General features: G+C 40.9%; 7 protein-coding genes and 3 long non-coding RNA genes across 14 annotated transcripts in view; 4 read left to right on the forward strand and 6 right to left on the reverse strand.

Annotated features, from left to right (window-relative positions):
• Nucleotides 1–229: 229 nt before the first annotated feature.
• Nucleotides 230–45130, reverse strand: LOC146706915 (creatine kinase B-type). 2 transcript variants are annotated; one of them, XM_085458216.1, is made up of 9 exons: nucleotides 44939–45130; nucleotides 30625–30671; nucleotides 29586–29784; nucleotides 23133–23290; nucleotides 22687–22819; nucleotides 3882–4035; nucleotides 2951–3074; nucleotides 1348–1537; nucleotides 230–1023 (listed from the first exon to the last, which is right to left on the reverse strand). In XM_085458216.1, exons 1-9 carry the CDS (start codon nucleotides 45120–45122, stop codon nucleotides 863–865), a joined length of 1350 nt encoding a protein of 449 aa, XP_085314342.1. In that variant the 5' UTR covers nucleotides 45123–45130; the 3' UTR covers nucleotides 230–862. The 2 variants fall into 2 exon arrangements, with proteins under 2 accessions (XP_085314342.1, XP_085314341.1); XM_085458215.1 differs by lacking the exon at nucleotides 44939–45130 and adding an exon at nucleotides 31129–32615.
• LOC146706916 (uncharacterized) lies at nucleotides 9376–10497 on the reverse strand. The gene is made up of 2 exons (XR_014920723.1): nucleotides 10387–10497; nucleotides 9376–9706 (listed from the first exon to the last, which is right to left on the reverse strand). It is a non-coding gene; the product is annotated as an uncharacterized LOC146706916 (long non-coding RNA).
• Nucleotides 25389–28466, forward strand: LOC146706917 (uncharacterized). 3 transcript variants are annotated; one of them, XR_014920721.1, is made up of 5 exons: nucleotides 25389–25674; nucleotides 26089–26152; nucleotides 26511–26663; nucleotides 27030–27120; nucleotides 27715–28466. It is a non-coding gene; the product is annotated as an uncharacterized LOC146706917 (long non-coding RNA). The 3 variants fall into 3 exon arrangements; XR_014920722.1 differs by having other exon boundaries at nucleotides 26117–26152; XR_014920720.1 differs by having other exon boundaries at nucleotides 25389–26152.
• A 716-nt stretch (nucleotides 45131–45846) lies between the features above and the next one.
• Nucleotides 45847–64242, reverse strand: traf5 (Tnf receptor-associated factor 5). The gene is made up of 11 exons (XM_085458217.1): nucleotides 64110–64242; nucleotides 62306–62601; nucleotides 61923–61986; nucleotides 60002–60103; nucleotides 59553–59717; nucleotides 59180–59257; nucleotides 58544–58618; nucleotides 58365–58457; nucleotides 57750–57890; nucleotides 47106–47271; nucleotides 45847–46444 (listed from the first exon to the last, which is right to left on the reverse strand). The coding sequence occupies exons 2-11, from the start codon at nucleotides 62596–62598 to the stop codon at nucleotides 45858–45860; spliced, it is 1764 nt and encodes a 587-aa protein (XP_085314343.1). The 5' UTR covers nucleotides 62599–62601; nucleotides 64110–64242; the 3' UTR covers nucleotides 45847–45857.
• An 899-nt stretch (nucleotides 64243–65141) lies between these two features.
• rcor3 (REST corepressor 3) lies at nucleotides 65142–90671 on the reverse strand. 2 transcript variants are annotated; one of them, XM_085458220.1, is made up of 13 exons: nucleotides 90623–90671; nucleotides 89406–89474; nucleotides 88813–88869; nucleotides 87254–87331; nucleotides 87076–87128; nucleotides 79941–80102; nucleotides 79637–79761; nucleotides 79030–79108; nucleotides 74527–74742; nucleotides 72220–72297; nucleotides 71950–72007; nucleotides 70449–70693; nucleotides 65142–70217 (listed from the first exon to the last, which is right to left on the reverse strand). In XM_085458220.1, the coding sequence occupies exons 3-13, from the start codon at nucleotides 88859–88861 to the stop codon at nucleotides 69837–69839; spliced, it is 1524 nt and encodes a 507-aa protein (XP_085314346.1). In that variant the 5' UTR covers nucleotides 88862–88869; nucleotides 89406–89474; nucleotides 90623–90671; the 3' UTR covers nucleotides 65142–69836. The 2 variants fall into 2 exon arrangements, with proteins under 2 accessions (XP_085314346.1, XP_085314345.1); XM_085458219.1 differs by lacking the exons at nucleotides 89406–89474; nucleotides 90623–90671 and adding an exon at nucleotides 88972–89385.
• A 1658-nt stretch (nucleotides 90672–92329) lies between these two features.
• Nucleotides 92330–197072, forward strand: LOC146706920 (voltage-gated delayed rectifier potassium channel KCNH1-like). The gene is made up of 11 exons (XM_085458218.1): nucleotides 92330–92949; nucleotides 98551–98674; nucleotides 98777–98883; nucleotides 106497–106625; nucleotides 114413–114531; nucleotides 115264–115656; nucleotides 133007–133436; nucleotides 143655–143854; nucleotides 145142–145394; nucleotides 187554–187750; nucleotides 191607–197072. Exons 1-11 carry the CDS (start codon nucleotides 92877–92879, stop codon nucleotides 192444–192446), a joined length of 2865 nt encoding a protein of 954 aa, XP_085314344.1. The 5' UTR covers nucleotides 92330–92876; the 3' UTR covers nucleotides 192447–197072.
• On the forward strand, nucleotides 145403–147732 carry LOC146706921 (uncharacterized). The gene is made up of 2 exons (XR_014920724.1): nucleotides 145403–146406; nucleotides 147118–147732. It is a non-coding gene; the product is annotated as an uncharacterized LOC146706921 (long non-coding RNA).
• Nucleotides 197073–231632: 34560 nt separating the features above from the next.
• LOC146706922 (uncharacterized) lies at nucleotides 231633–237645 on the reverse strand. Its single transcript, XM_085460717.1, has 4 exons — nucleotides 234856–237645; nucleotides 232909–233055; nucleotides 232663–232829; nucleotides 231633–231651 (listed from the first exon to the last, which is right to left on the reverse strand). Exons 1-4 carry the CDS (start codon nucleotides 236461–236463, stop codon nucleotides 231633–231635), a joined length of 1941 nt encoding a protein of 646 aa, XP_085316843.1. The 5' UTR covers nucleotides 236464–237645.
• A 2463-nt stretch (nucleotides 237646–240108) lies between these two features.
• Nucleotides 240109–269268, forward strand: gtpbp2b (GTP binding protein 2b). The gene is made up of 12 exons (XM_085458221.1): nucleotides 240109–240509; nucleotides 242293–242319; nucleotides 246665–246849; nucleotides 248567–248678; nucleotides 248897–249094; nucleotides 250237–250411; nucleotides 254327–254546; nucleotides 257529–257664; nucleotides 263730–263788; nucleotides 264043–264214; nucleotides 266418–266582; nucleotides 266661–269268. Exons 1-12 carry the CDS (start codon nucleotides 240321–240323, stop codon nucleotides 266847–266849), a joined length of 1827 nt encoding a protein of 608 aa, XP_085314347.1. The 5' UTR covers nucleotides 240109–240320; the 3' UTR covers nucleotides 266850–269268.
• Nucleotides 269269–276690: 7422 nt separating this feature from the next.
• LOC146706924 (apoptosis-stimulating of p53 protein 2-like) overlaps nucleotides 276691–288358 on the reverse strand; it is a 38191-nt gene continuing 26523 nt past the window's right edge. The window contains exons 8-18 of the mRNA XM_085458223.1: nucleotides 284776–284940; nucleotides 284388–284607; nucleotides 284122–284244; nucleotides 283728–283831; nucleotides 282038–282434; nucleotides 278835–279607; nucleotides 278603–278740; nucleotides 278282–278415; nucleotides 277918–278084; nucleotides 277229–277428; nucleotides 276691–276872 (exon numbers count right to left, since the gene is read on the reverse strand). Of these exons, the coding sequence (XP_085314349.1) occupies nucleotides 276831–276872; nucleotides 277229–277428; nucleotides 277918–278084; nucleotides 278282–278415; nucleotides 278603–278740; nucleotides 278835–279607; nucleotides 282038–282434; nucleotides 283728–283831; nucleotides 284122–284244; nucleotides 284388–284607; nucleotides 284776–284940 (2463 nt within the window). The 3' untranslated portion in view covers nucleotides 276691–276830. The remainder of the gene's footprint in view (nucleotides 276873–277228; nucleotides 277429–277917; nucleotides 278085–278281; nucleotides 278416–278602; nucleotides 278741–278834; nucleotides 279608–282037; nucleotides 282435–283727; nucleotides 283832–284121; nucleotides 284245–284387; nucleotides 284608–284775; nucleotides 284941–288358) is intronic.

The raw sequence follows: 288358 nt of genomic DNA on the forward strand, positions 1-288358 counted from the left end.
GCCCGCAACAGCAGCACTGCCAAGCCCCACAGGACCCAGAGCGGCCCACCCAACCCATTTACTTTTGGGATAAGACATTTGTTTGTAGTATTTCTTTTTTCAGGAGATCTTAGGAATCCAAGACATAGAAATAGACAGACATTTGTCATCCATATAATATTAATAACACAAACACAATAAGAATTCAATGCAGTGACAGTGCAACTCCCTTAATCACCAGATAATTCAATTTAGTTCAATTCAATTTTATTTATACAGCATCAAATCACAACAATAGTCACTCTTAAAAATAATACAACAGAGAAAACCCCAAAAATCATATGACCCCTATGAGCAAGCACTTTGGTGACAGTGAGAAGGAAAAACTCCCTTTTAACAGGAAGAAACCTTCAGCAGAACCAGGCTCAGGGAGCTGTGGCCATCTGCCATGACCAGTTGGGGTGAGGGGAGGAAGACAGAACAAAAGACATACTGTGGAAGAGAACCAGAGAGGCCTGCATTTGTATAGCGCTTTACTTAGTCCCTATGGACTCCTCCTACTGTGCACCAATAACAGTCAATAAGGATTAAAATGATTTCAGTGAGTGCCTTATGAAGGATTTGTTTCTTGCTGTTTTCCATCAGACACGTATTCTCTGTAAAAGAAATACATTACTCTTTGTAATTGCAGTGTTTTGCGATCCATTAGTTAATTCATGTCATCTGTTTTTTTAATCCATCGTGAAGTCCCATTGTAAAGTAAAACTTTTGTCAACCTAATCTTTATCTTGATCAAAGTAGGCAAGGTATATTTTTCCATAGTCTTCTTAGCAATCATTTCTTTTTGCTAGTATTCCTTCAGCCACTTGTCTTCCTAATGTGTCTACTTCTGTGCAGGAACAAGCTCATCTATACTTAGGTTGCCTTCCAGCCTTTTCTCCATGATGGTAAGTAGCTTAACCCCGTCCACCACCAGCTGGGTCAGTGCGACCTCGGTAAAGCCAAAGGTTGCCATGTTGCTTATATTATAGAGTTCCGGGGAATCTGGGAAATGAGGAGATTTGGAAAGTTTAAATCCAACACTGACAGTTAGTGGTGTGGGATGTAGCAAATGTATTGCTAAAACCAAATACCAGTACTGATACTGACCCACGTCATCCCTACTTGTGGCCCGTATATTGACGTGAAGAAATATAACACAATTTGGCCCTTGAAGTTACACTTTTTTGTTAGGGAGGATTTGTTCGTTGTTGAGTGCAATGTTAAAATAAGTTCTTTAAAAAGCAAAAACTGATTTAATATGAATTAATTCAAAACTTAGTCAAAGTTTTGAAGCTATGAAATATCAGATCTAGGTCTTCTGTTTACCTGTTTTGTCCATGTTGATCCTCAGTCTTTTCAGAACATCCTTAAGGTGTTTATGTGTGGGAAGGTGTTGCAGTTTGATGAGGACGCTGATCCTCAGACCTGTACCCACATTAGCCGGGGAGCTCGTCACCCATCCCAACTGCTGCTTCCAGATAAAGGGATGTCTGAGACCTCTGTAGTATTTTTCCAGCTAGACACAAACAATCAGTCTTCATGAGTTCAACCTGGTTTCCCTGGTGGAGCGTTTGCAGTTACTTTTTAAGGCCTTAAGTACTTTTTCTAGAACTAGCATAAGTGAAAAACAAATATCCATCCATTCATTTTCTATTGTTTATCTGGTGCTGGGTTTCAATTCAATTCAATTCAATTCAATTCAATTTTATTTATATAGCGCCAAATCACAACAAAAGTCGCCTCAAGGCGCTTCATAGGGGCAATAGCCTAAGGAGAGGAGGTCCAGACACCCCCCCCCCCCACCCCCCCACTCCCCCAAGCTGCCTCTTCCAGCTCACGTGTTGGACAACTGAGAAATTCCCAAGCCCACCTCACCCCCACCCACCTCAGATGTCTTTTTTCAAGTTGGAGGAGTAGCCCCTTTTCTGTGAGTCACTCTTGAATGACTTGAACTCATTAGCTATTGCAGCCAGAGAAAACTATCTCCAGTTTCCACTGCTTGTATCAGTTTCATTCTTTCAGTCATTACTCATGACCATAAGTTAGATGTAAACTGACAGGTCAACTAACAACTTCTCTTTCATACTCAGCTCCCTCTGATCTCAGGAAGCCAACAAAGCAACATCATCTACCTTCTGCCACTTGGTTCTGCCTAGAAATTTTGACCATAAAATTTATGATTTATAGTATTGAGCCCTGTTACATTAAATTTATACTGGGAATGAGTTCAACTTATTGCTGGGAATCCAAGTTCTTACTGAGATTGTGCATGGACTGAATAGCTCATAGCAAAAGGCTAGATACGCCATATTCCCTAAGCAACTCCCACAGGATCCCCCAAGGGACGCATCTGAATCCTCTCCAAGTCCACAAAACACATGTACACATGATAAACTCCCATGCACAATCAAATATCATTGAGAGGATAAAGAGCTCATTCAGCACATGACTAGGATGGAAAGTGCATTGTGCTTCCTTGCTATAGATCGGATAATAATAATTATAAAATTGGTCAGTAGCCAGCAAATTAGGGTGTCCTGGTGCCATGTGCACTTATAAACATTAGGATGTTTATAAGTGCACACGGCACATCTTAATTCTTGTTGACAAATTAACATTTCAACAGAAGTCCAATAACAAACCTGACTTGTTGCCCAAGTCAGTGTTGAAGTTCCCTGTTAGGACAATGAAGATGCTAGGTGGGGAACACTCAGCACCACACCCAGCAGCTTCAAGAAGAGTAGGGAATCTCAACTGTTGTTTGGTGCATAAAAGTGCAAATGACAGTCAGCACCTATACCCAATCTGAAGAAGCAGAGAGGCAGCCCTCTCATCCACTGGGAAAAAACCCAATGTACAAGCAACAAGTTGGGGGAGGGGGTACAGTGAACATTTTATTAGGATTATTTATTCATTTATTAAAATTTACCTTTTGCAAGCTGATGCAGATGCATTGAAAAGCTTCAGCCACATTGGCATCTTCTCGCATTGATACCAGCCTGAGGTGCTCATCTATGTTGACCCAGACCAACAGGCTCCTGTTTTCACTCACCCTGCATGAAAAATTATGGCACATTAAACATCTGACTTTAATTCATTTTAAACATCACAAGCTGACAGTGACTATAGATTGTATTTAAAAGATGGATGTAGCCAAGATTGTAAATGAACTGACTCTTATATAACCCAGAGCACTCAAAGCAGTTTATACAACATGCCACATTCACCCATTTACATAAGCACTTTCTTCTATGCTTTTAAGTGCTTTCTGACTAACATTTACACACATTCATACTCTGATGGCTGTATTGGAGAGCAACTTGGGGTTATTATCTTGCCCAAGGATATTGGACATGCAGACTGAGGGAGCTAGGGATCAAACCACCAACCGTCCCATCAGTAGATGACCTGCTCTACCTCCTGAGCTACAGCCACCCCCATATCACTTATTAGTTTAAAAAGTCCTGATTTTGAAATCTCAAGCTGTCTTTTAACTATTGCCATTTCATTTCATTTCATTTTGAAAACTGATCGATCTTGACAACCACAAAACAGGTCAGTGCTAAAGTATACCCTGCTTAATCTTCTAGGTACATATAGTGACCATAACACGAGGTGTAAGGATTTTAGGTCACACAGACAGACATGTTTTACATAGCTAAAACAACTTGGGTTCAAATTGACCCCAGAGGAACACCGTATGCAAAATCTGTAAAGCTCACTGAATCTTTTATTTATGCTTTAAATGTTTTACACTTCTGTAACAGTGTCTCTCAAGAAAGATTATGGCATTTATGGGAATCAAACTTGTAACTACCTGCGACCAGAGCAGGTTCTATATCCAAGAAAACCATACTGACCAAACTGCCCTGGCATCAGGCCAGTCCCGGGCCACACCTATGCGGAGCTGGAAGGAAGTTGGAGCTTTAAGATTCAGCTCACTCTGTTGCTCTTGGCTTAAGTCCGTTAGTAAGAGAAGTCGACCTGCCAGCTCCTGTTCCAGTTGCTGCAAAGCTGAAAAACAGGAGATTGGTAACTAGTTTGGTGTCATTGGTACCTTGTTGACAAAAAATCTTACAGTTTTTCTCCATTGGTTTGGCTCATTTCTTGAAACAGAAATTACATTCTCAAAACTCTAAGATCATTTGGCAAAACAATCTTACAGTTTAGCACAACACTATAGCTCACCTGCAAAAGCTCATATCTCTTCCAAAACTGTTCACTCGGGCTTCAATCTAAATCCCTTTCTCATTTAAACAGTCAGTGTCTCCAAAATGGCAAAGATCCTTCTCAATAGCTTTGGCTCATTTCTCGACACAGATCGGACATTCTCATCATTCTTGGTGCTTTTGTCAAAATAAACCTGGATAGTTGATCACAACAACATGGTCCACCTGCAAACGCTCATATCTCTCCTAAAACAGTTCCCTCATGTGTCAAAACTACATTTCTTTCTAATCTGAATAGTCAGTGCCCCCAAAATGCATCGTCCCTTTGGCATTGTGTGAGTACTGCCATACAAAATGTTTAGATGTTTTGTCACTATGGCAGAGGACCAACAATATACAACAGAAAAGAGTAGCCTCCAAGGTTTGACATCACTCAAACTACCAAGGAAATGATAACCATTTTTTATTCACACGCAAAGAAAATTTCATACATATGTAAAAAGAAAATGTACATTACAGTAGTAAATTGTATGAACACAAAATCAAAAAACAAGGACTTATTCAGTGGTTGCTGTCCACTGTCTTCACCCTCCTGATTATTTACACGCTGTTGTCCGTCTGGCCACAGATTCTCGTCCACATCACAGCGGATACTTTCTCTTGCAATGCAACGAGGGAAGAAACGGTGTGATGCCGCAACCATCCCCTGCATTGATCTCCTGTAATGTCGTCACACGCTGCGTCCATAGCATGGAGCAGGGACGGCTGATCCTGAGCATGATGCTCATACACTCTCCACCTCCAAGCAGAGAAAAACTCCTCTATCGGATTGAGGAAAGGAGAGTAAGGTGGTAGGAACCCCATGACCAACCTTGGATGCGTTGCAAACCAGCTCCTAATGAGTGGGCTATGGTGGAAATTGACATTGTCCCACACAATTACATAAATGGGTAGGTGAGGCCCTATGAGACCTCTCTCATTTTCAGGGATAAAATCGGTATAAAGGTGATCCAAGAAGATGAGGGGCTTGTGTGTGTTGTATGGGCCAAGACTGGGGATGTGAGTGGCCACACCATTTTCAGAAATGGCAGCACACATAGTTATATTGCCCCCTCGCTGACCTGGGACATCCACTGTGGCCCGGTGGCCAATAATATTAAGGCCACATCTTCGGCCCTTGGCCAGGTTGAAGCCAGCTTCATCCACGAACACCAGGATGTGAGGGGTCTCATGTCCTTCCAATGCCATTATTCTCTAAAATAGAGTAAAGAACATAAAATCAGTCATACAGAAGAGTCATATACTACAGTTAGACAATTACATGTTCTCCCCCACAGGTCAGGCCACTACTCCAGTGGTTCTAAACTAGTGATAGGCCTATGAGGAAGTACTGCAGGGGTATTTGATAGAAAGGGAAGTGGGAAATACTGATGACTTACTGAGATGTTACAGTAAAACCCACAGTATTAGATTTGATTGGGAGACAACAAAATAAGGATTATAATGAGAATCGTATCATACAGTAAACTGCAGTTTTCTGTTGAAATTGTTGAAGTCAGATGAAGCAAATACTGATTCTGAAATCAGATAAAGGAGGTATTGAAACCAAATAAGTGAACTACTGCTTACTGTGATTACAGGTAAGGTTATAATGAGAGACAACCAGTAACTGACTTACATTTACATACTGGTAGCGCAGCTCCTTCAGTCTGTCAGAGTTCCTCTCAAATGGTACCCTGTAGATTTCTTTCATTGTCATCTGATGCTTCTTCAAAACCCAGTCTATTGTGGAGATGCTTATTGTGTTTATATTCTGGAATATATGATCGTCCTGAAGGATGGCATCACGGATCTGTCTCAATGTGATGGTATTATTTGCCATCCCCATGTTACAAATCTCTCTTTCCTGTTGTTCATTGAGCAGTTTTCCTCTGCCACCCACACGAGGTTGTCGTCCACTCCTACACAAAGAACAGAATACAGTAAGTTACCAGTGTAATTGTATTATTGTTTTACTCACAGTAACTTCACCACGATCCTAATGCAACATTGCACAGTGACTGGAATACTACTCTAAACTGTATAAAATATGTAATTCCATAGTTTACAGTAATTAGTTCAATATATTTCTTGTCAGATTTAGTATCAAAACATTCCACTAGTCCTCTCCACCTGCTAGTATAGACCTACTACTGTAGGCAGATGCACACAAAATCTCTACAGTAAGTTATACATTCTTTGCCTCACGCACAGTGCCCTGTCCTATACAACATATAATTCCATCGTAGATTACATAGAGTACATACCTGTTTTCCCTGCGAAAGGTTTGGATGATGGAGGAGACTGTAGAGCGAGGCACATTAGGCTGCACTCGACGACCTGCCTATGCCATTGTGAGGCTATGGTTTATGACATGGTCTATAATCGTGGCCCAAATTTCATTCGGGACAGCACAGTGTCTTCGCGCACCTCGGCCTCTTCCCCCTATTCCTCCACCACGCATTCTCAGTCCTCCTCCTCTTCTTCTTCTTCCTCCTCTTCCTTGAGGAAGAACTTCCCCTTGTCCGTTTGCTTGGCCTTGTCTATCCATGTTCAGAGATCGGACTGGCTCTGGTCAAGCTCTATGTATCTGTGTTTGGCAGCACACAATCATGGAACACACCTGTGTGTGACACTCCCCCTTTGTTAGTCTAGTTTCACCTGACTGTCGATGACTGTCATCAATTTATCAAATGTTCAAAGAAATTCATATATGGTATTCATGGTATTATGTTCTTGACCAATTTTGACAATTGAACAGACAGTTGTGCATGCGAGTACTTATACAATGAAATGAATGATCATTAGACTGAGAATCAACTAATCAGTTTAGATCTACAAGATCTATTCATTTGGAAAATGTGCTAAATGTGGGCTAACTGTATAACTGTAGGCTACTTAATCATTTGCAAAGATGCACTGAGACAATTGAGACATGTACTAAGGCATTTGCCATTTGATAAATTGAATGAGAAATGCCATTCTGTTGTGAACATTTGCCAAGAGGTTTGGATGTTTGTCTATGTTATTTTGAGAATGTAATTTCTGTTTCAAGAAATGAGCCAAACCAACGGAGAAAAACTGTAATGTAGTAACACACTAATCTTAATAAAGTAACACTTAACTACTCTTAAATAGACTCGCACAAGAGTCACACATGGCATTGTCTTCATTCTTGACATGAGGCATGTGAGATTATTATACTGTCATATGTTACATTATACCTTTAATCAAAATGATTGAATCATGATACTGCTGTAGGCCACATTATACTTCTTATTATAGATTGTGTAATCATTGTGTAGTTTTAGTTTGCATTATACTCCTGAGTTAGAAGAATGTGAAAATCATTAGATTTATTAGATTGATTTGTATTATATTATACTGCTGATTTACTGTGAGTTACACTGTTTTATGACATTCCATACTGCTGATTTATAAAGAGATTACTGTGTGCAGAGAATCATGGTCTTGCTTTTCTGATTGTAGAGAGAACAGAGCAGACTGCACGAGAGCTTCTCCTCCACCTTTGTTGGAAGCAGAAAAACAGGGAGCCAAGATCATAACTTAGGCTCACTGACAGAAAGTATGTGGATGTTTAGGCATTTATGACTAGGTGGGGGCCACCGGAGGCTATAAGAGTTTGAGTAACGGTCTGACATTTTGAGATCCGCTGTGACCCTCTTCGTGCACGTCTCCCAGCCTGGATGTATTGCGCATTGTGCTTGTATGAAATGATAAGAATTGTATGGATTAAAATTGTTGATTGAACAGTTATACACCGAGTGTTGTTCTTCCTTCAGCCCAAGGATCAAAGAATTGGGAGGTTTTAACAGGCATCAAGGGTTAACTGTCACAATTAACAGTTTGCTTAAGCTTTTTTTAATACTTTCTCTTTATTGATTTTCATCTTATTTTACATACAGAACTAAAGAGGGCAAGGGAAACTAACACATTCACATATGTTCACATATTCCAAAATACACAACGCCTTGTTTTACTTACATATATTACATATTGCACAGGTGCATGTTCCATTCAAACAAATTCGCAGCTGTCCCTCTGCATCACAGAGGTATCAGTTTCTAGTCTCTTGACGTATAACGATCCCATCATTCCCAAAGTCTCTCTCCTTTCTCCTTCTGTAGAGGGTAATCAGTTCCATATGATGAATTGTGTTAATAATGTCTGTAACCAACATTTAGTAATTGCCTTTTTGAATGCAACCATAAAAGTATGAGTCTCTTTTATTTATATCCTCAGGGATATTCCCAAGGTACATGGTATTAAAGGAGAAGTCCAGTGTTACTTCCAGCACATCCATCACCATTTGTTTAATCTCCTCCCAAAAGGTCTTCAGTTTAGGGCAGAAGACATGAAAGCAACCTGCAGCGACCTCCCCGCACTCCCTCCAGCATGAAGCGCCTGAACCACTTATTTTGGATTTCTGCTTTGGTGTGATGAAGAATCTAATTAAATTCTTCCATCCAAAATCTCACCATGTTAAAGAATTTGTGGTAGATAACACATTTTTCCACATCCGCAACAATCTTCCTCTGAGATAGTTATACCTGCTTCTTTTTACCATTGATGACTTACATATCTTGTTGAGGTCTTTTTCATAGCTATAAAACTTCTGTACATTTTGCCTATAGTACCTCTTATAATGTTCTCACCATAAGCATCCATAAATATTTGGATCACCCCACTAGCATCTGCGTCAAGCATTCTAATTTCCTTCCGGAAGAAGCTCCGAACCTGTAGGTAACGATAAAAATCTTCCCTGCCGATCTCTTAAATCTGACACGTCCTCAAAATTCATCAGCTCCCCAAGATTGCAGTGATTCCATGCCTGGACAACTCCCTGAATTTATGGTCTAACAATGCTGGAAGGAAGCGTGGGAGATACGCTGGCCATCCCAGCAACCCTATTTCCCTATTAAGACCAAAAATTTTAATCACATCTGCCCATTTTTTCAGGGAAAAACTTACACATAAATTTTGCATCTGATATGCCTGTGGTAAACTCTCAAGAGACCCCAGAACCAGGCCCGGCCCTAACCAATCTGGCGCCCTAGGCAAGATTTTAGGTGGCGCCCCCCTACATCGGCAGTGTAGTGTATGTACTCACAAGAAACTGAATAGCTTTGTCTTTGACCTTTTTTTTTTACTTAAAGAAAGCAAATTCACAATCAGAATAATTAACAAGATAAAAAAATATATGAATAAATAAATGAATACAAAAAATAAAAAAATGAATATATGAAATACAATAACACCGCTTGATGCTGCTGCAAAACTGGTGGGTTGTGCTGCTGAGGTGGAGGCAACAGGAAGACCGCTTGATGCTGCTGCATCATGGGTGGGTTGTGCTGCTAAAGCTGCATCACTGGTGGGTTGTGCTGCTGAAGTGGAGGCAGCAGCGGTAGATGTGGTAGATGGCCCAGGGGTGGGATTTAGAAACTTCAACAGTGCATCTGAAGAGAGGAGTATGTGACACCACTGAGTATTAAAGTCTAATAATAAAAACATATGATTCCAGGAATAAAATGAAATTATATAATATAAATGAAAAACCAAAGAGATATATGTACGATGTTAACTGATATGCAAATTAGATTAGATTCAATTTATTGTCATCATTACAGTGAAATGCTGAATAGCAGAATGCAAAGTAACAGTATAATATCATATGAGAATGTTATGTTATGATTATCTTTGACCGAATCACAGCAGTGCTCATATTAAAAAACAGCATTCCCTCTCATGTGATATTGCTTAATTAACATTAATGATGTGCACTTTAACAACTAGGCTTACAACTATAATATATACAGGGGTGGAAAAGTGACTATTACCTGCAGGGTAAACGTTAGCTAACCAGAAGGCAATAACAATGTAAACAAAAAACACCTGCTTAAAAGATGAATACAAATGAGGAATGGTGGGAAAGGTGGGAGTACTGTAATTACCTAACGTTACATTATTATTTTCCATAACAATTTAGCCCTCTCCACAATATTAACTGACGTTAAAACAGTTAACTAGCTATTTATTGATTAGCAATTAGCGAATCATGTAACATTAGCTTAATGCTAAAAATTTAGGTTACTATCACATTCAGACAAATAATTTCATGTAGGCTAACGTTACCTACCTCTGTCTTTTTCTCGTTTCTCCTCCTCTTCTTTTCTCTTTTTTCTTCCCTGGCCACCTGACAGTTTTGGCCGTTTTGACATCTTGTGTTGACTTTTTGATGTGGTGACGTCCAAAAGGAACCATGATACCGGGAGGGAGGGGGCGCACCGTGCGGGGAGGGGGGGGGGGGGGCGTAATGTTCTAACAAATAATATTTCTATTAAATAAGCTTTACTTTGCATTTTAATTAACGTGGGATTATTTTTTGTATTTAGAAATAATAGTACCAACTTTTTTTTTTTTTTCCAACATTTGTGGCACTGGCGTGGCGCCCCCTGATGGACGGCGCCCTTAGCATTTGCCTATACGGCCTATGCCACGGGCCGGCCCTGCCCAGAACAGACTGTATTGGGAAATCCATCAAAGAAAGCTCAATGTCCTTCCATTTTGCCTCAAACTTAGAGTTACACCAGCACACTAGAGGTCTGATCTGGGCTGCCAGATAGTAATCCCACCTCTCCAGATCTTCATATATCTTCTTGTTCACCCAATTATAATTAACTTCATATAACGATGCAAGGTCTTTTGTCAGCAGGATCCCCAAATACTCCATTTGAGATTGATGTCATCCAAATCTATATCTTGCTACCAATTGTCTTGAGGGGTTAAAAAAGAATGTCAAGATTTGAGTTTTTTGAATGTTTAGTCTATAACCAGACAGTCTGCCATATTCTTCCAGTATTTTCATAAGCAGAGGATTTCCCTCTTCCGGGTTTCCTAGCGCTACCAGCACGTCGTCTGCATACAAGCAAATTTTATTTTCCACGTTCCCTGTTGTAACCCCCTCCAATCGAGTCTCTTCCCTGATGCATTGAGCCAACGGTTCAATGAAAAGGTTAAGGAGCAGTGGGCTCAACGGACAGCCCTGCCTACAGCCACGTTGTAGTGTTATCTGATTTGAGAGGCTTCCATTAACTTAGATCCTCGCTGTTGGAGACATATAAATCATTCTTATACATTGAATAAACCTGTCACATAGCCCAAATCTCTTCAACACATGAAACAGAAATTCCCACCCGACCGTATCGTATGCCTTTTCCACATCAAGCCCAATTAGAACTGTTCCAGTTTTCCCTTTAAGTATCTGGTCAATAATATGAATGGCCCTTCTGATATTATCGTTTGTTTGTCTGTTACCAATGAAGCCTGTTACATTGATGCCCACGCTGATAGAGGAGGCAGCGGCATCAAGTACTTAACCTCTTAGCCAAAATCGCAGCAAATAGTTTATAGTCTATATTTAACACGCTAATAGGTCTATAACCTCTGGGGTCAGTTTTATCCTTCCCTGCTTTTGGTATGACAGAGATATACGCCTCCCGCCACGATGGTGGGAGCGCCCCCCCCCCCACCCACTCAGAGTGTAATTAAAAGAGGCCTTTAATAGCGGGATTAAGGGTTCCCTCATCTGCCTATACCACTTTGGTGGAAATCCATCACATCCTGGGGCTTTAAAAGTCTTGAGTTTTGAGATCCCAGTGTTAATCTCTTCTGCTGATATTCCTCTGACGAGTTTTTCATTCTGCTGCTTACCTATAAATGGTAGATCTAGGCTGGATGAGAAATTCTGAATCTTATGCTCATCTGCTTTATCCAGTTGTGTGTATAGCTCAGCGTAATATTCTTCAAATGCTCTCTGAATTTCTTCGAGTTTATTAGTTATCTTATTTGTCTTTAAATTTCGAACTTTATGAATAGTGTTCTCCTGTTGTTGCCTCCTGAGTCTCCATGATAATAGCCTAGCAGCTTTGGGTCCTGCCTCATAACACCGTTGTCTATTATATTTTAATTTTTTTTCAATTTCCTCACTTAAAATTTTGTGGCTCTCCTCTTTAACCGGCAGTTGTTCCAATTATTCCAAATTTTCCTGTAAATCTGACAGCTTTTTTGCTCTCACCTTCTTTAGGACTGCACATTTTGCAATAATTTTACCCCTAAGGTATGCCTTAGCCACATCCCATAAAATTGTAGGATTAACTGTTCCATTGTCATTGAGTTCTAAATATGTTTTTAACTCCTGTCCCATTTCTCTTTTAAATGAGTCATTATTTAACAGACCTGTGTTAAGCCTCCATAAGGTGTTTTTGGGGCTAGCTTTAAACCCAATCTTCATAGTTAGTCCCGAATGATCAGATAAATCTCTCTGTCCTATTATACAATCCTTCACTCTGTAGAGATCTTTACTAAAAGTAAAGAAGTAATCAATTCTTGAGTACATATCATGTCTTGCTGAATAAAATGTAAATTTGCGTTCATTTTTGTGTAAATATCTCCATATATCTATAAGCCCCAACTCAGATAACATTGTTTTTACTTGTTTCTCTAATTTAGTTCCCCGCCGGTCTCAGCTAGTTGTAGCCCATTTTGGATGGAGAAGTAAATTGAAATCTCCTGCACATATACATGTTCCAACACTTTCTGTGGCAATAAAGAACCCTCAAAGAACCCTGTACTACTACCAGGGGGTGCATATATATTACACAGCGTGACGTCTTCCTGTTCCATTTTCCCTTTCACCAACACAAATCTTCCCTCTTTATCTTTATGTTCTCCAGTAAACTCAAAACCAACCTTGTTCGGTATCAGAATGGCCACTCCTCTTTTTCCCCCTGATCTATGTGAGGCATAATAAATATTTTTGAACCCCATTCTCTTCCACTTCTCAAGTTCTTCCTTTGATAGATGCATTTCTTGTAGAAACGCAATATCAATTTGTTCCCTTTTTAGCTTTGAAACTATCTTACTCCTCTTAATGGGATTCTTTATACCATTCAAAGACAGTACCTTATAATACCGCATATTAGGGCTGGGCTATATCATACCGTTCACGGTAATACCGGTGTAATTTTGGGCAACGATAGGAAAATGAAACATGGCGATAGAATATGGGTAAAACGCGCATGCGCAGTGCCTATGTTTACATATGCACATGGCGGCGATCGTTAAATGAAACGGATGAACCAGAATTGGTTTGTAAAAATGCTGCAACTTCAGTGGTGGAACTGGTTTAGCTTTCGTCCGTCAGATACACAACAAAGCACTATTTTTGGTAGAGAATGCTAGCGGGCCGTCGTTATTACCATATTGTTTGGAAAATACGGCACAGTTAAAATCAATCCTTTGATTTTTCTGAAAATCAACAGAGCCCCTTATAATCCCGTGTGCCTTATGTATGAATTCTGGTTGTGTTTACTGACCTCGAAACGATTTTATGTACACGGCGCTCAAAAATCTGTCAAATGTTTTAGTACGACTTTGCTAAGCTACGAACCCACACCGCTTGATGGATTGTCGGAGCATTACGGCTATCGTAGGCAGGCGCCTCGCGGAGTGATACGTACCTGTGGCGGAGCGGGGGGTGACTTACTGGGCTTAAGCCCGGGTTGTTTTGTCAGAAGCCCGGGGTCTTTTGGAGTGTAATTTTTTTATAGTTAGATGCCTGGCTGACAACTGTATAAAACAAAAACTACACACAATATTCGAAGCACATAGTGCACACTGTGGGAATTTACGACTGTGCGTAAATCCCCCCTAAAATTGGTATGATCCGAGCTCAGACACTAAGCGGGGCGGGGCAGCTGCTGCCTGCGAGTGCGCTGTTGGAGAAACGCAGCCAGGCAGAACTGAAGTTCGACCAGGTACCAAAGCAAATCATTCGTACTGTACAAATAATGTAAATATGACGGTGCATCACGAAAGCTTGATATCAAACTGATCATTTGACCAATATTACGTTACTTGGTCTTCGAGTGAATCAACAAATGGCGAAATGAAAAGCCGAACAACAACAATGCTGTTTCTTTAGAGAGTCTTAGCTTACATGTGTGTTTATTTCATATTTTCAGTTGTTTCCCTCCACGGCTAAATAAATCGGTTTCAGTAATGTACTGATATACAAGAATGGACATAAGGAGCTTCTTTCAAAGAAAAAACTCTGGTAGATGTTATTTTATTGATTATGCTTTGTATGTTGTTCAGTATATTTCTATGCAAAACAAGAGGAATTTCAAAACACAGCAGTTTATTCACAGTTGAAACCAGATATTTACATACACTTTATGGAAAACACAAGAACATTTTTTTACTGTACAACATCAATTTAGAGTAAACTTGTTTGTTTTGGATAAATAAATATTGAAATATCTTTTAAATTAGTTAAATGTCAGAATAAAGAGAGACAGAGCGGTCTATATTTTATCACTTTGATCAAATTTAGGAGTACATATACACTAAGTTTATTGTTAATTAATAAGAAACTCCAGACGATTCCATTCTGAGCTGAAGAAGCTTCTGATAGGTTAGTAGAGTCCATGTGAGTAAACTGGTGGCACAGCTGTGGATGCATATAAGGCAAAACACAGAGTCTGTTTCTTTGAAATGGGAAAATCAAGAGATGTCAACCAAAACACCAGGAAAAGAACTGTGGAGCTCCATAAGTGTGGCTCAGTTTGAATACAATTTGGTGCCATTTGCAATTAAGAAATACAGATAGTTTCTCTCTTTGCTCTTAAAGTTAACAAATATGTTTTTTATATTTATCAATCTAAAAAAAATTAACATTTAGTCTGATTTGATGTTACAATTAAAAAAGTGTTTTTATCTGAAGAGTTTGTAAATATCTGGTTTCAACTGTATATTTGATAATTGTTAGCACAAAGAGGGAGAGAGAGGAGAATGAGGACAGAACAGAGATGAACAAGAGCAGGTGAGACAAACATGTTAGTCACATGGTTGTTTACCAAAGTATCACTGTATCACAGGTCCTCATGTATCTCGTACCTAGTGTTTCTTTTTAGGTTTGTTATTTTTCAAATTCTATATTTATTAAGTTATGCAGGCTTGTTTGCACAACAAGGCTAAATAATTATATAAACTTTTCTCAATCTAAATATTGTACTTTGGTAGAATTAAAAAACAAGTGTAGTGCAGGTCTATGATGATTTTTAGTGCTACTATCATCTAGTTCTGATTCTGGTTCTGTCTTGGTTAAGTCCTCAGTAGTCCTGATTTTGAAATGTTGTAGTCCTGTTTTAATTCTGGATCAGTTCTTGGTCTGGTTGAATTGGGGTTTAGTCCTTGTGTCTTGATACAGCCCTGATTTTGTTTTGCCTCGCTGCTTAATTAAAAACCTAGCTTAAGGTGTCCTGCATATGTGATATATATTTTTTTCCTATATGAAGTCATTCTTTTTTGAACAAAACTCAAAACAGAGCCTATTAATCTTTCAGTCATTTCTACACCCCCCCCCCCCCCCCCCCCCAAAAAAAAAGAAAAAAAAATCCCACATGCATACTACCCTTTAGGGCTAAGCCTTTTGGTTAAACTGTCAGCAAGGAATTTGCACTGTTACATTTTTATATAACTTTAATGCACATAAAAAACAGCTGCTTGTTTAAGTGAAACTACATTGATGGGGTTTTTTTGCACTAATAAAGTTGTGGAGTTGTAAAGTATTTTGTCTAGTGTCAATTATATCGTCAGTTATATCGTTATCACAAATTTTCAAATGTATATCGTGATAAATATTTTTGGTCATATCGCCCTGCTCTACCGCATATGTTCTATATAATTCCAATTTATTTTCCAGCACCAACATAACAATACTCTTTAAAAAAAAAGAAAAGTAATTAAATGCATTCAAAAATCAAACATTTATTTCTGATATTTAAAATGCAATTTTCACTTTCACATTTTCAAATCCATTTCCTCACCGCATTTCTCTTTCCTGTTAGTTTGTGGATTCGATTATATGGATGGTGGATTATGTTAGTATAGTTTTTGAATTAACTATGGGATTAGCTCTTGGATTAGCTAACAGATTAACTATGTCTTTCAGCATTTCCTTGATTCTTCTGGTCCTTGAAAAGGCAATGCAATTGCTGTGCAATATAAGGAGCTCTCTGATTTGTTAGAGACACATGCTAGCTGCTTGGATTTTTATACACCATTGTGCTGTAGCTTTGCACTCCTAAGAATTGGGTGTGCTTGTACAAGGGCATTTAGCCTCTGAATTTATACCCTGACTAGGGCTGCCACGATTAGTCAACTAGTCACGATTAGGTCGACTATCAAAATCGTCATTTGAAGCTTTGTAAGATCCCAAAAGACGCAGGAATAAGTAGTAGGATTTAAGAGTGTAATAACGGACTGAAACAGAAGATGGCAGCACTGCATGTGCAAGGATGCCAGCTGCTGTTAAACCCTGAAGAAGAAGAAGCAGGGTCCGGTATCGTAGCTGTGTCCAAATTCAGGAACCACATCCTGCTGTGCCTGCATTTTTAGGCCAATTACATTACAGCGACACGACGAAGCCTGTCCAAATTCGAAGACTCCGACAAATGTGGCCGACAAATGCGGCCTTCATTTCCCCAGATTTGAAGGATGGGTCGCGTGTATACTTCGTGGCCCAACCTATCCCAGAATTCATATATCCCAGCTCAGTTTCCAACAATGGCGGCAGCTAGTTAGTTTTAATATTACTCTTATTATTCTTTCTGGGTCACAAAATAAACATTTAACATATTTTCAGGCGAGAATGTAGCTGTGTAAACCTCAAATACCTGCTCAGTTTATCAGGACACCACATATTTTCAAAAGTGCGCCAACGTTTTCGGAGACATCTGATACCCACCAGCTCAATAGCTAGCCGGGGTTCAAGGCTCACTAGAGCCGCTGAGAACACCGGACTCCCGGCAAATCGTTTTCAAACCCACCGCCGTCTTTCGCTACTCAGGTTAAACATGATATATGAGTCACTTAGATAACTTACAAATTTTATTGTTTGGCTTTTTTTTAGCATTTTATTTGTTCCTGAGTAAATCGGTTTGGCTGAGATTAAAGTTATAGTTTTTACACAGCTGAATAAACGTCAAGCAGACAACTGATTATCAGAAGTGTGAGACGCTCGCGAATATACTCCGATGTCCTGTTATATCTTAGATAGCAAGGAGCAGACGGCTGAGTTTATTAAACTTCACCAAAACAATCTGCAAACTTCATTAAAATTTAATAATCTATCATCTTGTCTTTATTTTTAGTCAGCACATACCTTAAACACTTAAAGCTGTAAGCTAATGACTTCTACAATAGAAAATGGCCTTTTGCCATTACTTAGGCCACAAAATCTTTTTTTCATTGTAAATAGCTGTCTTATTTACTTGGTGAGACTGTAGAACTTATTTTTAGTAATTGCTCATATTTACTGTTAAGATATACTGTTTTATCAAATGGTCTGAGCTTGTTATATATATAAAAAAAATTCACCATAATTTTCACAATAATTCTAACAATGTTTTGACATTTTGTTAAAGTTAAAAGCACGGTATGTTTTGAGTAATTAACATACAGTTGTAAATTGTAAATTCAAATGAAAAAAAGCAGGAAAGATTGTCATTCATATAGAATTGTAGGGTGAGCCACCTATGTGCCATATTACTGTAAATTAATATATTTTCAACATATTAGCAGTGTAAAAATAAAAGCAAATCACCATTTGTCAATATACAGAAATTTAATATAGATATTACAATCATTTACTCCTTTTGATTTGATGGTAATTTACCGTTGCCATTTTACAGTTATTTCGGGTAATTTTTACATACATTTCTTACAGTGAAGAGATCAATCTTGTCAACCACAAAACAGGTCAGTGCTAAAGTATACCCAGCTTAATCTTTTAGGTACATATAGTGACCATAACATGAGTAGGGATGGGTATCGTTTAGGTTTTATCCGATACCAGTACCAAACCGGTACTTTTGAAACGGTGCCGGTGCTTAAACGGTGCTCGAACCGGTGCTTAAAGAATGGAGAACACAAAATTGGTCCAAAAACCTCTCATGTTCAGCTGTTTTTTTGTAAAAAGATAACAATGTTAGCCTTTTCTGCAGCTATGGGGCATATATGGTATCACTCTTGGCTGGAAGCAGTGCTTAATCAATGGAAAAAACACAAACTTTGTCCAAAAACCTCTCATGTTTAACTGTTTCCCACTTTTTCTTTGGTCATTTCAGCCTTTTTGGCCAGGGTGAAGGGAGTATCTGCCATCAAACAACAAGACAGCCGCATGTAACTACAACGCTGTTTGCTAGTTCACCTTACATGCATTAATTTAATAACGTGGTTAGCCTACTCAACGTAAATTACACACGGACAACATTAAGCTACTCATGCAGAGAAGAACAGCTGCTGCTGCATCATCATCCGTCATCATTACTGCTACACTGGCAGGGCTAGGGGCCAGGACTCTCCTCTTCGGGTTTTTGGGGGATGTTGCTAACTCCGGGTCCGATAACAGGCAAACCACCCGCAGTAGATGTGCACGGTGTGAGGTCTCGCAGCAAGCTATCAAATACGGCGCATTTCTCGGCTTTTAACAAAATGCTATACGTCGCCAGGTGTTTCATCAGATTCGAGGTGTTACCTCCTTTGCACAGTATCACCTTAAAGCGCTTGTTGCAGGCTGCTGAGTTTGCAACTTTTGCTGTGAAATACAGCCAGACTTTGACCGCTTCGCCTTTGCCATTTTTAATCTGTAGCTCTGCTCTAAAAGAACGTACATACCTGGGCCCGCCTACTATCCTTGGAAAGGTAAAATGATTGGCTAGAATCCAAAGTGTATCACAGCTCAGGAAAAAAAAAGCACTGAAATAAAGCACCGAAATGTGCGCTGCTTTTCGGTCTGGTTACTACCGTTTATGTCAGAACCGGTGCCATTACTGGTACCCATCCCTAAACATGAGGTGTAAGAATTTTAGGTCACATACACAGATAGACATGTTTTACATAGCTTAAACAACTTTGGGTCAAATTGACCACAGAGGAACACCGCATGCAAAATCTGTAAAGCTCATTGAATCTTTTATTTATGCTTTAAATGTTTTACACTTCTGTAACAGTGTCTCTCAAGGAAGATTATGGCATTTATGGGAATCAATCTTTTAACTACCTGCGACCAGAGGTAGTCAAATGTGTTGTAAAGATAATGAGTGAAATGTAGTTATTAATAAAATATATGTGATGAAAACCAAAGCTGAAACTGATTCAGCCTATTAATTTTCTTTGTATGCTTTTTAGGTTCTGTGCCCGATGCTGTGATGTATACCGTAAATGACGTGGAAAACACACACATTTATACACATTCACACTATCTCCTTCGAAATCTGAGCTTAGATTGTTAAATATAAACAATGAATGTATTTAAAGCAGAAACTGCACACCAACCATCAAAAGTTTGGTTAAATAACATGAGTACTGTAAAAAGAAATTTCTTAACCCGAAAGCTGGGGATGGCTTTATCTTGACAAGGAGGCCAACCTCAGGGCTTTATATGCTGCACCTTATTTCTGCCCAATAAAGTGCTTTAAACTAAACCCTAAATTAAACCCATAGAGCATTTTTTAAAAGGGATTTTTGTTCAAAGGTGATTCCTAGCTTAGACTGGAACGCTCTTCAGCGTGTGAATCAAACGGCACAATTCATCTGTGGAGTACCCTTCCCACCACTACGGGACATTTACAACACTTGGACCAGGAAATGGGCACACAACATCATTAAGGACCGAACTGACCCACAGCACACACTGATCACGCTCCTGCCATCTGGCAGATGCTACAGGAGAGTGAAAGTAAGGACAGCCAGACTTAAAAAAAGTTTCTAACCACAGGCCATCAGGCTACTGAATCACTGAAATATTGTCGAACTGTAATTATTAAAAATTATTAAATTATTAAATTTGCAATTTGTACATACTCTGTTTAAATTACCGCTGTGACAGTATTGCAACTACTTGCACTTTAAATTCTGACTACACCCACACATAAGATACATAAACTACAAGTGCTACAAATCACTTGTTTTACTGCATTTATTATTTTCAATGCTATTTTCTATGCTTAGGATTAAGTTGACTCTTTATTTTAGTTAGTTGTTTCTTACTGCAAAGTAAGAATTTCATTGCTCTATGTAACCACTTGTGTTTTGCAGGGTATATGAAAATAAACTTATTGAAACTTGAATCTGTAAAACACAATGCAAAAATGGAAAAAAACATTAAGTTATGTGAATAACCTGACTCTTCTTAAATATAATTCAGTAAACAAGTAGAACTACAAATGTGAGCAAGTTACAGACTTTCTTTTCAATAAATGTACATGACACTTTTGGAATGATTTGAATTGTGGGCTAAAGAAGGAAGCGAGTAGGAAGTAAAGCAGAGGACACAGAGTCGAAAATCACTGAGACAATCTCTGCTGCATAAAGTTCAGGTAGCAGGTTTTCCTGTTTCGGAGTCCAATGCCAAAAAGCTGACTCAAAGTGCTGTTGAAGCCGTAACATCTTCTACAATGAAACAAATGTGGGCGCGTCCTCATCTCCCAGAGAAGTTGTTGTCAACAAACAAACCTACATGCACAAAGATCTATTGAAAATGTAAACATCAGCTAAAATATCTGCAGGGACTTAATAACCTAAATTTTTGACCTCTGTGAAAATAAAGACGTTTTTGTTTCGTGTTCATGAGTGAGGGGAGACGGGAGTGTGCTACTGACAGATGGATTTCTGCAGTGACCTACATACTGTACTAGTCTGTTTTTGGTAAAGAGAGCTGAGTATGAAGGTGAAGCTGTCAGTTGGTTGATATACATCGATACCTTCACTTATGGTCATAAGCTCTTTGTAGTGACTTAAAAAATGCAATTGCTGATACAAAAAGTGGAAATTGGGAATGAATTTTCTCCAGAGAATGGCTGATATAGCGTAACGAGTCATCAAAGAGGTGGTTTGGGCATCTGACTAGGATGCCTCCTGGGCATGGTGTTCTGAATAGAGTGTGCCCTGAGGTAGACCCAGGACACACTGAATAGAGTACATCTCAGAGGAAAGCCTGGAAATGCCTCAGTTGTCCCCCAGGTGAGCTGGAAGAAGTGGCTAGGAAGAGGGAGGTCTGGACTTCCTCTCCTTAGGCTGTTGCCCCTGCAATCCAGCCCCAGATAAACAAAAGAATATGGATGGATTAAAACTTTCACTTATGCTAGTTCTAGAAATAATATTTAGGGCCCAAAAAAGTAACTGCAAATGCTCCACCAGTGAAACCAAGTTGAACTCTCGCGAAGACTGATTGTTTGTATCTAGCTGGGCGAGTGCTACGGAGGTCTCAGAAGCAGCAGTTGGGATGGGTGATGAGCTCCCCATCATAGCATACAGGGTCTTTATATGCACAGAGCATTCTGAGAAAAGTAATAAACTGAATCAATTTTGGCTTCTTTACATATATTTTATTAATAATAAAATTTTACTTTCTGTATCTTTATCACACACTTGACTAGGTACAGTACTTGGTTAAATGCTACTCATTGCAACATACCAGACATTTAATGCCAAGATTCAACCTGCAGTGTTAGAGAAGCTGGGATTAGCTTAACTTGGTCCTTGATAATCATCTATAACCAGTTGGGGATGAATATGAATGAATAATTACTATTTAATAAAATTACTAATTTTAATTTAATTAAAATTACATGTAATTACTAATGAATAAAAATCATTTAAAAGCTGTAGGTTGCAGCTATTGCTCTAACACTGTGTAAAACAAGGCTCAGTGCTGGCTCTTACAGTTTGAGCTGCTTTAAACTTTATTCACAAAGAGCACATTAGCATACTAAAAACAATAGCTAGCTAGTACTGCTGTGACCTAATACTTTCATAAGCGAAGATGATCTTCAAAGAGCGTGGCTACATGCAGTGATGCTAGTGTTAGCCATTGTGGTGGCAAACTTCTTTATTCTATGTATTGATCACTTTATCGATAGTAATATCACTTTGTCACTTAGTTATATGCAAATATGCATGTCACAAATGGACCTTATTGCACATACACACACAGTGGGGCACTGTAAGTTCATGGGAGACGTTAAACAGATAGTGAGACTCCTTGTCCATATCTCAGAGGAGAAGGAGGGACGATCTAGGATGTAAATTCTTAGGCAACAGCTAAGTGAAAAACACATTTGTAACTTTCTCTCTTGGAAGGTCCAAGAAGGTTTATTCTATTCTATTCTATTCTATTCTATTCTATTCTATTCTATTCTATTAGGCCAGTAATTGACTGTCAACTTTTCCAAGGTGTAGTCTGTCACCCTGTAAATGCTGGGATGGGCTCCAGGTCCTTGTGACCCTGAATTGGATGGATGGATTGATGGACTGATTGTGTTTTTGTACTGGCACTGTACTTTGTTAGTACTGAAATAAAGACTTACAGTACCTTGCCTAGCCAGTGTGAGAAGCCGTCTGCGCTCTCCTCGGCTGCAGTGTGTTGGGAAGCAGAAATCTTCAATACCTCGAACAACACTAACCTCACAGCGTACAGCGTACGATCTGTCCAAGTCATCACCACCCTACACACACACACACACACACACACACACACACACACACACACACACACACACACACACACACACACACACACACACACAATTTATTAGCCAGATCAATTGGGATGGGAATTGATAATAAAATCAATTAAAAAAAATCAGTCAATAAAATGAATGTCCATATGAACATTACTTTAATTTTATTGATCATAAACTGCTCCAATATTTTCATCCTCCAACACGAACTGAAATCAGCTGATTGTAGGGCACACAGCCTTCAATTCATGCTGCAATTATTTTCAGGTTTATTATTCACAGTGTTTTGAGTAGCTACCTTCAAGTTGTCATAGTTCAAGTCACTCTCTGGTGTCTGGCTGGTGATCTTCTGTTCATGATATGCTTCAATAACTCGGTCAAAGAAATCACAGAACAGGATGTAGGACTCGGCATCGCCGGCAACACACCCGACAGCTACAGGACCTAAATAATCTCCTTCATTAAAAAAAGGAACAAAAGTGACAGAAGGACCAAGTGAATAATCTAAACATTTACCTAAAAATTTCTCCACAGATGCTTATGGAATTACCACTTTGGACTTCATTCGTTTAAGGTTTCTTTCAATAAATGTCCAGATTAATTAGTAAAACAGTAAGTAAAGTAAAACAGATTAAAGTGTTTAAACTTAAAGTATGTAAACTTTATGCATCCATCAGAGCATGAATGTGTGTGAATATTAGATAGCACTTAAATAGGGTAAGCAAAAAGTGCTTGTGTGAATGGTGTGAATGAGGCAATTTGTGTAAAGCACTTTGAGGGCTCAGTTTGAGTAGAAAAGCACTGTATAAGAACCAGTCCATTTACCATCAAATAGAAGACTGAGAGTCCAAAGCTGAAAATGCTGTTTACAAACCCAGGATCATGACAGGTAGAGATACAGCATTGCAACTGTTTGCAGGATCTTATCTCAGTATCTCTTTGCATTGAAATTGCCTCCAATGTGGCACTCCTTTTTTTCCCAGTGCAGGGTGGCTGTAGCTCAGGTGGTAGAGCAGGTCACCTACTAATCGGAAGGTTGGTAGTTTGGTCCTAGTCTCCTCCAGTCTTGGATTTTCGCATGCCAAATATCCTTGGGCAAGATACTAACCCCAGGTTGCTCTGCGATGCATCCATAGGTGAATGAATGTTATCACTAACAACTTAGGAAAGTGCTTGTGTGATTGGGTGAATGAACAAGTTGTGTAAAGCGCTTTGAGTGCTCAGATAGCAGAAAAGTGCTATTTAAGAACCAGAAACATCACACTTTTACTCAGTTGGAGCAGCAGTTAATAGTAATAATGTTGTGCTTCTTCTCACACTTTGATCCATGATCCAGTTGCTGTAGGCAAAAATCTGGACTTGTTGCTGAATGTAACATTCCTCCACATGTTCAGATTCCATTGAACATGTTATAGAGACCAGTGCAAACAGGCCTGACTGTGAAGGGCAGTCATTACAGGCCTCCTGGCAGCCCAGGAGACTGAAGACTGGCGGTGTGCACTTTGCTCTGAATTGCCTGGGTAATGCAAACATTCATTTCTGGATTGCAAATTTGTAAAAGATTGCCTAAGTGCTGACAGGGTGAGGAAATGATCTTCTTGTGGTGATGTCTTCTTTGTGGCCTATCTCACATTCCATATTATATGGGACTTAGATGCCACTCTGAATATGATACTAGGACTCATCCAAATGATACTGCACCTTTGTTTTATCGAACACCAGATTAAAGTTGCCCTGTGGCATGGGCCCTGTCCAGATCAGTCAAACGTGGCATGCTTGGAGCAGACATCAACTAACTGCTATAGCAGGTACTGCTTAATCCTAATTGTCAGCACTTGGAGTACCAGAAGCTCAAAACAGATTTAATAGAATAATTATTTTATACGTTTTTATAATAATTGTATAAATTTAAAACAATTCATTTATTGAAATAAACTTTGCAAGTTTGGCATTGGCAGAGAAGTTTTGGCAAGTTTTCCATGAGGACAACCCACTCAACTCTACTCTCAACCCACAAATGCACATATTCCTTACAAATATGGCATCATTTAAGGGGAAATAAGCTTTCCAGTAATAAAAGATTTATTTCCAGAAACCATAATTAGAACAAAGAAATAACTGACCAAACAAATTTCCTTAGTTTTTGTGCTAACTTTATATTATATTATATGTTAGACCAACAATGAAACAACGATAATTATGATTTTTTTTTCATGCAAATCTCAAATTCTTTTATATATGTAAATACTATCAAATTAGTTACCAATTGTTCACTAATTTTCATGTTGCTGTAATTCTGTGTTTTGGCCTCACTGTAAAGATTTGCAGACTCAGATCATGTGTTTGTGGTATGGACCCAAAAGTGGACACTCAGATACAAAACTGAAATTTAACAAAAAGCGAGCCGTTTCTTGTGCACGGAAATACAAAAACAAAAGGCTAGAGGAGACTAAGACATACTAACTAAACTCGGCAAAACTAGACACTAAGAACTATGACTTGCTTGAAGCAAGAAAAATAAGAAACATGAAAAACCTGAAACATGGAACACACTGAAAAAAAGGGACTGGCCATCTCTTGGATTTATGTAAGCATCTTGCATGCATTTAACACAATTGCCTCATGTTTTAAAGTTAAATGTAACTATATAGTGTAAAAACTACATGATATGCAGAAAGGGTGTATTAAATTGTTCATATCATGTTCAGGTGACGTAAGTCAATAAGATAGCAACGTTAAATCTCGTGAAACCACGCGTGATTTCATCTCGCGGGCTTTGGATCGTGGTTTAAAAAAGGCATCCATCTCAGTCAAGTCGAGCAGCCAACTCTACGTTTTTGGTATGTCTTGATTTTTTGAATTCATTTTTACCATAATTCAGCCAAATGTAGTTAAACGTCTAGAGTGTCGCCATGTAACATGCTAAAAAAGAGCCGTTAGCTTATTTTCTGTTTTATCTGTTGTCAAAGAATTGGCGCTTTTTCATTTGAATTTGTCTTTGGCACAAGAGCCGTAATATCACATTAAACCTAATTACGAGGCACTCATAACATAATTTGGTTTTCTGTGTGAATAGATTTGTCAACTGACTCTTCAGTTACATTGTGTATTTACTGCACCGTGGTGTTAGTGAGATTTTGGACATTGAACAGCTTTAGCTAATATCATCAGCGGCATTATGCTAGCTTACATCCCTACCCCTCCTGCCCTCACCTGCTGTCCTTTTGTTTTTGTTTTTTTTGCTGCACATTGAGAGATGACCTCTATTCTGCATTTCACCAGGAGTCAGCTGATGGATTGTGGGTTCAAGGTGTTATGGTAAGAAAGTATATTCTATTTTCGTTTCTGTAACTTAATTATAATAGGTTTTTTATAATTATTAGGTGCATGCATACTCACCCTATTAATACAACTGAGAGATCCAAAATCTGCCATAGGTTTAACTTATACCTGTATGTATTGCCAGAAAGGTGATTACTGGACTCGCATTAATGCACACTTGAACTGAAATGAGGTTGTAACTTGTGGGTTCTTGGGTTGCAAATCAGAAACAAACATCTTTGGATTTTTTTTAATCCCATAAGATCTGGAAACACAGTTTTTATTCAACAAAACATTACTGATTAACCAAGCACAGTGCCTGCTGTTATTTCAAAATAATTTTATGTCATTTCAGATAAAATGCAGCATTCCAGTGCATCCCAACCATGCCTTTACAGTCAAGGTTTCTGACGGAGCTGAGTTTTTCTCTGACAGTCTGCTGAAAGTGTTTGCAAAGTGATCGGGGGAACAGGGCACAAAGCTAAAGGATGTAGCTGCCATAATGACAGTAAGAACTTTAAAATTCTTTAACTACAAAGTGTATATGTATTGCATTAGGTCAGTAAAAGATTTTTATGCTACATCCATTGAAACAGTCAACTATTACCTGTGAGTAATGATTCCACTAAAAGGATGCCATAATTTTCGTCATGCATTTACTGGCCCACTGAGAAAAAATTATCTTTTTTTAAAAATAAATGTTCTGGAAACTATATATCCATAAAGTTGATGTCAAACAGGAACTTTTGATATTGCTTTGTAGATGCTGGTGTTGCATGTTGACTGGTTTAAAAAGTCAAGAGTTTTTGTCTGGGATCATTTTCTTCTGTGCTACTGAAAAGTTCACAAATCTCTGTTTTCTTTGTTATAATAGTCAAGGATGACATTAATGCTCGGAGTCCCTCATCAAAGTGCTCCGCATCTGTGTGAAAGACAATTGCAACATCTTGGTGCAGGAGTTCATGGTGAGTGTTTTATGAGTAGATTGTGGCTTTGCAACATTTAAAAATGCATTTAGTTATCCACTTGATCCTCATTGGACTGGTTAGGACCAGTAGTCCTCTTTAATAATTTGAAGTTCACATGAGGCCTGGTAGTGAACTCGGCCGCCGGCCCTTGAGGCCCCATCCCCACCCCTGTATTAGGGGTCACATCAGTGTGAAGAAACTTTAAATTTGTCATTCTAATGAACAAAGGAAAATCCCACCAATATTTATATTAGCTTTTGTTTGAAAAAATGACCAACTGACCAACAGCTAACCAAATTGTGGGGCTGAAAGTCTAAATTCTAACATCTTCTGAGTGACATAACCTGGATTTCTGATGGGCCGGTGTCTTTCTAACAAAAACTAATGTAAAGCATTTGAAATTATTATGTTTTTCACCCTCTCTTAGAAACTCTGTTAGACCATGAATGGCAGCATGGCAGGCCACTCTTTGGCTATAGCTATTTACTATGTTGCTTGCATTGGTTTAAATTACTCTAACATTAGAACTGGTAGATTCAAAAGAGATGAGTTTAAAAAGGAATCTTAAAGAAATGTTTTGTGTTTAACCAGGACTTGACTGAGGCCACTGCACAGATTGAGAAAACCACAATGAACATCTGTCTCCAGAGGATGCGGCAGGCAATGACTTTTCTGATGTTGTTCTTCAAGATCTGGATAACGTGACCTTTGCAGTAGCCATGCTGTTTGGACCTTTTTTATTCCTTCAACATGAGTTACCCATCACAACTCTGCTACACTTTTGAGGTGATTCAATGGGTGGTAATGGAGTTGGATGCAACTCAGCTCTCAAGAAAAGCTCACAACTAAGACAAAACTGCTCCTGCAACGAAGCTCACTGTTATGCATGTGAGGTGACCAGCTCTAGGTGAGAGGACATTTAAATCTCACACTTGTTCTGCTGCATTTTTGAAGCTCAATTCCAGGAACGGATCGCAGGGTTCATTTTTATATACTCTGCAACTGCCATGAGGACGAGCCGTTTTTTGTTGTTGTTTGTTTTTCCTTTTGCTCTGTACAAGTTCTGTTTGTCTGTTTGGCAGCATTTTTAAATTTCTCTTTGTATTTTTTCTTTCTTTTACTAGTGAAGAGATGTAGCATGAACAGTTATGCAGTCTAAATATCCCATATGGGCCGTGTGAAATGGTATTTTCAGTTTCATTCAGTTGAAGTAAGGAACGTTGAATATTTCTAAGCTTGCTGTTTTGAACCAAGATGTCACAGTATGATCAGTGCTGTAATTTTTGACAGTCACTGTATCAATGTTATTTTTGCGTCTCTTGAATAAAGGTTTTGACCTGCAAGTGCTAATTTCTTTAGTTATTGGGGTAAAATGGGTAGTGTTAATAGGAAGGTGTTTGCCAATTCAGTAACCTAATTTAATGTTAATGGAAACTAACATTACCTCAAATTGTTTAGTCATAATTGTTGTTTAACTGAATCTTGACGTTAGAGGCCTTAAATAGAATGTTTTGTATTGTTCTTTCCCAACATTTTTCAAAAGAAACAGTCCAATTTCTTTGCTGTGATTGATTCCAGAGAACACGGAAGAACTGACATTATTTAACTGTTGATTTATATAGATTCAGTAGAGGAGTAATGTCAGTTTAATTCTTTACCTACTGTCAATGCAGTGAAATTAGACATTTTGTTTTGAAAGGTTACTGGTGGATGCCAGCAACCATCTTGGAAGAGAACAATACAATCTGTTATAAGGCCTCCATTTGAAAATTGTGTATTTGATACTAGAATATAATAGCAAAATGTAATTTGAAGATAACATGTAGTATTTAAGTGACCAAGTAGTATTGGGTAAAAGTTATTGAATCGTGTTGGGATAACGTGAGAAAATTGTGAAGGATTAAAATATTCCAAGAGCTCAAATTACTTCATCAAAACATGTTTAAGTCACATTTTATCAACACAAATTGCACAGGTTTATTGAACATGAATAAATTGTGTTAATTTAACTCAATTGTTTAAGTTGCTGCCAAAGCAAAACATCTGTGTGCAACAAATGTCCACCATTGAATTAAGTAAATCCAACAACATATTTTTTTCAGTGCATGGGACATGGAGGAAAGACAATGGGAGACAAGGCCAAAACAAAAAGACATGACTAAGACACAAAGAGAGAGAGTGAGACACACAGGGAGAATAAACAGAGACAAGAGTGAGGAGCCAGATAAACACAAAAGACACCACAGACACAAAGGAGACACAGGGATGAGACAAAGACTCAAAAGGAACCTGACCAACAAAAAACCATGAACCATTCAAGCAAATAAACTCAAACACATAAAAAGAACCAAATGCAACAGTAAACTGTATAAAACTTGAACTTAAATCAACATTATAATGCAAAGAAAAATCTCACACATACAAAATAACTAAAAAAAACAACAACAAAAAAAATACATCACCTGGTTCCTCCAGGCCGGGACGAATGACGTCATCAAAGATTACTCCACTCTGGGTGCAGCGGTTAAACTGTCGGCGGTACAGATCCAGTGTGAGGATTCGACCCATCCAGGTAAAGTTCCTGCACAAGTCAGGAAACTCCTCCTGAGGGAAACCTCTCTTCAGGTGAAATCGGGCCATGGGGTCAGGGGGAATCAAATTCTTAAGAGAAAGGACAAACACAGAAGAGAGAGTAAAGTGACCAACTATTATATTAATAACCCAGAGGTCACTGCTGTTCACAGAACAATACATCACATTTTACATCCAGGTCTCCTAATATATGAATTAAAAAATGAGATGTTTATTAACCCTTATAACAAAATCCACAAACATTTTCTGGCTACATCATGTTGTATATGCTATATTTTTATAATATATTTTTTGTATATTTTTTGTATTACATTTGATACGTTGGGCGTTTTTGGCAACTTTTTGTTAACAATGTCAATTTTAGAAAAAAAAGAATTTTACCCATAACATTTTGAAATTATGGCATGTATTGATCATGTCGATGAGATAGAGGTCTCAGAAACTCATGTATCAAATATGTGTTTAAGTGCATTATAGGGTTGACAGAATAACACAGCCACAATGCTGAATGACAAATGTAATGTTGTCATCTTTCTGTTACTTTTTTTTTTATGAAAATTTTCATCCTTTTTTCTTTAGCTACCAAAAGTTACGAAAAAATAAACAAATAAACCTTTTGCTATGATCTTACACTGTATTCATGTTATGAGAGTAGATTTTGACAGCATTTAAAATCAGTCAGGAAAACTGCTAAGAACTGTCCCACTTTGTAAAAACAGTGAGGCTGCTGAGTGTCTGTTGTTAGTTCACGTCTGCAAAATGATCAGTGATCAAGAATATCTAATCCATAATTACCTTCTGATATACTCTGTTGCTATGTTTGACTTCAGCTGTAGATGACACAATTTCTTTTTATTGAATTACACTGTATCACACTGCTTATTCTTATTCTTACATTGATATAATTACCTCTATAATTGGCCGGTATTTCACCTCCTTAGGAAATGTAACTGGAGCTGAGCAGAAGTCAAAAAGGTAAGAGATCAAAATTTTAATCAAACAGATTAACAGTACTGAAGACAGAAACACAGTCAGTCTTAAAAATCTTCATATAAGTATGAAAATATTGGTCCAGAGACAAGATCAGAAAGGACTTCAGTTAACCAATAATCCAGTGGTGAAAACTTGATGATTTTCTACTTAAAATGCTAGCGTTCTTTACTACTAAATCAATGCACTCTACATACTGATTAATGTTTGTATCAGGCTTGTAACTATACTTGATAGCAAACATATTAGCTTTTGATGTTATTCTGACTTTAACCTGTTAATACCACTGGTTACATTATCAGTTAGATCATCTTCTCAGTTTAAGTAACATAAAAGATGTTAGTCATGCAGTGTATGGCAAAAATCTTTATTACAGTGAATGGGAAAAAAAGAACCATGCAGTGAAAATGATGGGACACTCACGTTTGACCCTCCACATATTGTCGTCTTGATGGAAAAACAGATGGCTGTCTGTACAACACCAACAAAATATCTAAGAATAGTTGTGTTTGTGGTGAGCATCTCATCCTGCAGCCTGCAGGAGTCCAGTTACAGTCCGCACAATGTCACCCTTTTTATAACCACACACAACACACCACTGCTGCTATGTTTGAGCTGCTCTGAATGTGTGTTTGGGAGGTCATGCTCTAATCCCTCAGTTCAGAATGTATGACATCATGGGGTTTTTTGTTTTTTAACTTCTATTCTATTCTTACAGTGCATATGGCTTTGAACAGTCTTGTTCATATGGCTTGATTCTCTTTTTTTTAATTTACTTAAAAAATGTGCTCAATAGCAGCTTTCTGTGAAATCAAATCTTGACAGTGATGATCTAGTGGTGCTATGTAGATGTCTTTTCTGAAATTAAAAACACAGTGTCCTAACTAGTTAAAGTGCATCAGATTTAAATCTTTCTCTCCCCTGTCTTACCTGCAACACATTTCACGACCCTGGTGCGTCCCAGGGCAGCTGTGGCTACAATGTAGCTTGCTATCGCCAGTGTGTGAATGTGTGTGTGAATGGGTGAATGACTGAATGTAGTGTAAAGCGCTTTGGGGTCCTATGGACTAGAAAAGCGCTATACAAATGCAGGCCGTTTACCATTTTCACTTCCGCCTGATAAAAATTAACATTGAACACCAGGTGTCAAACACTACGTGTACCAATATAGAGGGTAGGTAAAGTCACAGAGGGAGAAAGACACTAGTAGCCTGACAGTTTTATTTTGCAAAGGTTAAATTAAAGTAAAGGATGTGTAATACATAGTTCTTCAACTCCACCACTTACAGTACATACACAAAGTATTCACTTGTTCCACATTTTGCAATATTAAAACCGTAATCCATCTGGATTGCAAACATTTTTGACCTCAAAATTCTACACACTGCTCCTACGAACAACAAAATTAAAAAAGGTTTGCAGGAAATTCTCATGAAAAAACAAAAATGTGACATGAATGAAGGACCAGAAAAGTCAAATGTATAAAAATAAAGGATTTTGTATTTTACTAACGAATTAAGTAATAAAATATGAGTTAGTAAAGTATTTTACTCATTTCAGAATCAGTATCAGAATACTTTATTAATCCTTAAGTAAATTATGTGGGCTACAGTTGCTTCAAGACAGTAACAGTAACAGACCAAACTATTTAAATAATACAATATGTTACCGAGTTTACAGATTTAAGAAATAGTGCTAATATATACAAATCACTCAATTATACATATCAAGAATATTACAGAGGTAAGAATATTACAGGGGTGGAATATATATGATTGGCATTACACTCTAACCTGTGAACTTTGTCAATTGCTATTTTACTGTAGAGCGTGTGCAAAAAGGGTGTAACTATTGCAGTGCTTAGAGTGTGTTAGATGGAGGAGTTGTACAGGGAGATGGCCACAGGCAGGAATGATTTCCTGTGTCGTTCAGTAAATCATTCCTGCGCGTGGCCATCTCCTTGTACAACTCCTCCATCTAATACAATTTATTTTCTCACTTTTAAAAATTTTTTAATTAGGATCAATCATTATTCCACTACTACTACTACTGCATCAGAGATGCATCAACTTGGAGTTAATATCTTGACCCAGGATATTTGATACTTTTAAATCCTAAAGGGATTCAGCTAGGCTGAGTCTTGCAGCCATGTCTTCTTAAATTGGCCATATGATCTGGACACACCTATGTGTCTACCGACACTGGAAGGTTAACTGACAAAGGCATGACACAAAGTAATGCAATCGGTTAGTCGGTGGCTCATTAGGTTAGTTTCTGCAACTTCACCTACATAATTTCCATAGGGAATAATAAAGTATTCTGATTCTGATTATGAAAAACAATTAACAAAAAAGCTAACTACTTTCTACATGGGGTAAGTAAATAAGGTAATGCAATGTGATATAATTAGAAAGTAACAAATAATGTGGATGGCACTGAAACTGGACTGGTAATCTGGAATGTTGGGCACTTGGTGCCCAACACTGTCTTGGCCAATTAAAGGGGGTAAAAAGGCAATACACAATGCCTGAGCTCTTCCTCATCACGGGGGTCTTGAACAACACTGGCCTGATAATGGGATTGTTTTTCAGTGCTGTCATATAGCGATAATCACTTTCTCTTGCTGAAAACACGCTCTTGTTTTTTGCTAACAACTGACTTTTTTGGTAATGGAGGTCCTGTGCGTTTGCTTGAACAGGAACTGTTTAGTCTCACCCCATTTCAACATTTTCTATGGTTTCTTCGAGGCTGAAGAAGTCCCTTGGATGAGTGACGAAACGTTTCTCCCACTGAAAACGCTACGTCCAGATGAACAGAATCAACCTTTTGGGATTTACTTACAGTGGCTTGCAAAACTATTCAGCCCCCTTGAACTTTTCCACATTTTGTCACATTACAGCCACAAACATGAATCAATTTTATTGGAATTCCACGTGAAAGACCAACACAACGTGGTGTACACGTGAGAAGTGGAATGAAAATCATACATGATTCCAAACATTTTTTACAAATAAATAACTGAAAAGTGGGGTGTGCGTAATTATTCAGCCCCCTGAGTCAATACTTTGTAGAACCACCTTTTGCTGCAATTACAGCTGCCAGTCTTTTAGGGTATGACTCTACCAGCTTTGCACATCTAGAGACTGAAATCTTTGCCCATTCTTCTTTGCAAAACAGCTCCAGCTCAGTCAGATTAGATGGACAGCGTTTGTGAACAGCAGATCTTGCCACAGATTCTCGATTGGATTTAGATCTGGACTTTGACTGGGCCATTCTAACACATGGGTGTGTTTTGTTTTAAACCACTCCATTGTTGCCCTGGCTTTATGTTCAGGGTCGTTGTCCTGCTGGAAGGTGAACCTCCGCCCCAGTCTCAAGTCTTTTGCAGACTCCAAGAGGTTTTCTTCCACGATTGCCCTGTATTTGGCTCCATCCATCTTCCCATCAACTCTGACCAGCTTCCCTGTCCCTGCTGAAGAGAAGCACCCCCAGAGCATGATGCTGCCACCACCATATTTGACAGTGGGGATGGTGTGTTCAGAGTGATGTGCAGTGTTAGTTTTCCGCCACACATAGCGTTTTGCATTTGGGCCAAAAAGTTCCATGTTGGTCTCATCTGACCAGAGCAGCTTCTTCCACATGTTTGCTGTGTCCCCCACATGGCTTATGGCAAACTGCAAACGGGACTTCTTATGGTTTTCTGTTAACAATGGCTTTCTTCTTGCCACTCTTCCATAAAGGCCAACGTTGTGCAGTGCACGACTAATAGTTGTCCTATGGACAGATTCCCCCACCTGAGCTGTAAAACTCTGCAGCTCGTCCAGAGTCACCATGGGCCTCTTGGCTGCATTTCTGATCAGCGCTCTCCTTGTTCGGCCTGTGAGTTTAGGTGGACGGCCTTGTCTTGGTAGGTTTACAGTTCTGCCATACTCCTTCCATTTCTGAATGATCGCTTGAACAGTGCTTGGGAAATCTTTTTGTAGCCTAAGCCTGCTTTAAATTCCTCAATAACTTTATCCCTGACCTGTCTGGTGTGTTCTTTGGACGTCATGGTGTTGTTGCTCCCAATATTCTCTTAAACAACCTCTGAGGCCGTCACAGAGCAGCTGTATTTGTACTGACATTAGATCACACACAGGTGCACTCTATTTAGTCATTAGCACTCATCAGGCAATGTCTATGGGCAACTGACTGCACTCAGAACAAAGGAGGCTGAATAAGTACACACACCCCACTTTGCAGTTATTTAGTTGTAAAAAATGTTTGGAATCATGTCTGATTTTCATTCCACTTCTCACGTGTACACCACTGGTCTTTCACGTGGAATTCCAATAAAATTGATTCATGTTTGTGGCTGTAATGTGACAAAATGTGGAAGAGTTCAAGGAGCCGAATACTTTTGCGAGCCATTGTACCTGGATTATTGCATTAAGATTGTCCATTTCTTAATTTAGTCTAAAGTTGAGGTCTCCCTCAAGAACAAGAGAGCAACCTAGATATTCAGAGTCTACAGTAAAAAAAAAAGCGTGGAAGACCAAGATATCGTCAACATTTGGGCCCTATACACTTACAATACATATCTTTGTATAGATAATTTCATGATTAGAAATTTTCTCTCTGGATCTATAACTCTGTTGAGTACTGTGAAATAAGATAAGATAAGATAGAACTTTATTAATCCCTCGGGTGGGTTCCTCTGGGAAATTCGATAAATTAACACTTTTATGTATTAAAATTACTATTCCCCTAAAGATATAGCAGGCTGAGAACACATTAGGAAACACAAGTGTTTTAAATTCATCTGTAGCTGTGACAGGTCTGCCTGTAGTTTTTTTTTTTGTTTTGTTTGTTTTTTAAAATATATTTAACCTCTTATCCTTAACCTCTGGCTCCAACAGATTCCATGTGACAAACCTTAGTGTGCCCATAGCTAATGTGTAGCTAATGTTGCTCACTGTGTGTGATGCTTAAATGAATGAGAATAAAAGACATACATCACTCAGGGAAAAAAAAGTGTAGCGAGAGGTTCCACAAGGGTGCAATATGTAAATGAGAGTGGTTCTTGTTGTTGCCTGATTATGTGTTTCAATAGTAACTTATATGAGCAAGTATGTGTGCGCTTTCTGCTGTTATTATGCCCACTACGCTAGATACATGCACTTCTCAATCAGAGTTTAGATACTGCTGATTGGCAGTCTCAAATTCCTGGATAACTTTTTATATCCTTTTCCTGTTTTGTAAAGTTCATCTATCTTCTCCTGGAGATCCTTTAATAATTTTTTTGCTTTCACCATGCCCCCAAGCCCAGAAACTCACTAACGTTTTATAGACATACACTTATTACAAGTGTGACCAGGAGATATTTTATTTTGTATTCTTATGATCACAGTTATAATTAGAAGTATCAATCATTAATGTATGCAGGTTATCATCATTGTAATCAAGTCTCAAATGGTATCCACAGCATTGTATTCACCGTCCATAACTGGAGGGTCCAGCAGGACCTTGTTCTAATTCATTTGCAGGCCTACATCAGAACATGCACATAGAGAGTTATGTAAACACGCACGTTTACCCTTATTTACACAGGGAGGTCATGTCAGGACATTCTCTAGTTGGACACACAGGCTCACAGAACTGCACAACATGCCATGTCACACACTTGTTTTTCTCTAAAGTATCATCTGATGTTTGTATAAAGAGAACTTTGGACTATGGGGAGACTGTTATCATTTCCAGTAAGGTCTAACTGTGTGATGGGTTATATAAGGATGGGGAACGGTCCACTCTTTGGAGATCTGTGGCTGTACGCTTGTCTTCCCATGCTTCTGTCTTAGAAGCATGTAATAAAATCACTATGTTTGTCACCTACACGGACTCGGCTGTTTTTCCTTCTTACCCAAACTGAACCAGACGTAACACAAGCAAACAGATCACAGGGGAGGATAGCTACCTTTAGTAGTCATTTAAACCTGTGTGTGTCAACTTGTGTGTGTCAACTTGTGTAATTTTGATTGTTTTCTGTTGTCATTATGATTTATGTTTTTCATATTGTTAAACATCCTGCAAAACAACCTGACAAAACAAACAACCTGATTTAATTTCTCTAAATCTGAAAGTGGCTATGCAGCGACATTCCCCATCCAAAAATACCATAGTGTGAAAAAATGTTTGCCACCTTTCTGTTTTTCTGTATGTTTGTCACACTTAAATGTTTCTGATAATTATAAAAATGTAAATATTACATAAAGATAACGCAAGTAAAGACAAAATGCCGTTTCTAAATGAAGGTATTTATTATTAAGGGGAAAAAAAATCCAAAATTATATGGCCCTGTGTGAAAAAGTGATTGTCCCTAAATCTAATAACTTTTTGGACCACCCTTAGCAGCAACAGCTGCAATCATGTGCAATAACTGGCACTGGGTCTTTTACAGCTGTGGAGAAATTTCCATTATTTTTGCCCAACAACATCCTGGGTCAACATTGAGCAAGAATTTGTTCTAGATCTTCCCTTAAACACTTTTCTATATTCTTCAGACACCGAGATATTAAAAAAGAATACAACAAACCCATTTTTGAAAAACACAATTATAATTTGGCATGCAACACATAAAAATTTCGGCGATCCTCCAACGCTTTCGCAATTCACTCCTATTTGGGGTAATGAAAAGTTTACTCCTGGTAAAAATGATGGAGGATTTAAAATGTGGAAAATTGAAGGGATTCAAAAAGTTAAAGATCTATATGCAGACAGCATGTTGCTCACTTTTGGTCAGGTCAAAAAATATTTAATACCCCCAAAGCACTTCCTTAAATACTTACACACATAGCAGACAGATCTGGCTCGGATCTGGTATCAAGCCGGCACTGCTGGCTGACTTCCGGCATGATAAGACGTATGTCATCCAGATATGGGCCAGGCCTGTCTATGTAATGACATGCCATATCTGGCTTGATTGTGGTTTGGCTTATGTGGCCCAGGCACATAGAAAACAGGTGTGGCCCGGATCCGACATCAAGCTGGCACTTCTGACTGACTGGTGTCACGGCAGGGTGTATGTCAACCAGATGTGAGGAAGCACTCAGTTTAGAGAAAGTGTGTGATTGGGTGAATGTGGCATGTTGTATAGAGCACTTTGAGTAATCTGGGAGACTCGAAAAGCACTATATAACAATCAGTCCATTTACTGTGCGAACAGAGTTTTGTCATGTTACTTTTGCACTATTATGTTCCGACACATGTTGTTATTACATGGCTTGATTGAGGTACACATTAGGCTGACATCTGGGGCCAGAGCTGAAACTGTTCTGGGCCAGCACAGGGCCAGCAGTGTGTCTACAACTGGCGTTGTGCGGGCCACATCTGGCAAACCTGATTTGGGCCACCAAAGGGCCGTCATGTGGGCCCTGTGTAAGCAGATTGTGTGGGTCAGATCCGGGCCATACCAACTTTGCTATGTGGGTACAATTGAAAAATTATATGTCATCAAAAATGCAACAGATTCCTGACCTTCCACCATTACAAAAAATACAGGAGGTATGCATTGAGAATACAAAAGGGAAGGCTTTCTTTCTATGTATTATAACTTATTGATGCTTTCCTCAGCCAAAGACTCAGCCATGTTAGATGCATGGAGAAGGGATAATCCAAGAGGACATAGATGAAAGTGATTGGAACCAGTCTTGCTTAAAAGCACAAAAACAAACAATAAACATGCGCTTTACACTTCTCCGATATAAATGGGTCATGAGAACCTATAAAACACCCATCAAGCTCCATCATATGTCCAATCACATTTCAGACATCTCTACTAAATGTTAAGTTGAAAAGGGAACTCTTCTCCATGTGAATGTCCTAAAATCCAGGAATTTTGGAAAGATGCAATCAAATGTCTGTCTGAAATGTTTAAGGTAAAAATCCCTTTAAAAGGTAAACTCTGTGTACTTGGAATATCCAAGGGAATTTAAACAACTGGCAAAACAGACTAAATTACTGGACTATGGACTACTTAAAGCCAGAAGAGCCATTGCACTATGTTGGAGGAGTATGGATGCTCCCTCCATGGGACTCTGGAAGAAGGAAATTGCAGACTCTCTAGGCCTGGAAAGGCTAACATATATTGCCAAGGGCAAACAATTGGACTTTATGAATATGTGGAAGCCATACAAGGATATGATAGGGAGTGGAGGTGGAGGCTGTTCATGAGAAAGAAGGGAAAGAAGAAGGGTTTGAAGTGTGGATGGGTGTGTGAATGTGAGGATGTTCAAACATTTGTTTGTATTGTATAACCTTAGTGCAGCATTTGATACTGTTGACCATAATATCCTATTAGAGCGATTAGAACATGCTGTAGGTATTACAGGTACTACACTGCAGTGGTTTGTATCATATCTATCTAATAGACTCCAATTTGTGCATGTAAATGGAGAGTCCTCTTCACACACTGAGGTTAATTATGGAGTTCCACAGGGTTCAGTGCTAGGACCAATTCTGTTTACATTATACATGCTTCCCTTAGGCAGCATCATTAGAAGACATAGCATACATTTTCACTGCTATGCCGATGACACCCAGCTCTATCTGTCCATGAAGCCAGATAACACACACCAATTAGTTAAACTGCAGGAATGTCTTAAAGACATAAAGACCTGGATGGCCGCTAACTTTCTGCTTCTTAATTCAGATAAAACTGAGGTTATTGTACTCGGCCCTGAAAATCTTAGAAATATGGTATCTAACCAGATTCTTACTCTGGATGGCATTACCTTGGCCTCCAGTAACACTGTGAGGAACCTTGGAGTCATTTTTGACCAGGACATGTCCTTCAACACACATATTAAACAAATATGTAAGACTGCTTTCTTCCATTTGCGCAACATCTCTAAAATTAGAAATATCCTGTCTCAGAGTGACGCTGAAAAACTAGTTCATGCATTTATTACTTCCAGGCTGCACGACTGTAATTCATTATTATCAGGATGTCCAAAAAACTCACTGAAAAGCCTTCAGCTAATCCAAAATGCTGCAGCAAGAGTACTGACAGGGACTAGAAAGAGAGAGCATATTTCTCCTGTTTTGGCTTCCCTTCATTGGCTTCCTGTTAAATCCAGAATTGAATTCAAAATCCTGCTCCTCACATACAAAATCTTAAATAATCAGGCCCCATCTTATCTTAATGACCTTGTAGTACCATATCACCCTATCAGAGCACTTCGCTCTCGCTCTGCAGGCCTACTTGTTGTTCCTAGAGTATTTAAAAGTAGAATGGGAGGCAGAGCCTTCAGTTTTCAGGCCCCTCTTCTGTGGAACCAGCTTCCAGTTTGGATTCAGGAGACAGACACTATCTCTACTTTCAAGATTAGGCTTAAAACTTTCCTTTTTGCTAAAGCATATAGTTAGGGCTGGACCAGGTGATCCTGAATCCTCCCTTAGTTATGCTGCAATAGACGTAGGCTGCCGGGGGATTCCCATGATGCATTGAGTTTTTTCTTTCCAGTCACCTTTCTCACTCATTATGTATTAATAGACCTCTCTGCATTGAATCATATCTGTTATTAACCTCTGTCTCTCTTCCACAGCATGTCTTTTATCCTGTCTTCCTTCTCTCACCCCAACCGGTCGCAGCAGATGGCCCCGCCCCTCCCTGAGCCTGGTTCTGCCGGAGGTTTCTTCCTGTTAAAAGGGAGTTTTTCCTTCCCACTGTCGCCAAAGTGCTTGCTCATAGGGGGTCATATCATTGTTGGGTTTTTCTCTGTATCTATGAAGCGCCTTGAGGCGACTTTTGTTGTGATTTGGCGCTATATAAATAAAATTGAATTGAATTGAATTATAAAAGAAAATTTCAATAAAAATATATGAAAAAAAAGATAATTTCTTAGAACTTGCATAAATTGAAAATTATCAACATGTTACATTTTAAGTAATAGAGTGAATTGAGATTAATTCATTAAAATTGGGAATTGTTCATCCAGGAAATATTTGCAGTGCTATGCCTGTTTCCTTTGGCAGCCTCAAGGCTTTTTGAATGATGATGCTGTAAAGCTTGGGACACCTACAGTGGTGTGAAAGAGTGTTCCCCCTTCCTGATTTCCTAGTGTTTTGTCACACCTAAATGTTTCAGATCATCAAAAAATTGTAAATTAAAAAAAAAGTAAATACAAAATGCAGTTTTTAAATGAGCATTTCACTGATTAATTAAGGGAGTAAAATCTTCCAAACCTACCAGGTCGTGTGTAAAAAAGTAATCGTCCCTCTTTTTAAACCATTAATGGTGATAACCACTTTTAGAAAGCTGAGTTCAGTTTCACTAAACAAACGCGGGCCTGATTACTGGCAGACCTGTTGAATCAAGAAATAATTTAAATAGATAGCCATCTAAAGCAGTGGTGGCCAACTCCAGGCCTCAAGAGTAGGGATGGGTACCGGCACCGGTTCTGACATAAACGGTAGTAACCAGACCGAAAAGCAGCGCACATTTCGGTACTTTATTTCGGTGCTTTTTTTTCCTGAGATGTCATACACTTTGGATTCTAGCCAATCATTTTACCTTTCCTAGGATAGTAAGCAGGCCCAGGTACGTACATTCTTTTAGAGCAGAGCTACAGATTAAAAATGCCCAAGGTGAAGCGGTCAAATTCTGGCTGTACTTCACAGCAAAAGTTGCAAACCCAGCAGCCTGCAACAAGTGCAACAAGGTGATACTGTGCAAAGGAGGTAACACCTCGAATCTGATGAAACACCTGGCGACGTATAGCATTTTGTTAAAAGCCGAGAAATGCGCCGTATTTGATAGCTTGAGCGATACCATAAATCCCCTATAGCTGCAGAAAAGGCTAACATTGTTATCTTTTTACAAAAAAACAGCTGAACATGAGAGGTTTTTGGACCAATTTTGTGTTCTCCATTCTTTAAGCACCGGTTCGAGCACCGGCACCGTTTCAAAAGTACCGGTTTGGTACTGGTATCGTATAAAACCTAAACGATACCCATCCCTACTGAAGAGCCTTGAGGTCCTGCAGGTTTTAGATTTGTCCTTGATCCATCACAGCTGATTTAAATGACTAAATTACCTCCTGATCATTCTGGCTTTACTACAGCACAAGACACTTTAACATCTTACCTACGCTATGTACACTAGCTGTAAATTTCAAGATTGTTCTATTTTATCTTAATTTATACAAAGTATATAACTCACCCACTTGCACATAATGTCCTCTTTGTATATACTCATTCACTGTATATAAAGTTCTCTCTCTCTTTTTTGCATAGTCGAGGAGCGTATCAGGTCACATTTCACTGTGTTGTACTTGTATAACTATGCACGTGACAAATTGAATTGAATCTTGAATCTCAGTGCAGTGACTTCGGCAATGGAGGTCATGAACATGGTCCATTTGGACTCAGTGACCCGGCAGGTCTGTCCAGCATCCACCTGATCCAACTCACCACTGGGTGGTGATCAATTGATAGCTCAGCCCCTCTCTTTACCCGAATGTCCAGGTCTGGTGATATGATTACAAAAATCGATCATCGACCTCCAGCCTAGGGTGTCCTGGTGTCACGTGCACTTATGAACACCCTTATATTTGAACATTGTGTTTGTGCTCTATTGCTAACACAAACAGACAGAGGGCAGCCCTGCCTGGTTGACTGCTGTAAATTAAAGGGTTTTGACATGTTATTGTTAGTTAAAACTTGCACTGTCTGGCTTGTATACATGAACCAGATCCATTTGAGAAATGTTTCACCCAGTCCATATTTGGGGAGCACCTGTAAGAGATAGATCCATTCTATTCTATCAAAGGCTTTGCATGCATCTAGTGATAACAGTGGTGTGTCATTATTGTTTTTGTCATACAGTACATTGAGGACACGTCTTCTATTGTGATAGCCTTGTCTCGTTTTAACAAAACCTTGTTGATCGTCTATTATCAAATTAAGCACATATTTATCCAATCTCCTAGAAAACGCTTTACACAAAATCTTTGTATCACAACCCATTAGTGATGGGATTTCCGGCTCTTTTTAGAGAACCGGCTCTTTCGGATCGGCTCACTAAAAAGAGCCGGCTCTTTCGGTTCCGAACCGGCTCTTCAGGTTTTGTTGCTTCAGTTAATTTATTATTAACAATAATATAAAATTATGCACAAAAGGAATTACTAATGTAAAAAAAAAAAGTGGTTTTATTTATATATGTTTATATAGAAATATATGCGGTGGCCCCTAGAGACAAAACACGTACAAACTCCAAAACACATTTCTAGCATGAACTGAACTTCCAAAACAGAGCTACCTAGATCACTTAAATTACACAATTGAAAGCATGAAAGCATATGTGTATTGTTTGTGTATTTATACACAAGCATTCATATATAGTCAAATAATTAAAAAAAAAAATGTTCATTTACATGTTACTACCACACACCAAATCCGGTCGTTGGTACTTGCTGGCTTGTGTAGCCACTAGGTAACAAAAGCTCAACACTGCCCCTAGCATCCTGGAGCACTTCTGTTGTCTTTTATACGTGTCTTGGAGTTTGTACGTGTTTTTACGTGTTTTGGAGTTTGTACGTGCTTCAGAGTTCGTACATGATTTGAAGTTTGTATGTGCTTTGTCTGTAGGGGCCACCGTAAATATACTTTTATTTATTCACTCCACATAAAATGTAATAAATAAATCATATAATACAAAAATCAACTATTCACATTTCAACTTTTAACTATTTAAATTTTTAGCTTTTTCCTTTTACACATTTAAAGTGAAACAACACAAAACACTGCAAACCACAACACAATTAAATATAAATTATAATATGAAAACAAAAAATACATGCATATTCTCTGTCATATGGGCTTGCATGACTAACTTTCTGAATCCTTTATCATCTGCAACTGAAAATAGTTGTGGATGATTACTATACCTTTCTAATGTTTTTTTTTTTGTTTTGTGCATTTTATGTTCAATATAGGTATTTGTTGTGCCTGAAAATGAACAAATAAATGAAATGAATGAATGAATGTGAGGTTGTTGTCCCTGGCTTTTTCTCTGTCTCTCCCTCCCGCTCTGTTCCTGTGCTACTGGGGTGACCATGGCTCAGGGGGTTGGGAAGCGTATCTGTAACCGGAAGGTTGCCGGTTCGATCCCCGGGCTCTCTGTCCTGGTCGTTGTGTCCTTGGGCAAGACACTTTACCCTACCGCCTACTGGTGTTGGCCAGAGGGGCCGATGGCGCGATATGGCAGCCTCGCTTCTGTCAGTCTGCCCCAGGGCAGCTGTGGCTACAACCGTAGCTTGCCTTCACCAGTGTATGAATGTGAGAGTGAATGAATAGTGGCATTGTAAAGCGCTTTGGGTGCCTTGAAAAGCGCTATATAAATCCAAATCCATTATTATTACTGAATGTAACTACCGCCCCTCCCCCCTCTGCCCAGCGTAAAGCTCGCATGCGGAGTGAAGCGGAAAAAAAAGTGCCAGAGAGAGAGAGGGTGAGAGAAAGAAAAAAAACCCCACGGCTCGCGATAAGGAGCCGGCTCTCGTCGTTCACGTCAAAGAACCGGCTCCAAGAGCCATTTCGTTCGCAACCGACCCATCACTACAACCCATAAGACTGATTCCCCTATAAGAGGATGTTAACGGAATGTTAACGTTCAAAATGTTTTCTTTAGTTGTCCTCTTCATAAAATAGTATCAGATTGTGTACTTAAGATAGACAAAGTAAGGAAAAAGGAGATGCAGGTTTGCACATACATTCACATACTCACACACACCAGATACAGAACTTGTAAACAATCTCTGATTGAACATTTGCATTTACTTATCAGAAATGCCTCCCCCTTCCCTTGAGCAAAATATTTGGAGGGTGTTAATCCACATCACTGAGGAGTAACTAGTCAACGCAACCTCACTAAAGCCCCATAAATCAGACAGTGTCTACTAATCATATAAAGGTACTAATTTGTTCCATAATAAAATAAAGTTTACCCTCGATAGCAAAAAATAATGACTTAATTAAGGCTCAGCTGTTAGTATAGATCCTAAAACAATTCAGATTAAACTTAGAACGAATATGCGCTTTAAAATGTCCAGTTATGTTGTATTAATTCAAACTCAAGATTTTATCTGTCTCTTGTCAATGACTCTGTTGCTAATCAGTTATGTAGGAGCAGGAGCTGTCTCATTAAATGTCTTAAAGGTTAACCTGTTGTTTAAGTAACTTGTCCTTTACGACTTACTGATCATGGGCATCTTCTCATGTGTCCTTTGGCAGATTCTTATAGAATTTTTCAGCTTCTTGAGGTGTTGAGAAAAGGTGGATCTTTCCATCGTACAGGATCCTGGGCCTATAGGGGTTGTGCTGGAATCCATGGAAGGCATTATTATCAATAAGCAGCTTGACAACCTGGTAAAAATCCCCATAGGATCCTAACCATTTCCGCAGACAGATCCTATGCAAATATGATCTTGTGTAATTTGTTGTTTTCTTGCTTCCCAATATACCAGTTCTTTTTCTTGGAATTTTAAGAAACCAATGAGCACCGCTCTGTTCTGTTTCCCGGGGGCTAGCGTGCGATGTATTCGTTCCAGTGTGAATGACTTGTCAGGCGCTAGCCCCAGCATTTAGGTAGCATGTTGTTAATAAAGTCGAAGAGTGGTTGTTTCCCCTCTGCTTCCTCTCTTATGCCAAAGATGCACAAGTTCTTTCATTTTACTCGGTTTTCTAAGTCATCTGTTTTGGCTTCAAGAAGTAGGATTCTTTTGATAGTTCAGTGATGTTTCTGTTTTTTTCAAGTGTGCTTTCTACCTCAACAATGCAAGCCTCAGCCTCCTCGATATGAGCCGCCTGGTTCAATATGTCTCAGATTTGATTTGAACTCATCCAATACTTCATCTGTGTTGTGTGCTGGATTTGGTGCGGTTGTCTTAGTGCCTGTCTTGCGTCTTCGGGAAAGATTTCACACCGTTTGACAGATGAAGCTTTAGACATTTCAATGCTGTATATTCCAAACCACACTAACAGCATACAGTTTGTACGCTGTCTTAGTAGCAATCCCGCTATGCTGCCATCTTAAGGCTGGGCCACATGACCCCATCCCTATGGTATATCTTTGTTAATATTGTCATTTAAGCTTATCATCAGATAATGAAGAAATTTTACAGCTGCTCAAAACCTGTCATATCCACCTTAGCTTTCACAAATAGCGTGTTGTCTTTAACGTACAGAGCATTTTGGGGAGTTTGCAGCATATTGTGGGAAATAAAGCAAGGAAATCCAACAGCAACATTGGTCTGGGATTCAGGAGTGGGTTGTTGGAAGCATTTGGTGGTAGGGTCAGGTCTGAAGCTGAGACTCCGATGGTTAGAGGCACCACTTTGGTCCAGAACAGAGAGAGACACAGTCTGTCTGAAAGGCCATGGCAGAAGAGTGTCAAAGTCTCCAGGCATGAGGACTACATAAAGTGACAGGTGAGTACCTCTTCCCTCCCCATCCCCATTCAGATAGGCTTTAATGGCCATCTTGTATCCACAGCGTCCAGTGTAGAATGGCACACTTGTCAGGCATGACAGCTGACCATTGGCCTCTGCCCCACTCCTCTTCCCAAAGTCTTCAATTTTCCAGATCAACTTCCCATCATAAGATGTCGCTTCAAGCTCCTGCAGGTGCTTTTTATTGAGATTAAGTTGAGCAGCATGAAGATGTAGGAGGCCTGAGTGACGCTTTAAGTTCTCCTCCAAGGTTCCTGGTTGAAGAACATAATAAGATCATTTAGCGAAATCCTGAAATATTCTTTACTGTCTAGACACGCCCAATCATTGTTGAATTATTTTACTGTTCATTTAGTTCAGAAAAACAGAGTAATAACCACCAAGGCTGGATTAACCTTTTCAGATTCCAGATTGTGATTATGAAGATAACTGTTGGTTGCAGCCTTAGTATCTTACCTCATTTCTTTTATGTGTTAATGACTTTATCCAGAAAGTTTATAGTAAATGAGCTCAGACTAAACGACATCCATAAAAGTCCATAAAGGGTCCTAATCTGGTATTTTAAATTTCAAAATCAGAAGCACAGCACAACTGATATTTTTCTTCATTTTATATTGCATCAATGCAGAAATTACTCATTGTTTCAATTTACGATTAAGAACGTTTTTCATGTTCTTGAAAACATGAAAGTAAAGAAAGTGGAGAACTGGAACCTTCTCTTAACCTTGTTGAGACAAGTGGTGGATGGTGAAAGATATTACTGGAGGATCGCACCAGACTACTTGACATTGTCTAGCTACAGTCTCTGTTGCTAAATGAAGACAGCATATTTCATATCTGACCAAGTAACAATTTATTAATACAGGGAAGACGCTGTTACATTTACTGTGGTAAAGAGGTCTGAGGTTCAGTTACCTAGATGTTCTCTAAGGGCCTCAACTTCAGACACTTCCTGCATCGCAACATCCAGAGACTTCCTGAGCTGTGCTAGCTCCTCCAGATGAGGACGAAGCCCCCGAGACACCTGCTGGAGGTCCAGCTGGACAGAAGATAGGGTATCCTCTTGCCTTCTAAGAGTTCTCTGATAATACACAGACAGACATGGGTACAGTGGGGTAATTTGTGTGTTTATTTACATCAAATGTAAATAAAACATTCTCTAAATTTTATGGTAGTTAAAATTAAGAAAGACAGAATATAATCAACAAAAAAGAAAAAAAATTTCAGAAAAAAACATTGTTATCTGGCATCATGGGTAGATAAAATTGGGTATTATCAGCATTGCAGTAAAAATTAATGTTATGCCTTTTAATGATACTGCCAAAGGGAAGAATGCATAACGTAAACAGAATTGGTCCTAGCACAGAACCCTGTGAAACGTGTGAAGAGGCCTCTTCTTTTACATGAACTTGGAGTCTAGTACATAGATATGTTTTAAACCACTGTAGTGCAGTGCCTTTAACACCTACAGCATGGTCTAATGAAATATTATGGTCAACAGTATCGAATGCTGCACTGAGGTCTAGCAGGACAAGAAAGCTGTTCATTAAAGCTGTTTCTGTGCTGTGATGAGCTCTGAAACCTGACTGAAACTGTTCAAATAAATAAGTTATGTGTCCAGCAAACTTACCTGAGTGGAATCTTCTCATTTGTCTTTGAACCTGGTCATGAGTGAAAATGATAGGTGGGGGAGGGGTGTCAGGACTTTTACCCGAAGCTATGGTGCCATGTGGAGGGGGAGGGAGAGAGAGTGCTGTGGCTGTGGATTGCACACTGACTACAAGTAAGTCAGTAGGAGGGTGAGCATTTATGGCAATGTTGAGTCTGTTGAAAAACAGATTCAACTCATTAGCTCTGTCCTCACCGCCCTGTCCTCTGTCCTCAAGTCTTGTGACTCCCTCATCTTTAGAGGCCTTCCTCACTCAGAGGGGAAGACCAGTACCGTTTAAAGATCCAGTATTGGCTTTCATACAAGAGACCTGGTTTAGAGCTCATCAATTTATCAACACTAGCCCCTATCTTACCTCTAGAGCCTCTATCTGGTATAATAAGAAAATATTAATTGGTAAGAAACCGTTCAGGTGGGAGGCTTGGTTTAGGGCAGGTATCAACCAGGTGGGGGATTTATTTGGGCAAACTGGCATGAAATCAGTTGTGGAAATCAGACAAGAATGTAATCTGGATCCAAGGGAAATTTGGAGGTTTTTTCAAGTTAGACACTGTATTAAAGCCATTTTGAACAATAACTCAGACCCTCCATCTAGTATTCAGGAGGTGTTTGCAGCTCCTGGTATCAATAGAATCAGAGCATCCAAATTCTATGGGATCTTCAGAGAGGCGCACTCTCCCAATTTGGAGGGGCTGAGGCAGTGCTGGGAGAAGGATCTGGAAATTCAGATTTCAGGGGATAGTTGGAAGAAGCTGGCTTCATCATGGTATGTTTGCTCACGTGAAGCACAATCTCAGCTTATCCAATACAAGTTGCTTCACAGAAATTACTGGACTCCCAGTAAGCTAGTCAGGTTGAAGCTTGCTTACACTGACACCTGCTGGAAATGTCAGGAGGAAGCCGGGACCCTAGTTCATGTTGTATGGATGCCGGAAAAATGATTATTTGTGGGATGGGATCATTAACCTTGTGAATGATCTTTTTAATCTTCACCTTTCTAAGTCTCCAGCTTTGTGTGCCCTGGGTCTGTTACCTGACAGCAGTATTCTCACTAGAAGACAGAGACTATGGGTGCGTTTGGCTTTCATAACAGGCTGCAGGATAAGGCACTGGAAATCATCCAGCCCCTGTTGTTTCAGGGAATGGTCTGAACAAATGTCCAAGATGGCATTATATGAACAGGTTACGTACAGAGTTAAGGGGAGAGAAGATATTTTTGATCAGGTTTGGGGTCCCTTTTTGTTGTACATCGACAATGTCTCTTAGATAATGTGATACGTTGTTTTTTTTTTCTTATTTTGTTTTCCTTATGTCGTTGTCATTGTTGTTGTTGTTCTTTTTCTTTGACAGCCAGTAGAGGAAAGAAATTGGTCAAGGTCGAGTTTAGTTTCTAGGCACCTGGGTGTTCTGCCCCTTTTGTTCTTGTTTTTGCTGGTGTTTCCCAGTAGGCAGTTTCTTATTTTGTTTCTTCTGTTTTTTTTTCTTCTTTTTTTTCTCTTTTTTCTTTTGGTTTTCTTTAGCTATTGTTAGCTCTTATTTGTTTGTTGCTGTTAAGACGGAGAACTGACAATATTATTACTCCCGTTGTATATGTGTATATGTTTCTGTCCATCCAAAACATGAATAAAAAAAAAAGAAGATAGTAGCCATCCAAAATTCTACTTCTCTTTCTTCTGAAAGACTAATTATTATTATTATTATTATTATTATTATTATTATTATTTCCAATGTAGGTGAACTGAGAGTTAAAACAGAGTATGCTTAACATGTTCTACTAATTTGAATTGTTCTACTCAATTCAATTTTAGTTATATAGTGCTAAATCACAACAGTCACCTCAAGGTGCTTAATATTGTAAGCTTTCCCTTACAATTTTAAGCACCTTGAGGTGACTGTTGGGAAAACCTACATCTACACCAAACGTAACAGTTGTCTTATTCAACCAATGACTATTCAAGTAGTGGGCTTCCAAAACAGGTCAGCAAGTCAGCAAAAGTTATGGCTGAATTTAAAAAAAATCCACAATGGAAAGAGATTATTTAGCATGAACCTCAAACCAAAAGTGAGATTTTGAATTCTAGCAATGGTCCACTTTGTTTTCATTTTTCATTAATATCTAACATTCTTTGCCAAATATATCTACCAGCCCACCTCTGCACATGTCCAAACTGTGAAAGTCTGCCATCAAAGAGACTGGAGGCCTCCAAAAAATGCTGATGAACTTCTTGATAATATTTGGAGTGATCTATGCATTACACCTACACTACTATAGTTATCCCAAGGACTGAACACCGCTGTAATCATTCCGAGTACAGGGGTCTGGAAGCTGGTTGTCATAGTACTGGGTCTGTGAAATTTTTTTAAGTTATATTATTTGAATTATTGTTTTCTGCTTGTATTATATTTATATTTATAGTTCCTAGTTTCTGTTTTGTTTCTGTGCCTCCCCTGTGTTCCTGGTGTCATGTATCTGTTGAAGGTTTAGTTCTGTATTCTTGTTCTCTTTATTTTGTCTACGTGTGTTGTATGCTTAGTTCTGAGTCTTAGCACTCTGTCACTATGTCTTCCCTGTGTTCCATATCTAGTTACTTTTGTCTCTGTGTTTCATGTTTCCTTTGTTCCCGAGTCTCAGTCTGTCAGTCTGTGTCCGTTTCATGCTTCCTATTTTATTTTGATAGTCCTTGTCCTGTGTTCAGTATGTTGAGTTTAGCTTCCCCTTTGTCTCATTATGTTTGATTATTCCCTGCTCTCCTCCTGTATCTGAGTCCCTCATTACTAAATACACTCCCTTGTGTATTTAAGCCCTGTATTTTCCTCTGTCCATTGTTCCATCATTAACAATGATTTATGTATCCTCAAACTGTGTGTGGCTGTTTCAGAGATTGAAACTCTCCCAAGAGGCTGAGCCATCTCAACCTCCTGCAGCTGTTTCCACCTGGGAGCTCTGCCAGCCTTCTCAGATGAGAGCTAGGGTGAGCCGACCCAGACACCTTCATCATCGGCTAAGAGCTTGGGCACAAACAGCCCCAGCCTCCTCCTCTGTCAGCTGAGGGCTCAAGCGAGCTCATCCAGCCTGCAAAAGACTTAACATTTCTGCAGGCCGAGAAGCATCCTGAGCTGGCTTTGTGCCCTGCGCAGCTCCAGCTAGCTTCGCCTCACCCAGAGGTTTCCACACCTGCTGGTTTGATGTCTGTTTCCACTGGAGGCTCAGGAGAGCTGCTCCAGCTGATTGCGGCTTCCAAGCCACCATCCGTCTCCGCCGGGGCCTTAGGATAGTCCGCCCAGCCATCACCTGCTCAACTGCCAGTGGCTGCCATGTCACCTCCAGCACAATCACCAGCACAACCATCTGCAGGTGCCACACCACCGCCTGCAGCTCCATCACCCATAGCTTCCATGCTGCTGACTACTGAATCATCAGCTCAACCACCTGCAGCTTCTACGCACAGTCTCCCCCATCTCCATCTCCACCAGAGGTCAGTGCGCCGTCTGGTCCTGCCTCATCTGGCCCTGCACACCAGCCGTCTGCCAATGGCTGCCAAGTCGCACTGACACCAGCCACTTTCCACACCAGCACTTTCTTTGCCATCATGGCAGCCTTAGTTTTGCCTGTACCACCGCTGTTTCCCACGCAGTCGGCCTCCGAACCTGTTTTGCCACCGCTGCTGCTTCCCACATGACCCCCAGAACTGTGTTTTTCTCTGTTTTTTTCTGAGGAAATGATTTTATTTTCTTAAATAATTTCTTGAATAATAACATCACATTGTGTTATTGCCGGAAACCAAGAAAATGTCCAGGTATTTGACTTTTGTTTAATTCAAAAGACTGCTTGAAAATTGAGTTTTTCTAAATTGGAAAAGTGACTCTATTGTGCTATTCCTTTTAAGTTATAACTTTAAGTAGCAGGAACTGAATATTTTTTAATTTATATATTAAATGTGCTAATTTACATCCAGATCAAACTGGGTTTGTGCCCCAGAGGTTTTCCTTTTTTAACGTTCGGAGATTGATGAACATTATGTATCATAGGCATTGGGGGACTTGCAAGATCGCAGTACTGAGCTTAGATGCTGAAAAGGCGTTTGACCAGGTCGAGTGGGCCTATATGCTTGGGGTACTGGTGGGGATGGGTATCGAAAACCGGTTCTTGTTGAGAACCGGTTCCCACTGTTTCAATTCCTTGGAATCGTTTGCCATTTTTGCAAACAATTCCCTTATCGATTCCAGTTGCCCCGAATGACGTCATCACGTTGCGGAGCGTCATTTACCTGGCAGGAAACACGGCGCGTAAGCGGCTCAAACGCTCAAAAGTTTGGTTATACTTTACGAGAACGGATGACAACAGGGCAACTTGCAATACTTGCAAAGTAGATATTTCATTTAAGGGAGGAAACACTACGAATATGCAAAAGCATTTGCTCACAAAACACGCGATGACCTTAAATGAATGTCGTGTTTTTAATTCCGCTCCGGACTCGTGAAGCTCAACCCAGCAGCAGCGGTAACGTTTGCACGTCCTCTCCCGTTAATGCGGCAGGTAAATAATCAACTAACAGTGCATATTATGTTAGCGCGATCTGCCTTATTACAAAACCTGCCATTACTGTGCATTTAGGTGACCGTGATGAGAGAGACAGAGTCTGGCTCAGATGCTGGCAGTTCTCGCTGCAGTCTACCGGTAGCGTCTCCTTTCAGGCCAGGATAGATGAATGACACCAAGCAGTGACTAAGTTTGTGGTAAAAGGCTTGCACCCATTTGCCACAGCAGATGCCCCGATTTTCGGTAAGTGAATGTGTTTAATTGTAGGCAGGGACATTACTGGATATTCTTGTGTAATTGCCACAGAACAATTTATGTTATACTTTGTTATTGCTACTGAAGAATATTTATTTTATTATTTTACATTTACAATTTTTTTTCCTGGGGACCCTGTGACACCCCATTGAAGAGCCGTAGGCTGGATCTCTTAAGATCTCACTGCTGGGTTTGTAAGGCCATGTTACTCCTAAATTTCTATCTTGTTCAAAGAGAAGATATAAAACAAAGTTCTAAGCCAGGGGTGTCAAACTCAAACACACAGTGGGCCAAAATTCAAAACTGGAACAAAGTTGCGGGCTAACGTTAATATTTATTGAAATATATTTATTGCTCCAGATATAAGAATGAATCTTTTCTTATGGACTCAAACACGTTTTGCTGAAAAACTGAATATGGAACAAGCAAAGCTTAGTACTAAACAATATATATATATTAGCTGTATAACACCAGTAGGCCAGCTCTGATAGTAATTTGGTATGGCTTCGCGGGCCAAATGTGATTAGGGGGCCAGAGTTTGACACCTATGTTCTAAGCTAATCGACCTTAGTGTTCTCCTTTTTTAAAGAGAATCGATAAGAGAATCGATAAAGAATCGAATCGTTAAACAGAATCGAAAATGGAATCGGAATCGTGAAAATCTTATCGATACCCATCCCTAGGTACTGGAGAAGTTCGGTTTAGGCGAACAGTTTATATCATGGGTTAATATGCTATATAGACATCCCACTTCTTCCATTCTCACTAACCAAGATAGATCAGCGCCTTTTTCTTTACACCGCAGGACACGACAAGGCTGCCCTTTGAGGCCTTTGCTCTTCTCAGTTGCTATTGAACCTCTTGCAGTAGACATTAGGAATGAGCCCTCCATTGACCCTGTCCGATTGGGGAATATCAAGCACTACATTTCTTTATATGCGGATGATGTTGTTTTGTTCTCATCAAATCCTGAGTGATCTGTTCCTGTACTATTGGATCTGGTGAGGTCATTTGGTGAAATCTCGGGTTATACAATTAACTGGCAGAAGAGTGAGTTTGTGGCTTTGACTGCAAACCTGGAAGTTGAGTTTTTGAAAACTTTGCCTTTTAAAATTACAGATAGATTGAAATACTTGGGTGTTACTTTGCCTAAGGATCATAAATTGATCTTTAAGCTGAATTATTCTGCACAAGTTGAAAAATTGAAAAAGGAAATGGAGGGCTCTCCCTATTTCCATGGTAGGTTTCATTAACATAATCAAAATGGTTTCTCCTCCTAAATTCTTATATCTATTTTTATATATTTTTGCCGACTCAGTAGTATTACCATTTGTTTGGGGCTTTAAAACTCACAGGATATCAAAAGTTCATCTATGTAAATCCAAACTTAAGGGGGTTTTGGTCTGCCACGTTTTCAGTCTTATTATTGGGCTGTGAATGCTAGAACTCTTGCTTACTGGCAGGAAGAGTACAAAAAGGTCATGTTTGCTAATACCCCGCCCCCGGGTGGTTGTAGAGAGTGATGCTCTTCTTCTTTCGTCTTCTAATCCGCGAACCAAGGTCAATAATTTTATAGTTTTAAACTGCGTTAAAATCTTTAGTCAGATCAAAAAAGGTTGTGCACTACCAGACACTTCGATCCATACTCCAATATATCGTAATCATGCATTTCCACCCTCATGTTTAGATGCCTCTTTTGAGGTCTGGACACAGAAATGTATATTTACTCTTAAAGATTTATATATTGATAGGCAATTTGCATCATTTACCCAGTTGGAGAACAAGTTCTCTCTCCCTACATCACATTTTTTCCATTATTTACAGATAAGAAGCTATGTTCGTCAGAGTATCCTCAACTTTCCATTTCTTCCGGAGGAGGAGCCAATTTTTAAGCTCCTTCTGAGCTCCCCGGCTTCTAAAAAGTTGGTCTCTGGTTTTGTGAATGGTTTTTCAGAGTATTTGACTTTTAAATCTGACTTTTTGAAGACAGCATGGGAGGAAGAGTTTGGTTTGCTATTTGGAGATGAGGTTTGGGAGAGGAGTCTGTGTAGGATCCATTCTTGTTCTATAAATGCAAGGCATCCATTAATTCAATTCAAAGTGCTTCACAGACGTCATTATTCAAAAACTAATTTGCATAGGATTTTTCCTTCCATTAGTCCAATATGCGATCGTTATAAACTTGGAGAAGGCTCTCTTACCCATTTATTCTGGACTTGTCCCAAATTGCATAACTATTGGTTAAATGTTTTTCTGATATGTACAACTGCACATTAGAGCCACCCAATAACTGCATTGTTTGGATCCTCCTCTTCCCTTTTACACCTCAGCTCTGCTGCACAAACTACAATTCTGTTAGGAATGGTAATTGCTAAGAAAATTATCTTGGCTCTCTGGAAGTCTGACATTGTACCTCGTGGCTGGCAGAACTGATTGCTCTACTGCATATGGAGAGAATTAGGTATACATTAGAGGACAAACTTAGTATGTTTTTTAATGTGTGGCAGCCATTTTTAGATCATGTATTAAAACAAAGTCTTCTGATCAATAATTCAGTCTACCACCCTAGTGTTTTATTTTTGTAGCTTGCCAGTGTTGAAGTAGTATCTTTGTTGATGCAGTGTAATTTTTTGCCTTGTTTTTTTGCCCTTGCTGTTGTGTTGTCTGTTTTTTTTCTTTATATCAAAAATCTTAATAAACATTTTTTTTTTTAAATGTGCTAATTTTATTGCAGTCAAAAGGTACGTGTCAAATGTATTCAAACTCTTGAAGTTCTTATAAGCTTCAACTTAAAAAAAAATTAGGTTCTGGTAACTTTTGGGGTTTTGCAGTATAGTTGAACTTTAAGGGGCCTGTTTTGGGTTTAACCTCTTTGGGTTTAACTTCCAGTGTCCGCTGTTTTAAAGTGAATCTGGAAAGTATTTACAGTGCTTCACTTCCCTATATTGTCATGTTACAGCTAGGGATGGGTACCGGTTCTGACATAAACGGTAGTAACCAGAACAAAAAGCAGCGCACATTTGGTGTTTTATATCGGTGCTTTTTTTTCCTGAGATGTCATATGCTTCAGATTCTAGCCAATCATTTTTCATTTCACATACGTTCTTTTAGAGCAGATCTACAGATTAAAAATGCCCAAGGTGAAGCGGTCAAAGTGGCGACGCATAGCGTTGTTTTAAAAGCCGAGAAATGCGCCGTACCTACTACGGGTGGTTTGCCTGTTATCGGACTCGGAGCAACATCCCCCAAAAGCCTGAAGAGGAGAGTCCTGGCCCCTAGCCCTGCCAGTGTAGCAGAAATGATGATGATGGCAGCAGCAGCCGTTCTTCTCTGCGTGAGTAGCTTAATGTTGTTCGTGTGTAATTTACGTTGAGTAGGCTAACCACGTTATTACATTAATGCATGTAAGGTGAACTAGCAAACAGCGTTGTAGTTACATGCGGCTTCTTGTTTAATGGCAGATACTCCTTTCACCCTGGCCAAAAAGGGTAAAATGACCAAAGAAAAAGTGGAAAACAGCTAAACATGAGAGGTTTTTGGACAAAGTTTGTGTTTTTTCCATTGTTTAAGCACTGCTTCCAGCCAAGAGTGATACCATATATGCCCCATAGCTGCAGAAAAGGCTAACATTGTTATCTTTTTACAAAAAAAACAGCTAAACATGAGAGGTTTTTGGACCAATTTTGTGTTCTCCATTCTTTAAGCACCGGTTCGAGCACCGGTTCGAGCACCGTTTAAGCACCGGCACCGTTTCAAAAGTACCGGTTTGGCACCGGTGTTGGATAAAACCTAAACGATACCCATCCCTAGTTACAGCGTCATTAAAAATGGATAAAATTCATTTTCAGCCTGAAATTCTACACACAATACCATTAATGACAAAGTGAAAAAAGTTTGCTTGAAACTTTTGAAATTTAGTAAAAGTAAAAAACAGTTGTACATAGGTATATGCAACATTTGCTCAATACTTTGTTGCAGTACTTTTTGAAGCAATTACAGCCTCAAATCTTTTCGAGTATGATGCAACAAGTCTTTTTTTCTGCAGTTTCTTCTTTGCAGAAAATCTCAAGCTCTATCATGTGGGGAGGAGGGATGGGGAGTGTCAGCGCACAGATCTCTCTAGAGATCTGCAGTCAGTTTCAACCTGATCTGTCAATCAGGTTCGAAGTCTGGTCTCTGGCTGTACCACTCAAGGATATTTACAGAACCACCTCTGTACATTGCTGCATTCATCTTTCCCTAAATGATGAATAGTTTCCCAATTCCTGCTGTTGAAAAAAATCTCTATAGCATGATACAGCCAACACCATGCTTCACTGTAGGGATGGCATTGGGCATTGAGTCTGAGTCACAGCCCTTTGCAGCATGTCTTCCCCTCTCTCTCACCCTTTGCTTTCCTGTTGATTTTTCACTCTCCCTATCAAAAAAGCCAATTAAAGGCCAAAAAACTCTATGGGATGTTATATAGACAGTGTATTTCCAAATCATGTCCAATCAGCTGAATTGACCACAGATCAAGCCAGTTGTAGAAACATGATCAATGAAAATAGGATGTACCTGAACTCAATTTTAAATGTTATGGTTTTGAATACTCATGTAGGTGTTATATTTCTTATTTTCCCTTTTAATAAATTTGCAATAATTTCAAGCAACCTTTTTTTACTTTGTCATTAGGCAGCATTGTGTTTAGAATTTTAAGGTAAAATATCAATTCAATCCTATCCCCGGGCGCCTGCTTAGTGGGCTGCCCACTGCTTCACTGAGTGAATGGGTCAAATGCAGAGAAAAACAAGTAATTTCCCCATGGGGATCAATAAAGTATCCATTATTATTATTATTATTATTATTATTATTATTATTTGGAATATAGCTGTAATATGACAAAATGTGGAACAGGTGAACTGCTGTGCATAGTTTCCAGATGCACTGTAAGACAGAAAGTCAAAGAAGCTCCTCAAAGTTTAAATATAGCCATTACGAAAAAATAAAAGTAAAACTGAAATAAAATTCATCAGCATCATCCTGACTACAAATATGATAAAAGTAAAGACAGTATATGGAGAGTTGACAAGTCAGATTGTAGCCGTGTTTTAACCTGAGCCATGGAGACCGCATGCTCATGATTGCTGCTCAGCTGCAAAAGTGGTCTGAATTGCTTCTGCAGTCCAGTAAGTAGCAAAGTGTCTGTCTGGACCTCCTGCTCCATTTCCAGCGAATCCTCTTGGAAAACTTCCATCTGAGACAGGGAGAGAACAGTCAAAGGTAAACACACAGCTTGTTGTCACATTTATCTCTTAGACATTTATCTTGTCATCTTATACTAAATGAGCTATGCTGGTGAGAAAATCTTGGATATAATCCTTTGAATACTTAATGTAACTTTTTCAAGTAAGAGTTTATTTTTAATAATATACTAAGTTACTTATAAAATCAGAATATTCTAAACTCTCACAAGAAAAGAAAAATATGTTATTGGAGAAATCTTGATTATTATTGTGAATTATGAGTTTTTCTGAAACGGAGCAGATTTTTTCATATTTCACGTGCTATTCTGCAGGAGCCTACACATTTTAATTCCTTTAATAACTCCTGGACCACTGTCAACATGAGCTTATATGTGAACCTCACCGTCATGCCTCTAACCCAATGACTGCTGTTATATATGTGTACTGTTGTACAGTATCAATATCATTATGTAAAGTGGAAATACTTGTTTCTCCAGGTGGGTATTGCTCCTCAGGACCAGCAGCATGTGGTGATTGATAGCTTTGTCTTCATGAAGCTTGGCATTCCTTCTTTTACCCTGTGAATCATAGCATAACAGGAAAAAAGTCACTTGATCTTAAACGTCCAAGCAACCAATTTCACTATTTCATCAGTTGAACTAACCTGTACAGAGCAGCCAAATTTCTTAAAACAGCAGTCATTGTTAACTTCAGGACATAACTGTCTATGACTGGTCAGCTGGAAAGCAAGAAAAGAAAAAAAATCAGGTTACTAGATGACTTTGTGGAATACTTAACTGATTGGTCAGCAATTCTTGGGGTCTGTATATGTGAATCAGAAACTGTTACATCAGCTTATACTATATATAACTACAGCAACAATGTCCTTTTAATAATTTTCACAATTTTAGACTCTGGTAGCACTATAGTGCTTTTTTTTGCTAAGCTGTCCACTGTTTTGTATATAAATGATGTATATACTGAATGCAGGGGATGGGATATACATAACTGCCAGTTATTTCAGATTGTGCCACTGACGTACAAGAGTTGCTATTTGAATAATGCGGACATATATCTTCTTGGTTAAAGTTGATCTCTTTCCTCACCCCCATCCTTCAGTGATACCCTTCTGGTTTTGTTATGATGTCTGATTTAGTACTAAAACTGAGAAAAAACTGAAACAACCAACCAGCTCTGGTAGAATATTTGTGTACTACAGCTGGTTGTTTGTTTGAAACAGCAACAGTTAGATGATGGCTGTTCCTGCAGAGCTATGATGTGATTCAGAAGATGAGCTCACCTTGTGTCTGGGGACCTTTTGGGAACAGCCTTCAGGACAGTCTACCTTCACATCTGGACACAAGCTCTGCACATGATCCTATGGAGCACAGAGTCACCACAAAGTCACATCATAAATTTATACTTGTACTGTATTTTAAGAGTAAATTAGTTACACTTCAGGAAGAGAAGCATTCAATTAGATTTTGGCTGTGTATTTTCGTTGGTGAGATAAAGTCCACCCCTGACAGCAAATGAAATCCTTTAGTAATTAGCACCAATCCTGACCTGAGAAAGCTGGACCAAGAACAGCTGGAAGGATTTGGATCAACATTCTCAGTGGTAAAAGAAAAGGTGCAGTTGTTCCTCTTCTGTGCTGTGTCAGTGGACTTTACCTGAATGAGGCTGAGCTGGAACAGCTGCCTGCAGTGTGGGCAGGGTTCCCTGCGGTATGGACAGATGTTGGTCAGGTGTTCTTGCAAGTGCCTCCTCTGTAACACTGCAATGCAGCCTGTATTGGTGCATTGCACTTGCTCATACTGACATGACTTCAGGTGCTCCTGCAGGGAGTGAACAGATTACCTCAGTTGTATAGATCTGAGCCAAACATGACTTCAGCTATTTGAAAAACCAAAGAGTGATATTGCAGTGGCAATGTCCAAAACTTCAATAGTCTTGTTATCAACACTAGCACACAGATTTTAGCTAAAAACACCATGCTCACCTTATTTCTGCTATGCAAAACATGGTGTGTCCTTGTGGGCCAGAGAGTCAATATGCATATTTAGCATGAACATCTAATCTATTAAGTTGTTAGACTACAATTTGCATATATAGAGTTTACCTGCAGATTGTTTAATGTGAAAATAGTCGTGCATGCTGGGGCATTGGTGCAGTACACTTCTAAACTGGAAATTTCACGTTTGCAGCAGTTATCCTGGAAAACCTGCATGGAAAAAATATTTCTTATAACTTCAACAAATCAAAAGTGCATTTTCAAACTAACACTGAAATTTTCAAACTAAAACTGACAACACCGTTTGCATGTGTCGTCATGTGTTGTCAGTGTATCTTTTCCTTCTGTGTCCAAGAGCTCCACTGATGTCCAAAAAAACATAGAACCATACTGTTACATTTGAGAGCATGGTCAAAGGAGCTTGCAAAGAAAAGCGTCTGGACTTCTTTAAGTTGCTTGAAGACGTTTCACCTCTCATCCGAGAAGCTTCTTCAGTTCTAAGGTCAAATGAAGAATGAAGAAGCTTCTCGGATGAGAGGTGAAACGTCTTCAAGCAACTTAAAGAAGTCCAGACGCTTTTCTTTGCAAGCTCCTTTGACTACGATGACCTGGATGACTGAGAACCTTCACAGACATTTGAGAGCATGGATTTTCACTACCTTGAACACACACAGTCACTTCAATTCAATTTTATTTATATAGCACCAAATTAAAAAAAAACAGTTGCCTCAAGCTGCATTGTAAGGTAAAGACCCTACAATAAAACAGAGAAAACAGAGGAACCCCCCCCCCCCCCCCCCCCCCCCCCCCAGGAAACCCCCAAATGCTTTGGTGACAGCGGGAAGGCTCAGAGAGGAACAACAATCTGCCGCAACCAGTTGGGGGTGAGGGAAGGAAGACAGGAGAAATCACACAAATTATACATTATTTAACCTTAAATCTTGACCTGACTGTGGTGCTGAAGCAAAGGTCAGTGAAATTTTCATTATTCAGCCACAAACACTTCTTTATCAACTAGCTCAAAAAACTCATTGAATAATAATGAATGTATGCTATGACAAAGTAAAACATGTACTTCTTCACAGTTAGTTTCACATAATGGCAAATGGACTGATTCTTAAATCTTGCTATTGTACTCTACATGAGTATTCAAATCACTTTATGCAACTCATTTACTTTTATATGTCATTGTTTGCAGCTGGTCCTCTGCTTTACTGTTTAGATTCTGTACTTTCATTACATAGGTTTTGGCCACTCAGGTAGCTAATTTAAGAGAAACATTCTACTGTACACTACAACTATTAGAGACACAGCAAATATTGTTGAAACCTCAGTGTTATCGCTTAAAAAACACAGGCTCTTGTGATGTTAGTCTATGTGTATGAAGAAGATATTGTGTTTATTTAAAAAAAAAAAGACAAATGGATTTAATTTATTTATTGCAATGATCTGTTTCAATTTGCAAGAGACAGTCTGACCCCACCTCTATTCTATGTGAAAATGTAAATATTACTGTTGTACCATAACCACTCTTGACCAGGGAGATGACATCAGGGTATCAATCATGTTTGTTGACCCATAGGCCATTTATTTTGCTATATGAATCTTTTACATTTGCTTCTTTTTTTTCTTTTATTTGTTTTTTTTTTTTAAAAAGGTCAAACATATCAGGTAAAGGTGGGTGTATAGCAACTCACTTTTAGTTCATTATTTGAGGCCCACTTCTTTCCAGTAGCAGGACACTTTATTTTCAGTTGTTTCAGTGAGAGACAATCCTATATATTATTACAATCCTGATTAAATAAAAAATCTTAATAATTAATTTTACTATGAAAATAAATGTTTCTATTAAAAAAAAGTTTGTTTTATATGCTGTCAATTATAGTTCTTATGAAGAAATTCTGAATCAGTAAAAATTGGTATTGGCATGTCACACTTGGACCTGCCAAGAAAACCGTAAATGGCACAGCTCTAGCTTCTGCAGAAGCTAAAAGTCTGCCTGACAAATTACAGCTGCCCTCTGTCTCACCTCAGTTGTTGTGATCACAGCTTTGTCCACTGGGCAAACTGGGTTGGACGGTGATGAACTCTCCCTGCAACACCAAGCACAATGACCCAACCATACATTTTTTAAGGAGGACATGTGTTAAAATAAGTGTGTTTTAAGGTAGACTGTGTCAGTAAGGGTGCTATGTCAACCAGCTCATGTCTTAAATTGACTGAACTTTTTTAATAGATGGACTGTAAGACCAATATGTTTAACTTGAACAGCTTTTCTTTTAGTTCTTTTCAATTTCACGTGTGTTTTTTGGGAGACTATATCAAATTTTTTACAAGGCTTGTGTCAGTATAAATGTGGTTTTATGTGAACTGTGCCAGTGTGTGTGCATCTTAAGGTGTACTAGCTCTTACAATAGTCCTTGGAGACAGTGGAAGCAGTAGATGTGACCACAGGAGTTTTGCTGGGGATTGAGCACCACCTCTCTGCAGATTGGACAAACAAATTCCTCCTTCAGCTTCAACACAAACTTTAACCTGTGCCTGATGGAAGCCAGCTCTGAATCCCAGGAGACTGTGGGGCCCGACAACCTCCTTCTGGATTCCTCAGACCCCAGCCTCGACTCTTCGGACCTCAACGAGTAGGTCTCAGAGGGAATGCTTGCCTCCTCCGGGGATCCTCCCTGATTTGTATTTGCTGTTGCCATGAGCTTGCAAGAGGCCAGAATAAAGAGCTAGTACAGGTGATTGAAATATAGAAATATGATATAGAAAATTGTGCAGTGCAAAATGGCATCACTACGTTGGGGGTTGCCACAGTGGATCATCTGACTCCAACACACCCTATGCTTAGCATCCTCCTCTGTCACATCAACCCTCTGCATATACATCCATGAATCTTCTCTGTGGTCTTCCTCTTTTTGTCCTGCCTGGCAGGTCTATATTCAAAATCCACTGTCTCCATTTCTAATATATCCACTATTCCTCTTCTGCACATGCCAGCCTTGTCTCTCTAACTTTGTTTCCAAACCACTCAACCTCAGGTCTCACTACCATTTTGTAAATCTTTCCTTTCGTTGGTATCACTGTCACAAATCACACCTGACACTAATCCCAACCCACTTCTTCACCTCTCTTGTCCACAATGCATTGCTTTCAATGGTTGCCCCCAGGTTTTTAAACTCATCTACCCTTACTATCTCTGACACCATAACATGCTTTCCCCCAAAGTCCATCCATCCATTCGCTACCGCTTTTCCTTTTCAGGGTCACGGGGGGCGCTGGAGCCTATCCCAGCTGTCGTAGGGCGAGAGGCGGGGTACACCCTGGACAGGTCGCCAGTCTGTCACAGGGCTAACACACAAGGACAGACAACCATTCCTACTCACATTCACACCTAGTGACAATTTGGATTTTCCAATTAACCTATCCCCACAAACTGCATGTCTTTGGACGGTGGGAGGAAGCCGGAGTACCCGGAGGGAACCCACGCAAACACGGGGAGAACATGCAAACTCCACACAGAAAGACCCCGGCCTGATGGTGGAATTGAACTCAGGACCTTCTTGCTGTGCGGCAACAGTGCTAACCACCGTGCCACCGTGCTTTCCCCCAAAGTCTGTAGCATATATAGTAATACATGTAAAAAAAAAAGAAAAAAGAAAAAGAAAAACAAAACTATAGGCAGAGCTTTAATAACAAATCCAACTTCTACAACGCATTAGGAAATCATAACTAAAAGTAAAGTATTTCGGATCAATCATCCCGTTATCATCAAAAGAACAAGACTGTACATTTCTAGGTGTGTGCGCACAGTTACAGCACACAGTGGGGCGTCATACACAGCACATGCTAATGATAGGTACACGTGAACTTTATCTTTGCCGCTACTATACTGCTATGAAACCGTAAAAACAACGTTAATTGTGCGTTAAATGTATTTAAAGTAAAAGAGACAGAGGTCGTTGTGTTGTCTGTGCTCAGTCTACTGGGGAATCCCCGCTGCTGCGTCTTTCTTTACATTTCAGCTCAAATTAATGCTCTGGAGGCCGTTTTACTTACTGCTATGCTTCTCTCAAACAACTTTAAGCACCTTTCGGATATTTAACGCGTTTATCCTCTGAAAAGTTTCGAACGCCAGATGTTCCCTCTGAGCACCACGGCTGATTTACTTTCATTTTCCACTGTGAGTCCAAGCTTCAGCGTTTGGTTTTCTTACCTCAGTAAGTGAATCTCTCTGAAGACATTAAAACACTTCAAGACAGCGATCCATGCAGTCCCAGCATGGATCAATGTTAATGATCGCTATTGATGATCCTATGATAGGCAGCGCAGCCGTAGCAGCAGGAGAAGGAAACGTTAATGCAGGAAGTGATTCAACAACCTGCTGCTGCCCGATGCTATAGGCCTATTGCAGCTCACACGAGGTAAGAAAAATCGTTTCATTCAAACTGTAATGAAAGGCAAGTTACAAGATTAATATCAACCACTGTTGGAAGAAGTACTCAGAACATTTACTCAGATTAAAATCCAGTAATCTAGATTGATATGCTACATCACTCCAACGAAATACAGCGTACATAATGAAGTTGCAGTGCAACTCTAAGGGCTCTTCTCTTGAATCTGTCTGCTGTTACCGTAGGCTACTTTTTTTTTTAACTGTTTAGTGAGATTTTTGTACATTTTTACGCTGGTGACACAGAACTATACCTGCCACTTACACCATTTGAACCTGGTATGTTGGCTGTCTTTGTGAAATTCAGAATTGAATATCAAATAATTTCCTCCGGCTAAATTTCACCTCAGCGGCTTGATTTTTTCATTAGAGCAAAGAGATCGGATCACAATGCTCTCATGTTGGCACCTTTACGCTGACTCCCAGTGTATTTTATAATTTACTTTAATATTTTATTGGTTATTTTTAAGTACCTGCTCATAGCGACATCCGGAACCTGTTGTTACCCAGTACTAGTAGAGATCTTGCAGACTCTGAAGGAAATCAGGTCGGCGGAACCCCGACTTAAAACACACCTTTAAGTCAAGAAGTTTAAGATAAGGCCCTCTCTGACTTTTTAATTAGTTTTGAATTGTCTTTTTATTTCTTGCGTTTATTACTTTTGCTTTAATCTGTTGTCTCTGTAAATGTCTTTGCAACATGGACTTTGAAAAGTGCTAAATAAATAAAGCGTTATTATTTTACTAGTCTTATTATTATTAATACTAACAAGAAGAAGAAGATGAATAAAACCAGTCATGGTACAAATATATTTTTTTAATGACATTGGCAAATGGCCTCAGAAGGACATGTCAGGAGCTTCATGTTAACATCAATATTTTTTACCATACTGAAACTCAAAGGACTCTATGATTCTGGTTACATTGAATGCTGTGATTCCAAAAAGCATTAAGAGCACTTGCACAATGAGTTGTTTTTTTTTTAAACACCAAGTCCAAAGTGGTAGCACCAGGAAGAAAGGGAATAAATAGCAGACACTCAAATGGCTTACTTTTACTTACCCAATAAAATCTAAACATAATGGGGAAAAAAACAACAACAATAGAACAATTAAAGGAAAACTTTTACTTTGACTGATGGAGATGTTTCTACAAATGTAAAAGATGTTGATGTGAAAATTTTGTTTAGTGTTTTCAAAAAGCATTAAATTAACTACATGACCAAGTGTAAGTGTACAGCAGGATTTATCAGTATTATTGAACAAGTTACTAACAGTCCACTGGATGCACACTAGGTTACAAATTATTCAAGAATATACTGAACTTTACACATTGTTGTCTTGTGCAGAATAACAAGGCCTGTCAGAAAGATTATGTACCACTGATATCATGAGTACATCGTTATGCTAAATGACATGTCAGAAACTATACTCAACCATTTCCTATGTGCAAACTCAAAGTGGTACTGTTGTGCTGAGCAACATATTTCATCGTGGATATTTTCCCACCTGCTACCCCTAAACTGGATAAATCCTCTGCTGAAAAATTGTTCTTAATTAATAGTTCTCTGTTTTCTCCCATTTATTTGCTAAAAGCTGCAGTAACTCTGCTAAAAGTACAGATTTGTAAGTGGTATTTGCCGGTGACATTGAGGAAAAGAACGTAAGTCACCAGAGTTTAACACAAAACTATTAGTTTATAGCCCTGCTGGAACCCCCAGAGGCCACAGTTTTATTAGAGCTACAATAGGAACAGCGTCTTGTTGCCCCCCACCCCATCCAAAAAACGAAAACAAACAAATAAGTTAATTAATTAATTAATTAATTGATTAAAAAAAATGTCCTGAGGTATAATGAGTGGGAAATGACATACAGTAATCAGAAATCTGAAAATAACCTAACAGTGAAACTTGAACTTCAAAGGGAACACAAGGACTGTTTTAGTACTGGTACAAAGACTGTAAACACTGGTGGATATATTTGTATATGGCAACGTAGACAGTGTTCCAATGTAAGAGGCCCACCCTAGAACTCACAAGAGCCAAAGGATTCAGAGAAGTTGAAGGATGCTTGTTTCTTAAGCCAATCCTAAGCAGATGTTTTTCTGAGTATGAGTTCTGCTGGAGGAAGCTGCACCAAGAAATACCGTTGCCATAGGATGATGGGCTTAGTCTGACATAGATACAAGTACATGGGCAGTACCTGTCAAAGAAAAACGCACAGCCCACAGTTTTACCAAAAGAGTAATGCAGTGTAATAAGAGGATGATTATTTATTTAATCTGTTAATGGTTTTACTAATAATGCCGGACTAGTGTACTTACACTAACTTAAGCATTTATTTATTTGCAGGCCAACAGTCAGTTCTACTTTGGACTTTTGCAGTACACAACAATTTAAAATAAAGTCATTTACTCAAGATGCTGGCCTAATTTACTAATAGGCTAAGACAATTGGGGTGGCTGTAGCTGAGGCGGTAGAGCTGGTCACCTACTAATTGGAATGTTGGTGGTTCCGGTCTCGTATGTCAAATATCCTTGGGCGAGATACTAAACCCAAGTTGCTCTCCAGTGCATCCATCGATGTGTGAATGTTAGATAGAAGAACTTACATAGAAAGAGAATAGAAAAAAAAAGTGCTTGGGTGAATCAAGGAAGTTGTGTAAAGCGCTCAGAGTAGAAAAGCACTCGATAAGAACCACTCAATTTACCATTTATGAAGGGCCAGCTATTATCTCAAGGAGCAACTAAGCTTGAGCCACTATAAAGTCAAAATCCCTGCAAAACAAATGAAAAATATAGCCCAATAACACACTAAATTAAGATAGATGGTAGCTACAAGGTAAACCAATTAAATATTGTCAATGTGAACATCTTAGCATGCTGTCATTGCAGAGCTCCTGAGAGTGACCACTTCTTTCACAATTGTTTGCAGAAGCAGTCTGCATGCCTAGGTATTTGCTTTTATACACCCGTGGAACCCCTTAACTCAATGCGTTGGATGGGTGACGGAATAATTTTGGAAATGTGTTGTGTAGCTCAAAGCTTCGCCCAAATACAGCCTCACTGAGCTGCTAACATGACTCTTAATTGTCTTATATCAACAAGTCGATTTCTATAGATGACTAACTTCTGCCATGCTGAATTTTTGCTGCTAATTTAAGTTGTGTCCAAGGAAAATAAAGGGCTGACAACAAAAGGATAGAGGGTTGAATCCTTTGGCATACCACATTTTCTATTAGGGAAATAGGTGATGATGACAAAGCTCTCATTTAATAATCAACACACTTTGTTACATGCATTTGACTTTCAAGCCAAAGACTCCAAAAGTGTTTGTTTGTTTCAAAACAAAAACTTTAAAACCTACCCTTCAACCAGTATGTGTAGTAGACATGAAACTACATGTACTGGTTGAAAGACAAATATGAACCCAGCACACAATATTAAAGACTAAAAACTTAAGTTCATATTTTGTACAAATGTGTTGCCTGTCCATACATATAAAAAAGAAATTACACCTCCTTTCAGTTCTATGGTTTTATGTATTGGGAAATAATCCTGTCATTAGGAGATCTAAAAGGTTGGTCTAAAAATGTGATAAATAGATAAGTAGATGAACAACAACACATGACAAACGCCTCATATACTAACACCTCATACCAGCTATGAAGCCCATTCCTATACACAGGGGTGCACATCAGTGGTCCGCAGGTGCATATGCGCTGTCAAAATAAAAAACGTGCACCAGATAAGAAGTTGTCCGAGTGGGATTTTCACGGCATATTCTGCACCACATCTCTGTGCGTTCATCATTTGTGTGAAGCCAGCTCACCTCCTGCAACCACTTTTCCGAGAATACGCGCTTCTTTTACGGTTCGGACTCCTTCTGACATTTCTTTGGAGGTGGAGGAACACCAAAGTAATTGCTTAAAGGAGCTTCTTCGACTTCTTTAAGAGTTCTAAACAATTGTCTGTTCTCCTCCAGAAAATCTTATGTACGCAAACGTGCGTTGCAACTTCTTATCTGGTGCGTGTTTTTTATTTTGACAGCGCATACGCACCTGCGGACCACTTATGTGCACCCCTGCCTATACAACGCCACTCAGAAGTTTGGACACACTTTCACATTTTATGGTTTTTCTTTATTTTACTACTTTCTACATTTTAGATACATACTGAAGACATCAAATATATGAAGCAAAATCTATGGAATTATGCACCAAAGAAAAAAATGAGAATAACTCCTAATATGTCTTATATTTTAGCTTCCACCCTTTACTTTGTTGACAGCACTGCAAACCTTTGGCCTTTTCTCAATGAGCTTCAAGATGTATTCACCTGAAATGGTTTCACTTCACAGGTGGGCCTTGTCAGGATTCATTTGTGGAATTTCTTGCCTTCTTAATGGAGTTGGGACCATCAGTTGTGTTGTGCAGAAGTCAGGTTGGTACATAGCTGATAGTCCTATTTGACAACTGGTAGAATTCACATTATGGCAAAGAACCAAGCAGCTAAGTAAAGAGACATGACAGTCTATCATGACTTTAAGAACTGATGGAGAAGCATGGAGGTTGAGGTGTGATTGTTTGCGGGTGCTTTGTTGGTGACACTGTTAGGGATTTTTGCAAAATTGCAGGCACACTGAACCAGCATGGCTCCACACCATCCTACAGCAACATGCCATCCCTTCCAAACACATCTTCAGGATGTGTGAGGGCTATTTGACCAAGAAGGAGAGTGGTGGAGCGTTGGCCTCCACAGTCACCTCACCTAAACCCAGTCGACATGGCTTGGGATAAGATGGACCGCTGAGTAAAGGCAAAAGGGCCACCAAGTGTTCAGTATCTCTGCAAGCTCCTTCAGAGTGTTGGAAAACCATTTCAGGTGACAACCTCATGAAACTAATCGAGAGAATGCTAAGAGTGCCAAGGGTGGCTATTTTGAAGAATCTAAATTCTAAAACATGTTTTGAGTTATTTCACACTTTGTTGCTTACTACATATATATTCTATATGTGTTCCTTCAAAGTTTTGATGCCTTCATTGAGAACCTACAATGTAAGTAGTCATGAAAATAAAGAAAAAACAATTAAATGAGAAGGTGTGTCCAAACCTTTGAAGGTAGTGTATGTCATGTGTAACTGTAAAATGTTGTTGTTCATCTAATGTTTTATTGAAATCATTTTAGAGCCACATGAAGGTCTAGATGATTTTTTTTATTATATCGTGACTGGGGTTGTTATTAAATTTAAGTATCATGACAGCCCTTCTCCCAATACTTAAAACCTAAGAATTGAAGGAGATTGTACTTTCTTTTTCACCTGACTGTCTATCACTATGTCATAAAAGAACTGGTTATTAGCAGTAGCAATGAAAGTCACTGTTAACATTTTGAGGGATATGCAGATATTCCCACAGGACCTGAATGCAGCAGTCTTTCAGACAGCTTTAGGTTAAGACTTAGACATTTCTTAAACAAAAATAGTGTGTATTTGTTAGTGGATAGAGGAAGATGAGGTTGTGTCCGACTGGTGGACAGTCAGGCTGGAGCACTGCTGGGCAGAGCTTAGACCTGACCCTGCAGGGTTTCCACTGAGGGTCAAGGGACCAGAAGGTCGGGGGTTAAGGCGGGGTGGCATTGGGGAGGGACGGATGAGAGGCGGGGGCTGCTGCAGCGTGGATCGGGGCTGCAAGAAGCGGGCTTGCTGTTGGAGTGGTGGAGGCTGACGGTGCAGAGAAGGTGTGGCAGGGAGAGAGGGGCGCAGAAGGGGAGGGGGTTGGTGAAGGGAAGAGGAGGAGGTACTAGATATCATTGGAGTCTGAGCTGAAGATGATGAAGAGGCAGCAGGGGATGCACCTAATGAAGTGACTTGACCCTGCATAGAACAAAAATGAGTTACTTACACAAGTCAAGCAGATAATCCTGCTCTGGAAGTTAGTTCCAAGATAATTTACATAACATTAGAGAATGAAAAACCACTAACTTCTAGGAATGGTTAAATTCAAGATAACTGGACTTCAAACTGGATAACTGTGTCTTCAAACATCTACTAACACCACCCAGTATGATTTCAATAATAATCAAGACTAAATTCACGAAGCCTCACCTCATCATCCTCTTCATCTGTGCTCTTTCCTGATGGAGTGTTTGAGCTGTTCTTTCCCTCCTCTCCCAAAGTGGCACTGTCTCCATTGGGAGCTTTGGTTCCCTGCTCCGCTTCCCACTCCTGCAGGACCTCTTCCAGGTTGAATCGCCGCCTGTAGTTCACAAAAAAGTTCTTCACCTGCCCTACCGTTTTATTACCGATTACGTCTGCGATGGCTTGGAAGTCTTTTCCATACTTCCTGACACCTGTACAACAACACAGATGGATTTTTAAAGTTACACAAATATATGCAATGAAAAAATCATAAATGGATGAGAGCACCATTTAGCAGTCATTACAGTTTAGAGGTATGTTTTTGTACATAAAGTAAAAATGTAGTCACTTTTAGCTCTGGTGTTCACCTCTGGCTCCTTTTTTAAATGCTCCTCTATTTTCACCAGTTAGGCTCTAACTGTGATAATCTGTTATCATCATCATCATCATCATCATCATCATCATCATCATCATCATCGTTTATTTGTATAGCACTTTAAGAACACACCAGGCAGACCAAAGTGCTGAACAACACAGATCAAAACAACTACCAAATTAAAAATACCATAAAATCATTACATACAATAAAATAAATAAGAAGGTGTCAGTTTCCTACAGAGTTAAAAGCCAGGGAATAAAAATAGGTTTTCAATCTGGACTTAAAGACCTGCACTGATGACGCTTGTCTAATTTGGAGGGGAAGGTGCACCCCAACAGAGCACTTCATTGTTTCACAGCAGGCTTACTGGTGGTTCCTAGGATATTTAAAAAGTAGAATGGGAGACAGAGCGGTCAGCTTTCAGCCAATCTTCTGTGGAACCAGCACCTAGTTTGTATTCAGGAGACAGACACCCTTGCTACTTTACAATTAGGCTTCAAATTTTTCTTTTTGACAAAACTCCCTCCCCTCAACCTCAACCTGCCATGGCAGATGGCTACCCCTCCCTGAGCCCGGTTCTGCTGGAGGTGTGTTCCTTGTTAAAAGAGAGTTTTTCCTTTCCACTGCCGCCAAGTGCTCGCTTAACACGAGGTTGTCTGATTAATGGGGTTGTCTCATTGTTTACCCTAAAAGTAATGTAAGGTTAACCCTACAATATAAACCATCTTGAGTTGACTATTGTTGTAATTTGGTATAAAATATATATATAAAAAAAAAAAAAAAAAAAAAATATATATATATATATATATATATATATATATATATATATATATATTATATATATATATAAAATATATACCGTAAATAAGAGTGAATTTAAAATGTAATCTACTTTTTGGTGCTGAAAAGTTGTTCACAGTGGATTTTTAAAGTTTATTCTTTGAAAACAACTGGCTGCTGTGGTCAAAAATGGCTGTAAGAGTGAGAACCAGCCCATATAAAAGCCAAGAAGTTCTTTTTCATGTATGCCATTTGGTGGATTTTACTTTTAAAACCTGTAAGCAGCTGCTTTTTCTACATGGAGGTTACCTTGAACAGCCAGGAGTTGCTCATCTGTTGTCCAGCGGGCATTCACCTTCTGGTTACACTACAATATTGAATAGTAAAGTTAAAACACACGACAAACTAAAAGATATAAAAACATTTCTACTTTCCACAACAGGGATCCTCATTTACATATATACTTTATCAGAACATAACTTTATCATAGCAGAAAACTCATTACCATAAATGGCTTCAACTGACGAGTTTCATGCAATTTAATCATCATAATATCAGTCATCTTCAGTGTATTTGTACCTCAGGTAGTCTGAAGTCTTCGATCCCAGACTCCAACATGTGTTTCAGTCCACTGTTCATCTGTTTGGCATTCTGGACCTGAAGAATAGACGAGAAAGTCAAAGGTGAGAATTAACAAAACTCCCAGAAAACCCTTTAAAACCTGAAGCTGTTTTCAGATGTCTCACTGGGATTGGCCATTTCCCAGTCGTTTGGATTGGACATTTTTTACCATCTCAGATTCATGGTGCAAAAAATCTGTGATGTCCAATTTCACCCATATCAGAACAGCTGTGGTAACTGTTCAATAAATTTCCACAGAGATGCGGGACCTTTGTCCTGCCTCCTACACATCATACTGAAGAAACACCATCACCTATATCAGACCTGGGCATTGTCTGCTCCTTGTCCAGGCTGTATGAAGTCAGTAGGAAAGTAGGATTCAAATGTAAATAAGTATTTAGCATTTATTTGTCCCATTTCAGCTGCCAAATACTCTTTGATAAACTCTGTCTTTGAAAAAAGTCTATAATAAAGAGAATGCAAAAAACAGAAGAACGTTGAGGAAATATTTATCAAACTTTATTGCTGTCATTCTGAAGGTCACTAGGTTTTTTTTTAGTTGACATACTTCAGTGTGTCCAAACAAATGCAGCTTCTCTACGAATATATTGTAACAGACATTTACGAGGGATGTATGCTAACCTCGATAGAAAAAAAAACAAAATTTGATGCAGAATGTAGAGTTGTATGGTCTAAGAGTATTTAGTAACTGAAGTAAGAGGTAAAGCTGTGTTCTTTGTTTGTGGAGAGCAGTTTGCTGTGTTTGAGAATTATCATTTGAATCACCATTATACAGAGAAATACAAGAACTTGACTGATACAGCGTGGGAATGGATGTGAAGATTTGCTAGCAAAACTGCAAAAGCAACAGGGACTTTTTACCAAGCTTTAGACATTAAGGGATGTAGCAGACATGGTGAGCTTTGCCATAAAGTTTTTGTTTTTTTTGCCATAAAGTTGAATAAAACAGTTAGTAAACAGTTCTCTCATGGTGAGTTTATCAAAAAGTATTTCCTGGACATTGCTGTGCCAATATGACCTGAAAAAAGACGCATTTGAAGACGTTGCAGGAAATCAGGAGCATCAGTTCAAAAACAAACTGGACAATTTTGGCCTTTTCTTCTTGGCAACGGACAAGTGTTGTGATGTTGATGACAAAATGCAGTTATTCATCTTTGTGTGTGGGATAACAAAAGAGTTCGAGATTATGGACGAGCTGGCAGAACGCATTCAATGAAAGAAATCATTCAAAAGGACTAATTTGTTCATGGAGCTAAATGCTTGGATAGGTTTGGGCTGAAATGGGACAAATTTGCAGGTGTTATAACTGACGGGTGGACAAATTGGAAGAATTATTAAAAGTCGGATTATATAGACTTTTTAGGCCAGTGTGACAGAAATGACCACAAAACTGAAATGAATATTTTCTGCAAATAAAGTAATAAAAACAAATAAATAGCCATGGAAATTGTATTTCGGTTGTTTGCTGTCAGAAATGTGTAGAGTTTTTATTTTAATATTTGGAAAGAGGAAACAGGAAGTGCAGAGAACTTTGAGAAAGCATGACTGCACTTTTACAACGTTTTTTTCCTCACTCTTTACAAGTGTAGTAGTTTCATATCTTGTAGTCTATAACCTAATGATACAATTGTATTACTTCTACAGGATGCTTATTTTGTACTCTGCTTTGTTAGTGCTTAACTACACTTACCTGTGGGTTATGTAACAGTCTATTAAGTCTGACAATCTCTTTATATGTCTTTCTAGTTTCACTCCAGTTCACTGATGTCAGTACATTGTGATTGCTGTGTATCATCATTTTTACATGCTGTAGTGCCATTTTTTTAAGCATTTCAAGTTTCCGTACATCAATACAACCGTGAAGACCTCTCTAAATATTTACAGGAAGGGTGATAAATAGCACTTGGATCAAATTTAAGCCCTCCCATTTCAAAATGTAAACTAACACACACATGTATGCGGTACATCCAGCAAAAGTTATTTTGACTATAACCTCAACAGTGTTCTCTTATGTATTTTAAAAACAAAGAATAATGCTGCTAAGCATTCTGTTACTTACCAAGGGGCTACAACTGGAAACCCATTTTATGATTGTCTGTTAGTAGTTCAACATATTCCCACGGTTGCACAGACAAATATTAATGGGTTATTTTGACACAAAGAAAACTTGCGACCAGTGTCTGATGTGAGGAGACAAATTTTTTTTAGGTTTAGTAGTTCAGTAGTCAAGTGGATGAGGGCTACCTGTCTCTTGAGAGACACCAGCTCCATATCCAGCTGACGCAGAAGGGTGTTTGCAGCGGAGGAACTGCAGGAGACGGCCACAACATCCTCCTGGGTCAGGTACATGCCTTTGGGGGGACGACAGCGGGAGCGTTGGTGATGCCGGTGCTGCAGGGTCTGATGCTCCCTACGACCCAAAGCTACCTTAGATCCTGGCACTGGGGGCTCTGCCTGGTTCTGAAGGTAAGAGAATGATTTTAAACATTGATAAAAGTCTAGTTATATGAGGCCTTAAAAATAGCATTGACAACTAACTAAAATGCTGAAGCAGTGAATAAAAATGCGAAATATACGGCATCACTCAATAATCTGTCAGCCTACCTTTAGCAGCAGTAATTTGAAATATAATGAATATATCTTTCATTTGGTTATGGAGGAGTTTTCACCCACTCTTCTTTACAAAATTGCTTCAGTACATTGAGGTTTTCTTTTTATCTTCTCTTCCTATTTATATTTTTCTTGTCTGTATATGCCTATTTAAAAATAGTTTACATAGGTAAAGTTAATGGGAGCAAACTTTCTTGCTTGTGTGCACAAACTTGGCCAAATAAAGTTGATTCTAATTCTGAAAGCTCAGGAGCCGAAACTTCTGCTTTTATAGAAGTGCTCACACTTGCTGATGATCAGTTAATCAACTGAATGTGAATTTGTTAGGTACCTCGCTGCAGCTTACGCTTTTAATTTCTATGTAAGCAATAAGGCTGCACTTAACCTTACCCAGTTCGTTCCTTCATTTTGGCTTAATTGTTTTTAAATAAATAATAACATGGCATAATATGTCATGTTTTGTTGCTCATCCAAGGTTGTATTTACCTGTTTTTTTTTTTCATTATAGCCTGCTACACACAACCTTAGAATTAAACCATTACATTTTCATCAATTTGGTTTTTTACAAAAACGTTTCATTATTTATTAAATATGTTCCTTTCAGGAGGTACATCAGTAATGGCCTTAATTTGTCTGTCTGTACATCTGTTGGCAAGCATGGACATTTATTGCTTTTTACTGTTTCTTTAAGGGAAAAATATCAAAGTCCTCAACTTTAAAAATACACTTTGAGACTACTCTCAACTGTCCGAGTCATTATAGAAGTGTCTTAACTCTGCATTTTTCCTACTGCATTCAAGGTTATAAAACAATTACAAAAAGAAGCTATGACATATTTGACTTCCATCACTAATTTCAAGCATAACTGAATACAAAATGACATTAATTTTTAAATTACATAATGACATAATAACACCATCATTTTACTGGAAAACAAAAAGCCCAGAATAAAACTAACAACATTACAACAGTCAAAACTTCAAGGAGGCCTAAAAGCACTAAATTTCTGCCAGTACTTCTTAGCCAACCAACTACAATACCTCATCAAATGGATACATTCAACCCATCACTTTCATTCATGGATGGACATCGAACAATCTGATTGTAAAATGGTCAATGGCCTGTAATTGTATAGCGCTTTACAGGGCAGCTGTGGCTCCATTGTAGCCACAGCTGCCCTGGGGTGCACTGACAGAGGTGAGGCTGCCGGACACTGGCGCCACCAGGCCCTTTGAGCACCACCAGTGGGCAATGGGTGAAGTGTCTTGCCCAAGGACACAACGACCGAGACTGTTGGAGCCGGGGCTCGAACCGGCAACTTTCCAATTACAAGACGAACTGCCAACTCTTGAGCCACGATCGCCCTGACACATTAAGTTTTATTAAAGACATATCAATCAAAGATTTACCATTTATAAGCAATATAATCAGACATCACAAGTGCAATAGCTTGGTGGAAGATTAATAAAATAAAAAACACTATATTCTCACCTACAACTCAAACACCCATATGGGATAACCCTGACTTCACTGCAAATAAATTACATTTGTGATAATTTCTTACAACCATCACTACTAGACAGCAACAACAAAACTGCAAAGTCATTAAAAACACAAAACTAAATAAACTAATATCCAGCATACCACTGGTGGTATGTGAGCTCCCTCTGGTGGTATGCGGGAAGTCTGCCGCAAAATTTTTAAGATGAAATAATATACCATGTTCTGATTTAATTTTTCAGAAATCCCTCAAATATACAGCTCTGCTATCACTTCCGACATAAATGAAGACAGAAAACTAAAAAAGCAGTGACGTTTGTAGGGTTACTGAAGTTGGGCTAGCTGGTATGTAATGATGTGCTACATGGTGGCTAGCTACACAGCTATGGTTAGCTTAATACAAACACATTAACACAGTGAAGCTGGAGAACGAACACTAACTTTTTTCCATTCGATAAAAGTTAACGCGAGGGTTCCCGATGGTTAGGGACAAATGCAATCGCATGTCGTGATAGTGTAAACGGACCAAACTTCAGTTAGGAGAACAACTGCGATAATCCATCCACATTACGAGGTTAGTTATTATTGTACTGCTGCATGGGCTGGGGTGTAGTTACATCGAAAGGTTTTAAAAACTGAGGTTTAAAATGAACAGTGGTAATAAAAACCGAGAAGGCCAACAGTGATCGCTGCCTTTTTTTAAGGGTTTTTTCTGATTAAATAAAACAAGATACAAAGCATTAAAACATATTAAAAACTTTTAAAAATTTTCGTGGTTAAGGGGTTTGTGTGTCCCAGGAATACCAGGGGCTATGTTGTCTGGGGGCTTTTGTCCCCTGGTAGGGTCTCCCATGGCAAATTGGTCCTGGGTGAGGGACCAGACAAAGAGCGATTCAGAAGACCTCTATGAAAAGACCATCGAGGGAACAGTTCACCCTCCCCGGGATAGGGTTACTCGGGCCCCGCCCTGGAGCCAGGCCCGGGGAGGGTGCTCGAGGGCGAGCGTCTGGTGGCCGGGCACAGCCCGAAAAAGGGACATGGGCCCATCTTCCTGCAGGCCCACCACCCACAGGAGGCACCATAGGGGTCGGATGCAATGTGAGTCGGGTGGCGGCCAGGAGGTGCAGAAATGGGCTTCCTCCGAAGGGTGCCTGGCCTCTCCCTAAGAGATAGGGTGAGGAGTTCAGCCATTCGGGAGGGGCTCAGAGTAGAGCTGCTGCTCCTCCACATCGAAAGGAGCCAGTTCAGGTGGTTCGGGCATCTGACAAGGATTCCCCCTGGGCACCTCCTGGGCGAGGTTTTCCGGGCATGTCCCACCGGGAGGAGGGGGTAGACCCAGGACACGCTGGAGAGATTATAGCTCTCGGCTGGCCTGGGAACGCCTTGGTGTTCACCCGGACAAGCTGGAGGAGGTGGCTGGGGAGAGGGAGGTCTGGGCTTTTCTGCTTGGGCTGCTGCCCCCGCAACCCAGCCCCGGATAAGTGGAAGAAAATGGAAGGATGGATAACAGATATATGGTTGACATTTAACTCTAACCTGTGAACTTGGTCATTTGTTATTTTACAAATGACAATAGAGTCCGCAATAATATTTTTATCATGTCTAACAACACCAACATACAAGTAATACAACACACCTCACACAGCAAAAGATACATGTCATGGGACTGACTGAATCAGAGTTTGCATAAACTGCACAATCAACACCACTAATGACCACCTTCACACATTCTGGCTCTGTCCACCAATACAAAACTTCTGGAAAGAAACAACTACCAAATTATCCCACATCCTTGACCACAACATCCCACAATGCCCCGTTCTCTGTTTGGTGATCTAGAAGAAGTATAAACTCCAAACAGATCAGAACACCCCCTCTTGTGGCCCTGATTCTCACCAAGAAAACAATCGAAATCAGAATTGGAATCAGAATACACAATGAAATTATCTATAACAATACTGCTCAACTGGAAAAACAGGAAAAAGATCACCACTGCCACCGCAGAAATCAACAGACCAGGGGAAGAGAAGGGAAACGGAGGGACAAAAAACAATAAGAATACAAAACCCGCTCTGAAGTTAGTATTTCCTATTTTTTTTTATTTATGTTCCTTGTTTTCGTGTAATCATTTGTCTTACACCAGTACAGGATAAAATATATATGTATGTCTTCAGATGAACTAAAAACACATAACTGCCAAGAAGGGAAAAAAAATGTAACCTAACATATGTGTGAATGTGTGAATGTTGGCGTGAATGGTTTTCTGTCTCTATGTGTTAGCCCTGTGGCAGACTTGCCACCTGTCCAGGTTGTCTGCTGGAACTGCTTGCATACTCTTGCAGCATGAGGCCGGGCACTGTCGTGCACCAGAAGGACCCCCACGACCCTACGCCTGACAGTGGGTCCAAAGATGCCCAAATGATATACTGGTACCCTTGCCTGGCTTGTAGAAGTCTGCGTATCCCTCCATGGATATACTTCTCCAGACCATCACTGATCCATTACCAACTCAGTCATGCCCAACTCTTGGTATTTCAGATACTCTGATTCAACAGTGTTCCTTTATTTTTGTGAGCAGTATATGGTAAAGTTCAAAGGTTTTAACAAAAAAAATGGAATAAGGTGTGTTCAAATTACCTCTTTCTTAGTTTCCTTGCTGGGGTCATAGTCACTGTCGTGGGCTTCAATGGGATTGGCATCCTGTATCTCCTCATCACTGCAGCAACAATAAGCCAAAATCCAATCACTGGATGTCGTCACACAACAGCAACCTCACACCGACGCAGTAGAATCCAAAACTAACTCTTTGTGAGCTTACGTTTTTAGGTAACTGAAATGATGATGGAGGTCAGTCAATAAAAACAGACACATTAAGTAACAATTTTAATGATTTTTCATATTTAAAAAAATCTCAAGGGCATGAGTCTGCAATGGTTTCTGCATAAAAATTCCCAAAATGTCCCAGGAAAGTTTCAATTTCCAGACAGGGACAGGTAGGTCTGACTGTGAGACGGGCTTTTTGCTTAACAGGTGAGACGGGCATTTTGCTTAACAAATGCTCTCTTGTCGCCCTAGATTTTTTAACTGAGGTATGTCCACAAACCGTGGATAAATGGGTGTCAGAGTGCTTTGCGCTTTGACGAGACAAAATGCCTTCTTTTCAGCAAAAAAAGAGAAAACTTTTTTTTTCAAAACAAAGGACTATAGTCAGATTCAAGGAGTAGTGTTGATCTATGTGCTGTACCTCTCATCCTGGTTGCTCCTATTGGCCAATTTACGAGCCTGTCTGTCCATCAGACTTGTTCTGGAACGCGTCTTTTTCCATGAATAGTAGTACTTCACCAGACTGGAGATGGATTTGTCCGGTAACTGAAGCAATAAATAAATAAATAAAATAAAATAAACAAAACACGTGATATTTTCATAGAAACAGTACCTCAAAACTGTTTGTACAGTACCCTCCCCCAAATCTTTATGGTTTATTGTTAATATCAGAAACATTACATTACTGGATCAGAAACACTGATGTTGCTGTGTTAAGTGGTTACCATCTGCTGGATGCGGTGAAAGCTCTTTCCGTGGAAACTAAAGGCCTGTTCAAACAACACTTTGTCCTCCACTGTCCACTCATCTGGGAACGGGGTGAAATTTGGCAAGTCGGCCAGAGATTTCTCAATATTGTGTTTGTGCCAGAAGAGCATGCCAAGAGCCTGAAGACACACACACAAAGGGTTACCAAAACACAGATACCACAGGCTTAAAGCACCAACCGCCTAGGCTAAAAGATGAAGCCATTTGGCCAAATCCCATGTTAATTAGCAGGTGCTCATTTTACTCACTTTAACTCTGTAGCTACCCACTCTTTGTTACTGTTCTCTACATGAGTTTGAAATAATGACCTAATGGTAGTCATACACCAGCTGTCATTCTTCAACTGTGTAAAAAAATCCTTATTTTACAGATAAACAAGGAAATGGTTTGGCATAATCAACCTACAGTAAAGCCAAGTTCATAACAACAGTTCTGCTGTTTACTTAACTAATAGGATATTTTCAAGACATAAAAACTATTTCAGTAGCCTATTTACACTCAAATAGTACTTGCTAATGATGGGAAAAGATTCTGGGCTGTCTGCTCTCACTTGTAGAATCATCTTGCCAAATGAAACATGCCCAAGTGCCAAACTATTAACAACCACTTGTTAATAGTTTGTCAAAATGCAAAGGAGTAAAAATGACCAATCATGTAACTATGTTAAAGTAAAACATCATCATCTTATATTTCATGACTTTTTTAGAAGGAATTTAAATATTATATGGTGAATTTGGGGACGTGTGGGATTGAAAATAATTGCCAACAATGTCATTTTGACCCCATAGAAATTCATGTAAAACAGCAAACGAGACTTGGGTGTGGAAAACTATCGAGCGTCGATCAGCCAAAGCAGGCTGATCTGTGTCTCAGGCCTGAGGAGCAGAGTTCTGGAGTTGAAGAGCTACAGACGTGTGATGAAGCAGTGTGGATCATGGATGAGAGGCTGCAGACTTGGTGACGTGGAGGCATTTGTGGACAGTCTTGTTGTTGAGTGTTAAAATAAGTTCTTTAAAAATCAAAAAATTATTTAATATAAAGGCAACATGAGCAGAGAGTACAAACATGTTAAGGGATTGACTGTGTTAGTTCAGGGAGTTATTTGTAAAGAAAACAATTTTCAGTAGCATTCAAAAACTAATGTGTACACTTATGTCTGCATTGTGTGTGGCCAGAAAGAGAGTGCCAATTTGTTTATTTGGTAGCTCAATGAAAGGCTTCAGTGAGTTAACCACGGAGTCAGAAGTACCTGACTCCGTGGTATAATTCTCAAACACGTACCCTAAAGCAGATGACTCGTAAGCTGGAGAGGAAATGGCGTGTCACAAATTTAGAGGATCATCATTTAGCCTGGAGAAATAGTTTGCTGCTTTATAAGAAAGCCCTCCGCGAAGCCAGAACATCTTACTATTCGTCACTGATTGAAGAAAATAAGAACAACCCCAGGTTTCTCTTCAGCTCTGTAGCCAGGCTGACAAAAAGTCAGAGCTCTTTTGAGCCAACAATCCCTTTAACGTTAACTAGTAATGACTTCATGAACTTCTTCACAAATAAAATTCTTATCATTAGAGAAAGAATTACCAATAATCATCCCACAGATGTAATATTATCTACAGCTACTCTTAGTACCATTGATGTTAAGTTACTCTTTTTCTCCAATTGATCTTTCTGAGTTAACTTCAATAATTACTTCCTCCAAACCATCAACGTGTCTTTTAGACCCCATTCCTACAAAACTGCTCAAAGAAGTCCTGCCATTAATTAATTCTTCAATCTTAAATATGATCAACCTATCTCTAATAATCAGCTATGTACCACAGGCCTTCAAGCTAGCTGTAGTTAAACTTTTACTCAAAAAGCCATCTCTAGACCCAGCAGTCTTAGCTAATTATAGGCCAATCTCCAACCTTCCTTTCATATCAAAAATCCTTGAAAGAGTAGTTGTCAAACAGCTAACAGATCATCTGCAGAGGAATGGTTTATTTGAAGAGTTTCAGTCAGGTTTCAGAGCTCATCACAGCACAGAAACAGCTTTAGTGAAGGTTACAAATTATCTTCTTATGGCCTCTGACAGTGGACTCATCTCTGTGCTTGTCCTGCTGTTCGATACTGCTGTTCGATACTGTTGACCATAATATCCTATTAGAGCGATTAGAGCATGCTGTAGGTATTACAGGTACTGTGCTGCAGTGGTTTGTATCATATCTATCTAATAGACTCCAATTTGTGCATGTAAATGGAGAGTCCTCTTCACACACTGAGGTTAATTATGGAGTTCCACAGGGTTCAGTGCTAGGACCAATTCTGTTTACATCATACATGCTTCCCTTAGGCAATATCATTAGAAGACATACTATACATTTACACTGCTATGCAGATGACACCCAGCTCTATCTATCTATGAAGCCAACACACACCAATTAGTTAAACTGCAGGAATGTCTTAAAGACATAAAGACCTGGATGGCCGCTAACTTTCTGCTTCTTAATTCAGATCGAACTGAGGTTATTGTACTCGGCCCTGAAAATCTTAGAAATATGGTATCTAACCAGATTCTTACTCTGGATGGCATTACCTTGGCCTCCAGTAACGCTGTGAGGAACCTTGGAGTCATTTTTGACCAGGACATGTCCTTCAACGCACATATTAAACAAATATGTAAGACTGCTTTCTTCCATTTGCGCAACATCTCTAAAATTAGAAATATCCTGTCTCAGAGTGACGCTGAAAAAGTAGTTCATGCATTTATTACTTCCAGGCTGGCCTACTGTAATTCATTATTATCAGGATGCCCAAAAAACTCGCTGAAAAGCCTTCAGCTAATCCAAAATGCTGCAGCAAGAGTCCTGACAGGGACTAGAAAGAGAGAGCAGATTTCTCCTGTTTTGGCTTCCCTTCATTGGCTTCCTGTTAAATCCAGAATTTAATTCAAAATCCTGCTCCTCACATACAAGGTCTTAAATAATCAGGCCCCATCTTATCTTAATGACCTTGTAGTACCATATCACCCTATTAGAGCACTTCGCTCTCGCTCTGCAGGCCTACTTGTTGTTCCTAGAGTATTTAAAAGTAGAATGGGAGGGAGAGCCTTCAGTTTTCAGGCCCCTCTTCTGTGGAACCAGCTTCCAGTTTGGATTCAGGAGACAGACACTATCTCTACTTTTAAGATTAGGCTTAAAACTTTCCTTTTTGCTAAAGCATATAGTTAGGGCTGGACCAGGTGACCCTGAATCCTCCCTTAGTTATGCTGCAATAGACATAGGCTGTCGGGGGATTCCCATGATGCATTGAGTTTTTCCTTTCCAGTCACCTTTCTCACTCACTATGTGTTAATAGACCTCTCTACATTGAAACATATCTGTTTTTAACTTCTGTCTCTCTTCCCCAGCATGTCTTTTATCCTGTCTTCCTTCTCTCACCCCAACCAGTCGCAGCAGATGGCCCCGCCCCTCCCTGAGCCTGGTTCTGCCAGAGGTTTCTTCCTGTTAAAAGGGAGTTTTTCCTTCCCACTGTCGCCAAAGTGCTTGCTCATAGGGGGTCATATGATTGTTGGGTTTTTCTCTGTATCTATGAAGCGCTTTGAGGCGACTTTTGTTGTGATTTGGCGCTATATAAGTTAAGAGTGAGAAAGCAAGCAAGGACGCCAACATCTCCATCTGACCAGTCACCTCCTGCAGCTCTCCATGTGTCGTGAGCCTACCCTGGGGCCTGTTCCCAGAAGGACATTTACAGAACACTATGCCCAGAAGGCACCCATCCTTCCCATATGCCGAAATCACCTCAACTGGCTCCTTTTGATGTGGAGGAGTAGTGGGCCTAGTCTGAGCTCCTCCCGTATGGCCATATTTCTTCCAACTATCTTTAAAGGAGGTCCTTAGGTGTTCATTTCCACAATCTCTTTCTTTTGGTGACTACCCAGAGCTCATGGCCCAACCCAGTTTCACGGCAAAGCATGTAATAGACATGCCGGTTCTTGCCTATCTAAAACGTGAAATGGACACCCATGCAGAAGTTGCATTACTGCATGCAGAAGTTGCATTACCAGCAGGGGTAAATATTTAAAGCCAAGAAGTTGGTAGCGAGCAAAAAAGCGAGTATGGGGTCCTCAATTGCCAAAATCTATTAAGCTAGGTGGCTAATATGTATTTGCATGTCTAATAATGTCTACACTTTCTCATTATTATTTTCATGTTGGATTGAAATAAAATGTCTCCCCCTGCTGTTACTGCAGTTTACTGCAACTTACTGCAAGCATGTACATTTCAATCATGAAATGGACATGTTGGACCAGTATGTCCATTACACATTTTGCTGTGATATCGGGTTGCATGGCCATAGGCCAAAGTAGGAACATTGCTTTCGCGCTCAGCTCCTTCTTCACCACAACAGTCTGGTACAGCGTTGCATCACAGATGACGCTGAACCAATCTGTCGGTCAATCTACTGTTTCACTCTCCCCAGACCCTGAGATATTTAAACTCCTCCACTTGGGGCAACAACTCATCCCTGACTAAGACACTATGTAGGTTGGGTGGGTGTAAGGGGCAGAGACCCTTGCAGATCGATCCTAAGTTGGCGAATTTTACTTTATCCAAAATTCACAACGTTCTCCTTCTACAATAATTAAATTATTTATATTATGAGTTAACTATTGTGCTGTGTGATGAACCCTTTGTGTATTAATTAATTCTAACATACACGGAGTGCAGAATTATTAGGCAAATGAGTATTTTGTCCACATCATCCTCTTCATGCATGTTGTCTTACTCCAAGCTGTATAGGCTCGAAAGCCTACTACCAATTAAGCATATTAGGTGATGTGCATCTCTGTAATGAGAAGGGGTGTGGTCTAATGACATCAACAACCTATATCAGGTGTGCATAATTATTAGGCAACGTCCTTTCCTTTGGCAAAATGGGTCAAAAGAAGGACTTGACAGGCTCAGAAAAGTCAAAAATAGTGAGATATCTTGCAGAGGGATGCAGCAGTCTCAAAATTGCAAAGCTTCTGAAGCGTGATCATCGAACAATCAAGCGTTTCATTTAAAATAGTCAACAGGGTCACAAGAAGCGTGTGGAAAAACCAAGGCGCAAAATAACTGCCCATGAACTGAGAAAAGTCAAGCGTGCAGCTGCCAAGATGCCACTTGCCACCAGTTTGGCCATATTTCAGAGCTGCAACATCACTGGAGTGCCCAAAAGCACAAGGTGTGCAATACTCAGAGACATGGCCAAGGTAAGAAAGGCTGAAAGACGACCACCACTGAACAAGACACACAAGCTGAAACGTCAAGACTGGTTTTTCTAAGGTTTTATGGACTGATGACATGAGAGTGAGTCTTGATGGGCCAGATGGATGGGCCCGTGGTTGGATTGGTAAAGGGCAGAGAGCTCCAGTCCGACTCAGACGCCAGCAAGGTGGAGGTGGAGTACTGGTTTGGGCTGGTATCATTAAAGATGAGCTTGTGGGGCCTTTTCGGGTTGAGGATGGAGTCAAGCTCAACTCCCAGTCCTACTGCCAGTTTCTGGAAGACACCTTCTTCAAGCAGTGGTACAGGAAGAAGTCTGCATCCTTCAAGAAAAACATGATTTTCATGCAGGACAATGCTCCATCACACGCGTCCAAGTACTCCACAGCGTGGCTGGCAAGAAAGGGTATAAAAGAAGAAAAACTAATGACATGGCCACCTTGTTCACCTGATCTGAACCCCATTGAGAACCTGTGGTCCATCATCAAATGTGAGATTTACAAGGAGGGAAAACAGTACACCTCTCTGAACAGTGTCTGGGAGGCTGTGGTTGCTGCTGCACGCAATGTTGATGGTGAACAGATCAAAACACTGACAGAATCCATGGATGGCAGGCTTTTGAGTGTCCTTGCAAAGAAAGGTGGCTATATTGGTCGCTGATTTGTTTTTGTTTTGTTTTTGAATGTCAGAAATGTATATTTGTGAATGTGGAGATGTTATATTGGTGTCACTGGTAAAAATAAATAATTGAAATGGGTATATATTTGTTTTTTGTTAAGTTGCCTAATAATTATGCACAGTAATAGTCACCTGCACACACAGATATCCCCCTAAAATAGCTAAAACTAAAAACAAACTAAAAACTACTTCCAAAAACATTCAGCTTTGATATTAATGAGTTTTTTGGGTTCATTGAGAACATGGTTGTTGTTCAATAATAAAATTATTCCTCAAAAATACAACTTGCCTAATAATTCTGCACTCCCTGTACTGAAATAATCTAAACCATTTGTACAACTCACAAAGCCCCTAAAACTTAATCTTAACTTCATATTTTGTAAAACCTTACCTATGATTAGAAAAAACAAATGTAAATTTTCAACTTGTGAAAAGAATTACATCTCTTCCATCACTGCTGTTGTTGTGGGACAGGGTGAAAATAACCCCTCATATTGGTTCTAGCAGTAAAGCCAGCATGTCATTACACTTGAGAGCTGTACAAAGTTAAAACTGGTAATTTATTTTCTTTTGTGACTGTCACAAAAATGTAAAGATGGCGTGTTAGTTACTTTCCATGTGAGTTTCACAAGGTGAGCAAAGGTTGCTTCAAGAAGGCAGCCCAAAACTGAAAAATGTCACAGTGTGTGCAGTTTTAAAGGCCGCTACTGCTGGCACTCTACAGCTGTTAGGTTGGGACCAAGGAAAGTATTGCTTCACTTCAGTGTCTCTTATGTTGGGTTTAGTAAATACCGGAGTCATTCTGTATACAGCCTCAATCTTTTACATTGAGAACAGTGGGGGATTTTCTATCCAATTTTCTGATCCAGTTTTTTTTAACATGAGTGAAAAAATATGGGGCTGAGATGGAAAAGTTGTCATATCATTAATAATAATGTGTGACATAGGAAAAAATGTCATATCTCTAGCATGTCTACCACATTCTTTTTCATTGTTTTATAGTTTTTTGAAAACAGCAACTGAAGACTTTTCACAACCAGCTGTTACTGCAGCTTGTCAATTGGGGAATGAACAAGATAATACGTTTCCCCTATACAGACTGTGACCACATTTAGTTAAACTTTGCGGCACATTTAAAAGAAAAGTCAGCTGCTGTATAGCTCACCTGTTCCACGTTGTATCCATGTTTTTCTTTGGCAATAGCAATGTATTCATCAACTGTGGAGGGAGACACACACAGACTGTTAGATGGATCTGATCTTTTGTGTCAAAAAGAAGAAAGAAAAAAAGAAATCACAGAAGGTGGACTAAATATTTTCAGTCAAACACAATATTAACATTACGTTTGGAGTCAATGATGGTGTGATAAGGAGACCAAACCAGCATCCCTCCGCTGTCTTTATCTGTGTACTTGGTGGCACCTGTACAAACATTATAGAAAAATGATAAAAATAACAGATTTTATTCAGCTGCTGCTAATTTAACACTTATAAGTTATTTTATCAGTGATATACACCAGATACAGTTTGTACATATGTTATTACAGCATATCATCAGGGAAGAACTATTCCTATTACTCCTTCTGTTTGAGCCACTTCAGTAGCAAGCAATATTTATTTATATAGCACTTGCCATAAAAAGGAGTCATCAAGTGCTGTCATGAAAATAATGAAAAACAGCAGAAAGTTTTATAGCAGGTAAAACAATAAACAAAAATGTAAAAGAAATTAAAAGACACCAAAAAATATAAAGTAAAAAAGATACTAGACTCGATGAGAAAACATATACTGCACTAAAGCAGAACTAACACAACACACTCTACTGAAATTCCAGACTATATATCTCTGGCTGACTTCCACAGACTCAGCAAACCTCAGTGAACAGGGAGAGTATTCCAATAGTTGGACATGATAGTCTCAGTATGGTTCTCCTCAGTACGGTTGTCCAAGGAGGAAAAAGAAAACATCAATACTAAAATTAATTTAAAATTAAGCTGTATTTCAGCTGAATGAAGCAAATACGGCACTTATTGTTCCAAATAATTATCGTAACACAACATGGCTTCAAAGAGAAAGGCCTCTACCCCACTAACAGCTATGTAGTTGATGTTCATTATTGCAGGCTTAATGGGTCATGGATGCAATATTGAGCTGTGTCAGACCACATGGAAAATCGTTCGGGTCGCTGGCTGTACAGAGCAGGGGGGGAACCATAGCTGAACTTACCAGAGAGTCCAGACTGTGGGGAAGTACAATGAGCAAATAAAGAGTGAAATCTGGAGCAGAGCAGTTGAAGGGGTTTCAGGCCGGTTCAATCTTTCACAGTAAGCACTCCGTTTTTTTTCTTAGCATAGCAAATACCATACCTTATCCAAAATACCTTGCCGTAATGCTCTTCTAATACAATAATTAAATTATTTAGCTGTAGGACATTGTTTAGCAGGTTTTAAAATCTATTTTACCTTCACAATATGTAATTAAATTATCTAAATGCTAAATAAATGACGAAATGAGGTGTGAGTCGAGAATTGCACAGCACTCTTTTAATAAAACGATCATGGTTAATTATATGACTCAAAACGAACTGTAATCATGATCAAACTCCAGTCGTACTTTTCCACCTGACATTTTATGTTGTTAATAAATTGGAAGAAACACGACAGTCATAGCTGTCAGTGAAGTTTGTGTCACTTCGGTTCATGTTTGCCTCCGCGGCCTTTTAAAACAAGCTGATACCACAGCAAGCCGACTGAAAATCGGACTCTTAACTATTACTGCAGTCAGTTTTAATCCACTAGCAAACTAACGTATTGGCAGTGAGCGTAGTACAGTACAGTCTGATACTGTACACATACCGAGGCTACCACGGCTCACCACTCAGGTAGAAAACAATAAAAACTCACCGGGCTCAAAATCGGGGATTGTGGCCTGGTAGTCTGCTCCAACACGCATTCCTACATCTGGAAAACACAAACAACAACCACGAAAACAGTTTAATTTAACTAGTCATATTCAAAACACGGACATCGGGAGCGGTAAGAAGCTGTTCGAGGCTATATCACCGTGTTCGTCGTCGCTGCCACTTTCGTCAGAAAAATGTCCGTTAGAGGCTGTGGATGGACTTTTGGTGCCATTTGAGCGACCCTTCCCTAAATAATCCGAGCCCTTTTCCATCATGCCCGGCATCTCTGCGCTCTGATTCACCGATTTTAGCTTCTATGTCGGGATATAAAATGTCAGCAGGAGCTGGACGTTTTTCTTTTGCTGCTGTTTATTCCGTCGCCGCAGCTCTATCCGTGTCGCTGTAACCCTACTCGTGACTCTCACCGTGCTTGCACGGTTAATTCCGGCTGCGATATGCTATGTGTAACAACCGAGCAATCTCTTCTTAGTTTTTAGCAAATCTTTAATCCAAATTGTTCCTCCGAGGGATATTTTAGTTGCGTAGACCTGTAGCTGGGGGCCTAACCATGGCGGCGGAAGTCTTTTTACGCACCTTTGGGTGCGGTAGTGCGACTCCTGCTGCTGCGGTACCGTTGAAATGAGATTCCTCCGCCGAGACAAACTGAAGAAGAAAAAAAACAGTCAAGAGGTTTAGTGCCAACAAAATGCAGATTCAGCATTAGGATAACGCAACGGTGAATGCAGAATATCCGGAAACTGTAAATATTACCAATAAATCACATTGTAAATGTCATAATTTCAAATAAATTCATGTCAGGTTATTCTTATATCGTATGTCAGGTTATTACAGACTGTATACTGTATGTCCTACCACTGACAACACTTAATGATTACCTGTTATCCTGTTATTCTTGTTTAAAATTTGCTTATTAATTACCCTTCTGCGTGGACTCTCTGCGACCAGTAGAGAAAGATCCCGCACAACAATGAAGCATTTAAACTGCACTGTAAGCTAAAGGAATCCACTAACACATAATATCTGTAATAACGAAGATACTTGCAGGTATATAAGCCTTCAGACTCCCTGTGATTTATTTAATCACTTGGTTTGAAAAAAGTGTTTGGCCCCTTCAGGATTTTCTATTTTTTTATATGGTCGTCACACTTAAATGATTCAGATCATCAAACAAATTTTAATATTGGAGAGAAAAAAACACAAGTAAACACGAAATTCACTTTGTAAATGGTGCTTATTATTAAGGGGGAAAAATCCTAACCCTACATAGCCCTGGGTGAAAACTAACACAGGGCCATGTAAGTTGATGACAAAGTACCTGTTCTTCATCGGCTGGGAGCAAAGCAGTTTTCACCTGAACGCTGCACTATAAGTGTTAGTGATTGTCTCTGTCCTTTAAGGCTGCTTCTCTATTGTTTCTCTGAAGATTGCTAATTCGTCATCTCTTCTGTGCAGAAGCCTGGATGTTTCCCTGGCCAAGTGTTTTTGTGAGTGAGAGAGAGCCAAGGAGGAGATTCTGTGTCTGCATGGATTTAAAAGTGTAAATTTGATTCACCCACAGAGTTACTTTTCCCAATTTATAAATATAGTCTGTGATTAATTACTTGATTGAAGATGCTGTAAATAACTTCTATGAGGACTGTAAATGACTGGTCGTGCATCAACATACAGGATTACGTTAAGTATGTGATTGGGTACATTAGCACTTTTGTTAACAACAATGCCAACACCATTAACATGGTCATTCCCCACAAACACACCCATAAACTGTCTACACTTGGCCTGTACCTCACCTGGACTCTTTGACTGGGAAGCCTCAGTCTGTCAGTGTTGGTAATAAACCTTCAGCCGGTATTACTATAAACATGGGCACTCCACAAAGAGGCATTTTCAGTCCCATCCGCTACACTCCGTTCACCAACAACTGTGTTACCTATCACAAAGATAACATCCTCTTAAAGTTTGTGGACAACACCATCCTGATAGGACACAGTACATACAAAGCAACCTACAGAAGGGAGGTCTGATGTCTATGTGCGAGAACAACAACCTCACTCTCAACACAGCCAAGACAAAAGAGATCATAGTGGAAGAAGAGGAGATTCCACCTGCCACCGGTCATCTGGGAGCTGGAAGTGGAGAGGGTAAGCTGCTTGGGTATCTACATCAGTGAGGACGTGTAATACCAAGTAGTCTGGTATGTTGCCTAAAATCCTCAGCAGTGTCTACAGCTGCATTGTGGACAATATCTTGACCAGTACAGTAATGCCAGTGCTATGCACCACAAATGCCTGCAAAGTAGTAAGGACTGCCAAACAATTTTCAAGTTTTCACAATTGATTATTAAGTATTTATTGGCATCAGACAAACTGGAAAGGATGCCACTGCCTATTGAACAGAATTTTTGTAATATGGAACAATAAAGGCATTAATGTGATTGGTTAAAAAAGTTGGGCCAAGGCAAGGGTTTAAACTTGGCCCTCCCTTTATGGTCTTTGTCCATCCCTTGGTCATGTTTCATCTTCTGCACTGGGCTTGTCCTGCAAGATAAGAGCAGACAACTCCTCCCACTTCACCATGGCAACAGCTCTGTCAGCCCTGGGGAGGAAGGGTGAGAGGGATGAAAGAGAGAGAGAAAGAGAGAGCGCTCTTCTCTAAAACTTTTGAATATAACTTTTGAACAAGATGGAAAAAAAGTCACAAAATACTTGCACTATAAGAAAAATTCTAAAAACAAGCAGCATAGCCTGCTAACCTTCTGTCAAAAAGTTATTAGGCCTTTTTTAATGAAATAAATTGATTTTTACAGTAATCGCCATTAAACAGGCATTCAGTTATTGGCAAAATGGAAACATTCTTATTTACAGCACAGCCTCTGTATCGATAACTTCTTTATCAAATCTGTACCACTAGTACTCAACACCTGTAGAACTAATAACACGTAGGCTTCATTTTGTGTTAAATATAAATCTATTTTATTTCACTCTATTTCTCCTTTGAGAAGATCAGTAAATTGCAGTTACACCAACATGAATAAATAAATTCACAAACTGAACATCTTTTAAACATACTTTCCAGATAAGTTGTATCTCATGTGAATGTGTTCTTATGCATTCAAGTATTCGCTCGTCTATTGTAAGACACATATGATCTTGGGTATCATCTGATTCTTAATCCATAAAGTTCAATCTCATGTCGACCCAGCCTTTGCAACTATCACAGCCGAAATTGTGGTTTATTAAAATGGGACAAACAGACAAATGGCACAGCTGTCGTGCCGAAAATAAATGCGCACTATCACAATATCATAGTGCCTTTTCCAGTTACGATCACATGGCCGCAAACTCGGTACAGTAGAAATGCGGTATAGCTTACAAACGTAGTCCTTGTGCGTGTGTGTGTGTGTGTGTGTGTGTGTGTGTGTGTGTGTGTGTGTGTGTGTGTGTGTGTGTGTGTGTGTGAGAGAGAGAGAGATTTCACTGTATTTCTAAGTTTTTTCACTTAGAAAAAACGGTGAACCTGGCTGAAGACTTGAAAACTATTTCTCTTTGGAAAAGCGAGCGAAATCCCTCACCTCGGGAAACCCAGGTGCAACACTTTGAAGCACATTGGTTCCGTTTAGGTGGCCCCACTTTACATTTTCAGCATAAAGTAAAAAAACAACAACACACATTTGTTTTCACTACAGGTGCAATTACTTACTGTGGTACGTTTTCTTAATACCGAAATATTATGTCTGCAGTGTTTTTAATTACAATCAGTGACGTGATGATAATGTAATGCTCACTGTATAAAGCATCAATACGCCTCTCTCACTCCTCTGGCATCCACCCTCTCTCCCCACATATGTTTGAAGCTCGCTCTATCACAGCCAGTCTCTGGCCCATCTCGAAGCTTGTGCAGCAATAATCTGCCAATAGCGAGCCTGCTGAGGTGGGGAGAGAGCGAGCACAAGCACATACTATACAGCGTGCGAAGCTCGTGTTTATATGTAATATGTGAGCGGCAGGAAGCAGCTCGCTCTGCTCATTGCAGAAGGACGGCAGGATGGCGAGAGGACGGCGGGGTCTCGTGGCCCCTCAGAACACGTTTCTAGAGAACATCGTCCGCCGGTCCAACGGTAAGATACGATCCGGTTCCGATCTGTTCTGCACCTGGCTTCAAATGGTGATAATATATTTCTTATATATAATGTTTTGTGATTTTGTTGCTCATTTCGCCTTCAGGCATAGCCACATAAACACACACGGGCAATTGCTAAAAACCTAAGTAGTACTGAAACCACAAGTAATTATGGTTTAAATTTATTATGGTAGCTCTTTACTTTCAGTGATGGCTATTCCTCTCTCTCTCTCTCTCTCTCTCTCTCTCTCTCGCTCTCGCTCTCCCTCACTTTCCCCACACACACACACACACACATATATATATATATATATATATATATATATATATATATATATATATATATATATATATATATATATATATATATATATATATATATTCACACGTTGTAACAGTTACAAAAGGCACATAGGCTCCTTATTAACAAGTAGGGGTAAGGCAAATCAATTTCATAGAGCAAAGTTTATTAGATAAACAACTACCAATTTAGAGCTGCAGAGAATAAAAACAAACTAAATAGCAGGGCTGACAGTACCAATCCGTTAAGACACTTTATTAATAAACATTACTTTAAAGGACCAGGTTCACTGCCATGATGCTGCCCTTGGTTAAAATAGCAGCTCAAGAAAATAGTTAACTAAAATGGTGGAGACTAGCCACTTGAAGGCAACCTACAGGGAGGAGGGACCAAGGGTGCCACCAATCACTCACCCGTGCAATCTTTCTGAAATCCTCACTGCCACTCTCACTGCAACTTAAATGGCCCGTTATACTTGTTTCCCGGTATGTACACTCCAATCCACAAAAGGGAATTCCACCACACGTGCCTAGCCCCCCTCCCCCTGCAAGCAGCTGTGTCTTCACTAAAGAAAATTAAAATAAACATGCATATCAAGCAATACAGAACACAAAATTCAGGAAATATTAAATACAGGAATACAAACACACACACACACACCGTTTAAAATACAATTATTAGCAGTACAACTAAAAGCATGATTAAAATATAACAAACTGTTAACACTAAAGCACTATAGAACAAGGAACCAATCGATGCCAGTCAAACACAACAGCAACAAAGCAACAAAGGGTACAAGACAGCAGCGGTGTGTAGGCCTGTAACAAGAGAAAGAAACCAGTTATCCAGGGTCCACCCTACTTCTAAAAACAAAGAAAAGTACAAATGAAGTCACATCAATAAATAATATGTACACTATAAAACTAAGAAAATTTTCTAATTGTTACTCGCTGCTCTCTGTGGGCGTATTTGCTTTAACTAAAGCCACACTAATCGGGGGGAATAATTATTTTACTAAATCACAGCCTGTATAGTAACATTCTACATTTACCTTTGCTGTAAGCTAACATTACCATCACACCTCACTGAATTGAATAAAATTACTCAGCTGCCTTAATTCAAACTGACACTACTCTACATTTATAATCAGTGTTGGGACTAACGCGTTATTAAGTAACGCGTTACAGTAACTACGTTATTATTGTGGTAACGAGCACGGTAACTAGTTATTATGCCAAAATCAGGAACGCGTTACTCGTTACTGGGATTTAGATAGGGTCGTTACTCGTTACTTCGTGTGGTGGCTATCGCGGAGCTTCCACAAATTCAGTAACATTAGCAAGTGGTGGAGGCAGCAGGTGGATGAAGGAAAAGGGACGCAGAAGGAAAAGAGACCCCAGGCGGCCGCCGGTCCAAGTGTGAACTGAACTTCAGGTAAGAAGTTATGACCTGCAGTCTCTCTGGGTCAGATATGAACCAAGTTTAGGTGGAGTTTATTTTCGTTACGCTGACTTTTTCCGTACTGCGTGCTAGCTAGCATGACGGAGTTTCTATACAGCTGGGTGGGTGCTATGAAGTTAATGATGTTGAACCTTATTTTGTTCATAAGTTATTAGAGTTGCCAACCGTCCCGTCTGGTATTCAGAGAAAATATTACACGTTTCTTATTGAGGTGAAAAGGAACAGTTTGTCCCGAACTTCAGCTACAATGAAAAAGGCACAAAGCTGGAGTTATTCTGTGTCTTTACGTTGCACAGCTGCCTCTTCTTCTCTCATTCTCCCCCCTCCCTCTCCCGTTTCTACTTCAATCATGAAAACTGATCAGTGATCAGCTGATCGTCTTTTCTCTCTTGTGTGTTTATCGCCCACTTTGCGCCGAAAGAGGAAACCAGCGGATGTCGCGCTAAACAACAGCAGCACGTTTAAGCTTGATCAGCTGTTGCTAGAATTTATTTAATATTAATTTCTAGTATCAGCTGATGTTTGCTGGAGCCACAGCTGTAAAGCTGCTGGTCATGATGTCGGTTTGGTTATCTGGTGAGAGGGAAACATGAAGATGAAACCAGGAGATGTCCTTACTGGATCATCAGAGCTGAACAGGTGATGGAGAAACAGGTTTACCTTTTAGGTGACATGAATGAGTTGAAGGGAAGTTATGAACTGTTTCTGAGAGACAAATAACACCAGGATCCTTTTCTAAGTAGCTGACAGCTGGTAACTGTGCAGGGGCGGGTCTAGCAAAGTGTTGCCAGGGGGGCAGGTAGGGCATTAACAGGGAAAGGGGGGCACAAAGAAATACTTTTCTTTCTTATTCTCATTTAAAATGTCTAGCTTTTAAAAAATAATTATCTGAATCTTACAACAAACGATTGATAGATTGATGCATATATACCATCAAAACAGTGTACATCACTGTCACAACAGTGTTTGTTTTCATTCAAAGGCTTTATGATTTTCCCTATAATGGTGGGCCAGTCTCTAGTCAAAATGCCCGGGATGATTTTTTTGTCCCAGTCCAGCTCTGTATGCAGCTCATCTGCAGTCTGGTGTTGCCTACATCTTCCTATTCGGAAGGCAGAATTTCCGAGTTCTGAGTACAATCGAAAGCACCACGACTGCAGTTTTTGTGTTGGATGTAAAAGGCGCAGATGACACTGTGACGTAGGCTAGAATCATGGCAGCAGTCAATGACGGTCCAGGCGTGGGATTTCTCTCGTGGAAATATGCACATTATCTTTTCCTTTCTATTGGTAGGTGGCACAGTGCACTTGTGGCAAGTAAGCAAGCTAGAAGACTGGCAAAGTTATGGAAGCAACACATTAACAAGAGAATTCTGAGTAAAACCAAAGTTACTTTCCCTAGTAACTAGTTACTTTGAAAGTAACGAGTAACTTGAAGTAACTGAGTTACTTTTGAGAGAAGTAACTAGTAATGTAACTAAGTTACTATTTTAAAGTAACTTACCCAACACTGTTTATAATAATAATAATAATCAGTTTGTGGTTCCAAATTTCACAAGAAACAATTTTCTTGAATGTTTTGCAAAGTACTGGTTGTTAAAGTAAATCCCTTTTTTGCTGCTAGTGCTCTCTCAGAAATGCCCAGACTTGTCCCATTGTTGCTTATACTAGGAAATGTAAATGTGCTGCATTGGTATCGAAAAGATACTTGCAAAATGGATGGATGGATGGATGGATGGATTTTTTTTTTTTTCATATCACCAGGCACTAATTTAAATGCTAGGAAGTTCCTCTAGACATGCTTTGAATTACACCAGCCATTATTCAGTAAAAGGGGGTAACTGCATCTCTAATTATATATTAACAAAAGACATTCATGAAGACTCAAGAAGGAATGCAGCACACTAAATCCAGTGCCAAGACCATGACCGTGCTGGAAAAGATAAGCAACTTTAATGACTTGAGTTTTCATTCATTATATTTATATGATGTCAATTTAAAACAGTCACTTCAAGGCACTTTTATATTGTAAAGACCCTAAGACAATAATAGAAGAAAAATAGAGTACTTAGAGGAAGATGTCCGTGAAGGTTATCAGTCATCCAGGTCATCGTAGTCAAAGGAGCTTGGAAAGAAAAGCGTCTGGACTTTTTTAAGTTGCTTGAAGACGTTTCACCTCTCATCCGAGAAGCTTCTTCAGTTCTATGGTCAAATGGTGGAGAGTCCCAGATTTAAGATCTGTGGAAGTAACCCACCATGAGGGACAATTGACCCAATAATGATCCTCTACCTAATCACATGAGCCAAGGTGTGAAAATGGGTGTAGGTCACAATCAGCCAAGGTTTCGGGTGAGCTCATTGTGAAACCTAGCCCCACCCTATCATGTGATTTCCTGAGGTCAGATGGCCCAGGATGTGAGTGGGCGTTAAGGCGTCTGGGAAGGGATCTCAAAACTGGATTATAGATGGCAGACAATTAGTGTCGTAAACCACCGCCTGAGAGCAATGAGAGGCGAAACGTCTTCAAGCAACTTAAAGAAGTCCAGACGCTTTTCTTTCCAAGCTCCTTAGAGTACTTAGAGGAAGTAACAAGCAAGACAGTATTTTCCCCATAGTAGCTTCTTTTCATTGCCTTCGTGTTAAATCCAGAATCAAATTTCAACGTCCTTCTCCTTATGTAAGGTCTTGAATAATCAGGCCCCATTTTACCATCCATATTTTATCTGTGAAAAGTGCTTTATAAATAAATGTTACTTACTTAATTACTTTCTTAGCCTCTGGTTCCTGAGGTAAAAGTAGAATGTGGGGCAGAAAAAAAAGAGTTTTTCTTTTCTGCCGTCGCCTTATTTCCTCATAGAACATCTGATTGTTGGGGGTGGGATGGGAATCAAGAACCAGTTCCCAGGAGTTCAATTCCTTTGAACTGTTAGTCTGTGTGCCTGCTCATTGATTCCACTTGCACTTGTACTACAATCAGCTGATTTTGGCACATTCTTAAAGGTGGATATAGACATTACTTTTATTTTTAATTCACAAAAGGACAAAAATACAAGAGTAAGTGGAACCTCCATCCAGGACAAACACATTTTGCTGCCAACACAAATTCGGCTCTTTGCAAGTACCTGCACAGACAACATGCTAACACTAAGCTAGCTAAAAACCTAGATTGATGTTAAAGCTGAGTGAATCCCATCCCTGGTCCAGCAACTAGACCCTGAACTTCAACAGGTAACAAACAAATCAGTAAGAGAATCAATAAGTAATATCACTTATCCATACCAATAATAATGGTATTGGAATTGATAAATTCTTATTAATTCCCATCCACTATTAGAGGTTTCCCCTCTGTTATCGGAGGGTCCCAACCTTACAATAAAACGCACGTGGAGGACACTGTTGTGATTTGACACTTTATAAATTAACCTGAATTGAACTGAATTGAAAAATGACTGTCTTTTAATAGCACAGGTATTAAGTGTAGGCCAGTTGGTTATTAAATAAAAAGAATCATCATAATTAGTTTAACACTGATTTTACAGGTGTAAAAGTGAGGCAATTATTTATTAGTTTAATTTACCACTTAATTGATTAGCAATAATTACTTACGTAATAGTTAGCTTAACTTAGCTTCTCTATTGGGTTTGGTGCTATTGAACAACCAAAATATTTTATCAGAATAATGTGGACTCTGGAAGGCTGCAATGGGCATTTTTTAAACTAGTTGTTGTAGCCCTCGTGAAATGTGGAGAAATATTGTGTATGCTGGATTCATATAATTTTTCAGTCATGTGATGTTGCGAAGTAGGGCAGACTATCACTTATTGGTTTCTGTGGTCAGATACCAATTTTGTGCTGGGAAACGCTCAGATCGTGGAGTGGCCTATCGTCTATAGCAATGATGGCTTCTGTAAACTCTCTGGCTACCATCGTGCTGAGGTCATGCAAAAGAGCAGCACCTGCAGGTACCACAACACACATGGATACCACCGCATGGATTATTGAGGACTGATTGTCTCAAGTAAATGTGTACTGTATCAATGCAAATACTTGGTTTTCCTCTGCAGCTTCATGTATGGAGAGCTGACAGACAAGGAAATGAGTGAGAAGGTTCGACAGACCTTTGAGAACTACGAGATGAACTCTTTTGAGATTCTGATGTACAAGAAAAACCGTGAGTATTTAATAGTACTGGATATGACCGTGTAAGCTGCATCCAAAAATGTTTGTATGAACTGCTTCCTCAAAAACCCAGATACCTAAGGATCTCAAGAAATCTAGAAATTGTATATATGCTAATCTGGGACACACCATGCTAAAAGCTCACAGCCTTTTAATTACCTAGCCAGGGGTCAGCAACCTTTAACACCCAAAGAGCCATTTGGACCTGGTTTCCACGCAAAAGAAAACACTGGGAGCCGCAAATACTTTTTGACATCTAAAATGAAGATAACACTATATATTGTTTTTTTACCTTTATGCTTTGTGTGAACAACTAAAGTAAGTAAAGTTTATTTATTAAGCGCTTTTCACAGACAGGCAGTCACAAAGCGCTGTACACAAATATTAAAATAAACAATACAATCAATAGACATTATACACAATGTAAAAGATCAAATGTAAATAATGTAAAGAATATAAAATACGTAGATCAACAAAAGGCTTGTTTGAACAGAATATTTTTTAACTGCTTTTTAAAAGAATCCACAGAGCAACTAAGTTGTGTTGCTTATGAAATCCATGAAGTGCTACAGAGAAAATGACATTTTATTCATGTAAATAACACATTTTGAACTCTTAAAGAAATATAACAAAAGGAAAGACACCCAGCTGAACTAAAATGATCCAGCAAACAAAAACTGTTGTGAACCGCCACCCTTATATCGCCTTTGGGCTTTTGGAGCCTTGACCTGACTTTTAAAAAATAATTGGGGGAAAAGCACTATGCTGCAAAAAAAAATTGATATTTGCAAAATTCTGCCTAAATATGTATTTTACCTGGTTAATGTGTGTGGTGGGGCGTGGTCTGCAGCGCCGCTGCAGGGGAGGCAGACGCACCTGAGCGGGACCCGCAATCACGCCTCGCTGCCTTAAAGTCTGTGCCCTCTCTGCTGTTGAAAAGCTACAGCTGGCTGTATGCTACAGCAACCGTGTGTGAAAAGTGGTCAATAAAGAGATGCTGAAAAGCATGTTCATGCAAACATCGTCAGGTCTGCCGTGATATGTTTACAATAAGACTTATGGTCCCGAACCTCTGCGCACAGCGTCTGCAAATCGGGGCTTTCATCTTTACGCAGGACTGTAAGCTGTCATCTGTGAGGCGTGAGCGGTGTTTGTTTTTAACGTAGTTCACGGTGGAGAACAGCTGCCGACATAATGTGGATCCGAAGATCCACGATTGGCCTACCTGGGGTTGAAAGTCTCGATAAACGCACAGCGTTTCGGCGGGTACACCGGCTTCCGCGAGTGTGACGCTTATTTTGAGCGATGAAAAAATAATAAGATATAATTTTATTTTTATATTTCAAAATCACAATAATCTTCCAATTTAGAACTACAAGTTAAAAAAAGAACTAAACACAAATAAAATACACTTCAGCTAAATACTTCTAATTTATTTTCCCAAACCACCCGGAGCCGCAAAATAAAGACTAAAGAGCCGCGGGTTGCTGACCCCTGACCTAGCCTATTAAATTTGCAAACAACTTTTGCCAGTAAAAAAAAAAATGTATTTGATAAAGAATTCAGAAGGTGAAGGTTCCTTTATTTTTTATTTCTGTGTTTTTATATATTTTTATAAGCATAACACCACCTAAAGCAAACTTCACACATCATACAAAATAACTTAGTATTTAACAAGACTTTGGTTTTAAAATGGTATTGATTCTTCTAAGTTGTAAGATTATACTAAACAACTTTCCTTTTTGATAAAATTTATGGTTGGATCAGGTGACCCAGAACACTTGTTTAGGTATGCTGCAATAGGTCAAGGCTGCTGGAGGCTGCATATCAACAAAAAAACTGGGCTTTCTTGGCTCCCATGTTATCTTTTTCTCTGTTGGTGACAAGTTGTATAGTTAGGGGTTGTTTTGTGTAAAGGATCAGTGAAAAAAATATTGTTCTTTTTTTTCTGCCTGGATAGAAAGTTATCGGTGAAATTTAAATCTCTCTATTTGGGAGCAAATAACATAATTAGAATAGAAGATATCAAGCTAATGCCACTGAGCTATGTATAGCTGCAGATCGCATACGTTTACTTTTCAAATTCAAAGCTTGAAATTGGTCTTTCCATGGGATGCAGCATTTAACATTCCATTTTTAGGCACTTGCCATTATTGAATATTTCTTTGTTGTAACAGTGCTTCTTGGCAGTAGATTTTATACCATTGGAAAACACATTTCCTCTAAATGGTGTAACATTTATAAGGAAATTTAATTGGTTTGTTGAGCAGCAGAGTTGAGTATGTGGGTTGTATCAATGAAAACCTTGGCATATCATCTCTGCCAATGCCAAACAGGTTATTTTCCAATTGACTCCTTTTTGGTGGTTGGATGATTAGTCTAAAGAAACAAGACATATTAAGAGTTTAACAGTTTATTCATCCTCACTCATGCTCAGTGGCAGTCCTAGCCTGTTTGGCGCCCTGGGCGAGCACTAACCTCTGCCCCCCCCCACACACACACACACACACACACAAAACATGTTAAGGATTGTACCATTGTACCGAATTGGTGAATTGTACTGGATTGCACACACACACACACACACACACACACACACACACACACACACATATGAAGAGAGAGAGAGTATGCATAGTAGCATAGTATGCAAATGATTACCAAACAGCCATCATAATTTGTCATACAATGAGAACAGGACAAATCAACAACTGACACTGACTAATTAATATTAAAATCTGTAACATAATGTATTGTTTGGAGTTTAGTCTGTTACTGTTACTATTTTTACCATTTCTTCTTGGAACAACTGTAACCCATATAGTGTCCTTAGGGATTAATAAAGATTCTGATTGTTTCAGGATGACCTGCCATTATCCAATGACACATCTGCTTACCTGTATCTTTTGCTCGTTTCTCCTCCTCTTCTTTTCTCTTTTTTCTAAACTGAGGACCTGATGGCTTTGAACTTTTCTTGTCCATCTCCCATTGGTTTTAATTTTGCACTCCAGTATGAACACCCATCCCCCAACCTGAGGATCACCACAACATAACCTTCACCTTAGTTCACAGATTCACTTTGTCTAGGGTTTATTTCTGGGATTCCAGGATTCAAATCATGAATACATAATGGATTTGGATTTACAACATTATGAATGAAATGTGCTCTATTTGGAAGCAGCAGGGCCCCGTCCCCTTTTGACGGGTTGTGTGTGAGACTTTAAATCATCAAACTATAAATTATAAATTGTTATTGATCCCTTTACCCCGAGTCCTAAAGTGTGTATTTATTTTCTTACTCTTCTTCTTCTTATTGTTTGTTTACTTGCACTGCTGTAACAGGAGCCTCGTCGTCTCGTCTCTCTATATACTGGACTGTATGTAGCGGAGATGACAATAAAGTTTACTTTGACTTCAGCAGCGAGCAGGCGCACCGAGGGCTCTCGCGCTCACTTTTCGCTTATAGAATTTCGAAAAAACATCGGTGCAAATTGTAAGTCTGTATCATGATGTCTGGTGTTTTCGTGTTTGTTGGTTTGTTTTTATTTTGTGTTATTTTGCGAGCTGGTTATTAGATGCTGCTCCAGCCAGCCGGAGAATACACCACCCCCCCCCCGCCCTCTCCTCCCTGTGCCGCAAGCAGCAGGCGCACCTCGCAAATGGAGGGCGCCCTTACTCCCAGCAAATGGGCGATAGAAAACCGGTCGGTGCCTATGCCATTCCCAATATGCGCTGGCATGATGTCAGGGCAGCATGAGTACGAGCAATTTTTTTTTTTCCTGATGCCTGTGATGCCGCCCCCCACCACGATGCCGCCCCGGGCAACTGCCTGTGTCGCCCGTATCAAAAACCACTACTGCTCATGCTGGCCAGCTTGCTGTGGGATGGCATCCCAGTGTATTGGCCAATCTGGCACAAGCAGCACACCCAAGGCAATCCCATAAGTGTTCAATAGCACTGAGATCTGGACTGCAGGTCCGTTTTTCCATCCTCTCCACTCCACTTCAGGGTTCAGTGCTAAGACCACTTCTCTTTACATTACACATGATTCCATTAGGCAGTATCATTAGAGAACATAGCATATGTTTTCATTGCTAGGTAGATGATACCCAGCTTTATCCATGAAGACAGACACCACACACACCAATTAGCTAGACTATAGGAATGTATTTAAAACATAAAGACCTGGATGACCTGGATTCAGATAAAACTGAGGTTATTGTGCTCTGCCCTAAAAAATTTGAAACATGGTTTCTAACCAGATACTTACTCTGAATGGCATTACCTTGGCCTCCAGTAACAGTGAAGAATCATTTTTAAATGAATCTTTTTTGACCACAGTATGTTCTTCAGTGTGCATACTGTATTAAACTGTTTTCTTTTGATTGCACAATATGTCTAAAATTAGAAATATTTTGTATGAGAAGACTACTTTATGCATTTATTTCTTCCAGGCTGGACAATAATTCATTATTGTCAGGTTGTCTTGAAAACTCCCCAAAAAGCCTTCAGTTGATCGAAAATGCTGCAGCAAAAGTAATAATATATAAATAAAACTGAATTGAAATGAATTCAACTGACCACTGTAGTAGGGACCATGCTTACAGTTGCTGTGTATCATGCACCAATCAGCTACCTAATTGTCAGCACCTAGTGTAACAGTATAGTAGAATCAGCTGCTCGGCATTGGCAGAGAAGGTTTGGCAACTGTGCATTTTCCATTTTCATATGTGTTTTCCTTACAAATGTGGCACAATGTAGGGGGAAATAAACAGGCTTTCCAACAATATAAGAAGAAGGATGGTTACAACAAAGATAACTGACCAAACACCAGGGCTGGTCTAGCATACCAGGCATTTTCCCGGTGGGCCATCGCACTTTTGGGCCGATGTGCCAGCCTGAAGGGCTGCTGCGTAGCAACTGTACAAGCACTGATAGCAGCTCGTTGGTTCATTTTCATTACTGACAGTGGATTTCCCAATTAAATCTCTCAATATGACCGGCGCCTCCCCTACCTTCGCTGTTGTCTCACGTTTCTTGTAGAAAAAGTTTAGTGTGGAAGAAGTGGCAAACAAAAAAAAAAAACAGGCCCCACAGTCACAGAAAGCTGCTGCTGCTAGCACCAAGCCATCCTGTTCTATCCTGGTATTAATGTAATAGGGCTGCAGAAAAGCAGATGCCAATACAGATCACTGGTGCATCTCAGGTCCAACATAGAGACAGGCAACAGTCCACACCCTTACAAGATCTAACACTTATTTGTCTTTCCTCAACATTTTTCTTCTTTTTTGTGAGAATTCATTTATCATTTTTCTTTTTGTTTTGTTTTTTTGCCTGTTCTATCCAGCACTGTTTCAATCAGCATTATTGTCTGAAGGCCAAGAAAAAAGCCCATCAGATTGCTATAGTGGTCAATTTGACTGTCATAGTTTATTAGTTATTTGAGATGTTCCGAGAGAGGTGGAGTCTAAGACCCCACTCTACACATAGACAAACAGGCACACACTCAGATACAAACAAACATACATTCCCACCCCCATTTCACATATACTCAGCAGCTGGTGTCAGCACAGCCCCTCCCAAGAACCCTCAATGTCTACATGTATTTAAAATTGAGAGCACCAGCACCAGAGGTGAAGCAAAATAAATAGACCGTCTTTTGGACGCCCATCCCCAAGGCCCAATATGTATGCGTCATGAGAGTGGAAGTAATGTGAGCCTCTAAGTGGTGGAATAAAATTGAGGCACAGGTGGCCTGGAGAGGAAAAAGGACATATGCCTCCCCTGCACCTCAGTGACGCACCTGTACCTCAAGGCCCTGCATGTGTGGTGGTGTGAAGGAGCGGGAGGAGAGATGCAATTGCGGATGGGGCGGAAAGGATTGGCAGTGGGGGCAAAGTACCCTATTCTTGGAGCCAGCTCCCCTGCTGACCCCCATGGGCATCCCTGTTCCCCGAAATCTACCAAGGGCAGGGGGCCTGGACCAATCCAGACCAGGGCCCACAGCAGCAGCACCACCAAGCCCCATAGAGCACAGGGCGGCCCACCTGTCCCCACCGCAGAGGACAAACAATGCCCACTCTACATTCAGTCAACTCTCAGACTACATAAGACAATAGACACCAAGGTTAGGTTTATCCGCCACCTCTGCTAGATCCCTCCCACTTATAGAAGCAGCTTCTGCTTCAATCAATCAATCGATCAATTAAAACAGAATATTATGGATTTCAAAATCTTATTTGGTTTTCATATGTACCTATTTTCAATGATATCAACTTTAATAGCAGGAAATTAACTCTATACATATTCTTTTTTTCTATTGCCAAATTTTTCAAGTAACTTATATTTGACAACAACATAAAAAAAACCCATGAAATTCTGTTTTTGGTGCTACCCCCCAATATTTGTATGTACCCCTATGAAAAAATTCTGGAGGCACCCCTGCTAGTACCAACTGTGGAGAAGTGAAGAAGAGATGGAGAAAGTGAAATTAATGTGGTAAGAAAATAGATGGAGAAACATAATTATGAAGGGAGAGTATCACAGATTACCAACTTGTTTCAATCAATCAAACAAGATGAAATATATACATATATACATTACATATATTGCCGTCTGAACTAGAAATGCCAGGGCTTTTTTTTTGTCCCATTTCAGCTCTGCCAAACACAAATTTCCTTACATTTTATATATTTATTATGGGGGTCTTGAGGCAATTGTTGTGATTTTGCGGTATATGAATGAATAAACTTTAATATCTATACACAAACTCTTGTAGTAAAATGACAATTGGAGAATTTCTATGTGGATGATGAGTAAATTTAAACTAGTGATTAGCAAATAATATGAAAATCTGCAGTATTAGTATTTGATAATGAAAAGAAATTTCTATTCTACTTATCCACTGAAAAATTCACTTGTCCCTAACAGGTAAACAAGCTTCAGTATTAAGCCCTGTAGTGTTCTGTTAGTATTATTGTAACCTAACAGCAATTTGGAGTCTTCCACTGGACTGTAAGTTAGGGCAGGCTGGGGAGCAGTTAAATAATGTAGTGATATCCAGATGCTGTAACAAATTATATTGTATAGACAAAAAGGATTAGCAGACCTTTGTATGCATATGACGTGGTAGTAAATACATTACATTGCAAGTGACTAGCAGGTGTATATACAGCTTTAGGCATAAAGTTGTTGATTTACCGATATAGCAGTGGGTTACGGTGCATGTGATCACTCACTGAACTTCAGAGAGTGTGAACAAAAAACATTTAGGTTGTAGACCGCGTACACACAATATTATCAGATGGTGTCGATATCAGAATTATATTGTTTAAAAGAACCTTTTTGTACAATAAATTTTTTAATTGGATATTTAAAATGGAGTGGTCCCACCGATGGTTACTTGAATTTTTGACACCATCATGTCAACATGCCAATGCCCAGAGGAAATGTAGTACTACAGTGAAACAGTACAAATCACAAATAAATTGTTGTCTACTTGTTATTCTTTATTAAATTTTATTTTAATTTTGCATTATTATATTTTCCTTGTTGACAGATTGTTGTTGTGAGAAACAGTGCTTTACTTCCTGTTCTGTTCCGCAGGGATGCCAGTTTGGTTTTTCATGAAGATTGCCCCAATCAGAAATGAGCAGGACAAAGTTGTCCTGTTTCTCTGCACTTTCAGTGACATCACTGCCTTCAAGCAACCGATTGAGGATGAATCTTCTAAAGGTGGGTTGGTTCCAAAGTGTGGGTAATCTTGACAGAGATAAAAGACAAACATAGAAAAGGCTGAAGGAACAGAATAGGAGCACACAGCTGGATTAACCTAAGGATATAAAAAACAGAAACTCAAAACTATAGACTTGAAATAACAATATCAAAGGAAATTTTACCAGGTGTAGGGAAAAAATAAACATAGCTATATAAACATTAGGAAATGGCTGACAGCTCAATTCCAACAATACATAATCCTCTTTCAAATAAATAAAACTCTAGAAAGAACCAAAAACCCCAAAACTCATAACATAGACAGCCCCAACAGCAAGTGTGCCAGAAGTGTAAAAGGGTCAAAAAGCTATTATCCTATAAGGATCACCTTAGCCTTCATTCGCATCCACTCAAAGTCATCCACTGAGCATAAATATTTACTATATTGAAGAAGAAAGATGTGTAAAAGTATTGTGAGCTTACTTGGGAAAAGTGACGAGACAGAAATCTCAAATATGAACAGGAATTCATAAATACTGATGTATCACCCTGTTTCAGAAAATCATTTCTTCTGTTGACATTTGGGCATTTATTGAAGAGGAACAATGCACAGAACTCTATAAGCCTCAGCCTTAGGTAAGGTAAATAAATTAAAAAAATGGCAGTGGTGCCACTATCGAAACTTTGGGGCATTACTGGAGATTGACAATTCATCTCTTCTTCCACAACATCGCAGGATAAAATACTGTCCTTACTCAAGAGGACACTTTAGCTAACTTTCAGAAGAGTTGATTCTGTTAATCTGGACATAGTACTTTCAGTGTTTCCTTACTTATCCAAGCGACTTCTTCGGTTTTAGCTGAATGCAAGTTTCCCCAACCTTATAGAGAGTACATTTGTATGATTACTGAAACTAGCACCACTGACGAACGATGGGCTGTGAGGTCAGTTTCTTGATTATTAATATGCACATTGTCATGATTATTAATCAACAACCACTGATCATGACATGCCGTGAGTACCATTCACAGAGAGTTGGGGAATGGCTGCAATCTCAGCATTGCAATATAGTAAAAGATGTAACGTCCTCAATTCAGAGATAGTCTTTCCCCACTTCACGTAAATGGCCTCCTTGACTCCTTGCTCAAATTACTGTTCCTCTCTGTCCAGGATGCGTGTATCCTCATCTTGGAGTATACATGCATATGTATAAAATTCACCTCTCCCCCCTTTGGATGGTCTTTATCCTTCAAGCTCAGGTCCTCTGCAAGAGGCCTGGGAGCTTTAGGGTGCTGCACAGTGTCTTTGCTGTTCTTAGGACTGAGCTGCTCTGGACAGATCTCGGATGTTGTTCCTGGGATCTGCTGGAGCCACTCACCTAACATGGGAGTCACTGCACCGAGTGCTCCGATTATCACTGGGACCACTGTTACCTTCACCCTCCATCTCTTCTCAAGCTCTTCTCTGAGTCATTGGAACTTCTCCAACTTCCTTTTTCCTGATGTTGCTGTCATTCGGTTTCGCTACATCTATCACAGGGGTCGGCGTGCGGCTCTTTAGTCGTTATAGTGCGGCTCCTCGTGGTTTGGGAAAATAAATTAGAAGTATTCAGCTGAAGTGTATTTTATTTATGTTAGTTCTTTTTTACCTTGTAGTTCTAAATTGGAAGATTATTGTGATATTGAAATATAAAAATAAAATTATATTTTATTATTTTTTCATCACTCAAAATAAGCGTCACACTCGCGGAAGCCGGTATACCCGCCGAAACGCCGTGCATTTATCGAGACTTTCTTTCTCACAACAGTTTTTGTTTGCTGGATCATTTTCGTTCAGCTGGGTGTCTTTCCTTTTGTTATATTTCTTTAAGAGTTCAAAATGTGTTAATTACATAAATAAAATGTAATTTTCTCTGTAGCACTTCATGGATTTCATAAGTAACACACCTTAGTTGTTCACACAAAGCATAAAGGTAAAAAACAGTATATACAGTGTTATCTTCATTTTAGATCTCAAAACGTATTTGTGGCTCCCAGTGTTTTCCCAAATGGCTCTTTGGGTCTTAAAGGTTGCTGACCCCCCTAATCTATCACTACGGCCATTTTCCTCTGCTTCTCCACTACTACTATGTCTGTTTGGTTAGCCATCGCCATTTTGTCTGTCTGTGGAAGTCCCCAGGATCTTAGCTAGGTCATTCTCAACCACCCATTTTGACCTCGGGACTTCCAAGCCATATTCGGCACAGATGTTTCTATATACTATGCCGGCCACTTGGTTATAGCGTTCTATGTATGCCCTGCCTGCTAGCATCTTGCACCCTGCTGTTATGTGCTAGATTGTCTAAGGGGTATCTTTACACAGCCTGCACCTGGGGTCTTGCCCGGTGTGATAGACCCCAGCCTCTACGGATCTTGTGCTCAGAGCTGGTTTCTGTGGTGCCATGATTAGTGCCTCTGTGTTATCTGTCAGTCCAGCTTTGTCCAGCCACTGGTAGGATTTATGGATGTCAGCCACTTCCTCTATCTGCTGGTGGCACATACCGTGAAGGCATCTGTCCTTCCATGATGGTTCCTCCTCTTTCTTGGGTTTCTGCTGCCTGAGGTATTCACTGAGCATGCAGTTGGTCCTGGCCATTTTTCTGATGTACTCATGAATGTTTGTTGTCTCATCCTATACTGTGGTACTGACACTCAGTAGTCCCCGGCCTCCTTTCTTCCACTTAGTGTACAGTCTCATCCACATGAATCCACATGGTAGGATTTGTAAAGAATTTATTCGTAAATCAGGGTGGAAAATAAGTATTTGGTCAATAACAAAAATACAACTCAATACTTTGTAACATAACCTTTGTTGGCAATAACAGAGGTCAAACGTTTACTATAGGTCTTTACCAGGTTTGCACACACAGTAGCTGGTATTTTGGCCCATTCCTCCATGCAGTGATGTTTTGGGGCTGTCGCCGAGCAACACGGACTTTCAACTCCCGCCACAGATTTTCTATGGGGTTGAGGTCTGGAGACTGGCTAGGCCACTCCAGGACTTTCAAATGCTTCTTACGGAGCCACTCCTTTGTTGCCCGGGCGGTGTGTTTTGGATCATTGTCATGTTGGAAGACCCAGCCTCGTTTCATCTTCAAAGTTCTCACTGATGGAAGGAGGTTTTGGCTCAAAATCTCACGATACATGGCCCCATTCATTCTGTCCTTAACACGGATCAGTCGTCCTGTCCCCTTGGCAGAAAAACAGCCCCATAGCATGATGTTTCCACCCCCATGCTTCACAGTAGGTATGGTGTTCTTGGGATGCAACTCAAATTCAAATTCAAATTCAAATTTTATTTGTCACGTACACAGTCATACACAGTACGATATGTAGTGAAATGCTTGGACAACTGCTCGTGACCTAAAGAAAACAAAAAAGGAAAAGGCTATGAATAAGATAGGAAATAAATATGAAAAATTAAAAAGGGTAAATTTAACTAGGAAGGAATAAAATATAAATTAAGGTTAAAAATGAAATAACTGTACAACACAAATTAGAATGAAGGGTAAATTTAACTGGGAAGAATAAGATAAAATATATAAATTAAAGTTGAAAATAAAATAACTGTACAACAAAATACACAATATAGAACTATATAAGAATGTATGAAGAAATCTAAATATAAATAAATATATACACAATAACAGCAGCTGTACAAGTATTAACCGGAAATGAAGAATATAGTGACCAGTGTTGTGCAAAACCAAAGTCCAGAAAGTCCAGTGTGTGTGTAAGAACCATATGTGTGGGTCAGTACTGTGTGGTGGTGTGATTGAGAGACCGTATCGCCTGCGGGAAGAAGCTCCTCCTCAGTCTCTCTGTGTTGGTCTTCAGGGAGCGGAATCGCTTTCCTGACCTCAACAGAGAGAACAGTCTGTTGTTGGGATGGCTGAGGTCCTTCATGATCTTCCTGGCCTTGGTCCAGCACCGCCTGCTGTAGATTGAGTGCAGGTCAGGGAGCTCGGAGCGGATGGTGCGCTCAGCTGACCGCACAACCCTCTCTAGAGCTCGTCTGTCCTGCATGGTGGTGTTCCCGAACCAGGTTAAGATGTTTCCCGCCAGGATGCTCTCTATGGTGCACGAGTAAAAGTTCCTGAGCACCTTGGAGGGCAGTTGGAAGTCTCTCAAGCGTCTGAGGTGGTAGAGACGCTGTCGGGCCTTTTTCACCACGGTGTTGATGTGACAGGACCATGACAGGTCCTGCGTGATGTGAACTCCGAGGTATTTGAAGCTGTCCACTCTCTCCACTGGGCACTCGTTGATGACGGGGGTCTGGTAGTTCCTCTCCTGCTTAGTGCTGAAGTCCACTATCAGCTCCTTTGTCTTACTGACGTTTAGAAGGAGGTTGTTCCTCTGGCACCAGTTCTCCAGATTCCTAATCTCCTTCAGGTAGGCCGTCTCGTTGTTATCAGAGATCAGGCCCACCACGACGGTGTCGTCAGCAAACTTGATGATGGTGGTGGAGCTGGTAGTGGCCACACAGTCATATGTGTACAAAGAGTACAGCAGGGGGCTCAGAACACACCCCTGGGGGGCTCCAGTGCTGAGAGTGGTGGAGGCTGAGACATGTCCGCCCATCCTTACTGCCTGTGGTCTGCCAGTTAGGAAGTTGGAGATCCACTGACACATAGATGAGCTGAGTCCCAGATGCTCCAGCTTGGTGGTGAGTGTGGAGGGAATTATGGTGTTAAATGCAGAGCTGTAGTCTATGAAGAGCATTTTAACATAATTCCCCCTTCTAGTGTCCAAGTGAGTGAGTGATGTGTGGAGGAGATGAGAGATGGCATCGTCTGTGGAACGATTTGGACGGTAAGCGAACTGTAGTGGGTCCAGTGTGTCTGGTAGTGAAGAAATGATGAAGTCTCTGACCAGGCGTTCAAAGCACTTCATCACTACTGAGGTGAGGGCTACAGGGCGATAGTCATTGAGAGAAGCAGGGTGGGGTTTCTTCGGGACAGGAACAATGATGGACTCTTTGAAGCATGTGGGGATCACCGACTGAGATAAAGAGATGTTGAATATCTCAGTGAACACAGGAGCTAGCTGGTATGCGCAGTCTCTGAGGATACGACCTGGGATGCCGTCTGGTCCTGCTGCTTTCCTGGTGTTCACTCTCTTGAAGGCTCTCCTTACTTCATGCTCGGAGATGACGAGCACGTTTCCGGTGCTGGCAGTATCTTCCTGTCTGCAGCCGTTAGCGCCGCTAACACTAGCATCGTTGGAGACCTTAGCTGCAGCCTCGAAGCGAGCATAGAAAGTGTTCAGCTCGTCTGCCAGAGTCACGGCCGCGTTCGTCATACCGGTTGTTGGTGCTTTATAGTCCGTTATTGTCCTTAGTCCCCGCCACAGGCTCCTAGAGTCACTCTGTTGGAGTTGTGACTCTAGTTTCCTCCCGTAGCGCTGCTTCGCCTCTTTCACCGCCCTCCGCACGTTATATGACGCGGCTTTGTACGGGTCCATGTCCCCCGTCATGAGTCCCGTGTTGTAGGCAGCGGTGCGGGATCTCAGAGCGTCGCGGATGGTTTTATCCACCCACGGCTTCTGGTTGGGAAACGTTGTGATAGTCTTTGTCTCCACGGTATCATCCGCTAGTTTCCCGATGAATCCCACAACCGCTTCCGTAAACACGTTGACGTCATCGTCGGAGCTGTTTCTGAACATGCCCCAGTCTGCGTCATCGAGTGCGTCCTGTAACGCGGCCACCGATTGATCCGTCCAGCGCGCGACCTTCCTCTGAACCGGAACTTCCTGTTTCAGCCTTTGTTTGTATTTTGGCATGAGGAAGATGGCGGCGTGATCAGATTTGCCAAACGGGGGGCGGGATTGTGCCTTGTAGCCGTCCTTGACCGTAGTGTAGCAGTGGTCCAGTGTCCTTCTTCCTCCAAACACGACGAGTTGAGTTTATACCAAAAAGTTCTACTTTGGTTTCATCTGACCACATGACATTCTCCCAATCCTCTGCTGTATCATCCATGTGCTCTCTGGCAAACTTCAGACGGGCCTGGACATGCACTGGCTTCAGCAGCGGAACACGTCTGGCACTGCGGGATTTGATTCCCTGCCGTTGTAGTGTGTTACTGATGGTGACCTTTGTTACTTTGGTCCCAGCTCTCTGCAGGTCATTCACCAGGTCCCCCCGTGTGGTTCTGGGATCTTTGCTCACCGTTCTCATGATCATTTTGACCCCACGGGATGAGATCTTGCGTGGAGCCCCAGATCGAGGGAGATTATCAGTGGTCTTGTATGTCTTCCATTTTCTGATGATTGCTCCCACAGTTGATTTTTTCACACCAAGCTGCTTGCCTATTGTAGATTCACTCTTCCCAGTCTGGTGCAGGTCTACAATACTTTTCCTGGTGTCCTTCGAAAGCTCTTTGGTCTTGGCCATGGCGGAGTTTGGAGTCTGACTGTTTGAGGCTGTGGACAGGTGTCTTTTATACAGATGATGAGTTCAAACAGGTGCCATTCATACAGGTAACGAGTGGGGGACAGAAAAGCTTCTTACAGAAGACGTTACAGGTCTGTGAGAGCCAGAGATCTTCCTTGTTTGAGGTGACCAAATACTTATTTTCCACCCTGATTTACGAATAAATTCTTTACAAATCCTACCATGTGGATTCATGGATTTTTTTTTCACATTCTGTCTCTCACAGTTGAAGTGTACCTCTGGTGCAAATTACTGACCTCTGTCATCATTTTAAGTGGGGGAACTTGCACAATCGGTGGCTGACTAAATACTTTTTTGCCCCACTGTACTTGTAGCTGGTAAGCAAACTGAAGGGGATCCTGATGTGGCCTGACAATAGGTCAGAGCTGGTCAAGGATAAGTCTTTCCAGTGTCTTCATGACATGGGAAGTTAGTGCCACAGGTCTGAAATCCTGGGGGCCACTGGGACCCCAGTGTGTCTCATTCCCTGTGCGTCTTTGGCACAGGAATGAGGCATGATGTCTTCCACAGCAGTGGGACCCTCTGCATACTCAGACTCATCATGAACAGTTTATGAAGGACTCCACAAAGCTGGGTCTTGAAGACCCAGCTTTGTGGAGTCCGAGTGCTGGTCTTGAAGACACAGGGACTCACCCCATCTGGACCAGCAGATTTTCTTGAGTGGAGTCTTCTCATTAGTCTCTGAACCCGGGCATGAGTGAAAGTGATAGATGGGGGAGGGGTGTCAGACAAACAAGGGGCAATGGTGCCAGGTGGTAAGAGAGCGAGAAATAGTGGTGTAGCTGTGTATTACACGCTGACTAGAGGCAAGTCAGAAGGGTGGTGATCATTCATTGCAGTGATGAATCTGTTGAAAAACACATACAGCTCATTAGCTCTGTCCTCACCGCCCCCAGCTCCTCTGCTGTTAATTGGCCCGAATCCAGTGATTGCCTTCCACACCTTTCTCATGCTGTTCTGCTGGAGTTTCCAAACCAGCTTTCTCTTGTAATTGTCTTTAGCCTCTCTGATCTTGCCCTTCAATAACAAATGAACCATTCTGACCATTCATATACCTATCAGTTGATGTTCCTATACTTTGGGTCATACCACTACGGTTTGCTGTCATGGAAAGCTATCCGTCTTTAACATTAAATGGTTGGAATATTTAAAATTGTTTAAAAAAAAGGAAAGAACCAAACCAACAAAACTAGCCTACTATGGCTAACTGGGTTAAACATTAGTTGCTTCAAAATCCAGCAGTGTTTTAGTCATTCATCATGTTTAATGTTAAGATAAGTTTTCAGTGTCTTCATGCTGTTGTGTTATCTCCTTGACAGGGTGGGGTAAATTTGCTCGTTTGACTCGTGCACTAACCAGCAGTCGAGGAGTTCTTCAGCAGCTTGCCCCAGCTGTCCATAAAGGAGAGAATGTTCATAAACATTCACGCCTGGCAGAGGTAACACCATTTCCCCTACAGTAAGGTCTTTTTTCTCCCTAATGAAAAAACAAACAAACAAAAAAAAAAACACTGGGATGGGGTACTGCAAGGGTTGAGGAGGTGATTATGAGAATGTGTGCCAGGCACAGTAGCAGGAGGGCAGGCCACACAAAGGACACACATTAATACAGAAAACCAAACAGGGAACCCAGGAGTAAAAAGAGTTGTAGAAACATCTTTTGTCACACATCAGCCATGTATAGAAGATAGAGGATTATGAGCTCATTTTGTCAGTTTGCTGAAAAAATTATCTGAATTAAATTTGTAATAGTCACCATGCCAAAAATAGAGATAAATACATCTAAATAACAAGAAGAATTGTGCTAAGCTAAAAGGTTTGTTGCCCCAAAATAAGTTTTTAAAAATACTTTATCATGTTTGTTGAACTTCTACTAAGTCAGGTACTTCTGGATAATTGCTGAATGTTATGTCTTACTTACTATAGGACAGAAAATACTGTAAGATAGCTCAAATGTGCTGTTTAGCAAAGTATTTCAGTCTCAGGCTGGACAGTTTCAGGTAAAAACAAGTTGTACTATACTGCATCGCTTGTTCACATTATGGTAATATATTCTTTCTGCTTTTAAGCCCAGCCTAACTCTTGTGTGTGTGTGTGTGTGTGTGTGTGTGTGTGTGTGTGTGTGTGTGTGTGTGTGTGTGTGTGTGTGTGTGTGTGTGTGTGTTTTGCAGGTTCTCCAGCTGGGTTCAGATATCTTGCCTCAGTACAAACAGGAAACCCCAAAGACACCACCACACATCATTCTCCACTACTGCCTTTTCAAGACCACGTGGGACTGGGTTATCCTCATCCTGACATTCTACACTGCTATCATGGTGCCCTACAATGTCTCGTTTAAGACCAAGCAGAACAATGTCACCTGGCTGGTGGTGGACAGCATTGTGGATGTCATCTTCCTCGTGGACATTGTCCTCAATTTCCACACTACGTTTGTTGGTCCAGCTGGAGAGGTTATCTCTGATCCCAAACTAATTCGCATGAACTATGTCAAAACCTGGTTTGTCATCGACCTCTTGTCCTGCTTGCCTTATGATGTTATCAACGCTTTTGAGAATGTGGATGAGGTTTGTAGGGATTTTTATTATAATTTATTTAAGATGAATGCTATGTTTTTACATCCTCTTTGTTCAGTCATGAGGTTGCAGTCATGATTGAACACTGGGTTCCTGTCACAGACCAGATTTAAAACTAATCAGTGTGTAGTACCTAAGATGAGCAGACTTAATAAGCTGTTCAGTGCAACTGAGTCTCTTGGAATTTGGGGATATTTTAGGGACATATGTTGATGATGTTTTAGATTGAAAATAACTACTGTGTTTAATTATCAATGAATCTATTATTCAGCTCCATTCAAATCCAAAGGCATTTGGTTGATTAAGACTTTCCATAATCATAACAGTATTAAATGATTATAAGTGATTTGTAACCTTTAGCAATTCAAATCACATTTGTTGAGAATGAGCTCTTGTTATGCAAATCTTTGAAACCAAAAAAATATAATTGGCTGATTTATGTCATGTTTGGGTTTGACCAGCAAATAGAACTCTTTAGAATTTGAATATTCTTTGGGTTAAGACTGGAAGTATTTAGCCTAGTCTAATTTTTGATTGAGGGAGAAACTGGAGTTTCTAGAGAAGACACGTGAAAGCACAGTGTATACAAAGCAAGATGTAATAAATTATCTTTATAACAAGTTTCCTATGTTATGCACAGGCCCTTAAACTTCAGCTTGTAGAATCAAAGCTCAAACATAGAGGTGGAAGTGTGATGATTTGGGTGTCCCTTGACTAAAAGAGATATGACAGAATTTTGCTGAGAAAACGCCTATGGGAGCAGCTATATTTTGACTTTTCGTAGAACAGAGTGCCGGCTTCCAACTCATATTCTTTTATTTGTGTTTTCTTTCAGCATTAATGTGAGAGTGCAGCTACAATGGATTTTTCATCTCAGAGACTCACTTTATTTTTTACTTCATGTGTTTTTAAGTCTTTGCAAACTGGCCTGAATTTTAATTTACTCAAGCAGTTTGCTACGAACCCAATTCCACAGAGGACTTGGGCTTATTTAATGCATAGTAACTTCTCAACAGAAAATATACATATAAAATGTAACAGTTATAAACTTCCAGTTTAACATAGGCTTACACACAGCTAACAAGTTGGTTACTCTTTTGAGACCTGCATGTATGTGTCTTTCAGAAAGACATCAATGTTAAATACTATAGTTTAAATAATCTTTGGTAGTGAGGAACTAGTTTCTGTAATGCATCAAATTTCTGTGTGTCTATTTTTGATTTTTTGATAGCCAACTCTTCCTACACAGTCAGGAGTTGCGCATCCGAACTTGGCACATAAGTCCATTATAGGCCCTTGAAGACTCTGAAGACCATGTCACATATTATCTTGTCATTGTCCTGCATAAACTGTTCATGATGAGTCTGAGTATGCAGAGGGTCCCGCTGCTGTGGAAGACATCATGCCTCATTCCTGTCATTGCGTTGTTGACAATTGACAGGCAAGCGGGCTAACAGTTCCAAGGAATTCCCATCCTTACTTCTTATTCCCTTAGGTGGATTGGGCATGCAACCTTTTTCCTGCTCAGAACCATGGCCCCTATATTGGAGGAGTTAATTCTAATTCTTCACACGACATTGTAGAGGCATGTCAACCAAGGCAGCCCTACATCATCCAGGGCAATCTGGAAGTCAGGGTCTATTGCATCCACCCCAGGGGCCCTGCCACCAAGGAGTTAACAGCCTCAGTAACTTCGGCCCCACTGATAGGGAAGTCATCCCTGTCATTCCCACCCATATAGAAAAGAAATAGTAAAAACTTACATGATTTACTCATGAAAGTGGCCACTTTCTCATTACTTTCATATATTGTTTTAGTAAGTATCCAAAACATACAAGTTTCATTATATAATTTTTCACTCTTGTATGCTTTTCATACAAGTTTCACACAAGACAGATACAAACTTTATAAGATTTATATATATCTTTTCCATATGGGCAAACTTACCGTCTGAAATTTTAGTTCCGCACATCAAATAATTTTCAAGAAAATTTATTAAATCTGTGTATATTTGTCATTTTCAAAACCTGGATCACTTGAATCTCAAATCATCAGGTTTTTGGGGATGAATCTTCTAAAGGTGGGTTGGTTCCAAAGTGTGGGTAATCTTGACAGAGATAAAAGACAAACATAGAAAAGGCTGAAGGAACAGAATAGGAGCACACAGCTGGATTAACCTAAGGATATAAAAAACAGAAACTCAAAACTATAGACTTGAAATAACAATATCAAAGGAAATTTTACCAGGTGTAGGGAAAAAATAAACATAGACATATAAACATTAGGAAATGGCTGACAGCTCAATTCCAACAATACATAATCCTCTTTCAAATAAATAAAACTCTAGAAAGAACCAAAAACCCCAAAACTCATAACATAGACAGCCCCAACAGCAAGTGTGCCAGAAGTGTAAAAGGGTCAAAAAGCTATTATCCTATAAGGATCACCTTAGCCTTCATTCGCATCCACTCAAAGTCATCCACTGAGCATAAATATTTACTATATTGAAGAAGAAAGATGTGTAAAAGTATTGTGAGCTTACTTGGGAAAAGTGACGAGACAGAAATCTCAAATATGAACAGGAATTCATAAATACTGATGTATCACCCTGTTTCAGAAAATCATTTCTTCTGTTGACATTTGGGCATTTATTGAAGAGGAACAATGCACAGAACTCTATAAGCCTCAGCCTTAGGTAAGGTAAATAAATAAAAAAAATGGCAGTGGTGCCACTATCGAAACTTTGGGGCATTACTGGAGATTGACAATTCATCTCTTCTTCCACAACATCGCAGGATAAAATACTGTCCTTACTCAAGAGTACACTTTAGCTAACTTTCAGAAGAGTTGATTCTGTTAATCTGGACATAGTACTTTCAGTGTTTCCTTACTTATCCAAGCGACTTCTTCGGTTTTAGCTGAATGCAAGTTTCCCCAACCTTATAGAGAGTACATTTGTATGATTACTGAAACTAGCACCACTGACGAACGATGGGCTGTGAGGTCAGTTTCTTGATTATTAATATGCACATTGTCATGATTATTAATCAACAACCACTGATCATGACATGCCGTGAGTACCATTCACAGAGAGTTGGGGAATGGCTGCAATCTCAGCATTGCAATATAGTAAAAGATGTAACGTCCTCAATTCAGAGATAGTCTTTCCCCACTTCACGTAAATGGTCTCCTTGACTCCTTGCTCAAATTACTGTTCCTCCCTGTCCAGGATGCGTGTATCCTCATCTTGGAGTATACATGCATATGTATAAAGTTCCCCATTCGCACCTGTGGGCGACAAGATGGCGCCGAGTATGGCAGCCTCGTCGCGAGCTCCCCCAAGCAACGGCTTTCTTCTGTGTTTAATTTTACTTTTCCTTTATTTTTTCACGAGCAGCACTTGTCTCCTTGTGTACGACCGACAAACCTTACTGGACATAAAAGACGGTCTTTCTTATAACTTTCCGGAGTTCAAGTTTTGCAACACGGACGCTCCGTTTGCAGACCCCCCATTCATCTCACCTGAGACGCCTTTGTTCTCTGGCCCTGGAGGCTGCAAACGCCGACGCAGAGGGAGAAGATCTGGCGTTCTGGTTCGACTGAGACGGCGCACTTACAGACCACCGTTACCCAGTTTATTACTGGCGAATGTGCAGTCTCTGGAGAACAAGCTGTGCGAGCTTCGGGCACGGATCTCATTCCAGCGAGAGATGCGGGACTGCTGCGTGATCTGCCTCACAGAAACCTGGCTATCGGACAAAGTACCGGACTCCGCAATACAACTGCCGGGGTTCTCTGTGCACCGCGCGGACAGGTCACAGGATCTTACTGGGAAAAGCAGAGGCGGTGGTGTATGTTTCATGATCAACAACAGCTGGTGTGATTATGCGAACGTGCACCCGGTCAAATCCTTCTGCTCACCGGACCTGGAGTACCTGATGATTAAGTGCCGGCCATTCTGGCTACCGAGGGAATTTACAGCAGTGATTATTACGGCTGTTTACATTCCCCCACAAGCCGACACTGACCGTGCACTCAGGGAACTGTACAGCGCGATCAGCAGTGAGGAAACCGCACACCCAGAGGCAGCGTTTATCACAGCCGGGGACTTTAATAAGGGAAACCTGAAGAAAGTCTCACCAAAACTCCATCAACACATCCTTTTTAACACACGTGGAAACCGGCTACTCGACCACTGTTACACCTCTTTCCGGGATGCGTACAAAGCCCTCCCCCGCGCCCCATTCGGCCAATCAGATCACTGCTCCATCCTGCTCCTGCCCGCCTACAGGCAGAAGCTGAAACAGGAAGCTCCAACCCGGAGGGCGGTGCACTGTTGGACGGACCAATCGGAGTCTGCGCTGCGGGACTGTTTTGATCACGCGGACTGGGAAATGTTTCACGTGGCCGCCAGAGACATTGATGAGTACACAGACTCAGTCTGTGGATTTATCAGGAAATGCGTGGAAGATGTCGTCCCATCCAGAACAGTTAAATCCTTCCCAAATCAAAAACCCTGGATTAACGGAGATGTTCGCGCGGCACTGGCGGCACGGAACACCGCCTTTGCCTCCGCGAACACATCGGACTACAAACACGCACATTACCAACTCCGGAAGACGATCAAAGCAGCCAAACGTGAGTACAGGGACAGGGTGGAGCAACAGTTTGACAACCCTCGGAGTATGTGGCAGGGACTAAACACGATCACAGACTTTAGAGGGAAAACCAGCACACCGCAGACCACGGCCTCTCTGTGTGAGGATCTAAACGTATTCTATGCTAGATTTGACGCAGCGAACACCATGAGACCGGACAGTGTGCGCACCGCGGATGACGTCAGTGCGCACACTGTGTCTGAGGAGGATGTGCGGAAGTGCTTCAGGAAGGTGAACGCGCGCAAAGCTACTGGTCCGGACGGGATTCCCGGCCGCGTCCTCAAGTCATGCGCGGCTCAGCTGGCTGGAGTGTTCACACACATCTTCAACCTTTCCCTCTCTCTGTCTGTAGTCCCAGCCTGCTTCAAAATGGCCACCATCGTCCCTGTACCCAAATCCTCCACCATCTCCTCATTGAACGACTGGCGACCTGTAGCCCTGACCCCCATCGTAAGCAAATGCTTCGAGAAGCTGGTCAGGGACTTCATCTGCTCTGCACTACCCGACTCACTGGACCCTCTACAGTTTGCATACCGCCACAACAGGTCCACTGATGATGCCATAGCCCTGACACTACACACTGCCCTGTCACACCTGGAGAAGAGAGACACGTATGTGAGGATGCTGTTTGTAGATTACAGCTCAGCATTCAATACCATCGTTCCCTCGAAGCTGGACAGGAAACTGCAGGATCTAGGACTGAGCAGCTCCCTCTGCAGCTGGATCCTTAGCTTCCTGTCTGACAGACGCCAGGTGGTCAGACTGGGCAGCATCACCTCATCCCCCATCACACTGAACACTGGTGCTCCACAGGGGTGTGTACTGAGCCCTCTCCTGTACTCACTCTACACCTACGACTGCACAGCCACTAACAGCTCCAACATCATTGTGAAGTTTGCGGACGACACTACAGTGGTGGGTCTTATCACCAACGGTGATGAGACGGCTTACAGGGAGGAGGTCAGCGCCCTGACCCACTGGTGTCAAGACAACCATCTCACCCTCAACGTCGCAAAGACAAAGGAGTTGATAGTGGACTTCCGGAGGTGCAGAGAAGTACACACCCCCATCACCATCAACGGCGCTGCTGTGGAGAGAGTGAGCAGCTTCCGGTTCCTTGGTGTACATCTGGCTGAGGATCTTACGTGGTCAGTACACACAAACAAAACAGTGAAGAAGGCGCAGCAGCGCCTCTTCTTTCTCAGGAGACTGAAAAGATTCGGCATGAGCCCCCGCATTCTCAGGACCTTCTATCACTGTACCATTGAGAGCATCCTCACTGGATGCATCACCACCTGGTATGGCAACAGCACCGCCTACAACTGCAAAGCTCTCCAGCGAGTAGTGCGGTGCTCTGAACGGATAATTGGAGGTGAGCTTCCCTCCCTCCAAGACATCTACAGGAAGCGCTGCCTGAGGAAAGCGGGGAGGACCATCAAGGACTCCAGTCACCCCAGCCATAAACTGTTCAGACTGCTTCCATCAGGAAGGAGGTTCTGCAGCATCCGGTCCCGTACCAGCAGACTGAGAGACAGCTTTTTCCATCAGGCCATCAGACTGCTGAACACGTCATAGACACCTCAGCTTCACTACTGGAACTTCAACATTATGCACTCCACACTGTATATAAATGCCACTTGTTTTGCACATTTTCAACTCTGTATATTTTATATATTTTATTATTATTATTATTGTTATTATTATTATTATTATTATTATTTTTACTATTTAATTTGTAAAAATGTGTATACACACACACACACACACACACACACACACGTAGGAAAATATTTAGTATACACATCCAGAAATGCATACACTATTATATATTGTGGATATATTTATTAGTTTCAGGTTGGCCATTCTTGTATTTTGCTCGTTTGTGTTGTTGTGTTTGCACATCTCTGTTGCTTGTGGGGCTCGCACACAAGAATTTCACTCGCATGTGCTGTGCCAGTGTGCCTGCACATGTGATGTGACAATAAAAGTGATTTGATTTGATTTGATTTGATTAATCCTTCAAGCTCAGGTCCTCTACCAGAGGCCTGGGAGCTTGAGGGTCCTGCACAGTATCTTAGTTGTTCCTAGGACTGCGCTCTTCTGGACAGAGATCTCCGGGACAGAGATCGCCGATGTTGTTCCCGGGATCTGCTGGAGCCACTCGCCTAGCTTGGGAGTCACTGCACCTAGTGCTCCGATTACCACTGGGACCACCGTTACCTTCACCCTCCACATCCTCGCGAGCTCTTCTCTGAGCCCTTGGTATTTCTCGAGCTTCTCATGTTCCTTCTTCCTGATGTTGCTGTCATTCGGAACCACTACATCGATCACTACGGCCGTCTTCTTCTGTTTGTCTACCACCACTATGTCTGCTTAGTTAGCCACCACCATTTTGTCTGTCTGTATCTGGAAGTCCCACAGGATCTTAGCTTGGTCATTCTTCATCACCCTTGGGAGCATCTCCCATTTTGACCTCGGGAGTTCCAGGTTGCTCAAGAAATGCTCTTTGCTCTTTTAAAGGGAGAGTACCTAGCCACTGGTACAGATATGTAGATGAAACCTGGGTCAAAATCAAAACACGAGAAGTGGAATCCTTCATTGCTCACATTAACGTTGTGGATAAAAACATCAAGTTCACCAGGGAAGACACAAAGGATAACTGTTTGCCTTTTCTGGACTGAAGAGAATGGAACCCTCAACATTGAAGTTTACCGGAAGCCCACACACACACGGACCAGTGCCTCCTCTTTGACTCCCACCACCCCCTGGAACACAAACTTGGAATAATCAGGACCCTACATCACCGGGCAGAGAATGTTCCCTCTAAGCCTGAAGGGAAAAAGAAGGAACACACACATGTAAAGGAAGCGCTTAAAACATGCAGCTATCCTAGATGGGCTTTCATCAAGTCAGCAAAGAGGCACAGAGAAGAAGATCAGACACTAGGGAAGATAAGAAAGAAAAACGCAACAATATTGTCATCCCCTATGTAGCCGATGTATCTGAAACACTAAGAAGAGTCTTCTCCAAGCACGACATCCCAGTGTACTTCAGACCCCGTAACACACTCAGACAAAAACTGGTTAATCCCAAAGACAAAATTCCTAAACACAAGCTGTACAGTGTAGCGAGGAATGCCCAGACCTCTACATTGGAGAGACCAAACAGCTACTTCATAAACGCATGGCACAACACAGAAGAGACACCTCCATGGGACAAGACTCGGCGGTCCATCTGCATCTAAAGGACAAGAGTCAGTCTTTTGAGGATGCCAATGTACACATATTTCGGACAGAGAAGACAGATGGTTTGAAAGAGGATTAAAAGAAGCCATTTATGTCCACTGTGAGCGAATGTCTTTGAGCAGTGGTTTACGGTGGTTTACGACACCATCTATAATTTTGAGATCCCTTCCCAAACGCCTTAATGCCCGTTCTGAGATCCCTTCCCAAACGCCTTAATGCCCTCTCCTGGGCCTCTAACCTCAGGAAATCACATGATAGGGTGGGGCTAGGTTTCACAACGAGCTCACCCAAAACCTTGGCTGATTATGACCTACACCCAGCTTCTCGGATGAGAGGTGAAACGTCTTCAAGCAACCTAAAGAAGTCCGAGAACGGTCATTGTAGTCTACGATGACAGAGAACCTGCACAGACAGGTAGGTGTACAGTTTCGCTAAACCAAAAAGACTATCATGAGAAAATTTTGTCACTGCTTAGTGACGAAAATACATATGAGTCCCTGAAACGAAACCACGGAAGTGACTACAGGAGGAGGGTGATAGACCATCTGAAGCAGTTAGAACAGGACAATGCTATTGACCGGACCTCATACTACAGGCTATACCCAGAGGAATCTACACCAAGTCTGTATGGTTTACCGAAGATACATAAATAGGATGCACCTTTAAGACCGATTGTCTGTATGATCAACTTGGTTATGTCTGTGAAGGTTCTCAGTCATCCAGGTCATCGTAGTCAAAGGAGCTTGCAAAGAAAAGCGTCTGGACTTCTTTAAGTTGCTTGAAGACGTTTCGCCTCTCATCCGAGAAGCTTCTTCAGTTCTAAGGTCAAATGGTGGGGAGTACCAGATTTAAACCTAGTGGGAGTGGTCTTCAAGCAACTTAAAGAAGTCCAGACGCTTTTCTTTGAAAGCTCCTTTGATCAACTTGGTTACCTATAACATCTCTTATTTTCTGGCTTTGGTCCTCAACCCGCTGGTAGGCAGCTCTGAACACCACATTCAGAACCCCTTGGATTTTGTTGAGAAGGTGAGAGATGTCATTATGGAGGCACATGAAACCATGGTCTCGTACGATGTTACATCTCTCTTCACTTGCATCCCAGTCACGGAAGGGAGGTAGTTCGTAAGAGATTACAGGATGATCCCAACCTCAGCAACAGGACCACTCTCCGCATTGAAAAAGTCTGTTTGTTTTTGGAACTGTGTCTTCATTCCACCTATTTCACATACAAGGGTCAGTTCTACAGGCAGAAACATGGGTGTGCCTTGGGTTTCCCAGTTTCACCCATCATGGCAAATTTTGTACATGGAAGAAGTGAAAAAGAGGTCTTTATTTTGTCTACCTTGGAACACCACAAAGTCATTGGTTCAGGTATGTGGATGACACTTGGGTGAAAATCAGGACGTACCACAATTCACGGATCACATTAACTCGGTGGACAGACACATCAAATTCACCAGGGAGGATATGAAAAGTGGCAGGTTTGCCTTCTTAGACAGTGAGATCTCCATCAGTAATGGGGGACATCTAAAAGTCGATGTGAAACCTACGCATATGGATTAGTATTTAAGGTTTGACTCTCATCATCCACTGGAGCATAAATTGGGTGTCATCAGGATGCTACAACACAGAGCAAACACCATCCCCACAGACACAGCGGGCAGAGAAGCAGAAGAACATCACATCAAGAAGGCCCTGAGTGAATATGGTTATCCCAGCTGGACATTTGTCAAAGCTGGGAAGGCTCCTAAAGAAAGCTCCAGCCGATCCAGGAGAGAAGGACAACCGCTGACGAAGCGAAAACCTGTAGTGATCCCATACGTGTCAGGAGCATCGGAACAGTTGAGACATATTTTTTCTAAACACCGTGTCTCTGTGGGTTTCAAACCTCAAAAAATGCTGCGCCAAAAATTGGTCCACCCCAAGGATCAGGTCCCCCGACACAGAGTAACATAGTGTACGCTGTTAAGTGCCAGGAGGATTGCCAGGATTTATACATTTGGGAAACCAAACAACCTCTGGCGAACCGAATGGCACAACACAGAAGAGTTACCTTGTCAGGCCAGGACTCTGCAGTCTATTTACACCTACAGGCCAGTGGACACTCTTTCAATGATGAGGATGTACACATCCTGGACAGGAAGGAACGCTGGTTTGAGCGCGGAATCAAGGAGGACATTTACGTGAAAAGGGAATCGAGGAGGGGGCTTCTGTAAGCCATCTTACAGTGCTGTGATTGCAGCCATTCCCCAACTCTCTGTGAATGGTATTCATGGCCATTGATCAGTGGTCTTTGATCAGTGGTTGTTGATCAGTGGTCATGAGAATTTGCATAATCACGATGAAGGAACTGACCTAAGTGCAGTCGAAAAAACCCTCAAGTGCTATCATGAAAGTGGCTCACATGAGGACCGCCCCAGGAAAGGAAGACCAACAGTCACCTCTGCTGCTGAGGATAAATTCATCTGAGTTACCAGCCTCAAAAATTGCTAGTCAAGAGTACCTCAGATTAGAGTTCCAGTAGCAGACACATCTCTACATCAACTGTTCAGGGGAGGCCAAGAAACACAAGGAATGTACATTAGACCAGTGGAAATCTGTGCTTTGGTCTAATGAGTCCAAATTTGAGATGTTTGCAACCATGCATATGGAGACCATCTCCTCACACAAAGACACTGTGTCTTTGTGTGAAGGGATGGTCTCTATTTGCATGGTTTCCATCATGAAGCATGGAGGAGGAGGTGTGATGGTGTGGTCAAACTGTTGGGGATTTATTCAAAAATGAAGGCACAATGAGTCAGCATGGCTAACCCAGCATCCTGCAGAGATGTGCTATCCCATCTGGTGTACGTTTAGTTGAACCATCATTTATTTTTCAACAGGACAATGACCCCAAACACACCTCCAGGATGGGTAAGGGCTATTTGACTATTTGACCAAGAAGGAGAGTGAGGGAGTGCTGCTCTAGATGGCCTGGCTTCCACAGTCACCTAAACTAAACCCAATCGAGATGCTTGGGATGAGATCGATTGAGGAGTGAAAACTATTTCAGGTGACTACATCATGAAGCTCAATGAGAGAATGCCAAGAGTGTGCAAAGGAGTAGTCAAAGCAAAGGGTGGCTATTTTGAAGAATCTAAATCCTAAAACATTAGAATTTATGTTATGAGTTACTTCATAGTTTTTCATTTGCTACACAATTCCACACGTGTTTATTCATAGTTTTGATGCCTTCAGTGAGAAGCTGCAATTTAAATAGTCATGAAAATAAAGAAAAACCATTAAATGAAATTAATTAAATTGACTGGTAGTGTATATTTACCTTTTAGTTAAAATATACTAAAAGGCAAAAAAATGCATATATATAAAATTCCCCTCTTGCCCCTGCTGGCAAACTTTATCCTTCAAGCTCAGGTCCTCTGCCAGAGGCGTGGGAGCTTGAGGGACCTCCACACTATCTTATCTGTTCCTAGGACTGTGCTGTTCTGCATAGAGATCTTGGATGCTGTTCCAGGGATCTGCTGGAGACACTCCCTTAGTTTGGGAGTCACTGCACTAGGGATGGGTATCGTTTAGGTTTTATCCGATACCGGTGCCAAATCGGTACTTTTGAAACGGTGCCGGTGCTCAAACGGTGCTCAAACCGGTGCTTAAAGAATGGAGAACACAAAATTGGTCCAAAAACCTCTCATGTTCAGCTGTTTTTTGTAAAAAGATAACAATGTTAGCCTTTTCTGCAGCTATGGGGCATATATGGTATCACTCTTGGCTGGAAGCAGTGCTTAAACAATGGAAAAAACACAAACTTTGTCCAAAAACCTCTTGTGTTTAACTGTTTTCCACTTTTTCTTTGGTCATTTTAGCCTTTTTGGCCAGGGTGAAGGGAGTATCTGCCATCAAACAAGAAGACAGCTGCATGTAGCTATGATGATGTTTGCTAGTTCACCTTACATGCATTAATGTAATAACGTGGTTAGCCTACTCAACGTAAATTACACACGAACAACATTTAGCTACTCACGCAGAGAAGAACGGCTGCTGCTGCCATCATCATCCGTCATCATTTCTGCTACACTGGCAGGGCTAGGGGCCAGGACTCTCCTCTTCGTGTTTTTGGGGGATGTTGCATAACAGGCAACCCACCCGCAGTAGATGCGCTCGGTGTGAGGTCTCGCAGCAAGCTATCAAATACGGCGCATTTCTGGGCTTTTAAAAAAAACGCTATGCGTCGCCAGGTGTTTCATCGGATTTGAGGTGTTACCTCCTTTGACAGTATCACAGTATCAGCTTAAAGCACTTGTTTCAGGCTGCTGAGTTTGCATATTTTGCTGTGAAGTACAGCCAGACTTTTGACCGCTTCGCCTTGGGCATTTTTAATCTGTAGCTCTGCTCTAAAAGAACGTACGTACCTGGGCCCGCCTACTATCCTCGGAAACGTAAAGTGATTGGCTAGAAGTGTATCACAGCTCAGGAAAAAAAAGCACCGAAATAAAGCACCGAAATGTGCGCTGCTTTTCGGTCTGGTTACTACCGTTTATGTCAGAACCGGTGCCATCCTGGCACCGGACACCGGTACCCATCCCTACACTGCACTAAGAGCATTGATTACCACTAGGTATTGCCTTCACCTTTCACATCTACTCAAGCTCTTCTCTCAGCACCTTTAGTTCTCTAGCTCCTCATGTTCCTTCTTCCTGTCCCATTTTGACCTCTGCTGTTATGTGCTGGGCTGTCTCAGGGGCACTTTACACTGCCTCCATCTGGGGTCTTGCCTTTCATGGTATGATCTTGTGCCACTTCCTCTATCTGCCAGGGGTACTATGCAGGGGCCTGATGATTTTTCTCTTTGCTCATCTTCTTTCTCAGGTTTCTGTTGCCTGCTGTATTCACTAAGCACACAGTCTGTTGTGGCCATCTTCCTGATGGATGTTTGTTGTGTCATCCTGGAAAGTGGTTCTGACACTCACCAGTCCTCAGTCTTCCTTGTTCTGCTGGGTGTACAGTCTCAGCATGCTGGATTTGGGGTGAAACCCTCCATGCATGGTCAAGGAGGGTTTTATGTTTCCTTTATGTTTCCTACCATTTGTTTTGTTTTGTTTTTTGGCAAAAAAGAATAAAACCTTACTCTTCTGGATGTCCTTCCTTATGTCAAGATCTGGTTTGGTACAGTTGCCAGTGCTCCTAGGTGTTGCCCACTTCTTGAGTGGTAAGAAAATAGAATAGCTTAGTGAAAAGGGAAGTCTGGGTTTCAAAAAAGAAAAGAGAGACACGTGGAAATTACACTCATAGCAAGTCAATATGAAAGAAACTGCTCGACTTCCCTAGTATTAGTTACCTTACTTCATTTCTAATGGAAAATAATGTTTTGGGGTTTTTTTAGCCGACATGTAATCGGTGCAGGCAGACCCTTTGAACATGTTATATTTATATTCATATTTTTTCTACACACAATTTATTTTGTGATAATAGTATATTATCACTACAACCCACATAACCAGAGTGTTTTTGGAGAAGTGTGTATTGCTTTGGATATATTTTGCACACTGTCGATGACTAATGCAGGTGAAGAGAGCTTTCATTAAGCTAAATCAGATTAAAACCCAATCTTTGCACAGTGTTATATTTTTAGGGCCACCGTGATTTGCAACATTAAACTAATATTAAATTGGGCTAATATTTTTTTCATGGGGCCCCAAATCCCTGGTGGCACCCCTGAGTACTCTTCCCCATTCCACACTCTTTAAGATTATGTTAAGCAGCCTGGTCAAAAGGTCCACGGCCTGCTCTTCTACACATCTCCATACCTCCATAGGCATGTCATCTGGACTGACTGTCTTTATCTTTTTGTGGCTATTTCAACAACATCTTTACCCCTCTATTCATCTTGACCTTTAGTAGACCTGGCTGGATTTTTACAGTGTCACATGAGCTCCTCGATTGTTTCTATTTTGTAATGATACTGATTGTAAAATACTTTAACAGTGCTGTTGCTTATGAATTAGCACAATTTGTGCAGCTAATATTTTTTTATTAGAAGCTGCAGTGTTCAGTACATCAACATAACAACAAGTTGACTTGTTTTTTCATTTAGTCTTTTACCTTATTGGGTAGTATAACTGATTTCATTTTAATCTAAACAATTTTGACAATAAAAAGAATAGAATCAACATTTTACACTGTAATGGATTTGTTGGTGAAATTAAACACTGACTTATCATTTTTGTTTTGGCCAGCCTATTACAGAATGAAGTATCACAGACTGAAGAAAAAGAAAGAAAATCCATCCACCCATCCATCCATCCATCCATCCATCCATCCATCCATCCATCCATCCATCCATCTATCCATCCATACATCCACCCATCCATCCATCCATCCATCCATCCATCCATCCATCCATCCATCCATCCATCCATCCATTTTCTTCAGCTAATCCAGGGCCAGGTTGCAGGGCCAGCCTAAGCAGAGAAGCCCTGGACTCCCTCTCCTGGGTACCTCCTCTAGCTTGTCAAAGGATTTCCTAGGCCAGCCAAGAAAAATAATCTCTCCAGTGTTTCCTGTGTCTGCCCCGTAGCCTCATTCAATGCCCAGAACACCTCACCCAGGAGGCGCCCAGGAGGCATTCTTGTCAGATGCCTGAACTTCCTCACTGGCTCCTTTCCTACTCTGAGCCCCACCCGAATGGCTGAACTCCTCACCCTATCTCTTAGGGAGAGGCCAGGTAAATCTTGAGAGAAAGTTCATTTCCACCACTTGTATCCGCAATCTCATTCTTTTGGTCACTACCCAAAGCTCGTGACGATAGGTGAGGGTAGGGACATAGATCAACCGGTAAACTGAGAGCCTCGCTTTTATACTCAGCTCTCAATTCCCCACGGCGAACCGGTACAAGGCATCACTGCTGCTGCAGCACCAATCTGTCTGTCAATCTCCTGCTTACTTCTCCCATCACTCATGAACAAGACCCTAAGATACTTAAACTCCTCAACTTGGGGCAGGAACACATCCCTGCATTTAAGTCGGCACTCCACCCTTTTCTGACTTTTGGAGGTGCTGATTCTCATTGCCGCTACTTCACACTCGGAGCTGCTGGCTGTCACTTGATGAAGCCAATAGAACCACATCATCTGCAAAAAGCAGAGATCAGATTCTTAGACCACCCAAGTATAAGCCTTCCCCCACTTGGCTGCGCCTAGAAATTCTGTCCATAAAAATTCTGAACAGAAAAGGGCAGCCCTGGTGGAGTCCAACACCCAATGAGTCCAACTTATTGCTGGCTACGCAGACCAAGCTCTTTTAGCAGTTGTATAAGGATCGAATGGCCCATAGCAATGGGCCAAACACCCCATACTCCCGAAGCACCTCCCACAGGACAGTCTGAGGGGTACAGTCAAATGCCTTCTCCATGTCCTTAAAATACATGTAGACTTGTTGGGCAAACTCCCAGGCGTCCTCAAGAAACCTGAAGAAGGTAAAGAGCTGGTCTAGTGTTCCATGACTGGGACAAGAACCACATTGTTCCTCCTGTACCGTGGTTGGACTAACAGACGGACTCCAGCACCTTGGCATAGACTTTCCCAGGGAGGCTGAGGAGTGTGATCCCCCCTTATTTGAAGATGGGAACCACACCCCTGGTTTGCCAATCCAGAGGTACCACCCCTGATCTCAACGCAAGATTGTAGAGGCATGAAAGAAAAACAAATTCAACTAAACTAAAATAAATGGGATTCAACAATGGGATTCAATACTGTTGCCATCATGTTCTGTGTCAGACCATATCATCACAATTGGTTTGGTGTCATGTACTGAAATTATAGATTAGAATTAGATTAGAATGTTGGATTAACAGTCTTACAAAATAAAAATAACAAAAAATAAAGCAAACATGGCAGTTCAGCTTCTTATTAACATGTATTGTCATCAATAAATAATTATTTCTATGATAACCAGAAAACAGAACTTATCATTTAACAATAATTTTAATGAATTATGTCAAGGACATGGGGGGAAAAAACAAACAAATGATTTGTTGGTATTCCTAGAAATGAGGGGGGGTAAGTTGGTGAACAAAGAGATCTATTGATCCGTTCTCTTCCACTTATCCTTATTAGGGTCGCAAGGTGGCTGTAGCCTATCTCAGCTACCATAGCGAGGTACACTCTGAACAGGTGACCAACCTGATGCAGGACTAACACAAGCTTGCAATAAATTTTGCAAAGCTATTTGTGATGGCAAGAGGATAAACTCTTCTAATGTTGGTGGCCTAAAAACTTTTTAAACTGTAATTTGGACTGTACAAGAAATATAAAATAAACTTATGATAAAAATAAAACACCTCAAACTGCCCAAACTAATGTCATGCCAAGGAAGAAGCCTCAAAACTTTATACATAGCAATTATATAAGTTAAGCAAGTTCTTTCTGCACACAAATGTTTATATTATACAACAACAGTGGGAACATGTCTGTCTGAAATATGTTATTGGTATCAAATTCAAAATATGCTTATATTAAAAATGAAACTGCTGACACTCCAGATAATAGACTGTGATTTTCTTTATATCCTTTCCTATGTTTGAATTTCATTAAGCAGTGGCTTATAGGATTCACAGAAAATGATATGCAACTGATCTGATCCAGCAAGACCACTCCTCAAGTCAGCAAAGCAATTATATGACAAATTGCGATGTCTGGATTGTCATAATATACATTTGATTCGTGAAATTAGATTAAATAAAACACCTGTGGATGACAGCAGTTTATATAATAATTTGAAGACAAATCAAAGAAAACAAATGAAGGAAGAGCAAGAAAACAGCTTGTAATGAAGTGAATTTTCAGGTCAACCATTTCCAAAAAAAAGCATCAATGAAAGTCTCCACTCAGTTTCCACTCAACACAAAGAGAGGCCCCAATATAAATACGTAACACTGAGTGGAATAACAGTTAAAAGTGTTTTATTACATGAGAAATTACAATCGAGATTGATGCAGGCTAAAAGATGCAATGGACAGCAAAAACAAAGACATCAATATTTCACAGTTTGTTTTTATTGATAAAATCTGTTTCCTTTTGTTTGAAATCTGGTTCAAGTTTACACTCATTCAACAAGATCTTCACATAACAAGATACGTGACTGACATGTCACATACTGATTAGATGATGATGTGATCCTGCATAATTATAGGTTACATGGTAAAAATAACAATAATAGCAAAGTTATTATAAGCACACAGTTTGTGTGAACTGATGCCAGCATGTTTGATGGAAAAGGCCCCTTAGATTCCCATGATGAGCTGAATGTTTGAAACAAGAAAAATCTTTCATAAAATTAATTGTTTCTGTACTCTTCTTTCACCTTTTTTCTCTTTATTTGTCCCCCTCCCTCCTACGGTGTCATATTTTCTCTTATCTGCTTTATCTCTTCTTTCACTTGCAGGGAATCAGCAGCCTTTTTAGCTCTCTCAAAGTGGTACGTCTGCTGCGTTTGGGTCGAGTTGCCAGAAAGCTGGATCATTACATTGAGTATGGCGCTGCTGTGCTGGTTTTGCTGGTTTGTGTGTTTGGCCTGGCAGCCCACTGGCTGGCCTGTATCTGGTACAGCATCGGATACTATGAGGTGATTGATGAGAACACCAACACTGTGAGGATGGACAGCTGGTTGTACCTGTTAGGAGAGACAGTTGGGACGCCATACAGATTCAATGCCTCGAGCTCAGGCATCTGGGAGGGCGGGCCCGGTAAAGACTCAGCCTACATCACTTCGTTGTACTTTACCATGACCAGTCTGACCAGTATTGGCTTTGGAAACATAGCACCAAACACAGATGGAGAGAAGATCTTTGCTGTAGCCATGATGATGATTGGATGTGAGTCCTTGTCATTTCCTTTCAACTTATTTCTCTGTGCCAAATATGCAAAACATTTCTGCCTTCCAGTTGTTTTTTGAGTTTATCAAGGTACTTGGCAGGAAAATTGCTGAACTTACCAGTTTTTCTGTGGATTTGACTCTCTCAGTGTCTTTTTTTCCCCTTATGACACCAGACAGACTCCATGATGCTGAGACCAGGTCTCTTTCTATAGTCTCCAGATTATCTCTTGCACTCTCTTTGTACTGCTCGTAAATCATTTCTTCCTGTCAAAACAACTTATTTTAGTTCTTTATGACTCTGACTGGATTGTCAAACATCTCCCCATTGATATTAAGGCAGTGTCAGCAATCTGTAAAGTCTTAGTCTAGGCTTTGCCATGTTTAACCAACCTAACGTTACAGTATACAACCTGGTAAATCCTGGAATATCTGTAGTTATACTGTACACCCGAAAAGTAAGGAGCTAAAGCATGCTCTTTAAGCTCTAGTCAGCTGCTACCAGAGAGGCCTTTCACAACATACAGCCTTTGTTACCGTCATTGTTAATATAAGCAAAAGCTTCTCACAACACTGTCAAAATGAAACATCCAGAGAGAGAGGATATTATGATTCATAGCTCTGTCAGTCAACCTACACGTGAATAATATTTTAATGATCAAATATCCTGTCCTATTCTTATGTGTGTTTGGTTTATATTAATGTATATAAATGCAGGACTAGGTAAACTTAAACCACAGGACTGTGTGCAATGTCTGTGTTTTTAGGTTCAGGTTTAGTTTATAGATAATTGTCCTGTTAGACCTCCAACTGTCTTTCGAAGCAAAATTAATGTAACATCCTGTGTTCTCCAACTTGAGTGTATTTAAATATTTATAGAAAATATATAAATTTAAATATAGAAAACTATTCATCTCCATCTAGTTTAGTGTACTAGAAATACCACTGACAATACCACTGTCTTTTTTTCTTGCGGAATTGCTGACCCCTCCCAGAAACTATTGTTAGGCTTCCATTGCATTTGCTCTTGGTATTCAGACTCTCCAGAAGATACATTTCTTTTTCTTTTTCCCACCAACAATATCATAAAATGTTCTGTTCCCATTCCTACTCTGCAGAAGATAAATCTTTCTATTCTAATGTCTTTGTCTTTGCACTATAAATAACAGTCTATTTTATGTAACTGCTGAAAGTAAAGGCAAGCAGACAGTTTCATGTTTTCCAGAGCAGAGAGGACATCTGCACGTAAAAGCTTTTCCTCACTGAGCTGAAGAATGAGGAGCTGTAGGGTTGACAATTTGTCTCCTTGATCGGAAGCTCCTGTCACCTTGTGTCATATCAGAATCTACAGTCTGTTAGCCTAGATCAGCTTCACACACCTAATGTTGCAGAAAAGGTAATCAAATGAAATAGGTGTCTAAAGCTTCGCTTGCAAATTGAAAATAATGAAAATATCTGATTTGTGATGGCATTGTTAGGCAGCAAACCTCAGAAATTAGGCCCCAGAGTGTTTAATGAAAATCCATTTCTAACCCAGTTTTAGTTGCTGTTTTTGAGTGTGCAGTGATTTATGTGGCTGTGAGAGCTTGTCCCTTTGAAACTCTTGTAAAGACGCTGTACTGAGACTATATTGAAGCTACCAAGCAGTCTGGTCTGGGTAGACCATTTGGTTTCCTATTAGAATTCACAAGGAACGAAAGGAATGAAAGCTGTAATTAGCACACCTTTCTTGTCCACAAAGTGGCTGAAAGCCTCTGGAGAATCAGTTTGGGTCATTAGGAATACGAGTGAGAGAGTTATAATGCTAACTGCAATATCAGGTTGGAATCTGCAGGAAAGACAAAAATAGATGGTTAATTTCCTTTCCAGAACATTCTACATCTGTGATATCTACATCAGAGATGCTGGACTGAAATCTGTTCATCACTTCTGTGATAATACCAAGAGATTCACCATTTTATGTAGCCTAAGGAGCTTGGAAAGAACCTCATCATGAAATTTCTTTAAGTTTCTTGAGGACATTTCATCTCTCAACCAAGAATCTTCTTTAGCTCTAAAACCAAATGGTGGTACAGAGTACAGTAGTTACAGAATAATAGTTTGCCATTTTTGCAGTGCACATTGAGGAGAATGGAAACCTTAACACTGAAGTTTACCCGAAGCCCACAGACACAGACCAGTACCTACTCTTTGACTCCCACTACCTTGTGGAACACAAATTTGCAGTAATAAGGACCCTGCAACACTGGGTAGAAAACGCTCCCTCTAAGCCAGAAGGGAAAGAAAAGGAACACACACATCTAAAGAAAACTGTTAAACCCAACTGGGCCTTCATCAAATCAGCAAAGATGCACAGGAGAGAAGGTCTGACACCAACTTTGGGCAAACAGAATGACAAACGGAACAACACTGTCATTCTTTGTTTATCAGGTTTATCAGAGAAACTCAAGAGAATTTTATTCACGCATGACATCCCAGTGTACTTCAGACCCAGCAACACCCTCAGACAAAAACTGGTTAATCCCAAGGAGAAAACTCCCAAACGCAAGCTAAACAAAATAGCTGCATAGCATACAAACAAAATAGTGTATGCTATGCAGTACGGTGAGGCTCGGACATACACTGGAGAAAAGAAACAGCCACTCAGTAAACCCATGGCACAACATAGAAGAGCCACTTCAACAAGACAAAATTCAGCTGTCTATCTGCATCTAAAGGATAAGAAGAAGAAGATAGATGGCTCAAAAGAGGAGTGCAAGAAGCCATCTACAGTGGTGTGAACAAGTGTTTGTCCCCTTCATGATTTCCCAAATTAGTTTTTGGTATATTTACCACACTTAAATGTTTGAGATCATCAAACAGATTTAAGTATTTCACAAAGATAAACACAAAATTCAGTGAATGAAGATGTTATTATTAAAGGGGGGGGGGGGGGGGGGGGGGGGGACAAACCTACATGGCCCAATGTGAAAAACACACATGCATTCATACTGATAAATGTATGTGCAAAAGTTTTGAGCCATCTCCATTTCTATGTATTTTGCTAGAAAAATGGTAAATAGGTCCAGCCATTTCTTGAAACATGGAAAAGCATACATCAAAATACAGTATGTTTGACATAATCAAAAACGTTTCCTAATGAACTTGAAAGTCAATTCTAGATTTGTATCCTTTATTCTTTATTCCTTCATAGCCTTAACTTTCTTTCTCTCTTTCGCTTTCATGTAATTTTTTGAAACAATCTTTGGGAAAAAGGTAATTCCAAAGCTGTTCTTTGGTGGTTGAATGCCTTTACTTGTTTTCTGTCAAAATGATCCCTTCAATAATGTTGAAGCCTGAGCTCCGTGGAGTCACTGCGTGACCAATATCATTCCATTTTGTGTTTCTCTATCCAAATTTTACTGCACTGGCAGTGTGTTTTGGATCTTTGTCATATTGAAAAATTAAGCCACTGCATTTATAATCCCCAGCACCACTTGCTGAAATGCAGCCCCATCCATAACAGCGCATTCACTATATTAGATTGGTGTAGACACTCAATCTTGTACATCTCTCCTGATGTCCTCTGTAAATATTAACAATGAACCAAAAATTTCTAATTTGTATTAATCACTCCATAACTTGTTGCCACTGATTTTCAGTCCATCTTTTCTGTATTGTGACATAGCCTAGCTTTTTCTCCCTATTTCAATTCTTTAAGAAATGTTTCTTGATAGTCACTTAGGTCTTTGTTGAATTTTTGTCTTTCAGATACTGCTCATTTGCTGCTTTAGGTCTGACTTTTGTTCTTTCATTTACAATTTGTGTAGTTTCCTCAAATTTATTGAGGACAAACTGTGCACCATGCAAAAATATGGCAAGTTTTCAACTAATAGTGTTCCTATCCAGGGGGGTCTCAGTGGCTGTAGGTAGCTTATGTGACAGAACAAAATGTGCTCCTTTGGAAAACCAATGACACCCACCAGAAATGATGTTTTAATAGCGAAGTTGTTCAACTCACACCTGGGTGACCCAATGGAGGGCAGCTCCATGGGTAGATCGTGGTACATATTGAAGATTGGGTAGACCTGTGCCAGGGTCTGGTTCCTCTCTGAGAGTGAGACGGATGGTGCCTTCAATTTCCCTGCAGCAGCGTTCTGCCATATGGATCAGTTCTCTGACACAGCTGCTCCCATACCAGGATGTGATGTGATGGAGGATGCTCTCCACAGTGCCTGTATAGAAAGTCCTGAGGATCCCTGGAGAGACCCTGAACTTCCTCAGTTGTCGGAGATGATACAGGCACTGCCTAGCCTTTTTGGATTAGACCTGAATGTGGGCAGACCATGCCAGGTCTGAGGAGATCCACTTTATCCATGTAGGCCGCCCAACACCACTGTGCTATCAGCAAACTTCACAATGGTATTGGAGCCATGGGTGGCCACCAGAGATGGGCTACGCGTTACTGTAATCTGATTCCTTTTTTTGAGTAACGTGTAAAGTAAGGGATTACTATTGCAGAAAAGGTAATTAGATTACTGTTACTTTCCCGTAAGCACGGTGCGTTACTGCGTTACTAAAACCATGATTTTTTTGCGAGAGTGTCTCATGTCAATGACGTAAGCGAGTGCGACATTCGTGGCGACAGCTGTGTGCAGATCAAAAATGGATAATATAACGAGTGCGGGAGAGAGTATGAGCGTGCAGCGTTTAAAGCGTGGAAGTACTGACCTTACTTTGAGTTTGATTCTGTAAAAAGTGATAAAAACATTAGCGTCCGCTGCTCACTGCGTGGGAAGAAAACTTCTTTTTACAGCGAAAAAAACCCTAAATGTCTGAGTAAGCACCGACAGTACGCTGCCACAGCAATGTGTAATTCACAGAGAAACTGCCGTATCCTTCCACTGACCGCTGCGGCACACCTGCACCAGGGCAAACCTCCGCCTACCCCACTCCTGCTTTACAGGTGAAAATAGAGCAACAGGACCGCTGAGTCTTTGATTTTATTTATTTTCTGCTGTGTTTTACGTGCATCTATTTGATAGAGTGAGTGTAAACACAAAAAACTATTTTATTTTATATGCTGGAAAATGCAGAAATTAGGTTTAAATGTTAAACAAATAAAACAAGTTTAAAAAGAGACTTTTTCATTTGATTACATTTTATATGATGGATTATGCAGTAAAAGTAGAATTGGACTAAAAGATCTATTGCTTTATTACCTATTTAGGGGATAAATCATGTTTTAAAAAGTAAATAAGTAACTAAGTAACTGATTACTTTTGTAAATAAGTAATCAGTAAAGTAACGGGATTACTTTTTGGGAAGTAATCAGTAATTAGTTGATGATTACTTTTTTCAAGTAACTTGACCAACACTGGTGGCCACACAGTCTGAAGTATAGAGGGAGTAAAGCACTGGCGACAGTACACACCCCTGTGGCGCTCCCGTGCTGATGGTGATGCTGTTCGAGATGCACCTGCCCACCCTCACCACCTGAGTTCTGCCAGTGAGGAAGTCCAACACCCATGCACACAGACGACTGTTGAGTCCTAGATCCTTTAGCTTAGTGAACAGTCTACTGGGCACTCTTGTGTTAAACGCTGAACTGTAATCAAAAAACAGCAGTCTCACATAGTTACTCTGTTTCTTGTCCACGTGGCTAAGGGTGGTGTGCAGGACATGGGCGATGGCATCCTCTGTGGATCTGTTGGGTCAGTAGGCGAACTGGAGCGGATCTGTGGTGTTTGGGATGGAGGAAGAGATAAAGTTCTTGAACAGCGTCTCGCACACCTCCGTAACCACTGAAGTCAGTGCAACTGGCCGGTAGTCATTCTGGCATGAGGGCTTGTTGTTCTTGGGCAAAGGGATGATTGTGGATTTCTTGAAGCATGCGGGGAACACAGACTTAGCCAGGGATTCATGGGAAAGTACCACACTTACATTTTTCGGCTTTAACATGAAGACGGTTTTCAAGCAAGCATTGTAAAACAGAGCCCACACAGAGATTTTACGACCTATGTGGGGATTGTGTTTCTCTAACTATGGGAAACCTAGAATGATAGCGCGTCTAGTAACCTGAATGTGGAAAAGGTGAGTGATTCAAGGGAATCAGAATCGGAGAAACTTAGGGAAATTAAGTTGTCATATCAGCATGTTTACAACAAACAACAAGCACTCATATAATAGGAGTGTAGAAACAGAGTTATGATAGATATATATTAAGATAAATAGATAAATATAGAGATATAGGTATAAACATAAATATACATATAAATATAAAAAGACAAATATGTGTGAAAATATGTCATGGTGTACAAAAGTGACCAGGGTGCATTGAGGTGTGATTAATGCTGTTCCACATGTGTGGATCTGATCCACGTAGATAAATTAAAGATTCCGATAGCAGTGGGAAGGAACGACCTCCTGTAACATTCCCTCAGGCAGCAAGGTTGAAGGAACATGTTGCTGAAACTGCTCTTCAGATTGTCCAGTGTGTTATGGAGTGGGTGGGAGTCATTGTCCATGATTGCCAGCACTCTTCCCAGCATTTTGTTACTGATCACCACCTCCAGGGTGGCAAGCTTCATGCTAGCAACAGACTCAGCCTTTCTGATGACTTTGTTCAGTCTTTTTGTGTCCTTCTCTTTGATGCCCGCACCTCAGCACACCCCAGCAAAGAAGATGGTGCTCCCAACAACAGACTGATAAAACGTATAGAGCAGCTTGCCGCATAAGGATCTGAGCCTTCATAGGAAGTAAAATCAGCTCAAACCCTTTTTGTAGGCAGCTTCTGTGTTGGCAGACGACTCCAGCTTGTGATCCAGATGAACTCCCAGATACTTGTAGGATGTGACTATTTCGACGTCAGTCTCACCAATGCAGGATCTGTTTCTTCAGAAGTCCTCCATCAGCTCCTTTGTTTTGGCCACATTCATCTGCAGGTGGCTCACCTCACACCACCTCACGATTGATCAGTCCTCTGTACTTCTCTTCCCTTCCCATGCCCACACTTCCAATAATGGCCGTGTCATCAGAGAATTTCTGGAGGAGACAAGTGTCTGTGATGTACTTGAAGTCGGCCCTATAGATGGTGAAGAGGAAAGGGGACAGAACAGTTCCCCGGAGTGCTCCAATATTGCTGTTCAGACTCTCTGACACACAGCTCTGCAGTCTCACAAACTGTGGTCTGCCTGTCAGGTAGTCGCTGATCCACTGGACCAGTGGAGCCTCTACCTGCATGTCCTCCAACTTCTCTCTCAGCAGCCCAGGCTAGATGGTGTTGAAGGCACTAGAGAAGTCAAAGAACATTATCCGAACTGTGGTGTTGTGTCTGTTGAGGGAGGAATACGCTCTCTGCTGCAGATGTATCACTGCATTGTCCACCCCTTAAGTGGGGCTGGTATGCAAACTGCAGAGGGTCTTGTGAGTGGAAGGCAAAGCTCACTGACGAAATCGAAGTCGATTAAGCTCTGCTCAGTGCCCAAATCTATGAGCGCATTCAATGAGTGAGACACACGGGGCAAGCTAATAGTCACAGGGAGCATTAGACAGGGCTTAGAGCTAACCGTGGATCCGCCTACCCGTATCCCCATACCTCGTACCTTTTCCTTTCTTCAGAAGTAACTGCCAAAGGAGCTGGACCGGAACGAGAAATGGGAGCGGAAAGGAAGAAAGATCACTAGGTTCAGTAGTTCCTCTCAACCAAATCCTTGAATGTGGCCAGCTCATCACAGGAAGCCAGGTGATCCTGCATCTGATCATTCAGGGTATGATGGAAAACCCCACGGTGCAAAAATCAATGATAAATTCTGCTGTACTGCGTTTCCCTGCCTGAGATTTAATTTAATTTAATTTAATCTCTTTGCCGCACTGCCCTCAAAAGCAAGATGAGAAAAGGTCTTTTTAAACTCACCCAGAATAGCATCATACGGACACATGGAAACTGGACAGAACGTGAGAAACACTTCAGCCTAAGCCAGTGCTCCTCCCCTGGTTCAGCACAGAACCAGCTCGGGGTGAGTTGGCGAGGAATAGACATAGAGAAGGCTTGAAACTTGAAAAAGGCACAGAAGACAGGTTTGTTAACAGTCATTTAACATGAAGTTAACTAGTTAAGTTAGTTAAGTTTTTTTTTTTAAAGCAGCTTGACTGCTTTGGTAGATGGGAGAGAAGTTTCAGCTTTGAGTGTGTTTGTGAATAAATTAATGTTACAAAATAAGAAACATCTTAACTGCTGCGCACAACAGCTCAGTAGTGGACCTATAGACCTGGCATCTGTTCTGAACCTGCTGTTATTGTTTTAACACCAACTCAGCTCCACCTCTGTGCTGAGGCTGCACAGTAACCTTTCGGGAGGTCACAGCAAGTTCTCTATGCTGCGGTCAGCTCCACACTTTGACTGTGTTCATAGTGGATGACAGCAGGCTCCTGCTGCATGCTGGATGGGGTCGGCATTGATCTGATGACCCAGAGTGCATACTGCTGACAGGCAGTGAGGGAGAGCAGCTGAGTCAGGGATAGACTGTATGGGCTCAACTGATGGGCTGAGCTGTGGATTTGCTAAAGGTGAATTTTTTTATACAGAGAAACACCAGTGCACACGTTCATTACCTTGTAGGAAATACAACAGAACTTTCCAAAGAAACATCTTTAGAGTAAAAAAAAATGCCTGTTTGCTAGAAATGTCCTCTTGCTTAGAGCACCTCTCAAATGATCACTTACATGAGGTGAGAATAGCTAATCAGAGATTTTGTCTTTTTTAATATGTTAGTCTGGGCTGAGAAATGAATGTCTCTGTATGATTTACAGCACAAAATGAATGCCAGTCCTGTAATGTAGTACACAAGCCACAGTTAAAAACAGTCACACGGCGCTTTATAACAAAAATGATGATCAATTTAGAATCCCCAGTTAACTTGGTATATGTTATAAGCATATGTTAGGACTGTGGGAGGAAGCCAGAGCACCCACACAGACACAGTAAGAACATTAAAACTCCACAAAAAAAGGCCAGAGTCAACAAGGAGATTCAAACCTTTCAATGCTGTAAGATTACTAAACTTCTGCACCGTCCTCTACTGTGATTTCACTGAACAAAAACCTTAAACCATAAAAAATCAGTTGCAACTATTGAGCATTTACATTTAAGTGCCTGATTAACAGAAAGTAAACAGATGATAAAACTGAAATTATGTTTCTTTCCGGAACACTTCTTTGTCATTGTTATTTCAAAGAGTGTTTTGAGGTCTATTAAGTGAATCACACAACATGTTGATGTGCTTTTACAAATCTGGTCTTTTCTCTGCTGTTGATTTCAAAAAAACTTTCAAAAACCTGTCACTTTTTATTATCTTTCACTTCAATCTCTTTGAACTAGGAGCTAAATGAGGAGCTATTTGTAGCTGATATAATGAGGAGTTTCAGAAATTTCAGACAACTTGTACAAGTATTCTAGCATTGCTATGGATAGAAATTTCCTACCCAACCTAGCACCACTGATTAAAAGTGGGCCGTGAGGTCAGTTTCATGGTCATTAATATGTTAGTGACCACTGACCATTGATCAGTGACCATTGATCAATGGCCATGGGCGCCATTGACAGAGAGGATGCAGTCACTGCATTGGGAGATGGTGAAAGATGTACCCTTTGGCCCCCTCTGCGATTCAGAGACGGTCTTTCCCTTTTCATATAAATGGCCTCAACCAGCATTCCTCCCTGTCAAGGATGTGTGCATCCTCGTCATTGACAGAGCAGTCACAGGGCTGTAAGTGAAAATTGATTGCAGATTCCTGGACTGATGAGTTAGATCTTCTATGGTCTGATGTGACGCCTTCATATTATTTATCAGAGTAATTTGTCGTTGTTTGAATCAAAAGACTCTTCAGAGTCCTCTGTCAGCTTAAGCAGAGTTTATTCGCATGACTGTGGCAGTGGTCAATGGAATTAGATAGTTAATGGATAAAGGCATTTCATGCATCTCATACTGGACTTTCGTATGGTCTTCACATTTTTGTATTTTCTGTTTAAACTTATTCTGTAACACAATAAGTTTTTAGCATTTCATATCTTATAATATGGTATTTGAGCACATCTACAAGTGACTGAAGTGATTGCTGCGACACTGAAATTCTGTTTTGTGAATAATAAAGACAGGTTTGACAATATAACATCTACAATGTAACAGTAGGTTTTGTAGAGAAGTATAAGAACTTAATGTTTTTTGTCCTCTGTTTACAGCGCTGCTGTATGCCACCATTTTTGGTAACGTCACCACCATCTTCCAGCAGATGTATGCCAACACCAACAGGTACCATGAGATGCTCAACAGTGTGAGAGACTTCCTCAAGCTCTACCAGGTCCCTAAAGGCTTGAGTGAGCGTGTGATGGACTACATTGTGTCCACCTGGTCCATGTCAAGAGGCATTGATACTGACAAGGTAAGAATTCAGTCCAAATCATTGTGTTATTGGAAGTGAAACAGCTGGTTGTGGTTGTATTTTTATTTATTATGAATTTTTGCTTCTATACAGTTATAGCTACAGTTTTAGCAGTAGCATCACTGCCCAACCAAACTGAAACCAGAATTCTTAAATTTTTAAGTTAGTTTTGAAAAAATGGAACCATTCATTTCCAACACCAGGCCGGGGTCTTTCTGTGTGGAGTTTGCATGTTCTCCCCGTGTTTGCGTGGGTTCTCTCCGGGTACTCCGGCTTCCTCCCACCGTCCAAAGACATGCAGCTTGTGGGGATAGGTTAATTGGATAATCCAAATTTCCAATAGGTGTGAATGTGAGTGTGAATGGTTGTCTGTCCCTGTGTGTTGGCCCTGCGACAGACTGGCGACCTGTCCAGGGTGTACCCTGCCTCTCGCCCTATGACAGCTGGGATAGGCTCCAGCGCCCCCCGCGACCCTGAAAAGGATAAGCGGAAGCGAATGGATGGATGGATGGATGGATGGAACCATTCATACTCTTCTGCACAAATAAATCACAATATATTTCCATGAAGAGGCTGCTACGAAAACTGCAACCACTAAATACCTGCAAAGAGTAAGACAAGTCCTGAGCAGTCAGCTGAATGGAATGAACAAGATCTGGGCAATCGACACTTATGCCCCACTGGCCACCGGATACCTTGCTGGAATAATAATATGGCCAAAGGAGGACATAGAAGCCACTGACATCAAGACAACAAAGCTGATTACCATGCATGAAGGGTATAAACCCTAAATCGAGCATCTTGAGACTGTATGCTAAAGAGAAGGAAGGAGGCCAAGAACTAGTTAGTGTCTTTGTTGTCCAGGATAAAACAACAAAGATCCATGAATACATCAGGAAGGTGCCACAGCCAATCCTGTACTTAGTCAATACTTCAGGCAGTCATGACCAAAAGGTTTGGCAGTGGAACAATGTTTATTCCATGTGCAACTTCAGTTTTTATTGATATTAGTTTTTAAATGTTTTGATGATACAGTGAAAAACAATCTCAAGGATTTCATAAGTTTCAAAAGTTGCTGGTGAACTGCTGGTGAACAGTAAGTAGAATGTAGTTCATCAGCATGGAAATGAAGCATAAAAAGGGCAGCATCATTATGTCTGCATTAACTGTATTTCTGTTTTCACGTCAGCTTAGGAAATCCTGAATATAACTACTGATGACATTTTAGCAATGATCATTATTTATCTGGCTCTGTGTGACGTCACCTTGGTCTAACTCTGTTTGCAGGTGCTGCAGATTTGTCCAAAGGACATGCGAGCAGACATCTGTGTCCACCTCAACAGGAAGGTGTTTAAGGAACACCCGGCATTTCGCCTGGCCAGTGATGGCTGCCTGCGGGCTCTGGCCATGGAGTTTCAGACCATCCACAGTGCCCCTGGTGACCTTATCTATCATGCTGGAGAGAGCGTGGACAGCCTTTGCTTCGTCGTGTCAGGATCGCTGGAGGTCATCCAGGACGATGAGGTGGTGGCCATTTTAGGTGAGGGTCTTCAGTTAGAGAATAAGGCTAAGATTGTTAAAAAATGAAGCTTTAGTCTTTTTAAAAGACAGTGTGACAGTGGGAAGGAAAAACTTGCTTTTAAGCAGGAAGAAACCTGTAGCAGAACCCAGCTCATGAAGGGGCAGCCATCTGCCGCGACCATAGGGGATGAGAGTGGGGAAGACCGGACAAAAGACATGCTGTGGAAGAGAGGCAGCAATTAATGGTATCTAAGTAGCCTAGAGCTACTGCAGCATAACTAAGGGAGGATTCATGTTCACCTGATCTAGTCCTAACTTTATGATTTGTCAAAAATAGCTCTCCATTTCTAGTTCTCATCCCCTACTCTTTCTGCAGTATTTTGGATCAACGGAAGGCTTTTAAAGGAGTCTTTAGGACAGCCTGATAATCAGGGGCGGAGCGTGGGGGTGGCTTACTGGGCTTAAGCCCGGGTTGTTTTGTCAGAAGCCCGGGGTCTTTTGGAGTGTAATTTTTTCATAGTTAGATGTCTGGGTGACAACTGTATAAAACAAAAAGTACACACAATATTCGAAGCACATAGTGCACACTGTGGGAATTTACGACTGTGCGTGAATCCCCCCTGATATTGGTATGATCCGAGCTCAGGCACTAAGTGACTGAGCGAGGGGGCGGGGCAGCTGCTGCCTGTGTCCGCTGTTGGAGAAACGGAGCCAGCCATACTAAGGAGAGCTTAAGTTTGACCAGTTACCAAAGAAAATCATTCATACCGTACAAATAATGTAAATATGACGGTGCATCACGAAAGATTGATATCAAACTGATCACTTGACCAATATTACGTTACTCGCTCTTCAAGTGAATCAACAAATGGCGAAATGAAAAGCCGAACAAATGCTATTTTTTTAGAGTCTTAGCTTACGTGTGTTTATTTCATATTTTCAGTTCTTACCCTCCCCGACTAAATCGGTTTCAGTTATGTACTGAAATATAAGAATGGACATTAGAGGCTTCTTTCAAAGAAAAAACTCAGGTAAATGTTATTTTATATATTATGCTTTGTATGTTGTTCAGTATATTTCTATGCAAAACAAGAGGGATTTCAGTACACAGCAGGATATTCACATTTGTAACCAGATATTTACATACACTTTAGGGAGAAAACATAAAACATTTTTACTGTACAACATCAATTTAGAGTAAACTTTTGTTTTAGATAAATATTGAAATATCTTTTGAATTAGTTAAATGTCAGAATAAAGAGAGACAGAGCTGTCTATTTTTTATCACTTTGATCAAATTTAGGAGTACATATACATTAAGTTTATTGTTAATTAGTAAGAAACTCCAGACGATTCCATTCTGAGCTGAAGAAGCTTCTGATAGGTTAGTAGAGTCCATGTGAGTAAACTGGTGGCACAGCTGTGGATGCATATAAGGCAAAACACAGAGCCTGTTTTTTTGAAATGGGAAAATCAAGAGATGTCAACCAAAACACCAGGAAAAGAACTGTGGAGCTCCATAAGTGTGGCTCAGTTTGAATACAATTTGGTGCCATTTGCAATTAAGAAATACAGATAGTTTCTCTCTTTACTCTTAAAGTTAACAAATATGTTTTTTATATTTATCAATCTAAAAAAATAAACATTTAGTCCGATTTGATGTTACAATTAAAAAGTGTTTGTGTTTTGATCTGAACAGTACATAAATATGTGGTTTCAACTGTATATTTGATGATTGTCAGCACAAAGAGGGAGAGAGAGGAACAGAGAGGGAGATGGAGAATGAGGACAGAACAGAGATGAACAAGAGCAGGTGAGACACACATGTTAGTCAAATGGTCATTTGCCAAAAGTATCACCGTATCACAGGTCCTCATGTATCTCGTACCTAGTGTTTCTTTTTAGGTTTGCTATTTTTCAAATTCTATATTTATTAAGTTATGCAGGCTTGTTCGCACAACAAGGATAAATAATTATATAAACTTTTCTCAATCTAAATATTGTACTTTGGTGGAATTAAAAAATAAGTGTAGTGCAGGTCTATGATGATTTTTAGTGCTACTATCATCTAGTTCTGATTCTGGTTCTGTCTTGGTTAAGTCCTCAGTAGTCCTGATTTTGAACTGTTGTAGTCCTGTTTTAATTCCGGATCAGTTCTGGGTCTGGTTGAATTGGGGTTTAGTCCCTGTGTCTTGATACAGCCCCGACTTTGTTCTGCCTTGCTGCTTAATTAAAAAACTAGTTTAAGATGTCCTGCACATGTGATATATATTTTTCCCTATATGAAGTCATTCTTTTTTGAACAAAACTCAAAACAGAGCCTATTAATCTTTCAGTCATTTCTAACCCCCCCCCCCCCCCCCCCCCAAAAAAAAAAAATAAAAAAAAAATAAAAATAAAAATACCACATGCATACTACCCTTTAGGGCTAGGCCCCGGGTGTTTCAAATGTCTGGCTCCGCCTCTGCTGATAATAATGAATTCCAGTAGTCAAGAAGTCTAACCTTGCCTGACCTCGTTTTTCAGGATCACCCTGAGAAAAGATGTTTCTAATTTAGAAACATTGTGTATATGAAAGAAAGGAATCCTACATGTTAATTTAATATGCAAATTGCAGGTCATATCCTGTTCAAAAATTCAAAGATATTTAGGAGTTTTAGTTTTATATGAATTTAGAAGCATTAGAGATCATCTAGGCCTTTGTGTCTTAAGGCAGTCCTATAGTTTAACTAATTGATGTGTATCATCTGGTTTGTGGCTAGATAAAGCTGGGTACCTGCATAGGAGTGAAAATGTATGCTATGCCTTTTATTGATATTGCGTAAGAGAACAATATATAATGGAAACAGAATTGATCCTAGCACAGATAGGAAAAAACTCCATTCCTCTTCAGATGATAAGTTAGCTGTTTTACCACTACTCTTTCACAATTTTTTTTAGATAAAAGGAAGGTTGGAAGTTGGCCTATAATTAGGCAAATGAGCTAATTATAGGCTAATTTGTGAGCTAATTATATTACACCTTCCCCATTGCCGAGTAACTAATTTGTACATTTCTTATAGCCCATTTGTTGAAACAAAAATGATTTATTGTCCATTGTACGCTCTCATAGTAGTGCTATTAACCCTCCACACTATGTGGACCAAATATAAATAACAGATCAATGGTGTCTTTCAAACGCTATTGCTTCTAGTTAGACACACACACTTGGCAGATTATTTGTTACTTTCTGCATGATGAGAACGAAGGCTGTCTAAAATTAATTAGTTCTGGTGGGTTGCCACGTGGCCAGCGGCTGAGTTGAATCAGTTCAGGTGGGCAGCCCCATGGCCAGCAGCTGAGATGAATCAGTTCAGTAGGACTGCACCGGTGCCAGCAGCTGAGATGAATCAGTTCAGTCGGGCAGCCCCATGGCCAACAGCAGCGCTAGAGCCAATCCAGAGGACGGCCCGCATAGAAAATGGCAGTGACACAGGGCAAGCTGTGAATGGAGGCTGTTGGGCAGCTTGGCAGGTGGCTGGCATGCAGGACCAGACGAGGTGGATCCTGCAGGCGATGGCGTGGGAGCTGCGGGTAGAGGAGCTGCAGGTGACGATGTGGGAGTCGCGGGTGGAGGAGCTACAGGCGATGGCATGGGAGCTGTGGGTGGTGGAGATGAAGCAGGACCAGCAGGTGCGGAAACGTCTGGCAGCGGAGACGAAGCAGGGACAAACTGAACTGAAATACACATGCGGAATTGACAACTACAATGACAAGACAAGGAACTGAGGGAAACTGAGGACTTAAATACACAGGCTAATGATGATGGTGATAAGAGAGTGTTGAGTACACAGCTGAACTTAATGTAACTAATCACAACAGGACGTGGAACTAGACATAATGCACATAGTCAGAAGGTTACCACACTAAGACAGGAAACACATGGACTATAAACAGTGAACATAAACAAACTGAAAACACTGGATCAACAACCCAGGAACCCTGAAACATACATTTTAGAGTCAAATGTTCATCTACCACTATTATTACTATTCATCTACCACTAGAATATAGAAAAAGGTCACACATCTGCTGTCCAAACCTTGTGATGTACTGCTGACCAAAAAGAGCACAAAGTTTCATTTCACATTTGCCCAAAAAACATCTTGATTAGTCTTTTGGGAAAATATTCTTTGGACTGATGAGAAAATCTGTCTGTGTAATACACTATCACAACTCCTTTTTCCTTTCCGGCATGGCCACTACTGAAATAGGGAAGGCATGATTAGAAGATGCTCACCGGCTGCGAAAGCCAGTCTCCCCTGCCACCCACTGCACATGCTCCACCCAGGTCTCACTGTGGATGACAACATCATCTAGGTAGAAGCAGTATATGTAGCTTGTGGACACAGCATGCGGTCCATGAGGCGCTGGGGATCTGACACAAGCCAAACCGAAGAAGCATTGTAACAAAAAGTGAGCAGTGCCTAACCAGTCCAGGAGCTCGTCGACCCGTGGCATCAAACTGTGAGATCTCATTCACCTTGAGATATTCAACACAGAACCATATAGCCCCATCTTTCTTTACTCCAAAAACAATGGGGCTACACCACGTGCTGTGTGACTCTTCTATTACTCCCAGCTTTAGCATTTCAGCCAACTCCTTTTGAACCATTTGTCTCTTGTGCTCAGGTAACCTGTAAGGTTGTGAACGCAGGGTCACACCAGGCTGTGTTTCAAAGGGGCACTCCATGGGAATCATATGGCTGGGCAGAGGGGAACACATCTACAAACTCCTGTTGCAGTGTAGCAACATCTGCTCTCTGGACCTGTGTGAGATGGTCATCACAATGGAGGAAGATGGGAATGATCGAATTTGGCACCTCTGGCCCCAACTAATCTCTCTCCTTCAGACTCATCAGAGAAGCCTCTCAGCATCTCTCCATGTTTCTAGGAGATTGAGGTGATATACCTGTGTGGCTCCACCTCTGTTTCACCGCACCACCTCATAGTCTACCTCACCCATTTGCCACGTGACCACTAAAGGTCATAACCTCCCCAATGTGTGCAGCTTTGCTCTCAGGTCCAGCATGTATTGAATCGTATTCTTAGCCAGGCTTGTACCTTCCTCCCAGCTTTCTTTAATCAGGTCCAGCAACCCCACAGCTTTCTGCTGGACAGCAACTCTGGGAGAAAGGGAGAAAATCCTGTGGATGACTGGAGCACCTCCTACACTGTAAACAGGTCTTACCAGCAACCCAATTGCAATCATCCTCATGAATGAACTTCTGAATCATAGGCTTATTCAGAGATGACCTGAAAAAAGTGTGCCTATGCCACAATTTTTGGAGGGCTTTCAGATCTGGAAACACAGAGGGAATGAACAGAGAGTCAGCTGAGGAAGATGAAAACCAGGTAGGCCACGGGTCCAGATGGAATCAGCTCCAGACTATTGAGGGACTGTGCAGATCAACTTTATGAGGCTATCACATACATCTTTAACCTCAGTCTCTGTCTGGAGAGGGTCCCCATTCTGTGGAAGACCTCCTGCGTGGTGTCGGTCCCAAAGACAACGCACCCCAAGGAGCCGAACCACTTCAGACCCTTTGCACTGACTTCACACCTCATGAAGACCACGGAGAGGATCATACTACACCACCTTCGCCCATTAGTCGGGAGAGACCTAGACCCGCTGCAGTTTGCCTACCAGCCGAACATCATCTACCTGCTGCATTGGGCCTTCTCTCATCTGGAGAGCACCAGGTGCACTGTGAGAGTCATGTTTTTTCATTTCTCCCGTGCCTTCAACACAATCCAACCCTCAGTGCTAAGGGGGAAGCTGCAGTGGGTTAGACCCCAGTATGTGAGGCTGCAGGACTGTGTGTCTGAGGTGGTAGTCTGTAGCACCGGGCCCCCACAAGGAACAGTACTCGCCCCTTTCCTCTTCACCCTGCACGCTGCAGATTTCAGTTATAACACGGACACTTGCCATCTCCAGAAGTTCTCAAACGACACCGCCATTGTGGGTCAGGTGTCAAAGGGAAACAAACTGGAATACAGGAGGGGTCATCAATGACTTCGTCAGCTGCTGTGAACAGAACCAACTTTGCATCAATGCCACAGATTGACTTCAGCAAGAAGACAACCCCTATTACACCAGTGAACATCCAGGGTTTCGGCATTGAAACGGTGGAGGAGTATAAATACCTGGTGGTTCACCTCAATAACAAACTGGACTGGTCCACGAACACAAATGCACTCTACAGAAAGGGTCTAAGTTGACTCCACCTGCAACGGTGGCTGAGATCCTTCGGGGTGAACAGAACACTCCTAAGGACGTTTTATGACACTGTGGTGGCATCTGCCATCTTTTAGGCTGCGGTCTGCTGGAGTGGTGGAATGGCAGAGAGGGGCAGGGGGAAACTCAACAAATTGGTCAAGAGTGCCAGCTCTGTCCTGGACTGGCCGCTGAAGTCCATTGAGCAGGTTGGGGAGGAGAGGATGTTGTCTAAGCTAAGATCCATCATGGACAACACCTCACACTGAGCAGCTCGTTCAGCAGTGTACTTTTACACCCACAGTCTTGGAAGAAGTGCTACTGCAGGTCATTCTTACCAGCAGCTTTTAGACTCTATAACACAGGTTATCTTACTGATCAGCAGTGATGGGAATAATGGTGTTACAAGTAACGGTGTTACTAACGGCGTTACTTTTTTCAGTAACGAGTAATCTAACTAATTACTATTTCTATCGTTACAACGCCATTACAGTTACTAACAAGAAAATGTGGTGCAGTCGCATTACTATTTTTCAACAAACAGACGGCTGAAGCTTTGTTCAGCTTACCTCATCTTATATCAGTTGCACGGAAGTAGCTTACTATGTAAGTAATCTGGGCTCTATAGTTTTAAACAGCTGCTTGCACTCCCGTGGACGGCAATCACTTTCTGGCAAACGATCGCTTTTTGGCACAACACCTGAATATAAGGGGGCAAAACAACCGCATGAGTGCTGCTGTTTGACTGAGGAGGAATAAAGTAGTCATGGTAAGCCAATCACATGACCACTTTAAGATGTCAAAGCAACAAGGTGATATATACCAGTTTTTAAATTGTGTTGATAGGCCACGTAAAACCAGAGTCATGATAAACAATATATATGTGGTGTTTTTCCTTTCCTTTACTTCTTTAAAAAAGTTAGTAACTGATTTACAATATTCTCAAATTAATTAATTAATTAATTACTTGAAAAGTAACTATTGCGTAATGTTTAACCCTCTGGTGTCCAGGGTATAATTGGCCATTTTTAACTACTTTTGATTTTACCTCTACATTTTACCTTTAAAAACTATTTACTTTGCCTTGTTTGGTATCATTCTTTTCAGCACAACCTCACAGGTCTGAATTTACAGTCATGTTTTCATTTTGACATACTCTATTAACACAATTGATCTAAAAATCAGACAAAAAACATAAAATCCGAGTAGAAAAAGTTATATTTTTATTGTAACAACCACAAACATGTTTAATGAATCATATTTCATAACTTTAAATGCAATTATAAATTGTCAATTTTAAAATCCTATGCACAAGTTTTGCAAACAACAAAGTTATTTGCAGCTATTTACCTTTTACCCTTTTTCAAATAACCATTTCAAACTATTTACATAACAATCAGCTGTTCTGCATTCAATAAGATGCCACACAAATTATTTGTGCCACTCCAAAAAAAAAATTTTCTGTCCACTATAAAGGAGAACATCACAGCCTGATACCTGCAGGTCTGACAGCAGCAGGTGTATCACTCCTGTTTCTACCTGGAGACCGCAGTCGCCTCTAGGGATGGGTATCGTTTAGGTTTTATCCGATACCGGTGCCAAACCGGTATTTTTGAAACGGTGCCGGTGCTTAAACGGTGCTCGAACCAGTGCTTAAAGAATGGAGAACACAAAATTGGTCCAAAAACCTCTCATGTTCAGCTGTTGTTGTTTTTTGTAAAAAGATAACAATGTTAGCCTTTTCTGCAGCTATGGGGCATATATGGTATCACTCTTGGCTGGAAGCAGTGCTTAATCAATGGAAAAAACACAAACTTTGTCCAAAAACCTCTCATGTTTAACTGTTTTCCACTTCTTCTTTGGTCATTTTAGCCTTTTTGGCCAGGGTGAAGGGAGTATCTGCCATCAAACAAGAAGACAGCCGCATGTAGCTATGATGATGTTTGCTAGTTCACCTGACATGCATTAATGTAATAACGTGGTTAGCCTACTCAACGTAAATTACACACGAACAACATTAAGCTACTCCCGCAGAGAAGAACGGCTGCTGCTGCATCATCATCCTCATCATTTCTGCTACACTGGCAGGGCTAGGGGCCAGGACTCTCCTCTTCGGGTTTTTGGGGATGTTGCTAACTCTGGGTCCGATAACAGGCACCACACCCGCAGTAGATGCGCTCGGTGTGAGGTCTCGCAGCAAGCTATCAAATACGGCGCATTTCTGGGCTTTTAAAAAAAACGCTATGCGTCGCCAGGTGTTTCATCGGATTTGAGGTGTTACCTCCTTTGACAGTATCACAGTATCAGCTTAAAGCACTTGTTGCAGGCTGCTGAGTTTGCATATTTTGCTGTGAAGTACAGCCAGACTTTTGACCGCTTCGCCTTGGGCATTTTTAATCTGTAGCTCTGCTCTAAAAGAACGTACGTACCTGGACCCGCCTACTATCCTCGGAAACGTAAAATGATTGGCTAGAAGTGTATCACAGCTCAGGAAAAAAAAGCACCAAAATAAAGCACCGAAATGTGCGCTGCTTTTCGGTCTGGTTACTACCATTTATGTCGGTACCCATCCCTAGTCGCCTCATTGTTCTGACACACAACACAAAACTATCCACAACACTACACATTAACTACACACTCCAAACACGCTAAACGTCACAAATCTCTCACATTTCAAAACTCGCTCGCTCTCTTTTTCTGCTGTCTGTCTGTCTTTCTCTCTCTCTCTCTCTCGCCGTCACTCCTAAAACTTCCCCCTCTCCCTAAACAACCAAATGTCATGTTGCCATATCATTTTTGATTGGTCGACATTGCACATTTTTCCACCAACACGAACAGGCTGTTTTTTGTTTTGTTTTTTTATTTTTTGGTCATAAGCAGAGAGTGCTTGCTAGTGCTGTCCTTAAACAGTAAATGTGACGAAACTATTGAGGAAAAAACTCCGCGTATATATTGTTTACCTTGACTCTTGTGATTAAGCAGAGGATAAATAGGGGGTCCACAACACTCTTATGGACACTCCCAACAGGGCTTAAAAATCTGTGACTCTGTACCAATTGCTCTTAGAACTGAAGAAGCTTCTCAGGTGAGAGGTGAAACGCCTTCAAGAAACTTATAGAAGTCCAGATACTTTTCTTTCCAAGCTCCTTAGACTACAATGACCTGGATGACCGAGGACCTTCACAGACAGACCATAGAATTCTTTTTTTAGAGTTTTAGAATTCAGTAGAATTCACAAAGGAACTTACAGCTGTAGTTGTTATATTTACTGGGGAAATGAGTAAGGAGGACAAGGGAGGGATTTGAGGCAGGTTTCTAAGGTGTCAGGAATTGGCATCACCATATTAAAGTAGCTGCTACACAGAATGTGCACAAGTAATTTGTTAGAAAAGTAGCTGTAAAATTTGCATACTATAATTATAATAGTCTATTTATAGGTTATCAAAAGGCTTATCTGGGCATACAAGAGTTGTACCATGTATTTGTTGTGCCATCCCTTTTTTGCCATCATAAGGAGAATGAGTAAAGGAAAAAAGTTAGATGAATTGTCTTTTGGGCAACATCAGGGCTTCTCCTCCTGGGTATCTTGACTCTTGGCCCGTAAATCTGTGTTAAGAGATGAAGTTAGTTTGGTTTTCATGTTAATTCTGTGGTCTAATTTCCATATTCTGTTTGACTCCTGGCTCTGCCCCATGATCCACCCTATAACTGGCAGAAAAATAGAATCTTTGAGTCAATATAAGCTCAGCTCTCTATACAACCTGCCTCGCTCACAAACTCATGCATGCAACCTGGAGCACACCGGGAAACCAAATCACCAACCTTTCGGTTAGTAGGTGATCTGCTCTGCCACCTGAGCATCCCCTCATGCTATGGTGATCTGTGACCACTGCTATCCTGCTTTATATTTTGGGTTGCATGATGCTGAATCATCCACAAAGACCCTCAGAGTTAGCCAGTGGCACGTCCTATGGGTCAGCTCTGAATGCCCAGATTCCAGAAAAGGCTCCTATAAAATCATATGGGAGAAGCAATGACCTTTAACTGTGATATTTTTTAATAAATACAAAGTGATACCATAACCAACATGCAGCTAGTAAATACATGTTTTTTTTACAGGAATCAGTGACACAGAATATAATGTGGGAGCTAAAGGGTTGAGTCTGAATGGCCCACAAGCTCATGTGAACCTACAATGTCTTTTGACCGTCTGTTCTCTGTCATTCCCCCTGCTCCTACAGCAAAAGGGTAATTCAAACTAGGTGGAGTCTGTAGTTTTAAATCAGTAAAAGTTTTGTCTGGGTGTCATCAGTCCGCTGTAATCTGTCATGTCCAGTCAGTCCCCTCCCATGTATCATTGCTGATATTGGAGCATCTCATGACATCATGTCAAAAAATAAATAAATGAAATTCATTTATAAAATAAAATAAATTCCTTGTGATTTTGGAATGAGTTGGATCGCTGCAATCCTTTTTACCCACAAGGACATTCCATCTGATGTGTGATCCAAAGCCCATTTTAATTTGGAGAGGCGTACTTTGTGACTGTTGTCAGTGAGGTATTTTACAACACTTTAGTTTCAATCTTGCAGGCCGGCTTAAAAGGAGAACACTATTAAATCATCAATGTATAAAAAAATTTAGACCCCCCTCCTAAGAGATGAAACTCTACATGTTTTCTTTAAGTGCACTGTTATCAGTGTAGGGAATAACGCGTTATTAAGTAACGCTTTACAGTAACTACGTTATTATTGTGGTAACGAGCACGGTAACTAGTTATTATGCCAAAATCAAGAATGTGTTAATCGTTACTGGGATTTAGATAGGGTTGTTATTTGTTACTTCGTGTGTTGCATTCGACTTACCTCGGAAATCAGAACACGGACCTGGGAATGATGTCACACTCGAGTAAATGGCATTCTGGTTAGCCTCGTCAGAGAAGTCGGGATTCCAATATGGCAATGCCCTTGAAAATGGTTGTTTTGCTAGCCCTCTACAAAAAGAAATTACTACTAAACACATATGCAGCTATAGCTGGACTCGGTGGGCAGATGGAGATTTTTCGTTTCGTTTCGTTTTTTTTCGTAACGGTATAAACAATGAAAGGTGGTGGATTGGCCAGATGCTGGCAGATGTGTAAAAAATAACTCAACTGTTTGGTGGTGACATGGCGGAGCTTCCACAGATTCAGTTACATTAGCAAGTGGTGGAGGCCAGCAGGTGGATGAGAGAAAGGTGAGACAGGAGAAGGAGAGACCTGGGGCGGCCAGCGGTAAAAGGTATCAGGGGAACTGAACTTCAGGTAAGAAGTTGTGACCTGGGTCAGATATAAACCAAGTTTAGGTGTAGTTTATTTTTGTTGTGCTAACTTTTTACAGTATGTTACAATAACTCGTACTGTGTACTAGCTAGAATGACGGAGTTTCTATACAGCTGGGCGGGTGCTATGATGTTACTGATAGTGAACTTTATTTTATTCATAAGGTTAGTTAGTAGAGTTGCCAACCGTCCCATAAAAAACGGAATAACCCGGTATTCAGAGAAAATATTACGCCTTTCGTATTGAGCTGAAAAGGAACGTGATTTGCCCCGTACGCTAGAATGAAAACAAGACACAAAGCTGGAGTTATCCTGTACGCTGTACAGCTGCTGCTTCTTCTCTCATTCTGTCCCCTCCCTCTCCTGTTGCTACTTCAATCATGAAACTGATCAAGAATCAGGTGATCGGCTTTTCTGTCACAAGTCCAGTCTCTCTTGTTTGTTTATCACCCATTTTGAACCAGAAAGAGGAACCCGATGTTGTGCTAAATAACAGCAGCACATTTAAGCTTGATCAGCTGTCGTTAGAATTTATTTAATATTACTTTCTAGTATCAGCTGATGTTTGCTGGAGCCACAGCTGTAAAAGCCGCTGGTCATGATGTCGGTTTGGATATGTGGTGAGAGGGAAACATGAAGATGAAACCAGGAGATGTCCTTACTGAATCATCAGAGCTGAACAGGTGATGGAGAAACAGGTTTACCTTTTAGGTGACATGAATGAGTTGAAGGGAAGTTATGAACTGTTTCTGAGAGACAAATAACACCAGGATCCTTTTCTATGTAGCTGACAGCTGGTAACTGTGCAGGGGCGGGTCTAGCAAAGTTTTGTCAGGGGGGCAGGTAGAGCATTAACAGGAAAAGGGGGGCACAAACAAAATACCCTTCTTTCTTATTCTCATTTAAAATGTCTAGCTTTTAGCGAATAATTATCCGAATCTTACAACCAATGTTTTCATCTGATGTAAAATGTAGAGAAATCCATTATTGTACATAGTAATTTATATTCCAGGGTCCCATCATAATTTCCTCAGAAGTAAGTACTGTATATGATGCCAGTATTTCCCACATTTTCTAGATTCTGTACCAGTACTGTGTAGGGATGGGTATCGTTTAGGTTTTATCCGATACCAGTACCAAACCGGTACTTTTGAAATGGTGCCGGTGCTTAAACAGTGCTCGAACCGGTGCTTAAACAAAAGAGCACTTAGCACTTTTAACAAAATGCTATACGTCGCCAGGTGTTTCATCAGATTCGAGGTGTTACCTCCTTTGCACAGTATCACCTTAAAGCACTTGTTGCTGCTGAGTTTGCATCTTTTGCTGTGAAGTACAGCCAGACTTTGACCGCTTCGCTTTGGGCATTTTTAATCTGTAGCTCTGCTCTAAAAGAACGTACGTACCTGGGCACGCCTACTATCCTCGGAAACGTAAAATGATTGGCTAGAATCCAAAGTGTATCACAGCTCAGGAAAAAAAAGCACCGAAATAAAGCACCGAAATGTGTGCCGCTTTTCGGTCTGGTTACTACCGTTTATGTCAGAACCGGAGCCATAATGGCACCGGATACCGGTACCCATCCCTAGTACTGTGTGTAAAATACCATCAAAAAGTCAATTAAGTTTTATTTTGATTTTTTTCTTTCTATTTATTTCTCACCTGTCTTTCTGTCTCCTTTCACTTTTTAACGGTTGCCATGTTAGAAAAAATATTTTGCCTGCCATGCGGTTTATTGATGTGGTAAATAAATAGTTAATGAAAATATCACTAAATCTGTCATTTATTATTTTTAATATTCAGTAACGATCATGTCTCACCTGTAGTCTTCTCTGTCTTAATGTCAGGTTTCCACTATGTGTTGTAGATAGTTCAGGAGGTTAACTCGAGCAAGCAGTCTTCGGGTTTCAGCTAAGTACTGTTTCGAATACCAGAATAGGGAGAATGGTGCAGGTTTAAGTTTATTAGACTGATACATATATACCAACAAGACAGTGTACATCACTGTCACAACAGTGTTTGTTTTCATTCAAAGGCCTCTTTGGTTCTTCCTATAATGCCTGGTGGGCCAGTCTCTAGTCAAAATGCCTGGGCCGATTTTTTTTGTCCCAGTCCAGTACTGTATGGCTCTATATACATGCTTAATGTTGGAGTACGCATGATCTAGGGTGTTCTCTCCCTGTTGGGACATTTGACATGCTGATAGAATTTTGGGAGTACAGTTTTCTTGTCGACCTTATTAAAATCACCTGCAACAATGTGAACACTATCAGGCACCATCAGGGCCTGCTGTTGTTTGTTAGTGGTGTTCAGCAGGATGGGCAAGCGCCATGTTTACACTGGCGTCGGGTGGAATGTACAAAGCCGTGATGATCGCTACTGTCAGTTCTCTTGTTAGAAAAAAAGTCTGGCATCTTTTAGATATGTACACGAGGTTTGGGGATCAGTTTATGTCTATAATTGTCCCATTGTTGCACCAGCTTTCATACAAATAAATACAGACGCACTCTGGTCTGCTCTTACCGGAGTCCTTTGTCCTGCCCCAGCAGACCAAAGTGCGTCCTGCTAGCTGCACGCTAGCATCGGGTATTCCGGATTAAGCCAGGGTTCGATGATGAACAAGGCAGAGCAGTCATGGACATAGCAATTTCCCACTAGTTGCAATTTCAGGTCATTCATTTTATGCACAAGGGATCTGGCATTGAATAGATATAGGCTCGGAAGAGGTGGCTTGTGTGGTTGATTCCTAAGCATGACACCGGACCTGCAGCCCTGCTTTTGTTTCCTCTCCCTCCTCCGTCTCCTCTCCCTTCTCTGTCTATGCTTATGCTAAGGCATGCATTGCAGTATTCAAAATTATTGCATTAATAAAATTGTTTTGTTGTTGTTGTTTGTTTGATGTTTAAAGGGAGATGCGACTGTAAATTCATTATGTCATGTAATGAATATGAAGCTATTTTGCTTTTCTTAAGTGTTGCAAAAATGAAATGACTGAGCCTCACACAGGAATATCGTTGCGACGTGTTTACTAAACCTTCTGTTTAGTCACATGTACCCAGTGTTGGGTACATGTTGGGTAAGTTATTTGAAAAAAGTAATCAGTAACTAATTACTGATTACTTTCCACAAAAAAGTAATCCCGTTACTTTACTGATTACTTATTTTCAAAAGTAATTAGTTACTTAGTTACTTTTTAAAAACATGATTTACAACCTGAATAGGTAATAAAGCGATAGACCTTTCAGCCCAATTCTACTTTTTCTGCATAATCCATCATATAAAATGTAATCAAATGAAAAAGTCTCTTTTTAAAACTTGTTTTATTAGTTTTAATCTTTTAACTTTTAACTTAAAGACGTTTTCTTCCCACGCAGTGTACAGTGGACGCTAATGTTTTTGTCACTTATTATGGAATCAAACTCAAAGTAAGGTCAGTACTTCCACGCTTTTAAATGCTGCACGGTCATATGATCTCTCGCATTGAAAGTATTAAAGTAGTTTGTGCAAAACTGTGAAGTGAGGACTTAAAGTGGTTTAAGTGACAATGTGTCGAGTCCAGTAGTTGAAGTGAGTGTGTAATGGTATGTGCAGAATGTCAACAGTTCAAAAGCCTGATCGCTTGTGGGTAGAAACTGTCTGTGTCTGCTAGTGCGGGTCTCTATTCACTGCTTCTGGCTTTAATGGCTTACTGATGCTTACTTGGTCTGAAACAGACCAAGAACACAAGAAACAAAAAACAAATAACCTGGAATCCCAAACAGAAACAAAAAAGGTACAGAACCCTGACTCCAGAAGTCCAAAGAACACAGTTTACGATGTGGACATTCAGGGGGTTGACCCGGAGGACGATACCACAAAAGTCCATAAACACCAGGTTCCGGCGGCCGACCTGGAGGTCGACGGCTCAACAGTCCATAACAGAGCAGGTCTGGTGGCCGACCGTGTGGACGGCAACGGCGGCAACGTGGAGCACAGTCTTCTGATTGGAGGTGGCAGTGCTGGAGGTAAACAGTCCAAAAACACCCTGCTTAAGATTCTGAGGAAAACACAAGTCAGGTTGGGACGTTTCACAGTTCATGTTACCATGATTTGAATCCATATTGTCGTCTTCAAGTTTCAACGTGAGTTCATGATCAGCATTTTCAGTTTTCAGTTCATTGAAAATAGGAAAAGCAGGCAAAACGTGATCACACATCTCACACTCAGTCTTTTCATACTTTATTTCATGACCTGTCTCCTCTGAAATATCCTTACTTGCTATGAAAGCATAGGGGCCTTCTTCAAGTAGCTCCTTGGTGAGCAGAGCAGAGTCAGGAAGGGATGCATTAGCCACAGATAACTCAGTCTTTGATGGAACCCCAGGCACATTAAATGACACAGAAGAAAACACTTCCACCCCACTCCCCACACAATTAACATTATGGCCTGTGGAAATCTCCTTCAATCTAAGTGTAGTGTCAGAGGTCCCTACAAGATTACTAGGTTTGTCCATGATCATCTTTGAAACAAATTCTCTTGGCTGTGGCTTGGTTAGAAGAGCATTACTCAGCCTAAAGTTAGCACTGGCTAATTCTGAAACAGTGTCTTTATTTTCACAAACAGAAACACACAAAACAGGGGATTCCCCGGTCAGCTTAGAGGCTGGACAGTCAAACACCTGTTCGGGTGGCGGTGACAAGAACACAGGCTGAAACTCTCCAGTGCTGGGATTCACAGTCCATGTGGGTATTACTCCTTGTTCATAGAAGCCAGACGAACAGACCACACCATTCTCAGTACTAGAGTCAGCCATCTTCACACTATGAGTCTCTTTTAACTTTGACTCTTGAATCTGTAATTCTGAATCTAGTTCAACTTCTAATGTTTCAATGGAGGCTGGTGATGAAAGACTGCATTCACTCACCTCCGGTCGTTGTGCAGTGCGACAGCGACGCGAACGCTGTTTCTTTTTGATGGTAGTTTCGGATGACCCAGACATCGGTGCCTCATGGGCGCCAGGCGGTGTTGCAGAGGCTGGGGAGCTGGGTGCTGACGGAGCGGTAGGTTCCCGGCAGCTCAGGGGACCCCCGAGAGCCAGGCGAGTTCCCAGGAAAATCTCTTCATAGTTAGGAGTGAGCCACGGCTTCTACCAGAGCTCCTCCTCTAGTTGAGCGCATGCAACGAGCTGCCGCTCTTCGAGGTCGAAATCCATGACCTCCACAGCATCCTCAACATCCTGTGACGGCAAAGTAGAAACCGGCGAGCTGAGGGGCGGAGCGGGCGCAGAAGGGTGTGGCGCTGTGGCAAACTTCAGCGTGCCAACTCGCACGCTTACAGCTGGCGGTGGCGAGGCTGCGCAGCCACGGGGCTGTGGTGATGCAGCCCGCGCACCAGGCCACTGATGCTGCCATGGACGGGGTTGGAGGATGTTGCGGAGGTAGTTCAAGATCAGAGGGGGTAGCGCTTCTTATAACTAGGGAAAAGCCTTGACGCTTACCCGCAACCAGTGAAGTAACTTCCTCCCTCTCCTCCACTGGCAACATAACAACTCCACTGCCTGGATTACTTCTCTGCTATTTGTTGCTGGGTCTGTCATGGTCAGGACGTACTGTCATGGCGGGGTGCGCCGGTGTGTTTGTTGGAGGGGACCCAAAAGCAGACACTGGAGGCAAGGAGCTGGTTTGCAAACTGAAGGCGAGCCTTTATTTCGGCTGAAAACATGAAACTATGAAACACCAAGCACAACTATGATAAACTATGACGAACCTATGACTGACCATGATAACAAAAGGTAAAACTATGACTGTGACAGGAACTATGACTGTAACTAGATGACATGAGGGAAATTGGCAGACATCCTAACAATGAACAGTAAGAGACAAAGGAAGTAAATACATTCATGAGGTTATCGGGGGAAGTGGAGACACATGAGGAAACAGCTGACTGGGGTGAACATAATGATGCACAGGAAATGTAAACTAAAACACAACGACATGAAAACTAGACTTTCAAAATAAACAGGAAAACATGACAAGACAGGCATGACAGCATTAACCAGGCAGACCAGAAACATGACACATAAGACACAATAAACAACAATGGGAACTTTAACACATGGGAACACTGCTGACACACATGAACCTAATGACAGGGCAGGGGAAGGGAAACTAAATACAATGAACAAAGAACATACTGGACTCTTTCAAAGTAAAACAGGAAACATGGAGACGTAGACATGACACACAGGGAACCTGATAAACCATGAACTAAACTGCAAACTAAACATGGCTGAATAACTAGATAACTGAAAAGAAACTGTAATACAGATGAAATAACAAAACAACATGAAACTCAGAAACACTGGGTCGCATGACCCAGGACCATGACAGGTTGCCCATAAGTGCTCTGGGATATCATGCAATTCTGGAGGTTCTGGGGTCAACTGGCATGGTTTCACTTGCTGAATATACTTTTATTACTTTTATTTTTATTAGCAGCTAACAGCTCTTACAATACTACTGTCTTGTTGCATGGTATGTGACTGGCTACAGGACTTTTTGACTGGCAGGCCCCCAGTCTGTCAGGATCAGCAACAGGACTTCAGCCAGCATTATTACAAACACTGGCGACTCCTGGCAACTCCACAGAGTTGCGTCCTCAGTCCCATCCTCTACACACTGTACACCCATGACTGTCACCTCCAATAGGGAAGTTCGTGGATGGACAACTCCTTCTTCCCCACTGCAATTAGTTTCTTGAACAGCTGACCTATTTTAACAGTAATAATAATTTTTCGCACATCAGGTCATCTTAAATATTAAACCAGCATATTAAGCTCATAGCTCTTTTGCACACAAATCTATTTAACACTTCAATTTTTGTCTCCATTTATTTATTTATACTACAGGGTGGCCATTTAGAAGTCGGCCATCTTGGATACAACTTTTGTTTTTTCAATAGGAAGAGGACCATGTGACACATCAAGAAAAACAATGGTGTGCTTGGTTTCAACGTAAATTCTTTCGTGAGTTATTTACAAGTTTCTCTTTGTTCACAGCCATTGACATGTCGAAGAGGTTAACACGTGAGGAGCAGATTGAAATTGTGTTGATATCTGGTGAACGCAGTAACCGGGTCATTGCAGCAGATTTCAATGCAAGACACCCTACGAGACCACCCATCTCCCATGCTACAGTTAGCAAACTGCTTGCTAACTTTCGTGAAACTGGTTCAGTGTTGGATTTGCCAAAATGTGGACGCAAGAAAACTGTCACTAATGAAGAAACATCAGTGGCTGTCCCAGCTTCATTCAGCAAGAGCCCACAGTGTAGCACTCGCCGCACGTCACTGGAGAATGACATTAGTTGAACATCCCTTCGGCGGATATTGGCTACTCACAGATGGCACCCTTACAAACTCCAGCTACTGCAGCATCTCAATGAGGATGACCCAGATCGGCGCACAGAATTTGCAGAATGGGCAAAACACAAATTGGAACAGGACCCTCAGTTCACGCAGAAGATTTTGTTCAGTGATGAGGCAAACTTTTATGTAAATGGTGAAGTTAACAAACAAAACACCGCTATTGGTCTGACCCACTAACCCACATTGGATGGATCCCTCCAAGACTGTTGGACCAACAAAAGTGATGGTTTGGTGTGGTATATGGAGTACAACGATAGTTGGTCCATTCTTCATCAATGGAAACCTCAAGGCCACTGGATATTTGAAATTGCTACATGATGATGTGTTTCCCTCTTTATGCACTGAAGCTGGCATGTTCCCTGAGTTCTTCCAGCAAGATGGTGCACCACCACATTATGGGTGCCAGGTCCGAGCATTCCTAGATGAACAGTTTCCTGGAAAGTGGATTGGTCGTCGTGGGCCAGTTGAATGGCCTCCAAGGTCTCCCGATCTGACCCCCTTAGACTTTTATCTTTGGGGTCATCTGAAGGCAATTGTCTATGGTGTGAAGATACGAGATGTGCAGCACCTGAAGCTAGGGATACTGGATGCCTGTGCTGGCATTTCTCCTGCGGTGTTGCTATCAGTGTGTGAAGAATGGGAGAAGAGGGTTGCATTGACAATCCAACACAATGGGCAGCACATTGAACACATTTTATAAGTGGTCAGAAACTTGTAAATAACTCATGAAAGAATAAAGTTATGTTGAAACCAAGCACACCATTGTTTTTCTTGTGACATTACCAATAAGTTTGATGTGTCACATGGCCCTCTTCCTATTGAAAAAACAAAAGTTGTATCCAAGATGGCCGACTTCTAAATGGCCACCATGGTCACCATCCATCTTGAGGAGTTTGCCCCCTCACATATACTAATGTGCCACAAACAGGACTTTAACATCACCAACCATTCCCATTTTATTAGGGTGTATCCATATAAATGGCCCACCCTGTATTTCTATTTTATCTGTTCTAGTTCTGTTTGTACATATTAACCCGACATCTGTGTGTGGACAACAGAGAAAGCATTTCGTTGCACAGAGACATGCTTTTCTTTATACACATGACAATAAACACTTTGAATTTAATGCTTAATCATCCAGGTTTTATGTGTTCCCACATTAAAAACAGCCTTCATTATTTCTCAACCCCATGTAGTCCCGAGATATTTTGTCCTCTGCATTTAACCCATTCACTCAGTGAAGCAGTGGGCAGCTACTGATCCAGCACCCGGGAAGCAGTGTGTAGAGACGGTACCTTCCTTGCTCAAGGATACATCAGAGTAGCCGTTCGTTGCCTTTGAACCCCTGACCAGTCTACCTACTGTGTTATCTCTGCTCAGGCTATTCCTCCATGTTCTTTTCTCCCTCGTTGTTATCTACTTCCTCCTTCTCACCACTGCTGTCTGCCTCTACCACATCCTGCAGCAGTTCATAGTTGTGACATGTACATTCTCAACTGTCCCATGGGCAGTTTTTCTTCAGCCTTGTGTTATTTTTCAGTCTCTTCCTCTGAACCTTTACTCCTTGTGTGGCAAATCTTGAGTCCTTTCACACACAGTGATATTGCAGATCGACTTGCCAGCTTGTGATTTGGAGGGCATCTCTTTATCCATGATTGTTCATACAAGCTGAAGCTGTGAAATGTTTAGCCAAAAACTGAGCCTGAGTGTAGTTCTAATTATGTTACTGATGTGGGTAGGTGGGTTGATCCAGGTCCAGGTTTACCTGCTACTGACACACTGAGACTTTTAAAAAATAAAATTTTTCATCCTGTTAACACTGTTAACACTCTCCCTCTGATTCTTCTTCTTTTTTTTGTCAAAAATAATATTTTACACTGCATTAAATTACTCCCCCCCCCCCCTTTTTCACCTTCAGGGCAGTTGGTCCTTTCTCCCCTCACACTCTAATCACAGCTTTACTCCGCTTCATACAGTTTAAATTGCAATAATCAATATTTCCTTAAAAGCCAGTCATTTTATTTGGCAAAACACTTCAGCAACTAATCCAATCAGCTAGGCCAGGGGTCAGCAACCTTTAGCGCCATTTGGACCTGGTTTCCACGCAAAAGAAAACACTGGGAGCTGCAAATACTTTTTGACATCTAAAATGAAGATAAAAAAACAATATATACAGTGTTACCTTTATGCTTTATGTAAACAACTAAGGTGTGTTGCTTAAATCCATGAAGTGCTACAGAGAAAATTACATTTTATTTATGTAATAACACATTTTGAACTCTTAAAGAAATATAACAAAAGGAAAGACACCCAGCTGAACTAAAAAGATCCAGCAAACAAAAGCTGTTGTGAGCCGCCACCCTCATATCGCCTTTGGGTTTTTGGAGCCTTGACCCGACTTTTAAAAAAATAATTGGGGAAAAAAAGCACTAAGCTGCTGAAAAATGAAAAATAGATATTTGCAAAATTCTGCCTAAATATGTATTTTACCTGGTTAATGTGTGTGGCGGGGCGTGGTCTGCAGCGCCGCTACAGGGGAGGCGGACGCACCTGAGCGGCACCTGCAATCGCGCCTCGCTGCCTTAACGTCTGCGCTCTCTCTGCTGTTGTGTTGGTGTGTGTCGGGCTGTGCGCTTTAACACCGGCTGTATGCGTACAGCAACCGTGTGTGAAAAGTGGTCAATAGAGAGATGCTGAAAAGCATGTTCATGCAAACATCGTCGGGTCTGCCGTGATATGTTTACAACGGGACTTCTGCTCCTGAACCTCTGCGCACAGCGTCTGCAAATCGGGGCTGTACGAAGTCACTTTCATCTTTACGCAGGACTGTAAGCTGTCATCTGTGAGGTGTGAGCGTGTTTGTTTTTAACATAGTTCACGGTGGAGCTGCTGACATAATGTGGATCCGAAGATCTAGAATTGTCTTACCTGGGGTTGAAAGTCTCGATAAATGCACGGCGTTTCGCAGGGTATATCGGCTTCCGCAAGTGTGACGCTTATTTTGAGCGATCAAAAAAAAAATAGAATATAATTTTATATTTATATTTCAATATCACAATAATCTTCCAATTTAGAACTACAAGTTAAAAAATAACTAACATAAATAAAATACACTTCAGCTAATTACTTAAAAAAAATGTATTTTCCCAAACCACCACTAAAAGGACTAAAGATAAAGAGCCGCATGCGACTCCGGAGCTAGGCACTGCTTCAGTTTCCACAGCCAGACAGTTTGTTGACACTGTGCAGTGTCTGCTGTCTTCTGCCTTAGCTGAGACACCGTTAATATCTACCAGCAACTTTAAATCTCCACACAATATCACATTCCAGGCTTCAGTTGATCTCACACATGCTTACAGATACAGTTGTTGTCTAAGTAACCTAAGAATTTGCATGGGTCAGCACCCAGGTTGCTGTAAAAACGGGATATTAAACCCTTCTTAAGCTGATGGTTTATTGCTATGTCCTCTAATGAGTTTAGAGTAGGCAATGTTAGGGATTTTTGAGTTTTTGAAATGAAGCTTCTGATTTGAAGAAATTTGAAAAAATGTTTGGTTGGAATACCAAATTTCTGTGTCAAGCCATTAAAACATAGTAGGGTGTCCTTGTCAAATAGGTCTGCAACTTTGCACAGGTCTCTGACGGCCCACATTTTAAAGCCCAAATCTTTCCAACCGGATTTAAAGGCCCTATTGCCCCAGATAGGTGAGAATTGGGATAGTGCAGGTGTTTCATCTTTAAACTTGAGTGCGTCGAACCAGACACGGATGGTATTTTTAACAAAGAGGTTTGATGTATCTTTTATCAGATCTTTATACTTTGCGGAGTACAGTTAAGTGCTGAGCGGTAAGGGGGTAGTGCTTGTCCTTTCTAAAGTTACCCAGGGTAAGGTTGTCGTTGAAAACCAGCATGAGGCCGCAGAAAGCTGGGCAGCCCAGTAGTGCCGTTTGAGGTTTGGAACACACAGACCTCCCCTGTCATACGGGAGATATAGTAGCGAAAGGCGCAGTCTGGCTCGTCTATTATTCCAAATGAATTTAATGAATATTGTTTTTGCCTTTGTGAAGAAGTCATCTGGAGGGCTGAGAGGAATGACTTGGAAGAGATATAGAAATTTTGGAAGAACGTTCATCTTGAGAATATTTCCGCGTCCAATCAGAGAGATTGGCAGCATAGACCATCTATTGATTAAGTCAACAAGAGAGTTGATTGTAGGAGAGTAATTTGCATGTACCAAATCATTAATTTTTGAAGTGATTTTTATACCTAGATTGGTAAGACTGTCTCTGGCAACTTGAAACATTGTTTGAATAGGTGGTTTAATTCTTTCAGAATGTTTAAAGAAGAGGATGGCCGACTTGGATTTATTAATTTTATAACCGGAAATATTGCCAAAGGAGTTAATTGTTTTGATTAGGTGGGGAATTGAGCTCTTTAATTTGGACAGCATTAAGATAATGTCGTCCGCGAATAATCCAATTTTGGACTCAATATTATTTGTTCTAATGCCAGAGATATTTTGATTGCTCCTTATCGCAATAACCAATGGTTCAATTGCTAGGACGAAAAGAAGAGGCGAAAGGGGGCAGCCTTGACGTGTACCTCTACCTAGATAGAATGGTCTAGATATGATGTTGTTAGTTCTAACTGAGGCTATAGGTTTATTATATAATATTTTGACCCAGGTCATGAAGTAACTGCCAAAGCCAAATTGAGGCAGTACCTTATAGAGATAACTATCTCTATAAGGTACTGCCTCAATTTGGCTAATAATGTTCGACCCTATCGAAAGCTTTTTCTGCGTCCAAGGAGAGCAGAGCCATGTCTGGATGTTCTGAATTTGAGTAAAGTACATTCAGTACTCTGCAAATACCATGCTGCACTTGCCGGCCTTTTACAAAACCATTCTGGTCAGTATCAGCGAGAAGATGAAGGTATCGTTCAAGTCTGTTTGCCAGTACTTTACTTATTATCTTGGCTTCAGAGTTTATTAATGAGATTGGTCTATAAGATTCACATTTTGTAGGCGGTTTCCCAGGCTTAGGGAATACCGTTATGAGTGCATTACGCAAGGAGGGGGGAAGCTCTTTTAAATCATAACTTTCCGTTAGCATGTCGTACAGAGGGCGTACTAATTTGTCTTTAAATATTTTGAAAAGGTCTAGTGGGATTCCATCTGGGCTGGGAGTTTTTCCCATTTTTAATTTATCAATTGCAATCGACAGTTCACTCATTGTTACGATTTGGGGTTGGCAGTGTATTGTTTTAGGCGTTTTGTTTTGGCGTGACTGTTATGTGTTTCCTGTTTTACTTTGAAAGTCTGTGTTATCTTAGTGTGTTCATTTTACTTGTCCCTGTCTCGTCAGTGTAAGCGTTGCCCCAGCTGTGTTTCCCTCTTGTTGTCCATTTCCTGATTGCTCCCTCTAGGTATTTAAACCCTGTGTTTCAGTATGTCATGGTCGCGATCTTCCTCCCCGTTGTAATTAGTTTGGTGTTTTGATGTAAATAAATATCATATTTTGCTTTAATGAAAATAGTTGTCGATACTTTCGTTTGGGATTTTTTTTTTTTGTGGAAGCCTGTATTAGTCTTTTTTATGGGTTCGCCCTCCTTAAGAGCAGTGAGCTTGGGGGCCTTTTCCCCTTATTTTTATTTTTCCTGTGTTGCACGCTGGTTGCCTAGGCCGGGGTGTAACACATAGATAACTGAGAGTCTAATTCACATCGAGCTTCTTCAGAGAGTGAAGGGGTGCTTATTGAGTCAAAGAAGGATTCTAGTGACTCTTGAGTCGCATCTCCTGTTGAGGTATATAGTTGTGAGTAGTAGAGTTCAAAGAGTTCATTTATTCTGTGAGGATCTGTGGTGTTTTCGTCTGCAGTTCTAATTTCATTTATTGTTTGTTCGTTCAGTAGCGTTTTTATGCACCATGCCAAAAGTTTTCCTGCCTTCTCCCCCTGGTCATAGTAGGTCTGTCTCAGTCTAAATAGTCCTGCTGAGGCTTTCTCAGTAGTTAATTTATCATATTTTACTCTTAATCTTAAAAGTTTTTGTTGTTTTTCTTTAGAGTCATTTAGGTTTATCTCGAGTTCCACTTCTTTTATTTGACCTTCGAGGTCCAACATCTCAGTATAATTTTTATTTGCTTTGTTTTTGGTGTAGCTTATCATCTGCCCACGTATAAAAACCTTAAAGGCTTCCCATCTTACTGAGGCTGTAGTTTCGGATTTATTAAAGTAAAAATAGTCATCAATATTTTTGCCTACATATTCCAAGAATTTTTATTATGCACCCAGTGTGGTTTTAAACGCTAAACAGGATTACGTCTAAAAGCTATTGTAACTGAAAAGTTAAGCGTGGTTAATGAGTGGTCAGATATAAGCACACTTTTATATGAACAGCTGTTAATTCTGGGGATAAGAGAGTTTGAAATAAGAAAATAATCTATGCGACTGCGGCTATTATGACTGGCTGAATAACAGGAGTATTCTCTCCCTGTTGGATTTTTTAATCTCCATATATCTTTAAGGTTCAATTCAGACATAAAGTGTTGTATGGCTTGTCTAGATTTTGGATGGGAAGAGTCTAAACCTGATGATCTATCAAGCTTAGGCTCTAGGGTACAATTAAAGTCCCCCCCCAACAATTATCTCACTGTGGAGGGCTGCAATAGAGAGGAATAGATTGTTATAAAAGCTGGAGTTGTCGATATTGGGGCCATATAAATTAAAATTAAGTCTTGGTTCAGCACGGAGCATTGTAGGATGATGAATCTCCCTGCAGGGTCCAAGATATTTTTTTTAATACACATGGGCACTTATTTATGAATGAGTGTTGCCACTCCTCTAGCATGTGTTGAGAAGTGGCTAGAGAAAACCTGACCTGGCCATTTCCTCCTTATCCGGGCAATTTCACTCGCAAGTAAGTGTGTTTCTTGAATAAAGACTATCTTTGGGTGATATTGTTTAATTCTATCCATTACTCTTTTCAGTTTAATACATTTCCTAAGGCCTCTTACATTCCAGGAAATTAGTTCAATATTTGAATAACTACTCATACAGTTTGTGCCCTTAGTAACCTGAACCTGACTACATCTCGTCTCCCCTGTCGGAACTCACAAATTATTATTTCAAGAGCACTGCACTTTAAAGACAAACTCTTATAAACAAAAAAACAAAACAACCCAGAGACCTCCCATCAGTGTAGATCTCAAAACTTCCCTCCCCAAAGTCATTGCAGCTTGGTTATGCATCAGATCCACGAAAAGGAGCTGATAAAGCGTCCTAGTATTGATTTGAAGCTTCAAACTTAGATCCGACCGTTTTTGGTTTTTTTTTGTTTGTTTGTTTTTGTCCCGTTTGGATCTGTATTAACCGTATTAACTGAAGAAGTGGCCACATAATGTAAATGAATGAAAAGATTTAAACATAACATATCTAAGGCCATCTATATCATACCTGTAAACCAAAGCCACTGTAAGTCCGAGCTGAAATTGTTCATCAGAATTACACATTTTAGATATGATAGTGTTTTGGAGTGGGCGTGAATTTATCCCTCGTTTTGTTGCCGGACTCTTCGTATGAAATCTTCCACCTCCACTGGTGTGTGGAAGAGGAGCCTGTTGCCGTGGTGGAAAATCCTCATTTTTGCTGGAAAGATCAGTCCGAAATTTATGTGCATTTCACGGAGTTGTTGTTTTACCTGGTTGTATTGTTTCTGCTGTTTCTGGACCTCCGTCGACAGTTCAGGGAAAAACATCACGTGATGTCCGTTGTGCGTTATTTTTCCCTTCAGACGTGCCGCTCTCATCACCCTCAACTTGTCTTGATAATTCGAGAACTTCATGATGATCACACGGGGTGGGCCATTTGGGGTATTTCAGCCTTGTCTCAAAACGTCAAGTAGCCAGGTACAAACCTGGCTACTTGACATTTTGGGACGGGAAAATATTGTGATTTCTCCTTGTTCAGTATTCTCGGGTAATCCGACGAGTCTCGGATTGGATCTCCGGCTTCTATTTTCGAGGTCGTCCACTTTTAGCAGGAGTTCCTGAAGTTTCTTTTGAAGGGAAGCCTCTTTACTTGTGAGGGAAGAGACGTCGTCTTCAACTTTGCTAATGCGAGTTTCTGCTGAGGTAAGCCTCTCTGAAAACACTCCAATTGCGTCTTTTATTTCTTGGTTTGATGTTATAACTTCTTGCAGTTGAGCAGTGAAGTGTATTTTCAGCGACGGAATTGCGGCCAAAACACTCGTCTCAGTCTGTTGGGCGCTAGCACAAGCTCCTTCCATCTTCTCGGTTTCAAGTTCGTTGCTAGCATCGTCGTCTGATCCATCCTTTCCGGCTGTTTTAGATTTAAACCTATGTTTAGTCGGCATCCTAGCTGTTTAGATCAGAGCAGAAGCTTAGGTCGGAGAGGAAGCCACTAAAAGGTTGACTTTTAACCGCTGTTTAGGCGTACTTAAAGGATGTTAACGTCGGAGCTCGAAGTCTTGCTGCCGTTCAGGTGGACGCCATAACCCCCCTGGGTGTTTTCTTGTTTGTTTGTTTGTTTATTTGTTTTTTGTGTACAACTTGAACACTAAAGTGGCCCTCAAATGAAATGACAGTGGCAGCAGCGGCCCACAGCTCATTTGAGTTTGAGACCTCTGATGTAGAGGGTGAAGATAACAGTAGTCCCAGTGGTAATCGGAGTTCTCCGTACACTGACTCTTAAGGTAAGCGAGTGGCTCCAGCAGAATCCATGGACAACATCCGGGATCTCTGTACATTTGAGTGCAGTCCTAGGAACAGCTAAGTTACTGCACGGGACCCTCAAGATCCCAGGCCTCTGGTAGGGGACCCATATTGAAGGATAAAGACCACCTGCAGGGGAAAGAAGGGAATTTTGTGTGTATATATATATATATATATATATATATTAGGGGTGCAACGATACACAAAATTCACGGTTCGGTTCGGTTCGATACTTTGGTGTCACGGTTCGATATTTTTTCGATACAAAAAAAATGTTCATGCCTTTTTAATTTGTCATTTATTAAAATTATAAATATATATTTTAACTCAAAAGTACAGTTTTTAAATTTAACCCTAACCCTTGTGCGTGTTTTTTATTTTGACAGCGAATGCGCACCTGCGGACCACTTATGTGCAGCCCTGGTTATTTAGCTCATCATATTGCAGCCACAGAAATTCTTTTGTCCATGAAACCATAAAGCTGCACTTTCTTTTTGCCTTATAGTCTCATTTGTCATAACTTCTCCGTTTTGTGGTAAGCTTTTCTTTGGCTGTCACTTCTTCACCCTGACCTGTCTTATTTGGCTCAGCAGAACTAAAATATATATCCTGCTGCTTTTACACACGCACTCACATAAGCTCAGCGATTCTCTGCGCGATCAACCTCTCACATGTTTAAGCTTGCTGCGGGAGATTTCACTTGTCATGTTTGCATAGTAAGCTAACGATTGATAAGACGATGTCAGAGGAATTGGTGCACAAATTATCATCACTCACAGATCAGTGCTGTCGCTCTCTATACACAGTTCGCATGATTGCAAAGTGAAAGCAAAAAAACAAGCGCAAATTCAAACGCGACTTCAATATGTCACATATTGACAGTGGCTCACCGATGCCAATGACATAATTACCCAGCTACATTTCTGAAAGAATGCAAAAGCATTGACATATATTTTTCCTACAATAGCCCGACGGGCAGGGAAGAGATAGATTTTGGTAGCCCGACTGAAAAAAATCTCTAGCCCCGGGACGTCGGGCTAGCGATATTGCAAGCCCTGTATCTGATTGAGGAATCACTCATCTTTGGAAAAGAGAGTTTATTACAGAGAAATGGCTCTTTCCAAAATAAAAGCTATACTATCCGCTTCTTCTGGGCTATATTCTCAGCAGCATAAGGAGAATCATGTGCTAACAGCTGTCTAAATGACTCGGCTAAAGTTAGTAGCATGCTTGTTGTTTTTGTCTTTGCACTAGGATGATGTCGGCGTAAATGTGCAGTCATATTCGTTATGTTCCCACTAGTGCTTTCAGGTTAATCTCGTTGAAATGACCTTAACGCCACAACACGGCAAATCTCTGTTAACGAGCTACCGCCGATCGCTCTGTGCATGGGGCTAGACGGCCAACACGTTAACGAGCTAACTGCGCTAACACACTAGTTCACACCAATGTAATTGAGCATTGCGTGGCACATCCAACATACTGTTTTACTTTAGTCCATGACTCGCTCACCTTCAGGGTCATATGTCACATGAAAACCAAAATAATTCCAAACGCCAGATCTGAATGAGGTTCAATTTGCCTGTTGCAAGGAGAGCTTAACTTCTGTCTCGCTAGCTTGCCCTGCGCTCTTCCTTCTGACTATGCTGTCTGTGTTGAACGCTCAGTGGATCTGCGCTCGACAGTGCAGCCTAGGCGGAGTAGTCGAACACAGATTCACTGAGCGCTCAACACAGACAGCATCGTCAGAAGGAAAATTGATAAAATAAATTACAAATGTTGTATTGTTCGATACATATGCGTACCGAACCGAAAGCACTGTATCGAACGGTTCAATATCGATACGAATATCGTTGCACCCCTAATATATATATATATATATATTAGGGGTGCAACGATACACAAAATTCACGGTTCGGTTCGGTTCGATACTTTGGTGTCACGGTTCGATATTTTTTCGATACAAAAAAAATGTTCATGCCTTTTTAACTTGTCATTTATTAAAATTATAAATATATATTTTAACTCAAAAGTACAGTTTTTAAATTTAACCCTAACCCTTGTGCGTGTTTTTTATTTTGACAGCGAATGCGCACCTGCGGACCACTTATGTGCAGCCCTGGTTATTTAGCTCGTCATATTGCAGCCACAGAAATTCTTTTGTCCATGAAACCATGAAGCTGCACTTTCTTTTTGCCTTATAGTCTGATTTGTCATAACTTCTCCGTTTTGTGGTAAGCTTTTCTTTGGCTGTCACTTCTTCACCCTGACCTGTCTTATTTGGCTCAGCAGAACTAAAATATATATCTGTCTGTGAAGGTTCTCAGTCATCCAGGTCATCGTAGTCAAATATATATCCTGCTGCTTTTACACACGCACTCACATAAGCTCAGCGATTCTCTGCGCGATCAACCTCTCACATGTTTAAGCTTGCTGCGGGAGATTTCACTTGTCATGTTTGCATAGTAAGCTAACAATTAATAAGACGATGTCAGAGGAATTGGTGCACAAATTATCATCACTCACAGATCAGTGCTGTCGCTCTCTATACACAGTTCGCACGATTGCAAAGTGAAAGCAAAAAAAACAAGCGCAAATTCAAACGCGATTTCAATATGTCACATATTGACAGTGTCTCACCGATGCCAATGACATAATTACCCAGCTACATTTCTGAAAGAATGCAAAAGCATTGACATATATTTTTCCTACAATAGCCCGACGGGCAGGGAAGAGATAGATTTTGGTAGCCCGACTGAAAAGATCGCTAGCTCCGGGACATCGGGCTAGCGATATTGCGAGCCCTGTATCTGATTGAGGAATCACTCATCTTTGGAAAAGAGAGTTTATTACAGAGAAATGGCTCTTTCCAAAATAAAAGCTATACTATCCGCTTCTTCTGGGCTATATTCTCAGCAGCATAAGGAGAATCATGTGCTAACAGCTGTCTAAATGACTCGGCTAAAGTTAGTAGCATGCTTGTTGTTTTTGTCTTTGCACTAGGATGATGTCGGCGTAAATGTGCAGTCATATTCGTTGTGTTCCCACTAGTGCTTTCAGGTTAATCTCGTTGAAATGACCTTAACGCCACAACACGGCAAATCTCCGTTAACGAGCTACCGCCGATCGCCCCGTGCATGGGGCTAGATGGCCAACATGTTAACGAGCTAACTGCGCTAACACACTAGCTCCCACCCATGTAATTGAGCATTGCGTGGCACATCCAACATACTGTTTTACTTTAGTCCATGACTCGCTTACCTTCAGGGTCATACGTCACATGAAAACCAAAATAATTCCAAACGCCAGATCTGAATGAGGGTGGGGGAGGTCCATGTTGCAAGGAGAGCTTAACTTCTGTCTCGCTAGCTTGCCCTGCGCTCTTCCTTCTGACGATGCTGTCTGTGTTGAGCGCTCAGTGAATCTGCGTTCGACTACTCCGCCTAGGCTGCACTGTCGAGCCTAGGCGGAGTAGTCGAACGCAGATTCACTGAGCGCTCAACACAGACAGCATCGTCAGAAGGAAAGTTGATAAAATAAATTAAAAATTTTGTATTGTTCGATACATATGCGTACCGAACCGAAAGCACTGTATCGAACGGTTCAATATCGATACGAATATCATTGCACCCCTAATATATATATATATATATATATATATATATATATATATATATATAACCATCATGGAAGGGCAGGCCCCTGCACGGTATGTACCACCGGCAGATAGAGGAGGTGGCTGATATCCAGAAATCCTACCAGTGGCTGGACAAAGCTGGACTGAAAGACAGCACAGAGGCACTAATCATGGCAGCACAAGAACAAGCTCTGAGTACAAGATCCATAGAGGCTGGGGTCTATCACACCAGGCAAGACCCCAGGTGCAGGCTGTGTAAAGATGCCCCAGAAACAATCCAGCACATAACAGCAGGGTGCAAGATGCTAGCAGGCAGGGCATACATGGAACGCCATAACCAAGTGGCCGGCATAGTGTACAGGAACATCTGTGCCGAGTATAACCTGGAAGTCCTGAGGTCAAAATGGGAGACGCCCCCAAGGGTGGTGGAGAATGACCGAGCTAAGATCCTGTGGGACTTCCAGATACAGACGGACAAAATGGTGGTGGCTAACCAACCGGACATAGTGGTGGTAGACAAACAGAAGAAGACGGCCGTAGTGATCGATGTAGCGGTTCCGAATGACAGCAATATCAGGAAGAAGGAACATGAGAAGCTGGAGAAATACCAAGGGCTCAGAGAAGAGCTCGCGAGGATGTGGAGGGTGAAGGTAACAGTGGTCCCCGTGGTAATCGGAGCACTAGGTGCAGTGACTCCCAAGCTAGGCGAGTGGCTCCAGCAGATCCCGGGAATAACATCGGAGATCTCTGTCCAGAAGAGCGCAGTCCTGGGAACAGCTAAGATACTGCGCAGGACCCTCAAGCTCCCAGGCCTCTGGTAGAGGACCCGAGCTTGAAGGATAAACCGCCCGCAGGGGTGCGCTGGGTGTTTTTTTTATATACACATATACATATATTTATATGTGTACACACTACCATTCAAAAGTTTTAGAACACACCAATTTTTCTAGTTATTCATTGCAATTCAAAAGTCCAATGAAGAGCATGAAATGGTACAAAGGTAATCGATGAACTGCCAGAGTTTGCAAAGAAAGTCAAGGCGTCAGTGAGTACTGAGGGCAACCTCTGACAGGAAGAGGTCTGGCAGACCCAAAGCCACAACTGACTCAGAGGACAAGTTTCTGAACATTAACAGTTGTATGATAGGTGGCTCACAGGACAACAGCTTCAAGCACAGCTTAATAGTGGTCATAGTAAGCAAGTCTCAGTTTCAAATGTGAAGAGAAGGTTTCGAGGTGCAGGTGTGACAGAACGAGTTGCAGCAAGGAAGCCATTGCTAGGATTGCATCAGAATAAGGCAAAGAGCCATGCGTAAAAGCTTTGCCAAGAACTACCTCAGGAAAAAAGAACAAGATGGTAAGCTTGAAAACATGGAGTGTCCAGCACAGTCTCCAGACTTAAACCCCATCAAGCTGTTTTGGATGAACTGGACAGCAGAGTGAAAGCAAAGTAACCAAGGGCAACACATTTATGGGAACTTCTGCAAAAGATAGGAAAAGAGGTGTTCAGCTGTTTTATCTGCCAAAGGTGGCTACTTGCATGAGTCAAAAGTTTAGAATACAATAAGTTTAGGTCTATATATTGATTCCATGATTTCTTTTCTAACTCCAATTTCTTATTTGTACTATACTGTCATTTCAGAGTGCAATGAGACATCAAACTGCATTATTTTCAATAAAAAACTGGAAAAATTGGGGTTTTCTAAAACTATTGACCGGTATTCATATATAACATTATACACGACATCATATATAAATGAATTCTGCTCTCTACCAGAAAATCCTGACGGAGAGTGTCCAGCCATCAGTTTGAGCCCTGAAGGTCAAGCACACTTGGATTATGCAGTAGGAATATGACGAGAAACACACCAATCCACCCCTGAATGGCTCAGAAAAAAATAAGTAAGCAATGATGTTGTTGTTTGTTTTGTTTTTTACTGTGGTGCATAAGTGTCTTCCACTCCTTGATGCTCTCCTTGATGGTAATATTGGATGCTGGGTGCTTTGCATTGCTGAGACAGGCTAAAACATTTATCTGTTGTTGTCACACTTCTGAAACAACATCTGCAATGTTGTTTCCAATTTCTGATTCTGTGGCTGTGATGATTTTGAGTAGCAAACATTTTCTCAGCATGACAGAAAGCTTCAAGGTTTTTGTAAGGATGCCTCCCTCTGCTTGAGTGAGCTGTCTGTCAGACAAATTTTTCCCCTACTTGTCTACATTCTTTTTGTGTGTCTGATATCGATCCCTCTATTAGCAGTTTAGCCCTATTACGCCCTTCGTATCATATTTTGATACATGGGTTTCTGAGACCTCTATCTCATCAACATGATCAATACTTGCCATAATTTCAAAATGTTATGGAAAAATTATTTTTTTTGCCTAAAATTAACATTGTTGTTAACAAAAACACAATATAAATTTTTGTTGAATCTGCTCCTCTTTTGATTTTAAAGTATCAAGTAAAATTTGTCTCACATGTTTGTTTATCAGTTGACCTAAGGCATAGCAGCAGATCTGTGCCTTCTGGAAGATATTAGTAGCTTGGAAGCTCTTAACAGATTATCTCATTACAGACTTTTAGAAGTTCTTTGACTTACATTAGATTTTAGAGTTTAATTACAAATTTCATTGCAGTCAATACTTCTTTAGTCTGACAACTAAGAAGGGGTTAGTCAGTACTGCATTGCTGTTTGGTTTTCCAAGCTGTAGAGTCAAGTCTCAATTCGGTTGTCTAAGAAGCTTGGAAAGAAAAGCGTCTGGACTTCTTTAAGTTGCTTGAAGACGTTCACCTCTCATCCGAGAAGCTTCTTCAGTTCTAAGGGCCAAATGGTGGAGAGTCCCAGATTTAAACCCAGTGGGAGTTTTCCCCCAAAGAGGGACAAAGGACCCCCTGATGATTCTCTACCTAATCACATGAGCCAAGGTGTGAAAACGGGTGTGGGTCACAATCAGCCAGGGTTTCGGGTGAGCTCATTGTGAAGCCTGGCCCCACCCTATCATGTGATTTCCTGAGGTCAGATGGCCCAGGGTGTGAGTGGGCGTTAAGGCGTCTGGGAAGGGATCTCAAAACTGGATTATAGATGTCAAACAGTTGGTGTTGTAATCCACCGCCTCTGTTCAAAGATGGTCGCTCACAGTGGACATAAATGGCTTCTTTCCCTCCTCTTTCAAACCATCTGTCCTCTCTGTCCAAAATGTGAACATTGGCATCCTCGAAAGAGTGTCCTTTATCCTTAAGATGCAGATGGACTGCTGAGTCTTGTCCCATGGAGCGACATCATATATAAATGATCTCAATTCAGTTGTTTCTTCATGGGTGCATCCAATAGTAATAGTCAGTAACAGTATGTGGGCTGTGTTAGTTCTGCTATATTAGAGCATTCCACTGATGGAGGAGAAGGAATTGGTGGGTTTCTTCTCTGTTAGATGGAAAGAGTGGGTTCTTGGCAGCTTACCACCTCCTAGGCCAATTAAGGAGGAGAAGGAATTGGTGGGTTTCTTCTCTGATAGATGGAAAGAGTGGGTTCTTGGCAGCTTGCCACCTCCTAGGCCAATTAAGTAATCCAGCTTCCAACTCCAGGGAGTTTTTAAAACTTCCATCCATCCAACCATCTTCTTCCACTTATCCGGGGCCAGGTCGTGGAGGCAGCAGCCCAAGTAGAGAAGCCCAGACCTCCCTCTCCCCAGTCACCTCCTCCAGCTTGTCCGGGGGAACACCAAGGCATTCCCATGCCAGCCGAGAGATATAATCTCTCCAGCATGTCCTGGGTCTGGCCCTTGGGGCTCCTCCCGATGGGACATGCCTGGAACAGCTCACCCAGGAGGGGCCCAGGAGGCATCCTTGTCAGATGCCCAAACCACCTCAACTGGCTCCTTTCGATGTGAAGGAACAGTGGCTCTACTCTGAGCCCCTCCCAGATAGCTGGGCTTCTAACCCTATCTCTAAGGGAGAGGCCAGCCACCCTTTGGAGGAAGCCCATTTCTGCCTCTCGTTCTTTCGGTCACTACCCAAAGCTCGTGACCACAGGTGAGAGTAGGGGCGTAGATCGACTGGTAAATTGAGAGCTTCGCTTGCACACTCAGCTCTCTCGTCACGACAACAGACCGGTACAGTGTCCGCATCACTGCAGCCCCAGCACCAATCCATCTGTCGATCTCCCGCTCCCTCTCCTGTCACTCATGAACAAGACCCTGAGATACTTAAACTCTTCCACTTGGGGCAAGAACTTGTCTCTTAGCCCGAGTGGGCACTCCACTGTTTTTTGGCTTAGGACCATGGCCTCAGATTTGGATGTGCTGATTCTCATTACCACCTTGGCTGCGAACCATTCCAAAGTGAGATGGAGGTCATTCGACTCGACGAAGCCAGCAGAACCACATCATCCGCGAAGAACAGATGAGATTCTGAGACCACCCAAGTGAAAGCCTGCCGCCACTTGGGTGTGCCTAGAAATTCTGTCCATAAAAATTCTGAACAGAATTGGTGACAAAGGCCAGGGCTGGCGGAGCCCATCACCCACCAGGAATGAGTCCGACTTATTGCTGGCTATGCGGACCAAGCTCTTGGAACGGTTGTATAAGGACCGAATGACCTGACTCCCAGAAATCATCCCCTTATCCCCAGACTCTGCTTCCTCCACGTAAGATGTGCCAATGGGATTAAGGAACTCCTTAAGGTATTCCTTCCACCGCCCGACAATTTTCTCAGTTGAAGTCGGCAGCGCTCCACTGGCACTATGCACAGTACAAGTAGAGCACTGCTTTCCCCTCCTGAGTTGCCTCCTGAGTTGCCAGAATCTGTTCAAGTCAGTCCAAAAGTCTTTTTCCATGGCCTCTCTGAACTCCTTCTACACCTGAGTTTTTTCTTCAGCCACTGCCCGCACTGCATTCTACTTTGCCTGTCGGTACCTATCAGCTGCCTCTCAGGTCTCTCCAGCATCCTCCCCTGCCACCTGATCCAACTCACCACCAGGTGATGATCACTTGACAGCTCAGCCCCTCTCTTTACCCAAGTGGCCAGAACATATGGCTACAGGTCTGGTGATACAATTAAAAAAATCGACCATCAACCTGCAGCCCAGAGCGTCCTGGTGCCACACGTCCAGTGTTGGGAAGGTTACTTTTAAAATGTATTCCGTTACAGAATACAGAATACATGCCCCAAAATGTATTCTGTAACGTATTCCGTTACGTTACTCAATGAGAGTAACGTATTCTGAATACTTTGGATTACTTAATATATTATCGTGCTTTTTACAACAACGTGAATGTACTATTGCTGTGTGATTTATTACTATTACTGAAGGTCCGCGACTCCGAACTGTAGTAAAGGGACCTCTGACTAATACGGCGGGGTCCCTGTCGGCTCATAGCCGAAAAATAGCTTTACTTTGTTGTGTGGGTCAATTTTTCTTGCGAGAGACAGAGAGAGGTGTTGAAAGACTGCTCCAACGGAACTTATTGTTTTCGGAGGAAAACACGAACACAGTGTACAGTCGAGTCTTAATAGCTTACTTACAACTGGGCTCGTCAGGCACTCTTCTTGGCTGCAGTGGTTATTATTATATTTACATGTTTCCAGCTCCCGTTTTTCCTCGACGACAACTCGTACCTTTCCACTCGCCTTTTTCTCCCTCCTCGCGCTCACAGACACATAACGTGTATGGCAGTGCATTCTCCCTGCAACACGGACTACACTGCCCATGATGCTACATTCTTTAGAGCTATGCTTGTAGCATTCTGCCTGTTAGCTTAGCACAACAACAACAACGAAAAGGCGCTCTCTCACCCAGGAAACACACAGTCGCAGAAAGAGAGAGAGAGCGTCGCCCTGTAACCATGGCAACCGTAACGCTGCCGCCTGGAACGAAAGAACGTAGCTGTCAAACAAAACCCAAACAGTCCTGACCCGCGACAAAATGAAACAGGAAAGTACCGCAGTGTAATCCATTTATTTCAACAAAGTAACTGTATTCTGAATACCACCTTTTTAAACGGTAACTGTAACGGAATACAGTTACTCATATTTTGTATTCTAAATACGTAACGGCGGTACATGTATTCCGTTACTCCCCAACACTGCACACGTCCACTTATGGACACTCTTATGTTTGAACATGGTGTTTGCTATGTCCAAAAACAATACACCGCTCAATCATTCCCCTCCAGGTCTCGCTGTCGTTGCCCACGTGAGGTTTGAAGTCTCCCAGTAGGGAGAAAACCTTCTCATCCACTGGGAGAAACCCCAATATACAGGCAGCAAGCCAAAGGGATACCCAGATACCCACCCCAACCCACCGCCTCTCACCAGGGGCAACTCCAGACTGAGAGTCCAGTCCCTCTCCAGAAGACTGGTTCCAGAGCCCAAGCCATGCATTGACGTAAGCCCGACTATATCTAGCCGGTACCGCTCACGCACTAACTCAGGCTCCTGGAACCCTGCTCCTGGCTGCCGTCCTGCTCACAATGCATACTTTTAGAGATACAAAATGCTTGGTTTTCTTTCTCCTTCTTTTGCGAACTTAATTCTCAGTTCTCGTGTTGCATGCGTTGCATTTTCTACCTGCTCTGGCTGACCATGAGTGCTAGGAAGGAGCAGATGAAGTCTCCTCCCTCATTCCAATAAAACCGTTTAAACCAAGAAATTGTCAACTTAGACAATATACAAATTAATAAATTATCTTGTAATCCAAAGGTGTTATTCTTCTTATTATATAATAATATTATATAACATTATAATATAATAACAATATTAAGGAAAACAAAATCGAATAAAATATGGTTCTCTATTTCTACTGGGCTGTCGTAATCATTGAAACAATAACTTACCCTGATTTTGGAAACCGTTTATTCACATTGGTTATTTATATAAAAACTAGTGATTGACAGCTGGAAAACCATAGGGAAGCAGGAGATCAGTATGTCACGTGTGGGTGACATAGTGACAGGGAGGTCTCCAGCAGGTTTAACTACTGGAGTGGGTGATCGTGGCTCAAGAGTTGGCAATTCATCTTGTAATCGTAAGGTTGCCGGTTCGAGCCCCGGCTCGGACAGTCGCGGTCGTTGTGTCCTTGGCCAAGACACTTCACCTGTTGCCTACTGGTGGTGGCCAGAGGGCCCGGTGGTGCCAGTGTCGCCTCTGTCAGTGCGCCCCAGGGCAGCTGTGGCTACAATGTAGCTTGCCATCACCAGTGTGTGAATGTGTGTGTGAATGGGTGAATGACTGAATGTAGTGTAAAGCGCTTTGGGGTCCATAGGGACTAAGTAAAGCGCTATACAAATACAGGCCATTTACCATTTACAACATGGATCTCAGTTTCTCACTAATTTGTGTTTGCCATGTAAACGTACATTTCTCACTAAGATGTTACCCTTCGGTCAAATGGGCCTTTTTTTATCTGCTGCTTTTTGTGCATTTCAAGAAGCTAGATTGCAACTTTTCTCTGAAGTTGACCTGAGATTTTGTGTATACTGTGAGTGTGAATTCGAAATCAGGCCCTTGATCAGTATGTGGCACCATAGTGGACAATAAAGTTATCCCCCAAACAACAGTCTTAACTTTCTGGTTGGGTCTAGGCATGGTAACTGCCTATTTAGTGAAATGATGTGTCATTACAAGGATGTTCTTTGGGTTACTGCTGTCTGGTTCTAGATTGAGAAAGTTCACATGGACAAGTTCTAATGGTTGAGAAGTTTAATGTTTACCAGAGCAGCTGCTTTTTCAAGAGGACTCTTTCTTCAGCGGCCAATAAAACCTAGTTCTAAAAAGGGTTCTGGGAATACCCAGTTGGTCCATGTGCAAATTGTGAACCACTAAGGCTCTGAACTCTTCAGGGAGAACCAATTGATAGGTCACTTGGTCCTGCATCTTGCCTTATTATTTTACCTTGTTGTGTAGTTCTAAGCGATTTAACTCCCACAGCAAAAATGGGAAATCAGGGAGCTCTTTGCTGGAGGTGGGGTGAGGTGTTTCTTCCAGTACAATCTGTGCTATGACTTCTCTGATAGTTGGATCAGATCTTTGTTTATCCTTTATTTCAGGATAAGACAATGAAGAAATTGTGGGTAAGCCATGTTTGTTCTCTGAAACAAGGTTAGTGTTAGCTTTTAGTTTTCAAAATAAAAACCGGCATCACTTTAGCCAGCTCCTTATGCTATAAATTCTGCACTCAGCTTTGCAGTTCTCCAATATGTTTGAGATGCAGCCAGATGCTTCTCATTTAACATTTTCGCTTGGTTTTTCATTTTTTTTCCTAACTTTTCATTTAAATCCAACTCCCCTGTATTTCTGTGTACCTGGCCTGTACAACTATAAATGCTGTGTTTGAAATGTCTGCCCCCCTCCATTCTTTCACATAAAGGTATGATCCCAGTCACATGGCCATATGGCTGAGAGCTCATCCCAGTGATCTAAACCGACACTCAATGTAACCGAGCATTTTGAAATGAGGAACACCAATTCAGGCTGGATACTAGATTTGACTTCTGGAAAGCCCTTGATTAACAAAAGCAATAACTCTAAGCTGACCTTTGATACAATACTCATCAATATATCACTTGACTGTTAAAGCTATTAAATCAGCTTTTCTGTCAAACATAATTTCTAGCAACAGTCACCAGCCCCGAGTTCTTTTTAATATTTTGAATTTTTTGTTTAACCCCTGTGGTGCTGTTCATGTGAACATCCTCTGCACTTTGTGAGAACTTTCTGGGATTTGTGGAGAGTTTCAGTCTAACCGCTGCCTTTGACACAGTTGATTATAACATTCTTTTATCAAGACACAAACATGCTGTTGGTTTTAAAGGTACAGTTTTATTACAGTTTAAATCCTGTCAGAGAGGTCTTTTTCTGTTGCAACTGGGGAGTACTCCTCTTCTTCTGTCCCTATTAGTTGTGATGTACCACAGGGGTCTGTTGTGGTCCGCTATGTTATCTTTACACATGCTGCCTTTGGGAACGATTTTCAGGAAATATAATATTCCCTCTCACTGTTATGCTATTGATATCCAAATTTACTTCCTGATGAAATGGGATGCCTCTGTCACACTGCAGCCTCTGTTTATCTGTCTACATGACAGTTAAACCCTAAATGAAAACAAGACTGAAATTATTGTTTTCGGAAATCATAGCTCTTTGGATGAAGCAGCATATACCCTATGGCCAAAAAGATCGAACCTAAGAACTCCAGTGCGCTTGTCTGTATTAAAGTAATTAAGGTGCAGTTATTTCATCATTCACTCCAGTGTAAACACAAACTGTTAAAAGCTACAGAAAATCAAGCACATTTTATACATTATTATTTAAGAAGAACCACTGAGTTCAAATTACAGGCCCTTTAGGCTGTAAATCAAATCAGTTATTGTGGTAGAATTCATTTAGTTTCATGAAGGAAATTTCTTTTGTGTACATTTACATGTAGTGTTTTTATTTTTGGTTGAATTGTGCTGCAAAGAAAATTTAAATTTTAACTGGCAATTCCCTTAAAAAAATTTTCCTGTACTGTATTTCAGTGTTATGTCGTTTTTATGTGTCTCTTACTGTGAAAACTAGAAAGCAGCATGTTGTCATTGCCGTTGGTTATTAATATTAACTTCCTGTTGACTCACACATTTAGGTATTTATATAAGCAGGTACTGATGTTAAGTTTATGTGTGTTTTGTTTTTTATCTGTGTTCTAAACATTGTTCTCTAAACTTGTGTTTTTTATAACTTAATACAAGTGTCTATTCTGTATAATACTCTTTGAGTAACATTTGAGAATTTGCTACAATAGTGGGAGTGGCAAAATCTACCCTTTGGTACATCCTGAAAAAAAAAGAAAGAAAGTATTGGTGAATGCAAAAAGACCTGAATGTCCACAGAAGACAACAGTTGTGCATGCTCGCAGAATAATTTCCATGGTGACGAGAAACCCCTTTATAACAGTCAACCAAGTGAACAACACTCTCCAGGAGGTAGGCACACCAATATCCACCTACCATAAAGAGAAGACTCCAACAAAGTAAAAACAGAGGGTTCACTGCAAAGCGCAAGCCACTCATAATTTAAAAAAAAAAAGCCAGCACAGTTGTGGAAAAACATTCTTTGGAAAGATGAAATCAAGATCAACTTCTACCAAAAGGAAAAAAGTATGGAGACATGGAACAGCTCATGATCTAAGGCATACCACATCATCTGTAAAACAAGGTGGAGCCAGGGTAAGGCTTGGGCATGCATGGCTACCAGTGGAAGTGGGACACTCGTGTTTATTGATGATGTGACACAGGACAGCAATTCCAGCTAAATGCATTTAAATTGTTTGGGTGGCCTTTCATACAGAAGGACAATGACCTAAAACATAACCCAGCCACCCAGGAGTTTCTTAAAGCAAAGAAGTGCAATATTCTTGAAAGGCCAAGTCAGTCACCTGATCTTTACCCAAATGTGCATTCATTTTACTTCAGGACTAAAATTTGGAAAGAAAGACCGACAAACCAACAGCAACTGAAAGCCGCGGCAGTAGAGGTCTGGCAGAGCATGGAAAAGGAGGAAATCTGGTGATGTCAGGCTTTCATTGGTAGCAAAGGGTTTTCAACCAAGTATCAGAATTGAACATTTTATTTTTTTTAGTCATTTAATTTGTCCAGTTACCTTTGAGTTCCTGAAATGAAGGGATTGTGTTAAAAAAATACTTGAAGTTTTCACATGTCTGTGAGAACCTTCACAGACATTTTACACTTCAACTGCATCTGAGTTGTTTCACTTAAAATTCATTGTAATGTACAGAACCAAAATTAGAAAAAAGTTGTATCTGTTGAAATATTTGTGGACCTAACTGTGTTTGTTTTGCAGGTAAAGGTGATGTGTTTGGTGACGTGTTCTGGAAGGAGATGACACTGGCTCAGTCCTGCGCTAATGTCCGAGCATTGACCTACTGTGACCTCCATATAATCAAAAGAGATGCGCTGCAAAAAGTTCTGGAGTTTTACGCCAACTTTGCAAACCACTTTGCCAAGAACCTGGTGCTTACTTACAACCTGAGGAAGAGGGTGAGTTTGCTTTACTGATGTATATTTAGTATCTATTACATGTATTTTAAGTCATGCCAAAAAAAACCTTTTCACGGGACTTTATACAGTCCTAAGAAAAATTTAATTTACCACGTGATTCAGTACATTGTAAAAGCACCTTAAGCAGCAATAACTGTATGTGAAATTAAAACTCTCACATCATTTTGGATGAATTTCAGGCCTTCTTTACAGCAGTGGTTCTTAAACTGTGGTACTTGAGTTCCCTCTAGTGGTATACAGGAAATCTCTCAAAACAATTTCCAAATTAATAATATACTGTGGTGGGGTGAAGCGTCTTTACTATAAAAAGCCCACGTAGAGGTTGAGCTAGCTATTCCACCCCAAAAAGAAGAAGGGAGAACTCCTTTTGTGAGATACTCACTGCATTACATGATGCTTCAGAGCCTTAATGACCAAGCACATGAACTCACTCATGGTATAAACATCTATTTCCATCGAACAATAACTGCCAGTAAATTTACACTGTAAAATTAACAGGTACAGTTAAGATTCACGTAACAATAACAGATGTAAATAACACAGTTTCCTCATCTTCCTCATCAACACATGTTCCTAAGGCATGATCGGAGATAACTAGCCACTCCCAACAAGCCACAATACCATGTTCTGATTGAGAGATTTCTGAAAAATGAAAACGTACAGCACTGCTATCACTTCCGACATAAATGAAGACAGAAAACTAAACAGAAGTGACATTTGTAGGGTTACTGATGTTGGGCTTTGTTCCCCTTTTGTTAAAAACGCAACACACAAAAATACTGCAAAAGGAAACGGTTGCCTTATATACAAAGTGTATAAACTCCAAATGCACATTTCACTTAAAAATTAAGATGTGAAAATGTGAACAAATCAACTGTTAGAGATATTCTTCTCCTGTTGACCCCCCCCCAAAAGAAATAAATGAGTCTTCTCATCAGATATTGATGCTTCTTTCCTGTGTGACAAAAAATAGGAGACATATGTTTGTTTGTTTTTTAAGTTAATTCCCAATAAAACTGTTTTATTGCTAACTACATTGCTGTCTGTATTATTGCTGAAGTCCTAAATGATCACCTTTGAACAGCACTGACTGGGAGGCTTTGAACAGATCACATAGTTCAATTCAACATATAAGACTTTAAGAATGAAAAGCATCTATAAATGATTGGGTTATTCTTAATCCCCATTTGTAATATTGTTTTTTTGTCACAGACAGCTATGCTCCAAAGGGAATAAGGTAAAGTGGACCAAGAGTCTAGGTGAGAGTGAGAATTTAGATAAGCATGTAGCCACTCCCATAAGACACGGCTACGACATGCCCAATTATAAAAAATTAAATTTGGTAAGGCTAAGCCTCCCCTATCTATAGGCAGTTGTAAAGTTCCAATCCTTAATCTAGGTTTCTTGTCACGCCAGATAAATTTTGAAAAGGCTTTTTCTATATCACAAGAAACTTTCTGAGTGATCAGTAAAGGTAGCATTTGTAGGGGATATAAATAAACGCGGGAGAATACTCATTTTGATTAAGTTCACACGCCCCATAAGAGAAAGCGGCAATTTTTGCCATCTATCTAAATCTTTTTTGATTTTTATTATAACTGGTGATAAGTTCAGTTTCCATAAATCTTTAAGAACTGGTGGAATGTTTAGCCCAAGGTATGTAAAGCCGCTGGGGGACCATTGAAAGGGATTAGAAATATCTGGCAAAGAGTTAATCTGATCACCCATGACTTCTGATTTCCCAAAATTAATTCTGTAACCAGAGAATGAGCTGAACTCATGTATAGTAGACATAATAGCTGGTGTTGATTGTTCTGGTTTTGATAAGAACAGCAAAATATCGTCAGCATACAATGCTATCTTATGATTTGTTCCACCCACTGTTATACCATGCACATCTCGGTGCTGGCGAATGGTGTCAGCTAGAGGTTCAAGTGCTAATGCAAAGAGGTAAGGGGACAGGGGACAGCCTTGCCTCGTACCTCTTTGCAGTGGAAACGCTGATGATTGTACACCATTAGTTATGACACAAGCTTCTGGAAGTTTGTAGTGTTGTGGAAGTTTTCCATTTAAATAAAGCCTGCAGACAAGCGGTGAGCGGTAGCTAACATTCTTTAATCAAAACACACAAAGACAACAGACAACCAAGCTAGATGAAGTCCCTGCATGTCCGCGGGACAGACGGTCAGCAGAGTCTCCCTGAGCCTAGCATGGCTCTCAGTTAAATACCTTCTCCAGGAACAAAAGGCAGTACACAGCTGTTTTACACTTTAAGGTTCAGACTCCCTTGCTACCTCCCAGAGTCCTCGAAGAGACAAAAGACTCTTCCTGTGGAGTTGTCTGCTTCCTTGCTAGACCCCCGCCATTTGTCTTTCAGTATGAGTGTCAGACATGTTAAAATCCAGTGGCACCAAGGCATTATACAATAAAATAATGTGATTAATACGTAAGTAAAAGAAATTCCTATACAGTAGATAGTTTTAATCCATGCAATAAAACCCTCACCTAAGCCAAATCTTTCTAATACATTAAATAAATATGTCCACTCGATTCTGGCAAATGCCTTTTCGGCATCTAAAGATATAACATAGGCTTTATAATTTGTCTGATTCGAGTATTGTATAATATTTAATAGTCGTCTAATATTTGTAGATGAGAAACGATTTTGGATAAAGCCTGTTTGATCAGGGTTTATAAGCAGTGGGAGAATGCCCTCAAGCCTCCTTACTAATAGCTGTTATGGTCCTCTCTGTGTCAGCTCACCACTTTCTCTCTGGCTCTTTCTCCTTTAGTGCTCTCTATCTCCTCTTTCTCTGTGTGTATGTCTCTGTTTATGGGACAAAGACACAAACTGAACTGGAATACCATTTGTAGATAATCCTGCCCTGTGGAATCTTCATTTGAATTCAGTGTTAATATGCACTGAACTTTGGTACACATCCTTCCTACCTGAGTGATCTTTGACAGCTTGAATGTAACTTTTCACAATCCTTATGTTTGAGAGAATAATTGAACAGATCAGTCTGTTGTGGCACTGGCAGAAAATATTTTGCAAGTTTTTTTTTATTTTTCAACTCTGCAGCTGAAGCCACAAATGCATTTTCCAACAACTGTGGCATCATTTAAGAGGAAATAAATTTATTACAAAGAAGCATTGTTACAGCAAATAAATAATTGACCAAACACAAATTTTCTTTTTGTGTTGATAACAAAAGCTGATATTAAATAGGCTATTCAATAATTTACATTTCCTGTTCATTGACAAGAAAACTGTATGAAGACAAGCCTAAATTCTTGGGGAATTTTAATAAATTTCCCAGTTTAATACATGGGGCCTGTACAATAAAACAAGTTTGCTATACCCGGGATATCTTTTCGTCATCTGGCTTCAGTTCAGTAATCATTCTAGACAACCCAATGAGTCAACGAGTTTACAATTCTAGCTATAAGCTGCCTTGTATAAAACAGTTCGTTGGCAAAATATAACCAAGAAAATAGCAAAATAAAGAAAATGGGTAAGTCCACTGCCCATTACATTTCTAAAAATAAATAAATAAATAAATAATAGTAGAAAAGTCTAAAGAATTTAAACACATGATAGGTTAAAACAACACAGTAACTGCAGCATAAAGTGGCAGTGTAAGTGTTTTAGATGTGGGAGTGGAGTGAATTTATGTGTCATTTAAATGGTTTAGGTGGTCAGTTAGACTGGAAAATCGTTATAAATAAAGTACCTTTAAAGCCAGATAGGAAAGCTAACAAAGAAGATTCATCAGTATCAGTACCACAGTACTGATTCTTTGAGCTGCAATAACTATGGTCTATCTCTTAACAGATTGTCTTTCGGAAGATCAGTGATGTGAAACGTGAAGAGGAAGAGATGCTGAAAAGGAAGAATGAGGCTCCTCTCAACCTCCCACCAGACCACCCAGTTCGACGACTCTTTCAGCGTTTCCGGCAGCAGAAGGAAGCCCGTCTCGCTGCTGAGTGGGGTAGTCAGGCCACTGGTGATGTCGAGAAAGGTGTTATTCACCTGGAGCCATCCAGAGGTCCAGAGAGGCTTGCCTCTACTAGTATTGTCTTAGTAACTGAGAACCAAACTGCAACCACCAGTTCCTCCACATCTTCATCATCCAGGGCATCCAGCCAAGCCATGTTTCATGTTCCCGGCATCCAAAATGGCAGCCTAACTGGTTGCAAATCTGCAGAGCCACCCAAAGCTAAAGGGTGGGGACGTTTCAAAGAGTCAGTTGTGAAAGCTGAGTCGTGGAGCAGTGTCTCCAAGGCTGAGTCCATGGAAATGCTGACTGATAGAACTAAGTGTCACAACGAGGTGTCTCTAAGGAAAACAGATTCATGTGACAGTGGCATCACAAAGAGCGATCTCCGCTTAGATAATGTTGGCAGTGTCAGAACACCACAGGAGCGAAGCCCAGTCCAGTCTGATGAAAAGAGGGTCTTTTGTCCAATACCAGAGCAGAGTGTGCAAGCGTCTATCCTCGAGTTCAAACAAGAATTAAAAGGAGACATCAGAAATCTGAACAGTCGCATGACAGTGCTGGAGACACAGCTTACAGAGGTGCTACGACTTCTTAAATCAAGGAAATCATCTGGGTCCTTTTTCGAGTTCTCTCGGCCACCATCTCCTGACTCTGATAAGGACAGCTTCAATTAAATTAGATGGCTCGGATAATTGTGGTTAATGATGATTCATCATTGTCATATCATACTCAGCATACTCATCCTATGCTGTCTGTATGGTATCATATACCATATGATACCTGGGACATAAAGACAGCAAAAGCACCTTTTATGTTTTCAGCATTACGTTTCTTTTTGAGATAGTCAGGTCCATAAATATTGGGACACCGACACAATTCTAACATTTCTGGCTCTATACACCACCACAATGGATTTCAATGGAATGATACGAGCAAGATGTGCTTTAACTGCAGACTGTCAACTTTTATTTGAGGGTATTTATATCCAAATCAGGTGAACGGTTTGCATATGTGCCTCCCAAAAGTAATAGGACAGAATAAGAATCATAGATCAAACTTTCACGTTTTAATTCTTGGTTGCAAATCCTTTGCAGTCAAATACAGCACACACATAGACATCACCAGACGCTGGGTTTCATCTCTGGTGATGCTCTGCCAGGCCTCTACTGCAACCGTCTTCAGTTCCTGCTTGTTCTTGGGGCATTTTCCCTTCAGTTTTGTCTTCAGCAAGTGAAATGCATGGCATATTTTAACCTGTGCTGCTTTTGTCAACAGTCACATCATCAAATACAAGAGAACGCGTTCCACTGGCAGCCATACATGCCCACGCCATGACACTACCACCACCATGCTTCACTGATGAGGTGGTATGCTTAGGATCATGAGCAGTTCCTTGATCTTGGTGTCATCTGTCCATAGGATGATGTTGTTCCAGAACTGTGAAGGATTTTTAGAGGGTGTTTGGCAAAATCTAATCTGGCCTTCCTGTTTTTGGGGCCCACCAATGGTTTACATCTTGTGGTGAACCCTCTGTATTCACACTGGTGAAGTCTTCTCTTGATTATTGACTTTGACACACATAAACCTAAGCGTTTTTTTATTCCCACCCTATTCCCACCTACTAATAATCTGAATACATATTGTTTGTGCATCACAAGGCTGTAGTTTTACCTGTGGCATGTGAGGTGACTTCAAGATGCAAATTAGACAAAAAAAAGTGAAGTGGTACAGAATACTCTAGACAGCTATCATATTTAAAGCAAGGGCCACAAAAGTTAACTTGGTAAGCTTTTACTATAACGAGATGATCAGAGCCAACTTGCTAATGCTGGTGCTATCTTGACCATATTGTCAATATAGAACACTTTGTTTTTCCCTTTTGCTTAGAAAGGCCCTCACTGTAGCTTGTATTTAGGGTGGTGTAGGAGGCAACTTTTCTGTTTCTGGTTACTTTTTTCATTCTAGAAAATAGATAAGGATAGGATTTTTATAAAGTATATGATGTTGTTGTTCTGAGCTTGTTTTAACTGACCTTATGTCATAATCTTTGTCTTTGACTTTTTGTAGAATCCTATGTGTTTCTAAAATACATGCAGAGAACCACGTTTTGGCAAGTATTGTACACTTATTAAACTACTGATTTGTTTGTAAAGAAGCTGAGGTACTGGACACCGAATGGTAACACAGTTAGGCTTTTACTGCCTAAATGCTAACTGTTGTCTTTAGATAGTTCACACTCTGAAGGTGAAGTTTCATTTATGTCATAAAACCTGCTCAACCTGCTTCAAGGGATTTATTAAAATGAGTAGATGCCCTCACGAGCAGCAAGGGGCCTTAAAACGAATTAAAAAAGAAAACGCAATCCACATGTAAGATAAGATAAACCTTTATGAGTCCCACACGTAGGAAATTTTTGGGTCACAGCAGAAAGCACAAGTTAAGAGCAGTAAAAATAAAATAAAAAATACAATAGAATAAGATAACATAACATACTGTACAAAATATTAAAAGTTAAAATGAGGATTAAATTTAAGGTCTTATGTAATTAATATCACACAAATAGTTAAAGCTGCATTCATTCATATTTGACACCATTTTGACAGAAAGATTTTAAATAATGTTTCTTCATTTAGATTACTAGAGCTATTGAATAAGATATTTATGTGTATGTCAGTTAGTGCCTCCTTCAGGCCCCTAAATCTTTGTTGGATTTTTTAAAATTTACTATTTAATATGTCATTTAAAACAGTTCCTATGAAAAAAAAATCACTTGCCAGATATTCTTTTACTTTACCTTACTTTAGCAAAGACTGGTTTACTTCTGTTAAAGTTTTTGTGTTTTCAGTCAACATAACTTGTTGATACTTTTAAGCCACCACCTCTGGACCACTACTTCTGTTTGGGCAGTTCATCAACTCTCATTAGTTTCTTTTTTTCTTTCTTTCTCTTTTTTTTTCATTCACTAATATTAAGGTGTGTTCACAGCAGTGAAAAATTCCAGGCCACAATAACATTTTAGATTATCTAGCCAAAAGACAAAATTTATGTCATTGCAAAGTGTCCATCATCCATTAACAATTCATAAGAATCCCTATCCCTCCTTGTAGGAAGCCAAGTTACACACACTAATGCGCTAATGATTTTTCATCTAAACTGTGCTAAAGGTGAAGGTCATGGTTGTTGAAGGTCAAGGACTGATCGAAGTGCTTAACTTTAAAAACATTAAAAATATAAAAATACAAAAATTATATATCTATGTGTGTGTGTGTGTGTGTGTGTGTGTGTGTGTGTGTGTGTGTGTGTGTGTGTGTGAGGAACCTTGGAGTAATTTTTGACCAGGATACGTCCTTCAATGCGCAAATTAAACAAATATGTAGCGGCATTCTTCCATTTGCACAATATATCTCTAAAATATTTCTAGGCTGGACTACTGTAATTCGTTCGTATCAGGATGTCTAAAAACTCCCTTAAAACCCTTCAGTTTATCCAAACTGCTGAAGGAACTGTACCTAAAGTGATTAGAAAGAGAGAGCATATTTGTCCTATATTGGCTTTTCTTCATTGGTTGCCTGTTAAATCCATAATCAAATTTAAAATCCTTTTCATCACATACAAGGTCTTGAATAATCAGGCCCCATCTTATCTTAATGGCCTTATAGTATTATACCACTCCACAAGAGCACTTTGCTTTCAGACTGTGGGCTTACTTGTTGTTCTTAGAGTATTTAAAAGTAGAATGGGAGGCAGAGCCTTCAGCTTTCATGCCCCTCAACTATGGAGCCAGCTTCCAGTTTGGATTTCATCTCTTTTTCTCATTAATTACTGTTTGTAAGCTAGTGAAAGTCCTAATATGGCCAAAGATGGGCCAAACCTTAGGTAGATGTGCACATTACTATGGTAGGTAGGGACACCTATTATCACCTATTACCTAGTAAAATTATTTCTATAATTAACTTTTAATTATACAAATTTTGACCAATATCTGAAGAAATATGGACTTTCCAGCACACAGGACCATGCAGTTGAACAAATTGAAGTGTAAGCTTTACATCATGTGTCCACATAAATTGTAAACTGTATTGTCTGTATTGTAAACAAGGGTCTCCACTGACAAAACAGAATGTACATGTGGTACATTCTTTCATACTAAGCTGTAGAAGGTGTTTATTCACTGAACTTTTCCTCACATCATTTAAATGTCTCTATTAGCTTGGAAAGAAAGCAACTGGACTTATTTAATTTTCTTTCCGCACTGCCTAGACTACCATTACCTGGATGATTGAGAACCAACATAGACATATTGCCTTTATTAAAGAATGCATCATGCATATATTGTTCTGCAACTTTAATCAGCATCAGACTACTTTATTAATCCCTAGGAAATTATGTAAATTATGTAAGCTCTGTGTTGTCTGCAAGCATGAAGAAAACACTAAAACTGTGCCAACTATAAACTTTAAATGAAAACTTTACAGTAAAATTTCAAATGTCAGGCTTCATGACAAATTTGATAAAGAATTACTTAAAGGCACAGAAAATAAAGTGTGTCATTCAAAAAATGTCAAAAATGTACCTCTTGACTTGTCTAAATAATAACCTGAGATGTATGTATCCCAACTTGGTATCTGGTGTGTCCTCTCTCAGTGTGATAATATGCAACCATTGTCCTATATGCTGCGTTTATGGAGAGACTGGTTGTTATTTGTGTGAAGTTGTGAAGGTCATGTTGTCCTGCGGGGAAACTGCTATCAACACTGATGCATTTTGATTGTCATCCCTGCATGAAGCTTGTGTCTGAAATGTGTTTTTCTAAAGGAAATGCTTAAATCTAGCTGAATGCCTTGTTACTTCACTACTGTTACTTGTTACCTGGCTGGATATCTGAAGCCTCTTCTCTAAACTTTACCATTTTCTGTTAGTCACATATATGTTGCGACTGTCACCTGTGCATGACGACCATAACAATAAATAAATAGATAGATTTTGTTTTGTTTGTTGTTAGGTCTGTTTCCATTTTTCACTTGTTATGAACTAACACTGTATCAGCACAAAGAATATTGATAAAATCACATCAAATGTCATCAAGACACCTTGTACTTGTATCTTTGCTGTGTATTTTTTGGAAGAAGAACGTTGTTGCTCACAGTAACAGACACAGATAGAAGTAGAAACCTTTTGTTGCGACTTAATGTATTTCAGTTAAAGTCTTTAAAGGTAAAAAGACAAAACCAACTTTAAATAGATAACTGTATAAGAGTTATTGTGTTGAATGTTTCAATACAATTTATTTTTGTTGATTATTCACTTTGCAAAATAATTTTTTTCTGACGTTGATGAACATTTTCATTTTAATCAATGGGATTTTTGTCCAGCCTTTGGCTGTTTTTTTTCCCACCTTTGGTCTTACCAGGTGTGACCAAACATTTGGTCCCACCTGTTAGGTGCATCCTTCTGGGTCGATCATCATAGCCGTTTTTTCTACAGAGCTCTCATCGTTTCGAATCACGTGTCCATAACACCTCAGGCGGGACTCAAGCATCTTTTCCTTAATTGGGGCTACGCCTATTCGCTTCCGTATGTCTTTGTTCGTAACACGGTCCCGTCTTGTAATTCCCAAGCTCCATCAGAGCATGCGCATCTCCATGGTGTTTAGGGCCTGTTCATGTGTGGTCAACGTTAGTTTTTAAAAAAACATCTTACTCCCAGATGTTTCTTTAGGTTGGAGGTGGAGTCTTTTGATGCCGAGAGCAGCTTGGTTGCTGGCAAACAGAGTATGCATCCCACGGTCAGATTTTGCCCATCCCTTTCTTCTTTAAATGTGAAGTGGTGTCAGAATTTCCAAGTAACAAATGCATTCCTGTGTAACTGACACCACCAGCATTAACAGGATACTTACATTAGAGCCTCTTAGACTACGTTCACACTGCAGGCGAAAGCGCATCAAATGACCCTATGCGACCCACATCCGATCATGGTATCACAGTGTGAACGGCACAAATCCAATATTTTCAAATCCGATCTGGGTCACTTTTGTATGTGGTACTGAATCCGATGCATATCTGATGTTTTAAAAGTTTTAGACTGCTGTTTGAATGGTCATGTCGCATTAAATCTGTCTTTTATGTCACTGACACAGGACAGACGCCAATTATCAGCGTCGGAGAAGTGCCCGATAAGACATCGCAAACGCTTCCTGGCCATCCCGTGTAGATGTCAGTGAAACTGTTGGGAAGACAGTATTGGAGAAACGTTAACATTTTATTTGTACTGTATAATCTGCAGATTCTGACAGAAATCTGCAACTATCCTTTGAAGCACCGCTCCTCTAAAACAGCAATAAGGATCATTATTAAGCCATATGTAAATAAGAAAATAACTTTAAGTTTCCAAATTTTGCTTTAAGTTATAAAGTCAGAAGCAAGTCTTTATATTAACAGCTAACAATACTGTTTGGTCTAGGTCTAAACAGGGAGAAAAGCGGACTACTCCTCAGGGTGGAATATATAATTATTATGTATAATCCCTGAATACAACAGAAATGTCACTAATGAAATCAGTTGCAACATAAAATCACAGCCTGCTTTAGATCCGCATCCAGCTTGTCTCTTTGTTTCTGGGCCAAGCTCTGCTTACTTTTCCTTTTTCTGGATCTTTTTTTTCTGAATCTTTTCTATTCCAGCAGGGATCCCCATAACCTCACCCTTGAAAAAAAGCTTTCTGCAAAGCCCCCTCCCTCTCTTGTTCCCTGTTCCCACTTTCCTCTTTCTCCTCCTCAACTGATGATCTGTATTGCAGTGCCAATCCTCCTCCTCACTACAGCAGAGAACAAACAAGAGGGTCATCCTCTCAGACTGAGAAGAAAAAAATACATCTACAACCAACTTCCCGTTTTTCCATCCTTTCTGTATTATACTCATGCCATAGCATGGTCTAGAGGGCTACAAATGAACAGCTTCCACTTCCTGCAGGTTACTTCTTCTTAGACCAGGGACATTTTAAAAATCACTTGGAAAATAAGCTTATTATATGTATAAAGGATGACAAGGATGCCACCTGGGCGCCTCCTGTGTGGTGTTCCAACTCAAGACATGCTGGTGAGTTTATATATCTCGCCTGGTCTGGGATTGCTGTGATGTTTCTCAGGTGCCTGGGGAGAGGGAGGTCTGAGCCTATCTGCTGAGGCTGCTGCCCCCATGATATGGTCCTGGATAAGCAGACGAAAATGGATGGTCTGATGGATGGATAAATAAAAAGATGTATAAATAAAAGTAGTAGTTTCACAGTACCAAAATATATATTTAAAGTTTATTGTTTAATTTTAAGACAGACACTGAATAGTGCAGGTCTAAAATGTGTTGCTTTGGTAAGAATATTTGGCAGTAAATAATAAATCCCTGATGAAATCTTAACAGTGGTGACATTTTCTTTGACTTTAACTTGAAAAAGTGTTTTAGCTAGATGAACATGAACACGAACACAATAACTCATATGGAAATAAGAATGTACACACTGGCAATAGTTTGAAAAAGATACTTTAGTGTCTCCAGCACAACATTCTAGTGAGCTTAAATTTGAGTGTTTTTGAACTCTTTAAACTCAGGATTGCTATTGCTTCAAAACTTTAGTAATCAGGCTGCTACCTAAACGCATAGTAATTAGTGAAACTTATTTTATAACATAGTCATTGTAGTCATCTTGACATTAAACTTTAACCATCTGTTTAAGCAATTAGGAATTAAATGCAAAAATACTTAGATGTCAAATGTTTCGAATATTTGAAACAAGCAATTTAATTGGTTTCACATTTCACTACTTTCATCTTTAGCTTACCAGCAGCGTGGATATTTCTTCTGGAGTTTTACTGTATCTGGCCCTGATAACCGTCACATTCCACAAAGAGCACAGAAAAAGCTGAACAGTTTTCATTTTTAAACTCTCCAAATGCATTGAAATCAGTTGAATGAATGCAGAGTTCAGTTCAGTCCATCACTACTTCAAACTCATTTTTCAGGTTAAAAATAGGAAAGGCAGCATTTCACCTGCATATTTGGCTTAACTTGTCAACAGGCTAGCTGAGCTCGGGATCACCCATTGCCATTTGCAGTCAGAATTGCTGAGTGGGCCCGCCTTTTTAAAGTACGCCTTTGCCCCTACAGAGGTGTGTGTGTGTGTGTGTGTGTGTGTGTGTGTGTGTGTGTGTGTGTGTGTGTGTGTATGCCACTACCCCCTGTCCCCCACCCCAACACACATACACACCACCTGAACAGGTCAAGGCCTTCTGTTTGTTATCAGACTTGTTTTTGCATCCTGGCTGAACCTTCTGGTGTGTGAGGAAAAAACTGCAGTGGGGATCATATATCTACCTCTGCAGGGCTGCCGGGGGCATAACCTAACAAATGTGTGGGGTCAACTGGTAAGGACTTATTTCTGTTGTGTTTGTAATGCAGAAGTAGGGAATACTGCTAGGTTGAATGATTAGGTAAGAAACTGCTTGGATATGAATAACAATGACTGGGATTCCTGCAGTTTAAAACTGCTAACTTTTAAACTATTTAAGAGATTCAGAGTGAGAACTCCTGATGAATTTGACGCATGTGTTCTGGTTTGACAGTCCTGTAAACTTGTAGATCTGCTTATAATTTTAAACAACTTAGTAATAGTTCTCTCTTTAAGATGAATGGTTCTTTTCATGCTGTAACAGACAGAAGGGAGCTTTTGTGACATTGCTGCTCATGATTTGCCCAGCCAGATTATTGTCAGATAATAATGAGCTGCTATTGCTATCTGCTACATCTTGGACAAACAAGGAGAATATTAACTGGTTCCTCTGATTTCTTAAGTATGCTGGCAACCAGGCAGTAAAAAAACAGCTGTTGTGAAGGAGGAAGATGTAGTAGGCTTGGGTAGGGATTAAAATAATTTACAATTTAAGATTAAACAAATAAAAGGAGAAAATGATTGAGATGAGTCAAGAGGTTTTGTACTGAAGATGTTTAGTTAGATGGCTTTACATAACTCATTTTAAAGTAAAGATGCAACTTCCCTCACTTTCTGAAGCCTATAGGAGCACTTGAAGAGAGAAAGAAGCTAAACAAGAAATAATCAGATGAAGACAATGAAATGGATGAAGACTAAAGATTGGGGGGGACAACACAAACAGTTACCCTCGGTACATTTAACATTGAGCCCAGCAGGCGACAACAATGGTGTCAGCAAGACTCTTCTCGGTCTGAACGTTGCTAGATTTCTCTTTGGCTGATTTCAGTGTGCTTGGGCAGCACAAAGTTAAAACAATTGGGAGGGGTTTTTTTTTTCCTTTTTTCCATTGTGCCCAGCAGGTCTCAACTCATATAAAGACACAAAGGTTGCAGGTGCTTCATGGTACTGCACAGCTCTTATATTGACAAACTGCTGCTTGATTGTCAAGAATGGGAAGCTGGAGTCTTAAGCATGCTAAATCCTTTGCTATGATGGTACTTCGGTGAGGAGTGTTTCTTTTCAAGGTGCTGCCCTATTTTCTATTTCTGACTCAGAGAAAAACAGCGATAGGTGAGAATGGGATTGGTCAGTTGGTTATTTGTCCAAATTGTTGAACTACAAACAAAGTGAAAGATAAGAACTGTAAGATATATATATATATATATATATATATATATATATATATATATAGGAGACCTTTTTTTCTCTCACATCACCTCACTGACACGGTTACTGGATATTAGAAATGAGGAGAAGCAAAGCCCAAATGTAAGGGAGGAAGAGTGTAACATTGAGATTTTTTTTCCTGCAAACATGCTGATGGATGTTAGGAAATATAGTGATGTTTGTTGTTTGATGTGCATGTAGTAAACTGTTGTGTTGTGTACTGCTTGGTTCTGCTTGCTAAACAAGACTATGTTACTGCATAAAACAGCTCTGAGTGTGTCTTGCGAACATGTGGTTTGCCAGCTGATTGTGCAGCTCAGTAGACCCGGCCCGAGGGGGGGAAATCCTACTGTCAGACTCCAACTTGTCAGTCTGGTGACCTACACAGACTCTCATCTGCACAGTCCTCATTCATAGTCTTCTACAAACCCTAACATTACAGCTAACAGGTAGATTTTCTTATTTTAGTCCAGCTAGGTCAAACAACAAAGACCCACTCAGTAAATGGCACCACATTTCCAAGGAAAAGCAGTGAAGCTGAGCCTGTGGGTCTCACACGTGGATCCTGGAATGCATAAAACTGTACAAGATCAACAGGAACTTAAGACCCTTCATCAGGGCTCTCTGAAGGTCTGTGGTAAACAGCCGATTATTAGAGATGGATACAGAATACAACAAATGTCACATTAAAATGAGACAACACTGAAATGTCATTGCTGTAGACTGTGTAGTCTAATGGATCATTCTACCAAACGGCATCATTGTAGGCAAAAGGAAATCACGAAGAGGCTGCACCAACCATATATGTGTAGAGAGGAAGCCAAGTCCTGAGTCATGGGAAGAACAAGATCTGGACAATACCTATGCCCTGACAGGCATCAGATCCCCTGCTGGGATAATAAGATGGGCAAAGAAGATGCCACTGACATCATAAGAAAGCCCCTTACCATGTATGGAGGATTTAAAGAAGTCCAGATGCTTTTCTTTCCAAGCTCCTATGGCTACTATGACCTGGATGACTGAGGACCTTCACAGACACAAGAATTGGAGACCCGGCTCCACACCCTTGAAAAACCTGTAGCTAGCCAGGGTCCACTAGACGGTGCAGCTGAAAGTAGTGTAGCCTCAGAGAGCTTTCGCCAGCAGATTGTCCCAAGCAGCAGGGAAAACAGGATAGCTGAGTGATGCTGATGACATTTGGTGATACCAAGCTTCTTGGGCTCTTGGGTTCTTTTGAATCTCAGGAAACTGGATGTCATATTTGACAGTTCAATGTCGCTTGAGCATTACTTAAAAAAACTGGTTTTGAACTCCCCAAAATTGACCATCTGAACATAGCAACAGAACACGTTGGATTTTGTTGAGAAGGTGAGAGGTGTCATTATGGTGGCAGATGAAACTATGGTCTCGGACAATGTTACATCTCTCTTCACTTGTGTTCCAGTCACTGAGGTAGTCCATAAAAAATTACAGGATGACCCCAACCTCAGCAACAGGACCACTCTCAGCACCGACCAAATGTGTTTCCTTATGAACTGTGTCTTAATTCCACCTACTTCACATACAAGGGTCAGTACTACAGGCAGAAACATGGGTGTGCCATGGGTTCCCCAGTTTCACCCATCGTGGGCAATTTGTACATGGAAGAAGTGGAAAAGAGGGCTTTGCTATCCTACCCTGGAACACCACCAAGCCATTGATTCAGGGTGACACCAGGGTAAAATCAAATCTCAGGATGTACCACATTTCACGGATCACATTAACTCCATGGATTGACACATCAAATTCACCAGTGAGGATATGAAAAATGGCAGGTTAGTCTTCTTAGACTCTGAGATTTCCATCTGTAATGGGGGACATCTAAAAGCTGATGTGTACCGGAAACCTACACATACGGATCAGTATTTAAGGTTTGACTCTCATCATCCACTGGAGCATAAACTGGGTGTCATCAGGATGCTACAACACAGAGCGAACACATCCCAACAGACACAGCAGACAGGGAAGCAGAAGAACATCACATCAAGAAGGCCCTGAGTAAATGTGGTTATCCCAGCTGGACATTTGTCAAAGCTGGGAAAGCACCAAAGAAAGCTCCAGCTGATCAAGTTCAAGTTCAAGTTCAACTTTATTGTCACTTCAACCATATACAGTTTAAAAATACACAGTGAGGCGAAACAACGTTCCTCCAGGAACCAAGGTGCTACAAGACAAGTTAGTGCAAAAAAAAAAAATAATAATATATAATATATCTAGTAATAATATTGTGCAAAAGAGCATTTACAGGTTGGTGTGTGCGATGGTTTGGTGGTGTAGGTCAGTGTGTTTGCGCTTTGTGTTGGTTAGTCAGTCCAGTCTCAATGTTTTGAGGTATTTGAGTTAAGCTGAGTGATAATGTTAGTGTATGTGTGTGTGTGTGCGTGTTTATCAGTCAGTCCCTTTTTGCTGAGGAGACGGATGGCTTGTGGAAAAAAGCTGTTGCACAGTCTGGATGTGCGTGCCCGAATGCTTCGGTACCTTTTTCCAGATGGCAGGAGTGTAAAGAGTGTGTGAGAGGGGTGTGTCCGATCAGCCACAATGCTGGTGGCTTTGCGAATGCAGCGTGTGGTGTAGATGTCCTCAATAGAGGGTAGAGAGACCCCGATGATCTTCTCTGCTGTTCCCACTATCCGCTGTAGGGTCTTGCGGTCTGATATGGCACAGCTCCCAAACCAGACAGTGATGCAGCCGCTCAGGATGCTCTCAATAGTTCCTCTATAGAAGGTGGTCACGATCGGTGGTGGAAGCCGGGCCTTTCTCAGTCTTCTCAGAAAGAAGAGACGCTGTTGGGCTTTCTTGTGCAGGGAGCTGGTGTTGAGGGACCAGCCGAGGTCCTTCTCCAGGTGTACACCCAGGAATTTGGTGCTGTCAACGATCTCCACAGAGGAGCCGTTGATGCTCAGCGGTGAGTGGTCGCCTCGTGTCCTCCTAAAGTCAACAACCATCTCTTTTGTCTTGTCAACATTCAGAGACAGGTTGTTGTCCTTACACCAGTCCGTTAGTCTCTGCACTTCCTCTCTGTACGCTGACTCGTCGTTCTTGCTAATGAGACCCACCACGGTCGTGTCATCAGCGAATTTAATGATGTGATTTGAACTATGTGTTGCTACACAGTCATGAGTCAGCAGTGTGAATAGCAGAGGACTGAGCACACAGCCTTGTGGGGCCCCAGTGCTCAGTGTGGTGGTGCTGGAGGTGCAGTTCCCGATCCATACTGACTGAGGCCTTCCGGTCAGAAAGTCCAGGATCCAGTTGCAGAGGGAGGTGTTCAGGCCCAACAGGCTCAGCTTTCCGATCAGTTGTTGGGGGATGATCGTGTTAAATGCTGAGCTGAAATCTATGTACAGCATTCGGACGTGTGAGTCCTTCTTGTCCAAGTGTGTCAGGGCAAGATGGAGTGCAGTGGAGATGGCGTCGTCCGTTGAGCGGTTATGGCGGTATGCAAATTGCATTGGGTCCAGTGAGGGGGGCAGCAGGGTCTTGATGTGTCTCATGACGAGCCGTTCGAAGCACTTCATGATGGTGGGTGTAAGTGCGATAGGGCGGTAGTCATTGAGACAGGACACAGAAGACTTCTTGGGCACGGGGACGATGGTGGTGGCCTTGAAGCACGTGGGGACAACGGCACTGCTCAGAGAGATGTTGAAGATGTCGGTGAGAACATTTGCCAGCTGATCAGCACATTCTCTGAGCACTCTGCCTGGGATGTTGTCTGGTCCAGCAGCTTTACGTGGATTGACTCTGCGTAGAGTTTTCCTCACCTCAGCTGTAGTGAGACACAGGACCTGGTCGTTCGGAGGAGGGGTGGTCTTCCTCGCCGCCACGTCGTTCTGCCTGTCGAACCGAGCATAGAAGTTGTTAAGCACATCTGGGAGGGAGCCGTCACTGTCACAGGCAGGTGGTGTCGTCCTGTAGTTAGCGATGGCTTGTAAGCCCTGCCACATGCGTCGTGTGTCGCCGCTGTCCTTAAAGTGGTTGTGGATTCTCTGGGCGTGTGCGCGCTTCGCCTCTCTGATGGCCCGAGAAAGTTCAGCCCTCGCTCTTCTAAGCGCCACCTTTTCTCCCTCTTTGAAGGCAGAGTCTCGGGTCCTTAGAAGTGCACGCACTTCCGCAGTAATCCACGGTTTCTGGAGAGAAGGACAACCGCTGCCTAAGCGAAAACCTGTAGTGATCCCATATGTGTCAGGAGTATCGGAGCAGCTGAGATGCATTTTTTATAAACACGGTGGCTTTTTTTTTTTTTTTTTTTGCCTGTCCCGTTTGGATCTTTAGCCATCAGAATTGTTGTCTGAAGGCCAAGAAAGATGCCAAGTGGATTTACTTACCAAGTGGATCATCATGGCCTTGCCATATTGGTCCATTTGATTGATCTTTATTATAATTATGTATTTATTTTATTTTCGTTTTTTAAAGACGGGACAGACATGATTGGGGGATAGGACAAGGAGAAAGAATGAAAGAGAGGGAGAGAAAGAAAAATAGAGGGGAGAAGAGATGGTGAGAAAGGGGGGAAGAAAAAAAACAAACAAAACACCTGGATCACCTGTATGGAGATAAAAAACCAGAAGAGAAAACAAACAACAAAGAGCAACATAATAAAAACAACACCATCACAATAACAGTGGATAACAGTAGATACTTTTTTAATTTCACCTGTTGAGAATGAAAAAAGAAAACAAGCAGAAGAAAACGAGAGCAATAGAATAAACAACATCACAATGATATATGGCAGGGGTGTCGAACTCCAGGCCTCGAGGGCCTGCAGATTTTAAGTCTCACCCTGGGTCAACACACCTGAATCAAATGATTAGTTAATTACCAGGCCTCTGGAGAACTTCAAGACATGTTGAGGAGGTCATTTAGCCTTTAAATCAGCTGTGTTGGATCAAGGACAGATCTAAGACCTGCAGGACACCGGCCCTCGAGGCCTGGAGTTCGACACCTGTGATATATGGGAATATAACGGTAAATACTAAATATTAAACATTATTGTGCAGCACGTAAGATCGACAGCGCACAGTGTGCTTTGAGGTAGGAGCCAAAAAGGGTGTCATTTGTGTGTGTGAGCACCCGTGTGTACACTTGCATGTATTTAAAAGGTTGCTTCATGTAATGATCTGTTAGAGGGTGTGGGGAGCCTCAGCCCCGTCCACCAGGGCATGAAGCAGGTATGGAGGAGATCAAGACTCCAGACATCCAGAGGCCCCCAGAACACAAGAGACCAAGGAAGACCAACAGAGGGGCAGCCGCGCCACTGTCCCAGAAAGAGCTGAGGAGAGTCCCAGATGAGGGGTCACTCCAGCAGCCGCGGAGCAGAAGCCAGGGGGGGTTGCAGTGACGTGCCCGTGAGCTCCGCCGGCAGCCAGCTGTGCCTGAGTGACCGAGCCCCAGGCCGAGAGGCCGAGGGCACCCCACCCCCGAAGTGGCCCGAGCGAGCCCCAGGCTCTAGGCCCCGATAAGCAGCCACCAAGGAGTGAGCCGGTGTGCACCTGGACGCCCATCCCCGGACACAAAGACCCACCAACGCACCGATGTCTGAGGGCGTCTGCCACTGGCAGGGGGAGTGGTGGGGGAGATAGGCCTCCATACCTTGGAGGGCCTGGGATGTCCGCAAAGAGGTGGCGTCTGATACCCGACCTGACATATAGACACAAACAAACAGGCACACACAGATGCAAACATCCATTCCCACCCTCATGCTCTCATATGCAATTACTCAACACTCACCCAACGTGGAGACAGACATGAAGAGACGCTGTACACACGATCACATTCCCCAAGCGTACTCTAAGCCCCGGGTCTAGGTACCCTTGCCCCTGGAGGGGGAAACTGCACCCAGACCCAGGTAGTGTTAACCTTTTCCCTGGGGTGAAGAGAAGCAGACTGCCCCGACTCTGCAGCAGCAGCAGGGAGGCCCCACATTCCAGACCCCAGTCGGACAGCCAACTCCTCCTCCTAGTCCTAGCCCCCCCACTCCAGCAGGCCGCAGAGAACGGGGGTGTGTGAAGACTCCAAACCTCCCTCCACCCGCTCATATGTATTGTTGATGCATGTGTGTTCTAAGGTGCATTTAAAACCCAGGAGGGCATGGAGCTACCTGCCAGAGAGCAGCAGGTAAGCGCATGGTCCCTCCTGCTAGCCCTCAATGTCTACGTGTATTTAAAATTGAGAGGTGGGCAACGATGCCAGGGGTGAGGTGTACACCCTGATGGTAATTTGGAGTCCGTGTAGCGTGCCCACCCCCAAGATCCTATAGTGAGTAATGTGAATGTCTAAGTTGTGAGACAAAATTGAGGCAAAGGCAGCCAGAAGGGGACAGACCCCAGTAGGCACCCCATACTCTGCAACCCACCAGGGAAAAGGGGGCCCAGGCCCATCCGGCCCAGCCCAGTACAGCAGCGCCGCCTGACCCCACCACAGAGAAAACTGCACCCACCCCTTCCTCCACTCATCTTCCAGACTACATAAGACAATAGACGCCCAGCCTGAGATCTTCCTCCACCTCTCCTGTATCTCCCCCTCCTGCAGAGTGAGTTCCTGAAGAGAGGAAAGCCCCTGCAAGATGTAACAACCTCCCCCACCAGTCGAAGAGCCCCCCAGGTGGCTCGATGCACCGGCGGCACTCTGCGCCAGGGCTGGGCCCCCATACACCCACCCGCCCACAAACCCGGCAACACACCAACCAGGACCCAAGCCCCCGAGGCCCAGCCAGGGCCCCAGCCCGGAGACGGAGCACCCCTACAACCCCACGTCCGTCCCGGACCCCCCCCCAGGGCAGGCTACCAGGTCAGTAATCCACGTCCGTCAGCACAGACCCTCCCCTAGCCCCGCTGCACGCATCCACGAGGAAACCGTCACCTAAGAGCCAACAGAGCCCTTAATAGGCCATGACCGCTACCCCGGGTTGAGCCCTCCAAGGAAGATGCTCCTGGGGAACCCCCCGACGCCCTAAGCCTGTCCCTACCCTCACACCAATCACAACAGCATAGGCGAGATCAAACTATGACCCCCCACCCCCGCTAGGTGATGGAGCTGATCAAAGGAGCCCAGAGCAATTGATCTGATGTGGTGGCAGAGGCTGTATCAAGACTAATGTAATCTAATAGATAATTTCTATATTGGTTAGAATTAAGATTATTTTTATTTTTCCAGTTCATGAGGACTGTTTTCTTGGCTATGCATAGGGCAGTGAAAACCATATGGGCGATATTCTTTTCTGAAGTGACATTATCTAAGCTGCCCAACAAACACACTAAAGGGGAAGTTGGAATGTTACATTTCAGACACTTCGATAAGTCTTCACATATCTCGCGCCAAAACTTCTGAACTGGTGGACAGAACCAAAGAGCGTGGATATAATTGTCCGGTGAATTGGTTTGGCAGTGTGAGCAGTTGTTGGTAGACGTAAAGCCCATCTTGAACATCCGATGACCTGTATAGTGCACTCTATGTAATATTTTGTATTGAATTAATTGAAGACTGGGATTTCTAATTAGATGAAAGGTTTTTAAGCAAATCTGAGACCAGAAGTTTTGGTCGAAGTTAACTGATAAATCCGCTTCCCATTTTGCAATAGGAAGTGATATTGATTCATCTGTTTTAGAAAGCATTCTGTATATTTTGGATAGTAATTTGGGGGTTTTAAGAGTAAGAAATTGAACCACACTTGGTGGTGTTTGTAGTTCAACTTGACCCGGTTTAAATTTATTTTTTACTATGGATTTAATTTGTTGATATTCTAAAAATCTTTTCTTGTTGATCCCATATTGTGTAACCAGTCTGTCAAATGGAATAAATTCTGTTCCTTCTAGTATATGTTCTAAATATTTGATTCCTTTACCACTCCAATCTGAAAAGTTTATCATATTATTGTTTTGTAATATGTCAGGGTTGTTCCAGATAGGTGTACGTTTGCATGGGATTAATGAAGACGCTGTCAATTTTAGAAACTCCCACCATGCTGTCAGAGAAGAGCTGATGTTGACGCTTTTGAAGCATTCATGTCGTTGGATGTTTGAGCTGATAAGCTCTAGATTATTGCAAAGTGCTTGTTCTACATCTAGCCAAGGTTCATCTAAGAGGGTATGTTTTAGCCATCCTGAGATAAACTGAAGCCTGTTGGCTAAGAAGTAGTGCTGAAAGTTAGGCAGTTCTAATCCTCCTTTATCCTTGGTCTGTAGTGTTTTTAAGCTTATACGTGGAGGTTTATTTTTCCAAAGGAACTTGGACATGAATGAATCTAGAGATCTGAACCAATCTTGTGGCGGTTTAGTTGGGATCATTGAGAATAAATAATTTATTTTTGGTAAGACCATCATTTTTATAGCGGCAACCCTTCCCATGAGTGATATGGGTAGACATTTCCATCTAGCCAGATCACCTTCTACTGTCTTTAAAAGTGGGATATGGTTTAATTTAGTTAGATCTTCAAGCTTGGGAGAAACATTAATACCTAAATATTTTATATTTCCCGATTGCAGTGGTGTAGAAGAGGAATTATGGAAGGAGCAATTAATCAGAAGGACTGTAGATCTCTGTGGCTTTTAAACCCCATAACACGCCGTGCCAAATAATTGGTCCACCCCAAGGATCAGGCCCAAATATGAATAAATTTTACATGCTTTACTATCTATCCATCTATGAATTAAGGTATACTAAATAAATGCTGCTAAAGAGATTTGGAAAAACATTATACTATCTTTTTTTTGTTAATCTTTTATGTATTAAAAAGAAGAAAAAATTAGAAAGCATGAAAAAGTGCTGTGTGGCTCTCCATGCTGTAATATATTGCTATTTCTACAGGTTTCCCAAGGGGACGCTACTGAGAAGCTGGCTCACCAAGTCGCGGCCCAGGTTGCTGCTACTGATCGCAGGCTTGAAGAGGCCTCAGGTGACCCTCATGAGGCGGAAAAGGATGAAGCGCACAAAAGTAGCAAAGGCCACGTAAGCGGTAAATATAGTTTATGTTGCATGGAGAAATGCTGGAACCAACTGGTGACAAATTGAAAAAATATCACAGCAAAATAAGATTATATTTTTACAGATCCAATCAGGTGACAACATTCTTATCTTTGTCATTCATTCAATTTTCATTTATCAGTCGAAATAAATGTCAATAGACTGGCTATTGCTAAAACAGTGTTGGAATCTATTATTTTTCTGGTTCTCTCGCTGATCGGACCAGTAGTTACATGTGCATGCATTACATGTTTTTTTTGTTTTGTTTTTTGCATGGCTGTGGCTCAGGAGGTACAGCAGGTTTTCTATTATTGGTTGGTTAGTGGTTTACTATAACAATATTCCCTGTAAATCCTCTGTTGGCTGATTATTTAATAATAAAATGTAAATTTACAGTAATTGACTACACAGCAGTGGGAAATAAAGGTCATTAGAGTGCATCTATGTAAAGTAAGCAAGTTTAAAGAAGTCATTCTGGCACTATTGTCTTTTTCAGTGCCAAGTGTCAACACAATGCAGAGCAATTACATAAATCTTGCTTCTTCAGACTATTTTAGAAGTAGTGTTACATCCTCATTGCATAGAGCTATGAATATTGTGGTCCCTCATTAAAAAAAGGCAGATACCAGAAGTCTACCAGAGCAAATAATAAGTGATATCTATGTGTGTTTAACATATCCAATGTGCCTTGCCGTGGGGTTGTACTGAAAAAAATAGAAAAAAAAAAGAGGTTAATTTCCTGGCGACTTTTAGGCACCAACAACATTGTATGTTCTTCTGTGCGAGTGTCACAACTCACTTGATACAGCCTATCTTTAATCAATATTAAAGTGCTAGTAGGTGCGTGCTGCTTCAGGGCGCACCAAGTGACCATAAATTTTTATCACTTGGTGGAAGGGTGAGTCTAGGGTATTGTCAAGACTGCTCCAGTGGAAAATCTTCTGTGGAGCAAAAAGGCCCCGCTGTCTGCTCCTCCTCAGAGTCAGTGTCGCACAACACCACATTGATGCTGTGAGCAGCACAAACACTCCACTAAAGGTTGCTAAAGCATCCCCATGCCCTCCCACAACAAGTTATTGAACCCCGGCGAATCTCTTCCCCGAATTATAGGAAGCGTCAGGCACGGGCTATGTGCTGACTTCCCAACTAGCTTTTGCCCTAATATTTGTTTCATGAATCTCTCCATACATAAACCTAACCTTCACCCACTCCGCCTCCAATAATGTCCTGGGCCAAACCAGGGTTTGGTGAACCAGGGTCTGCATGCAACCCAAATCCATCATAGCCTGGCGGCTATATTCACTATATCCACCATAGTCCATACCACCTAGCATCTTACCAGAACGTTGCACGTCTCTCCTGGACTGAGGGAGGGTGTTGACCCCTCAGCAACACAGAACACCTGCCTGACCTCTGTAAGCGTGTATTCCTGGGGAAAATGTCCCAGCTGCCCCCACCACCAACACTGCTGCACAACCTGCAATGAAGCTGTCCTCTGAACATGCTGCTGTACCCCTCCCCTGCAGCTGAGCCTCAAACCAAACCCCACTACACTGTATTAATCTTTCACTCAACCTTGACTGGTCTCCCAGCTCCTGCAACCAAAAAAAAAAAAAAAAAAAAAAAATCCCCAAAATGATGCTGCCACCATCATGCTTCATTGTAGGGATGGTATTGGCCAGGTGATGAGTAGGTTTCTCCTCTCTTAATTGCCCCTTGGGGATAAATAAAGTTTTTTTGACTTTGACTTTCCTAGAGATCTGATGCTTGCGTTCAGGCTAAATAGTTCAATTCTTGTTTCATTAGACCTGAACATTTTGTTTTGGTCTAAGATTCCTTCAGGTACCTTTTGCAAACTATAGTGCCTTTTATTGAGAACTGGCTTGTACATCAGGGAAACCAAACAACCTCCGGCGAAGCAGATGTCACAACACAGAGATACTTCGTCAAGCCAGGGCTCTGCAGTCTATTTACACCTGCAGGCCAGTGGACACTCTTTCAGCGATGGGGATGTACACATCCTGGACAGGAAGGAACGCTGGTTTGAGCGCAGAGTCAAGGAGGCCATTTACGTGAAAAGGGAAAGACCATCTCTGAATCGAGGAGGGGACCTAAGGGTACATCTTTCACCATCTTACAATGCTGTGATTTCAGCTATTCCCCAACTCTCTGTGAATGGTACTCATGGCCACTGATCAGTGGCATTTGATGAGTGAGTGTTGATCAGTGGTTGTTCATCAACGGTCATGACAATCTGCATACTAATGATCAAGGAACTAACCTCCCAGCCGATTGTTTATTCAGTGGTTCTTAGAGATGTGCAAAGCAGGCGTATTTGTATTTGTTGAGGGTGGAAAAGTATTTGTATGTGCATTCGAGTAAAATTCTAAATAGGCATAATAATCAAGTTTTTTTGCGTTTAACTTCGAATTAACGTTATAGTGTAAGTGTTCTTTAATTATATCCATTATAATAATTATGGATATGCAATATTAGTTGATGTTTTTCCATAAATCCAGCAATGAATATGTAACAAGGAACATCATCGAAAAGAAAATAACAGCAATTGCCTCATCCATGATTAAACCACCAACTGATAAAATACCATTGTGAAGATTATGAACCCCACCACCTCCTTGTTGGAGGACACTGAACAGACAGCGAAACTGACTTGCAGGGGCAGGACATGGTTGTGATGATGAATTGGTGCTGGTGGGGGGATTGATGCTTGTGGGGGGGAGTTGGCAGACAGTACCAGGAGAGGATGCTTTAAGTGCATGTGATTATGCAGATGTTGCCAGATGTTTGATATATCTGCCTCTGCTGATTTGACTTTTGCACACATTACATATCACTTTGGTTTAATCTGCAGTACTGGCTGTAAAATGCTTCCACACAGCAACACTCTTTTCTGTTTGATTGCCCAAATCCATGTGGGGAGTTTCAGCTAAGTTAATGAGTGACAGGAAGCTATGCTAAAGTTAATTACTCTATAGCCCACATCTTGCTGTCTGCAAAACTAACTTAAACGTACCATATAACTCCCACAAGTGCATAAAATTCAACACAACTACACAAGCATTGTTTTAACCTTTTAAACCGAACGTTAACGTTACTCTGTCAACAGCCTATTTCAGTAATGCAGCGTAATAGAATAATCTTCCGATCTTCGCGAAAGTTATAAACCGCCTCCGGAACTCAGTTAAGGTATAAAAAAATCTATTCAACAATAATAGTGATGCAGTTCAGCCTTTTTTCGCTCAGCCGAGCCTTCTCTGTTGCTGTGTGGAGCAGCCCATGTCAGTCACCTCTTTTACACATCACTCATCTAGTCATGCACAGCGGTCTCATAAGGAAACTCAGCTTTTTGATATAAAGTTTTTCTTGTTCCCGAATATGAATATTTTTTTAAGTATTTGTTCAAAATAAGTATTCTTAAAAAAAACACGTTATTTGTACCTTTCTGAATACCGTATTCGGGTTTGGCTCCACTCCTAGTGGTTCTAGTTTCAGTCATTATGCAAATGTACTGTTTATAAGGTTGGGGAAACCTGCAGTCAGCTGAGACCAAAGAAGTCACTTGGATGAGTGACGAAACGTTTCTCCCACTGAAAACGCTACGTCCAGATGAATCAGCTTTTTGGGATATTGTATTTCAATACTGAACTGTAAAATGGCCCTGCTCCCATTTCTCTCTGTGTACTCAGCCTGTATCACTACACTTGCAGTCTTGGAGCGTCTGCTCCCCTTCCTTCTTTCACATAATGATATGATACCAGTCTGTCTTTGAATGTGATTGGCCGCATAGTGTGCCCATGAAAATAAAGTCTCACCCTTGCCGGCATGGATTCTTCAGCCTTGCTGTAAATTACACATACCAACGGGCCATTAATAACTGACATGGAAGAAAAAATAAGACTTGTGAGATTAGAAATCTCTCTTTTTAAGAATCTAGGCCAATAAAGACAGCAGTACAGTCAGTCGATTTTTTTTAGCACACAGAGTTTCAAAACATTTTATAGTTGTAAAGAATTGAAAATGGTCATTTGTTGAATTTGCAGCATTAGTAGATCAATTTTACTGAAATCAAAAGCTATTTCAATCAAAAACATCTTAACAGGTCAAGTTAAATATTAACATAGGACACCTTGTTTGATATCAGTTTTACAATTCTTGCATCCATGTAACTTGTAAGTTTTTGGAAAGTTTCTACTTGAATGTCTTTGCAGCCCCCCAGAGCTGCTGTTTGGATGTGAACTGCCTCCCACCCTCGTATTCTCAATAGGATTGAGGTCAGGGAAGAATGGGGGCCACACCATAAGTTTCTCTTCTTTTATGCCGATAGCAGCCAAAGATGCAGAGGTTCCTTGTAGCATAAGATGGTGCATTGTCTTGCATGAAGACGGTTTTGTTGCAGAAGGCACAGTTCTTCTAGAGAGTGGTCAGTCAGAAACTCCACATACTTTGCAGAGGTCTTTTTCACACCAAGCTCTCTCCCCATGATTCCGGCTCTAAACATGACTCCACCACCTCCTTGCTGATGTTGCAGCCCTGTTGAGGCATGATAGCTGTCCACCAACCATCCACCACTGCATCCATCTGGCACATCCAGGGTTGCACGGCACTCAGGACTGTTTGAAAATTAGTCTTCTTGTAGTTCTGGGCCCACTGCAGCCGTTTCTGCTTGTGAGCATTGGTTAGGGTGGCCAAATATAAGGTTTATGCACAATTGCAAGTCTCTGGAGGATCCTACACTTTGATGTTCGCAGGGCTCCAGAGGCACCAGCAGCTTCAAAATATCTATTTGCTGCTTTGTAATGGCCTTTTAGCAGCTGCTCTCTTAACCTGATGTATTTGTCTGGCAGAAACCTTCCTCGTTGTGCCTTTATCTGCACGAACCCATGTGTGCTGTGACTCAGCCACAAATCTCTTACATTATAGTGATCACGCTTAAGTTTTCGTGAAATAGCTGACGTTTTCATTACATGTCCAAGGCATTCAACTATTTCACGCTTTTCAGCAACAGAGAGATCATTTTTCCTTCCTATATTGCTTGAAAATGGTGGTCTGCTTAATAATGTGGAACATCCTTCTTTAGTAGTTTTTCCTTTAATTGGGCTCACCTGGCAAACTAATGATCATAGGTGTCTAATATTGATTTCAATCATCCAAAGAGCACAATTCCATCCATGGGTTTAATTGAAAAACAACTTATTTAATCTTTATGACACTTAAACACAATTTGCATAATAATTTGGAACGTATAGAATCTATAGAACTAAGATAATAACTTACCACATATTTCAAATTTTCTAGAGAAGGTAAAGACATGGTCCGATGTTCGGTGACTTGGATGAAAATCACATTATTCCTCTTGTATCTGAGGTTCAACTAACAGAGACTCTCCTTTCAAGCACCCTGGCATAGAAGTGTGGTCCTCCGATGGTTGGAGCATGCCCTACAGTCATCCTTCTGAAGATGGGACTCACCATCTCCATGAACATTGTAGAGGCAAACCCAGGGGCTCTAGACCAAGGTGTTGTTTAACTGCCTCAGTGACCTGATCCCCAGTGATAAACGAGCCTTACCCCTAGTCCCCAGATAATCGGATTCCTCTATGGAAGACATGTCTGTGGGAAGAAGTCCTCACAGTATTCCTTACATTACATAACAATATCCTTAGTTGGAACTTTTCCACTCCTAAGTCATCTAACAGTTTGCCAAAATCTCTTTGAGGCAGCCTGAAAGTCTTTTTCCTTGGCCTGCTCCTCCCAAATTCGCGTTTTGTTTTCATCACTCCCCAAGCCGTGTTCCGCTTGGCCTGCCAGTACCTACCGCCAGTACCTAATGCCACGTGTCTTATTTGTGTGCTAATGTGGAATTAAATTTAAGATGGTGCTCTGAGACAAAACATCGGGATAAGCCAGAAAACCTAAATGCAGAACAGAAAATACAGAAAGTAGAAGAACTAAAGAATAATCTGACATCTCAGCAGACGTTTTTCACCAGAGCAAAATCACAAAGTGAAGTTGTTGTGAAAGCAAGTTTTACTGTGATAGATGAGATAGCCAAATCAACCCCATCATTTACCAAGGGAAAGTTTCTGAAGAGCTGCATGATGAAGGTGTGTGACGTGTTGTGTCCAGACAAAACGCAGATTTTGGCAAATGTGAGCCTGAGCAGAAATACGATTGTTAATTGGGTTTGTGAGACGGCCACTGATTTAAGAACACAGTTGTATGAAAGAAGCAAAGACTTTATTGCATACTCTCTTGCTGTGAAACAAAGTACAGACATGATGAACATTACACAGCTGACCATCTTCATCCGTGGAGTGGACTCAAATTTGCGCGTTACAGAGGACATTAAATCAATGCACTGGACAATGACAGGAAAATACATTTTTGAAAACATATGTCAAAGTGTAACTGACATGAAACTGCCCTGGGACAAACTTGTTGGACTTACAAAAAAGTGGACTAGTCGGCAGGATGCAAGTAAAGATGCAGGTGGAGAACTGTACTGGTGAGTTAACAGCATATCACTGTGTCATACAACAGGAAACGCTGTGTGGTAAAGTCCTAAAAATGGAGCATGTAATGAGCACCATAACACAAACTGTAAATTTTATCCGAGCAATTTCAGTCTTTTATGGAGGAAATAGATTCAGAGTTTGCCGACATTTCTCATCATACAGAGGTCCGTTGGCTGAGTTGGGGAAAGTTCTCAATAGAGTTTTTTAGCTCAGCAAGGAAATCTGTCAGTTCATGGACATGGCATGTATGATGCAGTATAGACATTTCAAGTGAAGCTGCTCTTATGGGAGTCACAAATGCACCAGTGCAACTTGCCTCACTTTCCCTGTAGCCAAGTAATGTTGAACCAAGTCAGTGCAACAGTGTTCCCAAATGCGGACATTGCTGATAAATTGAGTGCACTGCGCACTGAGTTCGCACGGCACTTTGGTTTGGTTCAATTCAATTCAATTCAATTCAATTCAATTCAATTCAATTCAATTTTATTTATATATAATAATAATAATAATGGATTGCATTTATATAATGCTTTTCGGGACCCCTCAAAGCGCTTTACAATACCACTATTCATTCACTCTCACATTCACACACTGGTGAAGGCAAGCTACAGTTGTAGCCACAGCTGCTCTGGGGCAGACTGACAGAGGCGAGGCTGCCATAACGTGCCATCGGCCCCTCTGGCCATCACCAGTAGGCGGTAGGTGAAGTGTCTTGCCCAAGGACACAACGACCGAGACTGTTTGAGCCGGGGCTCGAACCGGCAACCTTCCAATTACAAGACGAACACCCAACTCTTGGGCCACGATCGCCAAATCACAACAAAAGTCGCCTCAAGGCGCTTCATAGATACAGAGAAAAACCCAACAATCATATGACCCCTATGAGCAAGCTCTTTGGCGACAGTGAGAAGGAAAAACTCCCTTTTAACAGGAAGAAACCTCCGGCAGAACCAGGCTCAGGGAGGGGCGGGGCCATCTGCTGTGACCGGTTGGGGTGAGAGAAGCACAAAAAGAGATTTTCGAACTGCTTCGCAACCCATTTACAGTTGACATGGAAACTGCACCTGTGCAGATTCAGATGGAGCTGATGGAGCTGCAGTGTAATGGGACACACTCAAGACAAAGTATGACACTGAAGGGCCCGCACAGTTTACTGTTCCATTCCTGAAGCAATGCCCCAGCTCCGTCTACATGCGGCTCAAACCTTATGTATGTTTGGTAGCACATATCTCTGTGAGAAGCTGTTTTCAGTGTTGAAGGTTAACAAAACAGCACACAGGAGTCGTCTCACTGATGAACACCTGCAGTCCATCCTGAGAATCTCTACAACACAAGACCTCACACCAAACTTGAACGAGCTTGTCATCTTAAAAGATGCTAGCTTCTGATCTAGCTCTGACAAAATGGCATAAGAGCAAAGAAAATTGAATGTTATGATTTGTTGGGGGTTTTTTTAACTTTTGCTGAAAAGCAGAAATTTTATTTATATTTACAATTTGTTTTTTGCATCATGTTCATATTTTATAGTTTGAATTTGTATCATTTTGACAGGAGACATTTTTATGAAGAGCAAAATATTTTAAGTTTATTTTGTTTTTTTAATATATGGCATAATAGCAACAAAATCTCATTGTTTTGATTGTTTTGATTTGTTGTTATTTTAGCGTTTACTTAAAAGCACAATTTTCATTCATTTTTTCTGGGGGTTTTTGGCAGCATGTTCATATTTCTAACTTGCATAATTTTTACAGGATATATTTTTATAGAGAGCAAAATATTTAAAGGTGAAGTTAAAAGTTTATTTTTTCCAAGTTTATTTATTCTGGAATAATATTCCTGTCTGTTTTTATTCATATTTATATGTAAAAAACATTTTTTTAGTATGTTCAATAAATGTTTATCTTGTTTGGCCCGCGACCTAAAGTGTGCCTTGAGTTTTGGCCCCCTGTGCAATTGAGTTTGACACCCCTGCCCTAGGGTGTCTCCAGCGGCTCCATTTTTCCATTTTTCCAACACAGTCATTTCATTATTCTTTATTTGATGTTAATGGGGTTCATGTTTTCATTACTGAGTGTGCATGTACTTTTTCTTACTTTTTTGTCAGTAATTTCTGTTCATCTTGCTGATTGTATTTGTGAAAAAAAGAATACTAGCTATGACAAACTTTGATGAGGTATCCTTTCTTTTTCCAGAACCTGCAGCCGAATGCCCCACTTCACCTCAGTCCTTAAAGGATAGGATGTACTTCCTGGATACGGAAGAGAAAGAAAAAGAAGACTTGTGTGTTGGATCTTTGCCCCAGCAACGAACTAATATCAGAGAACCACAAAACAGAATGAAGCTAGAGGATAAACCACACAGACTGAAACCTCCGGACTAATCATTATTAGACCCAGACCTGGACTACCAACTTCACCTGTTTCTTCAAATATGCATCTGTTTTGGCTCATTAGACGCTAATGGTGGTAGCTTCTAAATTATTCTACATTATTCCTGTCCAGAGAATAACTCTTAGTAGACCAAATACAGCTGACATTGTGTTCATACCCTGCTGTCTAAACTTTTTGATGGGCATCAACTCTTGCTTCACATTCTTATGTCAGATTAAAACTTTTCAATTAGCTCATTTCCACAAAGTACGGAGCCCTACAAACCAAGAAAATGTGAACATCAGCACATTCATATATAGGTGATTTACAAATTTCTCAGTTTCTAGACTGAGAAACAGGAGCAAAATACATATACTAGTCATATCTATAATCACAACATTGCAAATAATAGTAAAGCAAATAATACAGTTGCTTTATTACTTGTGCTGTCGTTGCAAGACACGCACTCAAGTAACATTAAGTTGTTACCTGACTATTAGAGGAACATTTGCAGACTACATCCTATAGGTTTTAGGTAAATTTGGGAGGACAACTCTTTTTCATATTTCCATAGAAAAAGTTTTGGAACCTTACACAAGCACCTTGAGGCAACTTGCTGTGATTTGGTACTATATGGAATAAAATGGAATTGAATTGAATTACTTTTCCTGACATAATAAAATCCTCTCACAACATCAGAAAATTAAAGTTTGTGAGGTTCTCTGCTTGGGTAATAAGTTTACAGTCCCTATTGTAACAACAGATCCATTGAGAAATAAAATATCATACGGTAGAAGGTATGAGCTCTGAGAAATGGTCTTACTGATGTGTGGTGTAGTGATGTGCTTACTTTGAAAAAAAATTCAGTAAATGGGTTTTTTAAAAAAGGATATGTGCTTCAATGCAACATATCTAGGACTGCTTTCTTCCATTTGTGCAATATCTCTCAAATTTGAAATGAAGCTGAAAAAATAGTTCATGCATTTATTACTTCTGGGCTGGAATTCTGGAATGTGTTATTATGTCCTTAAAATGTATTGAAAAGCCTTTAGTTGATCCAAATTCTGGAGCAAGACTACTGACAGGCTAAAAAGACAGAGCAGGAAAAAATACAGAAATGAACTTAAAATCCTGCTCCTCACATAGAAGCTGATGAATAATCAGGCCTTATCTTGTCATAATAGCCTTATAGTGCAATATCACCCCATTAGAGCACTTCCCTCTCTGACTGCAGGCTTACTAGTAGTTCCTTGAGTATATAAAAGTAGAAATTGAATGGGAGAAAGTAGAATGGGAGGCAGAGCCTTCAGCTTTAAGGGCCCTCTTCTGTTGAACCAGCTTTCCAGTTAGGATATAGAACACCCTCTATACTTTTAAGATTAGGCTTAAAACTTTCCTTTTTGATTAACCATATAGTTAGGGCTGGATCAGGTGACCCTGAATCCTCACTCAGTTACTCTGGAATACGTGTGCTGGCGGATTCCCCATGCTGGGGATGCATTAAGTGTTTTTTCTTCAGTCCTCTTTTTCACCTCACTATGTGTGCCATTATTAGTTATTATGAATTTCTGTCTCTCTTCCACAGCATGTCTTTTGTCCTGTTTTTCTCCTCTCCCCAAGCAGCCACATCAGACAGCCACCCCTCCTTCAGCCGGGTTCTGCAGGAGGTCGCCAAAGTATTTGCTCATAGAGGGTCATTAGATCGTTAAGATTTTCTCTGTTTCTTTGTGTTATTGTAGGGTCTTTACCTTACATTATAAAGCACCTTGAGGCAGCCGTTGTTGTGATGTGGTGCTGCATAAATATAATCAAATTGAATTGTATTGAAAAGGAGATAGAAGAAACATTGTGGGCAAATAGGTTTTCAAGTAGTTTGAACTAAGAGTGATGTCTCATTTCCTTCTAATCTGATACCAAGTAACTTAATGTGCTTTGAAAATCAAAATAAAAAAGTGTATTTCAAATTATACCTTGAATAAAAGACATCATACTACCTTTTCTTATTTTTTAATTATGAAAAATTATCATACAAGAAATAAAAAAATCTGAAAAGTCAATGGTTATATTTAAAAATATTTAATTAACAATCACTCAAAACACATGTGACTGACTGAAAATAATAATAAAGCTGGGAAACATTTTATAAATACATGTTATCATCTTACTATCCTTACCTAAACCTTGTTTTACCCCATGTACGTTGTATTTTTTAACGACACCTAGCCTATATAATCCACTTTAAACCTTACCTGACTAAATCTGAGCCAATTGGATTGATGTGAGGTGATCTCTGGGACACACTCCAATCTAAACTCATACATCTTTGTATTATAGCATGTATTTATTTCATTACTTATTTCATAACCATGTTAATCAGTGTACATTTGAACAAATGGGAATTCAGTAGTTTTAAGGATGAAGTGAATTAACATTACTAAAACTCGACACAAAAACCTAAGCCTAGACATTAATCATTTTCCAAAATTTATCAACAGTGCTACACGTCGCCAACAGCTCCACATTTTCTCCCTCTGTACCTGGATAGTGCAATGTCAGACTTGCCCTTTACAGCACCTGTCCCTCTCCTTCTCTTCAGTTCGCCTCATCATAATCTCATCATATTCGGTGTTATAATTTGCTTTTGATAGTATATGACAAGGTTTGTGGTCTTATAAAAATCTGTTTTAGAACATAAATATCTGGATCAGAAGAATCAATATTTCAATATCGATTTGATTTGATTTTAAAAGTGAGAACACTGTCATTTTAACACATTAATCTCTGTTAAGGATTCCTAGGGTAGACACCTGTCAGAATCGCTTATTCTAGGTAAAATAAAGGCTCTTTATGCATCTTCACAAAGAAAGGTTTGATTCATTAAGAGACAGTTTTCTGCTAGTAGACTATAGGAGATAGAATAAACTTCTTGTGCAAATACATTTTCAAGCAGTTTGAACTAAGATTTTAAAATTATACTCAAAATGAAAAAGAAACTGACAAATTTCTGGGAGAACAGTGTTGTTTCAACACACGAACCGCTGTTAAGGATTCTTAACATAGACACCTATCAGACTCTCTTGTTCTAGGTATAATAATTCAATTCAATTCAATTTTATTTATATAGCGCCAAATCACAACAAAAGTCGCCTCAAGGTGCTTTATATTGTACAGTGGATCCTATAATAACAGATACAGAGAAAAAACCAACAATCATATGACCCCCTATGAGCAAGCACTTTGGCGACAGTGGGAAGGAAAAACTCCCTTTTAACAGGAAGAAACCTCCGGCAGAACCAGGCTCAGGGAGGGGCGGGGCCATCTGCTGCAACCGGTTGGGGTGAGAGAAGGAAGACAGGATAAAAGACACGCTGTGGAAGAGAGACAGAGGTTAATAACAGATATGATTCAATGCAGAGAGGTCTTTAACACATAGTGAGTGAGAAAGGTGACTGGAAAGGAAAAACTCAACGCATCATGGGAATCCCCAGCAGCCTACGTCTATTGCAGCATAACTAAGGGAGGATTCAGGGTCACCTGGTCCAGCCCTAACTATATGCTTTAGCAAAAAGGAAAGTTTTAAGCCTAATCTTGAAAGTAGAGATAGTGTCTGTCTCCTGAATCCAAACTGGAAGCTGGTTCCACAGAAGAGGGGCCTGAAAACTGAAGGCTCTCCCTCCCATTCTACTTTTAAATACTCTAGGAACAACAAGTAGGACTGCAGAGCGAGAGCGAAGTGCTCTAATAGGGTGATATGGTACTACAAGGTCATTAAGATAAGATGGGGCCTGATTATTTAAGACCTTGTATGTGAGGAGCAGGATTTTGAATTCAATTCTGGATTTAACAGGAAGCCAATGAAGGGAAGCCAAAACAGGAGAAATCTGCTCTCTCTTTCTAGTCCCTGTCAGGACTCTTGCTGCAGCATTTTGGATTAGCTGAAGACTTTTCAGTGAGTTATTTGTACTTCCTGATAATAATGAATTACAGCCGTCCAGCCTGGAAGTAATAAATGCATGAACTAGTTTTTCAGCGTCACTCTGAGACAGGATATTTCTAACTTTAGAGATGTTGCACAAATGGAAGAAAGCAGTCTTACATATTTGTTTAATATGTGCGTTGAAGGACATGTCCTGGTCAAAAATGACTCCAAGGTTCCTCACAGCTTTACTGGAGGCCAAGGTAATGCCATCCAGAGTAAGAATCTGATTAGATACCATATTTCTAAGATTTTCAGGGCCGAGTACAATAACCTCAGTTTTATCTGAATTAAGAAGCAGAAAGTTAGCGGCCATCCAGGTCTTTATGTCTTTAAGACATTCCTGCAGTTTAACTCATTGGTGTGTGTTATCTGGCTTCATCGACAGATAGAGCTGGGTGTCATCAGCATAGCAGTGTAAATGTATGCTATGTCTTCTAATGATGCTGCCTAAGGGAAGCATGTATAATGTAAACAGAATTGGTCCTAGCACTGAACCCTGTGGAACTCCATAATTAACCTCAGTGTGTGAAGAGGACTCTCCATTTACATGAACAAATTGGAGTCTATTAGATAGATATGATACAAACCACTGCAGCACAGTACCTGTAATACCTACAGCATGCTCTAATCATTCTAATAGGATATTATGGTCGACAGTATCGAACGCTGCACTGAGGTCTAGCAGGACAAGCACAGAGATGAGTCCACTGTCAGAGGCCATAAGAAGATAATTTGTAACCTTCACTAAAGCTGTTTCTGTTCTGTGATGAGCTCTGAAACCTGACTGAAACTCTTCAAATAAACCATTCCTCTGCAGATGATCAGTTAGCTGTTTGACAACTACTCTTTCAAGGATGTTTGATATAAAGGAAGGTTGAGATTGGCCTATAATTAGCTAAGACTGCTGGGTCTAGAGATGCTTTTTGAGTAAAGGTTTAACTACAGCCAGCTTGAAGGCCTGTGGTACATAGCCGATTATTAGAGATAGGTTGATCATATTTAAGATTGAAGAATTAATTAATGGCAGGACTTCTTTGAGCAGTTTTGTAGGAATGGGGTCTAAAAGACACGTTGATGGCTTGGAGGAAGTAATTATTGAAGTTAACTCAGAAAGATCAATTGGAGAAAAAGAGTCTAACTTAACATCAATGGTACTAAGAGTAGCTGTAGATAATATTACATCTGTGAGATGATTATTGGTAATTTTTCCTCTAATGATAAGAATTTTATTTGTGAAGAAGTTCATGAAGTCATTACTAGTTAACGTTAAAGGGATGGTTGGCTCAAAAGAGCTCTGACTTTTTGTCAGCCTGGCTACAGTGCTGAAGAGAAACCTGGGGTTGTTCTTATTTTCTTCAATCAGTGATGAATAGTAAGATGTTCTGGCTTTGCAGAGGGCTTTCTTATAAAGCAGCAAACTATTTCTCCAGGCTAAATGATGATCCTCTAAATTTGTGACACGCCATTTCCTCTCCAGCTTACGAGTCATCTGCTTTAGGGTACGTGTTTGAGAATTATACCACAGAGTCAGGTACTTCTGATTAGAGACCTTAGTTTTCACAGGAGCTACAATATCCAGAGTCGTACGTAGTGAGGAGGTGAAATTATTAACAAGATAATCGACCTCTGTTGGGGTAGCGTTCAGATAGCTGCTCTGCTCTATGTTGGTACAGGGCATTGAAGATGATAACAGTGGGTGGATTATATTCTTAAACTTAGTTACAGCGCTTTCAGAAAGACATCTACTTTGATAAAGTCTACTCTCCACTGCTGTGTAATCGATTATTGTAAATGTAAATGTTATCAGGAAATGATCAGACAGGAGAGGGTTTTCAGGAAACACTGTTAAATGTTCAGTTTCTATGCCATATGTTAAAACAAGATCTAGAGTGTGATTAAAGTGGTGGGTGGGTTCTTTTACATTTTGAGAGAAACCAATTGAGTCTAATAACAGATTAAATGCCATGTTGAGGCTGTCATTTTTAGCATCTACATGGATGTTAAAATCACCCACAATAATTATTTTATCTGAGCTCAGAACTAAATTAGATATAAAGTCTGAGAAATCAGACAGAAACTCTGTGTAAGGCCCAGGTGAACGATAGATGATAACAAGTAAGACTGGTGTCTGAGTTTTACAACTGGGGTGGACAATGTTAAGCATCAGGCTTTCAAATGAATTAAAAGTCTGTCTTGGTCTTTCATTAATCATAAAAACAAATCAGCAGATCCACAAATTATGAATACAGTCTTTTCAGCTATAGAGGTAAAGGTATACTTCATGCACTTATCAGCATACAGTTTAAAGGCTTGCATTTAAACTGCATTGGTGCACACTTGGGCATCTTTTGTTTAACATGGTTATACCATTGTGAATTTTGCTATTTAAATATACTCAAGAGTCTATCGTGTGTTGCATCCAGCTAAAAATCGAAAATATATTTTTTTAAATCAGTAACTTTGCAAATTTAGAGGAAATGTTTTTGGACAACAAATGAGTCGCCTTTTAGACAGGGTTTGAATAATTAGCGCTGACAGCCATTTATGAAGCGACGGCTATAACAGACATACTTACCGTGTGAAAGGACCGCGGATGTCTTGGAGCAGTGAAGCACGCTGTATTGTTGCTTTTCTCTTATGCATAAGCAACGCCAGCCTGTCGAGGCATCAACTGGCCTTTCTGCCGGCTGACTGGTCCCTCAGCTTTCATGCTGGGATCTGCAGCACAACTTCGCTCTGGCCACTGGGGCACGGCAAAACTTGCAAGTCCTAGTTTTGGTTCTTCACTGCTCGCAGAGAATTAACAATGGTGGCTTCTGAAGTGAGCGAGCTTTATTGCGACAGTGATGTACCAAACAAAGGAAAGGGTGGCGAGAAACAGAACTGAAAACACTCTAAACTGGGGAAACTAAAAGTTAAACAACAAAACCTGAACGTCAGTGAGGGTACCTTGCAGGGAGGACAGCGCGGGGAGAATGCACAGGGAGACGGAGGAAGATACACAGGCAGACTCAGAGGCGGAGCCAGACATTTGAAACACCCGGGGCTTAGCCCTAAAGGGTAGTATGCATGTGGTATTTTTATTTTTTTTATTTTTATTTTTTTTTGGGGGGGGGGGGGGGGGTTAGAAATGACTGAAAGATTAATAGGCTCTGTTTTGAGTTTTGTTCAAAAAAGAATGACTTCATATAGGGAAAAATATATATCACATGTGCAGGACATCTTAAACTAGTTTTTTAATTAAGCAGCAAGGCAGAACAAAGTCGGGGCTGTATCAAGACACAGGGACTAAACCCCAATTCAACCAGACCCAGAACTGATCCAGAATTAAAACAGGACTACAACAGTTCAAAATCAGGACTACTGAGGACTTAACCAAGACAGAACCAGAATCAGAACTAGATGATAGTAGCACTAAAAATCATCATAGACCTGCACTACACTTATTTTTTAATTCCACCAAAGTACAATATTTAGATTGAGAAAAGTTTATATAATTATTTATCCTTGTTGTGCGAACAAGCCTGCATAACTTAATAAATATAGAATTTGAAAAATAGCAAACCTAAAAAGAAACACTAGGTACGAGATACATGAGGACCTATGATACGGTGATACTTTTGGCAAATGACCATTTGACTAACATGTGTGTCTCACCTGCTCTTGTTCATCTCTGTTCTGTCCTCATTCTCCATCTCCCTCTCTGTTCCTCTCTCTCCCTCTTTGTGCTGACAATCATCAAATATACAGTTGAAACCACATATTTATGTACTGTTCAGATCAAAACACAAACACTTTTTAATTGTAACATCAAATCGGACTAAATGTTTATTTTTTTAGATTGATAAATATAAAAAACATATTTGTTAACTTTAAGAGTAAAGAGAGAAACTATCTGTATTTCTTAATTGCAAATGGCACCAAATTGTATTCAAACTGAGCCACACTTATGGAGCTCCACAGTTCTTTTCCTGGTGTTTTGGTTGACATCTCTTGATTTTCCCATTTCAAAAAAACAGGCTCTGTGTTTTGCCTTATATGCATCCACAGCTGTGCCACCAGTTTACTCACATGGACTCTACTAACCTATCAGAAGCTTCTTCAGCTCAGAATGGAATCGTCTGGAGTTTCTTACTAATTAACAATAAACTTAATGTATATGTACTCCTAAATTTGATCAAAGTGATAAAAAATAGAAGCTCTGTCTCTCTTTATTCTGACATTTAACTAATTCAAAAGATATTTCAATATTTATCTAAAACAAAAGTTTACTCTAAATTGATGTTGTACAGTAAAAATGTTTTATGTTTTCTCCCTAAAGTGTATGTAAATATCTGGTTACAAATGTGAATATCCCACAGATGCGGACTACAGCTTTCTTGGCTGTGCCACAATTTTCTCCAGCTAAACAAAAACAAAACTGAGGTAATAGTCTTTGGCGCCAAAGAAAAATGATTACAGGTCACCAGAGAACTTCAATCTATACATCTAAAAACTACAAACCAGGCTAGAAATGTGGGTGTAGTGATGGATGCAGACCTAAACTTAGAAAAACACATTAAGACAATAACAAAGTCAGCTTACTATCACCTCAAGAATATATCAAGGATAAAAGATCTGATGTCTCAACAGGACCTGGAAAAACTAGTCCATGCATTCATCTTTAGTAGGCTTGACTACTGTAACAGCATCTTTACAGGTCTACCTAAAAAATCAGTCAGACAACTACAGCTCATTCAGAACTCTGCTGCTCGAGTCCTCACTAAGACCAAAAAAGTGGACCACATCAGTCCAGCTCTGAGGTCCTTACACTGGCTGCCTGTCCGTCAGAGGATAGACTTTAAAGTTCTGATGCTGGCCTATAAAGCTCTGAATGGTTTAGGACCAAAATACATCAATGACCTCCTGACCCAGTATGAACCATCCAGATCCCTCAGGTCATCTGGATCCGGTCTTTTATCAGTTCCCAGAGTCAGAACCAGACACGGAGAAGCTGCATTCAGCTTTTATGCTCCTTATATCTGGAACAAACTCCCAGAAAGCCTCAGATCAGCTGAAGCACTCAGTTTATTTAAATCCAGGTTGAAGACTCACCTATTCTCAGCTGCATTTGAATAAAGCACCAAATCCACACTTTAAGCTTAAATTTCAAAACTAACATTTTAACTACTGATTTTATCTACTGTTCTGATTTTATCTGTTTTGATTTTATATACTGTTTTGTTTGTTTGTTTGTTTGTTTGTTTGTTTGTTTGTTAGTTAGTTAGTTTATTTGCTTGTTTTAATCAATTTTAAATCATGCTTTTTATTTGTTCTTGTTTCTAATGTCTCTGTAAAGCACTTTGAATCACCTTGTTGTTGAATTGTGCTATACAAATAAACTTGCCTTGCCTTGCCTTGCCTTGCTGCCTCAAAGCACACTGTGCGCTGTCTATCTTGCGTGCTGCACAATATCGTTTATTATTTAGTAACTATTGATATCTATGACTAGCTAGTTTATTGTGATGGTGCTTTTTTTTTTTTATTATTATTATGTTGCTCTTTGTTGTTTGCTGTCTCCCCTGTTTTTTTTGTTTTTCTTTCTCTCCATACAGGTGACCCAGGAGTTTTTTTTTTTGTTTTTTGTTTTTTCTCTCTTCCCCCCCTTCTCACCGTCTCTTCTCCCCTTTGGTTTTCTTTCTTCCTCTCCCCCTCTTTCTTTCATTCTTTCCCCCTGTCCTATTAAAAAAAAAAAAAAAAAAAAAAAAAAAAAGGATGACAAAGGATGAACTGAAGCTCCGCCATCACGTGATGTCACATGCTGCTGTTTCTGATGTCACTTCCAAAAAAAACAAAATAACAAAACAAAAAAACAAACAAACAAACAAATGTGAATATCCTGCTTTGTACTGAAATCCCTCTTGTTTTGCATAGAAATATACTGAACAACATACAAAGCATAATATATAAAATAACAATTACCTGAGTTTTTTCTTTGAAAGAAGCCTCTAATGTCCATTCTTATATTTCAGTACATAACTGAAACCGATTTAGTCGGGGAGGGTAAGAACTGAAAATATGAAATAAACACACGTAAGCTAAGACTCTAAAAAAATAGCATTTGTTCGGCTTTTCATTTCGCCATTTGTTGATTCACTTGAAGAGCGAGTAACGTAATATTGGTCAAGTGATCAGTTTGATATCAATCTTTCGTGATGCACCGTCATATTTACATTATTTGTACGGTATGAATGATTTTCTTTGGTAACTGGTCAAACTTAAGCTCTCCTTAGTATGGCTGGCTCCGTTTCTCCAACAGCGCACACAGGCAGCAGCTGCCCCGCCCCCTCGCTCAGTCACTTAGTGCCTGAGCTCGGATCATACCAATATCAGGGGGGATTCACGCACAGTCGTAAATTCCCACAGTGTGCACTATGCGCTTCGAATATTGTGTGTACTTTTTGTTTTATACAGTTGTCAGCCAGACATCTAACTATGAAAAAATTACACTCCAAAAGACCCCGGGCTTCTGACAAAACAACCCGGGCTTAAGCCCAGTAAGCCACCCCCACGCTCCGCCCCTGGGCAGACTGCGGTAAAGTGAGCCGTCATTTGTGAGCCGCGGTCAAGCCAGCCGCCTCCTATCCGCCGCATAAATTTCCTTGCGCTTTTACACCAGTCTTTACGGTAGCGCCTTTCCGCTTTATATCCTGATTGAAAGCCTAGACTCGCGCACACATGCACGCGCGTGAACAGTCACACGCACGCGCGCACACAAATTACAATGGAACAGCCCAATACAGCCATCGTGACAGTCTGGTTGCATATTCAAAAATTCATTAAAAATCATTCTTAAAAGTTGATGCCAAGCTTTCAACACAATCCTCTTCTCGGACACCTACTTTACCTCTGGGCCAGTTTTTACCCAGATTTACTGTAATATTACTCAGAAATCACAGTAAACTCATATTCAGTGCAATACAGTCAATGCACTACAATTATGTTTATTTCAAAAATTCATTAAAAGTCATCCTGAATAGTTGAGGTCCAACTTTCAACACATCCCTCCTCTGGGACACCTACTGTACCTGTGTGCCAATTTTCATCCAGATTTACTGTAGAATTCCTCAGAAATTAAAGGAAACTTATATTCAATGCAATACAGTCAATACAATAGAATTATGTCAATTTTCAGAAATTCATTAAAAATCATCCTGAGTAGTTGATGTCCAACTTTCAACACATCCCCCCTCTGGGACACCTACTGTACCTGTGTGCCAAGTTTCAGCCAGATTTACTGTAGAATTCCTCAGAAATTAATGGAAACATTTATTCAATCTAATACAGCCAATGCACTACAATTGTGTCAATTTTCAAAAATTCATTAAAAATCATCCTGAGTAGTTGATGTACAACTTTCAACACATCCCCCCTCTGGGACACCTACTGTACCTGTGTGCCAAGTTTCAGCCAGATTTACTGTAGAATTCCTCAGAAATTAATGGAAACATTTATTCAATCTAATACAGCCAATGCACTACAATTGTGTCAATTTTCAAAAATTCATTAAAAATCATCCTGAGTAGTTGATGTACAACTTTCAACACATCCCCCCTCTGGGACACCTACTGTACCTGTGTGCCAATTTTCATCCAGATTTACTGTAGAATTCCTCAGAAATTAAAGGAAACTTATATTCAATTCAATACAGTCAATACAATAGAATTATGTCAATTTTCAGAAATTCATTAAAAATCATCCTGAGTAGTTGATGTACAACTTTCAACACATCCCCCCTCTGGGACACCTACTGTACCTGTGTGCCAAGTTTCATCCAGATTTACTGTAGAATTCCTCAGAAATTAATGGAAACGTCTATTCAATCCAATACAGTCAATACACTACAATTATGTCAATTTTCAAAAATTCATTAAAAATCATCCTGAGTAGTTGAGGTCCAACTTTCAACACATCCCTCCTCTGGGACACCTACTGTACCTGTGTGCCAAGTTTCATCCAGATTTACTGTAGAACTCCTCAGAAATTAATGGAAACATTTATTCAATTCAATACAGTCAATACACTACAATTATGGAAATTTCAAAAATTCATTAAAAATCATCCATAATAGTTGAGGTCCAACTTTCAACACTTTCTTACTCTGGGCGTACTACCGTACCTCTGGGCCAAGTTACATCTCAATTCACTGTAATCTTTATCAAAAATTGAAAGAACAATTCTATGTCAATGCTGGATGTGTGTCCTTTCAAAGTGACACTAAATAACAGAACTCAGGCACATCAGGGAATAATCCAAAAGGCGGATTTATTAAACAAAAACAACATACAAAATATCTCTAACCCATACTACATAACCTAAAAAGAAACAAAGGGACACTTAGAAGCACAAGGAAACAATACTGAAAGGGCAAGAGACACAGTCCAAACACAATCCACAACTAAAATGCCAAAAGAACAAGTCATCCCACATAGCAGACGGGTCTTGCCTGGATCTGGTGTCAAGCCGGCACTGCTGGCTGACTTCTGGCATGGTAAGATGGCACTGTTTATGTGATGGCATGCCACATTTGGCCTGATTGGGTGAATGTGACATGTTGTATAGAGCACTTTGAGTAATATGGGTGAGTAAAAAAGTGCTGTATAAGAATCAGTCCATTCACTGTCTGAACAGAGTTTCGTCATGTCACTTTTGCACTATTATGTTCCAGCACATGTTGTTATTACATGGCTTACATGGCTAAGGTACACATTAGGCTGACATCTGGGGCCAGAGCTGAAACTGTTCTGGGCCAGCACAGGGCCAGCATTGTGTCTGCAACTGGCCTTGTGCTGGCTCATGTGTGGGCCACCTCTGGTAAACCAGATCTGGGCCACCATAGGGCCGTCATTCTTTGCGGTACGCAGGCCATGTGTAAGCACATTGTGTGGGACAGATCCAGGCCATACCAATTTTGCTATGTGGGAGGAATTATGTAAAAATAGAAACATCATAAAAATGAAAATGAACATAAAGTAAAATGTACTGAAAAGAACATCAGTATGGCCATCATTATTTGCTTGGAAAGTCTAAAGTTCCATGGCTTTGAACAGCCAGAGAACGCAATGCCCAGCTTAGAATGACTAAAAGTAACTTCTTTTAACATTCTGTCATTCTGCTTCTATATCAAAAATCCACTAAAAATAGTCATTTGAAAAAAAATATTCGCCACTTTTCATCAGTTTGGGTTCCTCTGTTTATAGCAATTTTTAGAAAAGAACCCAATACCTTTGTCACTATACAGTTGTACAGTGAGATACAGAGCATCTCCTACTCATTGCAAACATGCTGGGAGGGTGGCTCTATCCGCCTTAGTGCAGCTGCTGTACCATACTGTGATGCAGTAAGTTAGTAGGCTCTCAATGGGCGAGTGGTGGAAGGGTGAGCTGTAGTCCACAAAGAGCATTCTGGCGTAGCTCTGCCGCTGTTCTAGGTGACTCAGCACCGAGTGGAGGGTGATGGCATCTTCTGTGAATCTGTTTGCACGGTATGCAAACTGGTGGGGGTCGAATTCTGGGGGGAGGTAATCCTTGGTGGTGCTGAAGGACTAGTCTCTCAAAGCATTTCATGATTACCGGTGTGAGGGCCACAGGGCAATAATAGTTCAGGCTGGTGATGGGAGACTTCTTTGGCACTGGGATGATTGTGGCTGATTTTAGACAGGATGGGATGGCTGCTTCATCCAGTGAGAGGTTGAAGATTCTGGTGGAGATGAGGGTGAGCTGGTGGGCACATGGTCTTAGCACTTTACCACGTATTCCGTCTGGACGCCTTCCTGGGGTTCACTGCTAGGAACACTCATCTGACATCGTGCTCCGTTACAGTGAATGGAGCGGTGCAGGAACCAGGTGAGGATGAGGATGGGAGCAGGGCTGAGGCAGATGAATGCTGCTGTTGTGGTGTTTCAAAGTGGGCGAAGAAGCTGTTTATGTCCTCTGCTGGCTGCACACTCAGGTTTTCTGTTTTCACAGTTCTGCCTCTGTGGTTTATGATGTCTATTATTCCATGCCATGTGTTGTTGCTGGACAGGTGGGACCCCTTTTCAGGTCAGCTCGAGCAGACCTGTACAGAGCTCTGTCAACAGACCTACAGGGAGTGCAGAATTATTAGGCAAGTTGTATTTTTGAGGAATAATTTTATTATTGAACAACAACCATGTTCTCAATGAACCCAAAAGACTCATTAATATCAAAGCTGAATGTTTTTGGAAGTAGTTTTTATTTTATTTTTTTGTTTTAGTTATTTTAGGGGGATATCTGTGTGTGCAGGTGACTATTACTGTGCATAATTATTAGGCAACTTCACAAAAAACAAATATATACCCATTTCAATTATTTATTTTTACCAGTGAAACCAATATAACATCTCCACATTCACAAATATACATCTCAGAATCAGAATCAGAATCAGAATCGTGTTTATTGGCCAAGTACTGTATATGTGCAGACACATACAGGGAATTTGGTTCCGGTAGATGGTGGCTCTCAAGCACAGCAATGTAAATCTCACACACACACACACACACACACACACAAGTGTCTATATATACACATTACACATACATACACAAAGCTGTGTAAACCAACTATAAATAACGAATCTAACCTTATATACATAAAATACAGAAATGAATGAGGTGGAATGAATACTACAAAATGTACATAAGGTGCAGTTGCAGTCTGGCAGTGGGAGCAGTGTGACAGGTCAACTGTTAAGAAGGGAGATGGCGAGGGGAAAGAAACTGTTCCTGTGTCGGGTGGTCCTGGTCTGCAGGCTTCTGTACCGTCTGCCAGAGGGCAGCAGATCAAAAAGTCTGTGTGCAGGGTGTGAGGGGTCTGCGATGATTTTCCCTGCCCGTTTCCTGGTTCTTGAGAGGTACAGATCCTGGATGGAGGGCAGGGGGGGGCGCTGATGATCCTTTCTGCTGCCCGTACAGTCCGCTGCAGTCTGCTCCTGTCCTGTTTAGTGGCTGCTCCATACCAGACTGTGATGGAGGAGCACAGGACAGACTCAATGACCGCAGTGTAGAACTGGATCAGCAGCTCCTGTGGAAGACTGTACTTCCCCAGTTGTCTCAGGAAGTACATCCTCTGCTGGGTCTTTTTGAGGATGGAGTTGATGTTGGTCTCCCACTTCAGGTCCTGGGAGATGGTTGTACCCAGGAACTTGAAGATCTTCACAGTCGACACAGGGCTGTCTGATATGGTGAGGGGGAGCAGAGTTGAGGGATGTCTCCTGAAGTCCACTGTCATCGCTACAGTCTTAAGAGTGTTCAGCTCCAGATTGTGCTGACTGCACCAGAGTACCAGCCGCTCAACTTCCTGCCGGTATGCAGACTCATCACCATCTTGAATGAGGCCAATGACAGTGGTGTCATCTGCAAACTTTAGGAGTTTGACAGCAGAGTTATTGGAGGTGCAGTCGTTAGTGTAGAGGGAGAACAGTAGTGGTGAGAGGACACATCCTTGAGGGGCACCAATACTGAGGGACCGGGTTTCAGAGGTGATCTCCCCCAGCCTCACTTGTTGCTTTCTGTCTGTCAGGAAGCTGGTGATCCACTGACAGGTAGCTGGTGACACGCTGAGCCGGGAGAGTTTGGAGGAGAGAAGTTCAGGCACAATGGTGTTAAAAGCCGAACTAAAGTCCACAAACAGGACCCTGGCATAAGTTCCCGGGCAGTCAAGGTGTTGCAGGATGTAATGCAGCCCCATGTTCACTGCATCATCCACCGACCTGTTTGCCCGGTAGGCAAACTGCAGAGGGTCCAGCTGGTGGCCTGTAATGTCTTTCAGATGGGCTAACACCAGTCGTTCGAAGGATTTCATGACCACAGACGTCAAGGCGACAGGTCTGTAGTCATCCAGTCCTGTGATGGTGGGTTTCTTGGGAACAGGGATGATGGTGGAGCGTTTGAAGCAGGAGGGAACTTCACACAGCTCCAGGGATCTGTTGAAGATGCGAGTAAAGATGGGAGCCAGCTGTTCAGCACAGGTTTTGAGGCAGGAGGGTGAGACGCCATCTGGTCCGGGGGCTTTCCTGGGCTTCTGTTTCTGGAATAGTCGGCTCACATCCTGAGTGTGTATTCTTAGTTTCAGTGAGGAGGAAAGGGGGGTGAGAGGTGTGGTGGAGGTCGTTGAGTCTGGGTTGGAGAGGGTGGTGGTGGTCGTTGAGTCTGGATTGGGGAGGGTGGGGGTGGTCGTTGAGTCTTGATTGGGGAGGGGCAGGGTGAAGGGGGGAGAGGTGGAAGGTGTGTTGGGGGTCAATGTCTGAAGCAATGTCCCTGGGGAGGGGAGGGTGGGGCGTGGGAGTCTGTCTGTCTCAAACCTGCAATAGAAAGTGTTTAACTCGTTGGCCAGGTCTTTGTTTGCTTCAATAGTGGGTGGGGGGCGTCTGTAGCTGGTGATTTCCTGCAGGCCCCTCCACACTGACGCAGGGTCGTTGGCTGAGAGCTGTTCTTCCAGCTTCTGGGAGTAGATCCTTTTAGCTGCTTTGATCTCCTTGGTCAGTGTGTTCCTGGCTTGCTTGTACAGGACACCGTCACCACTTCTGTAGGCGTCCTCCTTGGCCTTACGAAGATGTTGGAGTTTAGGAGTGAACCATGGTTTATTGTTGTTGTATGTGCAAAAGGTCTTTGTTGGCACACACGCGTCTTCACAGAAACTGATGTATGATGTCACAGTGTCCGTGAGCTCATCTAGGTTCTCAGATGCAGCTTCAAAAACAGTCCAATCAGTGGAGTCAAAACAGTCCTGCAGTTCCTGCTTTGCTGCGTTAGTCCACTTCTTCACAGTTTTGACTACAGGCTTGGCACGTTTGAGTTTTTGCCTATAAACTGGAATAAGATGGACCATGCAGTGATCAGAATGTCCCAAAGCTGCCCGGGGCACAGAGCGATAGGCATCTTTTAGAGTGGTGTAGCAGTGATCCAGTATGATGTTGTCCCTGGTGGGGCAGTCTATATGCTGTCTGTATTTAGGGAGTTCGTAGTTTAGGTTTGCTCTGTTAAAATCCCCAAGAATAATTGTAAAGGAATCCGGGAATTTCCTCTCCAGGGTAGTAATCTGGTCAGCCAGCTCGCACAGTGCGTTGTTCGCGTTGGCCTGTGGAGGGATGTAAACTCCGACCAGCATGAAGGAAGAAAACTCCCGCGGTGAATAAAAAGGTTTACAGTTGATGAGAAAACTTTCCAAGTGTGGGCTGCAGTGTTTCTGTAACACTGTGACATCAGTACACCAACCTTCATTAATGTAGAAGCAGACTCCACCACCCTTTGTTTTCCCTGAGAGCTCTGTTTCGCGGTCCGCCCGGTGAAGTTGGAAGCCCGGCAGATTTAAGACAGCATCTGGGACTCGCTCACTGAGCCAGGTTTCAGTGAAGCAGAGGGCAGCAGAGCGTGCAAAGTCCTTGTTAGTCCGGTTTAAGAGCAGTAATTCGTCGACTTTGTTTGGAAGAGAGCGGAGATTCGCGAGGTGAATGGAGGGGAGTGCCGTGCGGAATCCTCGCCGACATTCAAAAACAAAACAACAACAAATCAGCGACCAATATAGCCACCTTTCTTTGCAAGGACACTCAAAAGCCTGCCATCCATGGATTCTGTCAGTGTTTTGATCTGTTCACCATCAACATTGCGTGCAGCAGCAACCACAGCCTCCCAGACACTGTTCAGAGAGGTGTACTGTTTTCCCTCCTTGTAAATCTCACATTTGATGATGGACCACAGGTTCTCAATGGGGTTCAGATCAGGTGAACAAGGAGGCCATGTCATTAGTTTTTCTTCTTTTATACCCTTTCTTGCCAGCCACGCTGTGGAGTACTTGGACGCGTGTGATGGAGCATTGTCCTGCATGAAAATCATGTTTTTCTTGAAGGATGCAGACTTCTTCCTGTACCACTGCTTGAAGAAGGTGTCTTCCAGAAACTGGCAGTAGGACTGGGAGTTGAGCTTGACTCCATCCTCAACCCGAAAAGGCCCCACAAGCTCATCTTTAATGATACCAGCCCAAACCAGTACTCCACCTCCACCTTGCTGGCGTCTGAGTCAGACTGGAGCTATCTGCCCTTTACCAATCCAGCCACGGGCCCATCCATCTGGCCCATCAAGACTCACTCTCATTTCATCAGTCCATAAAACCTTAGAAAAATCAGTCTTGAGATATTTCTTGGCCCAGTCTTGACGTTTCAGCTTGTGTGTCTTGTTCAGTGGTGGTCGTCTTTCAGCCTTTCTTGCACTGAACATAAGTTCCCTGCAATTTCTGAAGAATATTACAGTAAATCTGGCTGAAACTTGGCCCAGACGTACAGCAGGTTTCCCGGAGGAGGGATGTGTTGAAAGTTGGACCTCAACTACTCAGGATGATTTTTAATGAATTTTTGAAAATTGACATAATTCTACTGTATTGGCCGACTGCATTGGATACAAGTACCCATTAATTTCTGAGGAATTCTACAGTAAATCTTGGTGAAACCTGGCACACAGGTACAGTAGGTGTCCTAGAGGAGGCATGTGTTGAAAGTTGTACATCAACTACTCAGGATGATTTTTCATGAATTTTTGAAAATTGACATAATTAAATTGTATTGGCTGACTGCATTGGATACAAGTACCCTTTAATTTCTGAGGAATTCTACAGTAAATCTGGCTGAAACCTGGCACACAGGTACAGTAGGTGTCCCAGAGGGGGGATGTGTTGAAAGTTGTACATCAACTACTCAGGATGATTTTTAATGAATTTTTGAAAATTGACATAATTGTAGTTTATTGGCCGACTGCATTGAATACAAGTACCCTTTAATTTCTGAGGAATTCTACAGTAAATCGGGCTGAAACCTGGCACACAGGTACAGTAGGTGTCCCAGAGGGGGGATGTGTTGAAAGTTGGACATCAACTACTCAGGATGATTTTTAATGAATTTTTGAAAATTGACATAATTCTATTGTATTGACTGTATTGAATTGAATAAAGTACCCTTTAATTTCTGAGGAATTCTACAGTAAATCTGGATGAAACTTGGCACACAGGTACAGTAGGTGTCCCAGAGGGGGGATGTGTTGAAAGTTGGACATCAACTACTCAGGATGATTTTTAATGAATTTTTGAAAATTGACACAATTGTAGTGTATTGGCTGTATTAGATTGAATAAATGTTTCCATTAATTTCTGAGGAATTCTACAGTAAATTTGGATGAAACTTGGCACACAGGTACAGTAGGTGTCCCAGAGGGGGGATGTGTTGAAAGTTGGACATCAACTACTCAGGATGATTTTTAATGAATTTTTGAAAATTGACATAATTGTACTGTATTGGCCGACTGCATTGAATACAAGTACCCTTTAATTTCTGAGGAATTCTACAGTAAATCTGGATGAAACTTGGCACACAGGTACAGTAGGTGTCCCAGAGGGGGGATGTGTTGAAAGTTGTACATCAACTACTCAGGATGATTTTTCATGAATTTTTGAAAATTGACATAATTAAATTGTATTGGCTGACTGCATTGGATACAAGTACCCTTTAATTTCTGAGGAATTCTACAGTAAATCTGGATGAAACTTGGCACACAGGTACAGTAGGTGTCCCAGAGGGGGGATGTGTTGAAAGTTGGACATCAACTACTCAGGATGATTTTTAATGAATTTTTGAAAATTGACACAATTGTAGTGTATTGGCTGTATTAGATTGAATAAATGTTTCCATTAATTTCTGAGGAATTCTACAGTAAATTTGGATGAAACTTGGCACACAGGTACAGTAGGTGTCCCAGAGGGGGGATGTGTTGAGAGTTGGACCTCAACTACTCAGGATGATTTTTAATGAATTTTTGAAAATTGACATAATTCTACTGTATTGGCCGACTGCATTGGATACAAGTACCCTGCAATTTCTGAGGAATTCTACAGTAAATCTGGCTGAAACCTGGCACACAGGTACAGTAGGTGTCCCAGAGGGGGGATGTGTTGAAAGTTGGACATCAACTACTCAGGATGATTTTTCATGAATTTCTGAAAATTGACATAATTCTATTGTATTGACTGTATTGAATTGAATATAAGTTTCCTTTAATTTCTGAGGAATTCTACAGTAAATCTGGATGAAACTTGGCACACAGGTACAGTAGGTGTCCCAGAGGAGGGATGTGTTGAAAGTTGTACATCAACTACTCAGGATGATTTTTAATGAATTTCTGACATTTCCATAATTGTATTGACTGTATCGGGACGTTACATTGTAATTTGTGCGCGCGCATTCGCGCGCGACTGTTCGCGCGCGTGCACGTGCGCGCGGGTATAGGCTTTCAATCGGCACATAAAGCGAAAAGGCGCTACCGTAAAGACTGGTGTAAAAGCGCAAGGAAATTTATGCGGCGCGGTACAGGCAGGGATGACACCAAACAGAGAGAGCACAAACGAAACCCTGGGAAACCAAAACACAACAGCATAATACATAACAATATCAAAAGAAAAAGTACAACAACCAAAAACACTGGGTCACCGACCCAGGACCATGATATTTATTTTCCTTCATGCTTCTCTTTTGGAATTCTGCTCATATATCATCTCTTTTACCTTTATTAGAGTAACGGACTTAAGGAAAAAATTCTGTCCAGTGCTATGGACTGTTTTACCCCAGCAACTATCTGATAAGCTTTCAAAATATACAATAAATTTAAAAAAAAGTACACAAGTTACACTATAACATTAAACAAACAATGAATTTATTTTGAAGTTTAGGTTCGTTTCTGGTTACGCCCACTGAAATATTTTGAAAGTTGCAGCCGGAAACGTGAGTAGATTTGCCAACTGTTGTGGGGATGCTGAGGAGAGAGCATCCTTCACTGTAGGTTTTCACACACACAGGCCGTGTGTTTTATACGCTGTGATGTTACAACGCCGAGCAGTGTTACATTTTACTTGACTGCCGTGAGTTGCTCTTACACGGAAAACTACGCTTTCAAGCTAAGCTAGGAGCTAACACTCCAAGATTAGCGATGGTGGATTTGTCCGAAGGTGGTGCAGTGTCAGTCGGACACAACAGAGACAGACAGGGATCAGGTTCGGGTAATAATGATAGGATAACGTCGAAGAAGTCGCGAACGAGAAGAGGCAAAAGAGGAAAGAGAAGGAGGAACAAAAAGAACAACAGGAACAAAACGCCACCGCCGTATTTACCACCGGAGGTAGCTACCCTTCTATAGCCTGGGCATGATTATGGGACCTCCAGCCCGCTAAGCTAGCTAGTGATACTGTAGCAAACCATAGTCGAGCGCAGGTTATTTGCGGCTACACTTTGTTTACACCATACAGCTACCTATAACATGGCGGAAAATACTCTTATATGACCTTGATTTTACACAACAATATTTTACCGCTGTCTGGTTTGAAGGAAACTCATTCCACACGCAGAGGCCAGAGATTTTGACGCATTCTCATAAAGTGAAGTGAAGAATTCAGCAATACTAATTCAGCAAAATAATCTGTGTTTTTTTCTACATTTTTATAATAGTCAAATACGTTTTAGCTCGACTGGAGCAAAGTTAAGAATGGTGGGAGATATATGGAATAGCAAACCGTTGAGAAAACATATTAAAATGAAGTACGCAGTGCAAAGGCAATTGACTAGTAATTGAGATACTAATCCACTTAATAAAGGAAGTGGCCTGAGCAATCCATTAGATTGTGATTAATCACAATGTAATTTATCGCAGGAAACTGAAATTGCAGGAGGATTTCACTAAATCAGTGGCTCAAGAGTTGGCAGTTCGTCTTGTAATTGGAAGGTTGTTGGTTCAAGCCCCGGCTTGGACAGTCTTGGTTGTTGTGTCCTTGGGCAAGACACTTCACCACTGGTGATGGCCAGAGGGGCCGATGGCGCAATATGGCAGCCTCCCTTCTGTCAATCTGCCCCAGGGCAGCTGTGGCTCCACTGTAGCTTGCCTCCACCAGTGTGTGAATGATTAGTGGAGTTGTAAAGCGCTTTGGGGGTCTCGAAAAGCGCTATATAAATGCAATCCATTATTATTATTAAATCCGGTTGGCAGAAAAGGGCATGCAGTAGGAGGGGCCACATAAGTATGTTTAGCTAAAAGTATGTTTTCTTAACACAGTGATATGTAACAGCACATCTGGAAACCTGACTGTAGTAATAGTGTTTGTTTAGAGTTGATGCTTCACTTAAATAAATACATTAGCAAGATTTTAATGAGAATACACACACACATATATGAATACATCCAGAATACATACATTACTAGATTAATGAAAAGTGTGCGAAGAGAAACTAAGAAAATGGCCCAAAAAATGTCAGGCCCTGAAAAGTTGAAAAAGCAGAATTTGAGGTTGTCCACTAAATCTTGAAAAAAGCAGATCGATGTAGTTAAATCATTTTGTTTCTTAGTTTTTGTCTGTATGTCTAATACAGAGAAAGATCCAAGATGTAAGGAGTATATAAAGAGTAATCTGCCCTCCAATAAGTAGAATACAGCATATAAATATGACAAATTGCAGATTCAGAGATATATGTATGTGTTTTTCTGACTGTATAAGATGACAAACAAATACAAAGAAAACCTTTCAAACATGAAAACACATTAAGTCAATACATATGCTAAGACCTATACTATGAAACTGACAACAGCATGTTGTAGGTAAACAAGTAGTTGAGACACAATTCTGCTGCTATATGCTATATACCTGCTGTTGAGAAACACACCCACAGTGACCTCTCTGGGTGGCGACTTCTAGTGTTTTAGTTCATCCTGGCAGTGATGAATGACGGCTGAGTGTCTCTGTTACCAACATTCTGGGGAGTTGAACACTTTCTTCTGGATTTGAAAATTGAAAAACTGTTGCCAGGGTGGCAACATACCTTTGACTACATGATCTATGTTATAGTTAGAACAGTTTTGTTCATATCATTAATGTGTTAACTAACCTTATCCCTACATTTCTCTACATTTCCAGGCTGAAGAAGGGAACATTGAATATAAGGTAACTAACCTTCTGTTTCTTATCCAAATTATAGAATAGAATAGAATTAAACTTTATTGTCATTGCACATGTCACAGGTACAGGGCAACGAAATGCAGTTTGCATCCATCCAGAAGTGTTTTAGTGATATAGATATATTACAATATATATTAGCCATGATATAGATATATTACAATATATATTAGCAATGATATAGATATGTGAGTATATTACAGAAATGGGTCTATTACGGTATGTAATATGTACACGGTATGAAGTATGTTATGAATATGCTATAACTATAAGTATGTACAGGCTATGAACAGGATATAAATATGAAAAAAAACTATACAGAAATATGAGATATACAGCTATACAGAAATGTGAACTATGCAAGTTGTAAACACTTGTAGAATTAAAAATTATCGTATGATTATTTACACAGAACTATGCAGTAGTGCAGTTAAGACGCTATATAAAGTGCTAGTGGTTGTGAGTGGTGGTTCAGTCCATGTTATTATTGTGTGTTTGAGGGTACAGTTGTCCATTGTGTGTGTATGTAGGTGGTTGTGGGTGTGTGTATGTCCAGTCCGTGTGTTAACGTGGGTCAGATGTCAGGAGGCAGAGTTCAGGAGTCTGACAGCTGTGGGGAAGAAGCTGTTCCGGTACCTAGTGGTCTTAGTCCGGAGGCTCCTGTAGCGCCTCCCAGAGGGCAGGAGGGTGAAGAGTCCATGTGATGGGTGACTGGGGTCTTTGATGATTTTCCCAGCCCTTTTCAGACACCGCTTCCTGTAGATGTCTTTTATGGCAGGAAGTGGTGCTCCGGCGATGCGCTGGGCAGTTTTCACGACCCTCTGCAACGCCTTCCGGTCCGAGGCAGAGCAGTTCCCGTACCAGACTGTTATACAGTTGGTCAGGATGCTCTCGATGGTGCAGCGATAGAAGTTCACCAGGATGTCTGAGGACAGGTGGTTCTTCCTCAGAGTCCTCAAGAAGAAGAGGCCCTGGTGAGCCTTCTTGACCAGCTTGGAGTAGTTGGTCGTCCAGATGAGATCCTCGGAGATGTGGACTGCCAGGAACTTGAAGCTGCTCACACGCTCCACGGCCGTCCCCTTAATGTGGATGGGTGGATGTGGGTCAGCTATTATGATGTGATGAACTTCTTTTCATTTGTAAGCTGTTAAAGTTTTTTAACCCTCAGCCATAAAAGGTCTTGCCATCACCTGCTGGGCGATGAGCAAGCAGATGGCGTGAACACAAAAGGTTGTGAACGCGATAACTCATGAACGAAGGGATTTAGCTTCAGTTTGATGTCTGCTAAAAGTCTCGAATGAGTTTGAATCTCAGTAGCCTTGACCTCAAGGTCAGATGTCAAGTTTTTAGAAAATCTTGTGAATGTGATAACTCAAGAGAAAGTCCAACTTATTACCACCAGCAGCAACTGTGTGACAGAGAGCATGTTTGGCTACAAATAAAAAAAAAAAAAAAGAGTCAATTGGTGCTACTAAAAACAGCTATCTGAGAAAGGATTAAATAATTGTGGAAAAGACTAGGAAAATTATGTTGCATATCTTAGATTGATTAGTTAGTTCGTGCACATAAATGGACAAATATTGGGTGATTCCATATTTTTAACCATTTTATGAATAATTAATTCAGCAGTGGGCTAATAAAATGCTTAACATACTAGGAAGGTATTGATAACTACACTAAAAATGTGGTCATCAAAACTGTCACCCAGTGGTGAGGTTGTTGTTAAATGCTGTATATTCTTATTATAGGTATTTTCTTTAGGTTCCTAAAATATCTTCAAAGTTTTGAAATAAACTTGGTGAACCAGCAGGAAGGAACCCGAATTTTGTCTGATTTTAGCCTAATGGCATAAAGGCATCCTTCTTCCTAAGCTCCTTACAGTTCCTAAAATGGATTACTGCCCACTTAAAAACATCAGATTTTTTATCTCTGTCATCTGTTTATGGGCTGGATAGCTGTGCTGAATTAGACCGTCACATGTATTCAGGGTAACTCTGCTCTCATCTGTGAAAACTGCAGTCTGCCAGTGGTGGATCTGCTAATTCTGGTATTCTATGGCATTTTCTATGGCAAATGCCAGTTGGATTCCACTGTGCTGGGCAGGGCCCACTAGAGCAGTGGTTCTCAAAATTTTCACAATGAGTACCACCTCGTCAGTCCAATAATCGACGATGGGCAAAATATCCGCGCATGCGCAGACTTTTTGATGGGCAGAGCAATGTAGTCATGCACGGACTGACATGGACAAACTAATTTCCCCCCAAAAAATTAGGGCTGTCACGATTAACGTGATTAAAATTTTTAACACGCTCAACCAATCTGGACAGCAGAATGAAAAACTTTTGAACGAACTGCCTGAAGTGTGTTGACAGAGACATTTCAGGGATTTTGACTCAGTTTGCGCTCCAGATGGGTTAATTGTTAATCGCGTTAGTCATGATGACGGCACATTAAAGCTGACAGCACTAAAAAAAAATTAAGTATAAACTCGCCAATTTGGGATTTCTTTGGCTTTTAACTGGATGAAAGAGGTAAACCTAAGGATGTAATCAAAGCAGTGTGCTGCTTGTACAGACGTGTTATGCGCGCATAACTTGCATGAGCAGGTACGTGTCCACCATCTGGCTGAGTATGCTAGGCTATCACCAGCTTCTGCAGCTCCATCAACAAGCATTTGGGCACACTCTGAGGAGGGTGCATTTGCTCGCAGATGAAAGAGTTAAAACAGTGTTAGCTCCATCATTATTAGCAAACTTACTCATGGGCAAACAAATAAATAAATCGCTCTTATAAAAACGATCGCTGATGGGCTCAGCCTATTGTCGATAGTAGATATATTCGTCCAATCGCCCAACCCTAGTATGAACCCTACTTCCAGGTCCAAATTGGTCTGCGTTTATTAAGGCTGTTGTGTTTTTAATATGTTTTATTGCTTTGGATCTTGTTCTCTTTAATATGAACAAGCCCCTAAAAAAGGCTGTGATCACTGTCGGCCTTTCTCCGTTTTTATTACCACTGTTCATTTTAAAGCTCAGTTTTTAAAACCTTATGACATAACTACAGCCCAGCCCATGCAGCAGTAAAACTAACCTCATATTGTGGATGGATAATCTCAGTTGTTCTCCTGACTAAAGTTTGGTTTGTTTACAGCATCCTGCCATGCAGTTGTATTGGTCCCTAACCATGGGGAACCCTCACATTAACTTTTATTGAATGGAAAAAGATTAGCCTTCATCCTCCAACTTCACTGTGTTTATATTATGCTAACCATCACATAGCACATCATTATATGCACGCTAGCCCAGCTTTAGTACCTTACAAACGTCATTGCTGTTTAGTTTTCTGACTTCATTTATGTCGGAAGTGATAGCACAGCTGTACGTTTTAATTTTTCAGAAATCCCTCAGTCAGAACATGGTATATTATTTAATCTTAAAAATTTGTGGGGCAGACTTCCCACATACCACTAGAGGGTGGGTGATATTAAAGTCCTGTTATTAGTATATGTGAGGGGGCAAACTCCTCAAGATGGGTGGTGACCATGGTGGCCATTTAGAAGTCGGCCATCTTGGATACAACTTTTGTTTTTTCAATAGGAAGAGGGCCATGTGACACATCAAACTTATTGGTAATGTCACAAGAAAAACAATGGTGTGCTTGGTTTCAACGTAACTTGAACAGGACTTTAATATCACCAACCATTCCCATGTTATTACGGTGTATCCATATAAATGGCCCACCCTGTAGTCTGTTTCTGAGTGTTTGGTCAGAGACATTAACAACAACCCTTATGTAGGTTTTCACTTTCAGTAGTATCAATGTTTGTACAAGTAATGTCTATATGTTGATTCATGGTTTTCTTTGGGGGGGTATCTGCTATAAAAAGACATGGCCAGGAAAATCTCCTTCATATTTTTCTGTGTTTAATCATCAGTTACTTTGACACAATGGCATCTGCTGTGATGCTGATGAGGTCTCAGAAGTGTTAGCTTTATTTATATACCTAGATTTACACTATTTCTCTATTGCAGAAAAAGTGTCACATAGTTTGGAATTAAATATTTGTAATTTACAAGGTTTCGAGGGTGCTTTCGACGGTACGTATCCAAGATAAATGACCATAAGTATATGTTTCTGACAGAGTCAAAATTAAATTGAATATAATCAGGACTTTCTGAATCAGAATTAAAGAATTAAATCCTTCAGTTTTGAAAATCTTGGATTTAGTGTAGCTGACTTTTTTTATTTTACCTCAGAACTCCTATGCAAGCAGTGCTCTAGTTAAACTGTGGCCATTTACTACCTGTATCATTATGTATTTTCTATACTGTAGTTGAAGCTGGTCAACCCCACACAGTACCGCTTTGAGCATCTGGCCACACAGCTGAAGTGGCGACTGCAGGAGGGCCGTGGCGAAGCTGTCTACCAGATAGGAGTAGAAGACAATGGTCTGCTAGTCGGCCTGACTGAGGCTGACATGAAGGCCTCACTCAACACTTTAAAGAAGATGGCAGAGAAGTAGGTCATCTTGTACAATTTATTTGCTGACATTAAGACGTCACCAAAGAATATATATAAGTGTCTTCACTCTGGTGTCACTCATTCGTTTTGGACTCCACAATGTTAGTGTCATGCTGGTTCTTTTGCAGCCAGAAATTACTATGTTTGGAGGACAGGGTGGCATGCTAAGTATCTGTTAAGCTTAGCAAGCTTGGTTAGCAAGCTTCATTCATAATATGGATCAGTGTAACATGTAGATTACTGACCCTGATTTTCTGGGGAAACATCGAACCATTCCCAGGCCATCTGTTGGATGTAATCTCTCCAGTAGGTCCTGGGTCTATGCTGGACATGCCTAGCCTGAAAACTATCCAGGAGGCGACAGTCTCAGCTGGCTCCTTTCAATGTGAAGTAGTATCGGCCTATCTGAGCCCCTCCTGAATAACTGAACTGTTAACAAAAACATCAGGACTAGATTAACAAATTTATTTATCAGCAACAGTGCTTCATCTGGTGACATGACTTGACATGACATAAAAGTTTGGAAGGAGCCACCCAACTCCATCAATATATGTCAAACCATGAGCTCCATGAATCCGTACAGTCTGGCTTCAGAACACACCACAGGACTGAGACTACTCTTATCAAAATAGCTAATGACATCATGACAGATGATTTTGGCCACATCAGTATCCTCAAGTTCCCAGATCTTTCTGCAGCTTTTGGCACTTGTTCTCACACCATCCAGCTTTCACATATATCCAGATATCTTGTCCTCACTGGTACTGTAATCTCCTGCTTTCAGTCCTACCTCTCCAACCCAACACAGTTTGTCAGATGGTCTCTGCCTGTGTTGTTACACACAATGTTATCTCAGCACCAAACCCTCCACCCAGTTCCCCCCGCAATTGCTTGTCAAATGTCTGCATTGCTTCAGAACATGGATGTCATCTAACCTACTTCAGCATCAATAGTAATAAAACTGATCTCTTGGTTCTGGCCCCCAAAGCCCTACTGTGGAAAACTGGTGTTCCACTCATTGTCGCAGACAGACGCCTCCTCTCACTTTCCCCAGAAGTTCACAACCAGGGTGTTGTTTTGGACTCGGCACTTTAAGTCCAGGCTTATATCCAATCTGCCACAATCTCTCTCAACTTTGGCCATCACTCACTGACTCAGATAACTTCATCCATTAAGGCTTTGTCACCACCTGGCTGGATTACTGCAGTCGGGCCCTGTTCAGAATGTCCAGCAACCCCCTGGGCAGGCATTGTCCAAAACTCAGCACTTTCTAACACACACTAAGCTCTGGAATTAGAGAAGGTTCAGTATATCAGTATTGATTATTAAATATGTAATGCGACATATCCCATCGCAATCTTACTTAAAGTACTAAATACCCAACTCTATGCTGTACTCACCATTAGCAGTCTTGCTAATCTTGAATGTTCTAATGTTTGTTTGTTTATTTAATTGTTTTTTGATAGTAATGTAAAGCACTTTTAATTTTTGTAGTTAACTTTCCACACATGACACAGAATGCCTAATTACATTTTCTTAGGTACATAAATCTACAATCATTAGGCAGGTTTCCAGTCACTGTTTGAAATAAATTGAAACTGGGAGAAGCCGTCTAAGAAAAATTATTACTGCTTTGCTCAGTAAATTGATTGGGATCAGTGTAAACTAAATGAAAATTGAATTATAAAACTTAAGTCTTTTTCTTTCATTTCAGAGTCGGGGCTGACATCACTCTCCTCCGAGAGAGGGAGGTTGACTACGACTCAGACAGAAACACGCGCAAAATTGCAGAAGTCCTTGTTCGAAAAGTTCCTGATGATCAGCAGGTAAGAGTCTGTCTGTTACACATGGTAGAGGAAAAAGAGTCCAGTTGAATCTGGCAAAACAACAGTGGTGTCACAGCAATACTCTAAAAAGGATCACAGCATTGCCCATTTAGGCTTTAACTATAGAGAGCACCAAGGGTTCTTTTTTTAAACAGTGCTGTTTAATGGTTATGAAAATATGATCCCATTTTCTGTCTTGCTGTTTTGGTCTGCAACAGTTCCTGGATCTGCGGGTGGCAGTGCTAGGCAATGTGGACTCTGGGAAGTCAACCTTGCTGGGTGTCCTGACACAAGGCGAGTTGGACAATGGACGAGGCCGTGCACGGCTCAACCTTTTCAGACATTTGCATGAGATCCAGACCGGACGCACCTCCAGTATCAGCTTTGAGATCTTGGGCTTCAACAGCAAAGGAGAGGTAATCCCTTTGCCACTTAGGATATTAGCAATATTCAGAAGTTTACATTCACTATGGACATGAATTCATGCTACCTTGAGGCTTTTAGTGATTTCTTTGAACTGTGCTTTTTCCAGGGTGGAATGATTGTACAGTATACATCTTTAATGACTTTATAAACAACAAATTTAAATCTTTTAACAAGTGGTGTAGAGGGTTCTAGTGTCTTTTAACTTGATATAAATTTCTTGTCACATTTTTGGAGCATGCTTTTGGAATGGATAAAGCAGGCCAACATTAAGCTTCAAGGAATGGTCTTTGCCACACCCTCAACACAAAAATATAAATTTGTGGACTATGCTTAAAAGCCAAATTGATTTCAAGAAAATCACTTCAAATACTCTAAAATTCTAGAGAGTGGTCTAATATTCAGCCAGAAGTAGGCCAGGATCTTTTTAATTGCTGCCAGAAGCATCTGGTCAATGTGGGACATTTAACTTTTGTTTGCTCTGTTTTTTGAAACAGCTTTGTAACTTTATTTAAAGTTCAGTTTGAAATTTTGCATAATGCTCTTCTTTTACCATTGCTAAATTATTTAGATATGTTAAGGACTGTATTCTGTTATCTTTTGTTTATTAGTAGGTTCTAAAATATATTTTGCCTTCACAATCTCTAATGAAATCCTGAAAAAATAATAATAATAAAGATTTATGGTGTATAACAATTTCACCTTTAGAAGCCCAAAATTACCATCATGCCCATGACGAGTGTATGGAAACTTTTCATTACAACTATATATCAGATATTGACTAATTTATTTCATGGGTCATATTTCTGCTTTGTAGATTGGCCTCTCACCATAGTGTTAAATGCAGTGTGTCAGACACAGTGAAGAACTACAGCATTTGAAATTTGGCAAGTATATTTTTAATGTGCTGCCTAATTGATTCTCTACCTGACTCTTAAAAATCAGTCAGGTAGAGAAAAAACACTTTGTGGTTGTTGTTGCCATTGCTGCACACCACAACTCAGGGTATTAGCATATTTATATTTGTAAACAATCCCTGACAATAAACAATCAAACTGTAAAAACAAAACAAAAGACGTGTTTTATTTCAATTCTGTCCTTTGGTGCAGCCTGTCTTGTATGTTACCTGTAAAAGGTTGTGAACTACAGTGAGTCCAGGACAGCTGAGGAGATCTGCGAAAGTTCTTCCAAGATGATCACCTTCATCGACCTTGCAGGACACCACAAGTATTTAAAGACCACCATCTTCGGCCTCACAAGTTATTGCCCTGACTTTGCCATGCTGGTGGTGAGCGCTAACACTGGTATTGGTAAGTAGCCTGTATTTTGTTTTTTGTGTTTTTTAAATATCTAAAACCTGTGGGTAAGCCACAGATTTACATATCCAGTCAATTGAGAACATGCAAACTCCAGAAAAAATGGCCCAGGAATACCAAGAACCTTTTTAGAGACTTAACAACTGCATCACTATGTCCAAAAGATAAAAATTCTATGTGTAAATTTTGTAGGAATATTGTTTCTAGTTGGACGTGATTGTAGCAGGGTTCTTTTGCTCTTCCAGTGCCTTAACGCAAACTGATACAGTGGGGCAAAAGTATTTAGTCAGCCACCGATTGTGCAAGTTCCCCCACCTAAAATGATGTCAGAGGTCAGTAATTTGCACCAGAGGTACACTTCAACTGTGAGAGACAGAATGTGAAAAAAAAAAATCCATGAATCCACATGGTAGGATTTGTAAAGAATTTATTCGTAAATCAGGGTGGAAAATAAGTATTTGGTCAATAACAAAAATACAACTCAATACTTTGTAACATAACCTTTGTTGGCAATAACAGAGGTCAAACGTTTACTATAGGTCTTTACCAGGTTTGCACACACAGTAGCTGGTATTTTGGCCCATTCCTCCATGCAGATCTTCTCGAGAGCAGTGATGTTTTGGGGCTGTCGCCGAGCAACACGGACTTCCAACTCCCGCCACAGATTTTCTATGGGGTTGAGGTCTGGAGACTGGCTAGGCCACTCCAGGACTTTCAAATGCTTCTTACGGAGCCACTCCTTTGTTGCCCGGGCGGTGTGTTTTGGATCATTGTCATGTTGGAAGACCCAGCCTCGTTTCATCTTCAAAGTTCTCACTGATGGAAGGAGGTTTTGGCTCAAAATCTCACGATACATGGCCCCATTCATTCTGTCCTTAACACGGATCAGTCGTCCTGTCCCCTTGGCAGAAAAACAGCCCCATAGCATGATGTTTCCACCCCCATGCTTCACAGTAGGTATGGTGTTCTTGGGATGCAACTCAGTATTCTTCTTCCTCCAAACACGACGAGTTGAGTTTATACCAAAAAGTTCTACTTTGGTTTCATCTGACCACATGACATTCTCCCAATCCTCTGCTGTATCATCCATGTGCTCTCTGGCAAACTTCAGACGGGCCTGGACATGCACTGGCTTCAGCAGCGGAACACGTCTGGCACTGCGGGATTTGATTCCCTGCCGTTGTAGTGTGTTACTGATGGTGACCTTTGTTACTTTGGTCCCAGCTCTCTGCAGGTCATTCACCAGGTCCCCCCGTGTGGTTCTGGGATCTTTGCTCACCGTTCTCATGATCATTTTGACCCCACGGGATGAGATCTTGCGTGGAGCCCCAGATCGAGGGAGATTATCAGTGGTCTTGTATGTCTTCCATTTTCTGATGATTGCTCCCACAGTTGATTTTTTCACACCAAGCTGCTTGCCTATTGTAGATTCACTCTTCCCAGTCTGGTGTAGGTCTACAATACTTTTCCTGGTGTCCTTCGAAAGCTCTTTGGTCTTGGCCATGGCGGAGTTTGGAGTCTGACTGTTTGAGGCTGTGGACAGGTGTCTTTTATACAGATGATGAGTTCAAACAGGTGCCATTCATACAGGTAACGAGTGGGGGACAGAAAAGCTTCTTACAGAAGACGTTACAGGTCTGTGAGAGCCAGAGATTTTCCTTGTTTGAGGTGACCAAATACTTATTTTCCACCCTGATTTACGAATAAATTCTTTACAAATCCTACCATGTGGATTCATGGATTTTTTTTTTTCACATTCTGTCTCTCACAGTTGAAGTGTACCTCTGGTGCAAATTACTGACCTCTGTCATCATTTTAAGTGGGGGAACTTGCACAATCGGTGGCTGACTAAATACTTTTTTGCCCCACTGTACGTTATGAACAGAGCAGGTTTCTCTTTGATTGTGTAGGGTTTCATTTGATGAAGACATTATCTAGGAGTTAGTTGGATAAAAGAGGTGTCATGACGTGGTATAAAAGATACAAGAAACAAATGAGATGTGTTGTCTGTCCAAACACACTTGTATTCTACCTGTCGGGATCACTTGGAACCCCGGGCGAGCAGATACTAAAAAGTACCTGGTAACAGGAACTAATGGAAAACCCTATAAAAACTGGCAAACCGTGCCGACTTGCTCTGAGTAGGTACTAATGGAAAAAGGGCTTTGAATTTTGTTTTTATAATTATTCTTTACTTGCTTTCAGACCATTATGCGACCATCTGCAGCTGAAAGAATAAAAACTAAAACTGTCTTATGCAAATTTAAACATTAGTCAAACAGAATACTCATCTACACCTCATCAGATTCTTCCGTGACTTAATGATAGAGGCATTGACAAGTCTGTTAACACACCCAGCATTTTTACAAGCTTTCCTTCATGTGTCAAATAGGCTACACTTTAGTGATAAAGCACCTCTTTTCTGGTCTTACTAACCTATAACATTTAAGACACAGAGTGATTTTAACAATAATCGACTAGGGCTGCTCAATTAATCGAATTTTAATCACGATTACGATCTGGGCTTTCAACGATCATTAAAAATGACTGAGCCGATTATTAGCCCCTCCCTCATTTATCCGCGACACCTTAAAGGCCGGTCCGTGAAAATATTGTCGGGCATAAACCGGTCCGTGGCGCAAAAAAGGTTGGAGACCGCTGATTAAGAGGACCCGAGGGAAGCTCGGAAAGCTAAGCAGAAGTTATTTGGAGAGTGACTGCCGTTGGTTGAAAAGAGAGTTTAAAAAAAAAAACTTCAGTGGTGTTGCACACTATTTTATATTATTTTTTTAAAGTCATTGTTAACCCTTTAAAGCCGGTCAGAGCAGCACGCTCCGTTTTGTGTAACTACTTTTAAATCCCTGTAGAACCTGAACCGTGTAAGCTAGCGCAATAATTTGTTTTGCATATGAAACTGGAGGAGTTGTACTTACATCTGATGCCATCAGCTTGTCCTCGGTCACAGTTTCGTTCCACATAAAGCTTTGCAAAAACTGCATAAAAAGCGCTTGCAGGAACAAAAACATAATATTCCAGAAACACGCTTTGCCGTTCCTATCAGCTGTTCGTAACACTTCCCACAGTGAAATGATGCACATGCTGTTTTCTTTGCAAATTTGCATCATAGGATTGTTTTTTGTTTTTCCTGCAGTATATAAAAATTGCTGTATCTCCAAAATAAAACTATGAAGACACTCAAAATAAATTTCCTGTTGTTGTAAACTATTTTTTGCAACTTTATTGTATTTAAAGTTTTGAGGGATAAAACCTCTTAAATTTCTCCAAGTAGAAATATATGTAAACAAAACAAAAGCGATTTTCAATTTTTTTTGTAGTTTATTGCACTTTTTTGCAATTTATGTAATTACTATGGACTTAATGCATACATATTATTAAAATATGGGCTATAACAGTTGTATTGATGTATAGCAACTTAAAATGCTCCCACAAATGGCACTACAGCATGTAAAAAAATAATATAAGCTCTGGTGGACTTGCTTCTATAGTAGGTCTTAAAGGGTTAAATAAATATCGTCAAATAATCGTGATCTCAATTTCAGTGAAAATAATCGTGATTATCATTTTTGCCATAATCGAGCAGCCCTATAATCGACTATACAGTAATTTTTTCCCTCTCCACTTCTAATCCTGGTTACCAGTGTTTGGGTAAGTGAATCCAGATAACTGACAGATACTCTAGGTATGTTTAACTCACTTCATAGTACAGAGTCCAGGCCTCTGACTACTTTCTAGGCACAAATAATTTGAATATTTAAAAATTTAATAGAATTGTTCTCACTTGGATCCAACTGCCTTGTAACGTTTAGATTTCCTATGCACATAAGATGCGAAACATCACAAGACAAGTGTTCTGGGTAATTGAGTATTTTATTTGTTTCCTTCATCCAGCTGGTACAACTAGGGAACACCTGGGCTTGGCCATGGCGCTGAAAGTTCCTATCTTCATTGTAGTCAGTAAAGTGGACCTGTGTTCCCGAGGCACTGTGGAGCGAACAGTCAGACAACTAGAGCGAGTTCTGAAGCAGCCAGGCTGCAACAAGGTGCCCATGGTGGTGTTGAACCCTGACGATGCTGTGAGTGCAGCACAGCAGTTCACCCAGTCCACATGGTGAGTAAAAATACTCAATACTTATCAGCTACTGTGTATGGCGGGGAATAGCTTAATTGTACAGTGTATACAGCAGTATAAACAAAATTCACTAATATATAGATAAAGCAGTATATAGTGCTGCAGAAATGATAAGTGAAGGTCATGGAAATACTGCTACGATACACAAAGCACAAAATAACTGTTCTATAATGGATGATAACATTTTCGGAAAACTTGTTTAAAGTCGAATTCATAAATCGCATTGCATTTTGGGTAATCACCACAATGTTGTTGTTCATGCACATCCAAAGCAAAGACTGACACCAACAGGTAATACGGAGGAAAATAAACTAATGAACACTAATATTAATATTGCACTGTAATAGTGACCTTGCATGGTCTACCTACAGTGGGATGCAAAAGTTTGGCCAACCTTGTTAATAGTCATTATTTTCCTGTATAAATCGTTGGTTGTTACAATAATAAATGTCAGTTAAATATATCATATAGGAGACACACACAGTTAGGGCTGGGCGATATGGCCTAAAATCCATATCGCGATATAATTTGAAGCACGTGCGGTAACGATATATATCGCGATATATTCTTTTCTTCTGTATAACATATTTTCCACACTATAAGGCACACTTAAAATCCTTTAATTTTCTCAAAAATTGAGTGTGTCTCATGTATGAATTCTGGTTGTGCTTACTGACCTCGAACCGATTTTGGCGTGCAGAAATCTGTTAAAAAATGTTTTGATGGATTGTCAGAGCATTACGGCTGCCGTAGTAAGGAGCTTCGCGGAGTAATCCGGGTCCAAAACTCCGTCTGCTTCAGGTCCCAAAGTCAAACGAACACTGAGAGAAAGGAGAATCATTTCTCCTCTTATCCGTTCGTACGGATTTCCAGCACCCGTACGAACCCTGAAAATCATCAGCGTTGCTGCTTTAGCAGGTGTAACAATTAAGTTTAACATCCAGGCATCCACGAAAACAGAATTTATTAAATTTAACGGAGTTAGAAGTTAACAGGAAGTTAGCTCGCTAGTTTCCACCTAAACATGACATACCATGTTCTGACTGAGAGATTTTTGAAACTAATTAAAACGTACAGCTCTGCTACCACTTCCAACATAAATGAAGACAGAAAACTAAACAGCAGTGGCGTTTGCAGGGTTACTAAAGTTGGACTACCTGGTATATAATGTTGTGCTACATGATTGCTAGCGACACAGCTATGTTAGCATAACATTAGCACAGTGAAGCTGGAGGATGAACGCCAACTTTTTTCCACTCGATAAATTTATTTATTTAGTTTATTTTATCACTACCTGTCATTTATTGCAGATTACTTGTATTTGCTTAATTGTTTACTAAATGTTTGAGGTGTGAAAGAAACTGCAAAGTATGGGTGTGTGTGGTTGAAGGATGTGTTCGTGCATGTGCGTGCGCGAGAAGGGGGAGGCGCGAACAGTTTTCTTGTAAAACAAAGGGGGGCCTAGCAAAAAAAGTTTGGGAACCACTGGTTTAGGGGAAGGATAAAGAAAGCTGTCTCAGAGATTTAAGCTGTCTGTTTCCACAGTTAGGAACATATTGAGAAAATGGAAGACCACAGGCTCTGTTCAAGTTAAGGCTCAAAGTGGCAAGAAAGTGACCAAGAAAAATCTCGGATAGACAGAAGTGATGAATGGTGAACAGTCAGAGTCAACCCACAGACCAGCACCAAAGACCTACAACATTATCTTGCAGCAGATGGAGTCACCGTGCATCGTTCAACCATTCGACGCACTTTACGCAAGGAGATGCTGTATGCGAGAGTGATGCAGAGGAAGCCTTTTCTCCGCCCACAGCACAAACAGAGCCGCTTGAGGTTTGCTAAAGCACATTTGGACAAGCCAGCTTCATTCTGGAATAAGGTGCTGTGGACTGATGAAACTAAAATTGAGTTATTTGGGCATAACAAGGGGCGTTATGCATGGAGGAAAACGAACACAGCATTCCAAGAAAAACACCTGCTACCTACAGTAAAATATGGTGGTGGTTCCATCATGCTGTGGGGCTGTGTGGCCAGTGCAGGGACTGGGAATCTTGTCAAAGTTGAGGGACACATGGATTCCAGTCAGTATCAGCAGATTCTGGAGACCAATGTCCAGGAATCAGTGACAAAGCTGAAGCTGCGCCGGGATCTTTCAACGACCTGAAACACTGCTCAAAATCCACTAAGGCATTCATGCAGAGGAACCAGTACAACGTTCTGGAACGGCCATCTCAGTCCCCAGACCTGAATATTATTGAAAATCTGTGGTGTGAGTTAAAGAGAGCTGTCTATGTTTGGAAGCTATTAAACCTGAATGAACTAGAGATGTTTTATAAAGAGGAATGGTCGAAAACAACTTCAACCACAATCCAGACTTTCATTGGAACCTACAGGAAGCGTTTAGAGGCTGTAATTTCTCAAATATCACTGTGTGTGTCTGCTATATGATATGTTCAACTGACATTTTTTATTATAACAACCAACGATTTACACAGGAAAATAATGACTATGTAGTAGTTGCACTAAACTGTATTGTAAATCTTAAAAGTAAAAGTCATTCATACATGAAATACTTTTATGTCTTTTGTTGTGGCTCAGTATTTGATTACAGCACTTTGTGTTCTGTTGCAGGAGCAGGAGCTTGTAGTTACTTTGTTCTCCATTGATACTGGTCAGAGATTTCCACAACAACTTTTATGTGTCTGAGGTGTAACATTGTGTGTAGTATCTGTATTATCCCATTATCAACTTGTATTTCTATTAAGAACGGTTTTGTGTTGGTGAATTCACAATCTATTCATGATCGTGAATTCACTTATCTGTATGTCCACAGTGGAAAAATATTACACTTAATGATGTACTTAATTGAATTTTCACTTCACTGTGTGTGTGTGTGTGTGTGTGTGTGTGTGTGTGTGTGTGTGTGTGTGTGTGTGTGTTTGGCTGGATGCACATTTGCAGCATTACACCCATCTTCACCCTTTCCAGTGTGTCTGGTGAGAATCTGGACCTCCTGAAGGTTTTTTTGAACATCCTTCCTCCACTGAGCAACAGCAAGGAGCAGGAAGAGCTGATGCAGCAGCTCACTGAGTTTCAGGTATCCAAACCCACGTACACACATGTGCTTTTTTTTCCATCACTTCTTTTTTTTTTTCATTTTTTATTTTTTTATAAACAATCATATATCTATGTCTATACATACACATTTATATACCTAAATAAGTATATTCAGAGGAGGGGGAGAGGGGGGAAAAAAAACCCGCAAAGCAAACAAGTATTTAACTGTAGCTACACCAAATAGTGCCATTACTGGGTCTGGGGGGAGTTGTTTTTTAAAAATATCAGACAAAGTTTTAAATATTTTAGACCAATAGGTAGCGATATTAGGACATGTCCAAAACATATGTGACAATGAGGCAGAATTCTGGCCACATCGATCACATCTTGAGTCAGCCCCTGGAAACATCCTTGAAACCTTCAATTTAGACAGATGGAGCCTATGCAGGACCTTAAATTGTAGTAGTCCGTGCCTGCAGCAGACAGAAGTGGAGTGAACCAGTTCTTGTGCCTTAGTCCATTGATCTTTAGTGATGTTAGTAGCCAGTTCTTCACTCCAAGCATTTCTCAAGTGGTCCAATGTAGTTGTACTGTCTATTTGCAAAAGTTGGTTGTAGATCCTAAAAATGGCTCCTTTCTTTAGCCGGTTCATTAGGAACAGATCATCTGAAACTAGCTTTTGTGGTTCATTGGGAAAGGATGGAAACGTTTCTTTAATAAAATGACGTATTTGTAAATACTTGAAAAAATCTCTGTTTTCTATGGAAAATCTTTGCTGAAGTTGTTGAAACGAAGGAAAAAGATTATCAGTAAACAGATCCTTGATTGTGTGTATCCCTTTGGAAGTCCATAGCTGGAATGTTAATCCTGAGAGCAATGTGTATGCTTGATTATGAATTAATGGTGTAAAGATTGAACATTGACGCCAATGAAAATGCTTTCTAATTTGAGACCAAATTTTTAGTGAGTCAGACACTACTGGATTTTTACATTTATGCTTACCCAGATCTGAGTTTGAATGAACCAAAGATTTAAGAGTATTAGAGAAAAAAGTCATACTTTCCATCCGTTCCCAATCAGGTCTATGTTCCCCGCCCCAGAATGACATACAACGTATATTACAGGCCCAATAATAAAACTGAAAACAAGGCAACCCCATTCCTCCTGTAATCTTGGATCTTTGGAGAAATATCTTTTTTATTCTGGGTGTCTTCTTGTTCCAGATAAACTGAGAGATTAACTGGTCTATTTTCTTAAAAAAAGTTTTTGTGATCAATATTGGGATACATCGAAACAAAAATAAAAATTTGGGTAAAGTGCTCGTCCTAATGATATTTACTCGGCCAGCAAGCGAGATGGGCAGTTTAGACAGTCTTTCCAAGTTCTGTTCAGTTTGATGGTATAAATTAATAAAATTATGTTTGAAAAGGCCAGAGAATTCATGGGTTACAGTTATTCCAAGATATTTGAAGATATTTGAGATTGTAAAAGGAAACGAGATCAATGTAGCGCTATCAAATTTTTCTAAAGAACTAATCGGAAACAATATGCTTTTTGTTAAGTTGATTTTGTATCCAGAAATTTTCCCAAATTCAGTTAGAACTGTCATAATTTTTGGCAATGATTTAGTAGGGTCAGTGATATATAGCAACATTTTTCCATCACTTCTGGTGACATAGCCCTGACTTAAATTAATTTCCTTGAGATTTACTTTATCCTCAGTATAACTCTACCCAGTACTTCATTATTGAACATGCATCAGTTAAACCCAATAGTCATTGGTTTTAACCGATGCATGACACTAGAGATGGACCGATCCGATATTACGTATCGGTATCGGTCCAATACTGGCCTAAATTACTGGATCGGATATCGGAGAGAAATAAAAAATTTAATCCGATCCATTAAATATCACAAAAGCACCTCACAAAACTTGTGACATGGCGTAACTCGGCTCATAGCCTTAGCACGTCGAGCAGTATGCGTCACGTGATAGAGCGGCTGTGGCGTGCGAGACCTCTCAGTGGTCTGGTTGAGTATTTGGAGCCTCACTACCAAACCGGCATTTCATCTCCGAGAAAGTGATCCCAGAGAGAAGTAAAGCAAGTTCATAAGTTCATCTCTGAATGTTTGTAAAGCATTCCCACGTTAAGCTTAACAACCGATATATGGAGCGACTGCCTCTCTCTCCCCCTCCCTCTCCTGTCACTACTTCAATCATGAAACTGATCAATAATCGGCTGATCGGCTTTTCTGTCACGACTCCGTCTCTCTTGTTTCTTTATCGCCCACTTTGCGCAAGAAAGAGGCTAAACAACAGCAGCAGGTTTAAGCTTGATAAGCTGTTCTTAGAATTTATTTAATATTACACCAGGATCCTTTTCTGCGTAGCTGATGGCTGGTAACTGTGCAGGGGTGGGTCTAGCAAAGTTTTCCCAGGGGGGCAGGTAGGGCATTAACAGGAAAAGGAGGGCACAATGAAATGCTTTTCTGTCTTATTCTCATTTAAAATGTCTAGCTTTTAATAAATAACTATCTGAATCATACACCCAAAGTTTTAATGTGATGTAAAATGTATAGAAGTCCATTACTGTATATAGTAACTATTAAGTCTAATATACCCTAGTAAGCCAAAGTACTTTTTCCTTTGGGAAGGTTCCATCTGTGCAGTCTGCAAATTTGTTGAAGAAAGATGTTGAATCTATTTAATTATTCTTGAAAAAGGTTAGGTTGCTTAATATTTCCGCTAAGTACTCTTTAAAATACCAGAATAGGGAGGATGACACCATCCTCCCTATTCTGGTATTTTTAGGTTTAAGTTTATTTATTACACGGCGTGCTGCGGGGAAAAGCCTGTTCTAACGTTTGAGTCTAAGGTTTATTTTTTAGCACCTGGCGGCTCTTTTTTGCTTCTCATCTGTAAACACTCTGCACACTCTTTAACGGGATTCAGTTTATTTTGAAAAGTCTCAACAGGATCTTGAACTTTATTGTGAAAGGTTTATGTGCAAAACAAACAAGCGGATGGTGGAGCTACGCCATGGTTTTAACCTCGTTGTTGCTAACGACAACGCGTAAAAACAGTTGCTTGTCCATCTGTGGTGTGGTTATATTAAACATAAGAGAAAGAGAGAACTTTATGAAATTGATATAGCCACTACAATGACCATCAAAATCATGAAAATATTGCCATAAATAGTTTATTTTGCGACACCACGAAACAAACGATAGCATAATAGGAAACGATAGACATTTTTATATTGTTATATCAAACAGCCCTAGTACCCGAAACTTTATTAATTTTAACCTAACCTTAACCTAACTCTAACTTTTCTTTAACTTTAATTTTACTTTATTGCCTTCACGCCACAGTTTAGCTGCCTGGGGACCATATGAGGGGAATTGAGATACCTCTCACAACTTAACCTCCTATAACCGTACACCAAACCAAGTTTGAACTTAAATGTAATTATTTCCCTTACAGATATTTTGACATTTGAAATATTTATTTCCTTATATACGTGTGTATATAAAGAAGTTGAGTTCCCACAGTACCAAAACAGATATGTCTCCCCACAACATCAGTTCAATAACTAGAGATCATTTGGATGATATGAACATGATTTACTGTGACAGATAAACTAATGTATTTGGCGATTAGACTCTGATGGACCATCATGGCAGAAAAGATTCTCAGGCGTGACAAGAGTTAGGATAAGACCTCTCCCAGTCTAGATGGTTGTGGTGAGGAAGATGGAGCTCTGATCGGGTTACACGAATGAGAACCTGAAAGAGGGAATGACAGAGCACTGAGATTTAAACCACACAGAGTGGCTGATTGGCTTTAAAGAAGGCGGGCAAGAAGATGATTGGATTAGTGTAATGATGACAGTACTGAGTTTCACAGCATGGGAAAGTGGCAGTGGAGTAACGAACAGGCTAGCAGCCAAACACTCAGGAAAGCAAGCAGATGAATTATTACATTACTGCAGCTGCACTCGCAGTCTTACTACCACTCTTCATTGTGCAGCATCTGTTTACCACAGTGTAAGTAGAGGCCAGGGGTCGGCAACCTCTTTAGTCCTTGTAGTGCGGCTCCGTGTGGTTTGGGCAAACAAATTAGAAGTATTTAGCTGAAGTGTAATTTATTTATGTTAGTTCTTTTTTAATTGGAAGATTATTGTGATATTGAAATATAAAAATACAATTATATTCTATTATTTTTTCATCGCTCAAAATAAGCGTCACACTCGCGGAAGCCGGTGTACCCGCCGAAACGCCGCGCATTTATCGAGACTTTCAACCCCAGGTAGGCCAATTATAGATCCACATTATGTCAGCAGCTCCACCGTGAACTATGTTAAAAACAAACACCGCTCACGCCTCACAGAGGACAGCTTACAGTCCTGCGTAAAGATGAAAGTGACTTCGTACAGCCCCGATTTGCAGACGCTGTGCGCAGAGGTTCAGGAGCAGAAGTCCCGTTGTAAACATATCACAGCAGACCCGGCGATGTTTGCATGAACATGCTTTTCAGCATCTCTTTATTGACCACTTTTCACACACGGTTGCTGACGCATACAGCCGGCTGTAGCTTTTCAGCTCACAGCCCGACATATACCAACAACAACACAACAGCATAGATAGCGCAGACGTTAAGGCGGTGAGGCGTGATCGTGGGTGCCGCTCAGGTGCGTCGGCCTCTCCTGCAGCGGCGCTGCAGACCACACCCCGCCACACACATTAACCAGGAAAAATACATATTTAGGCAGAATTTTGCAAATATCTATTTTTCCTCTTTTAGCAGCATAGTGCTTTTTTAAAAATCAGGTCAAGGCTCCAAAAGCCCAAAGGCGATATAAGGGTGGCGGCTCACAGCAGTTTTTGTTCACTACTTGGATCATTTTCGTTCAGCTGGGTGTCTTTCCTTTTGTTATATTTCTTTAAGAGTTCAAAATGTGTTAATTACATAAATAAAATGTAATTTTCTCTGTAGCACTTCATGGATTTCATAAGCAACACACCTTAGTTGTTCACACAAAGCATAAAGGTAAAAAACAATATATACCGTGTTATCTTCATTTCAGATGTCAAAAAGTATTTGCGGCTCCCAGTGTTTTCTTTTGCGTGGAAACCAGGTCCAAATGGCTCTTTGGGTCTTAAAGGTTGCTGACCCCTGGCACAGGGTAAAGAATGTGTTAGGTAGTAACTGTGGTGGGCCCAGAACACGCAGACACCAGGGGTTTCACAGTGACAGTGTTGTGTTTACAGTGACTGTGTTTTATTCACAGTGACAGAGAGAGAAAACACAAACACAGTTCGGGGGTGTGCAGGAAAACTGGCAGGGCACTCGACCGGTCTATGGGAGGAGAACAGAATTAGAGACTGAACACAAAAGGCAAGGATGAAAAAATAAGTTAGGAGGAGAGTTGGTGAGCTTACTTGGCACAAACTGAGTTACAGACTCGGAAAGAAGTTTAACTGGAACAAAGGCTGAGGCAGGTGGAGTGTGTGGGCTGCTCGCGGTGCAACCCATCTCCTTAATGTCAAATAACTTAATGGCTTTTTATCATTATTATTATTGTTATTATTATTATTAACATTATTGTTTTGTTTACTCTTATTGTTGTCTTGCTGCTAAACAAATTTCCCCTTTGGGGAATAAGTAATTAAGAATTTGAATGTAATTGAATTGGTAGGCAAGGTGATTCCCAGTTCAGACCGATTAAACAGTCTTCAGAGGCACAGACAGGCAGTCGGGGAGCGAGGCAGGCTGGTGGAAGGAAAATAAGATCTTAAAACACTCGGCAGGTCGTAGATGCCAATCTAGAGAGCGAACTCGCACGTTACTACTTGTGGAAGAGGCAATACTCTTACACCAGATGTCAGCTCCCTATAAAAGCTCCGGCCTGATTTGCCACAGGTGTGCTGGTGATCCTGCGAATCACCGCCCTGCCTACCCTGCGCCGAAAAAGGAAAAAGAAAACAAAAACACACCACACACACACACCAGCCCCTAATAGAATGTGGTAGAGACGTGTGTGTGACTTGCATGCTGGAGTGTGGAAAGCGCAGACTGACATTTAATCGTTTCTGTGTTTGAAGGTTGATGAGATCTACTCAGTTCCTGACGTTGGGACTGTGGTTGGAGGAACTCTGTACAGGTGAGATAGCACTGTCTGCTTTAATATGTTGTCAATATTATTTTACATTTTATTCTTGAAACAGTGGGAACCCCAAATATTCATAGAGATATATATAACACATGACTTTTATAAGAATAGAATCTTTGATAATATATCGCAGCTTTTCATTTTACGGGTCCTTGGTTGGACACAGAGCAGGTCTTTGTAATCATGGAAAGTGCCGTGCATTACACTAAGAACAGTTTGTGTTTGTGTGACGGTCTGTGTTTCAGTGGAATGTGTAGGGAGGGTGAGAGGCTGGTGGTGGGTCCAACTGATGAGGGCCGTTTTCTGCGTCTGAAGGTGGGCAGTATCCAGAGGAACCGCTCTGCCTGCAGAGTGCTGAGGGCTGGACAGGCTGCAACGCTGGCTTTGGGAAACTTTGACCGTTCACTATTGCGCAAGGTTAGAGGCCACCTAAAGACATGAAAGGATGTAGGAGATGATTTAAAGGGGGATTCAGGTTTTTTTTTAAATGTAACTTGCACAAATTCATACATCTCTGTGTGTGTATATTGCATATTTTGTTTGCTCTCTTTTATTTATACTGGAAGTTACTTTGCAGTTCCTTTGAGAATTTGGAAAACACAGAGGGAAGGATCGCAGTCGACCTTCATGGTCGCAGTTTTTCAAATTTATTAATGGTGTTTAATTTCTCTGCGAAACACAGACCAGACTCATGCTAAAAATACAGAGTATTCTGTTATTAGTTCAGGATCTTTACCTTACAATATAAAGAGGTAACTTGAAGCAACGGTTGTTTTGAATTGTCCCCCAATGTGTTGAGGAAAGGATCTCTATAATTGGCAAGGACAGACGACAACCCAAAATGTTCTAACGTACATGCAAGAATTGTCTAGGAAGTAAAAACTCTGCAAACCCTACATACAAAGTGTCTCAATCAATTTATCTTTCCTTGATATAGTGACTTCTTCTGTGACTCTAAAACTCAACAACTTCACTCAGTTTAAATTTGCACAGTGTACCTTTGTAGGTCATCTCCTCATGCACCTCTGGACTGCTGTCAGTACAGCTGCTGTTATCAGATTACTATGGGCTCTAACTGTGGCCATAAATATTTTGTACTTGTAAATCAGACTGCGTAGTTGTAACTCTGTGCTCAAGTTCCCTCGCTTGTGTGTGAGTTTCAACTTAAAAGTGCAAATTTTGACCAGAAATTTCTTCCTTTCAGCTTTAACTTGTAATTATTTTTTACAAACACAAGTCTTTTTTACGCACACTGAAATTCTTATCTATGGATGCACAAACATAACATGTTCAGATTTTTTGGGTTACAACGTTACAAAACAAAAAAATCTTTCTGACCGTAATTTGAGCCCTCAGATTACTTCCTGGTAATCCAAACAGAAATTCACATTTTTGGTCTCTGCACATTTTTAAGGTCATTGGTGAAACTGCAGACACCACAAGTGGTGAGAACACAAGTTCAGAGAGATGATGTAGCTTTGTATTGTATTTTTTTTTTCAGAGAAAATTTGTCCATATAATTAAAAGAAAAACAACAAAGACAAAACTCACAAGACTATTGAATTTCTTGACTCGTTCAAATGACACATAAATTGGCACATATAGTTCCTGAGTAAGGCATGAAAAGGTGGGATGTTGCTCATGAAAAACATTTGACTTGCAGGTGTCCAAATTGGTCTAAGGAAAATTCTAAATGCATCCTGAAAAGCCACTTGCAGTTTGGCTTTGGTTATGGCTTTACTATAATTACACCATAAATGACCCGTATTTTTTTTTAAAGTACAATAGGCTTAAAAAGTGCCAGATGTATGTGCCAAGATATTAGCTTGCTCGTACACCTTCACAGCACTGTCTTTTCACATCATCATCATCATTACAAAGATCACTTGTTAAGATATGACCCAAGTTTTACACGTTGTTCCCCACATCCAGTACTTGGTTGCTAAATGAAAAGATGGAAAATTTACCTTGTCATCCTCCTTAGTTGTAACAATCACAATAACATGCTTTTTAGGGTTAAAAGCAATATCATACCGGGCACTATAACTAGCACAAACTAAGTAACTACTGCAAACCAGGACTGTAGGGAGACAAAATGACCAAATCATCATGGAGGTTACCCACCATACACCCAGTCTTACATTCATTTAACTTGACAGAAAGATCATCAATATTCAAACTGAATACAACAGGAGACAATATTGCACTTAACTTGCATAGTTTGATGTGAGGAAAGTGTATTGTCTTTCCATCGAATGTTTTTATGCTAAATTGCTGATACATTTGTTTTTGACAACTTGTATATGTTGATGGATGTGAACCCAGCGTTGCTCTTCAAATACCAACCTGTGTATTAGAAGGTGGGCATATTATTTATCCAAAAATGAAACATTTCTCTTGTGAGCTTGAACTTATGGATGATAGAAGCTAGTTTTGGATTCTACCACCTGGAAATGTCTGAGAGTGTGCACAACCAAGTTGTAGGAAAATTTCAATTTATTCGTAACAAGTTGCGCACTAATGGATAAAGGACTGCTTTTTGATACCTGTAAGACCTGCAAATATTCTACAACTGCTGATAACAACCTGTGGTTACATCAGTGTGTTATTGGTGTTACAGGGCATGGTGATGGTCAGTCCCAAGATGAACCCAACCATCTGCTGTCAGTTTGAAGCTGCCATTGTCCTGCTCTTCCATGCCAAGACTTTCCGTCGGGGGTCACAGGTCACCATACACGTTGGTAATGTCAGGCAGACTGCCACTGTGGAGTGCCTTCATGGAAAGGTTTGAAATTACATAATACATGATTATTTTTCAAGCTTCTATGTAACCACATCATGTAACCTTGGATTTCTGCTGCAGGATGAGCTGCGTACTGGCGAGAGAGCTGTTGTTCGTTTCCGCTTTATTAAACACCCCGAGTACTTGCGCCTGGGCGCTAAGCTTCTCTTCAGGGAGGGCGTCACCAAAGGCATCGGCCATGTCACCTGCCTGCTGCCCCCTTCTCAGAATCACAACCAGAACCACGACCAGAACCTGCAGGATTATTAAAAATTGCTCCTTCATCAAACAGACAGATGTTGAGGCAGTGAGAATGATGACTGCTTGGGGAACATATTTAGCCATGCACATCATGTTGGAGTCCCACCTGTTTTGGATCTATGTTTCTGTCCTCATCCGTTCCTGCGGTGATGTCAGAAAGGCTGTTTTCCAGCAAACATTCATATCTTGAGTTAAAGCTGGATGACCATTAAGTGGACTTAAGCCTGAAGATTAATTTGAAGTTTTGCCACAGATTGATTAAAAGGTTCCTTTTTATCATTGCCGCTGTCATTGGAAGATAGCAGGAGTATTTTAAAAGCATGAATAGTGCTTACTCATTGCTGATGTGGAGTGAAGGTGTAATTCTGTTTCTCTTGATGTGCACGACGGATTGACCTCGCTCTTCATACTGTCTCAGAGACATGTTTGCACGCTTAAACTCATCAAGAAATTTGGTGAGGGAAGATTATATTTAGCACATACTTTATTTTCATTAGTCTTAGGTGGATTCCTTTCTAAGGAGTCTGCTTATGATGCCAAACATTTTAGACCCTTGCCGTGGTTTTTTCGCGGTCTAGCCATTGACTGGGGTATTTTTCACAAAGCATTGGATGAGTCAGGCGCCATTATCTGACAACATTGGTGGGCAAACTATTAATTTGTGATTTCAAATTATCACCAGAAGTGTGTAACTTCATTAGCAACATCCTCCCGAAATGCGCCAACAACATTGAGAGTAACATCCTCCTCTCTGACCCTTAATGCTCGCTGGTCGCTATGATAATGCGTAAATATTTCCAAATAAGACACACAACTACAACAAGGGAAAAGACCCAGTTAACTGAGTTAATGATAGAAAACCCTGAAAACCATCAATTTCACACCCGAGCCTCAACTCTCGCGGTACGAAATGACTCAGGCTGTTTTCCAACAAACATTTGTGTCTTAACTTAAGCTGGATGACCATAGTGGACTTAAGCCTGAAGATTAATTTGAAGTTTTGCCACAGATTGGGGGTTGCGGACTGCTGGACTAATTATTGCAATGACTGATCTATATGTACTGAATGGTTGACTAAGGCTACATTCACACTGCAGGTCTTAATGCTAAATTCCAATTTTTTGATCAAATTCGACTCTTTTTTTTGTCTGGTTGTTCACACTACAAATAAAATGCAACAGCAAATGCGCTCTAGTGTTCACGGCATGCACAAAAGAAGACGCAAAAGAAGACGTCACACACAACACGCTCTGCTTATAGAAGTAAAAATGGCTGCTACAGAGCTAGTAGGTGTTGTTTCAGCAGTCTATCAATTTCTGCACAGTCATAACCGACATAATTTTGAAAAATTATTAGGAAAAGAACGACACTGAGAAAAAAAGAGAGCCCGTGCTTTAACAATGGCCTCGTTTGGACCAGTGGCTCCATGCAGAGGTATATATGGCCACGGAGTCGTTTAGCTTGTTTGAATTGTCTCCCCATATGCTAATCAAGTCCAAAACCTCAGTTTCTGTGATCGGATATGGGTCGCATAGGGTCAGAAAAGTCGGATTTGATGCATTTTCGCCTGCAGTGTGAACGTAGCCTAAGATGTTTTGATGATTCAAAAAAATGTTTGGTCTTTTGATTTGAGATCACATTGTACTAGTTTGTGTTCAGAACTGTAAAAACATACTTCATGCTAATACTTATTTCTGCAGGACGACCAGGTGATTTCATTACAGTTATTTTTTGAGGATGATTTACTTTCTGAATGTTGGATGAAATATATATTTTCGTCCGGAGTTAAGCTGTTAGTTAAATGCATCATAAGTCACTGTGTTCCAGGAGTGTGACAGGTTCCTTTTCCCTCAAGAAGGTGAAAAAAATTTGTAGAAGAAACTGGTATTAAATTCTTAACCATCAAATCCTGTACATTCAGTATCTGCATTTACGAATGGCAGAAATATTTGCTACTAGGTTTCCAGTTTGTTCCAACTCTCCATTCATATTTGTTGGCTGTATTAGAAGTTTGTACATTTTAGAAGCCAGGCAGCTTTTGCAGCTACACCTAACCTGCATGCCCTTTGAGTGATTAAAAAACAATCGCACATTTCAAGTATAACACACATGTGGTGGAGTGTTTATGCAGGTAAACTTCATTTTTCTGGGGTTCTGTGCAATTGTAAAGCTAAATATTGAATGTACTTTCCTTGATCCTGTGTAGCATTTCAATCTTATTGCTGTTTAATGGAGTGATGGTTGATTTCGCACTTTGTATTTTGATTCTGCATGTTGGAGACTACCAGTTCTGCAGTACAGTGTAACGTGGAGGTGGTACTGAAAGGTGTGACATGCTAAAGCTGAACATTTAAATGTTATGGGGTGAATTTATTAGTTTTTACTGACCGTCCCTTTTAGTGAGAAATAAAAAAGTAACAGTAAGAAATGCAAATTCTGCTTTCATCAATTTGCAACTTTAACACAGAGGATGTTTGTTTTAGACATCGTACTATGAAAAATGGTTTTGTTCTCCATCTTCTCAGCTTTTCTGAGTTATGGCTGTCAGTCTGTCTGTTTTAAAAAAAATCTTCCATAACATTTCCATATCATGGTAGTCTTTTGCATTTGTTTCCTCCATCCGGACTTGGGAACTTCTAATCCTGGGGTCTTTATCATCAAAAGAGCCATTTTGCCCCCTCATCTGCCCAAAAAAAAATAGTCAGGAGCCGCAAAAAATAACAGAACTTGTAAACTTTTAAGTTTTTATCTTTTTTTTTAAATTAAAAACTAAATAAAACAACAGAAGTGCAGTGTGCATTTGTAGGCCTGCTTTGACATATCTTAAACTGAACTGTAGGCCTATGTAAGTTCTTCCTATATTTGTGTAAAAGTAAAATAAAAACCAACCCACTTTAATATAAATAAAACAATAAATAAAACATTTAGCTGCAACTTAGCAGCTTTAAAAAGAAAATTAGGAGCGTCTTTGACAGCGTCGTTGTGGGTGATCGTGGCTCAAGAGTTCGTCTTGTAATCAGAAGGTTGCCGGTTCGAGCCCCGGCTCTGACAGTCTCGGCCATTGTGTCCTTTGGCAAGAAACTTCACCCGCTGCCTACTGGTGGTGGTCAGAGGGCCTGGTGGCGTCAATGTCCGGCAGCCTCGCCTCTGTCAGTGCGCCCCAGGGTGGCTGTGGCTACAATGTAGCTGCCATCACCAGTGTGTGAATGTGTGTGTGAATGGGTGGATGACTGAATGTGTAAAGCGCTTTGGGGTCCTTAGTAACTACTCCACTTATACAATCCCAACAGAGCACTTAGATCATCCAATCACAGGCTCCTAGCACAACCTCGAATGAAGTCGAGAGGAGACCGGGCCTTTGCCACCGTGGCACCCAGACTCTGGAATAACCTCCCTGTTCATATTCGTACTGCCGAGTCTATCCAGTCTTTTAAATCACGTCTTAAAACGTATCTTTTTACTTTGGCTTTTGATTCTAACTAGTTGGCTGTTCTAGCTTGTTGTGTTGTTGCCCTGTTTTATTGTTTGTTTTAATTGTCTCATGCTTATACTGACTGTGAAGCACTATGGTCAACACTGTTGTTTTAATATGTGCTATATAAATAAATAAATTTTGATTTGATTTGATTTGATAGTAAGGCGCTAAACAAATACAGGCCATTTACAGAGTCCATGTCAGTGTTCTCTCATCCTCTTCGGGTTTTTTCTCAGCCAGCAGTCAGTGTTTTGAACTTATTTAAATCTTTATCCACTATGTTGGCCAGTTCAATTTCTAGATCAGGCTTGCTTGATGCAATGATGGCACGGTGGGAATAATCATAATTTTTTTGATTGTTCGTTTTTTTGAACTCTCTTAGGGAGGGGAAGTGAGAGAACGTACCTTTTTGTCCATCTCTTGCGAACACTGTCATCTTGCGCTCAAATGCCAAAACATTCTCCAGCGTCTGCAGGGCCGTGCTTCCCTTTACTTGGAGAGTTTTATTCAGCGTGTTCAAGTGACTTGTCATATCCACCATGAAGTAAAATTTACCCAGACAATCGAGGTCTTCCAGTTCAGGATAGCGGAAGCCTTCCAAGTTTTCACATGCTCTAGACATGTAGCGAAGCGTTTCAGCACCTCTCTCCTGGACAGCCACCAGACTTTGTTGTGCAGCAGGAGATCGGCGTTGTCGACTTCTTCTAACAATGAACAAAACTGTCGGTGGCTTAATCTGTTCGCAATTATCTTGATAACGAGGTTCATCACTTCAACACATTCGGGGTGAATGTTTCTGCGCACAGTGCTTCTTGGTGGAGGATGCAGTGAAACGCCATCAGCTATCGATCCAGTGACTTTTGAAGTAAATTCACCAAGCCTAATGTGCTCATCTCATACTGGGTGCCCCATCAGTAGACACTGACACCAGGTGAGTGGTGTTTTTTCCTTTAGCTTCTAGACAACTCACAACAGCCTCACAAATGTCCTGCCCTCGTGTTTGGCCCTTTAGCGGTATGAGTTCAATCAGTTCTTCCTGCGGCCCATAACAGTTGACATATCTGCATAACAGTACTGTCTGCTCAACATCGTTCACTTGACTCATCACAGGCAATTGAAAATGATTGAGCTGAATTGATGTCATCAATTTGCCTACTGCTGATGTTTTCTGCCATTTTAATGGTCCTGTCTCTGACGGTCTTTGCAGAAAGAGGCATTTCTCTAATTTTCGGAACAATTTCCTGCTTGTTTTTAAAGTTGGAGAATAGATGCTCTGATGTTTTATGAACGATTCTTTCATAAATTCTCCGTCTGTGAACGGCTTCCTCCTCTTTACAATCTTCAGGGATGCTACACAACTAGCAGTGCTAGTTGACTGTGGAGAGCTGATCCACTTCTTGAAAGATAGCTTGCTCTCTTCAGCTTTTCGTAACAGTTCTGTCTTCGGCTCCATCTTCAGTTGGGGATTTTTCAGCGAATCCTTAGTGCTCTAACACATATCTATGTGTTGGAATGGCCCAGTCAAAGTCCAGATCTAAATCCAATTGAGAATCTGTGGCAAGATCTGAAAACTGCTGTTCACAAACGCTGTCCATCTAATCTGACTGAGCTGGAGCTGTTTTGCAAAGAAGAATGAGCAAGAATTTCAGTCTCTAGATGTGCAAAGCTGGTAGAGACAGACCCTAAACAGCGGTCCCCAACCCCCGGGCCACGGACCAGTACCAGTCTTACAATCCCACACACTGAGGAGTGTTTTGGTTGATATCTCTTGATTTTCCCATGTCACAGAAACAGGCTCTGTGTTTTGCCTTATATGCATCCACAGCTGTGCCACCAATTTACTCACATGGACTCTACTAACCTATCAGAAGCTTCTTCAGCTCAGAATGGAATCGTCTGGAGTTTCTTACTAATTAACAATAAACTTAATGTATATGTACTCCTAAATTTGATCAAAGTGATAAAAAATAGACAGCTCTGTCTCTCTTTATTCTGACATTTAACTAATTCAAAAGATATTTCAATATTTATCTAAAACAAAAGTTTACTCTAAATTGATGTTGTACAGTAAAAAAATGTTCTTGTGTTTTCCATAAAGTGTAAATATCTGGTTTCAACTGTGAATAAACTGCTGTGTATTGAAGTTCCTCTTGTTTTGCATAGAAATATACTGAACAACATACAAAGCATAATATATAAAATAACATCTACCTGAGTTTTTTCTTTGAAAGAAGCTCCTCATGTCCATTCTTGTATATCAGTGCATTACTGAAACCGATTTATTTAGCCGTGGAGGGAAACAACTGAAAATATGAAATAAACACACATGTAAGCTAAGACTCTCTAAAGAAACAGCATTGCTGTTGTTCGGCTTTTCATTTCGCCATTTGTTGATTCACTTGAAGACCAAGTAACGTAATATGGGTCAAGTGATCAGTTTGATATCAATCTTTCGTGATGCACCGTCATATTTACATTATTTGTACAGTACGAATGATTTGCTTTGGTACCTGGTCGAACTTCAGTTCTGCCTGGCTGCGTTTCTCCAACAGCGCACTCGCAGGCAGCAGCTGCCCCGCCCCGCTTAGTGTCTGAGCTCGGATCATACCAATTTTTACAGTCGTAAATTCCCACAGTGTGCACTATGTGCTTCGAATATTGTGTGTACTTTTTGTTTTATACAGTTGTCAGCCAGACATCTAACTATGAAAAAATTACACTCCAAAAGACCCCGGGCTTCTGACAAAACAACCCGGGCTTAAGCCCAGTAAGCCACCCCCACTCCGCCACTGGGTCAGATGGGTTAAAATTGCTAAATCTAGTGGCCACTGATCATCATTTAGTAATCAGATTACAGTAATGTGTTAGTGTAATCCGATTACTATTGCAAAAAAGGTCATTAGATTACTGTTACCTTCCCATGAGCACGCTGCATTACTAAAACCGTGATTTTTTTTGGCGAGAGTGTCTCATGACAATGACGTAAGCGAGTGAGACGTTTGTGGCAACAGCTGTGTGCAGATCAACAATGGAAAATATAATGAGTGTGGGAGAGCATATGAGCGTGCAGCGTTTGAAGCGTGGAACTACTGACCTTACTTTGAGTTTGATTCCGTAAAAAGTGACAAAAACATTCCGGTGTTCACTGCGTGGAAAGAAAACTTCTTTTTACAGCAAAAAATACCCCTAAACTTCCAGCGCCGAGTACACTGCCACAGGAACGTGAAATTCAGAGAAACTGGATTCTTCCACTGACATGACAGCTGCGACACACCTGCACCAGGGCAAACCTCCGGCTGCCCACTCCTGCTATACAGGTGAAAATAAAGCAACAAGACTGGTGAGTCTTTGATTTTATTTATTTTCTGCTGTGTTTTACGTCCATCTATTTGAAAGAGTGAGTGTAAACACAAAAAACTATTTAATTTTATATGCTGGAAAGTGCAGAAAATAGGTTTAAATGTTTGGTTAAACAAATTTCTTCCAGTCAGAGAATGTTGCACATAATTTAAGTTTTGCTTGATGCATAAAGTTAAAAGATTAAAACTAATAAAACAAGTTTTAAAAAAAGACTTTTTCATTTGATTACATTTTATATGGTGTTGGCCAGAGGGGCCGATGGTGCGATATGGCAGCCTCGCTTCTGTCAGTCTGCCCCAGGGCAGCTGTGGCTACAACCGTAGCTGCCTCCACCAGTCTGTGAATGTGAGAGTGAATGAATAGTGGCATTGTAAAGCGCTTTGGGTGCCTTGAAAAGCGCTATATAAATCCAATCCATTATTATTATTATTATTATATGATGAATTGGGCTGACAGATCTATTACTTTATTACCTATTCAGGTTGTAAAATGTTTTTAAAAAGTAGCTAAGTAACTAATTACTTCAAAAATAAGTAATCAGTAAGTAATGGGATTACTTTGGGGAAGTATTCAGTAATTAGTTACTGATTACTTTTTTCAAGTAACTTGACTGACACTGATGTTTAGCTACACGGGAAAACTTAATCTCTGGACAGAGCTCTCGATATCTTTCCAGGAATTTCCCTCGACTAAGCCATCTCATGTCAGTGTGTAGCAACAACTACGAATGGACCTCCAGTTGCGCACGAAATAGCCGTCTTTGAAGAGATCTGGTGCGATGGAACAGGCGAACTTTGTTGCCACATCCATTATCTCTTTCATGTTAAGCATTTTTGTGCATAATGTGTGTATTATGCAGTGATAATTGAGGAAGTCCGGGAAAGCATCGCCCTCCCTGCAACTGGCAATGAATCCATTTGAGCTATCATCGCAGGCCCTTTGTCTGTGGTGATGGACACCTATTTGTATACTGGGAGCTGGGTTTTCTCAATAAAGTTTCTGAAGAAAAATGTCCTCTCCTCACGTGTGTTCTTTCATGAGCAGTACTTTTAATAGCTCCTTTTTTGAAGCCATATCGGTAAACACCATCCGAATAAAAATGCACAACTGGGCTGTGTCACTCATGTCTGTAGACTTGTCCAGTAGCAGTGAGAAACACTCGCAGTTCGCAATATCCTTCCTTCTTACTTGGTCCAGAGCCCCCACTCATTTTTATATCCGTTTCTGAGTTTTGCAGCACTTGGCGTGCCTTTACGAGCATACGTTGTTACCAACGTGTCAGAAAAGGTCAGATATCAGACTGGCTGCCCTGTATGTAAATCAGGTGACAAATTTCACAGTGAGCATGGATAATAAATAGGCTGACATCTAATTTTTAATGCCATGCGATCTACCCACACTACCGTTGCAATCAACCGGTATATATATATATATATATATATATATAAAAACACCCAGCACGCCCCTGCGGGCGGTTTATCCTTCAAGCTCGGGTCCTCTACCAGAGGCCTGGGAGCTTGAGGGTCCTGCGCAGTATCTTAGCTGTTCCCAGGACTGCGCTCTTCTGGACAGAGATCTCCGATGTTGTTCCCGGGATCTGCTGGAGCCACTCGCCTAGCTTGGGAGTCACCGCACCTAGTGCTCCGATTACCACGGGGACCACCGTTACCTTCACCCTCCACATCCTCTCGAGCTCTTCTCTGAGCCCTTGGTATTTCTCCAGCTTCTCGTGTTCCTTCTTCCTGATATTGCTGTCATTCGGAACCGCTACATCGATCACTACGGCCGTCTTCTTCTGTTTGTCTACCACCACTATGTCCGGTTGGTTAGCCACCACCATTTTGTCCGTCTGTATCTGGAAGTCCCACAGGATCTTAGCTCGGTCATTCTCCACCACCCTTGGGGGCATCTCCCATTTTGACCTCGGGACTTCCAGGTTATACTCGGCACAGATGTTCCTGTACACTATGCCGGCCACTTGGTTATGGCGTTCCATGTATGCCTTGCCTGCTAGCATCTTGCACCCTGCTGTTATGTGCTGGATTGTCTCTGGGGCATCTTTACACAGCCTGCACCTGGGGTCTTGCCTGGTGTGATAGACCCCAGCCTCTATGGATCTTGTGCTCTTGTGCATGCAGCTGGATAGCGTAGTGGTTAGACTACACGCCTTTGGAGCAGAGGGTCGCAAGTTCGATTCCTGCCTGGGGCGTCTGTATCCAGTAAGGGTCCTAAGGCTAGACCCCCTATGCTAAGCAAGCCTACCGCAGACATGAGCGAGACAGATAAATATGAAGGCATGCCGGCTCGGACGTCGCCCGGATCAACAAGGTCCGCGTCAGGTGTTGAGGAACCAGGGCACCCTGACGAAAAGTGGGCTACTGGAACAAGAAGGCATCGGTGGGCAAGGGACGAAAACAGGGCGTTGTTGGAATGCTACTACGCAAGTAACCCCGGCGGAAGGGGCTACATGAATAGGATGAGGGACCTATGGAGAGATATATATATATATATATATATATATAATATTTACATTTCTTTGTGTCTGATGGTGTTGACAAAAACCTTGCACTTCCCCAGCAAAAACATAAATTAAAAAACACCTGGGAGATTGTACCAAAACATAGTCAGACAGCCAAAACTTTGTGTAACAATTATATGTAAATGTGTTTTTGAAAAATCAAAAAATAACTTTTTTACCTGTTTTAGTCACTAATCTCAGGAATCGCTGAAATGCGAACTACCAAGAAAAAGAATTGCATTTTTTTAAATTTAAATTTAACCCTATTACAACTGTTGTGAAACTAATGCAGCATTTCATATAACACCATATCAACAGTCAAACATGGTGGTGGTAATGTGATGGTCTATGGCTGTTTTGCTGCTTGAAGACATGGACGACTATAATTTGGAACCATGAAATCTGAAATGTTTACGTGTGACAAATATGCAAAAAAGCTCCTGAGAAATCCAGATGAGGTTAAATCCTTTTCACATTCAATGAAAGATTGAGAAACATTTCCTTTTTTACATTTATTTTTTAAAAATCAACAACATCTGACTTTTTTTCCTCTACTATAAGAACCCAGAGGTTTATTCCCATGATGCACTTCTCTCGTGGAAACATGTAGTCCTCTGAAAGAGACACAAGCCGTCTTTTAGGCCAGGCTTCTTTGCCGGGGCTTGATCCTCAGATATAGCTGGGAATGAAAGATAGAGAGTTTCTCATTAAAACACCATTAAGATAACATTAAATACTGAAACGTCAAACTTAAGACTGTTAAGTAACAGGATTCTCAAAGCAGTTTTTAAATCTGATTAAAACATGTGATTTAAGGCCAACCTGAAGTAGCAACAGATTGGCAGACTAGACAGTTTAATTCCCGCACATTAGGAAATCTTACCGTCTTATTCTTTATTACATTTTTCTGATATTCTCCTGGGATGCTTTTTTACTTTAACAAGAAAGTTTTAAATGCTGATGTAATGGGACCCTAAACCCAGAAACCCAGAAATGTTTATAAAAGCTCTGCTAAATTTGGCATGGGCGGCTCACCCCCAGAAGGTTTCGGGGAATGTATCCCTCATGGTCACCGCATCGTGCCCACCACCACTCCGTTTCCACCTCATCCTCCCTTCTCAGCACTGTCATGCAGTCACCCTCACTGAAGCAAAGCTCGTCGTCACTCTGAGGCTTATAGTCCCACAGGGCATACACTACACCGTGATTCATCACACCCATCTTCTCCTGAACACCTAAAAAGACAAAAATAGGTTAAAAGTTAATGAGTCTGATATTCTTTAAGCTTTTATGTGAAAATGTAATAACCTGAGACACATTTAAACTACTTTAAGTCCAAGTGCATTTGCTGAAACACAAGCCTCACAAGTCTAGAAAACTTTTACAAAATTGATTTACTTCCTTGATATAACTGGTCTGAACCAAACCCCCTTAAAATGCATGAACCTATGCAACAGTCCTCAAAATCCAGGCAGATCATAACAAGATCCTTATGGCACCAAAGATCTTTTAAATCTCCTAAAGAACAATTAAGCAAATTCCAAACTCGCCTGTAACCTGCACAGACACCCATCATACATCAGTAAATCTCTTGTTGCTACAGAACACGCTCAACCCCTTGAAAGATTTGCGAAATTGTCCTTGAAACCAACAAATGTGTTATGAACTATGAGGCTTATCTCCCTGAACCCCTTTTGTTAATATGTTAACAGGTTTTGTCTCACCATAGAGGAACTGGGAGCACTGGGCATAGCCATCTTCCATCTCTTCGCACTTGTCAGCAGCTGTCTGCATGTCACTATATGTTGTGGCAAATACAGCTGCTCCAGACTCGACAAGGAACTTACAGACCTGAACGTTGTTACAGGAGGCAGCACAGTGAAGGGGCGTCCTGGAGACACAAACAGAAGGAGAATGAGTAGTTAGTTAATAAGGACTGGTGCTGTGCCAAATTAATTTGTTTTCTTCCTACCATAGACAATGTAAAAGACAGACATAACATCCGGAAGTTATGTCCGGAGGTGTCACCATGGCTAAGTCCATCTTTTATACTGCCCGTGTTTTCTACTGTTTCCTACATAGGCTCACCAGCCGTCACTGTCGGCAGCATTAACATTGACACCAAACTGAACCAAAAACTTGACAATCTCGGTGTGGCCGGCACAAACTGCGTTGTGCAGAGCCGTGATGCCCTCGTCGTTCGGCATACTAGGGTCATCCACCTGAAAGACACACAGTAACATACTGACCATATACCCTGGGGTGAAGAACAATCACGGAATTTGCAAGTATAAATCTTTTTAGTGGATCTATAAAATAAGTATAGCAGTGTGTAGCTCCCACAATTTTTTGGTACATGTACAATGATAATAATGGGCTATTTTATTCTATTTGTTTTGTGTGACTCACATCATAGATAACCCTCTGAACAAGATCATATTCGCCCTCCAGAGATGAATCCAGTAGCAGGGCCAAAGGGTTGAACTTGACCCGCAAATTGTGGTTGGCTCGCTCTTTGCCAGCTTTATGGAGGATTGATTTCTTACCCTAAGAAGAAAACAGAACTGCAATGAATTAGAAAAAAAATTGTGTTTGCATTTTAGGCAAACTGGATTTTTAATAACCTCTCAAAATCACTCACCGGCAGAACTGTGACCTGTCCTGCAACCTCTGGTGGCTGCAGGGGAACGGTATCATCTCCCTCTTCCAACTCCCCGCAGCTGGGGTAAGGTGGGGGTGGGTAAGGAGGGAACTCCTCTAGAAACGGTTCCTGGTGAGCTAAGGTTGATGGACATTTCTCTTTCTCCTTGTCCTTGTCTTCCAGCGGTGATAGCATGCAGTGGCAGGAAGTAGGATCAGAGATGGGTGAGCAAGGGGGTAGTGGGGGTGGGGTCAAACTTTTCTCAGGGAGTGGCTCTTTCAAGTCACTTTCACTTTCATCCTGAACCCTGGCTGCTCCATCTATGCCACCCATCCCGTCCTCATGAACTGTAGGCTGTATATGGATCCCTGCAGAATTAGCCGTCTCCATGGGGATGGTTTCCATAGCAGCCAGAGTGGTTTTCTGGTAGAGCAGTTTCTGAATGTTGGGTCCTGCTGGGCCTTCGGGCTCTGTGATTGAGTTGCGTTTCTTCAGGGGTCGGGGTGCATGTTGCAGCCGGCGACGCAGATTATCCAGGTCAGCATCACTGGGGTTCCTGTGAGAGTTTGATATGAAGGGGAGGAGCTTGGTGGGGCTGAGCGGGCGAGGGATACTGTGTTCCGCTGTTTCTCCTCCGATACCTTCAGTGTTACCTGGGCAACTGTTGTCAGCTTCACTTCCGTCAGGTGCACAAAATTCAGAATTGAAGGAATGGTTTTCTGAGCTGATTGATTGCTGCCTGCTGCTGGCTGGAAGGACTGGTTTTCCATACACTAAGAAAGGAAAGAAAATACATGGATTCACAAGACGTTTCTCACAGCAAGCTCTATTTGACCTCCATTAAACAAACGCACAGATTACAAATTACATGTTTGATTATTGTTTGGGGTGAGAGGAAAAAAAACTCCCCCAAAAAACGTCATTATTGATAGATAAGTACCTGTTTTTCCTAAATACTGATACTGAAAAAGCTTGCTTTACCAATAGACTACAAAGCAAAGGCAAATCAAGTGGTATCTAAATCAGTCCCTGACAACATGCCAGTAAATACCAGTCACAGCTGTTCCCTTCACCTCACATGGTGAAGTTTCCAAAATATAGTCTGAACAAGTACAACATCACAGAGGAAATGCTATCAAGTACTGGGCTATAAGTTTTATTTACATCCATCATGCAGGTATAATTAATGGAGTGAAATACTCCGTATCTTACTTCTAGGAGACAGGCTTATGGCCTGTATTTGTATAGCGCTTTACTAGTCCTTAAGGATCCCAAAGCGCTTTACACTACATCCAGTCATCCACCCATTCACGCACACATTCACACATATTGGTGATGGCAGCTACATTGTAGCCACAGCCACCCTGGGGCGCACCGACACAGGCGAGGCTGCCGGACACTGGCGCCACCGGGCCTTCTGACCACCGCCAGTTTTCTCTGTGTCAATCGTTCCTAGTTTAGTTATCTGTATTTCTAGCCTAGGTTGTCTGGTATCTGGTCCTGTTCATGCCTGGTCTCACCTCAGTGTCCTCAGTGTAATGACGGGATTTCTGTGAGCAGTTTTGTAGAAATGGTGTCTAAAGGACCACTGATGGTTTTTTATAAAGTAATTATTGAAGTTAACTCAGGAAGATCAATTGGAGAAAAAGAGACAAAATAAATATCAGTGGTTCTGAAAGTACATGATGTTACATCTGTGAGATTGTTATGAGTAATTTTTTACTGCTGATCTGCTGTTGGCACATGACATTGAAGAAGACAACGGGATGAATTATATCCTTAATTTAAGGATATAATTCCTCCCCTTGTACACTTTCAGAAAGACATCTGCTGTGATGAAATCTATTCCTCACTGCTGTGTAATCCATTATTGTAGATTGAAATGTTATTAGGAAATGATCAGACAAAACAGGGTTTTCAGGAAATACTGTTAACTGTTCAGTTTCCATCCCATATGTCACAACAAGATCTAGTGTATGATTAAAGTGGTGGGTGGGTTATTTTTTCATTTTGAATACAACGGATTAAATGCATGGATGATAAAATCACCTACAATAATTATTCTATTATTATTATTCTATCTGAGCACTAAATAAGATAAAAATTCTGAGAAAACAGCCAGAAACCGCGAGGCCCAAGTGAACAATAACAAATAAAGCTGTTTGTGTGGCTGTAATTTCAAATAAATTACAACTCTGCCTGTGTCTTTGGTTGATTAATAAGCTGGAGTGGAAGATTGCTGTCAAACCCCGTCCTCAGCCTGTGCTTCGAGGTTTTGGACAGTTGGTATAACTCATGGCTGTTGAATCATTTAAACTAACATAATCATCCTGCTGTAACCAGGTTTCTGTAAGGTGGAGGAATTTGTAGATCAATTACTAACAGGGACTTATATTATTTAATAATAGACACTATTTTACTCTTTGGTGCATTTGTGGATACTATGTTTTTCTTTTGTTGTGATTTTTTATGTTTAAGTCATTATTTTGCTGACACAGACACAGTCTCTAAAGGGCATGGGGTTTTGGGGGATAACAGGGGGAGAGAAGCTGTGGAGAGGCGCGTAAGACTGCGACTCTGCTTCCTGATCCCAACTCTCGATAGTCACGCTTTTTTTGTGGGGGGGAATTATTAGAGACATGGACAGTTTGGTTGTGTGGTGGTGTGAAGAGTGAAGAGGCCAAGGTACTAGTCAGTCGGCTACGAGCTAAGCTAAGGTAGTGAGTCCCTAAAGATGAATGAATACTTTGAATATAATTAGCGGGTTATTCAACAGAAAGTGTGCTTTGGATAAAGCATTTAAGGATTACACTATGTAATAATATAAGTTTTTAGATCAAATTTGAATCGAAATAAGCTACAGAAAACACCACTGTGTGCTGTAACAGGAACAGGAAGTGATGCTCTACCCCAAGACCAAGTGTTGGCAAGTTTGTCGCACACACCTTATTTTTCTGCAAAGATGTAAATGCAAAAGCCTCTCCCCTGTTGACTGAATTTTGATGTTTTGGTGAAATTTTTTCAATTCATATTTTTCTACTAAGACATATACTACATTTTGGTGAATAAGGAGGACCAGTGCTTCCAAGGACCAATCTTACACTGATCAAAATAATCAGAAAAATCACTTTGGCCATAATTGTGCAGCCCTATCTTAACAGGAAGAGTATTCTAATACACGGGCAACCGTATCAGTGGATTACCTCGGGGCTGGCTCCGAGGCAGTGTTCCTTGGCCACTATGTTGGTATCCCTTCCCCAGTGTAGCCTGCTGGGTGTACATCGAGTAGATTGAGGAAGCCGCCAGGGTCTGAGGTTTCTGAAGCACAGGTGGGGGACAATCAGAGAGTTCTGGGGTGTAAGGTCGCACAGCAGCAGCTGGAGGACTCTCCTGCTTGTTGGGCAAAGGGAGGGTGTTGCTATGACTGGATAGAATTCCTGGAGCCCTGAGGGGGGCCCCAACTGGCTTCACCTTACCAGGGAAGGTGCCAGTGTTATAGGGGGCTTTGGAGAAGGCTGACAGGCCAGAAGATCGGAATGGTTTGGGCTTGCTGGGAACTGGAGGTGGTGCTGTCAACTTGGAAAGACTTTTGGATGAGACCTGAAAGTAAAATATAGCAAACGTGGAAACACAGGGTTATACTCAGAGATTGATGATATAACTGCAAAATACAGAAAATGAAGCAATAAATCAAATATCAAAATGAGCTGAAATGTAAAATGGCTTTACATTAAAATTGTAAGTGCTCAGCAGCTATTAACCAGTTTGAGTTTGACTTTTCATATTTAACCTTACAATTATTGTACCGTAATTGTCGGGCTATAAGCCGCTACTTTTTGCACCAGCTTTGAACCCTGCGGCTTTTAGTCAGGTGCGGCTTTTCTGTGGATTGTCCGTGATTTTTGTCATATCGTAAGACGATTTGTTTTGTTTGTTCCGCTGTTGTACGGCACTACGTTGCCTGGCGGAAGGGCATGTGATCAGACACACAGTATCGGGGTTCAAGAGTGGTATGTTGGTCACATGTCCGTCCGCCAGGCAACGTAGTGCCGTACGTAGTGCCGTACGTAGTGCCGTACGTAGTGCCGTACGAAGTAGCGCGAAAAACAAACTTCAAAGTAGCACTACACGTTCAGCGGGAGGCGTGGATGATGAGCGGCGATAAACTTGCAAAAAGCAAGTTATGCTCAACTCCACCGGTGGATTCTGACAGCGTGGAAAAGTGTGAAAGCATCCACGATCACCAACGGATTTCGAAGGGCTGGACTGCTGCATGATGGAGAGGAGGACACCGCCACAGCCCTTCAGAGGGTGTTCGACTCTGACACTGACAACGAGGATTTCTTTGGTTTTGAAAGTGACAACGAAGGAAAGAAGCTGAGAGTGGATGACGAAGCCATCCTGAGCCTCTTCGTTTCCGACACTGGAGGAGAGGACTTTGGTGGTTTTAGTGCGCAGGAAGAAGAGAAAGATGGTGAGTGACTGACTTTTCCTCTTGTTAAAGCCGTGTCGCTGCACCTGAGCCTAAAAGGTAGTCCGAATCTATTTTTCTGGTGTGCTGTAGGTTATTGTTATGTACTACATTTGTTACTCATTTATGAAGCACAGTACATTTTTCGTACTTGTAATTACAGCTACTTGTACATATACCTAAAAAGTTATGCAAATATGTACCCATAACTTGTTTTTCAAAATATTAATAAAAGGGGTGTGTCTCCAAACAGCCGTCTCTTTCCTGACAATTCCCTTTGTGCATATTCTCTTACATATGATAAGTCAACATTGAAACACCTGCGGCTTTTAGTCAGGTGCGGCTAATGTATGTACAAAACAGGATTTTCCCCTGATTTTAGCTGTATGAGATGTAGAGACTAAATGGAAGCCCACTGATACCTGATTGTCCCTGAGCAGGTTCTCTGTGGAACGATTAGATCGTGAGGGGATGGGAGGAGGAATGTCGGACCCAGAGTAGCTCTTGTCTATGGCGGTCTCACCACCTAGAAAAGAGAAAGTAACTCTAACATCCGTGGGACTTTGTTTAAACAATTTTCTATCTCCCAGATCTCATTCCTTCTATTCTCAGGTCTGTCATTTGTACATGGATATGAATGCATGGATAGACTATCCTTAAATTAGGTTTTCAGTGAATGTCTCAATGTCTCAATGAATCAGCATGCCTGAACGTTTATGTGTCAGATTAGAAATGTAGTAACAAATGATTGTAAAGGCATAGAAAGTTTAAATCCTCTTTCTGCAAAAGGTAAAACAGAAACAGGACCTAACTGACCTGAGTTGCGGCAGCTTAGACTCGACATGCGAGGCAGAGTGGAGGCATGCTCGTAACCCCTACTGGATTCGGAAAATGAGCTTTCCCAGTCAAAGATCTTGCTTGTTTTTAAGGTGTTGAAACCTGTGAGGCAGAGATAACTACATCAAGTAGAGTTTTGGTACTAGAAATAGAAGTGACTAACTCAGACTCAAATAGTGTTTCAGCATGCTAGGACAGACTCAAAACATAGAAAAATATATTTCTTACATCACGGAAACATGTACCTGAGGCTGGTTTGACAGGCCTAGGAGGTGGCTTCAGTGATGAATCAGCCATGGGCAGGGTGGCAGTGCCATCTGGGTATGCTGGCTTCACCAGAATCTCCTGGCGGACCGGCACAGGTGGCCCCTGAGAGCTTGATGTGGAGGATGACTGGATGTACGGCCCCACCGCTGCCACTCTGGAGCCCATGCTATATTGTGGGGCTGTACAGTCTGAAGCCACCTGGAGTGAGCAGAAATGTTTGACTGCTGCAGCCTTTTCGATCAGTACTTGTATATTAAGCAAACAACAACAAAGCAAAAATAAATGTTTTGTACAAAAAACAAACAAAAAAAACTTGAAATTGTAGAAATCTACTTTTGCTGATATTTTTTTCCTATATAAACTCACTGGCTGGTTCTCACTCTGCTGCAAAGCAGCCTTTTTCTTCCAGAGCCGTTCCCGGAGTTCAACCAACCGACGGTCCATCGCAGCTACTTCCAAGTTCCTTTTGTTCAAGCTGTCTCTCTGCTGCTGCAGCCTGCCACTATGATCCTGATTCAGCTTGTTTCTTAGCTGTTTGGAAAGGAGGGGGTGAGAAGTCAAAGTATGATTGAAAACCAACAGAAAAAATATTGTCTAGAATAATTTATTAGACACTAGGTTTAACCTCCTAGCAACTGTAGCTGGAAGTACTAACAGTGTGAGATAGAGGTATGTACAGCCTGATATCAAATCACTCCCTATATCAGTGGTTCCCAAACTTTTTTTGCTAGGCCCCCCTTTGTTTTATAAGAAAAATGTTCATTTAGTTTACATTTAGTAAACAATTAAACAAATACAAGTAACCTGCAATAAATTACAGGTAGTAATAAAATACACTACTAACTCTTTTACGCTACATCCACACCTGGGTTTGGCTGTCGGAGGGGTGCTTTTTTGAACTGCAGGTCCTTGAAGGGTAATACAGTTTGAAGCTGGAGGATCGCTATATTAATATCCGAGAGAAGCTAGCTCCCCTAACTAGTGATGTGCAATACCACTGATTTCCTTTCCGGTCCGATACCAAGTAATATTCAGGGTGGTATCGACGATACTGATCCGATACCGATACTTTGTACAAAAACTTATTTTATTTATTGTATCTCAAATTATAGCGTCATAATGATTACAGGACATCAGATTACTTGTTCTTATCACTTAATAATGCAGAGTTCATCATATAGAAATAAAAAAAAAGAAGTTGTGTTATATGAACACCTTGCCTGCCTGCAGCACTAAAGGACTCTGTGAGAGACGTCTGTCTCGCCCTAGCAGCACCTGTCCCTCTCCTCCTCTTCAGTTCGCCTCAGCATACGCTCGTCATATTCTGTGAGATGATTTACTCTGAGGTGTTTGACAAGTTTAGTGATGTTGCCACAACCATACATGCCAACCCTCCTGATTTTTCCGGGAGAATCTCGAATTTCAGTGCCCCTCTTGAAAATCTCCTGGAGACGCCATTTTTTCCACCCGGACAACAAAATTGAAAAACCATATCGCAGAATTCATAGCGCGGCCAGCCAATTCCAGTTTCCAACAATGGCGACAGCTACTTAGTTTTAATATTACTCTTATTTCTCTTTGTGGGTCGCAAAAAAGCTTTTGACATATTTTCAGGTGAGAATGTAGCTGTGCAAACTTCAAATATCTGAGACGATCGACACATCGTTTTCAAACCCCCGCGGTCTTTCACTACTCAGGTTAAACATGATATATAAGTCACTTTGATAACTTAAAAATTTTATTGTTTGACTTTTTCAGTGTTTTATTTGTTCGTGAGTAAATCGGTTTGGCTGAAATTAAAGTTATTAGATTAGATTAAATTAAATTTAACTTTATTAATCCCTCGGAAGGGTTCCTCCGGGTTTTCACACAGCTGAATAAACGTCAAACAGAAAATGATTAAACAGAAGTGTGAGACGGTCGAGAGTTTACGCCAGCGCCCGGGTTATATTTTAGACAGCAAGGAGCAGACGGCAGAGTTTCACTCCACCGAGGGAGCTCGTGACGTACTACCCGGCTTTCTTTAGACCGCGAAGGCCGGGTCCTCAGGTGGAAGCAGCCTCTGAATTTGGACACCCCCGCTGTTTCCGGGCCGGCCAATAATAACGGTGACATTTAACGTATTTTATCTGAAAAATAAACACTGTAAAATATATTTATCACCCTAAATTACTAAAATATTGATATTTTAATGTCAGAATCGATTCTAGAACATAAGTGATTGGTATCGGAGGAACCGATATTTCAGGATCGATCCGCACATCACTACCCCTAACTTTCAGCAGCTGTTGAAAGGATAAAGTTGTGGTATATCAGTGGTTAGAAATACCATTATTACTTTGGGATTAGTTTAACACAAAGTTAGTGCTGATCTGGGAACATTGCTGTGAGTCACAGTGCGCAGCCTAAAGATCCTTTCACATCGGCGGCAGCATGTGCTGCTAATGCTAACTAAAGGCCAAGGATCCAGAATTTGTTGCGCTGGCTGTTGAGCTCTGTGGGTTGTTGCAGCAGCTCTACCTGTACTAGATGCACCTGCTCCTTGTCGTTTCTATCTCTGACTTTATGTCCTCTACAAGAGTTTTTTTTTTTTTTTGCTGGTCCTTCAAATGTTCAGTAAAACATGTATGCTAATTCATAACGAAGAATGCTTTGTAACTATCCCCACTAGTGAAGACTGTCATTTCCACAACACTGCCCCCCCTCCCCACCCCGAGGTCCACAGCGCTGTTGAAAAGGCTCTGGAGGTCCCTGTATTAAGCACGTAAACCTGTGACACAAAAATCACCAAACTCGGACCACCACAGACTGTTTTCCTTCGTGGTGATGAAGGAAAACGCTGGGCTGGCATGTAAAAGGGCATTTATTCCCTTCAAGGACCTGAAGCTCCATAAAGCACCCCTCCAATAGCCAAACCCATCTGTTCTCTGATTGGATAGTTAAATTTGTGATTGACATGACATTGGCCAATCAGATGAAAGGAAGAAAAATAGGGTCAAAATTCGTACTTGTAACTTGAAACTTGAGTGCAGAGTTTCACGTGTATTTTTTGCTCAGTCTACACACAAATCTTTTTTACACACACACAAATTCGTTTTACACATACAAATCCTGATTTACAAATACTAAATATTTATGACCACAATTTGAGCCCATATACACTCAACAAAAATATAAACGCAACATCTTTGTTACTGCTCCCATTCCCCATGGGATGGACGTAGAGACCTAAAATTCATTCCAGATACACAATATAACCGTCCCTCCCAAACAGTGGTCACAAATCAGTCCAAATGTGTGGTAGTGGGCACATCTGCTATATTGAGATAATCCATCCCACCTCACAGGTGTGCCACATCAGGATGCTGATCTGACATCATGAGTAGTGCACAGGTGTACCTCAGACTGCCCACAACAAAAGGCCACCCTGGAATGTGCAGTTTTTTGCGCTATTGGGGGTCTGGGGACCCAGAACCGGTCAGTATCTGGTGTGACCACCATTTGCCTCATGCAGTGCAACACATCGTCGCATGGAGTCTATCAGATTGTCAATTGTGGCCTGTGGAACGTTGGTCCACTCCACTTCAATGGCTGTGCGAGGTTGTTGGATATTCGTGGGAACTGGTACACGCTGTCGTATACGCCGGTCAAGCACATCCCGAACATGCTCAATGGGTGACATGTCCGGTGAGTATGCTGGCCATGCAAGAACTGGGACATTCTCAGCTGCCATCTGCCCTGAACAATGTGAACCATGATTCATCCGTGAAGCGCACACCTCTCCAACGTGCCAGACGCCATCGAATGTGAGCATTTGCCCACACAAGTCTGTTACGGCGACGAGCTGGAGTCAGGTCAAGACCCCGATGAGGACGACGGGCATGCAGTTGAGCGTCCCTGAGACGGTTTCTGACAGTTTGTGCAGAAATTGTTTGGTTGTGCAAACCAA

Source organism: Copadichromis virginalis, linkage group LG6 (genome assembly GCF_057382275.1).
Source record: "Copadichromis virginalis isolate Kocher_CV1m ecotype Utaka linkage group LG6, C_Virginalis_male_GT1.1, whole genome shotgun sequence".
NCBI classification, from domain to species: domain Eukaryota; kingdom Metazoa; phylum Chordata; class Actinopteri; order Cichliformes; family Cichlidae; genus Copadichromis; species Copadichromis virginalis.

Coding starts and splice junctions, on each gene's coding strand:
- LOC146706915 (XM_085458216.1), bottom strand. CDS start 45,122: ATGGGGATTTTTACCAGGTTGTCAAGCTGCTTATTGATAATAATGCCT. Junction 22,820..23,132: donor TGAACTATGACAACTTGAAG/GTAGCTACTCAA, acceptor GTGTGTGTGTAG/GGTGGTGATGACTTGGACAG. Junction 1,024..1,347: donor GATCAACATGGACAAAACAG/GTAAACAGAAGA, acceptor CTCATTTCCCAG/ATTCCCCGGAACTCTATAAT.
- traf5 (XM_085458217.1), bottom strand. CDS start 62,598: ATGGCAACAGCAAATACAAATCAGGGAGGATCCCCGGAGGAGGCAAGC. Junction 60,104..61,922: donor CTGTGATCACAACAACTGAG/GTGAGACAGAGG, acceptor TTTTCCATGCAG/GTTTTCCAGGATAACTGCTG. Junction 47,272..57,749: donor ATGCGGTCTCCATGGCTCAG/GTTAAAACACGG, acceptor GTGTATTATCAG/AGAACTCTTAGAAGGCAAGA.
- rcor3 (XM_085458219.1), bottom strand. CDS start 89,095: ATGCCGGGCATGATGGAAAAGGGCTCGGATTATTTAGGGAAGGGTCGC. Junction 88,870..88,971: donor TGGCAGCGACGACGAACACG/GTGATATAGCCT, acceptor TGTGTTTTCCAG/ATGTAGGAATGCGTGTTGGA. Junction 70,218..70,448: donor CAGATGAAGAGGATGATGAG/GTGAGGCTTCGT, acceptor TGTTCTATGCAG/GGTCAAGTCACTTCATTAGG.
- LOC146706920 (XM_085458218.1), top strand. CDS start 92,877: ATGGCGAGAGGACGGCGGGGTCTCGTGGCCCCTCAGAACACGTTTCTA. Junction 98,675..98,776: donor CAAAAGAGCAGCACCTGCAG/GTACCACAACAC, acceptor TTTCCTCTGCAG/CTTCATGTATGGAGAGCTGA. Junction 115,657..133,006: donor CTTTTGAGAATGTGGATGAG/GTTTGTAGGGAT, acceptor TTTCACTTGCAG/GGAATCAGCAGCCTTTTTAG.
- LOC146706922 (XM_085460717.1), bottom strand. CDS start 236,463: ATGCTGGTCGGAGTTTACATCCCTCCACAGGCCAACGCGAACAACGCA. Junction 233,056..234,855: donor TGACAGACAGAAAGCAACAA/GTGAGGCTGGGG, acceptor TGTGCCCACCAG/CTCACCCTCATCTCCACCAG. Junction 232,830..232,908: donor GCCCTGTGGCCCTCACACCG/GTAATCATGAAA, acceptor GACCCCCACCAG/TTTGCATACCGTGCAAACAG.
- gtpbp2b (XM_085458221.1), top strand. CDS start 240,321: ATGGTGGATTTGTCCGAAGGTGGTGCAGTGTCAGTCGGACACAACAGA. Junction 246,850..248,566: donor TTAAAGAAGATGGCAGAGAA/GTAGGTCATCTT, acceptor CTTTCATTTCAG/AGTCGGGGCTGACATCACTC. Junction 248,679..248,896: donor AAGTTCCTGATGATCAGCAG/GTAAGAGTCTGT, acceptor GGTCTGCAACAG/TTCCTGGATCTGCGGGTGGC.